The 243,793-nt window shown below is 41.2% G+C and overlaps 2 protein-coding genes across 5 annotated transcripts; one reads left to right on the top strand and one right to left on the bottom strand.

Moving 5' to 3' along the window:
• Window positions 1–254: 254 nt before the first annotated feature.
• On the bottom strand, window positions 255–145,061 carry ift122 (intraflagellar transport 122 homolog (Chlamydomonas)). Of its 3 annotated transcripts, none has more exons than XM_069936891.1 (29): window positions 144,976–145,060; window positions 142,427–142,493; window positions 134,088–134,172; window positions 132,273–132,351; window positions 127,831–127,907; window positions 110,555–110,621; window positions 110,099–110,239; window positions 107,568–107,643; window positions 98,675–98,866; window positions 96,422–96,560; window positions 83,133–83,335; window positions 80,169–80,306; window positions 76,672–76,836; window positions 69,860–70,057; window positions 68,391–68,531; window positions 64,983–65,036; window positions 61,583–61,744; window positions 56,942–57,108; window positions 50,264–50,435; window positions 49,208–49,310; window positions 47,960–48,100; window positions 47,024–47,118; window positions 34,416–34,516; window positions 23,719–23,884; window positions 19,384–19,495; window positions 10,967–11,095; window positions 10,241–10,317; window positions 3,072–3,236; window positions 255–733 (listed from the first exon to the last, which is right to left on the bottom strand). In XM_069936891.1, exons 1-29 carry the CDS (start codon window positions 145,041–145,043, stop codon window positions 644–646), a joined length of 3,570 nt encoding a protein of 1,189 aa, XP_069792992.1. In that variant the 5' UTR covers window positions 145,044–145,060; the 3' UTR covers window positions 255–643. The 3 variants fall into 3 exon arrangements, with proteins under 3 accessions (XP_069792992.1, XP_069792993.1, XP_069792994.1); XM_069936892.1 differs by lacking the exon at window positions 144,976–145,060 and adding an exon at window positions 144,777–144,930; XM_069936893.1 differs by lacking the exons at window positions 23,719–23,884; window positions 34,416–34,516 and having other exon boundaries at window positions 144,976–145,061.
• Window positions 144,938–214,972, top strand: mbd4 (methyl-CpG binding domain protein 4). Of its 2 annotated transcripts, XM_069936894.1 has the most exons (10): window positions 144,938–145,033; window positions 158,532–158,699; window positions 169,542–169,820; window positions 175,407–176,191; window positions 179,293–179,370; window positions 179,468–179,602; window positions 186,388–186,537; window positions 193,754–193,857; window positions 203,660–203,775; window positions 213,299–214,972. In XM_069936894.1, exons 3-9 carry the CDS (start codon window positions 169,570–169,572, stop codon window positions 203,735–203,737), a joined length of 1,581 nt encoding a protein of 526 aa, XP_069792995.1. In that variant the 5' UTR covers window positions 144,938–145,033; window positions 158,532–158,699; window positions 169,542–169,569; the 3' UTR covers window positions 203,738–203,775; window positions 213,299–214,972. The 2 variants fall into 2 exon arrangements, with proteins under 2 accessions (XP_069792995.1, XP_069792996.1); XM_069936895.1 differs by lacking the exons at window positions 193,754–193,857; window positions 203,660–203,775; window positions 213,299–214,972 and adding an exon at window positions 183,642–183,792 and having other exon boundaries at window positions 186,388–186,471.
• The last annotated feature ends 28,821 nt before the right edge of the window (window positions 214,973–243,793 follow it).

Raw genomic sequence — 243,793 nt, 5'->3', positions numbered from 1 at the left:
CCCCAGGACTTGTTTGCAGTAGTACTTTTACAATCATATCCCAAAGAGATTTTTATATGCCTTATTTATTTATTGTCAATTACTATAGTTAAAAAATATTCGGATTCTGGAGAAAGATAGATGGTTGAAAATTGCGGCCCCTAGACAAATTAAATTGAACTATAACCAAAAGGTCATTTTTGACCTCTCTCCAAGTGCTGAGTAAAATGGCATAGGAGAAAGTACTTTTACTGGAAATGATCAAACAATACAAATATCTTTTATGAATGTTTTAAGTAATAAGTAATTTACAATATTTTTTGTTTTTATTTTATAAATACTCAATGCCACAACAGTCAGGTTATTTGAGAATCTTTCAGAACCTTCCAAGTTCTGGATTCCTTTTTCTTGAATCAGGTTTCTTTTTCTTGAATTATAGAAGCTACTTTACATGCCACACACATAGGTGCTGGTCTTCCTGCAGTTTCACTCTGCAGATCTTAAAAGGTACAAAAGCTGTCTTAAATGCTGTTAACATCGCCTACTAAGTTCTTATGGTTTGGATTGCCATAATATTGGAATGTAAAGTATCCTTCTTCATTTCCAACTGTGTCTTGATCTATTGGCTGGTGACTGTATCGACATTAGTCATCAACTTGATTCATTATGAACCAGGCTCATCTATAGGCCGGCGACAGTATGGGCAGCAGTTGTGCTGAAGAACAAGCAATTCATAGTCTTCACTGTGAAACATCTGCCGATGAAGGATAGAGGTGGGAAAGCAAACTCTCAGTCAACAATGATCTAAGCATGCATGTAAAAACATGAAGATACTCTTGCCAAAAAGGATTGTGAATGAAAAGAAAGGTAAGAGCTCAAGGACAAATTCTTGAAGTACAAGTTCAGCAAAATAAACAAAGAAATAAGCATTTTATAAATATGGTGGTAAAGTAGAGCATAAGTATTAAATATAATACATTTTAACAACAAAGCTCTGTAGAGTTTGGGTTGTCTCACCATAGGAACTGCATAAAAACTACATAGCGAGCAATGGCAGAACCACTGAGCACAGGGGATGGGAAATTGCAATCAATACCTTGGGAAAAGCAAGATATGCTTCAACTGGAAACAGGAAAGGTCAAAAGGCAAAGGAGGAGGTTAATGGCAAGTGTCAGGACAGGAAAGGCTTGGCAAAAAATGAGAAGCCATGGAGCAACAAAAGCAGCTGAAGAAATCATGTCAATTTGATGGACAACATCCAGGACTCCTTGCCCTTGATAGAAATGAAGATGGAGAGAATAAGAAGGCTGATAACAAAAATCGTCACGGTTTTAGAGACCATAAAATATAGGAGAAGTAGGGCATTTGGCCCATCAAGTCCACTCCACCATTCCATCATAAGATGATCCATTCTCCCACTCAGCTCTACTCCCCTGCCTTCTCCCCATAACCTTTAATATCCTAACTGTTCAGATGGCTATCAATCTCTGTCTTAAATACCCAATGACTTGGTCTCCACAGCTGCTTATGGCAGCAAATTCCATAGATTCACCACTCTCTGGCTAAAGAAATTCCTTCCCATCTCTATTTTAAATGGGTGCACTTCAATTCTGTCATCCCCTCTGGTTCTCGACTCCCCTACTATGGGAAACAACTTTGCCACTTCTACCCTATCCAGGCCTTTCAACAATCAAAATGCTTCCATGAGGTACCCCCTCATCCAAGGAGAACAGTCCAAGCGTTGTCAAATATCCATCATATGTTAATCCCTTCATTTCAGGAATCATAAATCTTCTCTGCATCCTCTCCAATGCCAGCACATTCTTTCTTAAATAATGAGCCCAAAACTATACCCCATACTCTAAGTGAAGCCTCACCGATGCCTTATAAAGTCTTAACATCACATCACGTCCTGCTCTTATATTCTATTCCTCCAGATATGAATGCCAACGTTGCATTTGCCTTTTTCATCACCACATCAATCTGGAGGTTACTTTGAGGGTATCTTGCACAAGGACCCAAGTCCCTTTGCACCTTCGAATTTTGATTTTTTTTCTCTCAAACTTCATGACCGTACGCTTTGCAACATTATATTTCATTTGACATTTCTCTGCCCATTCTTCTAGCCAGGTCTCTCTGCAGCTTCTCCATTTCCTCCTCACTACCTGTCCCTCCATCTATCTCTAGTATCATATGCAATCTTAGTCACAAAGCCATTTTTATTCCACAATCCAAATCATTACCATGGAGCGTAAAAAGGTGGCCCCCCAACACTGACCCCTGCGGTACATCACTGGTATTTGGTGCCCAACAAGAATAGGTTTTGTTGCCATGATTCTGAGCCAGAGGGTGTTTTTGGCAATAGAGAATAAGTGGTGATATGAATTGATAATATCCATCAACATTTTAAGGTGAGAGGAGGAAAATTTAAGGGAGATTTCAGGAGTTTTTTCTTTAAAAGAGAATGGTGGGTGCCTGAAATGCATTGCCAGGGGTGGTTGTGGAGGCTGGTACAATAGGGACATATTAAGAGAGATAGGCACATGGATGTAAGAAAAATAGAGGGTTACAGGCATGAGGTAAAGAAGGGTTGGATAGGTGAAAAGCTGTGTTCTAAGTTTTACTTGGCATTGAATGACAAAACCAACTGTGCATCTGATATAGTCAATTCTGCTGAGGTGGAGCCATTCCAGCAAGGCAAAAACCTGGCAGGACATTAAATTAATACTGGATCTTACCAAATAGGCAAAGCTCAAAGATCAGATAGGAGGTTGAAAGTGATGAGCTTTTTGTTTTCTTTGATAAAGGATTTTGCAACAAGAGATAGATTTAGAAGGTGGTATAGTTAGAAGAACAAGATAATCTAGTTGATTAGGAGAAACGAGAAAGTGACTGGATGCAGAACCAATACAGGCAATTGAGACAAGCACCATGGAAAGGAGAGGCTACTGGAAAAGATGTTTAAGGCAGAAGCACTGGTAGGACATTAATTCATTGGAAAGGTGTCAAGGGCATTTGACAAAGGGTAAAAATGAGCAAGCATGAAGAATCACACTTTAGAAAACAACAGAGAAGTACCTGGACAGTCCTACCTGGAAACACGTGGGGCACATTGTAATGGAGACATCGGGCAACAATGATCGATAGTAGTGCCACCTTAATGGCTTTGGCCAGCGTTTTATCAAAACATCCCTTTTGCTCATCGTCTGTAGTACTTCCCTATTCACAACCACAGGGACAAATTCAGAGCTTCCTTGCTGCAAAACAAAAAATGATGCAGGAAAAGAAACCAATGAGATCCATTGCCATTGTTTTGGAAGGCTGAATATTGCTTTATGATCTAGTTGAAACTCGCCTTACATAATGAACAGGCTGGTGAGAAACCAGGAGTACGACTAAGATGTCATGCACAGTAGTGTTTTGCTTACACGGAAATTAAGTGTTGGGGGAAATAACCGCAGAGGAGAGGAGGTGGATCAAAAAAAGAAATCTAGATAATCAAGTGGAGTATCCAACAGGTAGGAAATAGATGACTAAAGAACCTGGTTAAACAAATGATTGGGAAAAAAAGGGTGCAAAACTATTCAGGGCAGGGTGCATTGTTGTATAAATGACCATGGAAGTTGAAAACAACACCAGCAAGGGAGGTAGTGGAAACCAGCATTAATAATACAGACAAAGTATTCCACCTGGCAAAATTAATTTGGGCCTTCGAAATCAAACGTTTCACAACTAGAGCTAAACGGATCACGTAAACCTTGACAATGATGCCTTCCTTCCAGACAGACTGAACACCTTCGATGCACGGTTTCATGAGAAGAACAGGATGACGGCAAAGAAAGCTCCGTGTCCCCTTGATGAATGGGCCCCCTGTATAGCCACGGCCAAGGAGAGGAGAACCCTATCTAAGATGAACCCACACAAGGAAGCAAGACCAGACAACATAACTGGTTGGGTACTGAAGGACTACACAGACCAGTTGACGGAGGTCTTCACAGACATCTTCAACACCTCACTGTAGCAGTCCATCATTTCCACAGGGTTCAAGACAGCCACTATCATCCCGCCTCACTAGAGGGCGAGCACAGTCATGCTGAGCACTGGTGCACCTCAAGACTCTGTGCTCAGCCTGCTTCTGTTCACGTTACTGAGGACTGCACTGCCAGATCCAGCTCCAACAGCGTCAAGTTTGTAGATGATAACAATAGTTGACCTCATCAGCAACAACAATGAGTCGCTCGACAGAGAAGAGGTGGAAAATCTCATGAAATGGTGTGAGAATAACAACCTGATTTGCATTGTGGACAAGACAAAGGATTGTGGACAAGACAAAGGATTGTGGACTTCAGGAGGAACAGGGACGACCATTCTCCACCACACATCAACAACTCTGTAGTGGAGAGCACCAAATTCCTTAATGCTCACTTATCTAGTGACTTAATGTGGACACTCAATATCTTCTCACTTGTCAGAAAGATGCAACACGCCCACACTTCCTGAGAAGAATGAAATAGGCAAGGCTACTGGCCACCACCATGTCAACCTTCTATAGGAGCTCAACTGAGAGCGTCCTGGATGGCTACAACACTGTGTGGTACAGTTGCTGCAGAGAAATGGCTCAGAGGTCCATAAGAGTGACAGAGAGTCTCTCCCCACCCCCCGCCACCCATTGACGTGATCTACCAGGATCATTGTATGAAGAGTGCACATTAAAATCATTGAAGACCCCTTCCACCCTGCATACAGCACATTTCAGCTGCTGCTGTCAGGAAAGAGATTCTGTACAGGAGTATCAGAGCCAGCTCTACCAGGCTGAGGAATAGCTTCTTTCCACGGGGAGTGAGAATGCTGAACGACCAAAGGAACTGCTTATATTCTTGAAACAATATTTGTTTATTTATTTGTATAGATGAAATACTTGTCCCATACAAGTATTGTTTGTCTGTATGCATGTTATGTCTGGTTGCGTGCCTGCATTTTTTTGCACCAAATATCAGAGAACCCTGTTTCGTCAGGTTGTACCTTCACAATCAAATGACAATAAACATGACTAGACTTGAAACACTGAAGCATAGCTCAACCTTTTGGTCTATTACATGTTCTTCTGTTAGCTCTGTTAAGAATCTCTCATTGTGAGTGCAACATGCAAAATCAAAATTTTCATCTCCATTCGGCATCCACACATGCTCAGTGAAATGGGTGCCCTTGTACATTTCATACATGGAAATGGCAGTAACAATTTCACCTTCTGGTTCAATCTGATAATGGCCCTCAGGCACATCATTTTGAGCATCGACATGTGCTTTTTCCCCTTTCTTTCAGGGTCTCTATTCAGCATACCTTGCTGAATTTAGACACTTTTCCTTTGGAGGTGGATCACCAGGACTGAACACCACACAAACACAGCATATCCAAGCTCAAACAACAAGAGCACAACTTCCATTTTACATTCCAGCCACCTTGTGATAAAGATAATAATGGAAAACTTTTAATTACTCCCTTATTCAAGTTATTGATAAATAATGAGGTCCCTGTGTGGACTTCCCCATATTCCATCTCACCAAATTATTCATATTCTGGTTCACATCTCCCAAGCAACTCCCAACCCACTTTACATGGTTTTGTCCAATTACTTTCAATTTCAATGCTTACATTTCATTCAGATCCTTATTAAATGTCTTCAGAAAGTTCATTATAAACAACATATTTTTCACTCCGGCGTGCCATAATTGATTGCCATAAAATTTATTTTGATTCCTCACGTGCAAGCCAATACTGGATCCTTTTAATCAACTAGTTCAGAATTAAAATTCTTCTGGTTATCAAATTTGACATTCAACAAATTGGTTTCTTATTAAATATCAAATTGAATTTGTGTTAATTGCTTAGTAGTTTCTAGGAAATGTATTGCAATATCATGGAAGTCAGAAATAGATTTAGGTATGGAAAGGTGGCATGCAGAACTTCACAGTTGTATACTATTAGAGATTATTTATAATCTGCGAGATAAATATCATGTTTTTTGGAACACATGGCACCCATTTTCAAAATTCTGGTTTGCATGGTTAATAGGCTCCCTGAAGAGCTCACTTCTTTATATTAGATTTTATAGTATAAATGTTTTATTTTCTTAGCATTCTCTGGTTTATCTTTTTCTTTTTTCTAGGGGTGGGGGGAGGGTGGGTTGGTGAGGTGGGATTATACATACCATATGTATAATTTTTTGAAATAATTTCTGGAATTGAATGTCATGCAACTACTACTGTGGTTTAAAATTTATAAATATTTTTAAAAACGGATTGGTTTCTTCCTCTTTTCATTTGCATGAATATTTGCAATTTCCTAATCTGAAAATAGAATCACAAAGAAGTGTCCCGGAAGGAAATGACAAATGTATCTTAAATTCACATATTTCCTTACAATGAAGACTATTTGGTCCAGTAATCCCTTTCACTAATTTTCCGAGTGTTACAATCAAATCTCCCAGAATTCTACCACTCACTGACCCATTGGGGTAATTTACAGTGGCCAATCAACCACCACCCCGCACATCTTTGGGGCATGGGAATAAACTGAGCATTATAAGAAAACCTAGGGAGTCAGAGAGAGAGAGAGCAGTGCAAACTCCACACGAATGGGGCAGAGATTTGACCATTCGTTACCACCTTGGCTTTGGGTTCATTATACAAAGCTCTTATCCAGTTTATAAAAGTTTGTCCCACTCAACCCCATTTTGATTAACAAGATCTAGTAGACAAGGATGCCCATTATCACCAGCATTAGCTATAGAGCCTTTAGCAGAAGGAACTTGTAGGTATCCAGATATTAAGGGTTTTAGAATTAATCAAGAGGAACATAAAATTAGCTTATTTGCAGATGATGTGGTGATAGATCTGACAGAACCAGCAAATTCATTACAAAAGATTAATTCAATGATAGAAGAATGTGGTACATTTTCAGGTTATAAAATAAATTGGGATAAGAGTGAAGTTGTGCCTCTTTCAAGAGGTGATTATACTATTTGCCAAAGAAACACTCAGTTTAAATGGCCGACAAATGAGATAAGATATTTAGGAGTTCGTACAGGAAATGAATTACAAAATTTATATAAATTGAATTATTTGCCACTACTTTAAAAAAGTTGAAGAGGATTTAAATAGATGGACAATATTGCCTATAACATTAGTAGGAAGAGTTAATTGCTTAAAAAATGAATATATTTTCTAGAATGCAGTACCTTTTTCAATCATTGTCTATATTAATACCTCAAAAATTCTTTCAAGTATTAAATTGATATAAAAAAAATTATGGAAAGGTAAAACTTCCAGTCTTATAAATGTCCAGAAATATAAATTGGGAGGTTTACAGCTCCCTAATTTAAAAAATTACTATACAGCAGCCGAAATGAAATTTCTTGCCTCTTTTTTTGAAGAGGGGGAAAAATATGCATGGGTAAAAATAGAATGAGATAAAAAAGGAGAGAGAAAAGCAGAACATTTTATATATAAATGGGATGCAAAAATAATAACTGCTGAAAGAGATACTCTACTGAAACATTTGATTAAAATTTGGCATAATACAAAAATACAGAAATTGGAATAAGGAGTAATTTATCTCTATTGACTCATACCTTGTACATTAGATACTCTAATTTTTGAAATTTGGTCTCATAAAGGGATCAGATATATTGAAGACTGTTATGACCAAGGGCAATTGATGTCATTTGAACAACTTAAAAATAAATATGGTATTTTTAATTATACAACATATTGCTATTTTCAAATTAGACCACATTTTATGTGATAAGATGGGTCCAACAATGTATTTATCGAAGTGTAGCGATATAGAGACTCTAATAAGAAAGGGAAATACAAAGAAATTTATTTCGGAAATTTATCATTTACTTCAAGTGGGGACCCCTAAACCGGGGATTCATAACTCTAAACAAAGATTGAAGACAAACTTAAATGTGATAATAAATGAGAAGAAGTGGGCTGATTTATGTCAAGACTGTATGACTAATACAATAAATGCAAAATTATATATGGTACAATATAATTTATTTTTGCATCAGATATACCTCATGGCACAGAAATTAAATAAATTGAAATCAGATTATTAGATCAGTGTTTCAGATATGGTGAAGTGGTAGGAACTTTTTAAACATTCAAAATGGTTTTGTGATAAAGTAAGACCTTTTTGGCTGGAGTTAGGAATTTTTTTTGGGGAAAAATTACAGGAGCCTCATTTCCACAAAATTCAGAATTATTTTTATTAGGTAACATTATAAGACCTAAATTGAAATTAACTAGGTATCAGATAGAACTTGCTAAAATTGCATTAGCAGTGGCCAGAAAGTGTATTGTAGTTGCTTGGAAATCTCATTCACACCCAAGTTTGGAACGATGGAATGGGGAATTGTACAGCTGTGTACCTCTCGAGAAAATTACATATAGTTCAAGGAAAAAAACATGATATATTTTTACAAATTTGGCGCCCATATCTACAAAATTTTTTTTTAAAATTTCTAAATGTTCTTCTTAGCCACTAAGACCTGTCTGGAACCCCATTAACTATGAAATAGTCCACGCTGCTGAAGATCCAGCTGCGCTGGGTGGGTCACGTCTCCAGAATGGAGGACCATCGCCTTCCCAAGATCGTGTTCTATGGCGAGTTCGCCACTGGCCACTGTGACAGAGGTGCACCAAAGAAGAGGTACAAGGACTGCCTAAAGAAATCTCTGGGTGCCTGCCACATTGACCACTGCCAGTGGGCTGATATCGCCTCAAACCGTGCATCTTGGCGCCTCACAGTTCGGCGGGCAGCAACCTCCTTTGAAGAAGACCACAGAGCCCACCTCACTGACAAAAGACAAAGGAGGGAAAACCCAACACCCAACCCCAACCAACCAATTTTCCCCTACAACCGCTGCAACCGTGTCTGCCTGTCCCGCATCGGACTTGTCAGCCACAAACGAGCCTGCAGCTGACGTGGACATTACCCCTCCATAAATCTTCGTCCGCGAAGCCAAGCCAAAGAAAGAGATATGAATTTTAGACTAGATGGATTTTACTACTTTCACCAGTCCATTCTCATTCCTTTTTTCCATTCTCTCTTCATCTTTTTTCTTGGGACTGTAAAGGGGAGGGGGGGGGTATTGGAGTATTATCATCATTTGATACTTATTATTATATCTGTATTTTGAAATAGATTTGAACACGTGTATGGTTAAAAATTTTAAATAATATTAAACATGAATGATCCCATAGGTTTGAATGGAGCCTGTCTCCAGTGCTGAGACAGTGGCCTGCTAATTGTACCTCTACCTCTTAAAATACTTTGATTCTCACAACTTTCACCATTTCTAATAAAAAAAATTATTCCCCATGGTTTTAGTTTCTTTTGTATGACTGGTTTTAGAACAGATTGCAGCACTGTACAGGCCCTTCAGCCTGCAGTGTCATGCTGACCTATGTAAACCTACTCCACAACAATCCAACCCAGTGGTTCTCAACCCTTTTCTTCCCACTCACATCCCACTTTAAGTAATCTCTATGCCATCGGTGCTCTGTGATTAGTAAGGGATGGCTTAAGGTGGTTTGCGGGTGGAAAGGGAAGGTTGAGAATCACTGCTCTAGACCCAATGGTTACTGGAATATTTTGCTTGAGAAAAATGGTCATTCGCCCATTTTCTTTGGAGTTATGAAATTGTGCACATAACGAGTCAATTAGGGACAATTAAAAGTGGTTTTCAAACTTTTTCTTTCCACCCACATCCCACCTTAGGCAAACCCTTACTAATCACAGAGCACCTATAGCATAGGAAATACTTAAAAGTGGGATGTGAGTGGAAAGAAAATGGTTGAGAACCAATGATCTAACCCTTCCCTCCCTCACACCCATAACTCTTTACTTTTCTTACATCCATGTGCCTATCTAAGAGTCTTTGGAATATCCCTATTGTACAAGCCTGTACTACCACAGTCGGCAATGCATTCTAGGCACCTTCCACTCTCTGTGTAAAAAAGACGTACCTCTGACATCTCCCCTAATCTTTCCACCACTTCCCTCAAACAGACATCATCTGGTATTTGCTACTGCTGCTCCAGGAAAAAAAGGTGCTGGTTGTTCACCCTTCCTAAACCCCTCAAAATATTATACACCTCTATTAAGTTGCACCAAAGAGAAAAGCCCTGTTCCCACTTCCTCTACTGTGAAGTTGATGGAAATATTATTTGTGATGTATCTAGTACGTAGTTACCTCAAAACTTAGTTTTGCAGTGAATGGGTCTGCGTCGATCTTGGCCATAGTGCAATCGAATTGTAGAGTTTCTGAATCTAGAAAGTATGCAAGAAGTTATTTCCAAGCAAATTGGAAAATACAATATTTTTTAAATGAGCAATTTAATTCAGCAGCATATCTTAGCACAAGTCACAGCATCCATCTCATGAGATTATAAACTTTCACCGAGAAGATAACACCTTTGAGAGAGCAACATTCCCTCAGTACCGGTCTGAAGTTAGCCCAGTTTGACTCAAACCTTTTGCAGAAAATCTAGCAAATTCAGGCAGAACTGGTGCAACTGTGCTGAGGGTCAGATCTCATGTGAAAGTGCAGAAGTCTTAAACTTCCAGACAGATTATCACGAGAATTTCTGAATTGCATTCTGATGTTGGACCTTGATAGATTCCAATTGTGGAGCAAGAATTTCCACAGATCCCCCAGCACTTGCACTGCAAAATCTACTGCTCAACATGTCCAAAATGCAGAAATTTACCTAAAAGCTGATTTTAAAAAATGCCCAATTATTATTTTCTGTGTTATTTCTATTCTCTCTGGATACATATGTTCACAGTTCTAGCTTTGACCAATCTCTGGCTTTTCCTGTCATTTCTTTGATAAACGCCTTACATGAGATGGGTACCAATCTTGCCTCTTTAACCATCAGTGTAAAAAAAGCCCAGAAGGTAATAAAAAAATGGATACCCCCAATACGCTTTTCTTGCCAGCTGTCCTTTTTCAGTTCCGTTCTGGGCACTTCACGATCAATCAGGGCAACTGCTTCCTCATCTGTAATCCCTTCTTCCAAATAGAACTGAACAAGTGGCAGTACTTCTGTAAACACAAGTGATAAGATGAATAACTAATGCAGGAGTTCCCAAACATTTTAGCTTACAAAACCCTTTTTGGGGAGCATTTCAAAATCATGGAAACCCAATCATCAATTACTGTTTGAAAGACCCTGTATATACACAAGCATAGTAAGAAAGTAAATAAACTCACCAGTAGCAGATTAACTACCACCCAGGCCACAGGTTGATCTTTAATAAGGCCCCTCCTGACCTTGCCCCACCACAGGCCTGGGTTACCCCCAGCGCAGCCTGGGCTGCCTCCAGTGCCCCTCGCTCCCTGCCACGGCCCAGATTGCTACTGCCGACATTCACTCCCCAGCAAGGGCCTGGCCACCTGGGAGTCACTCACTACTGACCTTTCATTTAGCTGTACTGACCACCTGTCAGACACTATTGGCCGCGCACCCCTCCCGTTGTTCACTTACCGCAGGTTTCAGAACCCCTTCTTCACACACACCACAAATACTCTTGCTGATGCTGCCAGCTCCCAGAAACCACAGCACGCACCACCCTGGCAACTGCACAGCACGCACCACCCTGGCAACTGCACAGCACCAACTCTGGCCCACAGTCATCTGCTTCACCCACACAGAGTCGGGGTGTTAGAGAACACCGGGCATGTTCCTTAAGACACCTCCGAGATGCAACTGCACCCTCGGCTCCTTCAGCGGAGATAAGATGCATTCTTGCCTTGGAGTTTCTGAGCATTTCTGGCAGCAGTGCTCTTTTGTGTTCTTTTCAAAAGACAAAGCACCCCAGATTTCATGAGTCTGGCTTGGATCCCCCTTCCCCTTCCTCCTCTCCAAGAGGCCGGCATCTTGTCTCCCTCCCCCAACTCCCCACCAGGAAAGAAATTGAATTAAAGGCAGAGATAAAAAAAAAATATAAAGAAAAACAGATAGATCATTATTATTCCATGTCATTTCTTCCATGGAACCCAGTTTGGGAAACACTGAACTAATGGAAACCAGCATTCCAGTACTTCTATGCAAAACCTCAAGATTCCTGAACTTAGAGCTTCAAAAGAGAAACTCAGTGACCAGTGTTGCAGAGAAATATTATGTAAAATTTGAAAATAATATTTTGCAGTGTCCTGTAATATCTGAATATTTTGTTAATTGTAGATTTTTTTGCATAATCCATTCCAAAATGTCTTCTTCCTTTATCAGAGTGTGATGTCCCTTTTTATTAATAAATTTGTAAAGTCTGGTCAAGCTTGGTTCTATATCAGACAACGTCATTTTCAGCACAGGTCAATAAAAACAATATCAAATGCAAGAATCCAAGTGTCCTTTTTCTAGAGACACAGAGATTTATTTGACACTCCGTTGCTGCCTGATCCACAAACAAAATGAGTCCAAACTGGAACCTGTCTAATACTGCATGTCCTAACACAGATCCCCCTTCCCCTTCCTCCTCTCCAAGAGGAGATGTTTTTAAATGAAATAAAACCAGTAAATAATGGAAAAAATTCAGCAATCCTACAGCAACTGTGAACCATAACTATAAACTATGAAGAGAAAGAAAAATGGTTTTTGGTTGCAGAGAAGCCGACTAATGGGGAGAAGAAAGACCACCTTCCCTCAAGGCCAGATCATCTTTCCTCAAAATTGAAGGGAGGTTATAAAATGTTAATGTTTCTCCCTTCACTGTTGCTGGCCAACCTGTTGAGTATTTTCAGAAGTTTCTACTTATTCAGCCACGTCTCCGAAACAGCCACAACATCATAATTCCAAGTACTGATCTGAGTTCTACATTTATCTGGCTTACCCACAACAATCCCTGTACTAAAATAAACTTACTTCAGCCCCTCAGTTTTGCTGTGTTCATTCACATGTTCCTTCCTGCACCTCTTTTCACTCACTTACCATCAGACATTTCCTAATGATCTATAGATCTGAAGCCTTCTATCCTCCACCACTTCCTTAGCCACAATATTGTACTATACTATCTTGCTTCACTGGGACATGGCACAGCAAATAACCCTCAGATTACAAACCTACAAGTCCTGTGTTTTAATATACCATCCATCTTCTAAAAATCATTTTGCAGGACCACATCTTGTGTTGTTGATCCCAAATTGACCATGAAACAATATGAACACTGAATTTCGTGACTTGTTCATGACAATAAATTCTGATTCTCACCTCTGGTTGCAAATGGAACTTTACCACATATCCATGTCAATGGCATAGCAACTGCAGTTCAATTACTATTTTGGCTCCATTCCTCCTGACACATACCTTTTGGATGGCTCATCAACATCTAATTATAAAGCAGTCAACATTTTTGAAGTGTAAAACAAAAAGAAAAATTGCTAGCAGGAGGGGGAAACATTTAAGATTCAATATGAGGCTGTCCATGTACTGAGGGTGGGAGGGTGTATGAAACATTTCATCCAAAATGGAGGTTACTCCAAAGTAACTGAGACAAAACATGGCAATTTGTATACAGAGTATTGCCAAGCATTTCAATGTACGCATGCAACCTTTACAGATCGCATATTTATTTCCAATTTGCGATTTAAAATATACAGTACGTTGCAATGAGCTGCTTTAATGTCAGGCATCTGTAACACCATGCTTTTCAAATGGTCAATCTACTGAAAACAATACTCAATCTGCTTATCTTGTGAGGAGATAATGGTATCCTGGCAACTAACAGGATTTAGCCACTTCAATACTCCCATCTCACCCACAGTATGTGCAAAAAAAGCAGATGAATTGCGAATGGCTCTGAATTTGCACACTTTTTGCTGACAGCAGGATTTTAAAAATACCTTTACAAAAATACTTTTTATACAGTTCAAATTTTCCTCAGTAATTGAAGTAAATACACAGAAGAGCTGGAGTACCTTGTCAAAATGTTTGTTACATATCTTTGCCTCCTATGGACACCTGCAGGACCTGCTGAGTTTCTCCAGCACTTTTGTGTTTTTACCAAATACCAAGAAATGAGGGAACTAAGTTAGGAAAACTGATTTGTTATTTCTCCATTTGAAATGTTTGTCACTTGAAAACAGAACCACTTTATAACTCTGGATCAAGCACACAAGTATCCATTTGAATAGCTACCTTAGATCGAAGCTAATGGTGTGAACCTAAAACTGGAATAATATCAGATTCACATTTAAACTGGAGTGGAACCTCACTCCAATCTTTGCTTGTTGGTGTGCAACTCAAGTGTTTGTGGACATCTAATGGCCAGGCAACATTATGAGATAACATTTTCCAAATATTTGGGCTAGAAAAAAAATAGTCTGCAGAAAAGGGAAAACCCAATGTCAATGCAACCTGGATTAGAGACTATAATCTGCAATGATCCTGTTAATTACTTAGCTCTGACTGATGGATTAAATATGTGAGAGATAAGATTATATTTTCACTACACTTCTCTGTTCTAAGAAAGGAAATAGCTTTGGAAATATTCTGGGGGTGGGGCACAAACTGACCTCCAGGTTATCAGTGTCCAGGTTGAAGGAAGAATATAATTGCAATTAAGGGGTTAATAGAGTCATAGAACATTACAGGAAACAGGCTCTTCAGCCCTTCAAGACTGTGCCGAACTATTATTCTGCCCGCACCCAGCCCATAACCCTCCATACCCCTTTCACCCATGCACCTGTCCAAATTTTTCTTAAATGTTAAAATTGAACCCACATTCACCATTTCAGCTGGCAGTTTGTTCCATACTCTCACCATTCTCTGTGAAGAATTCCTCCTGATGTTCCCCGTAAACTTCTCTCCTTTCACCCTTAATCAATGTCCTCCTATTTGTATCTCACTTTCTTTCTTTCTTCTTTGGCTTGGCTTCGCGGACGAAGATTTATGGAGGGGTATGTCCTCGTCTGCTGCAGGCTCGTTGGTGACAGACAAGTCCAATGTGGGACAGGCAGGCACGGTTGCAGCGGTTGCAAGGGAAAATTGGTTGGTTGGGGTTGAGTGTTGGGTTTTTCCTCCTTTGTCTTTTGTCAGTGAGGTGGGCTCTGTGGTCTTCTTCAAAGGAGGTTGCTGCCCACCGAACTATGAGGCGCCAAGATGCACGGTTGGAGGCAAGATCAGCCCACTGGCGGTGGTCAATGTGGCAGGCACCAAGAGATTTCTTTAAGCAGTCCTTGTACCTCTTCTTTGGTGCACCTCTGTCTCGGTGGCCAGTGGAGAGCTCGCCATATAACATGATCTTGGGAAGGCGATGGCCCTCCATTCTGGAGACTTGACCCACCCAGCGCAGTTGGGTCTTCAGCAGCGTGGATTCGATGCTTGCAGACTCTGCCAGCTCGAGTACTTCGATGTTGGTGATGAAGTCATTCCAATGAATGTTGAGGATGGAGCGGAGACAGTGCTGATGGAAGCGTTCTAGGAGCCGTAGGTGATGCCGGTAGAGGACCCATGATTCGGAGCCGAACAGGAGCGTGGGTATGGCAATTGCTCTGTACATGCTGATCTTTGTGTGTTTCTTCAGGTGGTTGTTTTTCCAGACTCTTTTGTGTAGTCTTCCAAAGGCGCTATTTGCCTTGGCGAGTCTGTTGTCTATCTCTTTGTCGATCCTTGCATCAGATGAAATGGTGCAGCCGAGGTAGGTAAACTGGTTGACCGTTTTGAGTTCTGTGTGCCTGATGGAGATGTGGGGGGGCTGGTAGTCATGGTGGGGAGTTGGCCGATGGAGGACCTCAGTTTTCTTCAGGCTGACTTCCAGGCCAAACATTTTGGCAGTTTCTGCAAAACAGGACATCATGCACTGGAGAGCTGGCTCTGAATGGGCAACTAAAGTGGCATCATCTGCAAAGAGTAGTTCACGGACAAGTTGCTCTTGTGTCTTGGTGTGAGCTTGCAGGCACCTCAGATTGAAGAGACTGCCATTCGTGCGGTACCGGATGTAAACAGCGTCTTCATTGTTGAGGTCTTTCATGGTTTGTTTCAGCATCATGCTGAAGAAGATAGTAAAGAGGGTTGGTGCGAGGACGCAGCCTTGCTTCACGCCGTTGTCAATGGAGAAGGGTTCGGAGAGCTCATTGCTGTATCTGACCCGACCTTGTTGGTTCTCACCTAACCTAAATGGAAAAAGTCTACTTGCATTTACAAGTATGGATATAGTTTGTATTTATATTGTAGACTAGGCCAGCACCATCATGGGCATTATTCTTCACTCCATTAAGGACATCTTCAAGAAACTGTGCCTCAAGAAAGCAGCTGCTCTCATCAAGAACAACGCTATTGAGGTCATGCCGTTTTCTCACTGCTACCATCAGGAAGGAGGCACAGGACACTCTTCGACCTGCTGAGTTTCTCCAGCATTGTGTTTTCACTTAAAACACAAAGGCCTACAGACACTGTGGTTGACTGCTTTCAAGGTGGGTACAGGGGCCTGAAGACATGCACTCAACATTAAAATAACAACTTCTTCTCCTCCACCATATTTCCAAACAGACAATGAACTTATGGACACCACTTTTTCTCACTAAATTTTTTTTAATCTTGTGTTTACAGAATTGTAATTTATAGTAATTTTGCACCTTTTTCAGCACAATTACTGCTACTGCAAAATAACATTTAGTGACGTGTTCATGACAAATAAACCTAATTCTGATTGAACAGGTGGCATACATGTACATTAAGGTTTAGTTCAATGAGAAGTGATCTTATCAAGGGAAATGAGAGTGCAGACATTACAGGATGATTCTCCTTGTAGGGGATGTTGTTTCAAAATGAGAGCTCTCCCAGTTCATTGAGGAGAGGAGGAAGTCACTGAATACATTCAAGGCAGAGGTTAAAGTTTAAATGACAAGGGAATCAAAAGATAATGGCGATATAGTGGAAAAATGGTGTTAAGACCAGAGGAGGTTCAAAGGGCTGATTGGATGATTCCTGCTGTTTCTTTGGTTCCAATAATTGCATATGAAGTGCGTAGCATTTTCTGTCTTTCTTTTAAAAATGTCCAGTGTTAAACAGGTATAAACAGGAGAAGTTCATATTGTTTCTTTCCTCATATCATTTTCTCCCTCTTTCATGCATTTTGCTATTCAATTTCTCCTGCAATTGACCATGCCTTTTGTCACCCTTTCCTCCTTTAGAAAACACACTTCCTTCTGACTTTACACAGATGTGATGAAAGATCATTGACCAGGAAATTAACACAGTTTTTCTTCCAATAAATGCTGCCCAATTCTTAGAGCAATTCCTCTACTTTCTATGAGTTTTGTTTGATGCATTCAAGTTTTTCGACCATTCTATATTGTCACTGGACAAAAGTGCTGGAGAAATTCAGCAGGTTATGCAGCATCCATGGAAAGTAAAAGGTAGATGATGTTTCAGGCCTGTGCCCTTATTCAGAAGCCTGAAGAAAAAGGTGAGGGGAAGAGAGAGGAGGAAAGAAGGGGAGAGGAGGAAAGAAGGAGAGAGGGGAGGAGCACAGATTAACAGATAAGAGGTAGTAGGTGGATACAAGTGGAAGAGTAAAAGAAAGATGAGAAGTGGTGAGGGAGAGGGCTATGAAGGGTATCTCTGTTAGAAGGAAGGGAAAGGGGTAGGGAGTTGCATTACATCCTACAAGGTGAGGCCGAACACTATAAATGGTGGTGATATTTCACTACCTGAACAACTTTTATGCTTTCTTTGAGAAGAAGAATTCAACAATATGTATATATACACTATATCCCTATAGAAGCGGACAATCCTGTGCTATCTGTCTCTGAGGTTAATATCAGAACATCCCCTGACGGTGTACCTGGCAAGAGTACTGAAAATCTGTACCAATCAACTAACTGGGGTGTTCACAGACATTTTAAATCTCTCATTGCTGCAGTTGGAGGTTCCCACCTGCTTCAAAAAGGCATCAATTATCCCGGTGCCCAAGAGCAGAGTGAGCTGCCTCAATGACTATCAGCCAGTAACACTCACTTATACTACGATGAAATGCTTTGAGAGGTTGGTCATGACCAGAATTAACACATACCAAAGTACAGATCTGGACCCATTGCAACTAGTTTACCGTCACATGCTTCAGAGCAGATGCAATGTCAATGGCTCTTCATTCAGCTTTGGATTACCTGGACTACAGAAACATATACATCAGGCTACAGCTCAGCTTTTAACACCACCATACTCTCAGTGCTAGTTAACAAGCTCGAAAACCTGGACCTCTGCACCTGGATCCTTGACTTCCTCATCGGAAGACCGCAGTCAGTAGGAAACAGAACAACGTCTCCTCCTCACTGACAATCAACACAGGTACATTTCAATGATGTGCAGTTGGCCCACTGCTCTACTCACTATACACCTATGATGGTGTGGCTAGGGAAAATTCAAATGCCTTCTAAAAATTTCCTGATGTACTATGATCATCGGCAGAATCACAGACGGTAATGAGAAAGCGAACAGGAGGGAGATTCATCAGCTAGTTGAGTGATACAATGTCAACAACCTTGCAATCAACTTTAGCAAAACCAAGAGCTGATTGTTAATTTCAGGAAGGGGAAATCAGGAGAACACGAACCAGGTCACATTGAGGAGTTAGCAGTGGAAAGAGTTAAGAACTTCAAGTTCCTGGGTGTTAATATCTCTGGGAATCTGTCCTGGGGCCTCCATGTTGATGCAATCATGAAGAAGGCTCAGCAGTAGCTATACTTCGTTAGGAGTTTGAGGAGATTTGGTGTGTCATCAAACTCTTACAAACTTCCAACAGGTGAATTGTGGAGACCATTCTGGGCCATGACCTCTTCTTCAAATACGCAGCTGCTCAAGGACAGCTTTATCCCCTATGTCATCATATTTCTGAATGGACAATGAACCTCACTTTTTCTTATTTTTGCACTTATTGATTTACTTTTAAATGTAATTTTATCTCAATATTTGCATCAGCTGCCGCAAAACATCAAATTTTGTCATATGTGCACGACGATAAATTCAGATTCTTCTTGCTCACGCTCTATTTTGCTAATGTGCAGAGTCACCTTCTGCTCTGATTCAGTTCAAAAAGGACACAATTAAATGAAAAAAGCTACAGGTGCTGGAAATTTGAAAGAAAACTACAAAATTCTGGGAAATCTCAGATCAGGGAACATCTGTGGAAAGGGAAACAGTCAATGTTTTGGGTTTGTGATGTTGACCCATGTTCGTAAAACTGTTGACTGCTTCTCTTTCAAAGATGACATCGACCTGTTAAGTTTTGACAGCATTTTCTATTGCAACTTTTATGTGTCGAATTTTTAAACCTCTACAGCAAGGAAAAGTACACGCTAACCAAGTCACAGTCATTGCTCAAAGATAAACTCACCATAGGAGGAAGCGGAGAATACAAAAGGCTGTCGACAGTTGATGCAAACATTCCCCTGGTTGTTGAGGAGTGGGTTGTTAGTTGAACACCTATAGCACATTGGCACAATTTCCTGTGCACAAATAGAGCAAAAGTTACACAAAACACCCAAGTGACACAAATGATGCGAAAGAAAGGCCGCAAATATAATTAAATAAAAAGCAGCATTAATTTTGGTCACACACATCAAAGACAACTTGACCATTTTCACTCATCATTAGTTACCATTAACTTCAGGCAATATATAAAAGTGCTGGAAAAACTTTTGTCATCCAGCATCCATAGGAAGAAAAGGGTAACCAATGTTTCGGGTCTGAACCTTCGTCAGGTATAAACAAAAACAGGCAGGCAAGGGGCAGGAGGAGATAGGTGGATGAGCACAGGCCAACAGTTAAGAGGACATAGGTGGATACCCATTCTCTTCCCTCTCCTATCAGAGAGTTACCCTCTCCCTATCACCTCAATTTTTTTCTCTTCTACCCTCCCACCTGTTTCCTATTATCCCTTACCTGTTAGCCTGTGGCCCACGTGCCCCTTCCTCCATCCTCTGCTCCGCCATTCCTTTTCAATGCCATTCTCCTACCTTCTCCCCATAACCCTTGATTCTTTTCCTCATCAAGAATTTACCCACCTCCATGTTAAATCTACCCAATGACTTGGTCTCCATAGCTGTCCACAGCAATGAATTCCAGATACATCACCCTCTGGGTAAAGAACTTCCTCCATCTCTTTACTAAGGGGACGTTTTAGTATTTTGAGCCTGTGCGCTCTGGTCCCAGATTCCCCCAACACAGGAAACATCCTCTTCACATGCACTCTATCCAGGCATTTCAGCATTTGATAGGTTTCATCAAGATCCCTTCCTATTCTTCTAAATTCCAGTGAGTAAAGTCCCAGAGTCATCAAAAGTTCCTCATATGATAACTCTTTCATTCCTTGTTAACCTCCTCTGTAACTGCTCTTATACCAAAGCATTCTTCCTTAGATGAGGAGCCCAAACTGAAATATATGTCCTTGGCCTCATCCTAGGCTGAGGCCAAATGTAGACAACAACATCACATCCCTACTGGTCACCTTAAACTTAATAGGCTGCCGCTAAAGTATTAAAGAGGTGAATACCATCACTGAACACCAAGGCCTGTTTATACTAATCCCACTTATTCTTCCCTTAATCCCATTAACTTCCCCTAGATTCTATCATTTGCACTTGCCATAGTTTACAGTAACCAACTAAACAAACAAAAAAATGAAGCAAATCTCTAAGTGTATAACCCATTTTCCAGATTGAGCCTCATTCATCTCTCTGAATTGACCACTTTTACATTTTAAGGCTTGGGCATTTTTCCTAAAGGATAGGGCCCATAATTGGGCACAACTGAGTCCCAAATAATATTTAACCACAATACATATGGATTTGTATCACAGCCTTTTCAACTGCTATCTCTAAAGCCTGTGAATCTCTTTTAAAATAACATAATTGAGTTTATTGCATCATTTATAGTCATAATGTTTAGGACAGACATTATTTTCCTTTATTTACCCCTGTGCTCCAGTTTTAAATTTGTAATCAAAAATTCACATGTGATTAAAGTGCACATTCCAGATTTTATTAAATTTATTTGTGTACATTTTGGTTTGACCTTGTGGAAATGACAGCACTTTTTATGAACAGTTTCCTCATTTCAGGGCACCACAATATTTGGGCCATGTTTAGTACTTTGCTGAATGCCCCTTGTACGTAATGACTGTTTGAAGTCTGTGATTCATAGACATCACCAGGTGTTGAGTATCTTCTCTGGGGGATTTCAGGGGCTTGTCCCCTTATGTCTTCTCTTCAGCGTATGGAAGGCTTGCTTAATTCAATTTAGATTGGGTGATTGAGTTAGCCATTCAAGATTTTTCCAGTTTTTAAACTTTGAAAAAATCCTTTGTTGCTTTATGTTTGCTATCATTGTCTTGTAGGATGAAGCACCATCCTAGTTTGGAAGCATTTGCTCATACCTGAGCAGATCAGATGTTTCGATACATCTCAGGATTAATTTTGCTACTGCCATCAGCAATTACATCATCAATGAAAATAAGTGCGCCTTCCATGCCCAAGCCATAACAACTCCACCACCATGTTTCACAGATGAGGTAGTATGCTTTGGATCTTGGGTAGTTCCTTTATGCCTCCACATGTTGTTCCTGCCATCACTCTGATACAGGTTAATCTTGATCTCATCTATCCACAACATCTTTTTCCAGAATTCTGCAGACTTTTTAAAAATACTTCTTGGCAAACTCTAATCTGGCTATCCTGTTTTTGTGGCTAACCAGTGATTTGCATCTTGCAGTGTAGCCTCTGTATTTCTGTTCATGAAGTCTTCTGCGGACATTGATACATCCGCACCTGTCTCCTGTAGTGTGTTTTTCTTCATTATGATGAGAATTCTTCTGTAATCGGCAGTAGCCTGGATGGAATTTCTGGGCGAGTACTAAAGATCTGTGCTGATCAACTTAGAGGTATTCACGGACATCTTCAAATTCTCACTTCAGCAGGACATGGTACCCATCTGTTTCAAACAGGCGTCAATCATACAGGTGCCCATGAAGTGTGCAGTAACCTGCCTTAATGACCAATAGCACTTACAACACAGTGATGAAGTGTTTTGAAACACTGGAGAAGAAGCAGATCAGCTCCCATCTGAGCAGTGACACAAATCCATTCCAGTTCGCCTATCACTGCAGCAGGTGCCATCTCACTGACCCTGCAAAAAGCCCTGAAACATTTGGACAATAAAGATGCATACATCAAGATGCTGTATCGACTATAGTTCGGCATTTAACACCATCATCCCCTCAAAACTGATCAGCAAGTTCCAAGACTTGGGAGTTAATGTCCCACTGTGTAATTGGATCATGGATTCCTCACCTCCAGACCACGATCAGTGAAGATTGGTAAGAAATAGAGCCTGGTTCGAAAGGGAAGCACAAAAAAAATTATTTCAAAAATGTATTCCTTATTTCAGGTGGGAACCCTAAACAAGGGCTTGATAAAGCAAAATAAAGGTGGGAATCAGATTTGGGTAGAGAAATTGTCCCATTTTGCTGGTCCAACTTATGTTGGGACAGCATGATCAACACAATTAAAGCAAGCTATCGGCTGATGCAATATAACTTCTTGCATTAGCTATACCTTACTCCACAAAAATTAAAATTGGAAATATCACACTAATGTTTTCGACATGGTCAAGAAATAGGTACTTTCTTGCATTCAATCTGGTCATGTGAGGCCTTTCTGAGAAGATTTGGATAATTTGAAAAAAAATTCTGGAAATAACCTGAATTATTTTTAATGGGGAATTTAGAAGATGCAAGACCTAAAATGAGACTGTTTAAACATCAATTAAAATTCATTAAGCTCGCTTTAGCAGTGGCCGAGCTCTCTTATCCCTGCATTATGAAGCAATTAAACATATCTAAGTAATCACAAATACCTGTGAAGCCAAATTTAGTGTCTGAAAATGGGGAAACTATGTTTAAAAAGTGTTGTAATTTCTACAGGGTCAAACCAAAATGTAGACAAATAACTGTGAATAAAATCTGGAATGTGCACTTTAATTAAATGTGAATTATTTGATTATAAATTTAAAACTGCGGAGCGCAGGGGAAAATGAAGGGAAAAAGTGTCTTTGTCCCAAACATTATGGAGGGCACTGTAATTCTGCTTGCCAATATGCATTCAACACAAGTTTCCAGATTTAAATTTCTTCAACCTTGTGTTTTTCATTTCACCAGATGTCACACAGGTTTCGATATGTCCTGCTCTTCAACTTACTGTTTTTTAAATTGATAGCCTTTGAGCCACTTCAAACTGACCTGTACAATCAAATCTCAATTATTGAAACTATTACAAATTAGCAGTTTAAAAACTACATACACAAATAAATGTTACATACATGTATTTCTTAATACTTAAATCATATTTTTGTAACAAAATGTGCTTGTCATTTTTTTCATGTTTTGTGGCTCTCAAATATCTGGTTTATCATACGAGGCTATTTTTTGTTAAGCAAGTTTGGTCACCCCTGTTTTATTCCAATACTTGCTTTGGGACATTTTACCATGGCACATCATAAAAGTGAAATATCTTGGGTGTGTTTGAAACACCTTGTTTCATTCATGCACAACTGTAATGCTCAACACCTCGCTCCATGTTTTAGAGCTTTTCTTTGTGAATAAAGAAAATGACAAAACAAAACATTTTTAAAAAATCGTGCTGCTCTTCAGCCAACAGCTGATAAGGCTCCTCACCTCACTGTCATGGAATGGCTTGGATCGAATTCTTAGGCTGCCCAGCTCAATAGACTCTTGGAATCTGGTAGGAATACGTAGACCCTGCAGTTTGTCATAAGCATGCCGAGCCAGCTTGTATGCACCCATGGCTTTACTTTGCTTGGCAAGAGCAAATAAAGTATTGCTTTGAACAATTAAGGAATAAAAGATAGTTATTTCTGTTTTGAAACTCCTTCCACATGAAAGAAATCTGTCCAAGATCACATTTTGCCTCTCTCCAGCTTATCATGGTGTTCAAGACTGCATTACTATTACAGTAAAACCCCTGGTATCTGGTACCTATTGGAATTGGTAGATGCCAGATAAGTGTATTTTCCAGTTGCTTGAGAATTATAATGCTTAACTAATAAACCTGCAAAAAGAATAAAACAGTTAAAAGAAAAAAGACAAAAATACTATACTGTTCTTACACTAAACAAACTTCACTTGCATAGATATATAAACCTTAAATCATTTTACTTTATTTTCAGTCACATTCTATGAAAATATTTAACCATCCTGCAGCTGCCTCCCCCTCCACAGAGCCGCCCGTAAGACGAACAAACCTAAGGAGATGGCAGTTGCTGGGTCACAGAAGTCTGAAAGGAAGGGCAGGAAGGAACAGGTGAATGGTCACAGTGAGACAGAGGAGCTGAAGTGCATTTATTTTAATGCAAGGATATTGTGGGTAAGGCAGATTAACCTAGAGCCAGGATCTGTACTTGGAATTATGATGTTGCAGTTGTTACGAGACAGGCCTGCAAGATGGACTGGATTGGCAGCTCAGTGTTCCAGGGTTTCAATAGAGAAGGAAGTAAAAGAGGTGGAGATGTTGCATTACTAATTAGGAAGACTGTCACAGCAGCACTCAGAGAGGACATTATGGTGGACTCAACTACTTAGGCATTGTGGATAGAGATCAGAAATAAGAAAGGTGCAATCACTTTGAACTATAAGCCTCCCAAGAGCCACCAGGAGGGGGACAAACTGATAAATGGACAGATTAAGGAAAGTTGCAAGAGTAACGGGGGTGTCATAGTGCAGGGGTGGCCAAACCGTGCTCGTGAGCCACATGGTGCTCTTTTACATATAATGTACTGCTCACAGAAATATGTTAGCGGAGACAGGAATTGTATGAGGTGGTGCTCACACTGGTAGTTTTAGTGGATGTGACTTGCGATCGCATGATTGTTATGGCTCTCAAACATCTGAAGTTTTTTATATAATCTATATGTATTATCTTGTGTTAAGCAAGTTAGCCCACCCCTTTCATAGTGGGAGACTTTAATTTTCCCAATATTAACTGGGGTGTTCTTCGTGCCAGAGACTCAGATGGAGCAGAATTTGTTAAATGTGTCCGAGAAAGTTTCTTGAAGCAGCGTGTAGATAGCCTTACGATAAAAAGGATCATACTAGACTCAATATTGGCAAATGAGCCCAGTCAAGGTGATTGGAGTTTCAGTGGGAGAACTTGTTGGGAATAGAGGTCATTCTTCCTTAACTTTCAAGATAGGCTTGGTCCTTGTACAAAATTGAGAGAGGGCAATTTCTAACATGAAGATACAGGTGCGGAGGAGTCGCATGATGGAGTAGTGGCCGGTAGGAGAATACCAGCCCTCTCCAGAAAAGAAGGAAAAAAGTGAAGAAAAAGCAAAGCCCCAGACACACAAATCACAACAAATAAAAAATAAAGGTGTGGAGAAAATGGCACTTAAGAAAGAAAAGCCAAAAACAACAGGAAGAAAAGAAGAAAGAAAGACGCTGGAAGAGAATGGTGAAGGCCTTACCTGCATGAAAAAGCAGGGACTTGTCGTGGAAAGAGGAGCACACTCCCCAAGGTTAGTGGAGACCCCGCAGGGTCGCGACCCACTAACCACAGGACTGCAAACAGGGGTGCGCAACTGCGCATGACAAGGACAACACCGACGGGAGGGGGGGCCAGCTGGAAGATAAAGAAAGCAACGGGAACGGGATGGGGGAGAAAGAAAAAAGGAAACTAGAGACACAACAGATAACTAACCCAGAAGAAGAGGACCAACATCAAGACACCATGGAAAATACCCAACAAACTGAGACAAGCAGCTCAACAAGAAAGTCAGAAGAGACACAGATACAAGGAAGAGAAATAGAAGACACAAACCCAAGAGCAGTCACAGAACAAGAAAGAGAACACCAAGCTCTGCACAGAGGAATGCGAGGTAAAATGAATGGACAGTACATAGATTAAAAAAAATTTCAAGAACAAATGAAAGCATTAAAAGAATGGCTGACACTAGAATTTAGTGAAATGAAAAGAAAAATGAAAAGTACAGAAGAAAAAGTAATTAGAATAGAGCTGGTCATAACAGATGTAGGGAAAAGATTAGAAAATGTGGAAGAACGTGTAATGGCAGTAGAAATGGAAGTGAATGACTTAAAAAGAAAATTGAAAGAAAGTGACAAAAAAGTTAAAGAAACACAGGAGTTGTTAGCTCAGAAGATGGATATAATGGAAAACTATAGTAGGCGAAACAATATAAAGATAGTGGGCCTTAATGAAGATGAAGAAGGAACAAATATGAAAAAATTTATAAAAGAATGGATCCCAAAGGTCCTGGGAATGCCAGAAATGCAGGAAGGAATGGAAATAGAAAGGGCACACAGAACATTAGCCCCGAAACCACAGTCACAACAAAAACCAAGATATGTTTTAGTAAAATTCCTGAGATACACGACAAGAGAAAATATATTGGAGAAGGCAATAAATAAAATGAGAGAAGACAAAAAAAAACCACTGGAATGCGAAGGTCAAAAAAAATTTTTCTACCCAGACACAAGTTTTGAGCTCCTGAAGAGGAAGGAGTTTAATGTAGCAAAATCGATCCTATAGAAGAAAGGCTAAAATTTATGTTAAGATATCCAGCGGTGCTTAAAATAGTTATCCCGGGGCAGCAAAACAGACTGTTCTCGGATCCAGAGAAAGCACGAGAATTTGCAGAATGCCTGCAAGACAGAAAGAGAGATGAAGAGATGTAACAAGAACAAAGAACGACGACAAACTACATGTAAAGAAGTAAAAATAATGTATAAGTAAGAACTAAAGGAGGGAAGAAAAGGGAAGTAAGGGAGAAGGGGGGAAAAAAGGGGAGGGGTTAAAAAAAATTAAAAATAAATAAATAAAAGAAAAAGAAAAAGAAGAAACGAGGGGGAGCTTTGTTGTAATGTGAAGATAAAAGTCTTCTGGAGGGGGTTGGGTGGGAGTGAATAACAGTCACTGCGAAATCAGTTGACACTTGCAAACGGGTTCGCAGTTCAAATGGAGAGGGGAGTTGTGGTTGCCCGGCAAGGTACAAGGGGCGACTCAGAGAGCGGGGGGACACTTGGGGTTAAGGGAATTTTAGATGTGGGAATGGTTGAAATATTTTATGTTTTATAAGTGTTGTCATTCAAAAAAAAGAAAACTGAGAAATGGAAATGGGGAAAGGGGAAAGGTGGTCGTGAGGAAGCGGAAATGAGATGTAAACAAAGTATGAAATGGCCATGTTGAACTATATGACTATAAATATTAACGGAATACATAACCAAATCAAAAGGAAGAGGCTATTAAATTTACTGAAAAAATAAAAAATAGATATAGCATTCGTGCAGGAAACGCATCTAACTGAAGTGGAACACGAGAAATTAAGGAGAGACTGGGTAGGGCACGTAATGGCAGCATCATATAACTCAAAAGCAAGAGGTGTAGCTATATTAATCAATAAAAATCTATCAATCAAAATAGAGGAGGAAATAATAGATCCAGCAGGGCGGTATGTAATGATAAAGTGTCAGATATATTCAGAATTTTGGAATTTGCTCAATATATATGCACCTAATGAAGAGGATCAAAAGTTTATGCAAGATATTTTTTTGAAGATCGTAGATACGCAGGGGAATATATTGATAGGAGGAAACTTTAACCTTAATTTGGATTCAAAGATGGATAAAACTGGACAAAAGACTAGCAGAAAGAACAAAGTAGCCAAATTTATGGTTAAATCAATGCAGAAAATGCAACTTTTGGATATATGGTGGAGACAACACCCAAAGGAGAAGGAAAACTTATATTATTCGAGTAGACATAAAATATACTCAAGAATTGATCTGTTCCTGATGTCAGCCCATATCCAAGGGAGAGTTAGGAAAACGGAATATAAAGCTAGATTGTTATCGGATCACTCACCCCTGTTATTAGCATAGAGCTGGAGGACATCTCACCAAGAACGTATAGATGGAGAATAAACTCCATGCTACTTAAAACACAGGATTTTAGAGAATTCATTGAGCGACAAATTAAAATGTACTTTGAAATAAATATGGAATCAGTCAAAGATAAATTTATATTATGGGAAGCAATGAAAGCATTCATCAGAGGGCAGACAATAAGTTATGTAACTAAGATGAAGAAGGAACACAATTGGGAAATAGAACAGCTGGAAAGGGAAATAGTAAGTACAGAAAAAGAACTAGCAACAAGGGAAGATACAACAAAAAGAAGAGAATTGGCGGACAAAAAAAAATACGAAACACTACAAACGTATAAGGTGGAAAAGAACATAATGAGCTAGGAGAAAAAAAAACGCACAAAATACTAGCTTGGCAGTTTAAAACAGAACAAGCTAAAAGAACGGTATTGGCATCAAGGAAAAAGGACAAACAAATTACATATAACCCAAAAGAGATCAATGAAAACTTCAAGGAATTCTACGAGCAATTATACCAAACTGAGAACGAAGGGAAAGAAGACAAAATAGATGAGTTTCTAGCTAAAATTGAACTACTGAAATTGCAAGGAGGAGCAAAACAAATTGATAAAACCATTTGAAATAGAGGAAATACAGGATATATTCAAAAAGCTACCGAATAATAAAACACCTGGAGAGGACGGACTCACAATAGAATTCTATAAAACATTTAAAGACTTATTAATTCCTCCTCTCCTGGAAGTAATGAACCAGATTGAAAAAACAAAACATGCCAGATTCATGTAAAACAGCAATTACAGTAATACCAAAGACGGGGAAAGATCCACTAACACCAGCATCGTATAGACCAATATCTCTCCTTAACTCAGATTATAAGATAATAGCAAAACTATTAGCAAACAGATTGGCCAATTGTGTACCAAAAATAATAAAACTGGATTTATTAAGAAAAGACGAACAGCAGATAATGTCTGTAAATTTATTAATCTAATTCATGCAGTAGAAGGAAATAAGATGCCAACAGTGGCTGTTGCTTTAGATGCAGAGAAAGCCTTTGACAGGGTAGAATGGAATTATTTATTCAAAATACTACAGAGGTTCAACCTACCAGAGAAATATATTAATTGGATTAAAGCATTACATAAGGGACCATTGGCAAAGGTGACAGTAAATGGATATATATCAAACCAATTTAAATTAAGCAGGTCAACTTGGCAGGGATGTCCACTATCTCCCTTTCTGTTCGCTTTAGCTATAGAACCCTTGGCAGAACTGATAAGAACAGAAAATAAAATAAAATGATAAAAATAAAAGAGAAGGAATATAAATCAGTCTATTTGCAGATGACATCATAGTAGACTTAACAGAATCAGAATTATCAATAAAAGAATTACATAAGAAATTGAAGGAATATGGAGAAATATCGGAGTACAAGATCAACGCAAATAAAAGTGAAGCAATGCCAATGAATAAGGCGGATTTCACAAAGTTTAAGAAAGAATCACCATTTAAATGGCAAACACAAGCAATCCGATACCTAGGTATTAGACTAGATAATAATCTAGGCCATCTATACAAATTAAATTATCAGCCATTAATGAAGAAATTACAGGATGACTTAGAACATTGGAAAGATTTACCACTAACACTGATAGGAAGGGCAAATTGCATTAAAATGAATATCTTCCCAAGGATACAATACCTATTTCAATCGTTACCAATTCCCTTAACAGATAAATTCTTCAATGAGCTAAAGAAAATAGTAAGTAAATTCTTATGGAAAGGGGGGGGGGGGGGAAACCGAGGATAGCGCTAGATAAATTAACAGAATGGTACAAACAAGGGGGCTTACAGCTACCAATCTTTAAGAATTATTATAGAGCAGCATAATTAAGATATCTATTAGATTTTTATAAACAAGGGAAAAACCAGATTGGACCAGGTTAGAGCTAGATAAAATAGGGGAGAAGGTACCAGAACATATACTTTATAAGTGGGATGAAAAACTGGTGCAACATAGAAGTTCACCAGTACTGCAACATCTGCTCAACATTTGGAAGAAGATTCACATAGAAAGGAAAAAAACAAATTACCAACTACCAAAATTATTATTGACGCAAAATCAACTAATCCCTTTCACAATAGATAATCTTTCCTTTAGAGAATGGGGGAGAAAAGGGATCAAAAGAATAGAAAATTGTTTTTTTGTGAAATAATTTATTATCTTTTGAACAAATGAAGTACAAATATGGTATAACTCACGGTACAATGTTTGCATACCACCAACTGAAAACCTACTTAAAGGATAAATTGGGAAGCAGGCTGAGGTTACCAGAAGAAGCAGCTTTGAATATGTGATTACAGACACAATGATAATTAAAAGATTTATAACAAACATGTACACCAAGCTGCAAGAGAAAGAGAACGATAAAATAAGCTGTAAACCCAAACAAAAGTGGGATCAAGATCTAAACATAAAGATAAAAAATGAAAAATGGGAAAAGCTATACTCCAGAACTATGAGAAATACAATAAACACGAGGTTACGCATGATACAATATAATTGGTTACACAGGCTATATATCACACCCCAAAAGTTAAATAAATGGGACCCAACAGTATCAGATAGATGTTTTTGCTGCAAGAAGGAAACAGGAACAACAGTACATGCAATTTGGGCATGTGAGAAAGTGGAAAAGTTTTGGGAAAATCTAAATTAGGTATTAAAGAAAATCACAAAAAGCAACATACCAAAAAATCCAGAGATCTTTCTTCTAAGTAATATAAGTAGTAAAGAATTAGGCCTCAAATTGGATGAAGCACAAAAAAGATTTATTATGATAGCCTTAGCTGTAGCAAAAAAATGTATAAAGTCAACCTGGAAATCAGAAGAGAGCCTGAGAGTACAGCAATGGTACATAGAAATGAATAAATGTATTCCATTGGAAAAAATAACATATAATTTAAAAAATAAAGTCACAGTATTCGAACAAATTTGCAAACCGTACATGGAATACAACAGAGAGGGCCTACCGCGGACCTCCACCCCCTAAAATGATAGAATGAGAAGATTACGAAATGAACTGACCCAATGTGTAAAAGTAGATGACACAATTTTCTTGTTTATTTTAATTGTGTGATGACATTGTTTAATGGGTTTATTGTATTGTATATGTTGAATGTTTAGTGGGTAGAGAGGGGGGTGGGAAGGAGGGAGGGAAGGGAGGGGGAAAAAGGGGAGAAAATGACACTGTATATATTCAAGAGGGAAATGTTTGTGTGTATTTTGGTGAATATGGTTCATAGTGTGAAAAATAAAAAAAATTTAAAAGAAGATACAGATGCTAGGGTAGTAAACTGAGAGCAAATGTTAACAGGCAAGTCCACAACTATCACATGGCAGTTATTTAAGGACTAATGTTTAGTGCAACACCTTTATAGTGCCAGCGATTGGGATCAGGGTTCGAATCCCGTGCTGTCTGTACATTCTCTCCGTGTCTGTGTGGGTTTTCCCTGGGAGCTCCAGTTCTTCCCACCTTTTGAAACATACTGGGTTTTGTAGGTTAATTGGGTGTAAATTGGGTGGCATGGACTCATAGGTCGAAATGGCCTGTTATGTGTTGTATGTCTAAATTTTAAATTTAAAAAGTCCAGGACCGGCATTTGCAAAGGAAGGACTGAGATTGCAAAGTAAGAGGACCTTGGATAATGAGAGAGATCATGAACAAAAAGAAGGCATATGCAAGGTTCAGGAAGCTACATCCAGACAGGACCTTGAAAGAATACAAAGTTTGCAGGAAAGCTCAAGAAAGCCAAGAGGTCATGAGATGTCCTTGCTGAGCAGGATAAAAGAGAATCCCAAGGCATTTTCTATTACTTTAAAAAACAAAAGGGTGACAAGGGAGAGAACAGAATCACTCAAGGTCTGCTTGGAGTCAAATGAAAAATGAAGTACTAAATGAATATTTTGCATTGGTATTTACAAAGGAGGACATAGACAATGATAGGGAGCAGCATGTGGAGAACATTCCTGTGCTAGGGCAGTTTTGTGATCATGAGAGGTGGTGCTGAATGCTTAGAGCAGTATCTACCTCAGTATGCTGAAAGATGCAAGGTAAGAAACAAAGGATCTTTGCAACCTCATTAGCAACAGGAGCGGTCACAGAGGACTGAAGAGTAGCTAAATGCTATAATCTTGCTCAAGAAAAAAAAAATGATAATCCAGGAAATTATAGACCTCACATCAGTGGTAGGAAAACTGCTAGAAAAAATACGGATAGGAATTATGCAGATTTGAAAAGTCATAGTCAATCAACATGTCTTTCTGAAGGACAGGTCATGTTTCAGCAATTTGATTGAGTTTTTCTTTTGAGGAAGTGACAAAGGTGATCGGTGAAGGCAAAGCAATGTATATTGTCCACGTGGATTTTAGTAAAGCATTTGGGAAGGCTGGTCCCAGCAGATACAGAAGGCATGGGATTGACAGTGAATTGATCATTTGGATATGCAATTGTCTAGCCCAGAGATGACAAAGGGTATTATTCTGCCTGGAAGCCTTGTGTTCTGCAGGGATTGGTGTTGGGAACCCTGATGTTTATGATGATCCAATAAATGACTTGGATGAAAATACTGGAGGATTGGTTAGTACATTGGCAGGTTACACAAAGATTGGTGGAGTTGTGGATAGAATAGAGAATATCACAAGATGACACTAAGCTAGGAGGGGTTGTGTGCACGGAAGAGGGGGTCAGGAAGCTCCAGTGTGATTTGGATAAACTGAGGGACTGGGCAGATACATGGCAAATGCACTACAATGTGGATAAATGTGAGGTTATCCACTTTGGTAATACAAACCGGAGGGCAGATTACTATTTGAATGGCAATAGATTAAGAGATGGGGAAGTGCAGAGAGACCTAGGGGTACTTGTACACCAGTCTCTGAAGGCGAGCATCCAGGTACAGCAGGCGGTTAAAAAGGCAAATGCTATGTTGGCCTTCATATCAAGAGGGTTTGAGTATAGGAACAAGGATACCTTACTGCAGCTGTACAGGGCCTTGGTGAGACCCCACCTGGAGTATTGTGTGCAGTTTTGGTCACCTTATCTAAGGAAGGATGTTCTTGCAATGGAGGGAATGCAGAGGCGATTCACCAGGCTGATACCTGGAATGGCAGGAATGACTTATGAGGAAAGATTGCGCAAATTGGGATTGTACTCGCTGGAGTTTAGAAGATTGAGAGGGGATCTCATAGAGACCTATAAAATTCTGGCAGGACTGGACAGAATGGATGCAGATGGGATGTTTCCAATGATGGGAAAATCCAGAACCCGGGGCCATGGTTTGAGGATAATAGGCAAACCATTTAGGACCAAGATGAGGAGGAATTTCTTTACCCAGAGGGTGGTGAATCTGTGGAATTCATTGCCACAGAGGGCAGTAGAGTCAGGTTCATTAAATCTATTTATGAGGGAATTAGATCTATTTCTTCAGTATAAGGGTATTAAAGGTTACGGAGAGAAGGCGGGGATGGGGTACTGAACTTTAAGATCAGCCATGATCTCGTTGAATGGCGGAGCAGGCAGAAGGGTCGAATGACCTACTCCTGCTCCTATCTTCTGTTTCTGTTTCTATGAGATATAAATCCGTCACAGGTACAGCAGAGATGGAGTTTAATCTAAGTGTGTCAAGTCAAATATAAAGGTAATATACACAGTTAATGGCAAGACAGTTAATGGATTGAACAAAGGAAAAGAAGATCAAGATAAACCAGAGAGTCTTCGGATACTGCATAATGCCGTTGGCACACAAACGCCAGGGGAACTCAGTGGGTCAAGCAGCATCCATGGAAGGCAAAAAAATAGTCAGTATTTTGGGCCAAGATCTTTCATTAGGAATCAAAAAAGAAAAGTACTCCGCTGAAAGTAATTCCTCAATACTAGAAAGTTGCAGAGCAATTGCTTTCATCAAAATCCCGAGAAGGGCATAGGACAGCCAAAACTTTCTGAAAAGTAGAAAAATAACAGCACGAGCCCAAAGAATTTACAACGACCCTAACAAAATTCAGATATTAACAGATTAAAGGACAGAAGAGGTAAGTTCTGGACATGCATTTCAAATCAGATTAAGTCCAATAAGAGAGAGTGAACCCTTCAGGTATTAAAAGAGAAAATAGTGAGGGTTCAAAATAAATATCGCCCCAATGCGAGAAGCCCGTGGATATAAAAGGAACATAAAACAAAACAAATGCAAGCTTTTGATAAATAGATCGCTGCAAAAAGTCCAGAGCACTGATCATACAGCAAACGACATGGCAAATAAATCATAGTGTTGGTCTTGCCTTTTATCATCAATTTTGTAATGATCACAGCATATCAAAATAATTGTAATGACACAACCAATGTAATCTGTCATAAGCTATCATAACAGGAAGTAGCTCAGATAGCAAAAGGATACACTTTGGAGATCCCCAAAGGAGTTTCTTTGGTCAGGTTGTGTAGTAAAAACCGTGAGATGTTGAAGAGTGCTTCAGGTAAGTGGGAACTGAAGGGTTCATCCTGCAGCAAAAATTAAAACAATGATAACTGTTGTATCTTATTTTTTCCTATCTTACAGTGGCCATTTAGAGGAAAAAATAAAACTAGAATTATTGTAAATTGTGAGATTAAAAATAAAGGGAATGCATTTAATGTGCTCTCAAATTTAGTTTGGCTAATTGTTTGAGAACTAATTTGAGAGTGCTGCACACATCTCATTCCTCCCAGAAAGGGAAAGAATAGGGCTAAATACACAGAAATTTTTGAAGTTTAAGTCACTGATTTAATCTTTCAAAGCACCAGTATTTAAACTAGAATCACTCAGAGCTCCTTATGCAACAATGTAGCCCACTAGGGCAGAGTCAAGCTCTATTTGTGTTATTTGTTCTAATTAGTTATTTGTTGGTTTGGACATATCTGAGCTGTTTGTTCATACTGAATAAATCCTGAATTAGAGCGTGAAGATCTGTTATTATTTCACCTTTGTGGCTAGTAGTAAGCTTTCTCTCTGGGCCTGAGAATTTATGTGCCCTATATGCTCCACTGTGTGGATCTTCTGCGAAGCTCTTACTTTAAAGTTCCAGAAGCAAGATGACAGCCAGGGAAACCGTGGGTACACCTATGGACCAAAGGATTAATTTGTGTGTGTAGGCAGGCAATGTGGGAATGGTTCACCAAGGAGAGGCATATGGAAGATAGTGAGTTTAAAGAGGATGGTGGTATTCAGGAGGAAGTGATGAGACACAAAGGTGGATAAGTCCCCAGGGCTGGATGATCTCTAACACAGAATGTTCCAGGAAACAATGGAGAAGATTGTTGGGGTTTTAACTGAGATTTTTGCATCTTCCTTAGCCCTAGGTAAAATAGTGTAAAACTTGAGATTAACTAATGCTGATCCTTTATTTAAGAAAGTTTGAAGAGATTAACCAAGTAACCAAGCCAGTGTGCCTTACGTCAATGGTAGGCAAATTATTGGAGAAAATACCAAGCTCTATGGCTTGGTAATATGTAACATTTGAAAAGGAAAAGACTAATCAGGGATAGTCAACATGTCTTTATTCAGGGGAAATCTTTCTTTATCAATTAGAAAGAATTCTTTGAAAAGGTAAAGAAGAATATTGATGAAGCCAGGGCAACAGACTTTAGTGAGGCGTTTGATATTGTAGACTGCTCCAGAAAATTAATACAGCAAAAGCTGGCTAATTTGAAACAAAATTTATTTTGTAATAGGAAGCAAAGATTAGTGGTGAAAGCAAACTTTTCAATTGTAAATCTGTAGGCCAGCTGTACACTGCAGGAATCATGTTGGACTCTTGTTGTTTGTGACGTACATCAGTATGATGATTCACAAGTCTAAAGGGAGCCATGAAAGTTGTTGGAGTCATGGATAGCGAGAAAGGCAATCCGAGGCTATCGAATGCCGGTAGAATTTAATTTCTAATGAGTACAATGTGATACATTATGGAAAATCAAATAGGGGTAAGACACATGCACTAAATGGTATGTTGATAAACAGATTCCAGTCCACGGTTCCATTAAGAGGCAATACAGGCCAATCATGATGCCATCTGCCTGCACATGGTCCTCATCCTATTGTCTCCTCACTATTCACGCTTCTGACTTAATGCCTCTTAAAAGTTTCTATCATATCTGGTTCTACTCCTCCCCAGGCAGCATATTCCAGGAACCTTCCTCCCTTATTGTTAAAAAAAATCCACAAATTTCCTTTAAATTCACTTGGGGCAGCATGGTGAAGTGGTTAGTGCAACACCTTTACAGTGCCAGTGATTGGGACTGGGGTTCAAATCCCGCGCTGTCTGTAAGGAGTTTACGTTCGCCCTGTATCCACGTGGGTTTCCAAGGGGGCTCTGGTTTCCTACCACCCTCCAAAACATACCAGGGTGCAGGTTAATTGGTTTAAATTGCACAGCACAATCTTGTGGGCTGATATGGCCTGCAACCTTGCTGTACGTCTAAATTAAAAAATTTTAAATTGACACTCTCACGTTCCCCTCCCTTAAAGCGAAATATGTGACATTTTTATCCTGGGAAAAAGGCTATCTAGCCTTACTATACCTTTCATAATTTTATACATTTCTGTCAGCATGGTTAGCCTAGAGGTTAGTCTACAGCTATTGCAGAGCCACTTCTGTCTGTAAGGAGTTGGTACGCTCTCTTCATGACCCGTTTGGATTTTTTACAGGTGCTCCAGTTTCCTTTCACCCTCCAAAATGTACGAGGTTGGTTGGTTAAACAGGGTGTAATTGGATGGCATAGTTTTCATAGGCTGGAAGAGTCTTCTACCATGATGTATCATTAAAAATTGAACAAAAAAAATTGGGCCTTTCCTCAGTATCCGACACTCCAAGAGAAAACAATCCAAGTACAGGGTATATCCAACCTCTGTTTATGATTAATACATACCAGGTGAACCCCTTCTGCATCCTCTTCAAAGCCTCCACAGTTTTCCAATATCCCAAAGCAGCCAAACCAAAATTTGCACACAACTTCCCAATGTTTAAACACAACGCTCTGACTGATGAAGACAAACATGCTATATGGATTCTTTAGCATCCTATCACTTTTGTTAGTAGGTAGATAGGTAGTCAACAAAGGTGATGTAGAGTCCTTTGTTTTGTTCTCTACACTTTTCTTGGAGCTGTCTGAGGGCAAAGACCATGTCAGTGGTTCCTCTGTTAGCGCGAAAGCCGCACTGTGATTCTGGGAGAATATTCTCAGCGACACTAGGTATTATTCTATTTAGTAGAATCCTAGCGAAGATTTTGCCTGCAATGGAGAGCAACGTGATTCCCCTGTAGTTTGAGCAGTCTGATTTCTCGCCTTTGTTTTTGTACAGGGTGATGATGGTGGCATCACGAAGATCCTGAGGCAGTTTACCTTGGTCCCAACAAAGCTTGAAAAACTCATGCAGTTTGGCATGCAGAGTTTTGCCGCCAGCCTTCCAGACTTCTGGGGGGATTCCATCCATACCTGCTGCTTTGCCACTTTTCAGTTGTTCGATTGCCTTATATGTCTCATCCAGGGTGGGAACCTCATCCAGCTCTAGCCTTAGGGGCTGTTGAGGGAGCTGGAGCAGGGAGGAATCTTGGACTGAGCGGTTGGTACTGAAAAGAGATTGGAAGTGTTCTGACCATCGGTTGAGGATGGAGATCTTGTCGCTGAGGAGGACTTTGCCGTCTGAGCTGCGCAGCGGGCTTTGGACTTGGGGTGAGGGGCCGTACACAGCCTTTAGAGCCTCGTAGAAACCCCTGAAGTCGCCAATGTCCGCGCTGAGCTGTGTTCGTTTGGCGAGGCTAGTCCACCACTCATTTTGGATCTCCCGGAGTTTGCGCTGAAGATGGCTGCATGCACGACGGAAGGCTCACCAAAGCCTTCGACACCGTGAGCAGGAAAGGGCTTTGGCAAATACTAGAGCGCATCGGATGTCCCCCAAAGTTCCTCAACATGATTATCCAACTGCACGAAAACCAACAAGGTCGGGTCAGATACAGCAATGAGCTCTCTGAACCCTTCTCCATTAACAATGGCGTGAAGCAAGGCTGTGTTCTCGCACCAACCCTCTTTTCAATCTTCTTCAGCATGATGCTGAACCAAGCCATGAAAGACCCCAACAATGAAGACGCTGTTTACATCCGGTACCGCACGGATGGCAGTCTCTTCAATCTGAGGCGCCTGCAAGCTCACACCAAGACACAAGAGAAACTTGTCCGTGAACTACTCTTTGCAGATGATGCCGCTTTAGTTGCCCATTCAGAGCCAGCTCTTCAGCGCTTGACGTCCTGCTTTGCGGAAACTGCCAAAATGTTTGGCCTGGAAGTCAGCCTGAAGAAAACTGAGGTCCTCCATCAGCCAGCTCCCCACCATGACTACCAGCCCCCCCACATCTCCATCGGGCACACAAAACTCAAAACGGTCAACCAGTTTACCTATCTCGGCTGCACCATTTCATCAGATGCAAGGATCGACAATGAGATAGACAACAGACTCGCCAAGGCAAATAGCGCCTTTGGAAGACTACACAAAAGAGTCTGGAAAAACAACCAACTGAAAAACCTCACAAAGATAAGCGTATACAGAGCCGTTGTCATACCCACACTCCTGTTCGGCTCCGAATCATGGGTCCTCTACCGGCACCACCTACGGCTCCTAGAACGCTTCCACCAGCGTTGTCTCCGCTCCATCCTCAACATCCATTGGAGCGCTCACACCCCTAACGTCGAGGTACTCGAGATGGCAGAGGTCGACAGCATCGAGTCCACGCTGCTGAAGATCCAGCTGCGCTGGATGGGTCACGTCTCCAGAATGGAGGACCATCGCCTTCCCAAGATTGTATTATATGGCGAGCTCTCCACTGGCCACCGTGACAGAGGTGCACCAAAGAAAAGGTACAAGGACTGCCTAAAGAAATCTCTTGGTGCCTGCCACATTGACCACCGCCAGTGGGCTGATAACGCCTCAAACCGTGCATCTTGGCGCCTCACAGTTTGGTGGGCAGCAGCCTCCTTTGAAGAAGACCGCAGAGCCCACCTCACTGACAAAAGGCAAAGGAGGAAAAACCCAACACCCAACCCCAACCAACCAATTTTCCCTTGCAACCGCTGCAATCGTGTCTGCCTGTCCCGCATCGGACTGGTCAGCCACAAACGAGCCTGCAGCTGACGTGGACTTTTTACCCCCTCCATAAATCTTCGTCCGCGAAGCCAAGCCAAAGAAAGAGATAGGTAGTGAAGACATTGCGTGCTTGCCTTCATGGGTTGGGGCACAGGTTTTAAAGTTTGAATGTTATTTTACAATTTTAGTAAAGGCAGGTTAGTCTGTACTTGGAGTAATGTATGCAGTTCTGGAATTTTGAGGGTGCAGAGGAAATTCACCAGGATGTTTCCTGAATTCAATGTCTTTACTTATGATAAGAGATTAGATGGGCTGGGCTGGTTTTCCCTGCAGAGGAGGAGGCTAGGGGAAGGGGTGGGAGGTGATATGATAGCATTTATAATGAGAGGCATAGAAAGGATATACAGGCATAGTCTTTCCCCAAAATACAGGTTTCGAAACAAAAGCACATAGATTTTACATGAGGGGAAGGATTTTGAAAGGATTTTTTTTTAAACAGTGGTCGATATCTGGAACTAACTGCTAGAGGAAGTGGTGGCATCAGAAACAACTATGAGAATAGTACAAAGAGAAATTCAGATAAGTACTTTAATAGGCAAAGCAGTCGATGGACCTAGTGCATGAAAATAGGATTAATATAGATGGAAAAATAAGATTGTCATTGATGTGATGGGTGAACCATATAACCATTACAGTACAGAAACAGGCCATCTTGGCCCCTCTAGTCCGTACCGATCTAAGTGATCTCCTCTAGTCCTATCTACCTGCACTTTGCCCATAACCCACCAATCCCCACCCATCCATATACCTATCCAACTTTTCCTTAAATGCTAAAATTGACTTTGCTGCGACCACCTCTTCCAGAAGATCATTCCATTCAGCCACCATCTCTGAGTGAAGTTCCCTCTCATGTTACTTCTAATCTTTTGCCCCCAACTCTAAACTCGTGACCTTTTGGTTTGAATCTCACCTAACCTCAAGGAAGACAACCTATTCACATCTACTCTATCTATCCCCCTCAATTTTAAATACAGGTACACAATCCTTTATCCGGAACCCTTGGGCAACAGTGTGTTCTGAATTTTGGATTTTGGAAAGCCAGATTTAAGCCCACCCGAGTTGTGCTGCCACCCCGTTCCAGTCACCCTGCCGTATCCCCCCCCCCCAACCCTCCCTCACCTGCCTGACTCGTGCTGTCGGTCCCCCCCCCCCCTCTCAACCGCCTGACTTGCGCTGCCGTCGCTCTCCCCACTTGCTATATTTTGGAGCTTTCTGGATTTTAGATGTCCGGATAAAAGATTGTGTATCTATACCTCTATCAAATCCCCCCTCACCTTCTATGCTCCAATGAATAAAGACCTAATCTACTCAATCTTTCTTTGCAATCTAGATTCTGAAATCCAGGCAACATTTTAGTAAATCATCTCTTCACTCTCTCTACCTTATTGATATCCTTCCTATAGTTTGGTACCAGAACTGTACACAGTATTCTAAATTTGGCCTCACCAATGCTTTGAATAGTCTCAACATCACTTCCCAACTCCTGTATTCTATGCTTTGATTTATAAAGGCCAGCATACCAAAAGCTTTCTCACCACTCTATCCACATGAGATTCCACCTTCAAAGAACGATGAACCATTATTCCTAGATCTTTCTGTTCTTCTGCATTCTTCAATGCCTATTTGCTGCACATGTCCTGTTTCGATTATTCTTTCCAAAATGAAGCACTTTCAGTATTAAACTCCATCTGCCATCTTTCAGCCCACTCTTTTAAGCAGTCCAAATCCATCGGCAATCTCTGAAAACTTTCTTCCACAACTTATCCACAAATCCGCCTATTTTTCTATCATCTGCATATTTACTAATCCGGTTTACCACTCCATCATCCAAATCATTAATGTAAATGACAAATAGCAAGGGACCCAATACTGATCCCTGAGGCACACTGCTTGTTACCGGCCGCCATCCTGACAGACAGTTATCCACCAGGACTCTCTGGCATGTACCTTCTAGCCACTGTTGAACCATTTGAGCCACATTCCTCCACCATGTCAAACAAGAAGTACAGGAGCATATTTTCACTAAAATGGGGTAGCATGGCTAGCTTTGTGCTGCGCTAACCATTATGACAGCACAAGCCACCAGAGTTCAAATCTGATGCAGTCTGTAAGGAACTTATGTTCTTCCCATGACTGCTTGTGTTTCCTTTGGGCTATTGTATTTCCACCCACCCTCCAAAATCGCATGGGTTATGTATGTTAAATTATGTATTTGGCAGCGCAAGCTAGTGAACCAGAAGAATCAGTTACAGTGTTGTATTTCTGAATGTAAAAAAAATTAAATTTAAATTTAAAAATAGCTGCCTTTGTGATTTCATCACACTTCGCTCCTACTCTCTAAATTCTTCTTTTTCATAAGAAGCAAAAACACAACAAGTCCATTTGCCCCCTCATTCAATAGGATCTTGGTTGTTTTTTTTTAATGTCAGTGCTATCTACCCTAACCTCATATTTCAATTCCCTTAATCTGAAATTCTATCGATTTCTGTCTTGAATATAATCAGTAACTGAGCTCTTACAATCTCCTTGGTGAAGAATATGGTGTTTTGCCAAAGATTCAATATCTTCTGGGTAAATAAATTTATATTCTTCTCAGTCATGGAGAAGATCCCTCATTTTGATCCCTCACCCCAGTTGTTTTTCTGTAACCTCATATTTCCACATAAAATTCCATCTGTTTTGCTCATTTTCTTAACCTCTCTGCCCTTTCTCAAAACAAATGCAACCTTCAGCTCTGTGGCATCAGCAAATTTGGACATGTTTCATTTGCATTCCAAATAATGATTATGAACAGCTGTGGCAGCCCACTGGAAACAGCTTGTAAAGTTGAAGACAACTGTTTGCTCTCCATTTTCTGGGTGCTCAATCCATGGGAGTACTCTGGCCCTGTGCTTTAATTTTGTTTGGTACCAAATGAAGGTCTTCTGAACGTCCAATAACACCACAAGCAATGGATTTCCCTGACCACTTCTGCTAATTATAACCTCCTGAAACTCCAAAAGATGCATTATGAGCCCAGAGGACCCCAAACCCCAGCAGCAATACAAATTTACCAAGGCAAATGGTTACTTAAATAAACGTTGCATTTAATTATCTTTAAACATGAAAACAGGATCAAACTTTAACAGTGCTATTAACTTAACCCCCTTCTAATTCTAAGTGCATGTGTATGTAATTTCAGAAAAGTTCTTTAATTCACAGTCCAAACTCACTTCTCACTCCTCCAAGTTCACTGGTTGCAGGCAATTCTTATACTGTGCACAGAATTTTACATTTATGAGTTTAACCAGGCTTTGGTGTTTGAAAGGTAAATGCTTATCACTCAGGAAGGTTCTTGTAGGTTTTCAGAGAGAGATTTGTTGCTCATTGGACACCCACAACTGATTCCTTCTGGACAGCTACTTTAGTGTCTTGCCGAAGAAACTTGCCCCATCAGGGTTTTCCAGACGATAACCTCTTTCTTTCAGGTCACCATAGGCATGTTTTCTGTTTCCCTTATTTCAAGTGAAACGTTATAGAGCCAGTCCTCTCCTCTTGTATGGACCACAAGGGCTTTGATCAGGCTGAACTAAGAACTCACAACCAGTCTTCAAAATGGGGTTTTCCCACAAGCCTGCCAGTTTGTCCTGTTCCAGTCCCAGCTGCTGCTGCTGAACTGTAGAATTGAATTCTCGCTCTCGCTCTCTCTCTCTCTCACTCAGAGAAAACCACATGACTCTCTAAGAACAGCAAACTGCATTCAGACTGCGGCATTGAACCCAATTTTCTGAGTTTGTTCATCTGTTGCTTTCCAAAACAATAATCCATTACTCCAAATCATGTCCAATTAACACCTACTTGTGAAGTCCTTCTAGGCATTCTTCAAAGTTTTTGCAAAGATACCTGGAGCCTGGACTGTCTGGCTTGAGCAGAGCTCTGCATTTTAAATGAGATCTGTTTTGAAGTGTTTGTATGTGACCTACACTAAAAAACCTGCCACAATTTATCTCCTTTAAAACATATCTATATACAATATAAAATATAACAATCTGTCACAGATGTCAGACAAGATTTCCTTCTATGGACCCATGTTGACAACACTCAACTTTCCATTATTTTCTAAGAGCTCACTTTTTTCATATTACCTTAAACCAATGCCCTTGTTTTTGCTATCTCTACTAAGGAAGAAAGATTTTGATGATCTATTTTTATTTTAGCCATACAGCACAGTAACAGGTCCTCTTGGTCCATGAGCCCGTGCCACTCAATTACACTTGATTAACATTCATGGCCCGAAATGTTTTGAATGGTGGAAGGAAACCCAAGCAGACACAGTGAGAACGTTCAAACTCCTTACAGACAGCGTGGGATTTGAACTCTTTCGGTGTAACAGTTAACATAGTGGTTAGCGTAATGCTGTGACACTGCCAGAGTTCAAATCCCGCACTGACTGTAAGGAGATTGTACATTCTCAGTTACACTAACCACTACGCTAACCGTGTTGCCTAAATGATATCTACTCTTTCAATTTTAGCTATACCTCAATCATCATAGAGACTACAGCACAGAAACAAGCCCACAGGTCCAGCTTGCCTGCACTGAACAAGGTGCCATTCTGCTTTAGTCCCACTTGCCCAAACTCCACCAATCCTCTCCTATCCAACTGTTTCTGAAAGGAGACTAACGCACCTGCCTCCACTGCTTTGTATGGCAGCTCATTCTGTGTGCCCGTCACCTTCTGAGTGAAGAACAATCCCTCAAGTTCCTTCTAAATCCCACTCTGGCCACTTTATAGTTCTGCCCTCTCATCTTAGATTCTCCTGCTCTAGGAACCAGACAGTCAATATTTACCTTATCTATGCCTCTTACGATTTTATAGATCTCAGTACGATTCCCTTTCAACCTCCTGCACCTTAAGGAAAACAGGTCTAGCTTTTCCAGTCTCTCATGAACTTTCCTATTCCTGACAACAACTTCGTAAACCTCTTCTGTACTTTTTCCAACTTTATAATACCTTTCCTTTAATTAAGTGACCAAAACAGCATACAATATTCCCAGTGTGGCCTCACCAATGTCTTGTATAACTTCAACATGATGTCCTGACACTTGTATTTAATGCTACAATTAATGATCACAAGTGTCCCAAATGCTCCCTTCACTACCTTGTCTACTTATGCTGCTATCTTCAAGGAGCTATAACCCTTAGTTCCAGAACACCCTAAAGGGCATTGCTGTCAACAGAATAAGTCCTGCCCTGGTTTGATTTACCCATATGCAGCAGCTCACACTTCAGAGTTGAACTGGATCTGCCATTCCTTAGCAAAGTTCCCCATCTGATCTAGATCAGGATATATAGGATCCTCAGTGAAGTGACAGTTTGCAAATGGAACTGGCTGGCCCATAGAGGATAGTGGTGGAAGGATGTTGTTATTCTGGCTTGAGTGTTCCATGGGGATCAGTGCTGGAACCCCTGTAAGTTGTGACTTGGATGAAAAAGTGGGCAGGTGGTTAGAAAGTTTGAAAATAATACCAAGATTGGTGGATTTGAAGACAGTGTAGAGGGGAATGAGTGAATGCAGCAGGGTATAGATCGGATAGATATGGTTTGAGTAACTCGGAGTTACCCTGACACTACTCAAACTAACCGTCAGAGACTCTCAGATTTACAAAGCAACATTTATTTATTTACTTGTATATATGAATACTTGCCCTGCATGTGCTATATTTGGTTGTATGCCTGTACAGTTTTCACATACACTGGAGAATTACACTTGTGCCATCAGATGACAATAAACTGGACTTGACTTTAATCTGGACAAGTGAGGTGCTACACTTTAGGAGGTCAAATGTTAGGGCAGAATTCTTAACAGCATTGTTGTACAGAGGGATCTGGGGTTCAGGTCCATAGCCCATGCCAGTAGATTGGGTGCTTGCCTTCACTGGGGAGCAGTATAAAAGTCAAGAAGTCACGTTGCAGCGACACAAAGTTTTGGTTTGGCTGCATGGAGTTTGGCATGCAATCTGACTCCCCTTTACAGGAAGGGTATGGAGGCAGAAGAGGTTTACCAGGATGTTGATTGGAATAGAAAATATGAGTTATGAGGAGAGATTGGACATAACTTGGGTTGCTTTGGGTTGCTTTCTGTGGAGCATTGGTGGCAGAGGAGTTGACGTGATAGTAGTTTATACAATTACAAGATGCATTGATTGTATTTCTAAAACAAAAACACACATCTGTCTACCCAGAGTAGTGGGTGTCTGGAATAGCTGCCAAGAGTAGTGATAGAAGCAGATACAGCAGTTGTGCTTAAGAGGCTTTTAGATGGACACAAGAATAGGCAGGGAAAAGAGGGACATGCATTGTGTGCAAGTGACAAGAGTTTTAGTTTAACTTGGGCATTGTGTTCAGCGCAGATATGCGGGCCAAATGATCTGTTCCTGTGCTCTGCTGTTTTATGTACATTATTTTTCAGGCATCCAGCATTCTCAGTGTTTCTTGACATCACATAGAATGAATCAAACTGGGTTCCATGATGGTGATAATCTCAGCAGGAAGATAAAAATGAATAATCAATTTGGCATTTCTGGGCTGTGATTATGATTTGAATGTTGATGAGCTGTCAATTCTGCTCTGAGTCCCCCACCAGAACACACGTTATCTTCAGTGCTTCTTGTAAGTGCTGTTGGACATGGAAGAACACTGATTTATCAACTGAGGTGATCAGGGAGGACGTTTCCTTACCCATGTGACCTAATATCACAGGGTCTGGAGTTGATGTTGATGAAACTAATGCTGTCTGCTTCTTGCCTGTATTGGACTGTGCTGGGTCTGTTCTGCTGACAGAAGAGGATACACCAGAATTCTGATGGAGTTATTTGTCTCATTGTCTGAAGTATAATTCTGTGGGTATGATGGTGTTGATTGAACTTTTGCCAGATTTGACACTAACCCTCAGGTATTTAAGCAAAGTTGATCATGTTGAAAAAAATGTTGTCAGGTCCAGATATAGTGCAAGGAGGTCCATCTTTCTTCTTGAACATAACAGTTCCATTGAGAGTCTTTCTAAGCTACTTCAGGTACACCAGTGAGATTATCTTGACTGGATGCATTACTTCATGGCACAGGAGTTGTCTTGGAAAAGCTGCCAACATACTAAATGACTCATCCCACCTGGCCATATCCACGTCTCCCCTGCTCCCATTAGAAAGCTTTAAGTGTGTGAGACACCTACCACTAGATTCAAGGAGAGTTTCTTTCCCTCTAGTATCAGACTACTGAACGAATCTCACATTGGTACAATAATGTTGCCATACTCCATTCAAACTGATTTCTCACTGTAACTTTACACTATACTGTCTTATTCAGCTGTACTCATGAATTGATGGACAACACACAAAATAAACCTTCAACACATAACAATAAAAGTAAACTTGAAAATTGGATTCAAATCTAACAAAATGTTGTGGGTCTGGAGACACATACAAACTAAACCACATAAGGATATCTGATTTCCTTGCCCGAAAGGCATTAGAGACTTTATGACAATTCAGCAGTTTTGCAATCATTCTAGCCAAGTTGCTGTTTATTCAAATTCCAGATAATTAATTGAATTTAAATTCCACAACTGAGGTGATGAAATATACATTCTGAACAATTATTCCCAGCATCTGATCTATTCGTTTAATATTTTAACTGCTGTATCAAAATCCTTCCCAGCATTTTAGAAGTGAATGTGAACATTCTTATTAGGCACGAATAATTGGATCAATTATAAGTAAGATTTTCTTCAGAATTGCAGATTACATTGGCTTTGCACTTAATTTGTCGAACCCCTTCTTACATCAATGACTTCTTACCGTATATCTCTGGATTGAATGATATGCATGGTAGAGCTCTGCTAGATTCTGGAAATGATGAAACTTTTTAAGCATCTCAAGTTGTTTCTCCTTTTCTGTTAAATAGATAATAATTATTTTTAAAGAAATAAATTACTCATAAAAAGAAATTCAACTGTCCAAACTGATCTAAATTATCAGGAAACAATCTTTAAGATCAATAAACTTAAGGTGTAGTACAGAAATGTGCTGGAGAGACTCAGCAAGTCCTGCAGCATCAACAGGAAGTAAAAGGTAACCAATGTTTTAGGCCTGGACCCTTCAACATGCAAGTATACAAGTTTCTTTGAAACCTGGTGAGTTTCTCCAGCACATTGCGTATTGCACTCGACCCCAGCGTTTGCAGACTTTCTTGTTTAACTCCAATAAGCTTGATTTACTTTTTTTCCAAAAAACTCATTTATCCACATCTATCAATCTTCTCTCTTCTGACAAATACATCTAATTTTCTCTCCAGACTTAGTTAATCGTGATAAATTTTCTGGCTTTATACCAAAACCGTTGGGCCTTCAGCAAGTTTTCACACAAGTTGTTAATAGATCAGTTAGGCTCAACGAGGACAAGCCCCTAGAGCACTGTAGCCAAAATATAATGGTAGTGGTCTCATGTGGGTACAGTAGGTGAGATAGCTTTTCCAAAATTTGATAAAGATAAATAAATGGTCAACTAATTACACAAGTGGAAAGGAGTGTCTGTGAGCAATTTGAGGGATAATAATAGAAGAGCTGCTAAACAAAGTAAACTTTAAATAATGTGACATTCCCACTAGAAGACAGCAGTCACGATCAATATTATGGACTTCTATAAAGCAACTATGGCTTATGGGTTGAGCCAAGAATTGAGTTTTTAAACGATCAGGGCATTGCACAGACAAGATCCATTGAGAACAATACTTACCTCGAGCTATATCTAGGCACTGCATTGATAACATCCAATAATAGTACGCTGCATCATTGAACCGGCTTTCCAAAACTGCATTGTGGGTCAACTGTTCCAAAACTTTAACTGCTTCATCTTGCTGACCAGCTTTGTGAAATGCTGGGAGAACAACAAAAAAATCCAAATACATATCATAGCAACATAAAGCTTCAGAAATCCCTCAGAATATAAATAGGAGCAGGATTTGGGCTTTTATCTCTTCGAACCTGCTCTGCCATTGTGGGAAAATCCAATCCACAATACATGATTATATTACTAAGATCATCTCTTACGATTCAAAAGTCTACTGATCTGAGTAAGCTCAATGCCTAAACATCCACAGTGATTGACCATGCCAATTGAAGGAAATTTTCAACATATCACCTCATATGATGAAATCATTCCAGTGAACCTCTGTAACTATTCTTCAAAGCACATCTTTTCTTGGCAAAATGGCACACAACACTCCAGAAATGATCTCAGTGAATCTGTACAATTTCAATACGAGTCCTTCCCTCATATGCTTGAAGCTCTTTCGATGAAGGCTATTAATTTATTTTCCGATTTGTTAGTTGCAATTTCCTGTTAGTGTTCCATGGATTGTAAATAAAGTGGTCTGGGGTCACTCTGAATATTGACATTCCCTGTACTGATATTTTACAAAAATATTCTGTTTTTCTCTTTTTGGAAGGAAAGCAGATACAGAATGATATAGATTGTTACCACTAGGGTCCCAACATAACTCCTGAAAATCCCTTTTTCATGCTGAAAATAGTCTTTTTACCCCTACTCCACTTTCTGCCTTTAATCCCGTTCCTCACATTTTTTTCAGGTTAATAATGAATAATTTAAATGGCTCTATTTCATACCAACCACATTTGCTTTCATCCATACAATGGCAAGAACCTTGTACCAGTTAGAAAGGGATTAATGCCAAGCTTCTTCAAGCACTGCTCTTGGGATCTCCTTCTGGAGCTTGACTCAGTCTCATCCTGACAATTAATCAAATATTCATTATTACCTGAACCTAAATGATGTGACTACTTTCTGGATCTGTGTCCAAGTAATGCACCTCCACCACTGACGCACCACAATGGTTGCAACTCAACAGCACTGAACTCAGCTGTGGACACAATGCAGCAAATGTGTATTTGTAATTTAATCAAATTTTTTTGTTATCTGATCATGGTGAAGCTTGAACCATGCACTGGCCAAACAGAATCTCACCTTTTTGGGCTTCTTCGAACTGATCATTTTCTGCCAGCCACTGTGCATAAGGTATATACACGAGGTCTTTGAATTCTGGATGTTTTGCCACCAAAGAGAAAGCCTGCATAGAACAAGTCACGGAAGAAGTATCCCTCATTAAAGTATTCTCAATGACTCAGCAGTAAATACTGGAAAGCCACAGTGTTTGTCCACTCAAAACACCCCAGCTGAGTAATGACTGCAGGATTTACTTTGCATGAATTCCTCAATTTGTTGGGGGTGTGGGGGGGGGGGAGGGAGAGAAGAAAGAGAGACAGAAAACTGACAGCTTATCTCAGCAGCTGAGTTCCTGGCTCATTGTTGAATGGCAATGTGAAGGAGTGGTCAACTTCGTTCATTAGGGAGCACATTCTGGAAAATGGTACGGACTAATTACTTTGTAATTTACTGGAAGCTCTGATATGAACCTTTGCTAGATACACCAAACAGAGTAAATCTTCCTGAACTCCATTCATAATGTGTATACTGTATATGCACAGTGCAATTTCCATCTGAAATTCCTGAATCTCAAAACACCACCCTGTGGCTTGCAATTGATATTTCAATTGCTTGACCAGTCAAAGTTGGCAGATTCAGATCCAATATCTTATGGACTCAAATAACAAAGAACTGACCCCGCTATGACATAATTTACAGGTTCTGCATCACAATGCAGATACTGCAGCTGCTGCCTCAGCTTGCATGACAGGGTTCAATCCTAACCTCCAGTGCCATCTGTGTGGAATTTGTACACTCACTGTGGCTTCCCCCAAGTGATCCAATTTCCTTCCACTCCCCAAAGATGTGCTGGTTAACAAGTTAATTGGCCACTGAAAATTGCAAAAGTTGTGTAGAACCTGAGCGACCAAATGGGAGTGTGGGAGGATCAAAATGGGTGTTCGACGGTTGGAAATGGTGAACCAAAGAGGCTGCTTCCATCCTGTATGAATATGAAATTTTTCACTACAACACAGACTGAGTAGGGAAATCTATTGCTAAGATTGTGAAATTCTTTTTGCTCGTAAACTTCCTCACCTCTTCCCAATTCCTGGTTTCCACATGCAGCATGACCTGAGCCTCCAAGTCCCCCATTTTCATATACGTTTCCACAGCATATCCAGGATGCTGTAGCTTCTTTAAAAAATAAGCACACCTCGATAGGGGTTCTCGCTCAGCCTTGTTCAGTTTTCGAGCTACATCAATTAACCTGCATATGTAGGCAAACAGATGTGTAAAACAATGCTTTGACACTAAACTCAGAGGAGTAACTTTCTGATAATTTGGGTGGCCCAGTGCTTCTGTGCTGTATTGTGAATCTTTATTTGCTCTGCGTGCCACCACATTATATTGTGGTTGGTTTTAGAGGTTATGAAACAGGAGACAATTGGCCTTTTCTTGGGTAGGATACAGCAGACTCTTCCCCCAATGAAAGGTGGACAAAGATTGCAATGATGGTAAAAATCTGCAATGTGAATTGGTTTGATGACTCAATATTTTTAAATAATGGTAAATAGAACTGGCTCAACAACAGAGTTCCATGAAACCAAGAGAAAATTAGGCAAGTTAGATTAAATGCGATTTATCCCTTTCTCTGACTTTAATAGCAAACTCAGAGAAAGCATTTCAAACCATGCACATGACAGTGCAAATGACAAATGGAGAATAAAACACAAGAACAGAATTTGGAAATATTCAAAAATGTGTTCAATAGAATTTAGAAATACATTCAACTCTAAGAAGTTAGCAAAAAATGAAACAGAATGGGGAAAAAAGATCATAGAACATGGAATACTATAGCACAGTACAGGCCCTTCGGCCCTTGATGTTGTGCAGACCCATATATACCTAAAAAAAGTACTAAACCCTACCTTGTAACCCTCAATTTTTCCTTCATCCATATGCCTATGAGTTTCTTAAATGCCCCTAATGTTTTAGCCTCCACCATCATCCCAGGCTAGGCATTCCAGGCACTCACAACTCTGTGTAATAAACTTACCCCTGATGTCTCCCCTCAACTTCTCTCCCTTAACTGTCCTCTGGTGTTTGCCACTGCTGCCCTGCGAAACAGGTGCTAGCTGTCCTCCCTATCTATGCCTCTCAATCTTGTAGACTTCTATAGTTTCCTCTCATCCATCTACGCTTCAAAGAGAAAAGTCCCAGCTCTGCTAATCTTGCCTCATAAAACTTGTTTTTCAATCCAGGCAACATCCTGGTAAATCTCCTCTGCACCCTCTCCATGGCAAATTGAAAAAAAGAATGTGGCAAGAACAAAATACAATAAAGGAAAGAATGGAGTACTGAATCAAGTTAGGGAAAAGGCCCAAAACAACTCAGAAGGTGAAGAGAAGTAACATATTATCAAAAAACACAACACTATTATATAGTGCCAGAGGCCTGGATTGAAACAAGCACTGTCTGCAAGGAGTTTGTATGTTCTCCTCACACCTGCATGGATTTCCTCCAAGTGCTCTGGTTTCCTCCCACATTTCAAAGACTTATGGGGTTAGTAGGTTAATTGGCACACGGGTCTACTTGGCGAACAAGCTTGTTAGTGTGCTGAATCTCTGAATTCAAATTCAAATTTTAAAAAATTGAATGGTAGCCTGTATAATGAAGCATCAAAAATGATCTGTTGTGGCGGCTCACCACGAGGCAGGCGAAGCGGCCCTGCTTGTAAACCACGCGGTGGGGCAGCCAGCCAAAATGGTGCCGCCGGGGGTTTTCCCTTCCTCCCCGCATGGGGCTCAGAAGCCCCCCAGCGCGGTTCTCAGCCAGATCTGGGCTGGGAGTATAAGTGCAGCCCAGCAGCCTGCAATGAACTAGTCTGCTCACTGAGCTCAACCCGTCGGGTTGTGTGTGTTATTGCAGGAGCAGTGTAGCTGCCGCTATACTGTAATGATATGGGTCACTGAGGGGTACAGATGGTAAGCTCAGATGATGACAGGGAAATGGCAGAAATATTGAAAAATTCCTTTGCGTCGGTATTTATCAGGCAGAGTGGGAATGACATCAGGAAAACAAATGAAAGTACATTTTATGAAAAATCTGGAATGTTGATGAACTAATGAAATCACAAAGTGCTTGATGAGAGGATGATGCAAGTGTACATTGGAGCAAAACAGAAAGTACTCAGCACAAGTTCCAACAGTATAACATCAGAAATGTGGTTGTTTGTTAATTTGAGACAAGATTTTTTTAAAAACCAGAAAATGTCCAGACAACACTCTGTGAAAGGATAGCGAACATCTTCTTCAAATTAGACTGCCTGCAGAAATTTGTCATATTACATGATGGCATGCAAATTTAAAACAACAGATCTACCACCCTCAGACCCAAACTCAAGGCAGTTTAGCCTCAAGAAAGGCTAGGTCATTGCTAACATTTTTCTATGCTGCTCACACAAGCTTCCATCTGGAGTGGAACTAACACACAGAATAAATGTCAGCTGACATCAGTTATGAAACTGGAGTACTCAGGTGGGCTTCATCTGTGCATTTTCAGAGGCCAAGCTTCAAGTCATCATTAATTCATTCATCGAATCATACAAGAAAAATTAACATATTTAACATACACAAATCAGAAGTCTCTACTAGTGTTATATAGAGAATTTAGGTTAAAAAGACTTAAGTTAAAATGTGATGATTAATCATAAACAGGGAAGCCAGAACGGACAGAGAGTTTACTAGCAGTCAAGGACAGAAGGATCTGCTGAATATGTTTTTTTAAACCTATCTTTTCATGGTCATAGTGAGAGACATGCAGGAGACAAAGGATTGATAAGAAGTGTGAGAAACAGAATTTAGTGAATGTAGAGTTCACAGCGTACGTAACGAACGTGATAATTAATAATGCAGTTATACTTAGAATGTTTTTGTAATACTAACCAATTAAAACAGTATTAATAAGAAGGGGAAGGGCAAATAATAAGGGTATAAAAATCAATGCACTGTATGTATCGGGGCTTAACTGGTGAGAAACCAGTTGAGTCCAACTCTGCAGACTTGTAAATCAAGCTTGTCGTGTCATCAGTTTTAAAGAGACTCATGTGTGAGAAGTTTTATTTCTGACAACTAGCATGACCCTATTCTAAAAAAAATGCTGATAGAAAAGGTCAGTATTGAGGTACAAATTGCACTCAATTGGTTTTCTTTATGGCCACACTTAATTTTTATGCCTGAAATGGCCATTCTATTCTGTTATCATGAAAGAAAATGCAATGCTGTCGTGAATGGACGGAGGAAAATAATCGAGGCTGTTTAGTCATAGTTACATAGTCGTGATGTAAGCCCTCAAGTCAATTCATTCGTGCCATCCAAGGTACCTATCTACACAAACCATATTTGTCTGCTTTTTGGCTCGTATCCCCTCTAATTATTTCAAAGGTTAACAAGAAAGTATTATAGATGACATATCAACACACTGATTTTTAGTATGTTAGCTTTCACAAATTGCTAATACACCATCAAAACAGTAATTAATGAACTAGCAGGAACCACTGTATACGACACCAACTAATAAAAATAATTTAAGAAAAAGATTACATGAGCTGTTCCTGACCAAAATCTCAATTCCTCTCGTCAGCATGGTTCCTTAGTCCTGCCAGTCTTTCCCTGCACAGAAATAGGTGGTCCCTGAACTCTCCCTTTCTCACTTCTAAAACCTCAAACCTTTCATTAATCCCTGTACTTGCTAACAGCTTCTCCCAATTAACTTTTCCAAGGATCTGTTTAATGTCATCGAAATTAATCTTACCCTACTTTAGGATTTTAATTTGAGGTCCAGATCTATCGTTATCAGCTCTGATGAAGGGTTCACCAAAATATTGACCACTCTTTTTCTCCCACTGATGTTGCTTGAACTGTGTGTTCCAGCAGATTGCATCTGCAGTCTCTTGTGTGTCCCTGACTTTTTCCATAAATATATTGAAACTAAGAGAATTGTGGTCACTTGTCCCAACGTGCTCCAAGTGACACACCAACCACTTTCTCTGGCAGCTTGCTCCATATACCCACCAACTTGTGTGTGAAAAAAGCGACCTTCAGATCCCTTTTACATTTTTTGCCTCTCACCTTAAAAATTTCTGCCCACTAGTTTTAGATTCTTCTACCTTGGGAAAAAGACTATTACTTTCAACCTTATCAAAGCTCTCAAGATTTTATAAGCCACTAATCAGCAGTGTAAGTCCCCTTCTACTCTTGCCTCCATCTCTACCATGCTGGAAGTATGTACACCGGAACACTAAGGCGCCAATCCTGTCCATCCCTCAACCACATTTCTGCAAAACTGTAAGGTCACAATCCACATGCTGTTCCCTGCTCTGATTTCATCTGCTCCATTCGTCAGTCTTCTTGCATTAAAATAAAAGCAATTTGGTCTATCAGAACTTCCTCACTTTCTGCCCTGCTTACTGGACTGGCTCACCTTTAGCTCTATATTTGAATTCATCTTTCTAATCTACTTTAGGTCCCATCCCTCTGCCATGCAAAGTAACACTTCAAGTACCCTAAGAAAATCTCCACATTGGGACATTGTTCCCCTTCCAAGATTAGAAGCAACATGTCCCTTTTGGGAAGGTCACCTCTGCCCGGGATGAGATCACATTGATGCAAGTAACTGAATACCTCCCACCTGAACCAACTCTTCATCTGCCCTGTCCTCCAACTTTTATGCTCACTATCTTGTAGCATTGGGAGTAATCCAGAGATTACAATCAGAGATATTGTTTTTTTTTTAAAAACTTTCCACCCAACTCCCTATATTCTCTCTGCAGGGCCTCAACCCTTTCTGTACGACATTGCCAAAGAAGTCCTCAAGACTCTCTGGCTATTCTCGGTCATCCTTGAGAATGTTTTGCACCTGCTTGGAGACATCCTTGACCCTGGAACCAACTCACCAACAAAGAGTTCTGTCAGTCCCTCTACATATCAGTTCTCCTTACACCTCTTCTGGACTCCACCCTCCCCTGCTGTGCATTGGAATCAATCATTGTGCTCTGCTAATGCCTTCCTCTGAAAGCCACCCACCCTCTCAGCAGTATTGAAGAGAGTCTTGCACTCCCTGATGGCCACTCAATTGTTGCCTGCACCCCACCTCTTTTAAGCACCACAGATAGTCTTCAGATGTTTTCAAAGCCTCCCTAAAAATGTGTAACATTTCCATTAATTTGTGGAAATGGTAGGGAATATTAAGGCTTAGTTATTTTAGTAGCAGTCATTGCACTAGAGTAAAAAGCTAACAATCAGCTAGACCCATCTTATAATTCAAGGTTGATGATAGGAATTGGCCTGCGAATTGGTAAGGCGAATCCCAGTACCTTTCCATCAAAATAAACCCGTTGACGATCCATTTTTAAATTTGAAAAATTATGAAAATTAAAAATCAGGGTAAGTACTCATTGCAGAGTTTGGCGGCACGGTTGGTGCAGAGGTTAGCGGAATGCCTTTACCGTGCTCGCAATGGGGTCTAGAGTTCGAATCCCGCTCTGTCTGTAGAATTTGTACGATCTCCCCATATCTGTGTGGCTTTTCCTCAGGGGCTCAGGTTTCATCCCACCATTCAAAAATGCATCAGGGGTGTAGGTTAATTGGGTGTAAATTTGGCGGCACGGACTTGTGGGCCGAAATGCCCTGTTACCGTACTGTATGTCAGATTTCAGATTTATTGTCAGAGTACAAACATGACAACACATGACAAGCCCTGAGATTCCTTTTTCCTGTGGGTGTGGCAGAATGATCACTAATTGGTAGTGCAAAAAATAAACTGTACACAGCGTAAAACATGCAAACAAAGAACTGTGAACAGATAATGAAGGTAAACAAACTGACTGTGCAATACAGAGAGAACAAAAAGAAAATCAATAAAGTGCACAAGGAAGCCTTTAAATGACTTTCTGATTGAGTTTGTCATTGAGGAGTCTGGTGGTGGAGGGGTAGCAGCTGTTCCTGAACTTGGTGGTGTGAGTCTTATGGTACCTATATCTCTTTCCTGATGGCAGCAATGAGAACAGAGCATAAGCTGGGTGGTGAAAGACTTTGATGATTGCTACTACTTTCTGATGGCAGTGTTCCCTGTCGTGGGGAGGATTTTATCTGTAATGTCCTGGGCTACGTCCACCAACTTTTGGAGGGCTTCACGCTCAGGGGTATTGGTGATCCCATACCAGACTGTGATGCAGCTGTCAGCACACTTTACACTACACATCTGTAGAAATTTGCCAAGGTTTCTAATGTTACACCAAACCTTTGCAAACTCCTGAGGAAGTAGACGCACTGACGTGCTTTCTTCATGATACCATTGGTATGTTGGGTTGAGGAAAGATTCTCTGAGATAGTGACTCCCAAGAACTTAAATTTGCTTACCCTCTCCACCTCTGATCCCCCAATGATCATTGGATAGTATACCTTTGGCTTTCCTTTCCTGAAATCAGCAATCAGCTCATTAGTTTTGGTGACATTGAGTGCAAGGTTGTTGTGGTGCACCATTTAGCCAAGTTTTCAATTTCCATCCTGTATGCTGACTCATTCCCTTCCTTTCTGTCTAAATTTATTAAAAAATGAAACATAATGCCTGTAAAATGGCAAGAACTATGAACATTTTGATGGAATTTTGTTGGTAAATGCACGACTAAATCATGAAAGAGTGTCAAGAAAAAAAGAGTTTGTATTCATTTTTTCAGGCACATAAATGGCAATTCTTTCCATATCACAGACTTACATATCAACCCAGCCATGGTCCCCAATGATTTCGATTGCTTTGAGATGTTCTCCAGCCGAGAGGTACATCTCCGCTGCTGCTTTTGGTTCATTGATATTTCTGGCCCAGTCTGCTTGTTTAGTAATCAGCATTTTGGTATCCTTGGGATCGCCTGAGCCAAGGAAATCCTGAGGATGTCAGAATAAAATGCCTAATTATTACATCCTCTAGTTTTCATCCACAATATTGCAAGATAAACTTTGATTTATATTCGGCATATTGTTAACTAGTGCAGTAAGTTTTGTTTTCATCATAACTTTAATTAGGCTTTCTTGAACAAATTTCTTACCACATACCTTTGTTTTCTTTTGAATATTTGTTGTAATGAGGTTATTTCCTAGCAAGACAAAAGTTATTATTTTTATGCATTTTTCAGGATGTGGGTGTCACTCACAAAGCCACCACTCACTTCCGTTCCCTACTCGCTTTGATAACATGTTGTCCTTGAACTGCCACAGTCCCTCTTAAGGCAATAATATTGGGCAGTAAGTTCAAGGACTTCGATGCTGGAGAATGAAGGGAAGTCAATATTGTTTCCATTCAGATTATGTGCCATTTGGAAAAGACTCCAAAAATGGTGTTCTTGCGCAGATATCCTTTTGCTTGTATTCAGGCTTGAGTGGCATGCTAGTTACTGTTGTTGCTGCACTGATCCATTGAAGTGGGCTTGATCCTGACCTTGGGTTTAATGACTTTGGGTTTAATGACCTTGGATTGCACATGCTTCCTAAGACAGCATGGTTTCCCTCTGCTATTCCAGTTGCCTTCCATATCTCAAAGACATACTGGCTTCGTGAGTAGTTGTAGGGGGGTGGCAGGAGAGTGGAAGGAATTGATGGGAATGCAGGAGAGAGAAAAGGTTACAAATTAGTGAGGCAATGGGACATATTGGAATGATACGAGAGGAGCAAACTCACTGGACTGAATGGTCTGCCTCAACGTTGTGAGACAAATGAGGGGGCGTGTTTTTCCACTCAGTAGGTGATGTTTATCTGGTATGAGCAGTCAGAGGAGGTGGTGGATGCAGCTACAATTATAAAATGTAAGAAGCACTTGGACTGGTACATAGAACGTGCCTGGTACAGGCAAATGGATTAGTGCAGATAGGCATTACAATTGGCATACAATGAGGCTGCAAAGGACAATTTCAATGATTCTAATATCACAGGTTTGGGAAGTGTTGTCAGAGTGCATTTTGTTGATGGTACACACTTCATGTTGTTGGTGGTAGGAATGAACATTTAGAATGGTCATTGGAACTTTACTGCCCATCTCGCTACTTTGTCCTGGGAGATGCCATGCTTCTGAGTATTGCTGGAGGTGCAATCATCCAAGCAGGCACAGGCAGAACACCACTTGCAAGTTGTGGTGATGGGTCAAGTTGAGATTCTTGTCAATGTTGGGATTTGGTAATATTATTGACTGTTGAGGATTGGCAATATACCTGAACATTTTCATGTTCTTACTGCATGAAATGTTTCATAAGATGAATAGATACAAGGAATTGATCAAATAATATCCCCTCTATTGACTATACAATAATGGAAGGCCATTATTGAAGCAGGTGAGGCTGGTGAGCCCTGATGAACTCCAGTAATTATGCCCTGGGCTGAAATAATTAACCACCAACTACCACAATCATCTTTGTTTTTGTGAATTACTTCCACTCTACCCTCAATTTTACTGGACACTATCAAATGCTGCCTTGTTGTCAAGGACAATATCTGCTACCTCACCATGGAATTCAACTCTTTGGTCCACATCTAACCAAGACTAGGAGGAGATCTGGAACCAAATGATCCTGCAGTATATCAAAACAGCTGAGGGGTTTTTGTTTTTTAAATTTTTTTTTAGATTAACTTGTTAAATATGGATTTAATATGGTTGTCATTGATCAGATCATTAGACAGAACATACCTTTTGTTTAGATAAGAGATAGTCTAACATAGTTTTACTTATTTTATATCCATATGCATGTGATATGACCTGTTATTTGTTTTATTAAAAGACATTTTATGTAAGATTTATATGTTAAACTCTAAAAATATTTGAAAAAGGAAAAGAGCTGATGGTTTGCTTCTGTAATGATAGGCATTTGAGGAGAAAGCCAGGGTGAGGTGTGATGGCAGTTAGTGCTACACCTTTATAGTGCCATCAATTGGGATTGGGGTATGAATCCCACACTGTCTGTAAGGAGTTTGTATGTTCACCCCCCATGTCTGCATGGGTTTTCCCCAGGGGCTCCGGTTTCCTCCCACCATTTGAAACGTACCGGGGTGTAGCTTAATTGGGTGTATTTGGGCAGCACAGACTCATGGGACAAATGGCCTGTTACTGCGCTGTAGGTCTACATTTAAATAATGTCCATGCTCTGGATGAATGCTGCCTCAATAACAAGGAGGATGCTCAATACTACCCTAGAGCACCTTTCAACACTTTAGGCTTCTCTTTAGCACCACACTTCAGGCCTTGACATCAATGAAGATGGCAATGCAGCCTTCATCTTACATTATTTTAATGACCACTGGCACTCATGGCCGGATGCGGAAGCACTGCAGACCTTGGATTGTCAACCTCTGTCTCTTACATAGTTCTGTGCTACAGTTTATATGCACCTGAGATTACTCCCACTTTATGCTTCTGGACTCCTCAGTGAACCAGGGTTGATTTGTGACTATTCCCCTCAGGATGTTGCTTTACTAGTCTATAGGTTAACTCTCCCAACTCACACATTTTTCCCCTTAGGCTGACAAGGATAGCTTTGGAAGTGGATGAATGCAGCTTTGTTGTGTTTAAATTCAGTGTCTTGAACAATCTTGTGCTGCTCATTGATTTTATCCTCCTCCTGGTGTGAGCAACAGTTAAGGGCTATCAAGTTTCCTTCACTGTAGATAGGAGTAAGTTATTTTTTTTTACAACAGTCCACAAGAATTCATCAACAATTTTTAAACTACCTATAAGAAGAATCCCAAGCTATTCTTTAAGTTTATAGGGAAAAGAAGGTGGCAAAGGAAAGAGTGACTCCCATGCACGAAGTCAGGATGAATATTTCTCTATTTACAAAGTAAAATGATAATGGATAGTCTTGAACATGTTGGTATTAAACATACATGTGATGTCTTGAAATTCATTAGTGTGAATAAATCCCTTGGAAGAGAACTAGTCCAGAAATCTATGGGAAACAGGGGAGAAGATTGCTGGGGTTGTGATAGAGATTTTTGCCTCTCCCTTACCACAGATATATCATTGATTTTTCGAGGAGATGACTAAGAAGATTGAGGAAAGCAAGGAATTAGTGTTGTTTATATGAACTTTGGAAAGGCATTTGAAAAAGTCCTGCATTGTAGTTTGGTCCAGAAGGTTAAGGTGTATGGGATCCAAAGCAAACAGGTGAGTTGGATCCAAAATTGGATTGGTGATAGGAGACAGGATCGTGGAAAGGGATTTTGTTTTTATTGGAAGTCTGTGACAGGAACATGTGCTGGGATCTTTGTTGCTTGTCATATGTTTTGATAACTTGAATGTAAATGTAGGAGGTATTTATTATTAGTAAGTTTGAAGATGTCACAAAAATTAGTGGAATTGTAAATAGCAAAAAGCTGATATAGATCAGATGGAAAGACAGGGAGAGCATTTGAAACTGGAAGTTAGCCCTGTCAAGTATGTGATGATGCACTTTGGGTTATATACAGTCAATGGTAGGGCACCAAGAATGTTGATGAACAGAGAAACCAAGGGGTTCAGGTCCACATTTCTTTGAAAACAGAAATGCAGGTCAATAAGGTGGTTAAGGTGGCCAATTGCATGCTTGCCCTCATAGGTTGGAGCATAGAATAAAAGACTTGGAGTGTTATGTTGTAATTTTACAAATCACTGGTTAGGCTACACTCAGAAAATATTGTGTGTAGATATGGTTGCAACACTAAAGAATGCAATAGTGTTGGAAAGTGTATAAATTTATTAAAATTTCCTGGATTGGAGAACTTTAGTTATAGGAAGAGATTGGATAGGCTGGATTTGTCTTCCCTGGAGTGAAGAGGAATAATCTGATAGAAGCATAAATCGGGTGGGTGATTCAGTGATAACACCCTCTCATATAATAAGAGGTCCTGTTTTCCTGCTCCTCCTCTCCGATGAGATTAGGTCTCTGCACAGCAACACAACGGCCATTAAAAAAAACTCACAGGAACAGACATTCCAGCCTCACCCTGCATCATTGCTTTGTACTCTACTATCTATAACTTGAAACTTTCATTACAATAGTCCTTGGCTGAGCACTTTCAACCTCCCCAACTTCCAGTCAGTCACGCTAGCAAACACACAAAATACATCTCCCCACTAGTTTTTCACTGGACAATAGGCTGGTTATTGCTGCAGTCACCTACAAAGGAGCAGCAGTGTTGGTGACATAAAGAGCACTTAAGATCTATGAAAGATTCAACTAAGAAAACAAAAAGCATCAAAGGTGATAGGGCTAATTGCAAAGTGTAAGTTTTGGGGGGGGAAAAAGCTGCTGAGTTCATTTATATATGCTCGTTCATATTAAAAATGACTAAATAAACAGGAAAATAAACTTTGGATATATCATTCACAACACAATACCTTAGCATAGTCAAACATCCGAAGATCTGTGTACATGTTTAGGGCTCGACCATTATTTCCTGTCTTCTTGTATAACTTGGCAGCCTCATGAAATTTGGCCTGGTAGGCATGCACATCTGCTAAAAACAGCTCTTTATCATTCTCACCATGTTTTTTACGTTCCTGAAAAACAATTGCATGTCATAAATTCAAACACTAATGCAGATTACACCGTATGTTTGACTGCCAGTTAATGACATTGTAAGAGAACAGGACAAAACATGTTTTCTGTCTGAATTCAGCCTTAATGCCAGTTCAGCTTGTGAACTACTCCCACACACTTCACATTCTGAAAAGTGCTGCTCAGTCATTAATATCTTCAACATAGGGTAGCATGGCTTCAACATAAAACTGGAAGTAATGGCACCTTATGCCTTCACCCAAATTCAATTAACATAAACTAGGAAAAGACTTGACAAAGTTAAGCTGGTCTGCAGCTTTATTTCATAGTTGATGAATGTAACACAGTGACACTTCAAATAAGACCCAGACCAATCAGGATTCTTGTGGACAATCATAAAAAATATTAAATCACTCAATGCCTGTATGTTATGGATTTTGACTTTTCTCAAGAATTCTACTTTCTCAGTGGTTCTCACTGACTTAATGGTCTATTTAAAAGAAAACAACCTGACTGACTTTCCAAAATAAGGTGTTTTCTTTGAAAAAATTCTATCCCCAAGAAGTAGAACCTGGAGAAGTCAATGTTAATGCTCTCTCATTGAAGAGTGCCCAGAAGGAATACAAGGTGTTTTCCTTCAAATTAACAAAATATATCGATAAGAATAGTGATGCCATTAATCTCACTATTCTTATCAAAATATTTTGTTAACATGTTAATTACATAGGATTGTGCACCAACAATTTCAAAAGCAACCCTCCACCATCACTCTCTGCCTCCTATTACCAATGAGATTTATGACCAACAATCCATCTTTGATAAATCTTTGCCTTTCCAAATGTAGCATAATCCTGCCCATAACAACCACAAATTCGAAGGAAAACACCTTCTGGACATTCTTCAATGAGAGAGCATCAACATCGACTTCTCCAGGTTCAGTTAAACCCCTCCACCAAAACTCTCTCTTTCCCAATCTTCTGTCTCATTCAGCTCAACACCCCTTCTCTTACCCATCTTATTAGAGAGCTTCCCTCTCCCCGTTACTTCAGAATTTTTCTCTTCTACCCTCCCCATAATCTCCACCTATGACCTTTTACCTGTTAGCCTGCGGTCCTCCCATTTCCCTTCCTCCTTCCTTTTTCCCTTCTTCCCTCCTTTACCCCTTCCTGAACCTTTTATTCAGACGCCTGTCTATTTTATTGTTCATACCTTGACGAAAGGCGAAGACTTGGAAAGTTGGTTACCCTTTACTTTCTCTGAATGCTGCATGACCTCCATCACCTTTGTGTACTGCACTACAACCCCAATGTCAGCAGACTTTCCTGTTTAACATTTAATCCTGTCCTGCATAATTTTTTCCAATCAACTCCCTACCACTGATATTGTATGCACAATGACCTGGCCTATTGCTGTCAGCCTTCTCAGCAGACTTTCCTGCTTAACGTTTAATCCTGTCCTGCATAGTTTTTTCCAATAAACTCCCTACCACTGATATTGTACGCACAATGACCTGGCCTATTGCTGTCGGCCTTCTTCAATAAAGGCACTATCTTTGCTATCTTCCAGTCATTTTCACTTCTTCTGTGGCTAGTGATGATTTCAGTATCTCCGTCAGGACCCAGCTATGTCCCCCTTGCCTCCTCTTGTAGTCTAGGCTGCATCCCATCAAGCCGTGGGAATTTATCCACCTTTAAGCCTGATCTGACATCTAATATCACCTCTCTAATGATAAGATGTTCTTTAATTTCAGCATTCCCACCTGCCCCCTCCTGAACTCTCCAACTAGTGTCCCTCTAAGTGAATACAGATGAGAAATATTAATTTAACATATCACCTATGACTTCTGGCTCCATGCTCACATTACCATTTTCGATTCTTTCTCTAGTTTCTCTTTTGTCCTTAATATATTTTATGCCCCCTTTTTGCTCTTGTACTAAAGAACATTAAGCATGGCAGAACAGACACTCTTAAAGAGTACAGCACAATAAAAACATATGCCTCATCAATATCCATTAATATCTGGTGTCAGCATCAAAATCTCTTTGCTGGGCATCAAACATGTTAGCCAAGAAAATTCTCCGGTAAAAAATTCATGAACTTCTCTTCGGTTTTCATACACCTTTTAAAACAGGTTTAGCGAAACGCTTTCAAAATTGGTGGCAGAAAATAACATCAACAAAAACTTTGTTTACTTTCAATAAAAAATATTCTCATTTTGATTTTTCCAGGATTTGTGCATCTGCACTATAACATTTCAGTCAACTAAAACTGCAATCCCTCTTTTTACTTTTCTGTCCCGTTCTTCAGAAGAACTTACCAAGGAATATTCACCATTCTTTTTTTTTTAAAGTTTCCTCCTGTATGGCTCAATGTACCTGAACTCACCAAATATTATCAACAAATATGCATTCTATCTTAACAGATGAACTTCCACTTTTCATGATCTGCCCACGCCTGTATTGTTTCGAATTCTCACCTCATCCCACCTGTCGAGGGTGCCCTGCATCTAGTTTTATGTTTTAGTCCCCATCTACCAGCTTTACACTATTTTCCACAGGATATTTTAAAGAGCTCTGCTATCTTGAACAGTAATCTCTTGCCAAGAACTGAAGACAAGAAGTTCTGTGAGACCTGCTTTCTTCTAGTATTTCTGAGTTTTTGCTATAATCACAGCACCTGCAGACTTTTGTCTTTCACCCCAAGAACTGATACCTACTCACCAGGAGCCTGACATCTTCCCTCCTGCATAATTCTAGCTATGCACTAAATTCTTGCATCACCCAAGATCCACGAGCATGACAGAATATTTAGAAATTGCAAAACATAACAAAGACTAAAAACATACCTTATTGGTCTACAGGTGTAGGGTTCACCATGAAATATTCAAAGTGAATTGTAGTCATCTGACTAAAGTAGCTTAAACTTAACAGAACCCCTTGGGCACTTTTGACAAAGGTGACTTTGTACTGCATTTCTATTCTATCTAAAACTTAATGGAAAAGGTCGGGGAAGGGGGAGGGGGAGATGACAACAATCTCCTTGGATTGCTCCACTCTATTCCTGATTGGAATAGACCATTACTTTGGTTATGGCTCAGTCTTAAAATTGGTGCTACAATTACAGCCTCAGTTTCAATCTGGGATAACAGTGTGGCAACCACATTTTGATTATCAATAGGCAAACTACAATATATCTCAACAAAAGTGAGACAATAAATCATTTAAAAGATGATATCCTTACTTCAATGTTGTTAATTAGTTCTAGATAGCGGAGATCTCGTACTCGAACAAATGCCTGAAATTAAATTAAAACACTGAATTATTTGGTGCACACATTTTCACTTCACTTATTTACAAAATCCTTACTACTGCATCATTGCAATATTGAGCAATGGTTGCAGTGTCAAAAGTACTCAGTCAAAGTGCTCTTCTCTGATCTTGAGCTTCCAATTGCCTGCTACTGTAATTCTCCATTTAACTCCCATTCTTAGTGGATGTGGCCTGATCTGCTGAGTATATCCAGCCTTTTCTTATTTTATCTTAGATTTCTTTAATTGGCCATGACAAGAAAGAGAAGAATCCCATCATTCAGTCCCTTGTTCTTGCTGGAATTAATTAAAGTCATCTTATACTTTAGTGCCTCTTTCCTCCACTGATTTCCTATCTCCTGTTCCATTAATATCCTTAAACATATTTATCTTAGTCTTGCTGGATGTGTCCCAACTGCTAGTGTTACAAATAGACACATGATTTCCCTGCTTCTCACTCTCCCCCCCCCCCCCAAATTCTTTCCTCTTGTTAACAATTCTGGTTTCATAGTAGCACGGTTAGTGCAGTGGTTAGCACAAGCCATTAGAGTGCCAGCAACCCGGGTACATATTCAGCACTGCCTGCAAGGGTATGTTCTCCCTGTGTTTGTGTGAGTTTCCTTCAGGTGCTCAGCTTCCCTCCCACCCTGCAAAAAGGTACTGTGTTGTAGATTAGTTGGTGCACTTGGGGGCACGGACTCGGGTCAGAAGAGCCTGTTACCATGTTACAAATCTAAATTTAAAAGAAAATACCCCCATCTGCACTGTCGTAAAGCTTAAAACTTCTTCCTCTTCATTTCCATGTTATTTTCTCATACATCTTCCCTGTGCTGAGTTCTCATTGAATGATTACCCAAGAACGGCGTTGCAAATTAAATAACTGTGGGCCTGTTGTACATCCACAGCAATATGATGATCTCTGGATAATCTGATTCAAAAAATTTTTTTAACATAAAACCACTTAATAAACATCTCACAATATTTCAAACTTTATCCAAATACGTGTGGCATTCTATATATTAAAAGGAAAGCAAAAAATAAAGAAATCCCCCACCACCTGCAAACTAAAATGAGAAAAAGAAAAGGGACAAGAAAACCACAACAGGAGCACTTCACTTTCTGAAACTTTACAGACATGCACACACACACACACACACACACACACACACACACACACACACACACACACACACACACTTATATATAAAGACTGATAAAAGGGAATGCTCGAGATCCATTTAAATTTTGATACCAACAGTTTGTAAATATGGGCTCCATATTTCACAAATATGATATTTATCTCTTAAGTAAGTAATTTTTTCAAGTGGAATACAACTCCAAACTTCTGCATACTATCTATCCATTCCCAAATCAATACCTGACTTTCAAGTTATAGCAATACATTTTCTAGATATTGCCAAAACAATTTGAATGAATTTTACTTGATACATATTCAATTTTAATTTAGATTTAATTCCTCTAACATCTCCAAATAAAATTAACTTTGGATCCTATGGGAATTTATCTCCAGTTATTGATTCTAATAAATTTCCCAAATCAAGCCAAAAAAGTTTAATTGTGGAACACTGCCAAGTCAAATGCAAAAAAGTACCAACTTCTTGTCCACTAGATAATCTGATTAAGTAAAGCACAACATCACCTGCATTCCCTTTGTTCTCTTCAGGTGTTAGTCAGATTCCTTATTTTCCTATTTCTGTTGAAGGGACATCAACCTGAAATGTTAATTCTTTCTATCTCTGCCAATGCTGCCTGATTTGTTTGGCATCTCCAAAATGTTCTATTTATTATTTAGAACAGTGGTTTTCAAAGTTTTTCTTACCACTCACATACCCCATTAAGTAATCCCTATGCCATAGGTTATTTGTGATTAGTCAGGGATTACTTAACGTGGTACATGAGTGGAAATTAAAAACTTTGAAAACCACTGTTTTAATCATACCTAACTGTCTCATCATGTGCATGGTTTCATAACTCCAAATGAAATGGGCCAATAACAATTTTTCTCCAGAAAAATATTTCATTAACAATTGGGTCTGGAGCAGTGGTTCTCAAACTTTTTTTCCCCCCATTCACATACCACTTTAAGTAATCCCTGACTAATCACAGAGCACCTATGGCATAGGGATTACGTATGTGAGAGGAAAGACAAAGTTTGAAAACCACTGAGTTATAGGTTAGAATTAAAAATCAAAAATACTGCAAATGATGAAAATCTAATGTAAAAAAAAATGCTGGAAATAACTGATCAGGCCATATCCACTTGAACTGGGAGAGAAATGGAGAATTAAAATAGCAGGCAACTAGAAATTAGGGTCTAAGGAATTTGGATAAGTTTTTTTAAATAAAAAGAGGACATCAAGTAGATTGGTGATGGCAGGGCAGAAGACTGTCTACAAGTTTACCTTTAACAAGTTTCCACATGGTAGGTTGGTCCTGAACATTAGATCGTTCGAAATCCTAGTTGTAGGAATCAGAGGGTGGTAGCTGAGGGCTCTTATTCTAATTCTAGGTCTATGACCAATGGTGTGTTACAGGGATCTGAGTTGAGTACACGGGTTTTGTCATCATATTAACAATTTGGATGAGAATATCAGTGGTAATCTTGCAGATGGCACTAAAATTGGTGCTATAGTGAAGGCTATTCAAGATTTTAACAAGATCATTATCAACTGAGTAAGTGGACTGAGCAATGGAAGATGGAGCTTAATTTAATTTATTTTTAAATTTTGACATGCAACATGGTAACAGGCCCTTCCAGCCATGAGTTCGTGCTGCCCATATTGGAAGCCAACGGGTCCATATTTTACTGGTTATTTTGCTGGTGATGGTTGTCATTATATATAAAATAACTCTAAGAACAGAGACAATTGACAGTGTGCCTCATTCTAAAGTTATATTTTTAGACATACAGTAAGTAACAAGCCATTTTGGCCCACGTCCATGGTGTCCAATTTACACCCAATTAACCTACACCTTGGTACATTTCAAATGGTGGGAGGAAACTGAAGCCCCCGGAGAAAACTCACACAGACACCGGGAGAATGTACAAACTTCTCATAGGCAGTGCAGAATTTGAACCCCAGTCCTGATCGCTGGCACTGTAAAGGTGTTGCGCTAATCGCTACACCAACCATGGCGCCCATTCAAATAGCTCCACTATTTTTATGCATAGATCCCTAAAGATCAGAAACAGGCCCCTCTAGTCTGTGCCGAACTATTATTGTTCCACTGATCTGCACCTGGTTTATATCCCCCCCATCTCTTCCCCCATCCATGTACTGGTACAATTATTTTTTAAAAAGCTCAATTGTCGCAAGTACCTTTTTAGCAGTTTCAAAGTCCATTCCTTCCAAGGCCTCCATTGCTAGGTCTCTCCAGTCATTCTCTGTTACTCCCAAGCAAGCAATCTGATAGGCTTCCTTGTACATCTTCTTTTCCAAGTACTGATACATAGGGGCAGACTTGTTTAAAAATAAAGAGCTCGTTATTAATTACTGTGCAACTCTGATTATCCGAAATGGTTGGGACTGGGCCTATTTTGGATAAACATTTTAATTTTTTCGAAGAACTGGTAATTTTTTTTAAAAAACAGCCCAGGAGCAACAGCAAATCACTTGTAACAGTGTTTTAAAAACGACAAATAACAAGGTAAGGCTTTTTAAGCATTAAAATAATGTTTAATTCTCACCAAAAAAAACCACCTCCACCGATCACCGACACCCCCACTGAGGCCCCACTTGAGTCGGACCCCAAGGGTCCCTTTCCTGCCCGGGAGCCCGAAGTCTGCTGCTGCTGGCGTCGGGAGCCCGAGATCCCCCTTCAGTTTGGATCCAAGAAAATTTTGGATAAATAACGATTTCTGATTTGTCCCGATATCCTCATTTATCCAAAATTTAAAGAAAATATTTATAACTGAGGATTTCAGAGAATCTGATTTCAGATAATTGGAGTTGTATTATATCCACTGAACAGTGCAATTTGTATTTTTTTTTAATATCAATTTAGCAAGAGGGTGTATGGTAGAACTTAGAAATAAGAAAGGCGATGACTTTGTTAAAATAATACCAAAGGCCTCCTAGTAAATTACCCAGCTGGCGGCCTTTTAAGGAAATCCTAGATAGCAATTCAAGGTCAACAAGAAAGAATGGAGCAAATTTATATGTTTGAAGGCTCTTTGCCCAGAGGACAACTCATCCAGACCAATTTCCATTACACCCACCCCCTCTCCCCCACTAAATCTCTCCTTCACTATTCCCAGTTCTTGACCCTTTCCCTCTCCTATCAGAGCCCCACCTCTTCTCATCAAATTTCTTTTCTACCCTCCTTTGTATCCACCTCTGATCTGTTACCTGTAAGCCTGTGCTCCTTCCCCTACCCCTTCTTACCTCCTTTACACTCCCCTCCCCCATCTTTTTGATCATAAACCTGCCTATTTTTACTTATAACTGATTAAGGGCCCAGGCCCAAAACATTGGTTACCCTTTACCGCCTATGGAGGCTTTGTATCCTGCTAAGTTTCTCCACCAAGTTTATATATTGAACTTATCTAAATCCTCGGAGTTGTACCATCTCCACCTTCACGTGCTTTCTGTGATGATCACTCAATATTCATTTGGAAATAAGGCCCCTGGTGATTATATTTTTCCCTTAATATAGACAATTAAACCAAATTGCTTTCTGATATCAGCAAACAGAGTTTATTTTGGTCATTATCATACTCAAGGTGCTTTACAACTTTACATCATGCCTTGTGCTTGACAATAAATCAGCCAAAAATAAGCAGGCATACCTGTGGGACCTCAACAGCAGACATGGCATATACATGGAGGCAGAAAATCTTGGAGCCATTATAGCCAACCACAAAACCCTGGAGCTTCTGCTGGTGCACTGGAAAATTACTGGCTTTAATGTTGAGAAAACCACCACCAGCAAAACAAAGCATGTTCTCACATTGGGTATTCCAGGCCACACTGTTAGCATTCGGCTCCTAAACAGCATATTGGAAAGAGTAACATTTAAGTGATTATGCTTGGTTTAATATCAATGTACAACATTTAATACCCTGGGCACAGAAGAACTGAATCTGGAGTACTTCACAAGCTGATCAATAATTATAAACGGGAAAGTGTCCAACAATGATAAACTCAGTGAATAAACTTCAATAACAAGCATGATGGAGAGCCAGTGGATGTTATTTACTTGGATTTTCAAAAGGCCTTTGACACGGTGTCGCACAGAAAGCTGGTAAAGAAGATAGGAGTTTATGCTAATACTGGAAAGGCACCAACATGAATTGAAGATTGGCTGACTGGCAGGAGTGGGAACAAAGGGAGCCTTTTCTGGCTGTCAGCTGGAGTTTAGTGGTGTTCTTCAAGGATGGGTTCTTGGACCCACTACTTTTCATATTGTAGGTAATTGACCAGAATTTATTATCATGAATGTGTTGTTTTATAGCACAAACATTTATATAAACCACCCTACAAAATAAATAAAAGTAGTGAAAGGAAGTGTCTGGTTCATTGTTCATTCAGGAATCTGATGGCAGAGGGGAAGAAGCTGTCCTTGTGCCTCTGAGGATTTGTCTTCAGGCTCTGAACCTTTTTCCTGATGGAAGCAGGGTGAAGAGAGCATGGTCTAGGTGGTGGGGTCCTTAAGGATAGAAGCTGCTTTCTTAAGACACTTAAGACACTGCCTCTCGTAGATGACCTCAATGGAGCAAAAACTGGTGCCTGTGATGTCGCAGGCTGAGTTAACCACTCTCTGGAGTTTTTTTTTGGCCATAGTATTGGCACCTCCAGGCCAGACAGTGATGCAACCAGCCAGAATGCTTTCTATTGTACACCTGTAGAAGTTCTCAAGAGTCTTCGATGATGCATTGAATCTCCTCAAACTCATCACAAAGTATAGCTGCTGGCGAGCCTTCTTCATGATTGCATCGACATGAAATCCCCAAGACAGATCATCAAAGATGTTGACACCCAAGAATTTGAAGTTCTTGACGCTCTCCGCTGCTGACCCCTCGATGAGGACTGGTTCGTGCTCTCCTGACTTCCTCCTGAAGCCCACAATCATCTCCTTGGTTTTGCTAATGTTGAGTGCAAGGTTGTTGGTATGACACCACTCAACTAACTGATCTATTTCCCTCCTCTTCGCTTCCTGATTGCTGTCTGTGATTCTGCCGATAACCATTGGAAAATTTGTAGATAGCATTGGAGTTTTGCCTAGCCACACAGTCATAGGTGTAGAGTGAGTAGAGCAGTGGGCTAAGCACACAATCTTGAGGTTCACCTGTGTTGACTGTCAGTGAGAGAGATGTTGTTTCCAATTTGTACTGACTTTGGTCTTCTGATGAGAAAGTCAAGGAACAAATTGCAGAGGGGGATTCATAGGCCCAGGTTTTGGAGCTTGTTGACAAGTACTGAGGGAATAATGGTGTTGAAGGCCGAACTATAGTTGATGAAGAGCAGCCAGATGTATAAGTTGCTGTTGTCTAGGTGATCAAGAGGCAAGTGGAGAGCCTTTGATTTTGCGCCTGCTGTGAAGCGATTGTGACGGGAGGTGAATTGCACTGGGTCCAGTCGTTTCCTTCAGTGCGTGTTAATTCAAGTGATTTAATGATGGAATTGACAGCTTGTAGCCAGATCTACAGATAATATAACGATAGGAAGAGGGTTAGGTAGTGTTGAGGAAGCAGGGAGTCCCTAAACAGACTTGGATAGGTTGGGAGAATAGGCAAAGAAGTGGCAGATGGAATACAGTGAAAGGAACTGTATGGTCATGTACTTTGGTGAAAATAAGAAATCTATTTTCTAAAAGAGGAGAGACTTCAAAAAGAGGTCCAAAGGGAGTTAGGATTGTGACTGCAGTATTCTCAAAAGGTTAATTTCCAGATTAAGTCTGTAGTGGGAAGGCAAATGTAATGTTGGAATTTTTAAAAATCTGAAGATGCTGGGGTGAAGTGCAATAATCTCAGAAGGTCACACATGGTTGGTATTCATTCAGAGAGGACTAGAATATAAAAGCAAGGATGCAATGTTGAGGCATTCTAGGGCACTGGTCAGACCACATTTGGAGTATAGTGAAAAGTTTTGGGCCTCATATTTAAGAAAGGATGTCCAAAGGAGGTTTACGAGATTTAAGGTGGAAGTTGATAGGTTGTTAAAGGTTATGGAAAGGTGGCAGGAGAATGGGGTTCAGAGGGGAAATACATCAGCCATGATTCAAAAGGCAGAGCAGATGATTGGCAGAATAGCCTACATCTTCTGGTCTTAAAGATTGCTCTGTCCATGACTGCAGGAAATTCCAGAGGGTTGGGCAGACAAAATATCCCCCTCCCCTCCATCAATTGCAACTATACTTCCTGCTGCCTGAGAAAAGCAGTGAAAATATTAAACAACTGATTACACCCTGGCCATACTCTTTTTACACCCTTCCTCCTGTCAGGAAGAAAATTCGCGTGTGTGGGATCACTAGATTCAAGGAGTTTCTTTCCTGTTATTGTCAGATTCCTGAATGAACCTCACAACCTCAAGGAGTTTTTTAGCACTCCTCCACAGGGTCCAACTGCCTGGCCATCCCACCCGACAATCCCACACAGCTTTAAAGTGTCTGTAGTACAGGGTCTTTTTGATATTGAATATCCACAGAGTTTGGCACTCAAGATGGTGATACCCACGTTTGGTACCCACATTCTGTTAGGGAAGCAGTGGATCAGTGCACAGCACTGTGGTGGGAGAACACTCTTCTACTGAGAAGAACAAGCCTGGGAGAGGAGCCCACAGGGTAAGAAATTACAGCAGTAGACCAGGCTTCAGCTGGCTGCTGGCAGCCTGTTTTTGGGAACCTCGAATCAGGATTAGGATGAGTGAGGGTGCTAATGACAAACAGGGCTCCCAAATCATTACCTTGACAAAGGACTCAGGACCAAAATGTTACATCTTTGCCTCCTCTGGACACTGCAAGACCTGCTGAGTTTCTCCAGCATTTTTGTGTATTTACTACAATTACCACATCTACAGACTTGCGTGTTTCACTCAAAGATTTTTTGTGTCATTTGCTAACCTAACAATAAATAGAACCATGAATTCTGATGGTGCAAGAGAGGACCTGGCAAAAGTAGATTGGGAGCAATCTCTTGTATGCATAATGACAACTGACAAGTGGGAATTTATTACTAGAGTTAGCTTGAATTCAGAGCCAGCATGTTCTGATAATGGTGAAAAGCAAAGATGATAATATTGGATTACAAAGGATATTGAAAGTTTAATGGGGGGGGGGGGGGAAAGAAAGGAAACATATGACAGACAACTTCCATAAAACATGTCCCTTGAGAAATGTAGAGGGTGTAGGAGATTACTTGAGAACAAGAGGAGTAAAAAAAAAAAAGGCATGAAATTTTATTGGCTGGTAATATTAAGAATTCAAAGTTATTCTCAGTTTATTGAGCTAGTGGGTAGCCAGGAAGAGAGTACCAAAGTGGTAATGAATGTGAAGCCAAGGGATGTGGATGAAGTCCTAAATTAATACTTCTCATCTGTATTCATCAAAGGTCATGGAAGATAGCAAGTTCAGGGAGAAGTGCGTTGATAGTTGGTCAGGTTAAGATGCTTTAGAGTATGCAAGGGTTTTTAAAAAATAAAAAAAAAAATCACCAAGGCCACTTAAAATCTATCCCAGGATACTATGAGAAACAAGAAAGGAGATTGCTGGCGCACTCAGGAGACTGCAGATGCTGGAATCTGAAGCTGAAACTAAATATGGAAAGAACTCAGCAGGTTTGGAGTCCTGTTGGACATGTTTCACATCTTCAATAGTCAGTCGATGTACCAGAAGACTGGAGATAGCTAACATTGTTCCTTTATTTAATAAGGGCAGCAAGGATAAGTCAGATGACTACAGGCCAATAAGCTTTATGTCAGTGATATGACAGCATGGATGTCAGGTAACTGCAGGCTAGTAAGCTGCACATCAGTAATAGAATTTGCTTCATTAACTTACCTAAGGGACAAAATTTACATATATTTGGAAAGATAGGATTTGAGAAATCCTGTCTCTCTAATTTGAATGAGTTTTTGGAAGATATAACAAAGAAGGTTGATGAAGCAGAATGGTAGATGTTGACTATATATGGACCTTAGCGAACCCCATGTCAAGATTCCACATGAAAGGCTCGTCCAAAAGGCAAAGGCAAATGGGATACAAGGAAATCTGGCTAACTGGGTCAGTGGATAGGAGGCAGAGTAAGGAGGGTTTCCTGATTGGACATGTGATTCGGTGTATTGCAAGGATCAGTGCTGGGATCTTTGTGTTTTTTATATATATTAATTACTTGGAAATAAATGTAGGAAGAATGTTGAATAAGTTTGAAGATGATACAAATTTGGGGTGTTGTAGATGGTGAGGAAGGCTGTCTAGTCTATCAAATAGAACTTTACTTTGACAGCATGAAGTTATGCCTTTTGGGAAGTCAAACAAAGGTAGAACGAAGGGCAGAATGAAAGTCTGGCAAACAGACACCCAAAGATCCAAGTCCATAGTTCCTCTAAAGCGTAAATAGATCAAAAGGATAGTGAAGAACCCACATGGCATGCTTGTTTTCATAGGTCAGAGCAGAGAATATAAAAGTTAGAACATGATTGGAATCTATCTATTCATGTATTATAGGCTGAAGATCCTGTACAATGTTTTATGTTTTATTATGTCACAACTGTACAAAACACTAGTTGGTCTGCATTTAGAATTATATACGCAGTTCTGACCACCACTTTATAGGAAAGACACGATTTGCTGGAGTGAGTACACAAGAGATACAATTAGTGGGACTTGACTGATGGAATTTACTTGAGGAGAGATTACACCCCTGGAGCAAAGAAAGCTGAGGGGTTATCTGCTGTCAGTATTAAGATTCTGACAGTCATAGGTAGGATGCAAAGCCAAAATCCGTTTTTTCCCTTGTTTGGGCTACCAAAAACAAGACAGAGTAGGTTTAACGTGAGAGGAAGAAGATTTACAATGGAATTGAGGGGTAGTTTTAAAAAAAAATATACAGTGTATGGGTAATATCTGGAATGCTCTAGTAGAGGAGGTGGTGAAACCGATGTTTAAGAGGCATTATGACATTGAGACAAATGGGAATGGTTTTGATAGACATAATAGGACTAAGAGCCAATTTCTCTGTTGTACCAGTGGAAACCATCGAGCAGAGAGAAGTTTTCAGCAAATAGTACTTTCCGTCAGAATAGAGTGGAGGGTAGTGACACACATTATCTTAGTCTACCTCGTGAATCAGCAGTGGCTGCTGCTTACAACAACACTGTGAACTACTCTTTGCAGACGATGCCGCTTTAGTTGCCCATTCAGAGCCAGCTCTCCAGCGCTTGACGTCCTGTTTTGCGGAAACTGCCAAAATGTTTGGCCTGGAAGTCAGCCTGAAGAAAACTGAGGTCCTCCATCAGCCAGCTCCCCACCATGACTACCAGCCCCCCCACATCTCCATCGGGCACACAAAACTCAAAACGGTCAACCAGTTTACCTACCTCGGCTGCACCATTTCATCTGATGCAAGGATCGACAAAGAGATAGACAACAGACTCGCCAAGGCAAATAGCGCCTTTGGAAGACTACACAAAAGAGTCTGGAAAAACAACCACCTGAAGAAACACACAAAGATCAGCGTGTACAGAGCGGTTATCATACCCACCTCCTGTTTGGCTGCGAATCATGGGTCCTCTACTGGCATCACCTATGGCTCCTAGAACGCTTCCATCAGCGCTGTCTCCACTCCATCCTCAACATTCATTGGAGTCACTTCATCACCAACATTGAAGTGCTCGAGCTGGCAGAGCACATCTCCAGAATGGAGGACCATCGCCTTCCCAAGATCGTGTTCTATGGCGAGCTCTCCACTGGCCACTGTGACAGAGGTGCACCAAAGGTACAAGGACTGCCTAAAGAATTCTCTTGGTGACCACCCCCAGTGGGCTGATATCGCCTCCAACCGTGCATCTTGGCGCCTCACAGTTCGGCGGGCAGCAACCTCCTTTGAAGAAGACCGTAGAGCCCACCTCACTGACAAAAGACAAAGGAGGAAAAACCCAACACCCAACCCCAACCAACCAATTTTCCTTTGCAACCGCTGCAACTGTGCCTGCCTGTCCCGCATCGGACTTGTCAGCCACCAACAAGCCTGCAGCAGACGTGGACATACCCCTCCATAAATCTTCGTCCGCGAAGCCAAGCCAAAAAAGAAGAAAAAAAGAAGAATCTTAGTCTACAAACTAACCTCGGTCACAAATAATGATTGCTACCCAATCAACTGCACACTGGCTGGGCAAAAAATGCTGTTACTAGATACACCAAGAAAAATTTGGTCTGATGGGCAGAAGGAAGAGAAGCAAGAAAACCAACTGATTTTATGGTTCCAACCTTCATGGCAAACAGATCTTTGAGTGCATCACACTTGCAAGAGGCAAGTGTGAAGGTGGCAGAAGAAAGAGGTTCAGAAGACAGTTTGAGACAGAGAAATTGGGTTTTCACCTTTGCTTTCCAGGACAAGATGGAAGTAATTTTACAAGTCTTAAAATATCACAGCGCACATTTTACCTGGAAAAGGAGTTCCTTTGTATTTAAGTCATATACAAGACAAGTGTTGTGTTCATCCACCACAGCCAGTTTGTTGCGAGACATACTCATGTCCAAACATCGCACAGATGTAGCTTGCTTCAGAAGGACAATGGCAAAGGGATTGTCAACAAATATTTTCAGAATCTACAATGAACAGATGACAAGATATACATTTATAAAACATATTTCACATAACAGAATAAGATCAGCTCGTGGAAATCAGAAGTTTACTCTTAATTGCAGGATTATTTTTCCCTGTTCTCATTGAACCATAGAACATTACAGCTTAGAAACAGGTCCTTCAGCCCATCTAGTCTGTGCCAAACTATAATTGTGTCTAGTTCCACTAACCTGCACTCCTCACAGCCCACCATTAATGTCAAAATAAAGCCCACATTTACCACTCCAACTGGGAGCTCGTTCCACACTCTCCCCTAATGTTCCCATTAAACATTTCACCTTTCACTCTTAACCCATGCCCTCTAGTTCTTGTCTCATCCAACCTCAGAAGAAAAGCCCTGCTTGCATTTACTCTATTTATACTCTTAACAATCTTGTATACATCTATTAAATCTCCCCTCATTCTCCCAACACTCCAGGGAATAAAATCATAACCTGTTTAATCTTTCCCTATAACTCAGTTCCTCAAGTCCTGCCAACATCCTTGTAAATTTTATCAGCACGCTCTCATTTTTTCCCTCCATTTACATCTCTTCCAGACAGATCAGATGTGAAGGGTAAGGGACGATGGAGGCAGCCAAGGCATTAGGATTGCATTGCAGATTTGGGAAGATACCACAGTGCTGGGGAAAGTGTATCCTTCAGAATCTCTACCTCAAGAAGGGCAGAAAGAAGATTTCATGCTGGAGTTCATATTATAAATTATCTCTGACTCGTTTGCTTAAGGAGAAAAATGTCTGCAGGTCAGTTATGGGAGTAATTGTAAAAGTTGTGGAATTACAGGACTTCCATTAAACTAATACCAACTTGGATAATGTTAAAGGACAAAATAAACTGAGGAGTTTGCAAAATATTCAATCAACTTTCTTGAACAGTGTTTACAGCCGAACCTGGCAGAAGCCATTTTTGGATACGTCTGTGGAGAATGAGTTCCAATCAAATGCTATCAAATCATCTTCAGAAATTCTTAATTGATGGACATGAAGTTCAATGGGATTTGCACAAATTGAGCAAGATTTAAGGTGAAACTAAATAATGCCAGATAAATTGAATCAAAATAGTGAGAAACCTTGAAACAAATGTTTAAAGTACAGATGAGATAGTAACTCACAAGAGGATAAATAATGGTGTAATTGAAAGGAAGTTTCATAGATTAAAAAAGAAATAAATAACATCCTGAACCAAGAAGAAAGAGGTGAGTAACTCAAATGAAAATCAGACTGAATATAATGAATCAATAGTAGAAATAAAAAGGAATGTTGGCAGGCATGAGAGAAGATCTATGGAGAAACAAAAAACCTACAGAAACTGGAATCTTGAGCAAACAAAAGTACTGGTCGAAGTCAGCACATTGGATAGCATCTGCGGGTAGAAATGGTCAGTCAATGCTTCAAGTCTGAATCCTCTATCAAGGCTAAGACAGAATAGGTGAAATTACATTTATAAAAGGGGAAAGAAGATGGGAGGGGCCCAGAGTTGATAGGTTATAGGACAGAAGGTATGAAAAATGGAGAAACTAAATTAGTCAGATAGGATATCCCACCAGCTAATTCATACTGACTGCCCCTGATCAATTTCTATCTTTCCAAGTGAAAAATAACCCTGTACTTCAGAATTTCTTCCAATAATTTCCTGACCAACTGCTGACAATTAGCTAACATCTTTGCTGGACTTCTGGTTAATTTGCTGTCTTCCAGTTATCTGGCTCCTCTCCTTTGGCCATCTTTGTCTGTACCCATAATTTTCTGCCTTGCCTCACTCTGTAGTCTGGGATGCATCTTGTTCATCGAACTTAATGTGCACCAAGTTGAATCTCTCCTTGCTTTAGAACCATTCTAGAATTTTAACTGAAATCTCCAACTACAAACTCTTTTACAAAGTATTAATTTAAAACCTTGCTCAAATCCTCTCTGCTCACAGTCTGATTACTGTTTTGGTTCCTCACTCTTCCCCAGTTACTGTATTCGAATAGTCCTTTAAAATGCTTTGGGATTTTCCTTAATCATCTCTGCCAGTGATATTTCTTGGTCTCAATTCAGTCCCTTTGTTATCCTAAATTCTTTCTAAAGCACCACAATTCCTCCCAAAAGACTCACACAATACTTCTGAAGGGCCACCTTGCTTTCCCTGCACCATGTCTACCACTGAGCTTTTTCCCCCCCAAAACCCTTGTCATTCAGGGTCGCCCAGACTTGCTGCCTTCCCGTTTTTCCAAAAGGTGGTTTTACCTGGAACAACTGCTTCTAATCTGTTTGCAAATTCCCACCGGATGATATTGAAATTGAATTCTGACACTTTCATCTCGTTCCATCTTTAATTTGAATTTTCCCCAAAGTGCTTGCCAGTTCATCCATTTACCCAGTTTAATTTTCTCAGGTTAAGTCAGGCATGTCCCCTTTCCTGGTCAGACATCTATAGACCAGAAAGTGCTCCTGTATGAACTTTAATCCTTTCAATACTAAGGCAATCGCAGTAAATATTGGGGAAATTGAAATCCCCTACTCTTACAATCTTATTCCTCTTGCACCTCTCTGTAAGTTGTTTGGTAAAGGATAAAGGGTAATGCAAGAACATTTTATTTATGCAGACATAGCAGAACTAATTGTAAGGGTGGGTGTAAAAAGTTCAGGACTTTCAAAAGGAAACTGGTTGGGCACTTTAGAGAAAATAATTTGCTGGGCTATACGAAAATATCAACAAGTATGAGGAATTGTTTTTCCCCCTACACAAATCAGATGCAGATGCACCCATTGGTGAAAATCTCTCCTGGTGTCCTAATAATTCTGGGTTTACATTTGTTCTCCTGCTATCTTATGCCTCCTCTACCTCACGACTTTTTAAAAAAAAATATGGAAGACAGCTTTTCAAGATCAAGCTCCAGAGATCTCACTGAAAAGCCAGAAAAGGAACCAGAGAGGCTGAGGATGGGTGCGGTAGTGGCAAAGGAATAAAAACGTACATAAAGATGATGAATGAGAAGAGATGGCAGTTTAGAAATGCCATTAAATTTCTTCTTCCTGATTACAAATATCCAGCCTATATTTTTGCTTTAACATGCAGCAATTTCTTCCAAATTTTATCTCCCCTGAGACCATATCACAACATGTTATTAGTTCCATTGAAGTTTTGAAAATAATTTGGCTGTGAGTTCTCTCCCTGTCTTTCTCAAGTGGCTTCACTTCAAGAAATTTGTCAAAACTTATTCAACATATCTGTCTTAACCTCCTTTGGAATACCAAAATGCAAATTCAGGATACTACCATTTAATCCTGAAAGATTTCCTACATTAATATTACCTGGCCATTTTTTAGACCAACCAACAAGCCTTCTCTTCCTGTTGGTCCTCCAATAACCTTAATATAGCGAATGAGCGACTCCATGAGCCATTCTCTCTCTTTCACACCACTAAATGACAAGCACTGCAATCTTTTCTCCTGCATGGGGCATAAAGACAGTGTTAGCAAAGTAGTAGATTGCTGACTGAAAATGTCAATGACAGGTCAAACATTTGCTGTGAAGAGAAATATGGTTAATGTTTGCATCAAAACTTCAGAGTCTCCAAACTAAATAAGTGTTACCAAGTTGCCGGCATCAACAAATGTGCTCGGTGTCTACTCTGATTCTTCAATTGATCTAACTTGCAGATTATCCCTCAACATAGAAGTGGGGTGACATGACAGGTTTTACAAGATCCATCTAAAAATGAGGAGGACACAAAATATAAAACAGATTTTATTTTAAAATACACTGAAACCTTGTTAAAATGCGATTTGTTAATCCGTGGAATCACTGATAGCACGGGTGTCTGTGGACTCCAAACATTGATTTTAGGATGCCAGGCTAACAGCCACAAACTCAGAGATGGACTATTATGATTCATTTACAAGATGTGTATGTTAATATGTGGAGTTTAAAGGTCTTAAAGATCTTATTATAGGGTTTGAATCAGTTTTCAGTTTTCCTGCTTCCTGAATTTTTACATCTATGCATCTGATGGGAAAATCCAGAACCCGGGGCCATGGTTTGAGGATAATAGGCAAACCATTTAGGACCGAGATGAGGAGGAATTTCTTTACCCAGAGGGTGGTGAATCTGTGGAATTCATTGCCACAAAGGGCAGTAGAGGCAGTTTCATTAAATATATTTAAGAGGGAATTAGATCTATTTCTTCAGTATAAGGGTATTAAAGGTTACGGAGAGAAGGCGGGGACGGGGTACTGAACTTTGAGATCAGCCATGATCTCGCTGAATGGCGGAGCAGGCTCGAAGGGTCGAATGACCTACTCCTGCTCCTATCTTCTATGTTTCTATGACTCGACTGTAACATGGTATGAAATCTTGGACCCCAACCACTGCATTCTAACAAGGTTTTACTGTATTACTCAAATTAGAAAATGTATTTTTAATTTCCACTTTTAATTCAAAGTAGGAGTGTGTTATGGTTAGAGCAACACCAGCAACCTGGGTTCGAATCCGCAGTTGTACGAGTTTGATTTTCTCCCTGTGATCATGTGGGTATCCTCCAGGTGCTTCAGTTTCCTCCAATGTTCCAAAGACATACAGGGTAAGTAGGTTAACTGGCCACAGGAGTGTAACTGGGCAGCTTGGGTTCATGGGCCAACATGGCTTGTTACCGTGCTATATCTCTTAAAATAAAAGCTTTTTCTTTTAACCATTCCTCTCTTGTGAAGACACAATGTTGCTGTTTGCTAGTTTACTCTTCATATGAGTTTTCTATTTCATTAAATCTCATCAGCTCATTTTCATCTGTTATTAAATTAAATTCTAGCATGGAATTCCAAATATCACTACATTTTCAGGTGCGAAACAGACTTTCAAAGTCTTCAGACATGATAATCTGATGCAGCGTTTACTGGATAACCTGGTTTACTAATGAGCAATATGGGCATAGTGTGAAAATAATTACATACCTATTCTACAGCAATCCATTGATATTTCAATGAAGTAAAATTTGCCACAATCTTCAAAGAATCCTGTGCTTCCTTTTTAATTTTTCCTCAAGGTTAATATTTAACTGTTTCGTGTTTAAAATATTATTGATAAAATATTTTGGAGGTCAAGCTTTTTAAAAATTGAAGACAAAGTGCAATGAGAGATAGCAACCAAATTTCATCCAAACCTTTGTTGAGTTAACTGATTCAAAGTCCAGGAGCATTTTGGACATATAATTAAACTCTGAAATTATAGTTTGGGACAAAGGTTTAGTTGGTGTTAATTCCTGGCTGTTTTCAGAAACCATGACAGGAAGTTGATTAATGTGGCAATTGGTAAGGCTGACCTTTATCTTCCTTAAGATAAAGAACCTATTAGCATTTATTGCTTCGACTCACACATGAAGTGCAAGGAATCAGCCAAGTGATAAAGCTGTATCAAGAGAGCATGAAAACAGATGCAATGCATAGAAAATGTTTAATTTCCACATCCTACACCATGAGTGGAATAGCAAATTCTTAATATTGCATTTTCTTTATGAACTACCAGACTGACTAAAGAATCCTATTGAAACACAATCCCAACAATAAATGTGACAAATATTTGCAAAAGAGCCAAACTTTACAAATGAAATTATGAAGTATAAATTGCACAGCAGGTGTGCCGTAACTGGCTAGATAAACACATTGTGCCACAGACAGGCATGCCAGGAGCTTCCGCCTCAGTTCCCTGCACATTGCTTTCTTCATTCAGTTGTTTTGACTGATACATTGAAGTGTGAAGCAGGAGGGCATCTTACACAGACCTTATGTGTGAACAGCATGCAGTTAAGAGGTGTGGGAGCAGCTGGCCTGTCTATTTCTGAATGGAAGTGAATTAGGTTTTTAAAATTAATTTTGACAATAACAATATAATTAATTTCACTATAGATAAAATATTTCAGAAAATGAGGTATCTAAAACCAGATCAATCCCTTGGATGTGATAGCAAGCCCACCAGGATTTTTAAGAGAAGGTTGAAGAGCTGTTGGACGCACAAATACTAATCTCCCAAAATTCCTGAGATTCTGGAATAGCCCAAGTGGATTAAAGTTTGCAAATGCAACTTGGCTCTACTACAAAGGTGAGAAATTAAAAATAGGGAACAATAAACTAGTTAAATCCATTTCTTTAGTTTTCAGAAAAGTACTGGCATCCTAATGGATATGATAAGACAACACTAAGAAAATCATAAAATGATTAGGCAGAGTCATGAAGGGAAATGTAACAGTAGTGTCTATAAACTGAAGTATCTAAAAACCAACATACCAGGCACAAAATAAGGTGCTGGGAGCACACAACTAACAGGTTGCATTCAAACTTCTTAGCAATCTTCTCCTTGACACGGTAATGCATGTCAGTATTATCTTCTGAAAAGAGCTCATAAATCAGGATTTTTTCTGGCAGCTGGATTGCTAGTCGGTTTTTATAAATAGCAATCTTCTTCACTAGTTCCCTGCACCTGATACGTACTAGAAGATAGAGAAACATACAACACGAGTGCAGTAACTAGACATCATCAAATAACACATGCTTGAAATGGGCCATTTAATTACCCATATTGCTGACTTGAATGAAGACAGTGCACAACAGCCATCTTTAATGATGTACAAATAGCTTAGCAAGCTAAGCGGATGATAAAGAGCTTGCAAAGGGATATTGATAGGTTATTTGAGTGAGGAAGAAGTTAATCGATGGAGTATAATATGGAAAAATGTGGTTACTCACTTTAGAAAAATAAAAAAAGCAAATTGTTATTTAAATGGAGCAAGACTACAAAATGTTACGGTGCAAAGACTTAAGAACAAAATACAAAAGGGTTCCTTCGAAGGCTAATGGAACATTCCACTTTAACACAAGGAATATTGTGTTTAAAAGTTAGGACATTATGATGCAACAGTGAGGTTCCATCTGGACTACTGCATGAAATTTTAAGAAGGGATAAGATTGCATTGGAAGCCATACAGAAAAGACCAAATAAATTGATTACTAGTACTGAAGGAGTTGATGTTTGAAATGTTGAACAATCAACTTGGACTCATTGGAGAGCAGAAAAATGAGAAGCTATCTTAGACCATAAGACTTTGGAGCAGAATTAAACCATTCAGCCCATCGAGTATGCTCCACCATTCAAATCATGGCTGATATATTTTTCCTTTCGATCCCATTCTCCTTCCTGTCTTCTCCCTGTAACCTCTAATGCCTCACAAATCAAGAACCTATCAACCTCTGCTTTATAACATCTTCCACAGCTGTTTGTGGCAAAGGATTCTGAAGAAATTTCTCATCATCTCTGTTCTAAAGTGACGTCCTTTTATTCTGAGAACGTGCCCTCTGGTCCAAGACTCTTCTAATACTGGAAACATCTTCGCAATGTCCAGTCTATCCAGCCTTTTCAATATTCAGTAGGTTTCAATGAGATCACCCTCTCATTCTTCTAAAATTCTCGGATTATTCTCATAAACTACCTCTGGACCCTCTCCAATGCCAGGAGATGGGGCCATAACTGCTCCTATTACTTCAAGTGTGGTCTGACCAATGCTTTGTAAAGCCTCCACATTACATCCTTGCTTTTATATTCTAGTCCTCTCAAAATTAATACTATGGCTGCATTTGCATTCCTTACAATCCATTCAACCTGCAAGTTGACCTTTTGGGATTCCTACACTAGTCCCTTTGAGCCTCCACTTTCTGAATTCTTTTCCCATTTAGAATATACGTCTTTCTTTTCCGATCTTTTTATTAATTTTAAACTAAAGCATACAAAAGAGAATATAGAATTAGAGGTTACAGATTATAAATCAAACAGTTAAACATCATAAGCAAACAGTAATTAACTCCCCACAACTCTAATGTTCAAATAATACAGTAGAAAAGATATGATCAAGACTAACAAACTATATCCTAAACTAAATAAGTAGCCTGACTCCCTAACTTAATGGTAGAAATTAGAATGTCTTAAAACAATAAGATTTAATAACAGCCAAGAAAAATGTCCGTAACATGAATAAAAATGGAGAACATGAAAGGAAAAACAATAACATATTAAAATGGATTTTAAAATCATTTAAAAATTCATAAACAGGTGCCAATTTACTTCTTTATTCCTTCTACCAAGGTGCATGTCCATACTCTTCCCTTTAGGCTCTTTCAGGTGGCCAGAATACCCCAATGTAAAGCCACGTATTTTACCCCTATGCAGCTCTCAGGGTACCCACCTGAAATAGCAGGAGATGCCTCTGAGGTGCACTTTCTAACCTTCCTCCAGGAGGGATAATCGCAGGAGCAATGAAGTCCCCCTAGGTACCTGAATGCAGCTGCTAAGAGGCGGGCTGATGACAATCAGCCAGCAACCCCCACCGCCCCCCCCCCCCACCTCCCAGTGTCTGACAGCCCTCCCGGTGCAACACTTTGGGGCAGGGGCAGCCGGCGCAGGACACCCCTGCCCTGATGTCCTGCTTCGGCTGCCCCTACCCTGATATCCCAAAGGGACAGGAGCCAGAGTGTGCTCTGAGGTGCCTCTCCTGCAGCTGTCCCTTTCAGGAGGACAGCACAGCTCTTTCAGGGCTGCCATCTGAACGACCATTCCACAGGTCTGCATCCGCTTCTGCAGGCGCATTCTTGGTGGAGAATGCACCTGAAAGCCGCCTTTGTGTATTCCATTCACTACTTCTTTGCCCATTTTCCCAAAATGTCCAAATCCCTCTGCAGAGTCTCTGATTTCACAACACTACCCACCACTCCACCTATCTTCATATCATTCACAACTTGGTCACAAAACTATCAACCCTGTTATTGAAATCATTCACATACAATGTTAAAAATAGCACACCCAACATTGACCCCTATGGAAAACCATTAGTCACTGGCAGGCAGACAGTAAAGGCCTCCTGCCAGCCACTCTTCTATCCATGCTAGTACCTTTCCCGTAATACCATGGGCTTGTCTTGTTTAGCAATTTCACGTGCAGGACCTTTTCAAGTGCCTTCTGAAAATCCATGCAAACAATATCCACTAACTCTCTTTCTGCTTGTTACTTGTCTGTCCTGCTTGTTACTTCCTCAAAGAATTCCAACAGATTTGTCAGGAAAGATGTCCCCTGAAGGAAACCATGCTGACTTTGGCCTATTTTATTTTGTACCTTCAAGTACTCCAAAACCTCATCCTTAGTCATGGACTCTAGAATCTAATTGCAATGCATGAGATTTTGAAAGGAATTGATAAAGTGGATATTAAAAGGACATTTCTTCTAGTTGGGATAGCAAGAAATAGGGACAGAGTTTCAGAATGAGGGGTTCAGCCATTTAAAAGGGAAATGAGGAAGCTTCAGAGACCCAGGTTCAAACTTGACGCTGGGTATTGTTGCTGTAGAATTTGCACTTTTTTTTGTGATAGCATGAGGTTCTTCCAGTGCTCCAGTTTCCTTCCAGATACCAAAGGAATGCTTGCAAATTATTTAGCTATAGTAATTAATTTTTAAGTATTGATTAATGGCAAAAAGAATGCAAGAGACTTTAATGAAAATGTTTAAGAGAGATTAAGTTATAGATAAAGAAGGAAAGGGGTACAGGATGTGCCTCTGGGAGCCAGCATGGCCTTTTTGGGACAAATGACCTCCTTAGTCATTTTGAGTGCAAGAATACAAACAGGAAGACAGAACAGAGGACCTCATGGCTAAAGAGCTATTGCAGGTGGGAGGCTTTTTGTGTTTGGATCATTGAGATGGATTCTGGGGTAGGCAGGGCCAGTTCAAGGACAGGTTACACTTAAATGATGCAATTTACTTGCTCGAAGATAAGTTGATCCTACTCAGGAAGACTTAAACTAACTTGGCATGGAGCTGGGAAGAAAACAGGGAAGCAGTGCAGCAGGTGGGGTGCAAAATGTGGAAGAATAATCAAGCAAGTAAAGGGAGCAGACAGAGGAGGGGTCGGAAGCATGACAGACTCAACTGCATTCACTTCAATGCATGAAGCCTCACAGGCAAAATCAGATAAGCTTACAGCATGGATCATCACTTGGAACTATGATGTTAATGTAATCACAAATATATGGTTGAGGAAAGAGCAGGACTGGCAGGTTAATGATTCTTGATGTAGAAGTTTTATAAGAGAATGCAGAAGAGGGAGAGTTGCGCTACTATTAAGAGAGAACATAACAGAAGTACTATGAAGGAATAACCTAGAGAGATCATCCAATGAGTTTGCATGAGTAGACATTTAGGAATAAGGGCAGAGGATCTCTTTGGTAGTGAAATTATTTTTAAAAAATCTTCAGGAATAGGAAATGCAGGGGCTAATCAGAGACAGCCAGCATAGTTTCTGCAGGAGATATCCTGTCTTACTAATTTGATTGAACTGTCTTAAAGGCGCTTCTAAGATGATTAATGAAGGCAGCACAGTAGACATTTTCTACGTGGACTTCAATTGGGCCCTTGACAAGGTCCAACATGTTAGCTGGTCTAAAAGATTAAGAACTGTAAGTTACAAGGCTAACTAGATAACTGGATCCAAAATTGACTTGGAGATAGGAGGCTGAGGGTAGTGGTGGAGCACTGGAAGAAACTCATGCTATCACACAAAAAAAGTGCAAATTCTGATTGAAGTCTGTGATCAGTGATGTATAATATGGGTCAGTGCTGGGACCCTTGTTGTTTGTGATACATATCAACAACTTGGAAGTGAAACTAAGGTATAATTTTAAGTTATAGATGACACAAAGTTGGTGTTGTGGATGGGATGAAAGCTTGACTATGGCTACAACAGAATATAGATCAAGTGGTAAATGAGGTAGCGTGTTGGCAGGTGGATGCATTTTTTGAAGCAATAATAGGAATTTTCTAGTAAATGGCATGGAGCTACAGAATATTGATGAACAGAGGGACATTGGGTTTCAAACTCATTGTTTCCTGAAAACAGCAACACAGGTTGGCAAGGTGGCAAAGAAGGCATATGGTATGCTTTTCTTCATAGATTGGGGTGCAGAATATAAAAATTCAGGCATTATGTTGCAATTTAACAAAGCACTCGTTTGGCTGCTCTTTGAGTTTAGTGTGCATTTCTGGTCACCACACTACAGAAATTATTTAATTGACTTGTAGAAGAGATTCACCAGGATTTTGTTAGCATAGGTGGAATTTAGTTATGGGGCGATAAGCCATGTTTGTTTTCCCAGGAGCAAAGATGGCTGAGGGACAGGAGAAGATGTATAAGACTGTTGCTGAGACTTAAAAAGATAAGTTACAGGTAAAGGTTAAGATTTATTCCCTGGAGTGTTGGAGAATGAGAGGAAATTTGAGAGAGGTATACAAAATTACGAGGGGTATGGATAGAATAAATACAAGCAGGGTTTTTCCACTGAGATTGAGGGAGACAAGAACGAGAGGTCATGGATGAAGAGTGAAGCTGAAATGTTTAAAGGGAACATAAGGGGAAACTTCATGCAGAGAATGGCGACCATATGGAATGAGCTGCCAGCTGAAGTGGTGAATGCGGGTTTGATATTAACATTGAAGAAAAATTTGAATTCATATGTGGATGGGAGAAGAATGCAGGGCTATGGTCGGGGTGCAGGTCAATGGGTCAAAGCAGAATAATAGTTTGGCTCAGACTAGATGGGTCAAAGGGCTTGCTTCTGTGCTTTAGTGTTCTTTGGTTGTGAAACATGAATGTTCTGCAGATGCAGTGATTATAGTAAAAACACAGAAATATTGGAGGAACTCAGAAAGTCTCACAGCATCCATAGGAGGAAAAGATATACAATCGGCAAAGTAGGGCTGAGGCCCAAAATGTCAGTTATATATCTTTACTTCCTATAGATGCTCTGAGACCTGCCTAGTTCCTCCAGCAGTTCTGTATTTTTACTAGTGTTTTATGGTTATTTGACAGAACATAAAATTTAAGCAGTATCTAGAAATCAGAGAAAGATGGAGTAGACTGGGTCTTTATTCATTGGAGTGTAGAAGGTTGAGGGGGGGGGAATCAGATAGAGGTATATAAAATTACGAGGGGAATAAATAGAGTATATATGAATAGGCTCTTCCTCTTGAGGGTAGGAGAAATTGGAACGAGGGGTCATAAGTTAAGGGTTAGGGGGCAAAACTTTAGATGTAAGAGGAAGCTTCTTCACTCAGAGAGTGGTGGCTGAGCGGAATGACCTTCCGGAAGAGGTGGTTGCAGCAGGGTCAATTTTATCATTTAAGAGGAGGTTGTATGAGTACATGGATGTGAGGGAGTTGGAGGGTAATGGGCAGGGAGCAGGTAGGTGGTACTAGTGGAGTTCACTTAAATCGGTGCGGACTAGAGGGGCCGATATGGCCTGTTTCCATACTGTAATTGTTATATGGTTATAAAATAAGGTATATATTCAGAATCTTTCTCCTGTGGTAGCAGAATCAAAACAAGAGACTATGGATGTAAGGAGGAGTTTTAAAAAAGAAATTTGAGGGAAAGTTTTTTTTTTACAGAGTGGTTGGAGAGGAAACAAATGCAATCCCGATGCTTGAAATATTTAGACAGCACTAAATTGGGAAAGGATAGGATGACTTGCATCTAAGGCAAGCTAATAGGATTACTGTAGAATGGGCAAGAAGGTTGGAGTGTATATAATGGGCTGAAGAGCCCATTTCTGAGCTGCACTCTGTGACAGCACATATTATTTCTCTCATGATGGAAACATTTAACAAACCAGGCAGTATTTATGGAATGAGAAGCAAAGCTAATGTTTCAGGATGAATTCCATTCATCATTTTTCCTTCTGAAATATTGACCTGATTTTTATTTTCACAGATAGCATGTTCTCGGCATCTTTTGTTTTCTGTGACCTCTGTCATTAATAATCCTGGTTACCCCTAAACCAAAGGTCAACTTTTACATCCAAGAATCAAATCCTTTGAAATTTCACACGCTCGAACATATATGTTTCAGAGTTGCATACATTCACAGCCTCCTAGTGTTGATAAAGTGTAATGCTAAGTGTTATTAAACCAAAGCTGAGATGGGCAGAAATAGAGAAACAAAGGTGCAGATACTGGAACCTTGAGAAAACAAAGAACTACAGGAGACACTCAGGTCAGTCAGCAACCACGTAGAGAAATGGTTAGTCAGATGCGGGGTGGAGGCTACCTTTAATTACCTTTAATAATGGCTGTCCATGAGGAACCCAATTTGTTCCTCAAGTTTATGTTTAACCTAGCCCTGACAATGCGAGGCAAAGGACTGAAATGTTACTGTAGGGATGGCTGAGTGAGCTAAAACAGTTTGCTATAGGATGCTCATTATGAGACTGAACTACACTTTTGGACAGCTTTAAACCTAACTGCATGAACACGGATTTTGCTAATTTTAGGTAATACCCCCCACCCATTTGGTTCCACTCTTTCCATCTCTTCTTTTGCTACTCTTGTGCATTTGTTTTCTCTTGAACCACTCTTTCCCTAACCCCCCTTCCTAATAATTTATCCTTTGTCTGGTTTCTGTACTCTCTCTCCTGCTGACCTGCAGAGAGCCTCCAGCAATTATTTGATTTGCAGAAATATACCTGCTTCAAAGGAATATAGGTAGGTGAAATGAAAGGGTAACATAACATCTAAAAATAAATTTTGCCAATAAAAATAGGAAAGCAGTTTTTTTTTAAAAATGGTCAGAAAGCTGGAGAGATGGAAATGTGTTGGTATCGTCAGGGACTTTAGTGCTCTTTGCACATGCAGCACATCAAGTTAACATGGAGGTACACCTAGAAGTTAGGAAGGTAAATGATGTGTTGACCTTTACTGCAAGTTCCTGAGTAAAGAGACATGGTACTGCAACTATGCAGGGCACTGCTGAGACCACATCTGGCACATTGTGCACTGGTCTAGTCTCCTTACCTATGAAGGGCATAACTGTGATATAGGGAGTACAGCAAAAGTTCAACAGATTGATTACCAAAATGGCAGGATAATCCTCTGAGATGCAATGAAGGAGACTGGGTCAATATTTATTTGAGTTTAGTAGAATGAGAAGTGAAATATTCAAGATTTTGGCAAAGTAGATGGGAGAATAGTAATTTCCCTGTTGGGGTGTTCAGAACCAATGGTTAGTATCCCAAAATAATGGGCTGACCATTTAGAAAGGGCCTGAGAAGACCACCCAGATGTAGAAAACATTTAGAATTCTTTACCCAATGCAGCTTGCAGGAAAAGTATATTCAAGACATAAACAGGAGTTAATGAAAGGCAGAGCAGGTGTGACGACTAGAATCACCTCTATGGCCTGATGTGCCTACAGGGTATTCTAAAGATTCATAAGTGTACAGCAGAATTACTTCCCCCTGTTCCAAATGGCTGATTGCTAAAACTTTTGCATATCCAATGACAAAGTGAACGTTTGCTTTTGAGAAAGTCACTTTTTTGACCTGTTGCAATTTTTCTGGTGGAAGTAGTGAAGGAGAGGGCATTCGGGGATTTCAACCTAAAAATGAAGCTGGAACAGTGTTTGTATGTGTGCGCACCATGGTCCAGAGAAATGCAATTTCGTCTGGCTGTATATGCACAGTCAGATGAGAATAAACTTGAACTTCCAAGCCATGCCAGTGTACAATATGTCAGATGAATTAAATCAATACTTTACATCACCCATCTTAACCAAAAATACTGGCATTTTATGTGACCTTTGTATCCAACAGAAGTCTTATTTTCATTTAGAACTTCATGCAATAAACTACACATTTGTTAAACAACATAAACAATTAATGATAGATTCAGGACGAAGGGCTCAGGCCTGAAATGTTGGTTACTCTTTACTTTGTATGGATACTGTGCGACTTGCTGAGTTTCTCCAGCACTTTTATGTACTGCACTCAATACCAGCATCTGCAGACACGGACTGGACTGCAAAATGGCCAATGAACATGGCGACCACACAGACCTGGGGGTGACTCCGGTCGTTGTCCCAGGTGACCTTCGCACAGCAGGAAGATGGGGTACTCTTCTCCATGCTCGCATAGCACATATGCTACATTGGTGACCCTAACAGGTCCAACCGGCTGTTAGACCCAAAGATGACAGATCAAACAGACCCAGTGGCCATCCACGCAGTCTCACTCAGGCTCCCAATATTTTGGGTGTTGTAGCCACATGTGGGGTTTGAGCAGGGCAAGGCTCAGTTTCAGCTTCGCCGAAGATACCCACTACTTTTACTTCATGAACACCCTCGATCAGGACACAGCGGCAAAGATCATAGATTTCCTACGGAAGACTCCAGAGCAAGGCAAATACACGCCCTCAAAAAGCTACTAACCTGCATTTTCAGGTTTTCCTGGCTTGAGTGCATCATCCAATGCTGTGTATGGACGGATTGGAGGTCAGGGCCTCCATCAGCCATAATGAGCGAGATGCTCACTCTAACCGAGGGCCACAAGCCTTGCCTGCTCTTTGAGCAGATCTTTCTGAAGCAGCTACCCAAGGATAACTGCCTCTTGTTCACAGAGAAGGACTTCAGCAACCCTTGGAGGGTCGTGGCCCAGGCGGACATACTCTGGAGACCAAAGAAGGACACCAATGCTGTCGTAAATCACATCAGCAAGCCCCTCGAATAACCCTCGGCGAGATCAAGGCCAGCGAGAGTTATGTTACTACCATCAGTGATGGGTGTGGAGGCCTGTCGATGCTGCCTACCCTGCTGGTTTTTGGAAAACGCTCTGGACAACCATCGTTGATAGCTGCGGCTGTTGGTCCACGTGATAGCCTCCTCTATGTCTGGGACTGTCGAGCAGGCGCTTCCTGGTTGACATGGGCACTGAGATAAGCATCCTACCCCCCCCCCCCCACCACCCCACAGGCCTCAACACCTGCAACAGCAAGCAGGGCCAGCATTGAGGGCAGCCAACAGCTCCTTCATTCAGACTTTTGGGACCGCACCATATCGCTTAATTTCGCAACAGCCGCTTTACATGGAGCTTCACCCTCACAGCAGTGGAGCAACCGCTTCTAGGGGCTGATTTCCTTCAGGTACAGTGCTTGCTTGTCAACCTCAAAGGATGGTACTTGATTCACGCCAAAACCTTTCAGACTCTTTCTCTGGGGGAAGCCAAGCTTTTCCCTTCCTTCTTCAGTGAGGTGTCCTCTCCTAACCCAAATTTTACCACAGTTTCATTAGCTGGAGCAAAACTACTTTGGAACTGAGCATCATGGCCAAATGGATTTTTACAAGGGCCTACATTTTTGTTTAATTCATGGGATGTACACATTGCTGACTGGGCCATCAGTTACCTATCCTTGAAATGATGGGCTGTACTCCTGAACTCTATAACAGTCTCGGACAATGAATTCGCCCCCATCCGGGCGGAGTTCCCATCGATAGTGGCACCACAGTTCTCAGTGGCTGTGCCAAAGCACTGGGTAAGGCACCACATATTGACCGAAGACCCCCTGCTCCATGCCAGGAGCACGCCAACTCCCTCCCAAAATGCTGAGCCTGGAGTTTAAGAAAATGAAGGAGCTGGGGATTGTGCAGTGCTTCGACAGTCCCTGGGCCTCTCCTCTATGCACGGTACCCGAATCAGCAGGGGGTTGGAGACCATGCAGTGACTACCACTGCCTCGATGAGGCCACCATGCATGACAAAAATCCTGTGCCCCACATCCAAGACTTTGCCGTCAACCTGCATAGGGCACGGGTTTTCTCCAAGGTGGACCTCATCCAGGAGTAGCACCAGATCCCAGTTCTCCACCAGGACATCTAAAAGACTGCAATCATAACCCCCCTTTGGCTTGTTTGAATTTCTCTGCATGGCCTTCAGTCTAAAGAACGCGACACAAACTTTTCAGCACCTGATGGATGCAGTGTGCCGGGACCTCCCACTTAAGTTCATCTATTTGGACGATATCCTCATCGCCAGCCACAGCCGCAAAGAACATGCCGCACGCCTGAAACAACCATACTCTTAATTGAGTTCAGGCTATCAACTCTGCAAAATGCCAGTTCGGCCTGGACGCTACTAGTTTCCTAGGGCACAGGATTAACAGACACGGGGCTACACCGCTCCCCGAGTAGGATGAGGTGGTCCATAATTTTGCTCAGCTACGCATGGTAAAAGGGCTACAGGAATTCGCCGGAATAATAAACTTTTACCACAGGTTCATACCAGCAGTGGCCTGCATCATGAGCTGAAGACAGGCAAGTCAAATTACTTGGGATGCTGAGTCTTCTAGGACATTCCAGAACGCCAAAGACGCGCTAGCAAATGCCACTCTCCTGGTCCACCCAAGACCGGAGGCACTTACGGCCTGGACTGTCAACACCTCCAGCACAGTGGTAGGGAGTGTGCTGGAGCAACTCATTGAGGGACAGTGGCAACCATGGGCTTTTTCAGCAGGCACCCACCAGAGCTCAAATACAGTGTTTTCTGAGAGCTGTTAGCACTGTACCTGGCAGTTAGATATTTCTGCCTCTTTTTGGAAGGTCGGCAATTCAGGGTGTTCACTGATCACAAGCTGCTGACTTACGCCTTCCATGAGGTATTGGACCCGTGGTCGGCCCAACAACAGAGACACTTGTCCGAAGTGTCTGAGTTTACCATAGACAAACAGCACATTGTGGGGGAAAAGCAACGTGGTAGCCAACACTCTGTCACATCTTATGATTAAATCAGTACATGCCCTGTCCCAAGGAGTCAATTCCATGGCCCTCGCCAATGCGCAGCAGGAGAATCCTTATAGGACCCCTGCTTATAGGACAGAAGTCTACTGTCTCAGGGTGGAGGACATCCCCGTCGGCTCAGGTAACCTGACACTGCTGTGCAACGTTTCTACTGGCAGCCCCCACCCCATCATTTCAGCTGCATGGAAGCGCCAGGTTTTCGAGGCCACACACAACCTGGTTGTACGGCAAACCCCACCACATGGCCAGCCCAAACAAAGCATTCCAAAGGGCCTAAAGACTTGTCAGTATATGTTTGTAAGAAGGGGCACACACATGCCACTCTTACAACGGCCCTATGAGGGGTCCGACAAGGTCGTTAGGGACAAGGGTTCCACCTTCGTCCTCTACATCGGCAGTAAGGAGACTTTTACCATCGTATGCCTGAAACTGGCATATCTGGACTGTAATAAGCCAGTCTCCACTACTTCCCCGTGAAGCAGGGACAGGCCACCTAAAGCTATGGTCAATAACCTGGTCGCTGGTTCTTTGGGGGGTGGGGGGGGGCGGTGGTGTCATGCAGCAGCCAACATGCTGAGACATGGACCAGCCTGCAAAATGGCCGATGGATGCAGCAACTGTGCGAACCTGGGGGGGGCGGGGGGGGGGGGTTATATTGGCCGTCATCCCAGGCGACCTTTGTACGGCGGGAAGATGTGGAACTCTGGCGGGAACACTGGCCAATCCTAGGCTGGTGCTCCAATGGCGTGGGGCCCTAACGTCAGCATCAGGGGCAAGTGCAACAGCCAGAGCAATAAACCTGCCTCGTTTTCCAAGGCTTTGGTGTATCTGTTGTTTTTCTCCACGCTCGCATAGAGCATACATTACAAATGCATACAATTACTTCTGTTAATTATGCCAATAATGTCAGTACACTCTTTTGAAATTCCTGAAGTTAATAAGTCAGTCAATTCTGTAAACATATGTAATTAAATGGAAATTCTTCAGATTGTTTTCCTTAGTCACTGAATCACAATCAGCCATCTTCTAAGAAAAACAACATAACTGCAGATGTAAAAATCTAAAACCAAAATAGTAAGTGCTGGAGATTCCCTGCCGGATTCCCATGAGCACTGCCTGACTGAGATCACCTGCAAATGGAAGTAACAAGACCTCCTATTTCTTCTGGGCAACCTCCAATCAGATAGCTTTGACATTGACTTCTTTGGTTTCCGTTAACGACCCGCACCACCCCCCCCCCCCCCCCACGTCTCCCTATTTCCTTTCCCTATTTCTCCTTTCCTCCAGGTGCATCTCTCTCTCTCTCCTTCCCTTTCCTGCTGTCTCCTTTCCTCCAGCTCTGCATTCACAGAGCCACCCCTGTCCCCAATCAATACTTAACTTTCCTCTCCTGTCCTCCTATTCAGGTCCAATGATCATATTTTATCTGTTGGCCTGGGCTTCACCCCTGCCCTTTCTTCCATTCTCTCTCAGCCTTTTAATTCAGGTACTTTCCTGCTTTTTGCTCATACCTTGAAGAAGGGCTCAGGCCCAAAACATTATCTCCAATGCATGCTGCAAGACCTTCTGAGTTCCTCCAGCATTGTTGTACTTTTAGATACTCCTCAAGTTAGGCCACACGTTAGAGAAGGAAAACAGAGCTAATGTTTCAGATCAAATCTGTTTCTCTTCCCAGAGATGCAGCCTGACCTGCTGACTATTATCAGCTATTTGCAAATGTCAGATTTTAGCTTTCATTGGAACATCCGATGTTTTGCTCACTCACTAACTTAATTCCATAGCTGTAAACAACTCATTGCAGATATTCCTGTATTAACAATTAAACCTTAGTAATAGCTATGTTGAGTAAGTCAAACTGTAAAAAGTGTGGGAAGACCTGATACAAAATAGAACTGCTAAAAATCTTTGTCCAAGTACTCACCTTTCTGCTCAGTGATGAGATGTTGGACAATGACATCAGTCATGCTATCTCTGTAGGCATAACGGTCCTTATACAAGCCATGTACAGTGCTAAAAATGATTTGGTAAAAGGCTATTGTCCCATCTTGACAGCCTACAACCTTGAAAAAAGAATAAAGAACCATTCTCAAGTGCTCTTCATCAAAACAACACAAGCAATAGCAACCAAGTCTTGATCTGACTAAGCAACAGAAATGTCTCAAGATAGTGTAATATTAGGACTCAGGCCTTAATTCAATCATTCCAATAAGCAACAGGGATTGAGGAAAATTCACCAAAGATGCAAGTTTGAGGATCAAGTTGTGTAATGACATCAGTAAACTTCTGAAGGATGGACAATCAGATCAAAAGAGGCTCCAGGTTATACTGGCTATGGGAGAGCAATGGTCATCATGGAACAGTGCAGCACAGTATAGACCCTTTGACTCACAATGTTGTATTAACTCAAAAACTCACTGCACTTAAGTCTAACCCTTCCCTCCCTCACAGTCCATAATTCTCCATTTTTCTTATATCCATGTGGCCATCTAAGAGTCCTTTAAATGGCCTTATTGTATCAGCCTCAATCACCACCTAAGACAGCATTTTCCAAGCACCCACCACCAGCTATGTAAAAAAACAACTTATGACATATCCCCTAAAATTTCCTCCACTCATCCAAAATAGATGTCCTCTGAATTGGCCATTTCCAACCTGGGAAAAAGGTGATGGCTGTGCACTTTGTCTATGTCCCTCACAATTGTATACACCTCTATTAAATTGCCTCTCATCCTCAGACATTCTAAAGAGAAAAGCCCTAGCTTACTCAACCTTTCCTCATAAAGCACATTGTCTAATCCAGGCAATGTAATCTACTCTACACCCTTTTCACATCCTTCCTATAATGAAGTGACCAGAAATTAACAAAAGTGTGGTCTTGTAACATTACCTTAAGGCTTTTGCACTTAATCTTCCAACTATCAAAGGCCAACAGACCATATGCTATCTTGATAATGCATAACAATTTGCATGGCAACCTTGAGGGATTACAAACTGGGACTCCAGGATCCTTTTGTTCCTCCATACTGCTAAGAATTCTCCCATTAAGATCATTCTCTATCTTCAGGTTCAACCTTTCAAAGTGTATTACCACACTTTTCCATATTGAACTTCATCTGACACTTCTCTGCCTCTCTATAAGCCTTTTGTAGCCCATGAGAATTCTCTACACTATCATGTTATCTGTAAACTTACCAATCCACCCTCCACTTCCTTATCCATTTATAAAGATCACAGGTCCCAGAATAGACTCCTGCAAAACTAGTCACCAACCTCCAGGAAGGATACACTCCATCTGCTAGCACCCTCTGACTTCTATGAGCCAGCAATTCCAAATCCATACAGCCAAGGAATCCATGAATCCTATGCCTCATGGCTTTCTGGATGAGCCTACCATAGGTATCAGAATCATAATATTTTCTTTTAGGTTGGATTAAGAGAAGCATGCCTGGTTCCATGTTCAAGTATTTATTCCTTTAAAAACTACATGCAAAGTCAAGTACAGGCCAGAGTTGCCAGAATACAACATAATTTATTTTGGCCTTTGAGCAGGTTTTGCATTTCTGAGTATATTTTCTTTGTTTGCTGTGCTGATATTAAGGAGGCCATTGAGGCACCACAAAATGGGCAATGGATGCAGAATTGAATTGCTTGGTTGCTCGTTCTCTCAGAGACTACAAAAACTTGAATAGGAAATGTCTTATTGAGGTTTCTCAATGCATACTTGCAGAAGAAAGAAACCAATCTCAAGTTTTGAGCTTCATGAAATTTGCCAAATAATGTGACATCCAGAATATGCTATATTGCAGGACAATAGATGATTTCAAGGGTGCAGTGGACAGAAGTGCTGCAGAAATTCAGCTGGCCACCCAGCTATTTTTTTTCTTATATCAGACGAAGGGTCCAGGTGTAAAATGTTGGTTACTCTTTACTTCCTATGGATATTGTGTGATCTGCTGAGTTTCTCCAGGTTATTTGTGTATTGCGCTTGACTCCAGCATCTGTAGACTTTCTTGTTTTATAACTAAAGTCTCATGAGTACTGTACTTCTGGAAGAATGAAGCTTTGCATTATTATTAAAAAGATATATTGCCTGGATTGGGAGTGCATAAAATATAGAAAAAATAGCCAAGAAATTCTGATGTACATTGAAGAAGTGAAATGAAGAAGGTCTTACAACATAGTTGGAATCTGGCTTCACTCTGCAGGTCCAAACCCAGGACTGCTGTTCTCCAATGATACCAAGGTGAACTCCATCTTTGGTGTACAAAGAAACTTGCTTATCTGAGCCTCCCATCACAATGTACTCTCCTTTTGTGAAGTAGCTGACACAGCAAGGATCAAAATTCAATGCCCGGTCTTTTCCAATCTGAAATTAAAACACATCTTAATGTTATGAAGGCATTTGGAGCAATTTCAAATAATCCAGTTCTAAGAATTTAAATTTATAAAAGGAAATAATACTGTATTTACAATTATTCAATTTAACTTGAGAGAATTCCAAATAATAAAGGCTTTGTTAATTTAATGGAGGTGACACCTGTGTTATAGCCAGAGTATCCCTTACTGAATTCACATACACAATAAAATTCGCACTCATGGAACTTGTGCAAAGAAATTTACTGAATAAACAATTTTTTCAACTCCTGTTATGTAACAGTAGATGCACATATGACACAGCTTCACTTCATGGAAAATACGAATAAGGTCCATTATCTAGAAATGCAATAGCCTGTATTTCCCATGTGAAATCATAATGTTAACATGATAAAGCAGTGTGCAACACATTAGCAACATGATCTGAAGTGGACACATAGAACAGTTCAGCACAGTATAGTCCCTTCAGCAGACAATGTTGTGCTGACTTATATAAACCTACTCCATCATTCATCTAACCCTTCCCAACCTCAAGGCCATGACCTTCCATTTTTCTTACATCCATGTGTCTATTTAAGTTTTTTTAATGTCCCTATTGTGTGTGCCTCAACCATCAACCCCAGCAATGCATTCAAGGCACCCATCACTTTGTGAAAAATACTCAACTCTCGTGTCTCCCTGAAATTTTCCTCCAGTCATGTTAAACTGATGTCCTTTGGCATTGGCCATTACCACCCTGGGAACAGTTTCCAACCTATCTATGCCTCTCATAATCTTACGCACTTCTGTTAAGTCACCTCTCATTCTCCATTGCTCCAAAGAGAAAGCTGAAGGTTGCTCAACCTTTCATATAAGACATGTTCAATCCAGGAAACATCCTGGTATATCTCTTCTCAAACTCGGGGAGTTCCACAAGGATCTGTTCAGAGACCCTTGCATTTTGTGATTTTTTAAAAATAAATAGAGATGAAGAGTTGGAAGGATGGGTCAGTTAATTTTGTAGATGATATGAAGGTTGGAAGAGTTGAGGATGATGCTGAAGGTTGTCGAAGGTAACAAAAGGATATCGACAGGATGCAGAATAAGGTGGAAAAGTTCAATCTGGATAAGTGTGAGGTGATGCATTTTGGAAAGAAACCAGAAGGCTGAGGGTAGGGTTAATGGTCAGTTATTTAAGAGTGTGAATAAATAGAGGGACCTTGGGGTCCAAATCCATACATCCTTCAAGGTCACGGCCCAGGTTGATAGGATAGTTAAGGCGGCCTATGGGATATTGGGCTTCATTAGTTGGGGGATTGAGTTCAAGCGTCAAAAGGTCATGTTGCAACTCTACAAATATCTGGTGAGACCACAGTTAGAGTATTGTGTTCAGTTCTGGTCACCTCATTATAGGAAGTATGGAGAGGGTGCAGATGAGATTTAACCAATGTTGCCTGGATTGGAAAACAAGTCTTATAAAGCAAGGTTAGCACAGCTGGGACTTTTCTCTTTGGAGTGTAGAAGGATAAAAGGAGATGTAGAGGTTTACAAGATTATGAGAGGCAATACATCGGGTGGACAGCCAGTGTCATTTTCCCAGGGCAGGAATAGCAAACACCAGAGGACACATGTACAAAGTGAAGGGAGAGAAATTTAGGGAAGACATGAGGAGTAAGGTTTTATTTTTAAAAACACAGTTGTGGGTGCCTGAAATGCCTTGCCAGGGATGGTGGGGGAGGTGGAAACATTAGGGCCATTTTTAGAGACTCTTGGACAGGCACATCGATGAAAGAAGAATAGATGATTATGGGGTAGGGAGGGGTTAGTACTTTTTTTTAAAAAAGTAATTTATGGGAGAGCACAACATTGAGGGCTGCAGAGCCTGTACTGTACTGTAGTGTTCTATGTTCTAAAGCTTCCACCATCTTCCCTTAGTGAGTCAAACAGAACTGAATACAACACTCTAATTAGTGGTCTAACCAGTTTTATAGAATTGTAACATTAAACAGATATTTAAACCACTTCAAAATTAAAAAGTGTTATTTTTAAATATATTAAATGAAAACAGAAAATTACAGTGGAAAGTGATTCCTATTCTCATTATTAATATTGCAGAGCACAATCTGAACTGACACTAAATAAACAACTTGAATGCACTTCAATAACGTATCAAAAAAATGTTGATGCTCATAGTAATAAAGGCTTTTGTAGTCAAAAAAATATTTCAACCTATTAAAAGAAAAACAGAAATACTCAATGAGTTCAATAGCATTTATAGAGAAACATATACATTGTCAAGCTAATGTTCTCTCATAGGACATTCAAAATGTGTGGCTGCCCAAGCCTGAGGTTGAATGCTTTGGTTATTAATGAGGCCAGATAAGTGGCAAAGCAGCAGAAGGAAAGTCAGGCTAACAAACCATCCCAGTCCATTCATGCTTAAGGGGACCTTTTCACATTTTTAAAATGTCTGATTAATTGTTGCTTTTATATTTTGTATTTATAAATACCGCAGTTTTGAAAGCTTTTGTAAAAACACAATGCAGGAGAAACTCAGGAGGTCAAACAATATCCTTTATTTAGCAAAGGTTAAAATACATAACCAATATTTTGGGCTTGAGCCCTTTATCAAGGTATGGTAAAATGTCAGCAGGTGTCCAAACAAAAGAGTGGTGGGGGGGGAAAGCATGGTCACAAATGCAGGAGGTGATAGGTGGAGGAAGGAGGGAGGGGTCAGCAGTGATAAAGAGGAGGAAGGATGGCTGGGTGAATAGAGAGGGAAGGGAGGAGGGAGAGCTGGAAAGTGGAAAGAGGAAGAGGAGAGCAGGTTAGTAGAAACTAGAAAAGTCAATGTTAATGCCATCTGGCTGGAGAATGCTGAGCTACAAAATCAGGTGTTGTTCCTCCAATTTGCGGGTGGTCTCGGTGGTATAGTACATAAGGTTATGGACAGATGTGAGTATGGGAGTATGACACAGAAATGAAATGGATGGCTACTGGAGATCTCAGTCATTGATGCTGACAGAACGAAGGTGCTCAACAAAGCAATCTCCCAATCTTCACCCAGTCTTTCCAATGTAGAGAGGTTCACAAAGGGAGTACCGGATGCAATAAATCAGTCCTGCAGATACACAAGTGAAGTGTTGCTTCACTTGAAAGGACTGTTTGGGGCCACGAACTATCGTGCGAGAGAAGGTGTGGGCGCAATTGTGGCACCTCCTGTGGCCCACTGGGGAAGAAAGGTGCCGGTGTGGGGGGTGTGATTGGTGGGGAGGGATGAGTGCACGAGGGAGTTATGGATGGCAGAGAGGAGATGTGTCTGGTTGTGGGATCCTGTTCTAACTGCCAGAAATTCTGGAGGATAGTGCGTTGGATGCGGAGGCTGTTGGGGTGGTAGATAAGGGGGAATTCTATGTTTGTTGTGTCTGGAGGCAGAGGAGGCCAGGGCAGTTAAGTGGGAAATAGAGGAGATGCAGGTGAGGGCTGAGTTGATGGTGGTGGAGGGGAAGCCACGTTTGTGGAAGAAGGCAGACATTTTGGAAGATCTGGACTAGAAGACCTCATCTTGGGAATAGATGGAGCAGAGATGGAGAAATTGAGAGAAGGGGATAGAATCCTTGCAGGGAAAAGGGTGTGAGGAAGTAGTTGTGGCAGTTGGTGAGTTTGTAATATATGTTGGTGCAAAGTTTGTTTCTGCCTCAACCACCTTTTTAAACAGTAATTTCCAGATATTTGCAACCCTCTAATAAAAATAATCTTTCATTATGGTGGCATGGTTAGCCCAGGGGTTAGTGCAACACTGTTACAGCATCAGGAATCAGGACAAGGGTTCAAATCCCGCACTGTACGTTCTCCGTGCATGGGGTTTCCCCGGAGGATCCAGTTTCCTCCCACTGTTCAAAAAACGTACCAGGGATTGTAATTCAATTGGGTGTAATAGGGTAGTATGGGGGTCATGGGCTGGAAGGGCCTGTTACTATGGTGTATGTCTAAATTTAATTTAAAAAAAGTGGTGAAAAACCCAAATGTTCCACAACAGGTACTTCCAACTGAGAAGGGTAAAGGAAATAGCATAGGAATGGGAAGCGAGTTGAAATGACATGAACTTGTATGTACTCCATTTGCTGCTCCAAATTTGACCTTCTCGACATCAGTGAAGCCTTGAGGACCATCTCACAGGGCATCTGCACTCTGTCTGCATTGACCATCCTGAGCTCCCAATTGCATTTGATTTCAGCTTCCCTTCCCATTCTTGCACCAACCAGTCTTTCCTGGGCCTTCTCCACTACCAGAGTGAGGCTTCACATAAACTTGAAGAAACTTGAAGAACAATACCTCATATTCTCCCTGGGCAGTCTACAGAGAATTTTCCAATTTTAGGTAATAATCCCATTCTTTATCCTTCCACACCACTTCTGCCTTTCCTCTTCCCTGCACACACCTTTTTGTTGCCATTTTCCTGGAACATCTGCAGTCCGCTGCCTGCTCTCTCTCCTGTGGCCTGCTGTCCTGGCGGTACACTGCTTGCACTCTGTTGATGTGGGCCACTAAGCCTAATCTGAACATTAACCCCAAACATAGCCCTAAACCTAACCCTGTCCAAATCCCACACCTAACCCTAACTCCAAGGACGTGCAGACAATAAACTTACCCCAGGATTTATCAAAAAGCACAATTGATCCCACAAAGAGCTAGAAACAGGTACAAGGTAATGAAAGTGGCAGGTTATGGTGAAACAGAACCTCAGAGAGGAGACCAGTGAATGCAAGAGGGATGATTATCTGCATTTTGACAAACTAACCTTAATCCTAACTCTAACCCGAGATTTGACACTTCCAGTATTTTGGACTGAGCAACCACAGGTCTGCCGGATTGTGAGGGTAATCACAGAGAACAAAGATTTGACATTAGATCTGCAGATTGTGAGCAAGCTGGTCTGTGGGCCGCCACCATCTCCCAACAATACGTAGTGGTGAATAGCAAGGAATTACTTAAGGTGGTATGTGACTAGAAAGAAAAAATGTGAAATTCACTTCTTTTGATCAACACTTGCAGTAGATTTTCCCACACTCTTTTATGAATTGTGTGCGTATGTTTTATTAAATTGTCTATTGTGGCAGATTGCACCACTTAGTCCTTGAAACGTCATTCAGAGGTTCAGCCTCGCGCGAGAGGGGAGCTGGATCACCAACGAGCTTATGGCATCATCAAAAGGAGAGAAAAAAAGAGAGGCCAGGGGGCAATGATTTTACAGATGACTTGAGTTGTGTTTTGTTTTCGGCAGCACTTGCTACATTGGTGACCCTGATGGTCCAAACAACATTTTTGACGCCGTTACACTAAAACAGGATTTTGGACCTCGCAGCCACAGGATTGGTTCAAGCAGTTCGAGGCCCAGTTCAATCTAAGCCAGATTACCACTGATGTAATGAAGTACTACTATATCATTGCATCGCTGGACCAAGACATCGTGGGGTGCATGGTCAAGGGGAGACCAACCCAGGAAGGAGAAGCGATGCGGTCTCCGACCGATCATCAGGAGGCAAGGGACCCGTGGAGAAGTCTGAGCATCGGGTGGGGGGTGCATCATGCCCCTCCCCCACCCCCGAGGACTGTGTGAGAAGAGCACCTGGGAACAGAACATGACAGGCGATAGGAGCGACTCACAGAAGGACATGGGAGACCATGGCCCCTTGTTGGTAGATGGCTCTAACAGGGATTCCAGTGAGGTGGGGAGCAATGAGGAGGTTGGAGGCAGCTTCAGGAGGAAAGAGTAGAGAAGACCCAAAATGAATGAGGGAAACAAGATGGCGTCAACAAGAGGGAGAGGGGGCATGGAGCCATACAAGACATTTTGTAGGCCATGGGAAGAATGGAGGAGAGACTGGCCAGAGACTTAAGGGAGAAAACAGGGGAACTGTACAACAAAATGGACAGATGGGAAAATGCCCTTATTGAATTGACAGGAAAGGTGTCTAAAGTGGAAGAAAGAACTGGAGATAATGAGGACAGAATAAGTAAATTGGAAGGGAAGTTACCGCTGGCAGAGAATTGACACTCTAGAGAACCATAGCTGGAGGAATACCATAAAAATTGAAGGGTTGCCGGAAGGTAAAGAAGGGAGGGATCCTGTGGTGTTTTTCCAATGCAGGTTGCCAGAGGTTTTGAGAAGGGAGAAACTGGGAGAATCAGTGGAGGGAGAGAGGGCTCATTGGTCCCCCTTCCTGTGCACGGGCCCCAGTCAAAGGCCACGCCCGGGGCTGGTAAAGCTCCTACGTCACCAGGACCGTCAGGCGGCTGTCAGGGTGAAAGCGAGTTTGCTGTGGGCTCGGTTGGCTGAAGGAAAAGGATTGGGTGGACTGGCTGAAGGAAAAGGATTGGGTGGACTGTCTGAAGGAAAAGGATTGGGTGGACTGGCTGATGGAAAAGGATTGGGTGGATGTTGGACATGGGACTGTTAGGATACAGGGGAAACATGGACTTGGGAGGAGTCTCTGGGGCAATGGCTAATAATATCAAATATACAAGTCTTAATATAAATGGTCTGAACATGTTTTATTCCCATGCTCTTCTATTAATTGTTGTTTAATAAAAGTAAAGTTTGATAGAAGACCCTCATGTTCATACTCATCTTTCATGAACCTGACACTTTCTCAACACAACAATGACCAGTGCAGGGACTGACAGCATTACTCACCATTATCACCCTAATTTCAACCTGGCACATAAAACTAGGGGAATATTTTTGAGCCATTTTTTGGGAAAAATAAGTGGGTCTAACATGGCATCAAATACAGTATGTTATACATGACATTAGACGCAGACACCAACACTGCTGAGTTACACTTCCTGCCCCTTTTGTTTGTGGAATGCTGGTTTGCGGTATAAAATGGCGGACTGAAATGGAGATTTGCAGTTTTGGTCATTCCAGTGTGAACGATCAATACTGGAATATCAGAGACTCTTCATAACAGTAAAATCCCACAAAAGATGTATGAAGATCGTTCTAATTTCCCATCCACCCTGTGTGACTCATCTCCCTCTATCTACCTCCTTTGCCTTTCTTGTGTCGCTCCCTCCCTTTGTCTGGCATCTGTCAATCTACTGCCTCTGTGCATCATACTTCCCCAAACCCATGAGGTCCCTGTTCACCCCTCACATCCTGTCTTCTTTATATTGGCTTCTCTTCTCCACATCTCTGACCTGATCAAATGTTTCTGTTCGAAGCGTCAATCATTCTTTTTCTCCCCACTCATGCTGCTTGACCCATCAAATTCCTCCAGCAGATTATGTTTAGCTTGTGATTCCAGCATCTGCAGGCTCTTGTGTGTCTTCAGGCTCATGGAACAATGGATTCATCCCAAAGACTGACTGAGTGAACTAATTAAACCCATACTGTTTCCAGGAAAAATAAAACTTCTCTTATCTATTCCAATTCATTTATCCCTTCTCCCTGGAATCATCCTTGTAAATCTCATCTACCCTCTCTCCTTCTGCCTTCTTATTTTCTTTAAGTATGGTGCCCAGAACTTAAAAGTTATGGCCACATCAATCTTTTATAAAAGTGCACTGTGACTTTTTGATTCCTCAATAACTCAATTTAGAAAACTTAAAATTTCATACTCTAATTCAACTATTTTCTTAAACAGTCCTGTCACTTCTAACAATATGTGAACATTTATGACCTCCGTGTTCTTGTCACCCTTTTAGAATTGTGCTCTCAAATTTATATCTCCTTTCCTTATTTAAAATAAACATTTAAATTCAATATTTATCTCTTGCATGTACCCAAGAACTACTTAAGTCTTATTCCTAACCTCTTCACAGTTCCCCACTCTTCCAAGTTTTGTATATCAAAATCTGGAAACTTTTCTCCACACTCAAGTTCAAGGCATTAACATACATTAATGTAGCGAGACCTGTTGAACCACACTGACAAAACGTTCTCACTATTACTGATTTCTGTCACTTGGTTAATTTTCTATCCCTGCTGCAGCAGCTCCATTTATTTCATGAGCTTCAATTTTGATGTCAAGCACTTTATCAAACACTTTTTGAAAATTGATATTCACCTCATCTTGCATTGTTACCTTATCAGAAAAATATTGTTTATCAAGCACAATTTGACTTCCTTAATCAATCTGCATTCAAAGCATCTACTAACTTTGTACCTAATTAACATTTTTAAGGATTTCCCAAAACATTTGCAACTTCAAAGCTCTCAGAAGCTGACTAATATCTAACAGATCATTTGAAAACGGTTCTGGTCTGACAATTGCCAGCAAACTGAGGTCAATGTTTTAACCAACACTAGAGGTATTGCTGAGTTTATTGAAGGAAGAAAAAAATGAGTAGTTCACTAATTTATCTCTTTTCTTTCATTGCTGAATTTCTTTGACTTATTTGTGACCAATTATTAGATCCTTACCAGACTTGTTGAGCTTAACTCCCCACAGACTTTCAGTTCATTTCTACATCTTGATTTGGTACTGGTTTATCTATAAAAATTCTGAGCCAACTGAAAAAATCCACAAATACTTTAAGACTGCAACAAGGAAACTTGTTGCAAAATACTTAGAAGATAGAGCTTTTACTCCTGGTAATTATATCCAGATCAAACTGAAGATTCGTGTATATAGAGTAAAAAAAATAACTAATTTGTTCCATATTCCTATGCCTTTCTACTATAGTATAGAAATGTTTCACAAACTTACTTGCTTGCCACTCAGTTGGTAGAAAGAAAGTCGCTGCCCCCAGTCTGCCACAGCAAGGATGTCAGTGTGCTCATCTCTGCAAGATCCAAAATAAATCCTCAGACAGTATTATTAGTTGACTGCACACTACAAAAATTTTCTTTTAAAATACATGACATAGATTTTATATATATATATATATATATATATATATATATTGTAAAGCATCATTAATACATTCCCTGGCAGTTGTTCTGACTTCTTGACTCATTTGATTGGTTCAGAAATTTGATTTTTAACTCTTATTGATTGACAATAACAGCTAACATCAAGAAAATTAAGAGAGATTCTTGTATACAGGTGCTCCCCAACTTACAACCTACTCTACTTGTGTCCAGCCGCACATACAACCAAATCTTTTGAAAAATGTAAGAAAAAATATAAAATTTATGTGGTTTATTTTGTAGTTGACAAACCATACATAACAAGAGCCCGCAAGAGACAAAACGTGCATACTTACCTTGTTATTCTGTGAACTGCGGTCCATAGGCTGGGCGTGATCATCTTGATTCTTGTGTGCATGTGTGAGTCTTCGGTTGGGCATGCATGGTGGATTCATGTATTGAAGTTTGGTTGGTGCATGTGCGAATTCAATATCACCAGGGCTCTTCCGCACATGCGCCAAACAAATTCCAATATGCGAATCTACTACACATGCGCCAACCAAACTCCAATAGGCAAACCCACCGCGCATGCACCAACCGAAGACTGACGCATGCACACAGGAATCAAGATGGCCACACCAAGCTTATGGACCCTGGAACTCCAAATAACAAGGTAAGTATGCACATTTTAGCTCTTACATACCCTGTATCCCTGTTATAGTTACAACAAAAAATCTACGATTAAAAAAAAAATAATTAAAAAGTTTGGTTTAAGACTTTGGTACTGCATGTGCGCGAGCAAAATTCCAAGATACAACGGATCCTTCAGTCCCAATTACTGTCGTAAATCGGGTACTACCTATATTTAAATCTTAAATATTCAAAAATGAAATAATGACTCCTGAAGGAGAGTGTCGATATCCTTATAGTCCCTAGATCCAAATATCTGTGCTGACCATTAAGCATCCACCTGCACTAATCTGATCTTTCCTTCTCATGTTCCCATCAATACTTTCCTCCACTCCCACTCACCTACAATATGGGTAAATCACAATGGAAAATTTACCCACTAACCAAAAAAAACCTTTGAGTTATGGGTGTAAACCAGAGTACCTGGAGGAACCCACAGAGTTACAAGGGGTACAAGCAAACTAAACTCAGCTATTTCCCAAGGTCAGGATAAAACTCAGGCCACTTTGCATTAACAATGTGCAATACAAGAAATGCATCACCAATGCAGAAAAAAAAACTTTATTGATACATTCTACATTAGACTCCAAATGAGTGCCAATGTGTATCAAATAGCAGAGGGTTTTTTTTCTGGAGAACTAAACAAATCGCAAACTGGAATGGAACTACTGCTATGGCAGATGCAGCTCCAACAGAGGTCATCAAATTTGCAGATGACAGAACAGTAGTTGGCCTCATCAACAAGAATGATGAGTCACATTACAGAAAATAAGTGAAAAACCTCATAATATGTATGGTGTGAGAATAACAACCCGAGTGTCAACATGGACAAGATGAACGAGATGATCGTGGACTTCAGGAGGATCAAGAACAACCACCCTCTACTACTCATGGAAGTAGAGAGATCCAGTTTCTCGGAGTCCACTAACAAGTGACCTATCCTGGACTCACAACATCTTGTCACTTGTCAGGAAGGTGCAACAGCGACTGTACTTCCTGAGAATACTGAAGTGGGCAAGGCTACTGGCCATCATCATGCTAACTTTCTACAGGAACTCAATCAGGATCATCCTGGCTGGATTACAGTGAGACACGGTTGCTGCAGAGAATTGGCTAGGAGGTCAATCCACAGGAACATTTGAATGGCAGAGATCACTGGGGTCTCTCTCTTTCCCCTTTCCCCCAAATCGACGTGAATTACCAGGATCATTGTCTGAAGAGGGCAAGCAAAATTGTTGAGGAACCCTACCCACCCCACATATAGCATCTTTCAGCTACTTCCATTGGGAAAGAGATACAAAAGTATCACAGCAAGTACCACCAGAATGAGAAACAGCTTCTTCCCATGGGCAGTGAGGCTGCTGAACAACTAAATGAACTGCTCACACTAACCCTTCGAGACTCCATTATTTATTAAACAACATTTATTTTTATATATGTATATTTGTTCTGCATATTTATCACTTGTCTGTATGTGTTTTTGCATGTTTTTCACCAAGGACCTGAGAATGCTATTTCATGGAGTTGTGCTTGTGCAATCAGATGGTAAATAAACTTCAACTTGAGCCCAGGCCTGAAACGTTGGTCACCCATTACATCCTATGGATGCTGTGTGACCTGCTGAGTTTCTCTAGTATGATAGTGTACTGAAAAAACACAGTATATTACATTTACATAATTCTGTGTCTCCTTACTTACTTGGATGGATTCCAGCAAATTGACCATACCGGGACACCACCAGGTCGCTCAATTCTCACTTTCTCTTCTCCATTCTTACTTCGGATGCTGACGATACCACTGAATAAGGCAATGGCCAAGTACTGACCATCATTTGTCCAACTAGCCAAGTGTCACCAAAAATAAAAACCAGAACATAGAAATAAACATTCCTTTTTAATGTGAAAAAAATGAAGCTCATCACTAATGCAATTAATTCTTCTTCGACCAGTACAAAGGAAAATTATCCAGGTGAAAAAAAACTGCATATCTATGTTAATAAATGTAGGAAATACACAAAACAATTTATTGCAACTCTACAATAGCAAGTGTAGAGCTAAAATAGTTTGCAACTGCTATAAACTCTGTGAATTAACATCAGGCTTGAAACATCTTTACAATCAAGCAACAATTGACAAAAATAATAGACTGATTTACCTGCAGCAAGAGATTTTGCTATTGACTTTGTGCTTGGAGACAGATTTTTGCTCTGGAGACCATAAACCTATATTCAAATGATTTTAAACACCAAAGAAAAATCAAGTTAAATACAGTAACATCCCTGTTACCCTGAAAAAAAAATTGTGGAAAATAGGTAAAAATATATAATTTAAATTCCCCCCCACCCCCCCCCCCCCCTCAGTGGTTAGCTCATCAATCATGCAATACACAAACCAGCAAATTCAGTTATCCGGCATCTACAATCCCCATTGGTGCCAGACACCAGGGGTTTTACTGCAATTGGAAATGTTGGAATTCTAATCTCACAATTTAAAAAAATTTATAGTATGTCAGTCAGAACATTTGAGTTGAAGGAAGAACCTAAACAAGGAACTGGGGAGCTAAAAGAGACCATTAAATGTCCTTGGTGAGTAGGATTAAAGAAACTGCTGAGGTGTTTTACAGGCATCTTAAAAAAAAAACAAGAGCACAACTCAGGAGAGGATATAACCACTCAAGGACAAGGGAGGCTATACAGTATATGCCTGGAGCCAAAGGAAGTGGCTACTTTGAATTGAAATTCATCAAGGAGGAGGATGAGAGATAATGAGGTCAGGGAGGAGTATTTTGATATTCTTTGGCATCTTGATATCATGATGGTGGTACTGGATCATTTGAAGAACATTAAGGTGGGCAAGTCCCCATGGGCCTGATGGGATCTATCCCAGGCTACTGAGAAAAACAGACAGGAGATAGCTGGAACCCTGACAGAGATCTTTTAATCTTCAGTCACAGAGGACTGAAGAGTAGCCAGAGTGGCTCCTTTGTTTAAGCAGGCAAAAGAGGAAATTATGGGCTGGTAAACCTTACATCAATGGTTGGGAAAATATTAAAGAAGATTCTTGGGGAGAGGATTTACACACATCTGTAAAAGCATAAACAGATTAAGAATAGTTTGAATGGCTGTGTCCATGGGAGGTGAGGCTTTACAAACTTGATTAAGTTTTTGAAGAGACAATGATGATGATTGGAGGGTAGGGCAGGAGGCGTAATCCTCATGAACTTTCATAAAGGATTGAATTAGGTCCCTCATGGACCAGTGGGATTCAACAGGACTTCTGTTATTTGTGAGCTACATGTATGAGTGTATCTATACACAGGCACAATGCATGCACATGATTTGGTGACAGTTAGCACGTTAATGAAGCAGTTAGTGCAACCCTATTAAAGTGCCAGAGATCTAGGTTTGAATCTGGCACTGCCTGCAAGGGGTTTGTAAGTTTTCCTCATGACTGCATGAGTTCTTCTGGGTGCTTCAGTTTCCTTCCATGTCCCAAAGATGCACGGTGTAAGCAAATTACATTTGGATAGGTTTATGTTCTGTATCTGGGTGACATGGGCTTCTGGGCCAGAACGGCCTGTTACCGTGCAATATTTCTAAATTTAAATGAAACCATAAGTGAGTTGATTCATAAGTTTGAGTCAATATGAAAATTGGCAGAATTGTGGACAGTGAGAAAGCTGTCAAAGGATATGGAAGAATATAAAGTTGGAAATATGGGTGAAGAAATGGCAGATGGCATTAAATCTAGAGAAGTTGACGGTGCTGTACTTTGAGAGTTAAATGCAAGAGGAAATTACAAGTTAAAGGGCAGGATATTTTGGACTATTGATGTTCAGGGATGCAGGTTACAGGTAGATTCCTGGAAAAACACTGCCAGAGGTGTGGTGGAAGCAGAAATGATAGCAACATTTTAGAGGCATTTAGACAGACTCACAAATAGGCAGGAAATGGAGTGTTATGGGCCACAGTTGGACATGTGCAAATAGTTTAAATTGGCATCATGGTTTGGACAGATATCATGGGCCAAAGGTCTTGACCCTGTGATATACTGTTTTATGTGCAATGAACTGGAATAAAAACAAAAGAACTCCTGGTATCTTCATCAACTCCTGGTATCTACATCAGAGATCATGACTGTTCTTTTACCTTTGCATCACTTTCTTGCACTAACTCATTTCCCTTGATTCGTTTGGGATTTTAAGATCTACCCTTCTTTCTTGAATGTATGGAACTCCATAGAGCTCTTGGACAGAAAAAAATATATTCTTTTCATCTCTACCCTGAATAATCAACTTCCAATTTTGAGATTGGGACTCATGAGCTTGACATCCCAGCCAAGATAAATAACATTTCTGTTTAAGTGAGATTCTTCTGAACTATAGGCTCAGTTTGCCTATCCTCTTCCTTTTCGATAATCCCACCATTCCAAGAACCCAATTAGTGAACCTTCACTGCAACTCCTCTGTGGCAATGACATGCACCAAGGGTAAAGGATACTCTAATTGTCTGTAACATGGCTCATGCTAGAGTAAGACATCTCAACATTTGTACTCAAATTTTCTTGAAACCAAGGCCAATATACAGTTTGTGTTCCAAATTGCTTGGTGTATCAAGCTATTAAATTTCAGTGACAAGTATAAAAACAACCAATCCATAGTAGTCTACAGCATGGAAATAGATCCTGCAGTCCATCTTGTCCATGCCAACCAAGCTAGTTCCATTTGCATGGATTTGGCCCATAGCCTTCTAAACCTTTCTTAACTGTGTACCTGTCAAAATGTCCACAATTATCTATCTCAAAAAAGGGCTCCAACCCAAAACACTGACTGACCACTTCTGCTCGGTAATACTGCATGATCCGCCAAGTACCTCAAGCATCTCACTGCTTACCCACAGACACGCTGTATGAAGAAGGTGCCCCCCAGTTCCCTTTTTAATCTTTCCCCTCTCACCTGAAATTTATACCCTCGTTGTAGATTCACCTGCTGTCTATGCCCTTCATGATTTTATAAATCTCCAAGGTCCCTAACCCTAGCCTCCCATTCTCCAAGGAGAAAAGTCTCAGCCAATCCAGCATCTCTTTATAATTCAAGCCACCCCAGTCCTAGCAACATTCTCACCAATTCTTTTGCAGCCTTTCCAACTTTATGATATATTTCCAATGGTTGAGTGACCAAATTTACTCTGAATACTCCAAGTATAGTCTTAGCAATATCCTATATAGTTGCATCATGTCCTCCCTGCTTCTGTACTCAATGCCCTGGCCAATGAAGGCGAATGTACCAAATGCCTTCTTCTACATCGCCATTTTCATGAAACTATTTGAAACCCATCCACCCCCCCCCCCCCAAGTCTCTCTGCTCTACAATACTTTCCAGGGGCTTATCTTTTACTGTACAAGTCGCACCCTAGTTTAACCTACCAAACAGGAATATCCCACACTTCCCCATGTTAAATTCCATCTCCCATTTCTTAGCCCAATTTCCCAGATGATCCAGATCCCATTATAATCTTAGATGACCTTCTTTACTCTCCACTATACCACCAAATTTGGTGTCATCCACAAACTTCCCAATATTGTCAAAGTAGTTGACAAGTCTAAGTTACTGGGCACCAAAACCTTTAAGTCCTTCACTATTACCTTGTCTTTTTATACTTTCTATGTGTGATAGTACAGATCTATCACCAATGTATATAGTGTATATAGTTACTGTATCTAGACTCTGCTTACAGCGATTGGCTGAGAGCTAAGCCACGCCTACTGTCTGGGCCTTAAAGGGTTGTGTCCCTAGACAGGTCGGATCATTCCGGATTGGTCGGCCACCTGTGAAGAGCTCCTGCCTTTTGCTAATAAAAGCCTTGGTTTGGATCAACAAGTCTTTGGTTCTTTCGACGAGCTCTACACTATAAAAGAGGATAACTGCATAGTTTTTTTCAAAACACTTTTCCACATCTGTTATTTCTCCAAAAAGGTGCGCTAAAATACTTGCATTAGTCATTTTGGAACGCTGTAGTCTATCATTAAGTAATTTCAGGTGAACAGGAGTTAGCTAATGAGTTCAGAAAATGCCACAAATGCCAATTTCAATTTAACTATATATATATATATATATATATATATTATTTTTATATATATATATCTTCTTTGGCTTGGCTTCGCGGACGAAGATTTATGGAGGGGGTAAAAAGTCCACGTCAGCTGCAGGCTCGTTTGTGGCTGGCAAGTCCGATGCGGGACAGGCAGACACGATTGCAGCGGTTGCAAGGGAAAATTGGTTGGTTGGGATTGGGTGTTGGGTTTTTCCTCCTTTGCCTTTTGTCAGTGAGGTGGGCTCTGCCGTCTTCTTCAAAGGAGGTTGCTGCCCGCCAAACTGTGAGGCGCCAAGATGCACGGTTTGAGGCGTTATCAGCCCACTGGCGGTGGTCAATGTGGCAGGCACCAAGAGATTTCTTTAGGCAGTCCTTGTACCTTTTCTTTGGTGCACCTCTGTCACGGTGGCCAGTGGAGAGCTCGCCATATAACACGATCTTGGGAAGGCGATGGTCCTCCATTCTGGAGACGTGACCCATCCAGCGCAGCTGGATCTTCAGCAGCGTGGACTCGATGCTGTCGACCTCTGCCATCTCGAGTACTTCGACGTTAGGGGTGTAAGCGCTCCAATGGATGTTGAGGATGGAGCGGAGACAACGCTGGTGGAAGCGTTCTAGGAGCCGTAGGTGGTGCCGGTAGAGGACCCATGATTCGGAGCCGAACAGGAGTGTGGGTATGACAACGGCTCTGTATACGCTTATCTTTGTGAGGTTTTTCAGTTGGTTGTTTTTCCAGACTCTTTTGTGTAGTCTTCCAAAGGCGCTATTTGCCTTGGCGAGTCTGTTGTCTATCTCATTGTCGATCCTTGCATCTGATGAAATGGTGCAGCCGAGATAGGTAAACTGGTTGACCGTTTTTTGTGTGCCCGATGGAGATGTGGGGGGGCTGGTAGTCATGGTGGGGAGCTGGCTGATGGAGGACCTCAGTTTTCTTCAGGCTGACTTCCAGGCCAAACATTTTGGCAGTTTCCGCAAAGCAGGACGTCAAGCGCTGAAGAGCCAGCATATATATAAATATTATTTATATATATATACACACATTTTTACCCCCTCCATAAATCTTCGTCCGCGAAGCCAAGCCAAAGAAAAATATATACACACATTATATATATATATATATATATAATTTATATATATATATATTATTTTTATATATATATATATATATATATATATAAATAAAATTTAAAACAATGAACTTGAGTGATATACCAAATTTAAAGCTATGTTCAATGGTGTAATGGTAAACCAATATTGTTTAAGGCAACAATGAAGGACAGCAGTCCAAGAAAGACCAGGAAATAAATCAGACGGCATAGGACTTGAAGAAAATAAGATGGCAATATTGACAATCATGAAAATAATTACATGGTATCCAGGTAAATACATTTCACAAAAAAATACAAGATTGCTAAAGAAATAGAAAGGAGTAGAAAAAGAATTAATATGAAGAAGGAGTGATTTGCCAAGTACACACCGCAAATGGAGTAGAAAACAATGAGGGAGGATACAAAGAATTAGGAGCAAGTAAATAATATTTAGGAAGTTGTGAAAAACACTGTATGGTTACTTTTTACCTCTACTTTCTGCTATCAATTGATTCTAATTATCTTGGCTTTACATGTACTAATTGTAATTATTAATTGTATCATCTTGTTGATGACTTTACAGTTTCATATAAATAAGTCACATGTTTTCCATATATTTGCTGTTTTCTCTTTCAACAGTTACTCATCAATTTTTTAAAATTACACTGCTAATGAGCAATAAGCTGACAGGTGTCTATACATATTTTACTGATCTCTTCTCCTCAATAACGTCACAGAGAAAACATGAATTGAATGAGGACACAACAGACTGCACATACTGAAATCTACAGCCGAAACAAAACTACTAGAGGAATTCAGCAGGTCAGGCAACATGCATCGAGGGAAAGGACATTCAGCATTTCTTAAAACATTTGCGCCTTGACGTGGAAAGGAGAGGGAAAACTGTTATTTTGGAAGGAAGTAGATCTGTGGAACCCTAGAATAGAGGAATGGTGGCTGTCAGAACAGTGGGGGTGGGGATAGATTGAGCGTTGAATAGGTGGTGAGAATGAGAACAGAGAAAGCAAACCCAGCAGCATTGCAGGGGTGGGGGGTGGTAAGGGAGTGTGTAATCTGAGATTGGAGTGTTCATACCATTGGGTTGCAGACAACCCAGACAAAACATGAGGTGCTGTTCTTCAAACATGCATTTGGCTTCACCATGGCAACGGATGGAGGAGGGTGAGGACACACTGGTCAGTAAGTGAATGGTGAAGGAAATCAAGATGGTTGGGAACTGGGAGCTCCAGAAGGTACATGGAATGAAGGCAGAACCCAAATGCTCAGCAAACCATTTTGTCTGCTCTGGTCTCACCAATGTAGAGGATGCCATACCAAGAGTACCCAAAGCAATCAATGATGTTGGAGGAGGTGTTTGTGAAATTCTGCCTCACGAAGGGAAGCTGTTCAGATCTCTTGATGGAGGCAAGATGGGAAGGTATTATACCTCTCTAATTGCAGTGGAATGTGCCAGGGGTGGTGTGATGGATGGATGGGTGAAAATGGATGAGCCAACAAGGGAACTAATGAGAGCAATAAGCAGAAATGGGGAGAGAGGGAAAAATGTGGCTGGTGATGAGATCAAGTTGCAGCTGGTAGAAAGGTCAAAGCACAATTTGCTGGATGCAGAAACTAGCAGGGTGAAAGGGAGAGACTGAGCGAACTTTTGTTCGTAATGCTGGATGAGAGCAAAGGTACAGGAAGTGGAAGAGATGTAGATGAGAGCTTTATCAACAAGAGGGAAGAGGCAGGGAGCCATGTCCTTAAGGTGGAGGACATGGAGTGGAAAGCCACATAATAAGAATAAACATAGCGGAGATGGATATGCTGAGATTCCTCAAGATTCAGGGTGGAAAGAGGTGTAGTCCAGGTAGCTGTGCGCTTATAGGTATATAATAAATGTTAATGGATAGTTTGTCTCCTGAAATGGAGAGAGAGATGCAGAAAGGGAGAAGAGGTGCCTGACATGGGCCCAAGTGAATTTGAGGGCTTGGGTGTTTTGTGGTAAAGTTGACGACAATAATGAATTTTGCATGGATGCAGGAGACAGCACCAATGCACTCATTTTTTAATTTTTTTAATTTTTCACACTATAACCATATTGACCAAGATACAGACATTTTTCTTCTTAAATATATACAGTGTTGTTTTTCCCCCTTTTTTCCCCCCTCCCTTTCCTCCCTCCCTCACCCCCTTCCTCATTTATTTGAAGTTCAATCTATAAGATACATTAAATCCGTTAAACAATGTTGTCACTTGTTAGGTCTGCTTTGTTCATGAATGAGTGAGACAAACACCAGACTGAGTCGAAATCAGGGTTCTTTGTTCTTTATTACCGGATTGTAACACTTGCGACTAACAAAGTTAGTCGGAGAATGCATTCTGCCGTTATCAGCAAAATGGTGTTTTTTTATACCTCAGGATACGTACTTAGTAAATTATCATACCATGACATTGTCCAATGAATAAACTGTTGCTACCCTTCTCTGTTAGTCTGCTGCTCATCATTCTTGTTAGTGCAAAGCTTATCTTGAGTGTACAAGGTCACATCTGCATTCTGTTACTCCTTAGTACTGGGTGACTCCTTCTCCGGTCCCATCTCATGATGTTTTTACCTTACACACTTCATAAAAATAAACAAGAAGTTTTACTGAGTCAGTTCTTTTCATTATCTTCTCCTTCTGTCATTTTAGGTGGTTGAAGTCCATGGTAGGATTTCTCTATTGTATTTCATGTATGGCTCCCATATTTGTTCGAATATTGTAATGTTATTTCTTAAATTATATGTTATTTTTCTAATGGAATACATTTATTCATTTCTATATACCATTGTTGTATTCTCAAGTTGTCTTCTAATTTCCAGGTTGACAGAATACATTTTTTGGCTACGGCTAGGGCTATCATAACAAATCTTTTTTGTGCTCCATCCAAATCGAGTCCAAATTCTTTGTTTCTTATATTACTTAGGAGGAAGATCTCTGGGTTTTTTGGTATATTGCTTTTTGTGATTTTATTTAATATCTGGTTTAGATCTTCCCAAAATTTTTCCACTTTCTCACATGTCCAAATTGCATGAATTGTTGTTCCCATTTCCTTTTTACAGCGAAAACATCTGTCTGATACTGTTGGGTCCCATTTATTTAACTTTTGAGGTGTGATGTATAGCCTGTGAATCCAGTTATATTGTATCATGCGGAACCTCGTGTTTATTGTATTTCTCATAATCCGGAGCATAGTTTCTCCCATGTTTCATTCTTTATCTTTATGTTTAGATCTTGTTCCCATTTTTGTTTAGGTTTACCGTTTGTTTCCTCGTTCTCCTTTTCTTGTAGTTTGATGTACATGTTTGTTATAATTTTTTTAATTATCATTGTGTCTGTAATCACATATTCAAAATTGGTTCCTTCTGGTAACCTCAGACTGTTTCTCAATTTGTCCTTCAAGTAGGTTTTCAGTTGGTAGTATGCAAACATTGTATCGTGAGTTATATTATATTTGTCCTTCATTTGTTCAAAGGATAATAATTTATTTCCCGAAAAACAATTTTCTATTCTTTTGATCCCTTTTCTCTCCCATTCTCTAAAGGAAAGGTTATCTATTGTGAAAGGGATTAGCTGATTTTGTGTCAATATTAGTTTTGGTAGTTGGTAATTTGTTTTGTTCCTTTCTACATGAATCTTCTTCCAAATGTTCAGCAGATGATGCAATACCGGTGAATTCCTACGTTGCACCAATTTTTCATCCCATTTATATAGTATATGTTCAGGCATCTTCTTCCCCTGTTTTATCTAGTTCTAATCTGGTCCAATCTGGTTTTTCCCTTGTTTGATAAAAATCTGATAGGTATCTTAATTGTGCGGCTCTATAATAATTCTTAAAGTTTGGTAGTTATAAGCCTCCTTGTTTGTACCATTCTGTTAATTTATCTAGTGCTATCCTCGGTTTTCCCCCTTTCCATAAGAATTTCCTTATTATTTTCTTTAACTCCTTGAAGAATTTCTCTGTTTGGTGTATTGGTAATGACTGAAATAGGTATTGTATCCTTGGGAAAATATTCATTTTAATACAGTTTATCCTTCCTATCAGTGTTAGTGGTAAGTCTTTACAATGCTCTAAGTCATCTTGTAATTTTTTCATTAATGGATAGTAATTGAGTTTATATAGATGGCCGAGGTTTTTATTTAGTTGTATACCTAGGTATCGCATTGCTTGTGTTTGCCATCTAAATGGCGATTCTTTCTTAAACTTTGAGAAATCCGCATTATTCATTGGCATTGCTTCACTTTTATTTGCGTTGATCTTGTACCCCGATACTTCTCCATATTCCTTCAATTTCCTATGTAATTCTTTTATTGATATTTCTGGCTCTGTTAAGTATATTATAACGTCATCTGCAAATAGACTGATTTTATATTCCTTCTCTTTTATTTTTATCCCTCTTATTTTATTTTCTGTTCTTATCAGTTCTGCTAGTGGTTCTATAGCTAACACGAACAGTGAGGGAGATAGTGGACATCCCTGCCTTGTTGATCTGCTTAAGTTAAATTGTTTTGATATATATCCATTTACTGTCACTTTCGCCAATGGCCCCTTATATAATGCTTTAATCTAATTAATATATTTATCTGGTAGGCTGAATTTTTGTACTTTGAATAAATAATTCCATTCTACTCTGTCAAAGGCCTTCTCTGTGTCTAAAGCAACCGCTACTGTTGGAGTTTTATTTTCTTCTACTGCATGAATTAATACATTTACAGATATTGTCTGTTGTTCGTCTTTTTTTAATAAATCCAGTTTGGTCTAGATTTACTATTTTTGGTACATAGTCGGCCAATCTGTTTGCTAATAGTTTAGCTATTATGTTATAATCTGTATTAAGTAGAGATATTGGTCTATATGACGCTGGTGCAAGTGGATCTTTCCCTGTCTTTGGTATTATTGTAATTATTGCTGTTTTGCATGAATCTGGTATGCTTTGTGTTTTATCAATCTGGTTGATTACTTCCAGGAGGGGAGGAATTAATAAGTCTTTAAATGTTTTATAGAATTCTATTGAGAATCCATCCTCTCCTGGTGTTTTATTGTTCGGTAGTTTTTTTAATATCTCCTGTAATTCTTCTATTTCAAATGGTTTCATTAATTTATTTTGCTCCTCTGTTTGTAATTTCGGTAGTTCAATTTTAGTTAGAAATTCATCTATTTTGTCTTCTTTCCCTTCGTTTTCAGTTTGATATAGTTGGCGTAGAATTCCCTGAAGTTTTCATTGATCTCCGTTGGATTATATGTAATTTGTTTGTCCTTTTTCCTTAATGCCAATATCATTCTTTTAGTTTGTTCTGTCTTAAGCTGCCACGCTAGAATTTTGTGCGTTTTTTCTCCTAGCTCATATTTGTTTTGTCTTCATTATGTTCTTCTCCACCTTATATGTTGTAGTGTTTTATATTTTATTTTTTTATCTGCCAATTCTCTTCTTTTAGTTGCATCTTCCTTTATTGCTAATTCTTTTTCTATATTTGTTATTTCCCTTTCCAACTGTTCTGTTTCCCGATTGTAGTCGTTCTTCATCTTAGTTACATAGCTTATTATTTGCCCTCTGATTAATGCTTTCATTGCATCCCATAGTATAAACTTATCTTTCACTGATTCCATATTTATTTCAAAATACATTTTAATTTGTCGTTCAATTAATTCTCTAAAATCCTGTCTTTTAAGTAGCATGGAGTTTAATCTCCATCTATACATTCTTGGTGGGATGTCCTCTAGCTCTATTGCCAATAACAGGGGTGAGTGGTCCAATAATAGTCTAGCTTTATATTCCATTTTCCTAACTCTCACTTGAATGTGGGCTGATAACAGGAATAGGTCTATCCTTGAGTATGTTTTATGTCTACCCGAATAATATGAATATTCCTTTTCCTTTGGGTGTTGTTTCTTCCATATATCCAAAAGTTGCATTTCTTGCATCGATTTAATTATAAATTTAGTTACTTTGTTCTTTCTGTTAGTTTTTTTTTCCAGTTTTATCCATGTTTGAGTCCAAATTAAGGTTAAAATCCCCTCCTATTAGTATGTTCCCTTGCGTATCTGCTATCTTCAAAAAGATATCTTGCATAAATTTTTGATCTTCTTCATTAGGTGAATATACATTGAGTAAATTCCAAAATTCTGAATATATCTGACATTTTATCATTACATATCTCCCTGCTGGATCTATTATTTCCTCTTCTATTTTGATTGGTACATTTTTATTGATTAATATAGCTACTCCTCTGGCTTTTGAATTATATGATGCTGCTGTTACATGTCCTATCCAATCTCTTTTTAATTTCTTGTGTTCCACTTCAGTTAGATGTGTTTCTTGTACGAATGCTATATCAATTTTTTTCTTTTTTCAGTAAATTTAACAGTTTCTTTCTTTTAATTTGGTTATGTATTCCATTAATATTTAAAGTCATATAGTTCAACATAGTCATTTCATACTTTGTTTATCTTTCCTTTCCGTTTCTTCATCACCACCTTCCCTTCTTATCCATTTCTGCTTTCTTTTTTTGAACACATTATAAGACAACATTTCTAAATCATAAAATATTTCCACTGTTCTCATTATCTAAAATTCCTTTAACCCCAATAGTCCCTCCCCTTCCTGAGTTGCCCTTTGTCTCTTGTCGGGCAACCACATCTCCTCTCTCCATTTTGATTTGCGAATCCGCTTGCAAGCGTCAACTGATTTCGCAGTGACTGTTATTCTTCCCCACCCAGCCCCCCCAGAAAAGATTTTAATCTTGATATATAACACTCTCTTAATTCCCTCCATACTTCCTTTCTTCCCTTTCTTTCCCTTCTTAGTTCTTACTTATACTCTATTTTCACATTTTTGTTCTTGTTACATCTCTTCATCTCTCTGTCTGTTTTGTAGTTGTTCTGCAAATTTTCATGCTTCTTCCGGATCCGAGAATAGTTTGCTTTGCTGCCCCGGAATAACTATTTTAAGTACCGCTGGGTATTTTAACATACATTTATAACCTTTTTTCCACAGGGTAGTTTTTGCTACATTGAACTCCTTCCTCTTCTTCAGGAGTTCAAAACTTATATCTGGATAGAAAAAAAATTTTTGACCCTTGTATTCCAGTGGTTTTTTGTCTTCTCTTATTTTTTTCATTGCCTTCTCCAATACATTTTCTCTTGTTGTATATCTTAGGAATTTTACTAGAATGGATCTTGGTTTTTGTTGTGGCAGTAGTTTAGGGGCTAATGTTCTGTGTGCCCTTTCTATTTCCATTTCTTCCTGTAATTCTGGTCTCCTTAGGACCCTGGGGATCCATTCTTTTATAAATTCTTTCATATTTTTGCCTTCTTCATCTTCCTTAAGGCCCACTATCTTTATATTGTTTCTTCTATTATAATTTTCCATTATATCTATCTTCTGAGCTAACAGCTCCTGTGTCTCTTTTAACTTTTTTATTAGATTCTTCTAGTTTCTTTTTTTAAGTCATCTACTTCCATTTCTATAGCTGTTTCTTGTTCTTCCACCTTGTCCACTCTTTTTCCTATTTCTGTCATGATCATCTCTAATCTATTCACTTGTTCTTCTGTACTTTTTATTCTTCTTTTTATTTCACTGAATTCTTGTGACTGCCATTCTTTTACTGTTTCCATATATTCTTTATGTACTTGCCCTTCCCTTCATCTTCCATTTCTCTGTATTCTTCCTTCTCTTCTTCTGAGTCCACTCCAGGAACTGTGTCCTTTACCTCTGTCTCTTTTGGTTTTCTTGTTGGGTTGTTTGTTTTATTTTGTTGGGTATTTTTGGTCTTCTTATTTTTATTAAAAGTGTCTTGGTGTTGGTCTTCTTCCTCTGGGTTGGTCATCTGTTGTTTCTTTGATTTCTTATTTTTATTCTCTTCCTTCTTTTTCTCGTTATTTTCTGTTTTCCTCTTGCTGTTATGTTGTAGTTGTCTGTTTCAGCTGGTCCCCTCTCCCGTCAGTGTTATTTTTGTCTTGCGTGGTTGCGCACTTTTATTTGGCTCCGTGAGCCATTTTTGTAGTCCCGAATTCGGGGCTTCCACTGACCTCAGGGAGCGGGCTTCTCTCTCCACGGCAGGCCTCCTCATACCGGTAAGGCCTTTACCTTCCTCTTCCGACGTCCTTCCTTCCTTTCTTCCTGTTGTTTTTGATTTTTCTTTCTTTGCTGCCATTTTCTCCACACTTTTACTTTCATTTGTTTATGGTTTTTATGTTTGTGCCTTTGTTTTTTCTCTATCTTTTTTTTAAACTTTTCTGGAGAGGGCTGGAGTTCCCCTACCAGCCACTAATCCATCACGTGACTCCTCTCACCAATGCAGTCATTGATGTAGCAGAGAAAGTTGGGGAATGTTTCTGGAGTAGGTTTGAAACAAAAACTGCTACACATAGCCAATGTAAAGGAAGACAGACAGGACCCATTTGGTGCCCATGACAACATTTTTTTGTTTTAAGTGAATTGAATTAAAAGTTGTTAATGATATAAACAAGAGTATTAGTAGAGGTGACGTAGTTGAATCCACGTCTTTCTTTTGATGAATGTCTGTGATAAAGATGAGGTGGTGAGGGCCAAGGAGTTGGAAGCAGTTGAAATGGTAGAGAGCACAAGTGTTCTGAATGGAGGTTGGAAGGGGTAGGACAAGGCACAACTTCAGTGGGTCGAGGAGGCAGCAACAATGAGGCAGTCCTGCTTGTGGATTTTGGGTCGAGATAGAAGTGGTTAGTCTGGGATTGGGGAACAACCAGGTTCGAGGCTGTGGAGATTTTCTGAAGTGATGAGATCTGTGATTGGTGGGGTCATGTTCCGGGGAAATGTTTGAAAGCAGTTATCTGGTCTCCACGAAGGAAAGGTCAGTCTGTCAGACAACAATGGCACCAACTTTCTCTGTAGATTTGAAGATGGAGTTGGGAGCAGAGACTCCACATTCAAAGGGGTGAAATTGGAGACAAGAGGAGTGGAGAAGTCAAGGCAGTTATGAGAGAATGAAAATGAAAAGGACCAGAGAGGGTAAAATGTTGGAATTGGATGTCTAAGATGAGCAGTGTTAGAGATGGGTGAAAGGATCATCAGTGCAGGGGTAATGTCCCCATGCAAAATAGGAAAGGAACAAAAGAAGAAAAACACAACATCATGGTGGGCCCAAAACTTGCTGAGATTGAGGTGAAAAGGTGAAGCCTCCATGGTGGATGGATTGCTCAGAATCAGAGAGGTGGAGACTAGAGAGAGTGATGAAGATGTGGCAGGAACTGGAACTGGGTCTAGATATAGAGCCAGAGGGGTAAAAAGTAAGGAGGGGAAGATGGTGGGAGGAAGGGGACTCAGAACTGAGTCATGAAGTTATAAAGCATAAAACAAGTGTTTCAGCCCAATTAATCCATACAACTAAGACGGCATTTGGGGCTAGTCCTATTTGCCTGCATTGGGTACATATCCCTCTAAGCTTCTCCTATCCATTAATCTGTCCACATAAATTTTGAATGTTATTATTGGACCCTTTCCTACAGATTCCTCTGGCAGCTCTCTCCAGCCATAGACCACCCTCAATGAAAAAAATTACCTCTTGGGCATCTCCTAAATCTTTCTCCTCACTCCTTATACCAATACCCTCAAGATCTTGAATCTACCTTGAGATTGTGAGCATTCACTTTACCCCTCCCTCTCATGCTTGTGTTGACCTCTGTAAGTTCACCCCTCAGCTTCCTATACTAGAGGGAATAAAAACCCAAGCTATCCAACCTCCCCCATATCTTAATTCCTCCAGTCCCAGCCACATCCTGGTGAATCTTCTCTACATCCCTTTCAATTTACTGATGTGTTTCCTATAGCTGGACAACCAGAATTGCACACAGTACTCTGTGTGATCTCACCAATTGAATCATGAGGTCCCAACCTTTTTAATCTATACCCTGCCCAATGAAGGCCTGTGTGCTAAATGCATTGTTTGCCACCTTATCCACAAGCATTGCCAGCTTCAAAGAACTATGCATCTGTACACCTTGATTTATCGGACCTAAAACATTCCTACCATGGTTTGACTTACGAATGTGGAACACCTCACAGTTAAATTACATTTGCCATTTCTTGCCTCACCTACCCAACTGTAGACATTCTTCCACACCATCATCCACAAATGTATTCATCAAGTCAATTCTATTGCCATCCAAATTGGTAACAGAAATGATAAACAGCAATAGACCTAGTAGTGACCCCTGAGACACACCACTGAACACAGGATCCAATCAGAACAACATCCTTTCACGATTCCCTTCTGCCTCTTTCCACTCAGCCATTTTTGAATCCAAAAGGCTAAATGATCTTGGATCCCAGGTAATTTAACCTAACCTGCCATGTGGGACCTTGTCAATGGTCTCTTACTAAATCTGTCTTGATAACATCCAATGTCCTGGGCTCAATTTTTTGTCATCTCTTCAAAAACCTCTATCAGATTCATGAGACATGATCTCCCATACACAAATCCATACAGACTGTTCCAATCAGTTTCTGACTATCCAAAAGCTAGTAGGTTCTGTCACTTAGAATCCCCTCCAGTAATCTTCTAAGAGGAAAGGGAAGAAAGAGAAAGGTTGAAATTGATGTAAGAGGTGGGGAAGGAATATGAGATCAGAGGATATTGAGCAGCGTGATAAGATCAGCAAGAAAAGAATAACGAGACTACCACACAGCATCAGTGGACCAGGCCAGGAGGGAGTGGGGATATGGCCAGAGCTCTCTGCAGCATCGGTGCTCTCAGGGCAGGGGAGAGAAGGAGCTCCATACAGTGTCAAAACCCTGGGCCTGGGGTAAAGCACAGGAGAGCCTGGAGCCCTAAACTATCTTAGGTCTGGGGAAAGCGGCCAGAGCCCAGTGTTGCAATGGGACCCTCAGCGAGCGAGAGAGTGGCCGAATTGAATGATGTCCTGAGGAGAAATAAGAATATGAAATAACAAGATTTTATGAATGGTGATAGAAAACAAAGAAACAAAATGAATGGTCCTAACATCAGAATGTAAGTGGTGAAAGATGTCAGAAGTAGTAGTCTCAGAGCAGAAAATCACCGAGGATCCTTCAGTCACCATGTACAGGATGGTAGCAGCAACCATGAGGAGGATACACAGAGTTTACAGAGAGGTAGTGGTGGATTGAGTGAGAAAGAAAAAAACTGGTAAATGGACTGCAGTGTTGGAAAATTATGTTTTACACAAGAACGATAAAAACAAATTTGTATTCAAAAAGAGAAAGATTACAGAAGACTGCAACAGAAAGGACTTGTGGTTCTTCTTTCATGAAACAAAGCTATCAGACACTGTAATGGCCAATGGAATGCTACCTTTTATTTCAAGGTGATCAGAGTTGATATAGCTTGAGAACAGATACCCTGAATCCTGGTATGGGTTATCAAAATAACCTTCTCGACTCTTGCTCTTTACCACAACATTATAAATCCCTCTTACTTTACTGTAACTTTCCAGAATCACATTGTTATTTGTAGCTCCGCTTGCAAAGCTTCCTCTGAATCATGCCCTGTTCATCCACTTTGTAGTTTTCACTTCCATCCCAACAGCTGAAAGAACCTATTGGACAATCGCTAAGGTTCGGGCTCCTGCATTTCAATCCTATTGGTCCCCTTAAGTGGTTCACTTGTAGTCATAATCACCTTCAACTGCCCAAATCAGCACCCTATTTTGTAAGGAGCGACTGCCTTCAGCACAAAGCATCCAGATAATCTTCCCTGTTCACATCATATTACAGTTTGTCGTGAACTGGGATTCACTAGAAGTGAGCTGTACTAACGACTGCGCTCCCCGGGGGCCCGAAGATAACCCTGGTTTCCCACCTAAACCCAGAACCCCTCTGAAGCCTGTTCATAAACCATACCTGTGTTCGAAGATAATAAAAGTGTTAGTTCTCCCTCCAGTCAAGCTTTTATTATCTATGCTATAGTGTCTGCAGCTCAATGACTCAACTAAAATTCCTCAAGCCACAATCAAATCTTTACATTTGTCCTGAGTTATATGAGTTCCATAAGCTCCACATGAACTTCCTATAAAAACAATGTCAAATACTTCACCAACAAATTAAAAAGGACTCTCTGATTCCTTCCACATACTAAATTACATTAGCTGCTCCTATCAAAGGTCGCCAACAAGAAAGTATTATAAAATTCAACAACAATAAGCACAAATATTAAACTTCTAACTTTAGGTTTTGTAAATATTAAAGATCAAATTACCAAAATCACCAGAAGAGCAGGATGCCAGTTGAGGAGTCACGGGGTTATATGCAATGCACTGAATGGAATCATTATGGCTGTGTTAGGATGAAAAAAAACCAAAAATGTTAATCGATACAAATTAGATCACAAAACAGATATCAAGTATTTAGCAGAAAGCAAGAACATCGCCATAACGTGTTCCATTTTCGCTGCCTCAGATCCATCCTAGGCTACTCATGGCACGACAGAGTCACAAATGTCCAAGTCCTGGAGAAGACTGGAAGTACGGACCTCTACTCAATCATCCGCGCTCACCGCCTGTGGCGGACTGGCCTAATTGTCCAAATGGAAGATGGCTGATTGCCCAAAGATGTCCTCTACAGAGGGCTACCAGATGCTCCCCGCCCCGTTGGCCACCCACGTCTTTGCTACAAAGACGTAATCAAGCGCAATATCCAGTCATTTCATGTCAACCATACTGAATGGGAGGACCTCGCAAAAAAAATTACATTGCATGGCATTTCGTGATTCACAGTGCCACATCACAATGTGCCAACAACTACAAAAAGTTCTGTGAGGGCAGAAGAGCAACAAGACAACATGTTCATCTTTACTTGCAAAGGCATGGGCCATGATGATGAGGTCTATAAGATCCAGTTTTCAAAGGGTCACGATCTTTTTTTAAAAATTTTTTTATTTTTCATACTATAAACCATATCGATCAAGATACATAGACATTTTTTCTCTTGAATATATAGTGTCATTTTCTCCCCCCTTTTCCCCCCCTCCCTCACCCCCTTTCCCATTTATTTGAAGTTCAATCTATAAGATACATTAAACCCGTTAAACAATGTTGTCACTTAATAAAAATGAACAAGAAATTTTACTGAGTCAGTTCTTTTCGTTGTCTTCTCCTTCTGTAATTTTAGGTGGTGGAAGTCCATGGTAGGATTTCTCTATTGTATTTCATGTATGGCTCCCATATTTGTTCGAATATTGTGATGTTATTTCTTAAATTATATGTTATTTTTTCTAATGGAATACATTTATTTATTTCTATGTACCATTGTTGTATTCTCAAGTTGTCTTCTAATTTCCAGGTTGACAGAATACATTTTTTTGCTACAGCTAGGGCTATCATAACAAATCTTTTTTGTGCTCCATCCAAATCGAGTCCAAATTCTTTATTTCTTATATTACTTAGGAGGAAGATCTCTGGATTTTTTGGTATATTGCTTTTTGTGATTTTATTTAATATCTGGTTTAGATCTTCCCAAAATTTTTCCACTTTCTCACATGTCCAAATTGCATGAATTGTTGTTCCCGTTTCCTTTTTACAGCGAAAACATCTGTCTGATACTGTTGGGTCCCATTTATTTAACTTTTGAGGTGTGATGTATAGCCTGTGTATCCAGTTATATTGTATCATGTGTAACCTCGTGTGGGTCACGACCTTTTTAAAGAATAACCGTAATAATTGCCTGAGAAAAAGAATCCAAAAAAGAATGAACCTCCATCGCCTGTTTCAGTACTTCCATCAATAATGGAATGAATAAATCTTGAAATTTTTAATAATATTCAGAAGTAAAACCATCTATCCCATTAGGCATTGATCAAAGAGCTTCTATAATCTCTCTAGAAGTAAAGGAAGCTTCCAATTCTTTAATATCCATACTACTCAAAGAAGGTAAATGAAGGTAAGATTTTAAAAAATTCAATTTTAACCTCCTCCACTACTTCGGATGTATATAATTTTACATAAAATTCCCCAAACACATCATTAATCTGAGGTTTATATGTAATCATTGAATCCAGTCTAATAGCATTTATTGTTCTTGAAACTTGTTCTGTCATTAATGCCATGCTAAAACTTTGAGCTCTTTCCCCTAATTCATAATATCTTTGTTTAGTTCTTTGTAACAACTTCTCAAATTTATGTTTGTAATGAATTATATCATAATTTCAATTCAAATGTACTTTTTAAAATCTCCATTGAATTCTGTTGTAAATCTTTTTCTAAAAATTCTATCTCCTTCTCCAATTTATTAACTTCAGATTAATATTGTTTCTTAATTTTAGATGTAAAACTAATAATTTGTCCTCTCAAATATGCCTTTAAAGCATCCCATAAAGCATATTTACTATTAACTGAATCCGTATTTATTTTCAAAAATTGCTGTATTTGATCCCTTATAAAATTTACAAAATTCTAAATTTTTTAACAACAGAATTAAATCTCCATCGATATGTAGTATCTATCTTTTCTAAACCTGTACATGTTATTAATAAATGAGAATGATCTGGCAATTCTCTACTCTTATACTTAGCTGATATAATATGACCTTGTAATTGTGCCGATATCAAAAATAAATTTATTCTAGAATAGGAGTCACGTCAAAGTGAATAAAATAAAAAATCTTTCTCTTTAGGATTTAATCTCCTCCATATATTGACTAATTCATATCTTTCATTAACATTATCAACTATTTTGCCATTTTAGTCCTAATTACAGTTTTTTAAGATTTGTCCAATAATGGATCAAAACAACAATTAAAATCACCCTCAATCATAACTTTTTCCATATGCCTGATTCAAATTAAGAAAGGAGTCTAATATAAATTTCTAATCTTCTACATTAGGAGCATAAATATTCAAAGTCCATGATTCAGAATAAATTTTACAATTTACAACTAAAAGTCTACCAACTAATTCAAATACCGATTCCAACTTAAATGTTAATTTCTTATTAATCAAAATAGCTCCACCTCTTGCTTTAGAATTAAATGAAGCTAGAACCTGACCAACCCAAGCTCTTTTTAATTTCCAATGTTCTTTCTCAGTTAAATGTTTCTTGCAAAAAAGCAATATCAACTTTCAACTTTTTAATATAAGGCAAAACTTTTTCTCTTAATTGGATTATTAAGCCTGTTAACATAGCAAATTTTAAATTAGTCATCATCTTAATTTTACCTCAAAAACCTCCATTTCACATGTAGTGGGGCTCCAATCCATGGCCAATATACAAAAAATACATCTCAAAATAATGAGCAGAAGAAAAAGAAACACCATAAAAAACCCCAACAACAAAAAAAAGTATGACCTCCCTCAATTATGCGGGAAGTGACTAATGCCACAAAGTGGCCAATGACTTCAGAAGAAGAGGCAAACAAAACCACCTCCCCCGAACAAAATAAAAATAGTAAATACATCTCAAGTATGATAAGCTTCCTCCAAATCTCTGTTAACTTGATCATCATCAATGTCAATTCCAACCAACTGTGAACATTCCCTCTCTTGCACACCATTCTTCTTCTCCTCTTGAGCTGGTTTGAATTGTTGAGAAAGACTTTCCTTCTGTTTATTAACAGGCAAAGAATTAGCAAATGTACGAGCTTCAGTACTTCACTAAAAAAAACTGGGATTGAAATTCTCCATAAAAAAACTTTAAGAATAGCAAATTTATATCCTTTCTTCCGCAAAATAGCTTTGGCAGAATTTTAAGCAAGGGGACAAATTTTCCATTCTTCAATTCTCTGGTACGTTGCCTGGGGTATATCTCATCGGATCCCAGGGATTTATCAATCTGGATGTTTTTAAAATCCAGCACCTCTTTCTAAATCTCAACGTATAAGCTTCTTTTATACTGACCTCACTTCGACCAAGGTCCCTCTTGCTAGTATTAATTTAATTTAGGATCTCCCCTGCTCCAGGCACATGTTCCTTTCTTTATCCATACCAACCATGGTTCTCTTATCCTATAATCTTTTCCCTCAGTGGGATAGACCTATCCAGAACCCCACAAAAGTGGTCCCTTAACATCCTCCACATTACTTCTGTGCTTTTCCCTCAAGAACATCTGATCCCAATTTACTCTCCCAAGTTCCTGCCTAACCCTATCGTAATTAGCCCTTCCGCAATTAAACACTTCACCATTTTGTCTATTCCTATCCTTGTTCATAGCTGTGCTAAAGATAAGGGAGTTTGATATTTTTGAAAGTTGTTTCCTATGGTAGGGGAGTTTAGTGCAAGAGGGCACAACTTCAGGATTAAAAGTTGCCCATTTAAAACAAAGATGCAGAGAAATTTCTTTAACTGTTGGAATTTGCTACCAAGGGTGACTGTGGAGGCCAAGTCATTGGGTATATTTAAGGCAGAGATGAATATGTTTCAGAATAGGCAGGGTATTGAAGGTTATGGGGAGAATGCCAGGGAGAAAGGATCAACTCATCATGGAATGGCGGAGCAGACTCATTCAGTCAAATGGTCTACTTCTGCTCCTTTACCGTATGATATTACTTCAGATTTATTGTCAGAATACATACATGGCATCACATACAAACCAGAGATTATTTTTTTGCAGGCAAGCCAAAATTACCACTAATTAGAAGTGCAACATTATTGATAGTGTACTTATTGAATGTTCAACTCATGAGCAACAAAAAACAATGAAGAAAACTCACGTGTACTTCAAGATGCCTTCTAGTTTAGAGGTCCAGATAATAATACTCTTGTCAGCAGAACCTGATGCAAATCTCTTACCTGGCATAATCATAATCAATTCATTAGTTTAGGCAGCAAAGAATGAGTTCATAAAATTATTTCAAGAGTTGCAGGATTAAATCAGACTGGCTGAACAATAAATTACTGTTAAAACATACAAAGGGTGTGTTGTATGTCCGATCTGTTGGCAATAACTGAACTATCATTGATCAAATTTCCCCCAATGACACAAAAAATATTATTTTCAATTGAGGAAACCTTGTAACCTCTGTGCACCTGAACACCACTGCCCCATAGCACAGCAATCCAAACTGTTGAAGGATAGTTGGGACAGCTATTGCAAATGTGGTGGGGTTGGGGATAGGGATAAAGAATAAAGGATTTGAAATGAGAGAAAAAAAAATGATGAGCCTGATTCAGGTTCAGAGGACCCACTGGATCAATTATTATTCTATTTAAAATTAAAGTTTTGCTTGGAGTAATCAATGGCACACTGAAAAAGTCTCAGGTCCAGCACCTGCTGTTGATCATTAATTATAACTCCTGCTAAAAAAAAAGGATTTTACACAAATATTTAGAAAGCTGTGAAATCCCAGTTTGTTAAATACCCTGCTGTCTCATTATTCAGTTCACCTGCAGTAACTACAAATTGACACGGAGGTTTAGTTCATAGGGTGGCAAACTCTTATATATTTCCTCTCCACTCGTGCCCTCCTTCATCTTCTGTATGGGCAGCACTGCTGAATGCCAGGCATCAATCAACTGTGTACTGAGGAGGAAGGATGGTGGGGCTGCTACAGCAATGGCAACATTGCCTCTGGCGATCTGGGGGAGCAGTGGACAGATGCAGAGAACCTGAGTAGGAGGATGCCACCCCAGCAAAGAAAGAGAAGCTTGGGAGAAGACTCTACGGCATAGGAGACCACAACAGGGAACCAGGGAGGAACTTGGCAGAAAAAGGACTCACACCAGGCTGTGGGTTACCTGCTGAGACTGGCTCATGGGAACCAATGATCAGAACCAGGATTCAAAAAGGTGCCGAAATGTGTGTAAGGCTCCTGAAGGGCGTCAGGCACTGACAGCCTCAGTTTGGAACCAGAGGCTGAAGACGGTGACTTGAAAGCTGGAGCTCAGGTTCACTGTTGCAAAAAACTTGTGGCTACAGAAGTTACGGGAGCACAGGAACATCAGAGGAGCAGGTGGGATCCACGAACAATTAATATTTACGAAGGGACTCTCTTTTGCTTCTCTTTCTCTTACCAGTAGGGGTGCTGGAGTAGTGGTGTCTCTTCATGTGACCTTACAGACCTATGTACATGACAATAAAGGAAATTGAACCTGAGTGGAGCTGATGTAGTTGTGGCAATCAGGAGAAAATGATGCAATCTTAAGTGAATGCCACTGTTGCAGGTGGGAGGCGCAAAAAATGGAGTGGAGAGGAACGAGAGAGAATATTGTTGAAAGCAAGTCTCCAATAAAATACAAGACTCTAATTGGGCTATTTATCCCCTCAAGTCTGTACAGTTCAAATCTGCAACCTAACTTGACATACTCTGTACATTTGGTTGACGCACATCTATCACAGTCCCCAAATTAACAAACGGTATTTTATGGAAAAGGGTCTCCAACTTGTTTCCTAACTACTCCCAAAAAACCTGGTGTTAGTTTTTAGACTATGCCCCAGTCCGAGAACCCTCAAAAGACAAGAAATAGTTTTTTTTCCCCCCATCTACCCCATTACTCTATTCTTAGCCATTTGAGCTTTGTCACTTTACCATCCTTAGCATAGGCTACGCAGTAGACTGTATCCCGGTGTCCTTTGAGTGGTTGAATGAGAGTCCCATCAGAAGTATCGTATACCTAAAAACAAAACGTGGAATACTTTATATTTCTTTCACGTGGCAAACATTGTTTTAACCTGTACTTTCAATGGCACAAATTCAATGTTGCCATATCAGAACATTGCATCAAGAGATACTTGATGCAAGATACAAGTTGAAACGGTGACAGATCAGATGATCTCATCAGAAACTGGTGATCTTTGAACACATGATGCTGATTCAATAACATTGGCAGGAACTTGGGAGAGTAAATTGGGATCAGATGTTCTTGGGATAAAAGCTCAGAAGTGATGTGGAGGATGTTCAGGGACCAGTTGTGTGGGGTTCTGGATGGGTTTGTCCCACTGAGGGAAAAATTGGTAAGAGAACCATGGTTGGCAAAAGAAGTTTGCTCTTTGGCTTCAATTCCCATCTTCCTGCCCAATCCTCAAAACTCTCAAATCATCTGCAGTCAAAAAATGCAATGAAATTTGAACTCAATTAATAACTGAGCAAGACAACTCTCTTAAACTGATAATACTGATGGTTCACAATTCCTGAGAAGAAACTCTTTTCTGTCTTGGTGCTAAAAGGCAACTTTGTTTTGGTCCCAATATTATATTGATCGAACTCCGGCATCTGTAAAAACCAGGGGAGGCGGCATTTGTGTCATCATCAATCCATCGTGGTGCACAGACGTGATGGTCATATCCCAGTCCTGCTCCCCCGACCTGGAACATCTGGCAATCAAGTGTCGTCCAATCTACCTACCAAGGGAGTTCACTGCCATCATCCTAGACACAGTGTACATTCTGCCCCAGGCTAACGTCAGGCTGGCACTGGAGGGACTGAGCACTATGATAAACAGCCATGAGTCAGCACATCCGGATGCCTTCCTGATCACTGTGGGAGACTTCAATCAGGCCAATCACCAACACATCACATGCAAGACCAGGAGAACCAACACACTCGACCACTGCCACACTAGCATGAAAAATGCATACTGAGCCCGATCACAATTTCACTTCAGCAAGTCTGATCACCTGGCTGTACTTCTACTGCCAGTGTACAAGCAGAGACTGAAGACCACAATGCCAGTGGTGAAGACGGGGAAGATATGGTCAAGGGAAGTGGAGGAGCATCTGCAGGACTGCTTTGAATCCATAGATTTGAATGAATATCCAACCAACTTCAAGACCTTCATGGATGAGTGTGTGCCCACGCGGAAATACCAGGTGTTCCCCAACCAGAAGCCCTGGATGTATCAGAAAATCCTCAACCTGCTGAGGGCGACAACAAGGGCATTTAAGACCAGGGATCGAGAAATTTACAAGAAGTCCAGTTACAACCATCAGAAGTCAATCTCCAAAGCAAAGTGGCAACTCCGGAGGAAACTAGAGACAGATACACGCCAGCTATGGCAGGGAGAGCAGGCCATTACAGCCTACAAAGAGAAGGCGAACACTCTAGATGGCTGTGATGCTTCACTACCCAAGGAGCTGAACACCTATGTCTGCTTTGAGCAGAACCAAACAATGTTTACTAGAATCCCTGAAGAGGCGGAGGATCCTGTGATGTCCGTCTCTGAGGGCGATGTCAGAACCTGGCAGAGTACTGAAAATCTGCGCCAACCAACTAGCTGAAGTGCTCATGGACATTTTCAACCTCTTATTGCTGCAGTCAGAGGTTCCCACCTTCTTCAAAAAGGCATCAATCATCCTGGTACCCAAGATGAGTAGTGCCTCAACAACTACTGTCCTAACTTCTACTGTGATGAAATGGTTCGAGAGGCCTCTGTATCCCCCTCTGCAACTGCATCCTTGACTTTCTCATAGAAAGACCACAGTCAATATGAATTGGAAACAACAGCTCCTCACTGATCAACACAGGTGCACCCCAAGTATGCATGCTTTGCCCACTGCTCTACTCATTATATATGCATAACTGTGTGGCCAGACACAATTCCAATGCCTAAAGTTCTAAGCCTCCCATACCTCACACCCATACCCCTTCATTTATCCAGGTACTTGTCTAAATGTCACTATTGTACCATCTTCCATCACCACAATGGCAAAAAAAACCGCAGCTTTCTCTCCAACTTAGCCCTTACCTGCATCTCCTCCATTTCCCACTCATCTGCCCTGGCCTCCTCTTCCCCAAAACAAAAATAGAATTACCCTTGTCCTCACCTACCACCCCACCAGCCTCCACAGATTCTGTAATCTTTAACATGATACCACCATCAGACTCATCTTCCACTCTCTGCCTTCTATAGGGACTACTCCTCACCGTGACTCCCTTGTCCACTTCCCATTAATTGTCCCCTTGGCACCTTCTCCTTAGGTTAAAGGAAGTGCCAAATTTGCACCCACACCACCACTCGGGGCCCCAAATTGTTCTTCCAAGTGGAGCAACTCTTCCCTTGGGAATCTGTGGGAGTTCCCTACTGCATTCGGTGCTTCTGGTGTGGCCTTTCCTACATCAGAGAGACTGAATGAAGAATGGGAGATTGCTTCAGTGAGCACCTTTAGTCTGTCCATATCAATAAGAGGGATTTCCCAATGGCCAACCATTTCAATATTGTGTCCCACTCCCACACTGACCTGTCTGTCTATGGCCTCATGCATTGCTAAATCAAGGCGACCCGTAAATTGGAGGAGCAATACCTAATATTCCATCTGGGCACTTTCCAATGGTTTGGCGTTAACCTTTACTTCTACAGTTTCTATGAGACCATTCCCTGTTTTCCCTCTCTTCCCTGTCCCGCTGACTCTTCTCCAGCTCTCAAACCCCTTTCCTCTCCAGTCACAGAGCCAACCTTCTCCCCCAGTTTGCAGTTGTGCCCTCCCTTAACCACTATTACCTCTTGCCCATGGGCCTCTGCTCCTCTCCCCCCCCATTTTATTCAGGTGCCTGCCAAAATTTTGCTCAATCTTTAAAGGGTTCAGATCCAAAATGTTGGTTATATATCTTTATCTACTGACCTGCTGAGTTTCTCCAGCATTGTACTTTAACTTACCCCTGACTTCTCCCCTAAACTTTCCTCCTCTCACTTTATACAAACGACCTCTGGTATTTGCTCCTGTTTTCCCATTTAAAAAGGTGCTGACTGTCCATCGTCAGATCTTGTCAAATGCCTGACAAAATCCACATACACAACATCTAGAACTCTACCTTCATCAATTTCGTTGTCACTTCCTCAAAAAACTCAAGTAGGCTCGTATGGTATGACCTGCCCCTCACAAAGTCACCCTGAATAGACCTTGTTTCTCTAAATGCTAATTTATCCTGTCCATAAGAATCCTCTCCAATAGTCTTCCCACCACTGGCACGAGACTCGCTGGTCTACAATTTCCCAGAATTCTTCCTGTTAGCTTTTTTTAAACAAGAGGACTACTTTTGCCATCTGTGTGAAATTTGAAAATTCTCTCTGTGATTGTCTGGATTTCCTCGTGATCATCTCAGAAACAAAATTAAGTATAGCCTTTAGACTTAATATTTCTGGTTTAGTCTCACCAAATGAAACTGGTCTTCCTTACTCATGTGCTCCATTTTCATTCCAATCAAGCCAATTCCCCAAGATATAGTCATGTAATGCAGGTATGATTCTGGAGGTTACTATCATTTCTCATTTTACCATCTTGTATCTATACAGTATCCTCATTGAAAAAAAGTTTGTTGATGACCAATTTTTGTTTTGTCACTTAAATTAGTTTATAATAAACCTAATGTTGTAAGCTTTATCAAAATATATCAACACCAAAAAAAATCTAAATATTTGTCTGATACTATCAGACATCATCATGCAACGGAAGCACAAATAATTACTTCCCTCTGGAAAACAAACATTGAATTGCAGAAGTTACTCATTATTCCGTCCATCACCTAAACCTATTAAATATCTTCATGTATGAACTGAATATAATGCCGAAGGAAGTAATCTCTATCCAGACTTCTCCGTGCAGATGGGTTTCGATAACAAACTCAAACATAAAGTCATCTCTATCCAGACTTCTCCGTGCAGATGGCTTTCGATAACAAACTCAAGCATAAAGTCATCGCTATCCAGAATTCTCCGTGCAGATGGGTTTCGATAATAAACTCAAACATAAAGTCATCTCTATCCAGACTTCTCCGTGCATATGGCTTTCGATAACAAACTCAAACATAAAGTCATCTCTATCCAGACTTCTCCGTGCAGATGGCTTTCGATAACAAACTCAAACATAAAGTCATCTCTATCCATCCTGCAGGTAACAAAAACTGAACAGTGACTGAGAGACATCACGATCAATGCTCCACCTGATCCTGAATTCGAGATTGAATACATGTTTTGCTTGTGGTCCACAAGTAAAAGTGCAAGTCCAGAAGGTGGAAATATATTTGTTCTAAAGATCTGAGGACAGCAGAAACTGTCATTAGATAATTGCCTTCAAACTCCATTTTAAATATACTTGATGAAAAAAATTGACCTTTTTAAGTCTACATTGCCTGACAATCACAGATGATCTGTTAATGATAAAAAGTTAAAGCATTTCTTCAATGCAACCAGACCTCCAATTATGCATCTTCTTCATTCACCAATTCAGTACCTTTGGATGTATCTCTCCCTTTTCGAAGTCAGAATCAAATACATTAAGAAGCAAAACACCACAATAAAGAATTTAATGAATCCACTGGTATAAAATATTATGTCAACCTTTATAAATCTATTCTACCACCAATTAAACCCTTCCCTCTCTCACAGCCCACAACTCTTACATCTGTATGTAAGTTTTTCAAATATATCAGGTATCAGCCTTTACCACCACCCTGGCAGTGTACCACTCTGTGTAAAAAAAATCTACCTGTCATCTCCCTGAAACTTTTCTACTAATCTTAAACAAATGTTCTCTGGTATTGGCCACTGACATCCTGGCAAAAAATAAAATGCTGACTTACCACCCTAACTATGCTCCTCATAATCTTAGATACCGCTATTAATTCACCTCTCATTCTCCATTACTCCATATCTTCTCCAATCCAGCCAGAATCATGGTAAATCTCCTATACACCCTCTCCAAAGTATCTACATCCTTCTTGTAATGAGGTGACCAGAAATGAATGCAATCCACCAAATGCATTCTAACCAGAGTTTTATAGAGGTGCAACATTATCTCATGGCTCTTGAGCTTCATCCACCATCACCCCACCATTCCCCACCCCCCTCAACATCCCCTCAAAACTAATCAGCAAATTTCAAGACCTGGAGCTCAATACCCCACTGCATAATTGGATCCTAGATTTCCTCATCTCTAGACCCCAATCAGTGTGAATTGGGAAGAACATCTCCTCCATAATCTCCATCAGCATTGGAGCACTGCAGGGTTGCATACTTATCCCCCTGCTCTAGTCTCTTTAGACCTATGACTGTGCTTGCTATGACACCATATACGAATTTGCTGCATAAAAACTGGTGGAATCAGCATACAGGAATTGAAAACTTGGCTGAATGGTGTACTAACAACAACCTCGCATTCAATATCATCAAGAGCAAGAAGCTGATTGTAGATTTTCAGAAAGGAATGCCAGAGATGTATGATTCAGTGATCCTTGGGGAATCAGAGGTGGAGAGAGTGAGCAAATTTAAATTCCTGGGAGCAACTATTCCGGGGGACCTTTCCTGGACTCATCATACTAATGCAGATTGGAAAGTGTGCTGACCACCTGCATCAAGGACTGGTATGGAGACACCAATACCACTGAGCAAGAAAATCCTGTAAAAGGTCGTGGACACAGCCCTGTATGTCATAGACAAATCTGTTGCCACCATCGAGAACATCGACATGGAGCGCTGATGTCGGAGAGCAGCAGCAATCATCAAGAATCCACACCACACAGTACATGCTCTGATCTCACTGGTACCGCCAGGAAAGAGGTAAAGGTGCCACAGGACTTATACTTCCAAGTTCAGAAATAGTTGCTACTCCTCAACCAACTCCTGAACAACATGCAATCAGACTAATTTAAGGATCTTTACTTTGCTCATCATTGCTGAATATTTATTTGCACAATTTGTTTATATTTCTTTCTTTTGTTTACATTTCTGTAGGAGTACAGTTACCGATAAATAGAAATTTTGCCTGGCCCACAGGAGGAAAAGAATCTCAGGGTTGTTTGTGATGCCATCCATGTTCTCTGGCAATAAATTTGAACTTTTAACAGACTAATGAAGGCCAGCACACCATACTCTTTCTTAACCACCTTATTAACTTGAAAGATCTACAGACCTGGACCCAAAAATCTATGTGCCTCCACTCTTAAGAATCTTAACAGTGTATTCTGCCTTCAAACTCGACCTTCTAAAGTGAATCACTTCACACTCATGCAGATTGAATTCCATCTGCCACTTCTCCACCCAGCTCTGCATTCTGTCTATATTCTATTATATCCAATAGTAACCAACATTATCCACAACATTTCCAACCTTTGTATCATCTGCAAATTTACCTATCCACCCCTTCTCCTCTTCAAGTTATTTAAAAAACTCACAGAGCAGGGACTCCAGACCAGATGCCTGCAGATCTCCTAATTATTGACCTCCAGACAGAATATGTTCCATCTTCTACTACCCTCTGCTTTCTGCAGGCAAGCCAATTCTGAATCCTGTTTACATCATTAGCTTTTCGCCACTTGGACAGCCCTAACCAGTTCACCTTCACCATGGATACATGATCACTCTGCACCTCCATTGCACGCCTGAGGGCGCTCTGCTTCTTCTATCAAACTTTGATATGATAAACTTGGTCACCTCTTCCATATTGTGAACAGTTGTAGGCCCTGCACTATCCCCTGCAGCACTCTGCTCACCATTAATTGCCAACCAGAGGAAAAAAAATCATTTATCCCAATTCTCTGCCTTCTAGTGGTCAACCAATCCTCTTTCCATGTTAACACATTACCCCAACTCCATTTATCTAATGGACAAAATCCAAATATACAACAGCCTCCTCTGTCCACTGCACTCATATCTCAAAAGACTCCAGTCTATTCTGAAGGACTCCATCCTAATCTCTTAACTCCCATCTCTGAAGCATTTGTTCTGATGACAAGACATTCCACAAAGGTGCCCTGAAATGTCCTTCTTCTTGCTTAACCATGGATTCCTTTCTACAATTGTGGACAGAGCCCTTGACCACATCTCATCTGTTTCCTGAGGCTTTGCTCTGACACCTTCCCTTCCCCTCCACCAACCTCTGCATCATATGTATCACAAGTTCTACCAATAATTGTCAACAATGGACACATCCTCTCCCGTTTCAGCAATTTGCAGGGACTACTCCCTTAGCAACCCCTCATCTATTGCTCATACCCATTTCACATTGCATGGCATTTTTCGAGCTATTCACAGGAGGTGCAACATTTATCCTTTCTCATGTTCCCTTCTCACCATTGTAGAACCCAAAATAATCTTTCCAGATTACACAGCACTTTTCCCCAATATTATAGGCTAAATTTGGTATTAAATGCATGGCTTCCTCTACAATGGAGAAACCAAATGCATGAGATGATTGTTTTGTGGAACAGCTGCCGAATACATCCCAGTCTACAAGAACCACATCATCAATTTACACATCCATAGTACCTTTTCTATCTGCAACATTTTCACTCCATTAGAAAAATTCTCCTGGCTTCACCCATATTTCACCACTACCCAGACTAACTTAATTCTGTCTTTTTCACGTCTGACAGGTCCCTCATCTGAGACACTGACTTTCTTCGCACAGATGCCGCCTGGCCTGCTAACCTTTTTCAAGATGTTCCATTTTGTTGATACCATGTTGGCTCAGTTTTTCTTAACCTACAAGCACAATTCTAGCCTGCTAGGCAAATCAGTTCACCTACCATTAACACAGCAAGAGGCCTAATATACAGATAAACATTCCCATAATGCCATTTCAGCTCATTCTATCACAGACGCACCCTTTGTTCTATATACCTCTCAAGGTTCTCCCCCAAAGAAAACCAACTTGCATCTCTCTCATCACCACTTCTGACAAAGGAGGAACATTAACCATTTTCTTTCCACAAATGCTGCCTGACATGCAGTTTTCTCAGCATTTCATTTCATAATCATTACAGCATCAGATTTATTTTTCCACAAACTCTGAAAGTTTATGATTGCCAGGATCTGTGTGCTACCACGCCAATGCAAATCTGACTTCTCAATAGAGTTCAATGAAGAAATTATTGTCATGCAAGGCAAAAAGGGATATAAAGCTTATGAAAGAGGAGATCCAAGTATCTAAACATACCAAAACTCTGTTTCCTGATGCTACTATCAACTGTGTTCCATCTGGTTTGAATGCAATATCGTAAATACTGTGGAATTAATGCAAAATAAAATTCAGAAATCATTTGCAGTTATTAAATATTGATTTGGCCAACCTCCAATAAATATCCTCACCCTTCAGATTACCCTCTCTTCCTCCACCGTAGGTCCTCCCTTCATCTCCCAAATCAGTGCATTCCTTTCCCATCGCTCTCCGCACCCTCCTCCCCATGTACTACCACTAATCCTCAGGCCCCCTCCCTCTCCCCACCACCCAGACTCCTTGCAACTCCCTCCCTCAATTTAAACCCCCAGACCTGCTCCTCTCTCAACAGCTCAGTCTCCTCCAGCTCACAAACCTCAGACCCCCCTTACTCCCACCATCCCCCCAAACCCTGCCCTCTCACCTTCCACCAGACCTCCTCCCTCCAACTAACCTTCATACCCCCCTCCCTCTCACCAGCCCCAGGCACCCTCCCTCACACAAACCTGCAAACCCCATTGCTTACAACCTTCCAGATCCCTCCTCTCGCTAACTGCCTGACCTCATCCCTCTCTCTACACCCCCCAATCTCTCAGTACCCACTCACCATGTATTTCCCCCCTCTCTTACAACCATGGACTCCCCCTTAATTCTCACCATTGACTACTTGCGGACTACTCATCCCCCTTCCCTACCGACCACCCCCCATCGCTCCCCACCGACCACCCCCTTGCTCCCCCCGACTCCACCCCCTCACCAGCTCCCCCTTCTCTCCCCATGCAATGCCCCAGACTCCATCCTCTCTCCCCCAACCCACTCCCCTTCCATTCTCCAACCCACTCCCCTTCCTTTCTCCCCCAAACCACTCCCCCTTCCATTCTCCCCCAACCCACTCCCCTTTTATTCTCTCCCCCCACCTAGTATCCCTCCATTCTCCCCCCACCCAGTGCCCCTCCATTCTCTCCCCATCACACCCCTTCTTCCCCCCCCACACTCACTCTCTCCTGTATCATCTGCCTGCCACACCACCCTCTCATTGGACCACTCCTCCCTATCCCCTCCCTTCACTATCCCCTCAACTCTCCCTTTCTCCTACCTCTCTCCCCAACCCCGCCCCCTCATCCCTCTTCCTCCCTGTGTCCTCCCCCTGCCACACCACCCTCTCCTAGGAACTCTCCCTTTCCCCTACACCTCTCCCCTCCTTCCCCCATTCTTCACCCATTGCGCCCCTCTCCCTCCTTGTGTCCTCCACCTACCACACCACCCTCTCCCCGGCCCTCTCCTCCCTATCCCCTCAACTCTCCCTTTCCCCTACCTCCTTCCTCTCCACCCAGTCCCGCCCTCTATCCCCTCCTTCCCCCACCGCACCCCTCTCCCGTGTCCTCCCACTCCCACAGCCTCCTCTCCCTTTCTCTTCCTCCCCATCACCCCTCCCCTCCTCCTTCCCTCCGACTTCCTGTCCTTTCCCCTCTGCCCTCTCAGCACTCCTCTTGTCCACCCCATCCTTCCTCCCCACATTATGCCCCTCATGATGTCCCCTTGCACCCCTCTCTCTCCACCCCTATCCCTCCATCATTTCTCTCTCTCCACTCCTATCCCCTCCCCCTCATCCAGCAGCAACCCTCAATCCCCTACCTCTGCCATTATCCCTCTTCCCTCCTCTCCCTTCACCCTTTATTTTCCCCGTCCCCCTACATCCTCCCTGTTTCTCTTCCAAACGTGTCCTCCTTCCTCCCTCTTTTTCTCTTCCCACCGTGTCCCCTTCCTCCTCTTTTCCTCTTTCCACCGTGTCCCCTTCCCCTTTTCCTCTTCCCAACGTGTCCTCCTCCCCATATCCCCACTCCACCCCCTTCCTCTTCCCCCCCACCGTCCTTTCCTCGCCCCCCCCACCGTGTCCTTTCCCCGCCCCCCCCCCACCGTGTCCTTTCCCCGCCCCCCCCACCGTGTCCTTTCCCTCCCCCCTTTCCTCCCCCCACCACTTACCCCCCCCTTTCCTCCCCCCACCACTTACCCCCCCTTTCCTCCCCCCACCACTTTACCCCCCCCTTTCCTCCCCCCACCACTTACCCCCCCCTTTCCTCCCCCCACCACTTTACCCCCCCCCTTTCCTCCCCCCACCACTTACCCCCACCTTTCCTCCCCCCACCACTTTACCCCCCCCTTTCCTCCCCCCACCACTTTACCCCCCCCTTTCCTCCCCCCACCACTTACCCCCCCCCTTCCTCTCCCCTTTCCTTTCCTTTCCCCCAGCGTCCCGCCTGAGTGCAACGTCTCTCTCTCCGGCCTGTTTACATTGGAAACCGCTTAGCAACGGCGAGTGGTGTCACCGCACGATGCCGGCTCTGCTCACCACTGTTCCACCTTCTCCCGGTCGTGCACCCTGTCTATCCAGGTGGGTACAGCGCGCATGATACCGGAGAATTAGTAGCAGCACCTCGTCCCGTTCCCCACTCTCGGTCTCCCCTCGCCAACCTATGGTGACGCGCGCATGCGCAGCCACCGGCCGCCACGTGTCGCGAGACTTCGGTAAAATGAGGAAGGCAATTTACCCGCGGGGAGGAGAGGGTCGCACATTGTGAATGGATGTGGTGGGAGGCTGCAGAAAGGGTATGTCCATCTTTTTTGGGGGTGCGGATGGGAAGCAGGACAGAGTGGGGTAGATAGAGAGAGATAAGGGTAGAAAGAGGGGTCGAGGGGAGAGAGTGGGTTCGGGAGGAGAGACAGTGGAATGGTAGAGGAGGAAGACGGAGGGGGGAAGGGGAGGAACGGTAGGAAGAGGAGATGGAGGGAGGGTGGGTGGGTGGGGGAGGGAGATGGAGGGAGGGTGGGTGGGTGGGGGAGGGTGGGTGGGTGGGGGGGGAGGGTGGGTGGGTGGGGGAGGGAGGGTGGGTGGGGGAGGGAGGGTGGGTGGGTGGGGGAGGGTGGGTGGGTGGGGGAGGGAGGGTGGGTGGGGGAGGGAGATGGAGGGAGGGTGGGTGGGTGGGGGAGGGTGGGTGGGTGGGGAGGGTGGGTGGGGTGGGGGAGGGAGGGTGGGTGGGGGAGGGAGGGTGGGTGGGGGAGGAGATGGAGGGAGGGTGGGTGGGTGGGGGAGGGAGGGTGGGTGGGTGGGTGGGGGAGGGAGATGGAGGGTGGGTGGGTGGGGGAGGGAGGGTGGGTGGGTGGGGGAGGAGATGGAGGGAGGGAGGGTGGGTGGGGGATGGAGGGAGGGTGGGTGGGGGAGGGAGATGGAGGGTGGGTGGGGGAGGGAGATGGAGGGAGGGAGGGTGGGTGGGGAGGGAGATGGAGGGAGGGAGGGTGGGTGGGGGAGGGAGATGGAGGGAGGGAGGGTGGGTGGGGGAGGGAGATGGAGGGAGGGAGGGTGGGTGGGGGAGGGAGATGGAGGGAGGGAGGGTGGGTGGGGGAGGGAGATGGAGGGAGGGAGGGAGGGTGGGTGGGGGAGGGAGATGGAGGGAGGGAGGGAGGGTGGGTGGGGGAGGGAGATGGAGGGAGGGAGGGAGGGTGGGTGGGGGAGGGAGATGGAGGGAGGGAGGGAGGGTGGGTGGGGGAGGGAGATGGAGGGAGGGAGGGAGGGTGGGTGGGGGAGGGAGATGGAGGGAGGGAGGGAGGGTGGGTGGGGAGGGAGATGGAGGGAGGGAGGGAGGGTGGGTGGGGGAGGGAGATGGAGGTGAGGGAGGGAGGGTGGGTGGGGGAGGGAGATGGAGGGAGGGAGGGAGGGTGGGTGGGGGAGGGAGATGGAGGGAGGGAGGGAGGGTGGGTGGGGGAGGGAGATGGAGGGAGGGAGGGAGGGTGGGTGGGGGAGGGAGATGGAGGGAGGGAGGGAGGGTGGGTGGGGGAGGAGATGGAGGGAGGGAGGGAGGGTGGGTGGGGGAGGGAGATGGAGGGAGGGAGGGAGGGTGGGTGGGGGAGGGAGGGAGATGGAGGGAGGGAGGGAGGGTGGGTTGGGGAGGGAGATGGAGGGAGGGAGGGTGGGTGGGTGGGGGAGGGAGATGGAGGGAGGGAGGGTGGGTGGGGGAGGGAGATGGAGGGAGGGAGGGAGGGAGGGAGGGTGGGTGGGGGAGGGAGATGGAGGGAGGGAGGGAGGGTGGGTGGGGGAGGGAGATGGAGGGAGGGAGGGAGGGTGGGTGGGGAGGGAGATGGAGGGAGGGAGGGAGGGTGGGTGGGGGAGGGAGATGGAGGGAGGGAGGGAGGGTGGGTGGGGGAGGGAGATGGAGGGAGGGAGGGTGGGTGGGGGAGGGAGATGGAGGGAGGGAGGGTGGGTGGGGGAGGGAGGGGGAGGGAGGGAGGGTGGGTGGGGGAGGGAGATGGAGGAGGGAGGGTGGGTGGGGGAGGGAGATGGAGGGAGGGAGGGTGGGTGGGGGAGGGAGATGGAGGGAGGGAGGGTGGGTGGGGGAGGGAGATGGAGGGAGGGAGGGTGGGTGGGGGAGGGAGATGGAGGGAGGGAGGGTGGGGGGGGAGGGAGATGGAGGGAGGGAGGGTGGGGGGGGAGGGAGATGGAGGGAGGGAGGGTGGGGGGGGAGGGAGATGGATGGAGGGAGGGAGGGTGGGGGGGGGAGGGAGATGGAGGGAGGGAGGGTGGGGGGGGAGGGAGATGGAGGGAGGGAGGGTGGGGGGGGAGGGAGATGGAGGGAGGGAGGGTGGGGGGGGAGGGAGATGGAGGGAGGGTGGGGGGGGAGGGAGATGGAGGGAGGGAGGGTGGGGGGGGAGGGAGATGGAGGGAGGGAGGGTGGGGGGGGAGGGAGATGGAGGGAGGGAGGGTGGGGGGGGAGGGAGATGGAGGGAGGGAGGGTGGGGGGGGAGGGAGATGGAGGGAGGGAGGGTGGGGGGGGAGGGAGATGGAGGGAGGGAGGGTGGGGGGGGGAGGGAGATGGAGGGAGGGTGGGTGGGTGGGGGAGGGAGATGGAGGGAGGGTGGGTGGGGGGAGGGGAAAGGAGGGAGGGGAGGGAGAGGGGTGGGAGGGGAGGGAGGGGAGGGAGAGAGATGGTAGTGGGAGGGGAGGGAGGGGAGGGAGAGAGATGGTAGTGGGATGGTGGGAAGAGGGAGGGGAGATGGAAGAGAGATAGGGAGGGGGAGAGGGGGAGCTTGGAAGTGGAAGGGAGGGGAGAGGGAAGAGAGGTATGGAGTGATGTGGAGGGGAAATAGGAGCAATGGAATGGAGGGGAAGAGAGGAGAGTGAGATGGAGGAGGCTGGAGGGAGAGGGGAGAGTGACGGAGTGGGAGGTAAAGCAAGAAAGCTGAAGGGAGATAGATGTAGGAGGATGGGGGAAGAAGTGGTTAGCGAGGGTGGAGGAAGGATGGGAGAGAATGGAGGGGAGAAGGATGGGAGAGAATGGAGGGGAGAGGGTCAAATAAGGAGAGGCTGAGAAGGAGCAGGGTATCAAGGCGGGATTGGACAAGGGGGGGAATAAAGGAAATAGGTGCAGAGGAATGGTGATCAATAATAATGTTGCTCTCTTCAGTAATTGTGAGTTACTTGTAAGTGTTTGAAATGTTTGGACGGTTTCTAATTAATATATCTTTGTGCCCGAAGTGCTTAATACTTAAAATTCATGGTGAAGAGAAAGCCTTAAATGGTCATGAACCACACCAGCTTTTTTGGTTAACATTGGGTAACCTGCTTATATAAAATGTTGGAAAAATTTGGTATAGGTAGAAAAATTATAAATTGGATAAAAAACACTTTGTCATAAGTCACAAGCTAAAATTATAACTAATAACCAAATGTCATCTATTTTTCTCTTGATTAGATCGAGTAGACAGGGGTGTCCCCTATCACCAGCATTATTCATACGAGCTATTGAACCTCTGGCAGAAATTATACAGAGAGTTCTGGATAGATAGCAAGGGCTTCAAATTGGGCAGGAAGAACATAAAATTAGTTTATTTGCTGATGATGTACTATTATATATGTCTGACCCAGCTGAATCACTGATAAGATTACAAACAAATATTAGAAAAATATGGTAGAATATCGGGATACAAAATAAATGTGGACAAAAGTGAGATAATGCCATTGCAAAACTTTGATTATGGAAGATACCAAAAAGATAGAATTAAATATTTAGGAATGATGACATAATTTACAGATTTTATATAAGCTTAATTATACCCCTCTGTTAAAAAAAGATTTACAGAAATGAAAAGATCTGCCAATTACATTAGTAGGAAGAGTAAATTATATAAAAATAAAGGTAATGCCAAGACTACAGAATCTCTTTTAATCGTTGCCTATTGCACTAACAAAAATTTTCTTTATAATATTACATAATTGTATAAGACAATTCCTATGAAATAAAAAAAAGTACCAAAAATCACACTCAAAGAGTTAAAAGGGGACCATAAATTCGGAAGACTTAAACTACTGGATTTTAAGAAGTATTGAAATCAATGAAAAAGGAGACAATTAAGGACTTATTTATAAGTGTAATGTTCAGTCAATAACAAAAAAAATCCTTTATTAATACACATGATTAGAATATGGCAAGAAATAAATAAATGTATTGTAGAGTGTGCTATATGAAGTGAGGAGTAAGAAGACACACACAAGTCAAGGTCGAAGACTGATTTATTGCTCTGCCAGTTATATTTACTCCCTGCCTTTAATGAAAGGAGTGATGTCATTGCAGTGCCGACCTTGACTGGCTGGTGTTCCTGCCATTGCCTGCTGTTTCCTGCCGCTCAGGGGGTCACGTGGGATGACGGCAGTTGGTCCCTGCAGGGCCCTCATGAACGCTCTGTTATCTGGTCATTTTGTGAATAGGACCGTGACTCCGTTTGCGGGCTGCTACACAACCCCCAGCCCCCCCCAAACCCAAGAACCGGTGATCAGACTTTCTGTTGCCGCTTTGGGCGGCCTACCTCTGCGTCACAGGAGCTGAGTCTCGACCGGCTGGCTAATGTCTACATGGGCCGGTTTCAGGTGGTCAAAGGTGAAGGACTCCTCTTTGCCAGCAATATCCAATACACATGTCGACCCATTCACAGGTGTGCAAGTCTTTGGGGTGGTCGTGTGGTGGGGGCTGTGTAGGGGCTAGGGTACACAGTTTTTCCCTCAGCAGTTTCAGTACGACCATGGGAGTTTCTGTATTCTTGGTGGTGCCCAAAAACTCCCCTGGGATTACCAAGTGTGTGCCATAGACCATTTCTGTTGCAGAGGCATTAAAGTCCTCTTTTGGCATGCTGCATATCCTCAGAAGGACACAAGGCAATTTATCCTCCCAGTTGGGCCCCTTGAGTCAGGCCGTCAAGGTATCTTTTAAGTGTCTGTGGAACTACTCCACCAACCCGTTGGCCTGCGGGTGATACCATGGTATGGTAGAGTTTGGTTCCCAAAGGTTTTGCCAGAGCCCTGAGGTAAACTGTTCCCCCGTCGGAGGTGATATGTTCCAGGACTCTGAACCTGGGCATCTATGTGTTGATGAGTGCTCTGGCGCAGATCTCCGTGGTCTTGTCGGCCATCGGGATCTCCTCCGGCCACCTTGTACAGCAGTTAGCCATGGTGAGGATGTGGCTGAACCTACACTGTGCTGGCTCAAAAGTCTGGGGAGGTGCTTTAGTCTGAGTTTGCATCTTGGACACCTGACAGAGCATGTAGGTCTTGGCCCACTGACCGGCCTGCTTGTGGAGCAAGTCCTGATGGCCAGATACGCCAAATTGTGCACCGTGTCGAATACCTGCCTTCGCTATGCATTCCTCACGATGGGACAGCTTTTGCTGGTGGAGACGTCACAGAGGAGTGTCTGGTTGCCGGCGAGATGATGATATCCTCCAGCCGCAGCCCGGAAAGCACCATCCTGTATGCCAGGATCTCAGGGACGTCATGTTGTGCCCTGGCTGGGGTTGAATAGTCTATGCCCTGGGATATGGCATGGACAGACTCGATGGTGGGATGGGAGAGTGCTCTTGCTGGCGATGTGCTCGATGTCCGTGGTGATTTCGGACACGTAGGAAAGGTGTCTTTGCTGCTGGGCTGACCACGGGTCAGACACTTTGTGGAAGCTGAAAGTCAGTGGCTAAGGTTGAATAGCCTATGCCCTGGGATATGTCGTGGACGGACTCGATGGTGCAATGGGAGAGTGCTCTTGCTGGCGATGTGCTCGATGTCCTTGGTGATTTTGGACCAGGGGTCAGATACTTTGTGCAAGGTGAAAGTCAGTGGTTTGTGGTCTGTGAAGACCTTGAATTGTCTGCCTTCCAGAAAGTATTGGAAGTGCCTGACTGCAAGGTACAGCGCCAATAGCTCCCGGTTGAAGGTGCTGTATTTAAGTTCAGGTGGCTGGAGATGCCTGCTAAATAAAGCCAAGGGCTGACATTGCCCGTTGATTCACTGTTTGAGGACCCCTTTGACCGCTGTGCTGGAAGCATCCACCGTGAGAGCAGTCAACGTCTCTGGCCTCGGGGTGAACAAGAAGGTGACATTGGCCAGTGAGTCCTTTGCCTTCTGTAACTCCTCCGAGGCCTCCCCATCCCAGGCCATCAGGCAATATCTTTTTTTTCTCCTACATGAGCGTGAAAAGCGGGTGCATAATCCAAGTTGCTGCCAGTATGAATCTATTGTAAAAGCTAATCATACCAGTGAACTCCAGCAGCCCCTTCAAGGTGCAAGATTTTGTGAACCACCGAACGTTCTCCACCTTCTCAGGCAGTGGTTTCGCCCCGTACCTGTCCCAGGAAGTCTATTGTGTCCTGTCTGAACTGACACTTGGTGGGGTTGATGGTCAGTCCGAACCCCTGTAGGCGGGTGAATAGTTGTGAGGTGGGTCGTGTGGTCTGAATAGTTGCGGCTGGCAATAAGCATATTGTCCACATAAATGAATGAGAATGGGAGGTCCCGACTCACCACCCATCAGTTGCTGAAAAGTTTAAGCATCATTCTTAAGGCCAAAAGGCATTCTCATGAATTCGAAGAGGCCAAGGGGGTGATTATGGCAATTTTGGGTATGTCCTTGGGGTGCACTGAGATTTGATGATAAACACCCGACGCAGTAAGTTTTGTATATGGGGTATCTGTCCAGTCTGGTGGCCTCATTGAGGCGTCATTAAGCACCACGTGGCCTCCACCCTCCTGCTGCCTTTGGGACCATGTGCAGGGGGAGGCCCAGGGGCTGTCCAACCACCACACAGTCCCCAACTCCTCCATTTCCTTAAATTCCTCTTTGGCAAGGGCAAGTTTTTCAGGGGGAGGCGGTGCACCCTGGCATGGATTGGGGGGCCCTCAGTGAGGATGTGGTGCCTTAACCCATGCTTTGGCTCCACGAAAGAAAATTGTGCCACGATTGCGGGATGTCGTCGGACAGTGTGACAGAGTCAAGGTGGGGGGCCGATAGTTTGGCTTACCCCAAGGGCATTGTTTGAAAAGTTCTGACGTGCACCAAATGCTGCCCTTTCAAGTCTACCTGCAGGCAGTGGGCACACAGAATATCGTCTCCCAGGAGCATTTGAACCTCTGCCGCAGCAATAAAGGTCCACTTAAATTGGTGGCCAGCAAATCATAGGGGAATGGTGCAGATGCTGAAAGGTTGTATATAGGTGCTGTTCACTGTTCTCAGTGTCAGGCCCAGTTTGGCATTCCAGGTGTCATAGGCTGTAGTGGGGAAGAACATTTATTTTGCTACTGGCGTCCACAAGGAACTGCCTTCCCAAAAGAGTTCCGCATGTGGAGGAGGCTGTCATATTGGCCAACCACCGCAGCCATTAATGATAGGTGACCATGGTGTTTCCCGGAAATGCACAGGGTGAGCAGCATCGACAGGCCCCCATACCCTATCACTGATGGTAATAACAAAGTGGCAGGGTGCGGTGGGGGGGGGTTCTACTTGCCTCTCCGTCTGCTGTGGCCTTCTTTCCACCTGGGGTCGGGGCTTGACGATCTGTTCCGCTGAGGTGCAGTTTTCTTTCTTCAGTCTCCAGAGCACATCCACTCAGCATGTGTTTTTCCTTGGGTTGCTGAAGTCTTCATCGGTGAGCAAGAGTCAGATATCCTCAGGAAGCTGCTCCAGGAAAATCTGCTCAAAGAGCAGGCAAGGCTTGTGCCCCTCAGCAAGTGCAAGCATCTCGCTCATGAGGGCAGATGAGGCCTTGTCCCCAAACCATCCAAGTGCAACAGACAGGCTTGCACCATGATAGCCTGAGAGTGTTGATTAGTAACTCTTTGAGGGATCCGCATTTGGCTTGCTTCGGAGGCTGCCGTAGAAAATCGACGATCCTCGCTGTCATGTCTTGATCGAGTGAGCTCGCAACGTGGTTGTAATGTGTGTCGTCAGCAGTGATCTGTCAAAGGTGGAACATAGAGAAGGAGCAACACACACACGCAGTTTTTTAAAATATTTTATTTAGAATCAACACATATATAACAATTAGTAAAATCATAAATCACATTATAAAACATAAATACATATTGATTTGTATAGAAAAAAAACTACAAAAGAATTTTTAAAAATCATCTTAACCCCAACTAATCCCTTCCTCCCACTCCAACACCTACAACCCCTACTAAAAAAAAAACTAATTGCTAAAATATATAATAAACATTATATATTAAATTGGATTGCTTCAGAAGACACTCAAAGATCCAAAAAAAATTCTTAAAAATAAAGCTATTTATTTTAACAGAAGACTCAAAGAAATTATTTATAATTTTAATCCCATTGTTCGAGCATACGGGCTCCACATCTGTAAAAATACAGAATATTTACTCCTCAAATTATATGTAATTTTTTTTTATAATGGAATGCAACTTTCATTCTCTGTTTGCCATCTTCCTAAATGTCAATGAATCATCTGATTTCCAAGTAACAGCAATACATTTCCTTGCTATCACCAAAGCTAATATAACAAATTCAAATTGAAAATCTGATAAAGATAATTTAGGAATTATTCTCAAAATTTCCTATCAACAATAATTCAGGATTTAACGGAAAACAACACTTGTAATTTGTTGTAAAAACTGACTAATGAAAATGCAAAAGGTTTAACTTTTAAACAAGCCCATGTGGAATGAATAAAAGTTCCACATCTAAAATATTTGATCCGATATATTCGATTTCCATCTATTCAATTTCTGAGGCGTAATATATAACTGATGTAAAAAACTTATAATTAAGTAATCTATATCTTACATTAATTGTATTAGACATAACTTCTTTATATAAATCTTGTATTTTTGATCCATTGAGATATTTAAATCTTGTTCCCATCTTTCTTTTGACTTAAACAAACCTAATTTAGGCATTTTTTCTTGTAACTTTATATATGATTTTGAAATAAATTTTTTAACCATTCCATCAACTCTTAACTGTTCTAAATCTGTAGGATCTTTTAAAACCATATCAGATCTTAATTTCTCTCTAAAATAAGCTCTTAATAGAAAATAACAAAAAAGTATTACATGTTGTAGCATGAAAAAATACGCTCATGATTGGAGGGAGAGCATATGCTTTCTTTAGCTTATAACTGAGGGTAGGGTCTTACAGTGGTCTTCAGAGGGGCTCAGAGACCAGGGTTATATATGAACAGATGGGGGAAGAGCCAGCCATCAGCATAACACACCACCAGTGAATAGTTCACTGCATTCACCCCTTCCTGCAGAATTTTGGGTTTGTGGATGAAGACAGAGAACATTGATTCAGAAAAAAATTCAAAAAAATATAGTTAGTTACAAATTTAAGCAGTCTGGAGGACTGGAGAGCCTGGTGAAGCGCTTAAGCACAAGAAGGCCTTGGGTCTCCTCATCCCCTTGGTTGAGGGTAGCGGCCAAGGCTATGCCCAAAGCATTGCTTTCCACTTGGTATGGTATATTCTCGTCCACTGCATGCGTGGCAGCTTTCGCAATGTGATTTCGGAGGTAGTTAAAAGCAGTTTAGGCTTCAGCCAAGAGGAGGAAATTGGTTGCTTTTAAGAGAGGGTGAATCTTATCAGCATCTTAAGGGATCCACTGGGCATAATGTGTGAAAAACCCCAGGCATCTCCTCAAAGCCTTTGTGGTCCTGGGAATGGGGAGCTCAAACGGGGTGAATCCTTTTGGGATTGGGGCTAGTGATGCCATTCTCTACCACAGAGCCAAGGATAGCCAGACACCCTTGAGTTATAAGTGAGGTTCAGGGTTTTCGCCCCATGGAGAAAGCTCTGGAGGTCGGCGTCATGGTCTTCCAAGGTACGGCCACAGATGATGATATGGTCGAGGTAGGGGAAGGTACCCTTCAACCCATATTCATCCACCATTCTGTCCATCTGCCTTTGGAACATAGAAATCCCATTTCAGAAAGCCCACCCAAATTGTGCTGCCTATCCACCCCCACCCCCTTCCAGACGCCCAGCAGTCTCCCCCAACGGCCGTCTCCCACGACTGCCAGTCCCTCAGCCGCCGGGCGCCTTCCCTCGACTGCCGGTCCCTCGGCCGCCTCCCCCAACCACGATATCTCGGCCACCCAGCTGTCTCCCCCGACCGCCAGTCCCTCAGCCGTCTCCCCCAACGGCCGTCTCCCCCGACCGCCAGTCCCTCGTCGTCTCCTCCGACCGCCTGATGCCTTCCCTCGACTGCCAGTCCCGCGGCCGCCTCCCCCAACCACAGTCCCTCGGCCACCCAGCCGTCTCCCCCGACCGCCAGTCCCTCAGCCTTCTCCCCCAAACGCCAGTCCCCACTTGCCGGATTTTGGAGCCTTCTAGATTTTAGGTGTCTGGATAAAGGATCGTGTACCTGTAGTAATACCGAAAAGGACCCTCCAGAATTGATATAGACGACCATTAGACTCAAATGCTGTATATGGATGGTCCTTGGAACAGATTGGCAGCTGGTGATGAGCATCTTTCAGGTCAATGGTTGAATAGACCCGATACTGCACAATATCATTCACCATGTCCAAAATTCGAGGGAGGGGGTATGCATCCAGGAGTGTATACCAATTAATAGTTTGGCTACAGTCAATTACTAGCCTGGATTTGTTTTCCCCTTTGACCACTAACATTTGCGCTCTCCACAGGCTGGTGCTAGGTTCATGATACCTTCGTCAAGCAGACATTGTGTCTCAGACTGTATGAAATGTCGATCTGCTGTTCTGTACCTCCGACTCTTGGTAGCAATAGGTTTACAGTCCGAGGACAGATTCCGGAAGACTGGTGGGGGGGGGTTGATATTCATTGTGGAGAGGCTGCACGTGGGTTCTGACTTTAGGGGCCCTCTGTTCCAAACTGTTCTGGGGGGAAGGGGACCAGAATACCCCAAGGTCACACTTTTAAGGTGACACAGAAAGTCCAGACCCAACAACACTGGAGCACACAATTCATTAAGTATATACAGACAAAATTTACAGAATTCCCCACCTTCAAACGGCAAATGTACTATACATTGTTGTTGAACACATGTAGAGTGCAAGGAATATGCGATAATTAAAAGGATACATCTTTAGGTTGTATTCTTGCACAGTCCGTGAGTCTATGAAGCTTTCAGTAGAGCCTGTGTCGATTAGGCATTTAGTGGAATGTCCATTTACCTTCACAGTCACTATGGAGTTACTGAGCTGGTGAGGTCTGTCTTGATTTAGAACCATTGAGGCTTGGACCCCGGACACTCCATACTCCTCACTCAAGTGGCCCCCATCGTCCAGGGTTGCCCATGGGTAAGATGGCATCGACCTCGTGGCGCGGAAAGATGGCCACCCTCCTTCCACCTTTGATGATGATGGCACCAAGTTTGAATTTGAGTCGTGGCAAGATGGCTGCCGAGCTTTTTTGAGCCGTTTCCTCACTGCCATCCTCCATCGGCATGTAGCACAGGAAGTGGGTTTGGGTGAATTTGGGGAAGATGGATTGGGGCTGGAATCGGATCAGGGACTGGTGCGGGCCGCGGGCTTCCTTTCGTGCAACAAACCCTCATCCAATGTCCTTCCTTGCCACAGCTGGAACACACTGGGCAACGTGATCGAGGATGCTGGCTCTTACTGCAGAAAAAGCATTCCCTCGTGTGGGAGCGCACTCTAGATGGGAAACGACATCTGTTAGGGCTGGGGTAGTGGGCGCAGCTATCCTTGGAAGGGGGTCACCTGGGTGAGCGGGTCGCTGGCTTCGAAGTCGTCGTTCTCAAGCTTCGCCTGTTCCAAAGATTTGGCCAGTTCAACGTGGCTAGCCAGTTCCTTCTTACTCGACTTGAGCAGTCGCTGCTTCATGTACCTTAAGTGGATCCTTGCGACTAGAGTGTCCTGGAACTGCTCTTCATGAACGTGGCCCATAGCTGCTTCGTACCTGCACTTCTTGGCAAGTGTCCACATATTCAGCAGGTAGTCATCGATGGCCGCTCTTGGCCTTTAGCGACGTAGAGCGAGTTGGTGCCTTGCTAGGACCTCGTTATGTGATTTCAAGTACCGAGCCTTCAAAGCCTTGATGGCAGCATCATAGCTAGTGCAATCCCTGAAAACTGCATACCCTTTCTTTCCTAGCCTCAAAACAAGTGTGAACTTCCTGAGTTAATCAGTCTGGAAGACATCTCTGGTCACGTTCAGGTTGGCTTGGAAGCAGTCTAGTCAGTACGTGAACTCCTCAGCTACGTTGGGGAACAGAGGGTCTACCAGCAGCATGTCAGGTTTGAGTAGCGCTTCCATCATAGAGGGAATAAGCTAATAAAGTTGTAGCGTGAATGAAAGCTCTCACAACTGGAGGGAGAACATACACTTTTATTAGCTTATAACTGAGGGTAGAGTCATAGTGGTTTTCAGAGGGGCTCAGGGTTTAGGCAGGAAACCAGGGTTATATATGGGTAGATGGGGGTGGAGCCAGCCATCAGTATAACACACTACCAGTGAATCTTAGTTCTCTGCACATTGAATATCATATTCAGTTTTTAATTGATCAAATGACATCAATCTACCATTTTTGTAACAATCCCCTATTTTAGAAATTCCTTTATTCAAATATTTAAAAAAGGATTATTTTTTGAAAAAATTAAGAGGATTAATCAATGGCCTTTTCAATGCCAAAAGATTTCCATCATTTTCTAACTTGTCGTTATTCCAAACATTAAATGTTTCAATAATGGAGCATCTCTGTCAATAGTCATTAACTTGGGTTCCCATTTATAAATAAATTCCTCAGGTTTAGCTTCTCCAGTCTTATTTAATTCAATTTCTATGCACTGTTGAATCGAGGTTGAAGATTGATTTATTGCTCAGCCAGCTCTGTTTATATTCAGTTCCTGCCTCTGATGACAGGAGTGAGGTCATCGCAGCTGTTTCCCACCATGCAGGAGGTCACGCGGGACGACAGCAGATGGTCTCTGCGGGGCCCTCGTGATTTTTGCGTTTGCTGGCCATTTTGTGATTCGGGTCATTACTCGGTTTGCAGGTCATGACTCAGTTTGCGGACCACTACAGTGTCGGGAAATAAGCAGGAATATCACTGAGGACACCATTTTGTAAAAATGTGCTATTGCCTATGAACCTGGGTAACAAAATATTGAATTCATGGTATGACAAAGGAATAAGATATGTTGATGATTGTTATATGGAAGGATCTATTATGTCTTTCGAAAATTAAGAAATAAGTATAGAGTAGCTTGTAGTGCACGTCGAAAGAATCAAAGGCTAGTTGATCCGAGCCAAGGCTTTTATTAACAAAAGACTGGAGCGTATCACATGTAGATCGACCAGTCCAGAATGATCAGGGTCTGCTAGGAGCGACCCTTTAAGACCTGCGCTCTTAGCCATTCACAGCCATCCTATACTACAATAAACACATATATACATCAGTGATAGAATCCGTACTATCACAGAGCTAATGGGACATTCTTCTGCTTTCTTCAGTTAAGATCATTCTTAAGTGAAAGATGGAGACCAAACTTGGCCCCACCTGAAGTTAGTGAGATGAAACGAATGATTTGGCTGGGGAATTATTTCTAAAATGTTCTTTGCTCTCCAAAATGAAAGTGCAAAACCAGGCTTACAGAGATCAAGAGAGAGATTGGAATCGGATTTAGGAATTACAATAATGGAAAGATGCTGGTCTGATTGGTGTTTGTATAGCATGACGTCAGTTATAAATGCAAGGGATGGATTCTGATTATGATTATTTGAAATCTGATTATTTGAAATCCTCACTTTTCCAAACTTTTTTAAAATTTCAGATAAACCAGGATATCCAAAGTTCTCAATTATCCAAATTTTTTCTGGAGCCGAACTGACCGATGACCTTGGACTCCCGGTGCCAGCAGCAGCAGACCTCAAGGCTCCCGGCACAAGTGGGGCCTCGGTGGTGAAGGGTCAGTGATCAGCGGTGGCCAGCATTTTTTTGGGTGAGAATTAAACATTATTTTAATACTTAACAAGCCTTCCCTTTTTGTTTGTTATTTAAACAGTGTTACAAGTGATTTGCTCTTGCTCCTGGACTGCTTTTAAAAAATAGCCAGTTCTCCGGAAAACAAAATGTTTATCCCAAATGAGCCTGGTCCTGACCATTTCAGATAATCGGAATTGTACTGTAATTTTCTACATCAATTATGCCTCACAGCACAGAAACTACATAGATCAAAATCGGAAATATTGGAGATGTACTTTAGATGTGGAATAGAAATAAGAGTGTTTGTACATGTTACGTGGTCATGTGTGTAGGTGAGACCTTTCTGGAAGGATATTACTGAAATATTAACAAGGATAATGGGTGGCCTTCACAAATGACCCAGAGTTTTATCTTTTGGGCAATTTTATTGAAATAAGTAACAAACTAAATTCCAAATTTCATTTGTTAAAATAGCTTTAGATGTGGCTAAGAAATGTACTGCGATTACTTGTAAATCCAACTCCCCTCCACAAATAGCATGATGGACTGGTGAGATGAACAGTTCCATACCTATGGGGGAAAAAAAATCACATATAATCTAAAGAACAAATATGATGTATTCATAAAAATATGGCAACCATATTTAGATTATATAGGGGCCCAAATATAAATAAATAAGAGGTGGTACTATTATAAAAGTGTTATCTTCCCAATGTAGACTCTGTTTTAAACCCAACTGTAAGCCTGACATGTGGATTTATACTGTGAAGGGGGTGGGGGAAAGGGGTTGTTGTGTTTTGTTTTGTTTGAGAAAGTTTATAAGCACAACAGAAGTTGTCTGAGCTGAACCAACAGAACTGTTTTATGGAACCTTCGTATCAGTTTAAATAATTACAGATGGCGTGCAATCACCCGACTTCTGAAGTCATGCGCCTCCCAGAGTTGTTTGTGCCCCCCTCCGAGAATTCCTGATCCGGCGGGGTCCGCAACTATGGACGCTGGTTTAATAATGGAGTGGCGCGGTTCGCCACATAACCCCTCCCCCCCCACCCAGAACCGGAGTTCAGAGGTAACACTGCAGTCTTGCCTGCCGTCAATGTCCATAACAAATGTGGAGCCAGTATTCCATACCACCTTGAAAGGACTTTCATTATGGCTGTTGCAATGGCATTCTGTGTGCATCCTTGCATAGGAATACATAAAGGCAGTCTTTGAATTCAGATGGAATGTATGAAGTCGTAGACCCATGCCGGGTGGCTGGGATAGGCACCAGTGTACCCATCTTCCCCCTTAAGTAGGTGAGTACCGAAGTGGGAGATTCCTGCTGCTGGAATGAAATCCACTGGGACTGTTAGGGGGGGGGGGGGGTGGGGAGGGGCTCCATACCCCAATTTTGCAGAGGACATAGCTAGATCTTCCTTCGGTGTGGTACGGATACCTAAAAGTACCCAAGGCAGTTTATCTATTAAATCTGGTCCCTTAAGATGTGCCATGAGAGCTATTTTCATATGACTGTGAAACTGTTCCACAAAGCCATTGAACTGAGGATGATAGGCTGTAAACCAATATAATTTCATGCCCAGCAAGTATGCAATTGTGGACCATGACCTGGGCATAAACTGAGCTCCTCTGTCAGAGGACATATGCATGGGTAGTCCAAAACGCGCTATCCAATTGTCGATGAGGGCTCTCGCACAAGCGGAGGTGTCAGAGAGCAGGATAACCTCTGGCCATCTCGTGAATCTGTATACTATTGTGAAGAGGTGAGTTGCGCTCTTGGATGGGGGGAACGGGCCGACGATATCCATGTGGATGTGATGAAACCTGTAGTGGGGCTTTGATGTGGCACTAAACTTTGGAGATCTGGCACTGGATGCACATCCTTGCCCAAGTGCTGCCTTGCTTGCGCAGCCCGTGCCACGTGAATTTGCCCACCACGAGCCTTGTCATTCTTATCAAAGGGTGAGCCAAACTGTGTATGGTGTCAAACACCTGACATTGCCACACAGCAGGTACAATGGGCCTCGGTTGGCCTGTGGATACATCACAAAGTAGGGAGGCATTTGCTGAACCAAAATGTACGTCCTCCAATTTCAGTCCTGATGTGGCAGTTGGATACGTGGCCAACTCTTCATCTTCCCGCTGAGCTGCTGTCAAAGCCATGTAGTCTATACCGAGAGCAGGCGAATGGAGGGAAGCAATGTTGGTGCAGGATAACGTGTCGGAGATTAGATTATTCTCGGCGATGTGTTTTATTGTAGTTGTAAATGCTGAAATGTAGGAAAGTTGTCATTGTTGTCGTGCTGACCATGGATCTGGCATTCTTGGTAAAGGTCATCAGCTTGTGATCTGAGTAGACCGTGAGCTCCCTGTCAAAAGCACTATTATTGCTCTGGTGGTCTCAAATAACGACTAAAGAAAGCTAGGGTGTTTCCAGATGTCGTTGATGATCTTGCCTACTGCAGAGTCTATTGCATCTACCATCAGAGCCGTTGGCTCTGAATATATGACACTTTATAATTACATACCTCCCTGATGGATCTGTTATTTCCATCAGTAGATGGAATGAGGCAATGAGAGGAGATCTTATAGAAACATAGAATTATGAAGGATATGGATAGGATAGATGTAGGAAGGTTTTTTGAGCTGGCTGGGGAAACTAAAACGAGAGGACACAGTCTCAAGATTCGGGGAGTAGATTTAGGACAGAGATGAGGAAAAATAGTTTTTCCCAGAGAGTAGTGAATGTTTGGAATTCTCTAACCAGGGAAGTGGTTGAAGCTGCTTCATTAAACATATTTAAAATTCGGTTAGATAAATATTTACATGATAGAGGAATTAGGGGATATGGGGAGAAGGCAGGTAGGTGGAGTTAGGTCATAAATTAGATCAGCCATGATCGTATTGAATGGCGCAGCAGGCCTATTCCTGTTCCTACTTCCTATGTTCTATAACCCTCCTGTGCACAAGCATAGTGGCTCTCGACAGCACTCCTTTGATGGTCTCAAATGAAGCTGCGGCCTCGTCATTCCATTTCTATTCCTTGGGTTGTCCAGATAAGAGTTTGAAAAGTGACTGCTTAACTTTGGCTGCAGCTGGCACAAAATGATGGTAAAAGTTAATCATGCCCACAAACTCCAGCAGGCCTTTAGTGGTAAATCACCTTGGAAAGTAGTGGAACTGGTTCATTTGGGGTTAAGGTGTTATTGGGTATGGGGATTGTTGGAGTATTTAATGTTTTAAATGTTTTGTCATACATTGAGTTTAAAAAGAGGTTGGAGGTGGTGAGGAGGCGGAAAAGAGGTGTAAACAAGATACAAGATGGCCACTATATGACTATAAACATTAATGGAATACATAACCAAATTAAAAGGAAGAGGCTACTAAATTTACTGAAAAAAGAAAAAATTAAATATAGCATTTGTGCAGGAAACACATCTAACCAAAGTGGAACATAGCAAATTGAAGAGAAACTGGGTAGGACACGTAGCGGCAGCATCATATAATTCAAAAGCTAGAGGTGTAGCCATATTAGTTAACAAAAATGTACAAATCAAGATAGAGGAGGAAATAACAGATCCATCAGGGAGGTATGTAATTATAAAGTGTCATATATTCAGAATTTTGGAATTTTCTCAATATATATATGCACCTAATGATGAGGATCAAAAGTTTATGCAAGATATTTTTTTGAAGATTGTAGATACACAAGGAAATATATTGATAGGAGGGGATTTTAACCTTAATTTGCATCCAATGTTGGATAAAACTGGACAAAAGACTAGCAAAGAGAATAAAGTAGCCAAATTTATGGTTAAATCAATGCAGGAAATGAAACTTAAAGATATATAGAGGAGACAGCACCCAAAAGAGAAGGAATATTCATATTACTCGAGTAGACATAAAACATACTCAGTTTATGCCCAGGTTTTTGTTGTCGGCTCATATTCAAGGGAGAGTTAGGAAAACTGAGTATAAAGCTAGACTACTTTCAGATCATTCACCGCTGCTATTAGCAATAAAACTGGAGGACATCCCACCAAGAACATATAGATGGAGGTTAAAAGGCAGGAATTTAGAGAGTTTATTGAATGCCAAATTAAAACATATTTTGAAATAAACACAGAATCGGTTAAGGATAAATTTATACTATGGGACGCAATGAAAGCCTTCATTAGAGGGCAGATAATAAGTTATGTAATTAAGGTGAATAAGAAACACAGTCGGGAAATAGAGCAGCTGGAAAGGGAGATGGCAAGTACAGAAAAGGAACTAGTGAAAAGGGATGATATAAAGAAAAGGAGAGAATTGGCGGACAAAAACAAAATGAAACATTACAAACGTACACGGTGGAGAAGAACATAATGAAAATAAAGCAAAAGTATTACGAATTGGGAGAAAAAACACACAAAATATTGGCCTGCCAACATAAAACAGAGCAAGCTAAAAGAATTGTATTGGCATCAAGGAAAAAGGACAAACAAATCACATATAACCCAACAGAGATTAATGAAAACTTTAAGGAATTTTATAAACAATTATATCAAACTGAGAATGAGGGGAAAGATGACAAAATAGAAGAGTTTTTAGCTAAAATTGAACTGCCAAAATTGCAAATAGAGGATCAAAACAAACTGATAAAACCATTTGAAATAGAGGAAGTACAGGATATATTAAAGATGCTGCCGAACAATAAAACAGCAGGAGAGGATTGATTTCCAGTGGAGTTTCATAATACATTTAGAGAGTTATTAATTCTTCCTCTCCTGGAAGTAATGAATCAGGTAGAAGAAACACAAAACTTACCAGACTCATGTAAGACAGCAATAATTACAGTAATACCAAAGATGGAGAAGGATCCATTAACATCAGCATCATATATACCAATATCCCTACTGAACTCAGATTATAAGATGATAGCAAACAGATTGGCTGGCTGTGTACCAAAAATAGTAAAACAAGATCAAACTGGATTTATCAAGAAAAGACGAACAATGTCTGTAAACTTATTAATTTAATTCATGCAGCTCAAGGAAGTAAAAAATCAATGGTGGCAGTTGCCTTAGACGCAGGAAAAGCCTTTGACAGGGTAGAGTGGAACTACTTATTTAAAGTATTACAGAAGTTCAATATGCCAGAAAAATATATTAACTGGATTAGAGCATTATATGATGGACCGTTGGCAAAGGTAGTAGTAAATGGATATGTATCAAACCATTTCAAATTAAGTAGATCAACTAGGCAGGGATATCCATTAACCCCCTCATTGTTCACCTGAGCAATAGAACCATTGGCAGAGCTGATAAGAAAAGAAAAGGGATAAAAATAAAGGAAAAGGAGTATAAAATCAGTTTATTTGCAGATGACATCATAGTATATCTAACAGAACCAGAGACATTAATAAAAGAACTACATAAGAAATTGAAGGAATATGGAGAAATATCAGGGTATAAGGTCAACGCAAATAAAAGTGAAATGATGCCAATGAGTAATGCGGATTATACAGAACTTAAAAAAGAATCACCATTTAAATGGCAAACACAAGCAATCTGATACTTAGATATCAGGTTAGACAATAATTTAAGACACTTGTACAAACTAAATTATCAGCCATTAATAAAAAAAATTACAGGAAGATTTAGAACATTGGAAGGAATTACCACTAACGTTGATAGGGAGGATGAACTGCATTAAAATGAATGTGTTCCAAGGATACAATACGTATTTCAATCATTACCAATTCCCTTAACAGAGAAATTCTTTGTTGAACTAAAGAGAATAATAAGGAAATTCTTGTGGAAAGGGGGGAAACCGAGGGTAGCACTAGATAAATTAACAGAGAGATATAACCAAGGTGGTTTGCAGTTACTAAACTTCAGAAATTATTACGGAGCCGCACAATTAAGGTATTTATCAATTCCCTTAACAGAGAAATTCTTTGTTGAACAAAAGAGAATAATAAGGAAATTCTTGTGGAAAGGGGGAAAACTGAGGGTAGCACTAGATAAATTAACAGAGAGGTATAACCAAGGTGGTTTGCAGTTACCAAACTTCAGAAATTATTACAGAGCCGCACAATTAAGGTATTTATCAGATTTTTACCAGACAAGAGAAAAAGCAGACTGGACTAAGATAGAACTAGATAAAATAGGAGAGAAGGTACCAGAACATATACTTTATAAATGGGATGAAAAGTTGGTGCATTATAACAGCTCACCAGTATTGTATCATTTATTTAATATAAGGAAGAAGATACACATAGAAAGGAAAAAAATGAATTACCAAATACCAAAAATGTTATTGATGCAAAATCCACTAATCCCTTTTACAATAGATAACCTTTCCTTTAGAGAATGAGAGAGAAAAAGAATCAAGAGAATAGAAAATTGTTTTTTGGGAAACCATTTGAACAGTTGAAAGACAAATATGGAATAACTCACGGTACAATGTTTGCGCACCATCAACTGAAAGCTTATTTAAAGGATAAATTGGGAAACAGATTGAGATTACCAGAAGGAAACAGCTTTGAATATGTGATTACAGATACAATGATAATTAAAAGATTTATAACAAACATGTACATTAAGCTGCAAGGTAAGGAAAATTATGAAATAAGCTATAAACCCAAGCAAAAGTGGGAAAAGGACTTAAATATAAAGATAAAGAATGAAACATGGGAAAAGTTATGTTCTAGAACTATGAAGAATACAATAAGCACAAGGTTACACATGATACAATGTAATTGATTACACAGATTATATATCACTTCTCAAAAATTAAAAGAATGGGATTCAACAGCATCGGATAGATGTTTTCGCTGTAAAAATGAAATGGGAACATCAATACATGCAATTTGGACATGTACAAAAGTGAATACGTTTTGGGAAGATCTAAATCAGATATTAAATAAAATCACAAAAAACAACATACCAAAAAATCCAGAAATCTTTCTTTAAAGTAACATAAGAGGTAAGGAATTAGGCCTCAAATTGGATAAAGCACAAAAAAGATTCATTATGATAGCCTTAGCAGTAGCAAAAAAAATGTATAATGCCAACTTGGAAAATAGAAGAGAGCCTGAGAATACAGCAATGGTACATGGAAATGAATAAATGTATTCCATTCAAAAAAATAACATATAATTTAAAAAATAAAGTTGCATTGTTTGAACAAATTTGGGAACCATACGTGGAACATAACAGAAAGGGCTTGCCTCGGACCGCCTTCTCCTAAAATGATAAGAAGACAAAAACAATTAGATTTAGTGTATGAAAGTAGATGACACATTTTTCTTGTTTGTTTTTCCCTTGTGTGAAGATGTTGTTTTATGGTTTTATTGTCTGTATATGTTTAATATTTATTGGTTTTGGAGGGTGGTGGGAAGGGGGGGAGGGAGGGAACGGGGGAGAAAAGGGGGAAAATGTCATTGTGTATATTTAATGAGAAACGTTTGTACGTATTTTGGTTGATATGGTTCACAGAGTGATGAATAAAAAATTTTTTAAAAAGTAATGGAACCACTCCATGCTGACTGATGCAGTGGACGAGGAAATCGATTGATGTGAGGCCAAACTGGCATTTGGCCAGGTTGATTGCTAACTCATGGTCATCTAGCCACTGACAAGTTGAAGGAGATGGGCCCAGTGCTGCTGTTGCAAGAGGCTGGTGATAAGGTCGTTATCCAAATAAACGAATATGAAATGCAAGCCCCAGGTAACTGTGTCCATTAGGCATTGAAATGTCTGGGGTGTGCTTTTTAAACTTAAGGCATATGGACAAATTCAAATAGCCCAAATTAAAACAGGTAATCAAGACAGTCTTAGGAATGTCATCCAGCTGAACTGGGATCTGATGGTATCCGCGCACCAGCTTGATTTTGGAGAAACTCTCAGAGCCATGAAGGATCGCAGAGAAATCCTGTATATGGGGAACCGGGTAGCGATCTGCCTCAGTGATGTTGTTCAGAAGGCGATATTCACCACAAGGTCTTCACTCTCCAGGCGCCTTAGATACCATATGCAGTGGTGATGCCCAAGGGCTGTCAGAGTGCCAAACAATCTCCATTTCCTCCATGTGTCAGAATTTGTCTTTAGCCAACTGCAATTTATCTGGAGGTAGCCTGCATGCTCATTCGTGCATGCTGGAGACATCCATGAGTCTTAATGTGGTGCTGTACTCCATGCTTCGGTTGGGCCATTGAGAACTGTGTAGTAATAATGCTGGGGATTTCCGTTAGGATTCTGGTGTATTCATTGTCCGAAAACATCACAAAATTGAGGTGAGGTAATGCCGTGGGGTGCAAGGCGAGGGACTTTTGTCTTCTAATTAACCAGGCACCGACCTTTGAGATCTACTTGAAGGGAGTGTGCTCACAGAAAATCAGTTCCCAGGTGTGGCTGTGATACATCAGCAATGGTGAAGGACTAGCTGAACCACAACAAGCTGAAATTGAGTGGAATTGTCTGTGACCCACATGTCCAGATGCTGCTGTTGTTTGTGACTGTGAGAGAAGGGCCCTTTCCTGAATATGTAACTGGGCTGGAGGAGGGAAACACTCTAACCTCCACTCCAGTATCGACCAAGAACCAACGGCCTGAATGGCAATCCCAGAGGAAATGGAGGTTGTTCTTGTAGCTGGCTTTCGTGGCCACTACTGTCATCGTATTTCCTGTATGCGCGCAGTGCAGCAGCGACAGTCTACAGCTCCCCATCTCTGATGGTAATAGCACCAATGCTCTCTATCTGTGCTGCGTCTGGTTGAGTCTGACACCACACTGCTATTCAGAGTGGGCACAGTTCATGCCCTTTGCTGAGGCAACGCTACGCGCCCAAGCAAAGGTCTACCATGCTGGTTAGCGTGCCACAACTCATCAGCATGGGCTATTAAATGATAGGAGTCATTAAAGTCTTGTCTGCAAGCAGCCAATGGATGTCTTATTGGCATTTGCTAGAGAAAAGGTTCCTCAAAAAGCAGATAGAGCTTGTGTCTGTCCATGAACACCAGCATCTTGTTCATTAGGAGCATCTCGTTCGTTCGGAAAGAGTGCAGTTGCCCAGGCTGTCCATGTGGAGAAGTCATGCTGCCTTGTTGTGTAGGGAAAGGCCAAAATTATGTATGAGCAAGATTTTGGTGGTTTCATACCTATTGTTGACTGGAGGCTGATGTAAGAAATCAACATTATGCCCCCGCGGTGTCTTGATCCAACGACATAGTAGTACTTTGTTGCATCAGCGGTAACCTGGCATAGATGGAACTGGGTTGCAACCTGCTTGAACCAGACCTGTGGCTGCGAGGTCCAAAATACTGGAGGTTTGAGCCGAATGGCATTCTGCAGATTAGTGAGCCCCAAAATGTCATTGGACCAATGTAACGAGTGGTGCAGTAAATAAAGCACAACAGAAGTTGTCTGTGAGCTGAAGCATCAGAACTGTTTAATGGAATCTTCGCAACAGTTTAAATAATTACAGTTGGTGCGCTATCACAATCACCCGACCCCTGAAGTCATGTGCCTCCCAGAGTTCTTTGTGCCCCCCCGGCCACCAGGAACTCCTGGTCCTGTGGTGGCCTAGGGACACTGGTTTGCTGATGGAGTGGTGCGGTTTGCCACAATAGATATATATAAATCTACATCTATCTTGAAAATGGAAAATTTTGATATGTATATTTATGGGGGAAAAAACAAAAATAAAATATTTAAAATAATTGAGTAACATGATGTGTTGTCCATGAAACCTGCAGAATGTTTGACCAGAGAGCATTTGGGGGCAATGTGAGGGTGCACTTTTTGCCTGACACAGAACTAACAAGTTGGTTGGTAGAAATAATGGATTTTTAATAAGAAAACAAGCAATAAAATGCCCTCCCACCCATATCCAGACAGCTCTTCTCCCTATCACTTCTCAGCTTTTTTTCTCTTCTGCCTTCCTATCCATATCTTCCAACCAAGCAACATTAACATAAACTTCTCCAGTTTCCCTTAGCCCCCTTCCCTATGTCTCTCTTTTCCTATTCCTCTGTCTCTTTTCCTCCAACTCTCCATCCCCTACCTCTCCATTCAGAACACCTCCCCATTACTTCTCAGGCTTTTCTCTTTTACCCTCCCACCTATCTCTTGACTTCTGGCCTGTGCTCCACCACTTGCCCCTTTTTCCTTCCTCCCTGCACCTTTTTATTCAGGCACCTGGATGCTTTTTGCTCATACTTTGATAAAGGTTTCAAGTGCAATGGTTCATCCCCAGCGGCAGCATGACAGAGGACTCTGATCTATGAGCTGTTCCAGGGGATGCACAGAGAGTGATGGAAAGCCTTCAACTGGGTGAAAAATGCACTTTGATCTGCCTGAAACCTTTTAGTGTTTCAGTGCATGGAGATGCCGGCCCGGAAATGCTGATGACTGGCACATTCCAGGCTATAGGAGTACGTGCTGAGGGACACACTGAGTCTTGATGTAGCCAACGTGAGGGTGCTGTGGGGAAGGACCACAGCCTAGAGTACTCCCAATACTGAGCATTGAGGGGCTGAGACTGAGGGGAAATCCCTCGATCATTGAGGGGGAGAAACCAGAAGGGGCTACACTGGTGGTAACGGTATATTTAGAGAACAAATGTAACAATGTATATTGATGGAAATATATAGATATGACTGATATTATGGATGTAAAAAGATTTTGAATGGTTTTCTTTTTTGTCAATAATGTATTGTAATTTATATTTTTGGTTTAAAATAATCATTACCATTTGCTTTCTATGGATGCTACATGGCCTGCTGAGATTCTTGAGCACTTTTGTTTTTTCCACGACAATCACGGTGTCTACAGATTTTCCTGTTTAACTGATTAAAATTGTGTTCTGTTTTCAGCAAGAAGAATTGAAAAGAAGTTAGCTTCATGGATGGGCCTCCTTTCAGACAGATCAGCAAAGGTCAATGTTGTGAGCTGAAGGAATTAACAAAGAAAAATGAATTGGTGAATGCTGGAAACACCAACTCTTCGCTGATTGAAGCTGGGTCTATTTTTCAGACTTTGGATCTTAAAATATCCCAAGGATATTATCCTGAACTTCCTGACGGATGGAAAAGATTAGTGAAAGAAAGACAGACTGGGAAGTCAGCAGGAAAATCTGATGTTTACCTCCTAAGGTGAAAAGAATTCTCATTTTTAATCAACTCGTAGACTTAGCCATTATTTTACATAAACATGGTAAGTAAAATGCAAGATGGAGTCGGATAGCACAGAAATAAGCTATTTGGCCAACCAACCTGCTCCTGCTTTAGACCCGTATACCTCTACACCTTTCCGATCCAAGTACCTTTTCAACATTGTATTTTTGTCTGCCTTTACCGCCACCAATTTGCAGCTACCTGAGAGTTCATTGGTGTTTCACAAAGATACAAGTATTTCCAGTGGATAGCCTGGGATTGGTTATGTCATCAGGAGGAAGATAGTTGGAAAATTGGAGTAAAGCCAGGAGCATCCCATTCAAAGGTGAAAGCAGAAATCTGTTTGCTGTCACTACCAAGAAAATCCACTTTATTGCTCTGGTGAATGTGTGGTTGATAATGTCATGAAATAAATGTGCTGTATAAGTGTAATAGAGTTGATATGTTGGATACTTTGAAACAATTATTATTATAACTATTAAATAAAGGTAGAGTAGACTTTTAAACAGTTGCTGTGACTGTACTAAGAAATAACCATTAGTCAAGAAAACCCCCAGACAGGTTAGCTGCAACTAACAACATTCCAGACAACAATCCATTATCACCTCATCCATAAAGCCATCTCTGTACACAATAGTGCTATTACCTGCCATTACACATAATGAACTATTTAAATACAGCCCATTCATAATCGGGTTTTCCTGCCCAAATACAGCTGATGGCACTACAAGCTCATCAAATAGAATGCAGAAATGTCAAAAGCCTGTAGAATGACCATTGGTGCTGATGGGTCTACAGAGACTTTGTTTCAAGTATTTCTTCTTTCTTCTTTGGCTTGGCTTCGCGGATGAAGATTTATGGAGGGGGTAAAATGTCCACGTCAGCTGCAGGCTCGTTGGTGGCTGACAAGTCCGATGCGGGACAGGCAGACACGGTTGCAGCGGTTGCAGGGGAAAATTGGTTGGTTGGGGTTGGGTGTTGGGTTTTTCCTCCTTTGCCTTTTGTCAGTGAGGTGGGCTCTGCGGTCTTCTTCAAAGGAGGTTGCTGCCCGCCAAACTGTGATGCGCCAAGATGCACGGTTTGAGGCGATATCAGCCCACTGGCGGTGGTCAATGTGGCAGGCACCAAGAGATTTCTTTAGGCAGTCCTTGTACCTTTTCTTTGGTGCACCTCTGTCACGGTGGCCAGTGGAGAGCTCGCCATATAACACGATCTTGGGAAGGCGATGGTCCTCCATTCTGGAAACGTGACCCACCCAGCGCAGCTGGATCTTCAGCAGCGTGGACTCGATGCTGTCGACCTCTGCCATCTCGAGTACTTCGACGTTAGGGATGAAAGCGCTCCAATGAATGTTGAGGATGGAGCGGAGACAACGCTGGTGGAAGCGTTCTAGGAGCCGTAGGTGATGCCGGTAGAGGACCCATGATTTGGAGCCAAACAGGAGTGTGGGTATGACAACGGCTCTGTATACCTCAAGTATTTAGAATTCAGCTAAATAACTTTGTTAAACTTTGTTTAGCTTTAACCTTGTTAAAGATAATGAATATGAAGATTGCTGGGGAAGCAACCATTTACATGTGTTAAGAGCCAGGCTAACAGTTCTGCACTGTCTTAAAGGACATATTAAACTACCTTCATAATATATACCACAAATTCATATCTTGTAATTATATCATGTACATATAGAAAGCCAATCGATGATAACCATTTTCCTGCCGTTAGAAATGAGCAAATAATGGCTGTAGCACCTCAGCCTGTAACAATACTCTGAAGGAAATAGTTACCTAATCATATGCAGTAAAAATGCTTTAAATATTGTACTCTGTAACCTTGTACTTTGAATGAGGTTCAACAGTTTTAAGGAGGTGACCTTGTCTACCCAACCCTATATTACTACTCATTCCCACTGGCATGATTGTGACTAATAAATTCTGTGTGTTGTACTTTGTGGTTTGGTTGTACTTCTTGTACCTTGACAGGGTTAAACTTTCACAAATGAAGAACTTTAAAGAACTGATGGATAGTAAGGAGAGTCCTGGGTCACAGAATGGTGTTGGTCATGTGATAAATTGGGCAGATCATTGGAAAATGGGATATAATCCTCGTCGTTGCAAGGTGATCTAGTTGGAGTGGTTGAGTAAGGGTAGAATTTACATCAAGATTGGTAGGTCCCAATGCTTTAGATGTGGTGAAGATGTAGGAACTTTTTTGCATTTAATTTGGTCTTGTCCTAAGGTAAGACCTTTTTGGGTGAATTTATGGATTTTTTTCAGAACAAGTTAATGGTGTTGTATTTCTGCAAAATCCAGATTTATTTTTATTAGGAAATATTGAAGGAACAATATTAAATTAAAACTGTCAATATATCAATTGGAATTTGTTAAAGTTGCAATTGCAATGGCAAGGAAATGTATTGCAATTACTTGGAAATTTGAGACACATTTGGGTATGGGAAGATGGAATGCAGAAATTCAAAGTTGTATTCCTTTGGAAAAAATGACATAATTTGAGAAATAAATGCGCTACATTTTTTACAAATTTGGTGCCCGTATACTCAAATATTAGGTTTAAATTTGTAACGCTGTGCTTACTGTACTTCTGGACCTGTGAGAATCTCCTCTGAATAGTATTAAAGTATTCTGTTTAAATATGTGTGTTGGACAGCAATCTTCTGTGCAATCCTGAAAGTTTCTCTTTCTTTTATTTTATGTAACTATATTGTATCTTTTATAGATTAATATTTTGAGGTGGGGAGGTTTGGTGGGATAGGACTTGGGATATATAGTCAGGTATGTTGTTTCTAGTGTGTTTTCTTTTGCAATTTGTATTAATCTTTGACTACTACATGTATGAAGAAAGTTTTAAATAAAATAGTTTAAAAAAAAAAATGGGTAGGTCCCTAAAACGTATTGAAGAACAGAGATATCTTGGTGTGCACATCCATAGATTGCAAAAGGTGAACAGCACACAGGAGGATGAGGTGATGAAGAAGAGGATGCTGGCATTTATTAGCCAGAACTTGGAGGATGTGGTCCCACTTTGCTACACAGCTGCAGTATTGTGTCCAGTCTGGTGACTACATTATGGAAAGGATGTGAATGCACCAGAGGGTGCAGAGCATGTTCCAATGTTCAGCTGCAAAGAAAGACTGAATGTGCTGGGTTTATTTTCCCTGGAGTAGGGGAGGCTGAAGGAGAGCTTGATAGAGATTTACAAAATGATTAGGGTCATGGATTGGGCAGATAGTGCAAAACTTCACTCCATAATGGAAAACATTTAAAACCAGGGGGACATAGATTTAAGGTGGGGAGTTAGAGGGGATACGAGGAAATGTTTTTATTTCCCCACTGAGAGGGTTGTTACCACCTGAAACATACTGCTTGGGGATGGTCGAGGCAAGTAGTCTCAGATCATTTAAGAAATTTCCAAGTGAGCATTTAAAATATATATTTGTGTAATAGTCAACTTTTGTGGACCAATTCTTAGGGTAAAATTTAGGTGGGTCATCTATTACACACATACTACTTTTGACCGTGGTAAGTACCTGAGACATTGGGAGCTCAGGTGGGTGGGCAGGCAGCCAGTTGTGAATGATAAGTCCGCATCTGGGACATCAGGAAGTTAGATGGCCGGACAGTCTGGTCCCAGGTGAGAGTCCATGGTCAGGGTGTTGGGAGCTCCAGTTAGTGGGCAGCCATGGCCAAATTTTACATGCAATATATGGAAAATACTTGATTTTTTGGGGCCAAAAATAGGGGGGTTGCCTTTTACATGCTATCGACTATTACACAAATATATACGGTAATTGCCAAAACATGGCAGACAACAAGTGAATGGCAAGGGCTGAAGGATCTGTTCCTGTACTGTTTTATCTTCTCCAGGATCGATGCATTAAAAAATAGTAAGATGCCATTCAGCCCTTCAAGCCTGCTCTGCCATTCAGTGTGATTGTGGCTGCTCCATCATTTCTACATTATATATCTAATCTTTTAATACAGCATGGTAGAAGCCCCTTCCGGTCCTTGAAACCGTGCTACGATGTAAATCTACCAACTCTGTTTTGGAGAGTAGAAGGAAACCAAAGTGCCCTGGGAAAACCCATGCAATTCATGGGGAGAATGTTGTAAACTTCTTACAGACATCTGCAGATTCAAACTAGGGTTTGATAGGTGCTGTAATATTGTCGCGCTAAGCTAACCTTACTTACTACAATTAGTCTAACATGGGAATCACAACGGTACTCTGTTGTTCAGCTGTAATCCATAGATTGCATTGTTCCACAGCCATCACCTTCCTATTGAAGAATGGATGCACATTGGAGTACCTGTATATGCAACCTAGTCTCGGAGTCAGGTATCCTAAAGATATTACAATAGAGGCACAGTGGTTGGGAAAGTGTTTCTGTGCTTTCTCTTCTCTCATCTCTATATCATGTTTCACCGTTTTGGTTACTGTGCTATACTAAAGATGTTGTCAAGCTGGAGCGGATGCAGGGGAAACTGACGAGGATGTTGCCGGGTGAGGTTGAGCAGGCAAGGGCTCCATTCCTTGGACTGCAGGAGGACGAGGGGCAATCTCATGGATGTGTACAAAATCATGAGAGGAATAGATTGGGAGATCGCACTGAGTCTTTTGGCCAGACTCTACTTGCATTTAAGGTGAGGGGGAGAAGAGATTTAACAAGAACCTGACGGGTAACTTTTACACAGAGTGGTGGGTGCATTGACGTAGGTATAAGTGTGATATTTAAGACAAAATGAATAGATATGTGAATAGGATGGGTTTAAAGGGATATGGATAGAATCTGGACAAATGAGAATAGTATAGATGAGATATTTTTAGTTGGGGCATGGTCAAGTTGGGCTGAAGGGCTTGTTTCCATGCTATGTAAATCTGACTATTGCATGAAGTGTGTTTCATAGAATACGAAGCCAGGATAACTGGATACAAACTCTGGCCCTAAAATTGCACCATTATTATTTCTTTATTTCAACATTTTACCAAATTTAGGTTGCTTAAATTGAATTATAGTTTAGCTTCTACCTGAATCTTTTGTGAAAATACTGCATTAATTTTTTTTTAATTAAGAAATGATATTTTTCTTTCCTGATCTGTGGTCTGTTCAATCTTTATCTGATGCTTGAAAGCAAGAAAATGTAAGGAAAGATGACTTCCAACAAAGGTTGCTCTGTTCTTGGGGGTGTTCATCAATGTCATAAGCTAGTTGCAAAGTCTTGACCAATGGTAGTATTTAAATCTGATTATTTTAAAATTCAAACCATGCTTAGGATCTTCAATATTGCATGGTAAAATAACTGCAGATGCTGGAAACTGGAAATGCCAATGGTGGAAATGAGAAAATGTTGAAAATATTTGGCAGGTCAGGCAGCATCTGTGGAATGACATCAACACTATATTTTTCTGCCAAGGTCTGTGCATGTTGCCGTAAGAGATAATTTTTTTTGTTTCGTTGGAGATGAATTAGATGAAATAAATGTTTAGTCTTTATTTCCTGTAGGAAGATGTTGCTTATTTATTCTCTTGCTTTCAAATTCTTTAATTTAGTCCTCAAGGGAAGCGATTTCGATCTTCAAGGGAGCTTGAAAATTACTTTCGAAGAAACATTGGAGAAGAAAGTTTGAAGGCCAAAGATTTTGACTTCAGCTTTTATTGGAAAGACTGTGTTCAGCAAAAGAATGGGCCCTCTAAGCAGGCAACAACCCTTCAGAAAAGTATTTCAGATGATTTCAGAAAATTGGCCAATAAAGTTCCACAGGCCTTACCACGTGTGTCACAGGACACTGAGGAAGGGGAGCATCCTAAAGCTCTGGCTAATCACTCTTTGATTCAAAGACATCAGGCGGAAGTTCAAAATAGTTCAAGTCAGGGATGTAGAACAGGTAAAAAACTGCAGGATGTGAGCAGACTGAGGAGGAATTCCAGGATGGAACCGTCTGGAGGAGAGGGACAGAAAGGGTGGCCATCAACTGAAGAAAAGGGGGCTGAAGGAAGAAAAATCAGTCTAAAAGGTGAGAGGAAATCATGCATCAGTAAGTCCCATCAGCAAGCAGTAGACAGAAAAATGCAGCTTGCAAACCATCAGGCATTCAAAAACAAGGACATCCTGGAATTGCAAGTGGATGAAACTGGTGAATGTGCCTCTGAAGGTTCTGAGCTTCACTTTCAGACACAGACAAATAAAGAGACTGGTGCAGATAAAGGCGTGTTACCTGAGGCATCGGATATAAAAATTGGCACGAACCTTTCACAAATATGTCATTCCAATTCAAACTGTGACAGAGGCAGAAAGGATTCTAATGACAATGGGTTCACATTGCTGAAAACGCAAAGTACGTTGAGATGAAAAATTATTAGCAATTACTACATTGAAATGTTCAGTTCTTTTCAATTTGTATTTTCTTTCTGAAATAGACAACATATGTTTTCCTGCTTTCCCTTGAGCAGATGAAACCGAGATGGTGACATGACAGAAGTTTATAGAATTCCGAGTAGCACAGATAAGGTGAATGAGTACAGTTTTTTTTTCCAGCATAGAGTTGTCAAAAACTACGCAGCCTAGGTTTAAGGTGAGAGAAGCTGAGGAGCCAGGTTATCACACAAAGGGTGTTGGGAATATTGAGTGAGCTGCAAGAGGAAGTGATAGAAGCAGGTCCAATTACAGCATGTAAAAGCCATTTGGATAGGTTCATGGATAGGAAAACTTCAGATGGATATGGAACTAGCTGAGGTAGATACCTTTGTTGGTACAGATGAGTTGGGCTGAAGGACCTGTTTCTGCACTTGATAACTTCAATTCAGATTTTAGACACAAAGGAAATGGTATCTGTTCTGGAAAACATTTAGCCAACATTGCACTGAACAGTGGAGTAAGTGTAAGGGATAAAATAGCCTTCTGTATTCCTTCCTTATGTTCTAAATGTTCCTTGCTAAATTGAGAGGCAAATATGATAATGGAACATAGAAAGATGCAACAAAGTACAGGCTTTTTGGCCCATAGATTTGTGGCAACTGCTTACAATTTCCCAACAGTAAAACCCTCCATTTTTCTCAGTTCCTTGTACCAGTCTGACATTCTCTTAAAAGATCCAATTACATCTGCCTTCACCAGAGTTGCAGACAGTGTATTCATCCACTTATCATTCTCTAGGCACTTTCAGGTGGTCAAAATCCCCTGATGTAAAGCTGCATAATATGCCCATATGCGGCTGTCAGGAGGTCACTTGAAAGCGCAGGAGGCGCATGCGAGGCAAACTTTGTAACCCTCCTCCGGGAGGGATAATCGCTGGAGCACTGAGGTCCCCTCTGGCACCTGAATGCAGCTGCCTGAAAGCAGCTGCTGAGGGGATGACAATCAGCTGGTGAGCACCTGACAGCCTCACTCCCCGCTGCCCCTGCCCCCCTGGCGCGTGTTGTCCCCATACTGATCCCACAGCCCGAGTTGGTCCCCACACTGATCCCACTGCCCCATGCTCTCCTCATAGCTCTGTATCAGTCCCCACACTGTGGGGCGGCCGGCGTAGGCTGTCCCCATACTGATCCCACTGCCCCATGCTCTCCCCACAACCCTGTATCAGTTCCCACATTGTGGGGCGGCTGGAGCGGGCTGTCCCCATACTGATCCCACTTCCCTGCTCTCTCCCCATAGCCATCTCCTTCTTTCAGCCCCACAATCTTGATGTTACTTCTTCTACTATAATTTTCCTAATTTGTTCATCTTCTGACTAAGCTGGTCCTTCATTATTTTTAATTCTGCTTGCTTTTCACCTGGTCTTTTAATTGCTGTATTTCAAATTCATTTCCTTTTATTCTTCTGCAACTTTTAATTTCTTATCCATTTGTTTTACAGTATTCTGCACTTGATCTGTCACAGCTCTGGTTTCTGTCACTTTATCAGCTGTGACTTTAAGAGTCTGTTGCAGTGATTCTTCCAGAGATCGCTGTAAATTGCCCATGTACATTTTAACCTCTGAAGCCAATAATAAAGTCTCTCTACCAATATCTCTGAATTCTTATTCTGTGTCCGATTCTTCTACCTCTATTAGCTCTTTGCTAGGTTCTCCGCTAGAACTGTCAAGTTCAGGATATTTTTTTAAAGTGCCTCCTTTTTTTTCTCTGCACAGGCGCGTGGAGTCGTGCCTGTGCAGAAGATGTTCCTCTTCAATTGCCAGCGGCCATTGTCAGGGCAGACCCTGAGTGAAAGAGATCAAGGTCTCTCAGACTCCCTGGCGTTCACTACGGAGGGCCAACCTACAAACAGCTCCAGGCTCCTTCTTTGAGGTAGGCCTTGTTTCTTTTTCTTTCTGCAGTTCCAATTCTGTGACAGCAAGTTTTTCTTTCTTAGGTGACATCCTGCTCTTTCTCCAACTCTTCCGATGGATTCTTTCACTGTTTATTTAAACTTTTCTATATTTTCTTTTACTCTTTTAAACTTTTTCGGGGAGAGTAGGGATCACGATACAAACTCCACGTCATCACGTGACACGCCCCAGTGTTTGAAAATTTGAATTCAGATCAGAAATTGAGCATCTAATCTCTAAGTTTAAACATGACATGACGTTACATAGCCATTGAGCATCATTAGGCGGGATAACATCCCTCCATCTGAGCAACACTGCCCGCCTAGCCATAAGAGAAATAAAAGGTAATGGCTCAGCTGCCATTAAAGTTATGTCACACTCTCCAACAATACCAAATAAAGCAGTTATAGGATTAGGTTTAAATTTAACGTTTAAAAAGTGAAGAGAAAGTTTGAAATACTTTGTTCCAATATTTCTCAAGACTCCGGCATGTCCAGAACATGAACTAATGAAGCATCTCCATTGTTCCATTCATCACAACGAGGAGATACATCCTCAGAAAAGCAAGATGATTTAACTTTGGACATGTGAGGCCTTTAGAACTATCTAAAATTGTAGGAGAGAGAGGGGCAGTACATAAAGAAAAACTATTAATCAATTTGAAAATTACATCTAAGTTTCTTCAGAAATTAAAAACTTGAGGTCCTATCCCCAGGACTTTTCCATTTTTTCTGAGGGAGCAGCGTTGAGACAAGATCTAATGGAGCAGTCCTGATGGGGACTTGTGTACCAGAGGACTAGTTGTCTTCATAAGCATTTATTCAACTGTTGTGTGCACAGATATCTTCCTGCAGTAGTTAGACCAAACATTAATCCAAGCCATCTCTGCATTTGCCGAGGTATCTGTGCTTCAGGGGTCACATGTTCATTGATGAGTAGTTAACTGTGTGAAATGAGGAAAAAGTGACTCAAAGACAATCATATTGTCGTTTTAGTTTTAGATCACTCTTAAATTCAAATTCTTTAAACAGTGAGTTTTGCTTGTCATTTGGAAGTACAGAAATTCACTGCAGATATCTTCAAATACCAGAAATGTCATTGTTCCTTACAACTCAACTATGTTTTGTGAACAGTGAATTGCTGTTCTCCGAAAAGGAAAGTCGAGCGAAGGAAGACCAGTCCATACTTTTCCAGGAAATATACCAAAGAAGGTACGTAGAGCACCTTTAAACCACAGATAGCTTGCCCCGTGATGTGAAATGAGACTGACTATACATGTGAATTACATGTGGGTTTTTCTTTCTGTAGCATCCAGCCCTCCCCGGCGCAAAGCTTTTCTCAAGTGGACTCCTCCTCGATCGCCTTTTAAACTTATCCAGGAGACACTCTTTCATGATCCTTGGAAGCTTCTTGTTGCAACAATTTTTCTTAACAGAACCTCTGGTGAGTTGGTCTGTGTTGATTGAGTCACATAAGAGAATGAACAGTTGGCAGATAGGGATTCAAACTTAAATCGTTCAGCTACTATTGAACTTGTCTCCAGAGACAAATTCATTACTACTGTTGTTGAAAACTCTACTGTTCCTAGTTTTTCCTCTAATGCATGCAATCTGATAGCTTTGATCTGCTGAGAAAGGCTGTGTCCTCCTCTAACCACAGTGCATCTGCCATGAGGATTTGGTCATTTCCTCACCAAGAACTGAGGAAACTGGGTTGCAGTGAGGTTCCAGCACTGATCTTCATGGCATCTGACTTTCTACAAATTGCCAACTTGAATGTGAGTCATTTATCTCAACTACTTTCTACTAATAAATTCTCTTCTGTCCATGCTAATAAATTTCCCAGCAGCAGGATGAACTCTCATTGTAACGCTATAAAGAATGCCTTTGGAAATTCAAATGTGTTACATCTACAGGTTTCCTTTATCCATCCTTCTCATTACATCACAAAATCACAAATAAAAATAGTGATGAAAGGTCTCCAAGCTGAAATGCTAACTATTTTAATGGAAACATACAGGAGACAGTTCTGATGAAGAATTTTGGCTCCAAACGGTGACCACTTTTCTCCCACAGATGCTGCTTGACTTAAGTTTCTCCAGCAGATTGTGCTTGGCTTTGGGCACCTGCTTCTCGTTCCACGGGGGCAACCTGACCTGAGTGTTTCCTGAATATCCTGTTTTTAGAGTCATACAGTGTAAAAGAGGCCCTTTGGCCCAACTAGTCCATGCTGACCAAGTTGCCATTCTGCGCTGATCCCATTTGCCTGTATTTTGTTCATATCCCCATAAGCCTCTTATCCATAAATATATCCAAATGAATTTTGAATGTTATTGTGCCTGCTTCTAAAGTTACCTCTGGCAGCTCATTGCATATACAGACCACTCTCTGAGTGAAAAATAGCCTCTCAAGTCCTTTGTACATCTTTTCCCCTCATCTTAAATCTAGTTCTAGAATCATCCACATTGAGAAAAAGACTGAGCCTTCACTTTATCCATGCCCCTATGATTTTGTAAAGCTCTGTAAGGTTACCCCTTCATTTTAGGAAATAAAGACCCAGCTTATCCAACCTTTCCCTATAACTCAAACACTCCAGACTCCAGTAATATCCTGGTGAATCTCCTCTGCACCCCTTTGAAATTATTGATCTGCTGGGCAGCAGAAACTGGATACTCTAGGTGGGGGTCTTGCCACCACCTGAACAGCTGAATCACGAGGTCTTATTCATACATTGATAAGTGATATCAAAGATGAGTAAACAGGAACATTCTGGAAAAAATCAACAAACTGTAGATGCTGAAAATCTGAAATGAAAACAAACAGTTGGAAACACTCAGCAGGTCAGGTGAGAGAGAAACAATATTTCAGATCCCTACAAGGAAAGGAACAAAGAAATGAGTTTTCAGTTGGATGAAAGGAGGGGAAGGAATGGAGAGTCTCCACCCTATAGAAAGGAGAAGATTGTGTTGCAGAGGAGATTCGCCAGGATTGGATTTCCTGGATTGGAGCCTTCAGCGATGAGGAGAGATCAGAAAGGTTGGGATTGTTTTCTCTAGGGTGAGAAAGGCTGTCGGGTGACTTGATGGATGTATATATGATAGACTATCAAAATCTTTTTGCCACGGTAGGGATCTCAAAACAAAGAGGGCACAGATTAAAGGCGAGAGGAAGGGGTTTTATAGGGGATCTCAGGGATAAGGTTTTTGTTCACTGTCAGAGGAGACAAAGAAACTGGGTACATTCTCTGTGTTCAAGAGGCATTTCAGCAGACCCTTAAATAGGTGAGACATAAAAGGACACCGTCCTAATGCAGGCAAATTGGTTCAGTGAAGATGGGCAAAAACATCACATGGACACTTTGAGTTGTAGGGTTTGTTTCTGGGCTGTACAACAATGAACATTCATGATTGGTTAATGGAGACAGTTAAAAGCATATTGGATTTCTGTTCAATGCACTGTTTGATGCAAAAGCTTCAGAATGAAAGAGTGAATTGCCTAAAGTTGGATGATGGCAGGAAGCTCAGGGTCACCCCTGCAGTCACTGAGCACAGGTACTCCACAAAACAATCACCCATTCTGTGTCTTTGAGTTCACTCATGTACAATTGACCAAATGCAGTGCACTAGACTGGAAGACAAAATTTCCTCCCCACATCAACATTTTGAGACAACTTCTAACAGCAAATAACAGCATCCATAAGATAAAAAATTAGTGTGCTACAAAATAATATTTAGCTGTTTGTCGCGTAATATAAAATTATTACTAATCCTATTGATATCAGTTGCATCCATTTCACATTGTGAGAGAGGATGATGTCTTTTTACCTCTAGTCTCTTGACAGAAGATAGCATAGATTTTTGAATGTCTGTTACTTGCCATAATCAGCCACAAAAAAATATTTTGGACAATGGTAAGTAAGTCATTTCTGAGGAAGAATGGGAGATTCAACTTGTATACTAGCTGTCCTAGAACTATAGAACACTACAGCACAGGAAAAACAGGCTGTTTGGCCCCTCTAGTTCATGCTGACTATCATCTCCATATATGGTCTCACTGACCTGCTCCTATATACTATAACCCTCCAGTCCTCTCATATCTATGTACCTATCCAATTTACTCTTAAAACGCATGATCGAACCCACATTCATCACATCAGGTGGCTGCTCATTCCACACTCACGCCACTCTCTGAGTGAAAAACTACCCCCTAATGTTCCCCCAAACCTCTCCCCTTCAGCTTCAAACTATGACCTTTTGTATTTATCTCCCCCAATCTAAGTGGAAAAAGACTACTCACATCCACTCTATACCTCTCATAATTTTGTAAACCTCTATCAAATCTCCCCTATTCTTCTTTGCTCCAAGGAATAAAGTCCTAACCTGTCCAATCTTTCCCTGAACTCAACCCCTGAAGTCCAGGCAACATTCTGGTAAATCTCTGCACTCTTTCAATCTTACTGATATCTTTCCTGTAGTTAGACCTCCAGAACTGCAATCAATGGTCCCAACATGGATCCCAGAGACACACCACTGGTCATAGGCCTCCAATCCAAGAAACAACCATCAACTACCAGCTTTTGCCTTCTCCCACACAGCCAATTTCAAATACAGTTTATGACGACCTCCCCTTAAATACCTAGTGTCATAACCTTCTGAACTAACCTACCATGTGGGACCTTGTCAAAGCCCTTACTAAAGTCCATGTAGACAACATTCACAGACTTTCCTTCATCCACCTTCCTGGTGGATGAAAAACTCGACTAAATTTGCTAAACATGACTGACCACACATAAAGCCATGCTGATTATCTTTAATCAGTCAGTGACTGCCCAAATACCTATATATTCTGTCTCTTTTTTCTTGCAATATTTTACCTACTACTGGTGTCAGGTTCACTGGCCTATAATTAATTACCTGATTTATTTTTGGAGCCTTTTTTAAACAACAGGATAACATGAGCTACCCTTCAATCCTCTGGCACCTCACCCGTGGCTAAGGACATTAGAATATATCAGCAGGGCCCCTGAAATTTCCACACTCATCTCCATCAAGGTCCAAGAGAATATCATATCTAGATTGTCTTGGGTAAACTTATACCTCTCAGTGTTTGAGCTACCGAAAGAAAATAGACACACACACACCGAGAGTAGTTCAGTTTATACAAGGCTTTATTACTAAATCTAAAGATGAATTCACAGTACAATATGCAAGCCCTTCCCAATTATACTTATCAACGCCTGGACTAGTCCCAACTGCCAAAACAAGGCAATGACTACACACTTTAGTAGGTTGTCGGGGTGTTGCAGCTTCTCTACCTCCCTCGACTGGGACGTTAGTTGGACTCTTGAAGTTGTTCTTCTTGCTGAGAGATGTTGCCACCTCTTGGAGAGTCTCAAACTTCAGCAGTGGGACCATGGCTTATATTACCCAAAAGTTGTTTATCAGATCTTATCTCTTTGAACAAATTATTTAATTATCTTCAAGGTCTCCGACAGTCTGCGACCAACAAAAGAAAACTGCATCTCTGGGCCTCATGGTGGAAGTCGGATAATATCTACTGCATCCCTGGGCCCCATAGTGTAAATTAGATAATGTCTTCTGATTCAACTGCATCCTGGGCCCCGGTGAAATTTAGGTGCGTCTACTAAATATGCATCCTGGGCCTCATGGTGTAAATTAGATTATGTTGATTCTAAAAAACAAACAGGTTCTCAGCCTTGCAGCTGCACAAATAAAAAAAAGTTTAAATCTTCCATTACACTAGCCCAGGTGATTTATCTACCTTTATTCACTGTAAGGCACCAAGGACCTTTTTCTCCTTGATCTACATCTGTTCCATGACATTTCTATTTGTTTCCCTTCCATCCGTATTGCACTATGCCAGTTTCCTGAGTAAATACTGATGCAAAAAAGCTGTTTAAGACCTCCCCCATTTCTTGAGATTCCACACATAGTTGGCCACTTTGATCCTCTAGGGCAGGGGTGTCAAACTCAAATTCACAGAGGGCCAAAATTAAAAACTTGGACTAAGTGGTGGGCCAAACTAAATATTTATTGAAATTTTTCAACAACATCTGCATGTTTTATCTTCTTTCAACATATGTAATGTTAAACTTTTTCTTATTAAAATAAATGTTTAATAATAGTTTTGGTTAAACTCTTTCCAGAAGAAGCATTAACAAATGAGAAATAAAATCTTCAATAAATATTATTTCTCTATAGCCTTTAAGCTCCTTTTAAATGTATTTTTTTTCACAAGCCAACAAGTCAAAAAAATAAGAACTTGCTTCAATGACAAACAGGTTTGTCTTTTAAAATGATGAACATATAGTCTGCCTCCCACCTGTCTTGAAAGATCCTGTTTTCTGTCTTTCGTTTGGCCATTTTTCGTAAGGGGTTTATTACATGTGAGTTGGGCGACAGGTGGCAGATGCTAATGAAAGTAAAGAGAGGAGGTGGGGGCGATTAGCGGGCTGACGGGCCGGCGCCAACGCATTTGCAAAGCATTCTGGGATTTGTAGTATTAACTGTGCATGCGCTATACTGGCGCAGCAGCCAGTGGGCCAGCTCTAATACATTTTTGATATGATCTTGCGGGCCAAATATAATTATATCACGGACCAAATTTGGCCCGCGGGCCTGAATTTGACATGTGTGCTCTAGGGGACCAATCTCGTCCCTTAATATTCTTTTACTCTTAATATACTTATAGAACCCCTTTGGGTTTACGTTCATATTATCTGCCAGAGGAATTTAATGTCTTCTTTTTGCCTTCTTAATTTCTTTCTTGAGTATTATCTTGTTTATTTTTTGTATTCTTTAAGTACCTCATAAGCTCCTTGTTGCCTATACTTACTAAACATCTCCCTCTTTTTCAACCAGATCATCAATATTCCTTGAAAACCAGGGTTCCCTATGCCTAGTAATTTTGCCTTTAATTCTAACAGGAATATGTAAACTCTGCCCTCTCAAAATTTTGCCCTTGAAAGCCATCCACTTTCCTAACACACCCTTGCCATAAAACAACATATCCTAAATCTTTTCTCATTTCCACAATATGTGCCTTCCTCCAATTTTAAATTTCATCATGAGGACCAGACTTATCCTTTTCCATAAATAACCTGAAGCTAATGCTATTATGGTCACTGGACCCAAAATGTTCACCTACATGTACATCTGTCACCTGACCTACCTTGTTCCCTAATACTGTATCCTTTCTTGTTGGTACTGTCGGACTCTGGCTTTACCCTACCCTCAATTTAGTCTATGTGTCGTCTGAGTCCAGCGTGCTCGTTGAATGAAGTGATAGGAGAAGATATTCAGTTCAACAATCAGTTTATTACACAGCACAAGAATAAAGCTTAACAGAGCTCAGGTTCAGTCGTTAGTTCATAGGTAACCTGGTCAGTGAGCTATTCCCCAAGACTGACTCCTACTGTCCAGTCTCTTCTGTTTATATAGATCAACATTATTACACTTAACAAAAATTGGCTTTCTTAGCTAGATTCCTTGCATAAAATTTATCTCAAGCAATTTCCTGCTCTGCAGTTATCTAGGTCTTCGTCCGCGAAGCCAAGCCAAAGAAGAAGAGACCTCCCATCTTAATCCTCAAGGCCAGAACATCTTGTTGTCTTGATCAGAAATCAATTCATACCCCATATATTTCTAATTATTTCTTTGTACTCATCTGGCCATAGCCTTCTGTTCTACTCAACACCTCCTTATGCCTTAACCTTCTTACTGAGAGTTAAGTTTCCATTCTCTTTGTTTCTGACAGTCTCTGTCAGGATTCTCTTTGTTCTTATCTGGCCATCGTCTTCTGTGCTAATCAACACCTCCTTTTGCCTTAACATTCCTACTAAATTGTTTCATACATATTCTCTCTTTTGTATTTTGGAAGCAGACAATTCTAAACCTACTGTAATCAGCCAACTTTGCTACATACTGTGGCTGCCCCTTACTTACATTACTCTTTCCCTTCACCATGAGGTAAATTATTAAATTGTTACATACTACTGGATTCAGGTATACAAAATGAATAGTACATAAGCATATATTCTACATATTTTCTATGATTAATTAACCCCTATATTCCAACAGTACCTCTACGTCCTGCTAAAGCTTGCATGCCAGATACCAAGGAAAGCACTGGACAGTTTGCTGTGACCTATATCATAATTAAGAAGGTGTTAGTTTGACATGAGTCTAAGTTCATCTTTCCCTGTACTAGGTAAAAAGGCTGTCCCTGCACTGTGGGATTTCCTGGAGAGATACCCTTCTGCTGAAGTGGTCCAAGCAGCTGATTGGAAGGAACTGGCAGCTCTGCTGAAGCCACTTGGCCTAAATGAGCTGAGAGCAAAGGCCATCATTAAGTTTTCTGGTACTATTTTTCAGCTGTTATTCAACTGATGTCCTTGTTCACTGTATTTGTATAATAGTTTTTGTGCATTCTTTGGAGCTATGGGTATGTCATGGCTAGCTACAACGTCAAGCTAGCCCTTTCAAACTTTTGTGTCTTTTGCTGGCTCTTTGAAAGATAAAGCTTTCTTCCTTCTGTGCTGTACAGTGTGGAAACAGCCCCTTTAGCCTAACTTACCCGCAACTTATCCAAAACTAATCCCACCTGCCCTCATTTGGCCCATGTTCCTTTAAACCCATCTTATCCATTGCATCCACCCATTTTTTTCTTAAATATTGCAATATTACCTGCCTCAGTCACCTCCACCAGCCTGTTCCATACACCTCTTTATTTTTTAAAAAGTTATCTCTCTTCCCTGTCCTTTGATCTATGTGCTCTGCTTATTTCCCCCTACTCTGGGGAAAAGATCTCTCTGTTCACTTCAAGATTTTGTACACCTCTGAGATCACCTTGTCCTCCTGCGCTCCAAGGAATAAATCCCTAGCTTTATGAACTTCCTCCTATAACTCAGGACCCCGAGTCTTGGTAACAGCCCTGTGAATCCACTCTGTATCCTCTTCAATTTGACAACATCTTTAATGCAGCATGGTGACCAAAACTGAACGCAATACTCCATGTGGGGCTTCTTGTACAACTGCAACAAGAACCCCCAGCTTCTAAATTCTCCGACTGATGAAGGCCAATGTGTCAAAAGCCTTTATGAACACCCTACTTGTGACTCTAAAGGTACAATGTTCCAGTACTTCTCTACAACATTCCCCAGATCCTAGTATTCACTGCGTAGGTCTTACCCACATTAGACTCCTAAAATGCAATACCTCGCATTTCTCTGTGTTAAATTCCGTCAACCATTCCTCTACACAACTGATCATGATCCTATTGCAATCTTTGGCAACTGTTTTCACTACAATATCAGACACTTCAGTGTTATCTGAAAATTTGCTAATGATGTAGGTTTTTTATTGATCTAGATGACAAACAGCAATGAACCCAGCACCAAACCTGAGACATAACCACCATAACTCTCTGCTTTCTACCACGAGGCCAAATTTTATCCATTCTGCTGTATCTCCTTTGATCCCATATAATGTTACCCTCCAAAGCAGCCTACTGAATGCTTTGTTGAAATCCAAATATAGTAAAGCCATTATCTGGAATTCAAGCAATTGGCAGCCTCAAGCATCTGGCCAAAAAAAGTTTTGCGAGAAATAAATAAATAGATAAAAAATGCTTTTTAATATTTTGTATATGGATGGTTATGTTAAACTCAATAGAAATCGTTTAAAGAGAAAAGAAAAACATGGAAGTTTAAATGTGGCGTCCTTCACCATTAGTTCACCAATCCATGCAACATGCAGTTTCAAGCAACCAGAAAATTCACTGATCTGGCATCTACCAATCCCCATAGGTGCCGAATACCAAGGATTTTACTGTATACACCGTCTACAGCTCTGCCCTCATGAATCTTCTTGGCCACATCTTCAAAAATAAAACTCAATTAGATTTGTGAAACATGATCTCAATGCTGAATACCCTTTATCAGTCTTGTTTATCAAAGTGCGTGTATCTTCTCCCTCTGAATACTCCCTAGCGATGTACTGACCTCAAATGCGAGGTTCAATAACCTGTATTTACCAAGCTTTTCCATGCAGCCCTTCTTGAATGGGGCACAACATTTGCCACCCTGGTCTTCTGGCACCTCACCTGTACTTAATGATGACTCATACATTTTAGCCAGAAATCTTGCCATTTCCTCACTAGGTTCCCACAGTGTTCTTGGATAAATCCAAACAGACCCAAATTTGTCTCCCTACATACTTGAGTAGGAAAGGTTTGGATGGACATAGGCCAATTGTGGATGAATGGGATAAACTTGGATGGATAACCTGGTCACCATGTTTGAGAAGGGCCTGTTTCCATGCTGTGCATCTCTGACCTTTCCCATCCCAATATGTTCCCACCATATTTTCTGGATGTCCATTCCAAGTTCTGCTGAGTTGAAAAATTCTCTTCCTCTGCCCTTCAAATATTTTTCCAGTAATTTTAAATCTTTATTGTTAATCGACTTTCCAGGATATTTTTATTTATCCCATTTAATCAAAAACTAAATTCAAAACCTCTTGGATTTCCCCTTTAGCAGGAAGAACTGTCCTGACCTCTCAACCTATCAATTGAAATTGCTGGTACTCCATAAGACATCAGAGTGAAATTAGGTCATTTGGCCCATCATGGCTGATTTTCTATCCTTTAAACCCCCATTCTCCTCCCTTCTCCCTGTAACCCTTGATTCCTTTGCTAATCAAGAACTTATCTTCCTCTGTCTTTAGTCAACCCAATGGCTTGGCCTCCACAGCTGACCAGGGTAATGAATTCCACAAATTCTCCACCAACTGGCTAAAGAAATTTCTCCTCATCTCTGTTCAAAATGGACATTTTTGTATTCTGAGGTTGTGCCGTCTAGTCCGAGACTCCCCCACTGCCCTCTTTCTGAGGACCATCAGGATGGGGAAGATGGCCAGTACGAGTCTCCTGTGATTTTTTTTTCCCCTCTCAGAGGAAAATGACAGCAGTCACTGGATCAGTGGTCCTGTTGTAAAGGTCCTGTTGTAAATCATGGAAGCTCAGAGGGTAAGCGAGTAGTGGTGATAGTGGATTACACAGACAGGGGTTTGAGTAGATATGAGCAAGACCCCAGGATGGTGTGTTCTCTTCCTGATGCCTGTCTTCTTGGATGTCTTTGAATGGGCATGGAAAGTGTAAGCAGCCAGAGGTTATGATCCTTATTGATACCAACAATTGGGCTGGAAAAGAGATGAGGTCCTGCAAAGGCAATTTAGGCATTAATAGTTATACAGTTCCTTCAGCTTAATTTGTCCATCCTGATCAAAGTACCTTCCTGAGCTAGTTCCATTTGTCTGCAATTGGCCCATATCCTTTTAAGCCTCCTTCCCTTCCTTTGTCCTTTCAAAGAACATCTTCTTCTGCTCCCTTCCCCAATCACCTCTCAGCACATTCCACTTCTCAACTCTACCTACCTATGACCTACAAGCCTGTGCTCCTTTCCCCATCCACACTTTCTTATTTGGGGAGTTTGGCAAACATCGACTGCCTATTACTTTCCATTGATACTGTGTGACCTGAGTTCCTCCAACATGTTTGGGCATGGCATCTGCAGTCTCCTTGTTTCCCTCCCTTTAAACTTTTCTGCTCCATGAACCTGTGCAATTCCAATTGTGCCTGTCTTGACCACTTCCTTTCGCACTGAGTTGCGCATTTCCACTCTCCCCTTCTCCATTAAATATTTACCCTCTCACCTTAAACCTCTGCCGTTGGGAGGGTTTAAACCAATGTTTGAAGGGAGAGGGATGGGAACCAGAGTCGTAGGTCAGCATGTAGAGATTGTGGAGAAGGTAGAGGTTAGATCAAGTAAATCTAATCAGAGAAACATGCAGGGCCACGATAATGAACATGGTAGGACTGACTGTCTGAAGTATATTTATTCTGGCGCTAAGAATGTAACAGGTAAGAGCCTGGATTTGCATACAGCAATTTGCTTGACAGAAAGGCAGGATTGGCAGCTCAGTGTTCCAGGGGGTTAGAGATTTAATATGTTACAGGGCAGTAAGAGAGGTGATAGGATTTGCTTTTCTGATGAGGGAGAATGTCATGGCTGCATTAAGAGCAGACATCTCGGAGGGGTTCATCTAATGGCGCCTTATTGATATAATTTGAGATAAGAAAGGCTCAGTCACCAAGATGAGGTAAAACTACAGATTTTCCAATAGTCAGCAGGAGCAGATGTGCAGGCAGATCGCAGAAGAATGAAAAACAACAGGATAGTTGTTAGAGCTGATTTGAACTTTCCCATTATTGACTTGGACTCTCCAGCCAAGTGATTGAAGTTTCAGTGAGGAAGCATTGATTTATTTTATTTATTTACTGCACAGTAGAAGCTGATTTTGGCCATTTTTATCTGTTCATTCACCCAATGAACCTATAACCTGTACATTTTTTTTGGAAGGTGGGAGGAAACTGAACAGTGACCATAATTCTGTTTCTTTTAAAACCATAATTGATAAGGAGAAGTGTGGGTTTTGGGTGAAAGTGTTCACTGGGGAAAGCCTAATTACAGCAATATTAGGTATGAACTAGGGAGAATAAATTGGAAGTGGCTGTTTGGGAGTAAATTCACATCAGACGCGTGGGAGTCCTTTAAAAGCCAAAATTCAGAACCAGCATGTTCCCGTGAGAACAAAAGACATGGATTGCAAGGTTCAGGAACCTTGGATAACGAGATATTGTTTAGTCAAAAGTAAAAGGAAGCATATGTAAGGTTTAATAGGCTGAAATGGGACTGACCTTTGAGGACTATAAAGAAAGTCAGAAAGAATTTAAACAGGGAATGAGGAGGGCTAAAAGGGGCCATGAAGCAACCTTGACAAATAAGATTAAAGAGAATCCCAAGATTAAAGAAAGTAGCCAGTTAAAGGGTAGATAAACTCAGACAAAGGAGTAAACCTGTGCCTGGATCCACAGGAAGTGCCTGAGGTCCTTCATGAGCATTTTGCATGGGTAGTCATTAAAGAGAAGGACATGGTTGAGGGGGTGATCGAGAAGATGTATGTTGATATTCCAGGGCACCTCAATATTAAGGAAGCAGAGGTGTTTTTCTTGAAAAAACATTCCGGTAGATAGGTTCCTAGGGCATAATGAGATTTATTCCAGGATATATGGGGGGGCATATAAGAGGAGATTGCTGGGGCCTTGACTGAGATATTTGTATTCTTTATAGTCATAGGTGAGATCCCAGAAGATTGGAGAATAGCCATTGTTCGGTTATTTAAAAAGGACACCAGTCCACTTAAAGAGTGACAAACAAGGACGCTATAGGCCAGTCAGCCTTGCATTGGTGCTAGGGAAATTATTGGAGAAGATTCTGGGAGATAGAATCTCCTTACATCTGGAAAAGCATAGTCTTATCAGGGATAGTCAGCATGGCTTTGTGTGGGAGAAGTCTGGTCTCACAAGTTTGACCTCTATTTTAAACGTGATTTTAGGAAAGACAATGGATGTTGTCCACATGGACTTCAGTAAAGCATTTGATGAGGTCCCTCATGGTAGACTGGTCCAGAAGGTTATATCACATGGGATTCATGGTGAATTGGTAAGTGTGATGAATTGACTTTGTCACAGAAGACCAGAAGACAGAGGGTAGTGGTGGAGGTTCATGATCAGTGGTGCTCTGCAAGGATCAGTGCTGGGACCTCTTCATAATTCATTAAAGATCTGCATGAAAATATTGAGGACTGGTTGCAAGTTTGCAGATAATGCTAAAATCGACAGAGTCATGGATAGTGGGGAAGATTGTCAAAGGATAGAGCAAGATATATGAAAATTTAAGCAGAAAAAAAATGGCAGAGTTTAACCTGTTCAAATGAGAGGAGTTGCATTTTGGAAGGTCAAATGCAAGAGGAAAGTATACAGAATAGAGCGACGCAATTAGCATAGCAGTTAATGCAATGCTGTTATAGCGCCAGCAACTCTGGTTCGAATCCGGCGTTGTCTGTAGGGAATTTGTACATTCTTCCCATGTCTGCATGCTGCATGTCTGGGTGCTCTGGTTTCCTCCCACCCTTCAAAATCGTAAGGTATTTAGGGGGATGGGCTCATAGGCCGGAAGGGCCTGTTATTGTTCTGTATGTCCACATTTAACATTGAGAAAAAAAATGACAGGAACCTTTCTGAACATGGATGTCTAGAAGAATCTCAGTTCAAATCCGAAGCTCTCTGAAAGTGGTAATACGTGGATGGCAATGAAAACACACAACATTCCTGTCTTCATTAGCTGGGGCATTGAGTGTAAAAGTTGGGAAGTCACATTGCAGTTGTACAAATCTTTGGTTTGGTCACATTTGGAGTATTGTGTGCAGTTCTGGTCCCTGCATTACAGGAAGGATTGGAGAAGGTGCAGAAGAGGATCATTAGGATGTTCGCTACAAAGAGAGATTGGATTGTTTTCTATGGAGCATCGGAGACTGAGAGGGCAACTTGATGCAAGATGGATAGATTGGGTGGACAGTCTTTCTCCCATGACGGAAATGTCAAATAGTATAAAGCGCAGATTTAAGGTGAGAAGGGGTAAGTTTTCTATGCAGAGTGCTTGGTACCTGGAACTTGGTGCCAGGGTAGATGGTGGAACCAGATAAAAATAGTTATGTTTAAGAGACATTTAGACAGGCACAGGAATGGGTAGTGAATAAATTGAAATGGGCCACATGCAGGTAAATGAAATTAATTAGATTGGCATCATGGCCAGCACAAACAGTGGGCTGAAGGGTCTGTTCCTATGTCATGTTCTGTGTTCCAGTGCTCATCCCCTGTGTCTCACCACACCATGTTTGCTGGATTGCTTTAATTTTGCCTCTGTTTGACAACACCTCCTACCCTGCCCAATGGTACATTGACTCTGTGTAGCATCTCCCTGCCATGTTGGTATACCATGTTGGTATACCATGTTGGTATACCATGTTGGTATACCATGTTGGTATACCATGTTGGTATACCATGTTGGTATACCATGTTGGTATAGATCCTCCCCTGCAGGGGTGTTGGACCTGCTCCATTCATTTGCTTGTACAAGTCCCAGGAACAGTCCCAGCGATCCAAAATCAAAAGCCTCCCTTTCCCTGCCACATGTGCGCATGCAGGATTCATCTATTCAGCCACATATTCCTTTACTCACAAAAGGATTTTGGATTGTGGGATGACAATACCAGTCTTATTGAAAATACTGTTAAGAATTGGTGGTCCATACAGCTGTTTTAGTTTCATTCTTGGTAGATAGTACAAGCCATTTGGGTCAAATGGACTGGGTGGTTAAATGGAAGGATTACTTGATCTTTGTGCTCCAGCATTTGACCTAGATAGAGCTCAACAAATAGTCCTGCAGACCTTTGAGTGCCTCTGAACTTTGGCTTGAACTCCCAATCCCCCAACATTGTGACCTTGTTGGCTGCAGCCAGGTAGGGGAAAGGAAAAGAACAATCTGTGGGTAGCCACTCCTCAAAAGCTTTGAGTTGGTGTAATTTGGACATGGTCAAATCACAGATGAATGTTAGTATTTACTCCATTAACATCTCGTGAGATATTTACAATGTTTTTATGATTCCTGCAACAGATCAATTCCTTACCAAACAGTGGAGGTACCCAATTGAACTGCATGGAATTGGAAAATACGGAAATGATTCCTACAGGATATTTTGTGTCAAAGAATGGAAGGAGGTAAGAATTAGAAAAAGCATTTTATTTGTAGGACTGTTTTGAAATGAACATGTATGCAAATGGAATTTTCACCCAAGAAGCAGGCCATTGGCAAAAGAGTTTGTTTGACCTGGTTCATTCTGTTACCTTGCATTGTATCTCAGCTTCATTTTTCTATTACACTATTGGTGATTTGTTTTCTAGTGGAAGAGCCAGAGTTATAATCCAAATTAGCCAAATCCAGAGAATTTAGTTCGTCGAGGGATTGAGTTCAAGAGTAGAGATGTCATGTTGCAGCTCTACAAATGTCTGGTGAGATGACACTTAGAATATTGTGTTCAGTTCTGGTCACCTCATTATATGAAGGATGTGGAAGCTATGGAGAGGGTGCAGAGGAGACTTTCCAGGATGTTAACTGGATTGAAAAATAAATCTTGGATGACAAAATGCAGCAGAGCTAGGGCGTTTCTCTTTGGAGCGTAGATAGAAGAAAGGTTTTTGTGTAGCTTTATTGAATATGTATACATGGATGAGGTTTTGAAATTCTTAAACAAAATATTTTTTTTAAAAAAAGAAAGATGACTTCATAGAGGTCCAGAGGATTGTGAGAGGCATAGATAGGTAAACAGTCAGCACCTTTTTACCAGGGCGGGAATAGCAAACACCAGAAGACATCTGTTCAAAGTCAAGGGAAGAAAATTTAGGGGAAATATCAGGGATAAATTTTTTACCTAGTGAATTGTGGATGCCTGGAATGCATTGCGAGGGGTGGTGGTGGAGGCTGAAACATTAGGGGCATTTAAGAGACACCAGACAGCCACATGAATGAAAGAAAAATAGAGAGTTATGAGATAGAGAGAGTTTTGTTTTTTTTGGGGGGGAGGAAATATAGGTTGCCACAATATTGAGGGTCTGTACTGTGTAGTGGTGTTCTAGGTTCTAAGGGAGAGAGGACACATCAGAGGTACGTTTTTTTTTACACAGAGAGTGGTAGGTGCTTGGAATGCATTGCTTGGGGTGATGGTAGAGGCTGATACAATAAAGATATTCAAAAGGTTTAGATAGATATGTGGATGTAAGAAAAATAGACAGTTATGGGCTTGAGATAGGGAAGGTTCAGATTGTTATTGGAGTGGGTTTATGTAGGTTGGCACAACATCATAGGTTGAAGGGCTTACACTGTGCTGTAATATGTTATGTTCTGTTGAATTAAGAGACCTGTTAATTGCATAATACAGAAAAGTGCTGGAGGAAGTCAGCAAGTCTTAGCAGCATCAATGGGAAGCAATAGACAGTCAGTAGCCCCTTTGACACAACCATTAAAAGGCAGGCATTAACTGTGTAAACACAACGAAGGTGGGATGGGGAGTCATTTTGATGCCATGTCTGATACTACCAAAGTAGAGGTAGTATCAGAGCTGATGCATTTCGCAACGGCTTTTGTCTAAGAGGGTTCACGTAGGATGCCGGCACTGTAATGCAACATCACACAGGATGCCGACACTGATGCTACAGGTCCTGCCTCATTTTGCTCCAGGATGCCTGCTTGCTTATGTAAAAGGTCGCGCTGACCTGGCATTTCTTGGTTCAGTGTGAACTATCCGAGTTGCCTTTAAAGATGGGTTGTTCACACTCCAATTAAGAGGGTTTTATGTGTAAAAGGGCCTAATTTTGTGAGCCTGAGCCTTTGATTAGGAATACCAACATTCATGAATAAGAAAGGGGGGGGGAGAGTGGCACAAGCTTGCAGATGATCCATGGATACGGGTCAGAGTGGATAGAAGAGAAAGGAGCTGGGAGGTGAGGGGGGGCAAAGAGGATAGAAGAGAGGTGAGGGGGAAGAGGGCTGAGAAAGATGCTCTCTGATAGGTGGAAGGGAAGAGGGGTGGGAGCTAGAGGGTGAAGTTTGTGGGTGACAAGTAGGAGAAAGAGAAGGAAAGGAAGAAAGTCAGAGGGATGAGGGAAAGTAAGGGAATAGAAAACACAGGATAATGGGGGAGGGTAATAACAAAAATTAGAGGTCAACATTGATGCTGTCTGGTTGGAGACTGCTGAGACAGAATGCAAGGAGTTGTTCCTCCAGTTTATAAGTCGCTTTGACCTGGCAGTACACGAACCCAGGGACAGACATGTCAGTGTGACACTGGTATGTGGAATTGAAGTGGTTGGCCAGTGGGAGGTCCCTGTTATTGCAGCAGACAGAGCGAAGGTGCTCAACGGAACCATCTTCCTGATATAAAGGAGGCTACATTGGGACCACCTGATGCAGTAAATAACCCTTGCAAATTCAGAAGTGAAGATTCAATTAGGAAGACTAGTTGGGGTGCCGAATGGTGGTGAGGGAGGATGTGTCAGTGCAGGTCTAGCATTTCTGGTGGTCACAGGGGTAGGTATCAAGGGGGTGATTGTTGGGAAGGGATGAGTGAATGAAGGAGTTGCAAAGAGAGCAGTTACTATGGATGTTGATAAGGGAGGGGAGGGGAAGATTTGTCTGGTGGTGGAATCCTGTTGTAGGTGACAAAAATTGTGGAGAATGATATATTGGATGCAAACAGTTGTCATTGAGGACAAGGGGAATCCTGTTTTTGTGTCTCTGGGTGGTGGCAGCTAGGGCAGATGTGCGGAAAATAGAGGAGATGTGGGTAAGGGATAAGTAGAGGAGAAGCCACGTTTTTCTGAAGGACATTTCAGATGTCCTGAAACGAAAGACCTCATTCTGGGACCAGATGCAATAGAACCGGAAGGACTGAAAGAAAGGAATAGAATCCTTATTGGAGATAGGATGGGAAGAGGTGTAGTCAAGGTACATGGTGGTTTATAAAAGATGTTGCGGATTGTTTGTCTCCCGAAATAGAGACAGAGAGATAGAGCTGCTGTTATGGCAGCACTGCCGTTGATGTGGACTTGCGGGAAGCTGAGACACAGCACTCATCCACGAGGTTCTACTACCCAGTCCAACTGCTGACGACTCGCTGCAGGCTTTAAATGACCTGTTAAAGAAGTAAATAGTATTTTATTTAAAATCCTGACACCGCAGGGTCTGGGTCCAAGATAGTGACACCTATATTTGGCAGTGGCCTCAAGGGATTCCAAACTCTGGGGACCAGAAAATGGGGACCCCCATTTAAGGAGAAGTAGAGGAAACAATCCTGCAGGATGCTGACCACAGCGGTGGACCAGTGAGGGGATCTGAGGCTGAGGAACACACAACGGCAGGCGGGGAACCCATGCAGGCTGTGGGCTGCTGGCAACCACGGTCAAGGTTCTCATACCAGGCTGTGTACTGCTGGAGTCTGGCTGAAGGACTGGCGGAACTGAGATGCGAGAGGTTCCAGGTCACATCTGAGATTTGGATCTGGAATTTGGGTTGATGATGGTTTGGACTGAAGGCTGTGTGGGTGCAGAGGCTATCGGAGGTGAATCTATGGACACTCAATGACTCTGGGGGGGACTCTCTTTTCCTTCTCTTTCTCTGAATGTGTGGGATGCCAGGCAATTTCTGCTTTTGGCCAATTATTGTCTGCCTAATGGTAGACCTAATGAAATTTTGTGTAATATCACATTTTCTGTTTAATTACATAACAATAGAAGAATCTTGAAAGGGGAGAATGTTCCCAGAGATGGATAAAGTGAATTTCAGGTTGGGGTGGAAGTTGGCAGCAAAGTGGATAAAGTTGACGAGCTCATTGTGGGTGCAGGAGGCACCACCAATGTAATCGTCAGCATAGCGGAGGAAGAGTTGAGGAGCGTTATCCATGTGGGTTTGTAACATGGTCTGCTCCACCTAGCAAATAAAACAACAGGCACAGCAGGGACTAGTGCATGTACCCAGAGTTGTGGCTTTGAAATGGAGAAAGTATGATAAGCCAAAGGAAAAGTAATTGAGGGTGAGAACAACTTCTTCCAGGCGGAGTAGGGCAGTGGTGAAGGGTTGGGTCTGTTTTCCAGGAAAAAGTGCAGATCCTTGAGGTCTTCCTTATTGGGGATGGAAGTCTATAAGGACTGGACGTCCATGGTGAAAATCAGGTGTTCGAGGCTAGGGAGCTGAAAGCTGTTAAAGTGATGGAAAGAATGCATCGTAGTTGTCCTTTTGCTGCAAGAAATTATACACTTGCACCCACACCTTCTCCCTCAGTCACATTCAGGGCCACAAACAATCCTTCCACATGAAGCAACATTTTCCCCTTGCTAATCTGTGGGGTTCATTTACTGCATCCTGTGCTCCCAATGCAGTTTCTGTAGATCGGTGAGACTGGACGCAGCCTGGGATATCATTTCATTGAGCACTTTCACTCTGACTGCAGTAACAGCAAGGATCTCCAACCATTTTAATTTCACACCCTATTCCCACACTTGCATGTCTGTTCGTGGGCTCATGAACTGTGAAGCCAAGGTCACCTGCCAAGTGGAGGAGCAACACATTGTATTCTGTCTCTGCACTCCAACCAGGCAGCATCAATGTCGGCTTCTCCAATTTCTTGTAACTCCCCTTGTTCCGTGCTGTCTCCTTCTTTCATCCCATGGACTCCCTTCAGTCCTTTCTCTTACTTCTATCAGAGCGTCTTTCTCACCTCCCCATCCTCACTCTACAGGATGATTTTGCTTTTTTTTTAGCTTTTCGCACTCCACAAATATTGATAGCCATCTATCGAGAACATACCTCCGATATTGACTGCTCCGCTAATTAAATTAAACATCAGTTTATCAGAATTCTGTTCCGTTCCCATGCCTCTCCTGGTTTATCACCAATCCCATGCTCAATGCCCATTTATTTTGTATATTTTGGCCACTCAACTCCCAGACTATCGAAAGCCCAATCTTTAAATGTTCCCAATTGGAGGTCCCTAAAGGTCTGAACTTCCAGAATGCCTGGTTGCTTGATATGCTGTAGAAAATATCTCTAGCTGCAAGCTGTTATCTTCACAGAAAGTTTTGTGTGTCCTGCCAACAGAAGTGTTTGAGATGGCTATCTGCTGCTGGAACTGAGAAAGCCCAAATTAATTGCAATCAAATTATGCTGTCAAACTCAAAAACCCACAAGGGGCAATCCTGGCATTTAAAATAAAATAAGCATTATTGGCCATTGCAGCTCAGCAGATAAGTTGTGCATGTCTTCATGTGTGAAAGTGAAAAGGTTTCCTGAACAATGTGGTGACCTGGTCATAAGGTTGGTGGATGAAGCATACCTCTCCCAAAAGAGAATCCTTTTGAACTAAAATTCAACAACTTGCTCTAGGAGGCACTATAAAACTTGATGACAGATGTTACATTATTTTGGAAAATGATACAGCTCCTTATCGGAAATCATCAAGGATTTCCATGCACTCCTTCCTGGATCCCTTGTGTTTTTTCATTCATTGCTGCCTGTCACAACTCCTTCTGGCCCCATGTAAGTTCTCAGCAGCCCCCCCAGTGCAGCAGTGCCACAGACAGGACCCCTCTGAGCTCGCCAGAGAAAATGTAATTGTTTAAGTAAATAAATACAGGAAGAAGGACCAAGAGGTCAAAGCTCTGCAGTCACACAGCCTAAAACAGGCCTTTTGGTCATCTTTAGTACCTCTCCATACTCATCCCACTTCCCAGCACCTGGCTGGTACCCGACTGTTGGATCAAGTGTTTGTCTCCACACTTCAATGTTGTGGGAGACCCAAAAATCTCGTAGCCTTCAACTTGGGTCTTTCCCCTCCGGTAATAGATACCTGCGAAAAGGGGAATTTTTCTTAGCATCAACCAGTATCTATGCATCATGTAATTTTGTATACAGCAGTACACAGAAGGGCTGGAAAAAGCAGATTAAAGCATCTGTAGAAAGTAAAAGGCTCTTGGCATTTAGGGCCCGAGCCCTTCCTCAGGAATGTGGAAAAGCTGGTAGACGCCTGAATAAAAAGGTAAGGGGAGGTGCTCAGTTTCCTTGCTTATTGTTCTGCCTTGTCTAAGGAAGACAAATATCCCATTCACCATATCAGGACCATCCTAGCTAATTGTGCTGCTACTTTCAGAGATCTGTGGGCTTGTACACTAAAGGCTTATTCCTTAGTACTCCCTAGCACTCTACTGTTCGTTCTATATGTCGTAAACGTTTTTGTCCTCTCAAAATGCATACTCTCACATATTTCCAGGTTAAATTCTCTGTGCCTAGAGATTTCTTCTCATTTGACTGACTGATTGCTATCCTTCTGTGGCCAACACTATCCTCCTCACTGTCAACAACACCACCAATCATTTGCAAACTCATGAAGCATAATGGCTACCAATACACCAAGATTGATAATTTATATCACATGAAGGATCCTAGCATTGATCCTTGAAGCTTGCAGCAGTCGCAGGCTTCCAATCGCAAAAAACTTTACACCCTCCTGTCACCAAACCAATTGGATCGCTTTCTCATGTCAAAGGCTTTGCATTGGTTGTGATTTTCCAAAATTCTGCAGATACTGGGGAGGGCCCAGTACATTAGAATCCACAAATGTGATAGAGAGCAGGAAACTATTTGACAGTTAATCCTTTATCTATCACATTATGCAGAACATTCTGATTACAGGTTATGTGGAAAATCATGGTAGAATCAAGCAAAGTTCACCAGGACGTTGCCTGGATTGGAGAACATGTCTTATGACACAAGTTTGACAGATCTAGGGCTTTTCAAAGGATGAAGGTGACTTAATAGAGGTGTACAAGATTATGAGGGGCTTCGCTAAGGGGAACAATCAGCATCTTTTTCCTGGGGTGACAATAGCAAATACCAGAGGATGTCTTTTTTAAGGTGAGTGGAGGAAAGTTTAGGGGACACGTCAATGGTAAGTTTTTCCTTTACACAGAGTGCTGAGTACCTGGAATGCATTGACAAGGGTGGTGGTGGAGGATGGTATAATAGGGACATTCAAAAGACTCTTAGATAGGCACATGGATTTTAAAAAAGAGCATTATGGGTGTGAGGTTGGGAATGATTAGACTGTTGCAGAGTAGGTTTACATAGGTTGGCACAAGGGCCTGTACTGTAATGTTCCACGTGTAAGGATGGCCAACCTTTTAATTTTTAATTTAGACATACAGCATGGTAACAGGCCATTTCGGCCCACGAGTACGTGCTGCCCAATTAACCTACACTCCGGTACGTATTTGTGGGCTGAAATGGCCTGTTACTATGCTTATGTCTAAATTAAAAATTTAAAGGTTGGCCTGCGTAGAGTAACTTGCTCCCTGTATGGAGTGAATTGCCAAAAAAGCACAGTATTTCTTGTCAAAGTTAAATACTGTCTTGCTTCCCCAGATAAGCAAGTGTTATTAAACTGTGCTGTCATGTTCTGTAGATTAAAGTTAAAATGTTTTTGTGAGAAGGAAATGATGTTTCACAAATTGGTTCGAGTTCATTGACCATGTAATAAACAGGTGGATAGAGTGGAACCAGTGCATGTAGTGTATTTGGGTTTCCAGAAGGCATTCAAAAACCTTCTGCATAAGTTTGCTGCAGAGGAAAGGAGTGCATTGGTTTGGAGAATGGATTAACCTGCTGAGACAAGGAACATCAAGGAGGGTGGTGTTTGTTGCACGTACTGTGATGAGGATTGTGGCACTTGGTAGGCAGAGTGGTGAATGAAATGCAGAGTTGGCCCATTGCCAGGAAGTAGAGAGTGATGGCTGACTGGTGTTCGTGTGACTGGAAGGTGGTAACCATGTAGCGCAGAACTCAGTCCTATGCCTTTGAAATCCATGTAAATAATTTAGAGTGTGATTTTTTTTTTAAAAGTTACCCCCAAGAAACAAAAATTGGAAGTGAGGAGGAAAGCTTCAGACTGCAGGTAGAAGATGGACAAGTAGGATTTAATGCCTAGAACAGTGAGGGAGTATCAAGGCCAGGAGATCCACAAGAAATGGGAATAAAGGGGTATTAGAGTTGATGACCAGTAAGGTCTCTGGTCAGGTCACAAGGTGGCTACGGAGATATCTTTGATGCTTTCCTTTAGTATTAGAAGCAAAGAACACATCAGAAGAAGATTACTGAGAACTGTAGGCGATACAAGTTTGGCCATAGCTTGGTCATCACATTACAGAGAAGGTGCATATGGGCTAAAGAGGGGCAGAGAAGATTCACAAGGATGTTGTCATGACTGGAAAATTTGTAGCAGTAAGAAAGCTGGATGGACTGGAGTTTTTTCACTGGTCACCTAACTACAGTAAGTATATCAATAAGATTGAAAGAGTGTAGAGAACCAGAAGAACTCACTACAGGGAAAGTTAGGTTTTTATTCCTTGGAGCACTGGAAAATGATGTGAGATTTGATAGAGGAATACACAGGCAAAACACTCCCCACCATCAAGAAAATCTACATGGAAAGCTGCCATCAAAAAGCAGTAGAAATCATCAAGGATCCATACCACCCAGAATGTGCTCTGTTCTCATTGCTGCCATCAGGAAAAAGGTAGAGGTGCAACAAGACTCATACCATCAGGTTCAAGAACAGTTGCTACACCTCCACCATCAGACTCAATCAGACTTGTTTAATTTTTGATTTTAATTTAGACATTCAGTACGATAACAGGCCCTTTCAGCCCAGAGCCTGTGCCAGCCAATTAACCTACAACCCCTGGTACGTCTTGAAGGGTGGGAGATAACTGGAGCCCCTGGGGAAAACCTACGCAGACACGGGGAGAACATACAAACTCTTTACAGAAAGTGCAAGATTCAAGCCCTGGACCCGATCGCAGGCACTGTAAAGGCGTTGCGCTAACTGCTACGCCAACAGTGCTGCCCAAATTTAAAGACTTTGCATGTTTTTTTTGTATTTGCAGTTATTTTGTTATATTTGTTTCTTTGTTTACATTTTTCTCTTATATATGTACCTTTTCTTTTTGAGTACAGTTTAGTTACCAATAAGTAGAAATTTTGCCCAGCCTGCAGGAAAAAGAATCTCAGGGTTGTATGTGATTTCATGCATGTACTCTGACAATAAATTTGAACATAGAATTTGATGAATATGGATATATACAAGCAGATTTTTCCAGTGAAATTAGGTGAGATTAAAAACAGGTTTAAGGGTGAATGAGGAAAAATTTAAAGGGAACTTCTTCATGCAGAGTGTGATGAGAGTGTGGAACGAGCGAGCAGCTGAAGTGGTGTATGTGGGTTCCATTTCAAAATTTAAGAAAAATTTGGACAGTAACATGGATGGGAGAGGTATGGAGGGCGATGGTCTGGGTGCAGTTCAACTGGATTAGGCAGAAAAATAGTTCAGCATAGACTAGAGGCGCTGAGGGCTCATTTCTGTGGTGTCATCTCCTATGGTTCTATGGAAGAGGTATTTTATAAAGTTATGAGGGGGCCTTGATGGGGTAAAATGTGGAAGGTCCTATTTCCCACAGCAAGGATATGTCATTAACCAGGGGAATAGGTGTAAAATGATTACTGGATGAGAAGGAAATGGGAAAGTCTTTTGACCCAGAGGGCAATGGGAGCCTGAAATCTGCTATCTGAAAGGGCAACAGAAGCAAGGACCACTCCATGTTCAACAGTACTTGATGGTGGTGTCCACGAGAAACCACGGTTGAGGGATTCTAACCACTGGTTGGATAGAAAGTAAGATTGCATTGGTAGCCCTTGCATAGATGGGCCAAATGGCCTCCAGTTGGGTCATTTTTTTTCTATAATTTGAGACACCTTGCAGAACACACAGATGCTCTGTTTGGATTCAGAGGTGACTGAAAGCAGCAGTTCTTCCTCTGCCTTTGTGTCTAAAATATATCAGAGGAACTTGGGACGGGGAGCTGTGGTGATCTTCAATAGCATGTTCCATTCCCACTGATATTTTCTATTTTTATTTGCCAGGTCCAACCTCGAGATCACAAACTCAACCAATACTGGGAGTGGCTGTGGGAGAACCAAGAGATGCTGGGCCTATCCTAGGGAGGTGTTAACCTGGCGACATGGCAAACTCTTAAATGGTGTGTGGCTTTGAAACAAATGTTCTTCTGATAACTCCAGTGTGAAACAAGCCCACACTCCCCTTGCAACAACACATGAGCAGAGCAGAGACGGTACTTCACTCCCCCAAATGGTGGATAAAGATACTGCAGTCATTGGACAACGTCATATGATATGCCGCTCCAACTGCAGTTTTAACTGCCAAGTAGGATAAATTTTTTAATGTACAACGCAAGGATAGAAATGGCTTGTCTTTGGATCTGATAAGAATATCTGTTATTAATAATAATATTTTAGCAGAGGGCTTCCTCCATCGATTCTGCTTGAGCCCCATTTAGACAGTGCTCCCAGGAAATGCTGTCTACAGAGGAAAAGGAGTCCCCAGTGATCTTCTCAACTATTTTAATTAATTTATAGATTTCCAGTATGATGTGTTGCAGCTACCATAGTGCACAATGATGCAGCCAGACAGGACACTCAATTGTGCTCCTGTGAAATGTCAAAATGTGGGCTGAAAGCCTTGCTCTTTTCAACCTCCTTGGGAATTGTAGGCATTGTTGCTCCTTCATGACTAATGAGCTGGTGTTGTGGGTCCTGAATAGATCGTCACATGTGTGCACACCAAGGAACTTGGTGCTCTCCACTCTCTGTCAGAAGCATTAATGTGTAGTGGAGAATGGTTGACTTTCATCCTCCTGAAGTCCACAGGCATCTCCTTTATCTTGTCCACATTGGGACTCAGGTTGTTGTTCTCACATCATTTTATGAGCCTTTCAACCTCCTCTCTGTAATGACTCATCGTTGTTGCTCTTTTTTTGAATTTTTAAAATTTTTCACACTAAATCATATCAATCAAAACACATTCAAACATTTCCCTCTTAAATATACACAGTGGCATTTTCTCCCCTCCCCCCCCCACCTTCCCTCCCCCCCCTTCCCACCCCCCTCCAAACCCATTAAACATTCAACATGTAAAATACAGTAAACCCATTAAACAATGTCATCACACAATGAAAATAAACAAGAAAATTGTGTCATCTACTTTTACACACTGGATCAAGTCATTTTGTCTTCTTATAATTTTATCATTTTAGGGGGTCCGAGGCAAGCCCTCTCTGTTATGTTCCATGTTCGGTTCCCAAATTTGTTCAAATAATGTGACTTTATTTTTTAAATTATATGTTATTTTTTCCAATAGAATACTTTTATTCATTTCTATGTACCATTGCTCTACTCTCAGGCTCTCTTCTGATTTCCAAGTTGACAATGTACATTTTTTTGCTACAGCTAAGGCGAACATAATAAATCATTTTTTGTGCTTCATCCAGTTTGAGACCTAATTCTTTATTTCTTATATTACTTAGAAGAAAGATCTCTGGATTTTTTGGTATGTTGCTTTTTGTGATTTTATTTAATACCTGATTTAGATCTTCCCAAAACTTTTTCACTTTCTCACATGCCCAAATTGCATGTACTGTTGTTCTCTTCTTTCTTTGGCTTGGCTTCGCGGACGAAGATTTATGGAGGGGGTAAAAAGTCCACGTCAGCTGCAGGCTCGTTTGTGGCTGACAAGTCCGATGCGGGACAGGCAGACACGGTTGCAGGGGAAAATTGGTTGGTTGGGGTTGGGTGTTGGGTTTTTCCTCCTTTGCCTTAATAAATCATAAATCTTTTTATTATCATTGTTTCTGTAATCATATATTCAAAGCTGTTTCCTTCTGGTAATCTAGGTCTCTTTCCCAATTTATCCTTTAAGTAGGCTTTCAGTTGATGGTATGCAAATATTTGTATTTCATTTGTTCAAATGTTAATAAATTATTTCCCAATAAACAATTTCCTTTCTAAGTGAATCTTCTTCCATATATTGAGTAAATGATGCAGTACTGGTGAGCTTTTATATTGCACCAGCTTTTCATCGCACTTATAAAGTATATGTTCTGGTACCTTCTCCCCTATTTTATCTACCTCTATCTTAGTCCAATCTGGTTTTTCCCTTGTCTGATAAAAATCTGATAAATACCTTAATTGTGCTGCTCTATAATAATTTTTAAAGTTTGGTAACTGCAAACCACCTTGGTTTTACCACTCTGTTAATTTATTTTACACTATCCTCTGTTTCCCCCCTTTCCATAAGAATTTCCTTATTATTCTCTTTAGTTCATTGAAGAATTTCTATGTTAAGGGAATTGGTAACGATTGAAATAATTATTGCATCCTTGGGAAGACATTCATTTTAATGCAATTTGCCTCCCTATCAATGTTAGTGGTAATTCTTTCCAATGTTCTAAGTCTTCCTGTAATTTCTTCATTAATGGCTGATAGTTTAATTTGTACAGGTGGCTTAAATTCTTCTTCTTTGGCTTGGCTTCGCGGATGAAGAATTATGGAGGGGGAAAATGTCCACGTCAGCTGCAGGCTCGTTTGTGGCTGACAAGTCCGATGCGAGACAGGTAGACACGGTTGCAGCGGTTGCAGGGGAAAATTGGTTGGTTGGGGTTGGGTGTTGGGTTTTTCCTCCTTTGCCTTTTGTCAGTGAGGTGGGCTCTGCCGTCTTCTTCAAAGGAGGTTGCTGCCCGCCAAACTGTGAGGCGCTAAGATGCACGGTTTGAGGCGATATCAGCCCACTGGCGGTGGTCAATGTGGCAGGCACCAAGAGATTTCTTTAGGCAGTCCTTGTACCTTTGGTGCACCTCTGTCACGGTGGCCAGTGGAGAGCTTGCCATATAACACGATCTTGGGAAGGCGATGGTCCTCCATTCTGGAGACGTGACCCACCCAGCGCAGCTGGATCTTCAGCAGCGTGGATTCGATGCTGTCGACCTCTGCCATCTCGAGTACTTCAACGTTAGGGATGAAAGCGCTCCAATGAATGTTGATGATGGAGAGGAGACAACGCTGGTGGAAGCGTTCTAGGAGCCGTAGGTGATGCCGGTAGAGGACCCATGATTCTGAGCCGAACAGGAGTGTGGGTATGACAACGGCTCTCTATACGCTTATCTTTGTGAGGTTTTTCAGTTGGTTGTTTTTCCAGACTCTTTTGTGTAGTTTTCCAAAGGTGCTATTTGCCTTGGCGAGTCTGTTGTCTATCTCGTTGTCGATCCTTGCATCCGATGAACTGGTGCAGCCGAGATAGGTAAACTGGTTGACCGTTTTGAGTTTTGTGTGCCCGATGGAGATGTGGAGGGGCTGGTAGTCATGGTGGGGAGCTGGCTGATGGAGGACCTCAGTTTTCTTCAGGCTGACTTCCAGGCCAAACATTTTGGCAGTTTCCGCAAAACAGGACGTCAAGCGCTGATGAGCTGGCTCTGAATGGGCAACTAAAGCGGCATCGTCTGCAAAGAGTAGTTCACGGACAAGTTTCTCTTGTGTCTTGGTGTGAGCTTGCAGGCGCCTCAGATTGAAGAGACTGCCATCCGTGCGGTACCGGATGTAAACAGCGTCTTCATTGTTGAGGTCTTTCATGGCTTGGTTCAGCATCATGCTGAAGAAGATTGAAAAGAGGGTTGGTGCGAGAACACAGCCTTGCTTCACGCCATTGTTAATGGAGAAGGGTTCAGAGAGCTCATTTCTGTATCTGACCCGACCTTGTTGGTTTTCGTGCAGTTGGATAACCATGTTGAGGAACTTTGGGGGGCATCCGATGCGCTCTAGTATTTGCCAAAGCCCTTTCCTGCTCACGGTGTCGAAGGCTTTGGTGAGGTCAACAAAGGTGATGTAGAGTCCTTTGTTTTGTTCTCTGCACTTTTCTTGGAGCTGTCTGAGGGCAAAGACCATGTCAGTAGTTCCTCTGTTTGCGCAAAAGCCGCACTGTGATTCTGGGAGAATATACTCGGCGACACTAGGTATTATTCTATTTAGGAGAATCCTAGCGAAGATTTTGCCTGCAATGGAGAGCAGCGTGATTCCCCTGTAGTTTAAGCAGTCTGATTTCTCGCCTTTGTTTTTGTACAGGGTGATGATGGTGGCATCACAAAGGTCCTGAGGCAGTTTTCCTTGGTCCCAACAAAGCTTGAAAAACTCATGCAGTTTGACATTTAATACCGAGGGATCAGATTGCTTGTGTTTGCCATTTAAATGGTGATTCTTTTTTTAAATTCTGTATAATCTGCATTACTCATTGGCATCGCTTCACTTTTATTTGCGTTGATCTTGTACCCCGATATTTCTCCATATTCCTTCAATTTCTTTTGTAGTTCTTTTATTGATATTTCTAGTTCTGTTAAGTATACTATGATGTCATCTGCAAATAAAATAATTTTATACTCCTTCTCCTTTATTTTTATCCCTTTTATTTTCTGTTCTTATCAGTTCTGCCAATGGTTCTATTGCTAAAGCGAACAGTGAGGGAGATAGTGGACATCCCTGCCTAGTTGACCTACTTAATTTAAATTGGTTCGATACATATCCATTTACTGTCACCTTCGCTAATAGTCCATTATATGATGCTTTAATCCAATTAATATAGTTTCCTGGTAGATTGAACCTTTGGAATACTTTGAATAAATAATTCCATTCTACCCTGTCAAAGGCTTTTTCTGTGTCTAAAACAACAGCCACTGTTGGCATCTTATTTCCTTGAACTGCATAAATTAAATTAATAAATTTACAGACATTATCTGCTGTTCGTCTTTTCTTAATAAATCCAGTTTGATCTTGTTTTACTATTTTTGGTACACAGTCGGCCAATCTGCTAATAATTTTGCTATTATCTTATAATCTGAATTAAGTAGAGATATTGGTCTATATGATGCTGGTGTTAGTGGATCATTCCCTGTCTTTGGTATTACTGTAATTATTGCTGTCTTACATGAATCTGGCAAGTTTTGTGTTTCTTCTATCTGGTTCATTACTTCCAGGAGAGGAGGAATTAATAACTCTTTAAATGTTTTATAGAACTCTATTGGGAATCCATCCTCTCCAGGCGTTTTATTGTTTGGCAGCTTTTTTTAATATATCCTGTACTTCCTCTATTTCAAATGGATTTATCAGCTTGTTTTACTCCTCTTCTTACAATTTCGGCAGTTCAATTTTAGCTAAAAACTCTTCTAATTTGTCATATTTCCCCTCGTTCTCAGTTTGGTATAATTGTTCATAAAATTCCTTAAAGTTCTCATTAATTTCCATTGGATTATATGTAATTTGTTTGTCCTTTTTCCTTGATGCCAATACAGTTCTTTTAGCTTGTTCTGTTTTAAGTTGCCAGGCTAATATTTTGTATGTTTTTTCTCCTAGCTCATAATCCTTTTGCTTTATTTTCATTATGTTCTTCTCCACCTTATATGTTTGTAATGCTTCGTATTTTAGTTTTTGTCCAATTCTCTTTTTGTTATGTCGTCCCTTGTTGCTAGTTCTTTCTCTGTACTTACTATTTCCCTTTCCAACTGCTCTATTTCCCGATTGTTGTCCTTTTTCATCTTAGTTACATAACTTATTATCTGCCCTCTAATGAAGGCTTTCATTGCATCCCATAATATAAATTTGTCTTTCACTGATTCCATATTTATTTCAAAGTACATTTTAATTTGGCATTCAATAAATTCTCTAAGTTCTTCTCTTTTAAGTAGCATGGAGTTTAATCTCCCTCTATATGTTCTTGGTGGGATGTCCTCCACTTCTATTGCTAATAACAGGGGTGAGTGATCAGATAGCAATCTAGCTTTATATTCAGTTTTCCTAACTCTCCCTTGAATATGGGCCGACAACAAAAACACATCAATCCTTGAGTATGTTTTATGCCTACTCGAATAATATGAGTATTCCTTCTTCCTTGGGTGCTGCCTCCTCCATATATCCATAAGTTTCATCTCCTGCATTGATTTAACCATAAATTTGGCCACTTTATTCTTTTTGCTCGTCTTTTGTTCAGTTTTATCCAACATTGGATCCAGATTAAGGTTAAAATCCCCTCCTATCAATATATTCCCCTGGGTATCTACATATCTTTAAAAAAATATCTTGCATAAAGTTTTGATCTTCTTCATTAGGTGCATATATATTGATCAAATTCCAAAGTTCTGAATATATCTGACATTTTATCATTACATACCACCCTGCTGGATCTATTATTTCCTCCTCTATTTTGATTGGTACATTTTTATTTATTAATATAGCTATATCTCTGGCTTTTGAATTATATGATGCTGTCGCTACGTGCCCAACCCAGTCTCTCCTTAATTTATAATGTTCCACTTCAGTTAGATCCGTTTCCTGCACAAATGCTATGTCTATTTTTTCTTTTTTCAGGAAATTTAATAGCCTTTTTTGTTTAATTTGGTTATGTATTCCATTAATATTTATAGTCATATAGTTCAACATAGTCATCTTGTATTCTGTTTACACCTCATTTCCGCTTCCTCACCACCACCATCCCCCTTTTCCCCATTTTCATCTCTCAGTTTTCCCTTTTTGAACTGAATGTATGACAACACTTAAAACATAAAATACTTCAACAACTCCCACATCTAAAATTCCCTTAACTGCAAATGTCCCCTCCCCTCTCTGAGTTGCCCCTTGTCGGGCAACCACAACTCACCTCTCCATTTGGATTGCGAACCCGCTCTCAAGCGTCAACTGATTTTGCAGTGACTGTTATTCTCTCCCACCCAACCCCCTCCAGAAAAGACTTTTATCTTCACATATAACAAAGCTCACCCTCTTTTTTTCCCCCTTACTTCCTTTCTTCCCTTTTCTTTCTCTTCTTTAGTTCTTACTTGTACATTATTTTTTACAGCTTTATATGTATTTTGTCGTTGTTCTTCATTCTTGCTACATCTCTTCATCTCTCCTTCTGTCCTGCAGGCGTTCTGCAAATTCTTATGCTTCCTCCAGATCCGAGAACAGTCTGTTTTGCTCCCCTGGGATAAATATTTTAAGAACAGCTGGATATCTTAACATAAATTTATAGCCTTTTTTCCATAGGATCGATTTTCCTGTATTAAACTCCTTCCTCTTCTTTAAGAGTTCAAAACTTATGCCTGGGTAAAATAAATATTTTTTGACCCCTTGTATTCTAATGGTTTTTTTGTCTTCACTAATTTTATTCCTTGCCCTCTCCAGTATATTTTCTCTTGTCATGTATCTCAGAAATTTTACTAAAACGGATCTTGGATTTTGTTGTGTCTGTGGTTTCGGGGCTAGTGTTCTGTGTGCCCTTTCTATTTCCATTCCTTCCTGCATTTCTGGCATTCCCAGGACCTTTGGAATCCATTCTTTTATAAATTCTTTCATATTTGTGCCTTCTTCATCTTCCTTTAAGCCCATTATCTTTATGTTGTTTCGCCTACTATAGTTTTCCATTATATCAATCTTCTGAGCTAACATCTCTTGTGGCTCTTTAACTTTTTTGTCACTGTCTTCCAATTTTCTTCTTAAGTCATTCACTTCCATTTCTACAGCCATTTCTTGTTCTTCCACATTTTCTAATCTTTTTCCTATTTATGTCATGACCAGCTCTATTCTACTCACTTTTTCTTCTGTACTTTTCATTTTTCTTTTCATTTCACTAAATTCTAATGTCAACCATTCTTTTAATGCTCTCATTTGTTCTTGAAAATTTTTAAAATATATATACTGTCCATCTATTTTACGTTCTATTCCTCTGTGCAGAGCTTGGTCTTTTCTTCTGTGTCTGCACCTGTGTTTGTATCTTCTACTTCACTTCCTTGTATCTGTGTCTCTTCTGACTTTCTTGTTGAGTTGCTTGCCTCACTTTGCTGGGCTTCTTCTTGCTTGGCTTCTTGCTGTTGGGCCTCCTGTTGCTGTTCTTCTTTCCTATCACTCCCTTTCCTGTCGCTTTCCTCTTCTTCCAGCTGGGAGCCCTGATGTCGGGCATCCCTCATCTGGTCGCGCTGTGTTTGCTCACTCCACAGCTGGGCTCCCCTCCCGTCGGTGTTCTCTTTTTCCTTAGTGTGCGCATTGCGCACTTCTGTTTGGCTCAGAAAGCCATTTTTGCAGACCAGCAGTCGGGAGGTCGCGACTGCGGGATCGTCACCAACCTTGGGGAACGGGCTCTTTTCTCCACGACGTCTCCCTTTTTCTTAATGCAGGGAAGACCTTCTCCTTTCTCTTGTGGCGTCTTCTTTTTTTTCCCCGTTTTTACTTTTTCCTTTTTGGGTGCCATTTTCTTTCTATTCTCCACAACTTTATCTTTTATTTGTTATGTTTTGTGTTTCTTGAACTTTGTATTTTCTTCACTCTCTTTCTTCTTTTATGGAGAGGGCTGGTATTCTCCTACCGGCCACTACTCCATCACATGACTCCTCATCATTGTTGCTCTTGAGGCCATCTTCTCCTATATCATCTCCAAACTTGATGATTCTGTTGGAACTGAATCTGGCCGTGCAGTCATGAGTCAGCTGTGTGACCAGTAGCAGGCTGAGCACACTACCTTGAGGTGGAATGGTGCTTAGTGTGATGGTACTTGAGGTTCTGCTGCCAACCTGGACAGACTGATTTTTACGTCAAGAAGTTCAAAATCCAGTTTCAGAGACAGGTGTTGAGTCCCACCAAGGACAGTTTATCTGAGGTATGATTGTGTTGGACATCGAGCTGAAGTCGATGAACAAAAGCCAGGTGTTTGAGGCATCATCCTCTAAGTGCGTCAGGATGAAATGGAGGGTCAAAGTTGTAGACCAGTTTGAAAGGTAGGCCAATTGGAACAGGTCCAATGTCTCTGGAATGTGTGCTTTGATCTGTTAAATCACCAGGTACTCAAAGCACTTCATGATCGTCAATGTCATTGAGCAGTAGTCATTTAGTCCAGTTACCATCACTTTGTTGGGCATCTCATGGTGCCTGCGTTGAAATCTATGGAGACATTGGATTGCTGTATTTTGTATTTGTCTATATGACCTAGGTCAGCTGGGACATGCAGACCTTCAGCACCTCACAAAGTATGTTATCTGGTCCTGAATGCAGGGTTCACCCTGGGTAGAATCTTGCTCAACTTAGACACAGCGATGTAGGGTCCCTGCTCTTTTTAGGAGAAATGAGGCTTTCTTGATGTCACCTTGTTTTTTCCTCAACAAACCGTGCGTAGAAGGGAGGCATCGTCACTGACCCATATGGCTACTTATAGTTATGATTTGAATACCCTACCACAAGCGTCTCGTGTGGCTGAAGCTGCGCATCGATGTGCACCCATGCTTTGCTTTCCTGATTGCACAGTAGAGTTCAGCTCTTGCTGATCTTAACGCCATCTTGTCTCCAGATCTGAAAGCAGCGCCACGAGGTCTGAGTAATGCACGAACCTCAACATCCAGCTATGAGTTTTGATTTGCCCTGGCTATGCAGCATTTGATCACTGATATCTTCAATACACTTGCCCATGTAGCTCGTTATCGTATTTGTGTACTCATTAATTTTGATGTGGTTGTTGTGGGTGGTCACTCTCTTCAATGTTGGTCAAGCTTGCTCCTTCCTCTTGAGGTTGTCAGATAGGAAATGTCAGGGTCCTTGTGCACTCCTGTACTTCATGGTGCAGTTTTGGGGTAAGTTATCGGCAAACTCTTCCAGCTGAATACTTTTGTTCTTCCTCTGTTGCAGAATTTCACCCCACACCATGACAAGTCCTGTAACATGGAATGTTTTTGACATGTAGAATCTGCGGACAAGTGCTGGAATGCCACTCGATGCCATCTGCAGTCTGAAGCCAGAGGTTTTTACAGGCATGTATAGTTTCCAAACGATGGTAGTGAGTTGGGGTTTGAAACCTTGCAATTGTGCCTCTTTAGAATTTGTCATTATGTGGACTAGAAACGCGCTTTTTAAATTTTATATTTGTTCAAGTGTTGAATAAAGATAAAGAACTGATAGTTAATTTGTTCCTTGTTGGCATGCTAAGTACCTGAGGGTCTACAGTGGTAGATGTGGTGAATATATTTTCTCTTGGTGAATCCTGAACTAGGGGATCTGGTTAAAAACAAGGGGCACTGCCTTTGAATATTTTTAAGTGGATCATTGGTTTCTTTATGAGCTGGGGTGGGGTTTGAAAAGTGACCTGGTTAGATGGGAGTAATATTCAGATAGGCTTTGATCTTATTAAATGATAAAGTCTACTCGAGGAGTGAATGGGCTGCAGCCCCAAGTTTGTAAGCTTGTGTAATAATTTCAATCTAATATAAAGCACCAGATTTCAATCTAATCATACTTTTATGTCCCTCATTCTTGAGCACCCCAAACTCTGGATTGCCACCATTTTGATTCCATTTGGAGATGTTGGCTAGTTTTTATTTACCCTTCTCTTTCCATGCCCCTCCTTCCCTCCACTTAAATGTGCTGTGATTGCTAGAGGTCTGTATAGCCCCTGTTGAGAATGGCTGGTGTAGACAACATTACTTTTACTCTGCCCTGATGCAATGCCTCAGCCTGAAACATCAATGTGATCAGCATCTGCCTGATTTTCAACATTATTGACCAAGGGCTCAGGACCAAAGGCTCAGGCCCAAGACGTCAGCATCAACTGATTTGTTTAACCAACACAAAATGTGATCGTATCACTACAAAAACCATTAACGCTGATAGTGTGACTTCTTTGAAAGATTTTTTCAACCCACTTCGATGCAATAGCCAGTACTAATTCCATAGAAACCTGAGGAAATTTGACATGTCATCTGCATCTCTTAACAACTTCTCAGGTGCAACATTGAAATCATCCTGTCAGAGTTTATCACTGCATAGGATGGGAACTGCTCCTCCTAAGACCACAAGAAAATTCAGAGGATTGTGAAAGTGACTCAAGACCATGACACATCCCTTCCCCACTATGAACTCCATCACAGCCATCCACTTCCCTCCATCTGTAACTCTTGCTGCCTTGGAAGATGTACGTCAACTGGTCTGTTCGCAAAACAACCACAAAATAAATAGGAAAACTAAATTTGAACCCTGGTATTGAATTTGAATGCAAGCTTCAAGTTTGGTTCCTTGAGCTGCATCTTATTATCTGGGATGTTGACAAATTAGACCAGTTTTCTCTTGAAATATGGTAATGCTAATGGTTATCACTGCCACATTTGCGGAAAAAGTACTATATTTTCAGGCATGGAACCAATAGGTTAAAAGTCCTTAACTGAGCTCCAATTGTATTTTGTTCCCTGCCTGACCATTGAAGCGCATTCAACATAGTCACGAAAACAAATTCCAGATTGTCACAATATGAAGCATTCTTTTTAATTATATAAAGTGTTCATTACTGCCACTCAATTTTTAAAAATTCTAGTTTTTTAAAATTTTTCCAGTTTCTGTATTACTTTGCTTGTGAATTCAGATAAAGTAAAATCTTCTTCCTCACCTCTCTTTCTGCAGCTGATTTGACATTGATTCACTCTGTTTTGCACTTCCTTGCCCTGAGAATTTCATGATCCTTCAGTGTCTTGCTTAAGGAAATACAGGGTTGCTTTCTCCCTGAATAGTTCACTTTCAGTCTTCCTCATGTTGCGATCAACTCAACCCTTGAGCAAGCATCTTAAAAAAATTCATGTGTGAAAGAAAGCTGAACTGACCTCAACAGTAGCTCATAATTTGCTTTTAACAGAATACATATTTTTAAGGCACCTCACACCATTATTATGAAAAAGGGAGAGAGATAAAACATGGTAAAGCAGTGGATGTGGTGTATATAGATTTTGGTTAGATGTTTGACAAGGTCCCCCATGGTAGGCTCATTTGCATGCCTGCAAAAAGCATGGGGTAGCAGTATATGGAAAGTTCTCTGACCGGAGGTTGGTGACTAGTGGTGTCCTCCAGGGATCTGTTCTGGAACCCCAGTTCTTTGTGATTTTTACTAAATGACTTGGATGAAGAAGTAGAGGGCTAGGTAAGTTTGGCGCAAAGGTAGGAGATTGTGTCAGCTGTCGTAGTTTACAGCAGATTTAGAAAGGAAGCATAGTTGGGTGAAGAAGTGGTTGATAATGTTTGATTTAGAAAAATGTGAAGTAATGCATTTTGGAACGTTGAAAGTGAAGGCAGAGAACATGGTTAATAGCATAATTCTTAGCAGCATGGAGGAACAAACAGATCTTGGAGTCTAATTCCATAGATCCCTCAAAGATGCCACACAGTTGATAGGGTGGTTAAGAAGGCGTATGATATTTTGGCCTTCATCGATTGGGGGATTGAGTTCAAGAGCCATAAGGTAATGTTGCAGCTCCATAAAACTCTGATTAGACTACACCGGGAGTATCATGTTCAGCTCTGGTTCCCTCATTATATAGGAAGGATGTGGAATCTAGAGTGGGTCCAGAGATTTACCAGAATATTGCCTGGATTGGAGAACATGACATATAAATCAAGGTTGACCAATCTAGAGCTTTTCTCTTTGGAGAGATCAAGGATGCGAGGTGACTTTACAGAGGTATATAAGATTATGAGAGGCATAAACAGGGTGAACAGACAGCAAACTTCAGGAATCCACTTCTGAAAGAACTGAACTGGGTCTGGACCTTCAAAATCTTCCAGAAGACAAACATTATTTCTCCGACTTTGATTCTCCAAGGTACACATGTCAAACTCTGGCCCGTGGGCCAAATTTGGCCCGCGATATAATTATATTTGGCCCGCAAGATCATTTCATTGCACATCCTTCCCCATTGTAACACGAGAAATTGTAACACGAGAAGTCTGTCGATGTCATCAGCCGGCAAGCCAGTTGGAAGGCTCCCCGCACAACCAGTCACTTCTCCCATCTGTCGAGCGGTGTAGCGGATTGGCGAGCGCCTGTGATTTCCTGTCGGCGCGATGGGCATGGCAGGCTGCGCACGGCCCCCGGGCAGCGCGAGCCCCACGTGACTGGCACCGGATGGCCCTTCCACAGCGCGAGCGCACTTCTCCCGGTCGCCACGGCCTTCAGCACTTGCACCCGCGCGGACCCCAGGGACGGCTGGTTCTGCCCTGCATGTGAAGAGAGATGGTGGCTGTCCGCAAAGGCTGATCAGCAGCATGCTGGGCCTGAGTGGGTGGGTAAGCAGGGGTGGGCAGAGAGTGTAGGTGAGGAGTAATGGGCTGGGGAAGTTATGGTGGTGTGAGGGGCAGTTAGAGGGAGGGATGAGTAGAAGGAGGGGTGGATAGGGAAGAGGTAAAAGGGGAGGGGCAGGGCGAGTAAGGGAGGGGTGATTAGAGGGTGAGAGATGGGTAGAGGGAGGAACAGGTTGAGGGGAGAGGCAGTAGAGGGGCGTGTATAGGATGGGGTGCATAGAGGTGGAGTGAGGGGTGAGTAGAGGTTGGGTAAAGGGCTGGTCAGGTAGAGGGATGGTGGATCGAGGGTGAATAGAGGCCTAGAGCCTGAGGAGTGAGCAGGAAATGCTGAGTCCTGATGCAGGCCAAAATGGACACAGCCTGTGAATGCTGACTACATCTCCACAGGGACCAAATATGTTTCCCTCAGGTCAAGCAAAGGGTGAACTTGAGCTACCTACTCCTGACCTGTAACATTATCCTCCTAAAGTTATATCCTAAAGTTTAACATTACATATGTTGAAAGAAGAGAAAACATGCAGATGTTGAAAATTTTCAATAAATATTTAGTTCGGCCCTCGACTTAGTCCAAGTTTTTAATTTTGGCCCTCCGTGAATTTGAGTTTGACACCCCTGCTCCAAGGCATCAATCTTCTTCAATGTCACTTTTCTGAATTTCCCAGCCAGTAAATAAATCCTCCATCTGCCCCATGCTTTATTTACATTGATCCACATCATCTTTACAATCAATAAATTCTTCTTAAATTTATCCTGAACTTTGTCCACCACTTTCAGATATTTTGCCACATCCAATTTACTAGAAGGTATTTCCCCCTTCTTATCAGCAAACTGTTCCTTCATAACTGAAAACCTTTGACTCATTTGAATAGCCAAGTTCTCCATCTGCTTGGAAAAATCAATAGATAAAGTTGACTCTGAATGGTGAGGATCAAACTTAAACTTTAAAGTCTGTTTCACCATGGGCCTACCCTTATATATGACTGTATAGTTATCCTCTGTAGCTTGTTCTTCCTCTTCTTACAGTCCAATGATGTCCACCTCTTCCTACTCCATCGATACCGATGTCGCTTCTACCCGACTATGGGTACGAACTTCCCCCCCACCACCCCCCCCCCCAATCAGTCCAAGATCACTTGTCAGAGGAAGGTCACGTCCCCCCGCAGCCTGGGCCAAACCGGGTGTAACACACATGCTCATCTTGATCGGGAGGAGGTCGACGTCGGGCAATGCGTGAAGTTGTCGCCGGTGTAGTATGAATCCTACCAGAGGACTGGTGGTGTGGACGGAAATGAGAAGAAATTGAGTCCGGAGGCTCCAATTGCAAGGTTTTCTTCATGGCTGCTTATAAGGTACTTCAACAGTATAATCAAAAGTTTCTAAAAATATTTTTAAAACGTGTTTTGAGTAGTTTGGCCAAGGGGAGATGTCTTCCCACGTCTTCTCCCTACGCCATACCCTCCTATATATGGTCCTTCATAAGGTGTTTGTAGGGGTGATCCATGACCACCCCTTCAGACAAAAACATACCCACAATCTCTGAGTTCCTTGGGAATGAAGCAAGATTGGGTGCCATATCTAGAAGCTGGTACGGGAGCTAGTTTTCCTACCCGCCCCCACAGCGTCACTGATGATTGGTCTTCCCGTCCATGAGGAGACGGCACGAACTCTCTCGAAATGACCAGAGGTGCTCCATAGACCAACTCTCCTGATGATGAGTTTAGGTGGTCTTTAGGCACTGTTCTGATGCCTAGTAGCATCCACTTAAGTTCAACTTTTCATGCGGCAGTCAACGGGCATATACAGGCGGTCCTTGGGTGAAAATATGGTGGTTTACACCATGTTTCGCAGAAGGAGTGGAGAACTGGGGAGTGACGAAGCCAGCAAAGTCATTTTCCATACATTCGAGGGCGTTCAAGTGTGGGATGTATTACCCTGAATCTCTGAGGCAGAAGGGTTTGGAAAGTTGTACTTTCATATCCACCATTTGGGACTGAGGACAGAGGAAGTCTGCTCCCAGCAACAGCTGGGACATGGCACCAAGAGTGGACCTCCATGTAAACTTGCTGCGTCATATTTCACAGCCTCAATTCTTTTCCTGTATGTACAGATAGTGCTGTTATTTACAGCCATGAGGTCTGAACCTGCTCCTCTGGTACAAGTGCCAAACCCTGAAGTAGGAAGGACGCTAACCTCTGAACCAGTGTCCACGAGGAAGTTTTAGCCCGAGACATAAAGCATGCTCTTTTGGTGGCCAGCCGTCATAGCCATTAATGACGGCTGGCCTGGGCATTTCCCAAGAAACAACAAGGAGCTCAGCATTTGTGGACACCAGCACCCCAATGTTGGTGATAGAAGCATCAGCTGCTAGTCTCTGAGTCATGTCTCTGGCAGAGACCGTATTCTCGTCGTTGGGACTCAAGGGTTCGATGCCTTTGGGGGGGGGGGGGGGGGGGGGGTGGTGATGCAGCTTTTATTTTGATGGGCTTTACACACTACAGGATGTCCACCTGTGGGCCACTGAAATTCTTGTTGAATAATCTGAGGGGGATGTCTACTGGCAAATGTTCTAAAAATATCTCCTCAAAGAGCAAACACAGACAGGTTGCATTTGAATCCCAGAGGGACCAGGATCCTGGTGGGGGCATTTGCTAGGGCTACTAATGAGGGTTTAAACTAGTGTGGTTGGGGGAAGGGGGGTCCATATAAAGGAGGTCCATATAAAGGAGAACAGCAAAGAGCAGGTTTGTCCACTACTCAAGGAGGCTTGCAGACAAAGTTTGGGAGTGGAAAGACAGGTGATCGAGAAGGAAAAGGATTGGTACAGTCATGGGGGAGGGGGGATGATGGTAATAAATAATAGTTGTCTGTGAGGATGGGGACGAACAGAGGGAAATATGTGGGAAATCTCTGAAATGCATTTACTTTAATGCTAGGAGTATTGTAAGGAAGGTGGACGAGCTAAAGATGTGGATAGACACTTGGGAGTATGATATGGTGGTAATTAGTGAGACATGGTTGCAGGAGGGTTGTGACTGGCACCTAAATATTCTGGGATTTTGCTGCTTTAGGTGTGATAGAATTGAAGGGGCAGGGGGATGTGGTATTGCTTGTCGGAAAATATTACAGTGGGTGAGAGATTGGAGGGCTCATTAAGGGAGGCGGTATGGGTGGAATTAAAAAAGGGAAAAGGAGAAGTTATAATTATTGGGGTGTATTATAGACATGAAAAATAGAGGAGAAAATATGTAAGGAAATAGCTGAGATTTGTATTAAACACAGGGTTGTGTTAGTGGGGGATTTGAATTTTCCTAATATAGATTGCAAAATGCATTCTGTGAAGGGGCTGGATGGATTAGAATTTGTAAAATGAGTTCAATTCGGCAAAAGCATTATTATGGAACAAAGGGTACAACTTTCAATCCAGCAGTATTGAAAGTATTCATTCCTGGGGAGCAAAACAAACTGTTTTCAAACCTGAACAAAGCCCAACGTTTTGCAGAATGAGTGACGGACAGAAAACAAGATGAGGAGTATTAAGAAGGACTGCCAAAACAGTGTATAGAAATAAGTTATGGAGCATTGTTTTATGTATAGAAAGTGTAGTTTTTTTTCAGTGGGGGGGGGAGAGATCTGACAGTACAACATCGGTTGACCCTTGTGATTTGTATTGCAGCCCAAATAGAAAGGGGGGGCTTGTGGTTATCCTGCACGGAGCCAAGGACAACTCAATACAGGGAGGGGAAATGGTATTTTGGGTAAGAGTTTATTTTGTGTTAGTTTTTTTGTTGGGGTTTCTGGGGTATTTTGTTTTTTTTAGTCATGTCGCCATGCACCGAGATGAGCAAGAATAATTTAAAAAGCAAATTTAAGGAATAGGGGGGATGGAGAAGTTGAGGAGGCAAGAGAGAATTTAAAACAGAGGTATGAGATAGGTACACTGAATTATATGACTTTAAACATTAATGGAATACACAACCTAATTAAAAGAAAGAGGTTACTGACACTGCTCAAAAAGGAGAGAATAGATATAGCATTTATACAAAAAACACACATAACCAAGATGAAGAGAGACTGGGTAGGTCTTGTAGTGGCATCATTATATAGCTCAAAACCCAGGGGAGTAACTATACTAGTTAACAAGGAAGTACCAACCCAGTGGGCAGGTACGTAATGATGAAGTGCCAGATATACTCAGAATTTTGGAATTTGCTAAATATTTATGCACCTAACGAAGAAGATCATAAATTTATGCAGGCCATCTTAAAGATGGCAGATACACAGGGAAATATCTTGATAGGTGGGGATCTTAACTTCAACCTGGACCCAGTGATAGATACAGCTGGGAAGACGATGAATAAAAAGAATAAAGTAACCAAATTTACCTTAAAATCAATGCAGGACATGAAATTAATTGATATATGGATGAAACTGCATCCAAAAGAAAGAGAGTACTCATATTACTTGAATAAACATAGGACCTATTCAAGGATAGATATGTATTTGTTGTCAGCGCAAGGGAGAGTTATAAAGACGGAATACAAAGCAAGTCTATTATCTGACCACTCACCCTTGTTATTAACAATAGAGTTGGGGGAGTCACGTGATGGAGTAGTGGCCGGTCAAGTAGATCCAGCCTTCTCCAGAGAAAAGGAAAAAAATTCCAAAAAAAAACAGGCCCAATAAACACAGGAAAAAGAAGACAAAGTTACAAGGAAGAGCCAGGAGATGGCACGGAAAAGAGAAAAAGCAAAAATAACAGAAAAGAGAAGAAAGAAAATCCTCGGGGAAAAAAAGGAGATGGCTTTACCTGCACATGGGTGAACCTGCAGCAGGAGGCCCAGCAACAAACAAAAAGAATAAAGTAGCCAAATTTATGGTTAAATCAATGCAAGAAATGAATCTAATGGATATATGGAGGAGGCAACATCCAAAAGAGAAGGAATGTTCATATTACTCGAGTAGGCACAAGACATAATCAAGGATTGATATGTTTTTGATTCAGCTCAAATTCAAGGGAGAGTCAGGAAAACTGAGTATAAAGCTAGATTACTTTCAGATCATTCACCCCTGCTATTAGCAATAGAACTGGAGGACATCCCACCAAGAACATATAGATGGAGGTTAAACTCCATGCTAGTCAAAAGACATGAATTTAGAGAGTTTATTGAACACCGAATTAAAACATACTTTGAGATAAACACAGATTCTTTAAAAGATAAATTTATACTATGGGATGCCATGAAAGCCTTCATCAGAGGACAGATAATAAGCTATGTAACTAAGATGAAAAAGGAATACAATCGGGGAGTAGAACAGTTGGAAAGGGAGATAGCAATTACAGAAAAGGAATTAGTGAAAAGGGAGGATATAAAAAAAGAGAGTTGGCAGACAAAAAATAAAATATGAAATATTACAAACTTACAAGATGGAGAAGAACATAATGAAAACAAAGCAAAAGTATTATGAATTGGGAGAAAAAAACACATTAAATATTGGCCTGGCAACTTAGAGTAAGCTAAAAGAACTGTATTGGCAACAAGGAAAAAGGATAAACAAATCACATACAACTCAATAGAGATCAATGAAAACTTTAAAGAATTTTATAAGCAACTATACCAAACCGAGAATGAAAGAAAAAAAACGATAAAATAGGTGAGTTTTTAGCTAAAATCGAATTGCTGAATTTGCAAGTAGAGGATCAAAGCAAACTGATAAAACCGTTTGAAATAGAGGAAGTACAGGACATATTAAGAAAGCTACCGAACAATAAAACACCAGGGGAAGATTAATTTCCAATAGAATGTTATAAAACATTTAGAGTTATTAATCCCACCCCTCCAGGAAGTAATGAATCAGGTAGAAGAAACACAAAACTTACCAGAATCATGCAAGACCAATAATCACAGCAATACCAAGACGGGGAAGGACGCATTAACATAAAATAGATCAATATTATTACTAAATGCAGATTATAAGATAATAGCAAAATTATTAGCAAACAGATTGGCCAACTGTACCAAAAATAGTAAACAAGACCAAACTGGATTTGTCAAGAAAAGAACAGCAGACAATGTTTGTAAATTTATTCATTCAGCTCAAGGGAATAAAAGACCAATGGTGGCGGTTGCATTAGACGCAGAAAAAGCCTTTGACAGGGTAGAGTGGAACTACTTATTTAAAGTGTTACAGAAATTTAATCTGCAAAAAAAGTATATTAATTGGATTAGGGGATTATATAATGGACCATTGGCAAAAGTAGTGGTAAATGGATATGTATCCGCCAGTTCAAACCAAGGAGATCAACTAGGCAGGGGTGCCCATTGTCTCCCTCATTGTCCGCCTTGGCAATAGAACCATTGGCAGAGCTGATAAGAAAGGAAAATAAAATAAAAAAGGGATAAAAATAAAGGAGAATGAGTATAAAATTAGTCTATTCGCAGACAACATCATAGTATACCTAACAGAACCAGAGAAATCAATAAAAGAGTTATACAAGAAATTGAAGGAGAAATATCTGGGTATAAGGTTAACACAAATAAGAGCGAAGTGTTGTCAATGAGTAATGCGGACTATACAGAACTCAAAAAGAATCTCCAATCACAAGCGATACGCTACCTTGGTATCAGGATAGACAACAACCTAAACCACTTGTACCAACTAAATTATCAACCATTAATAAGGAAAATACAGGAAGACTTGGAAAATTGGAATTACCGTTAACGTTGATAGGGTGAATTGCATTAAAATGAACGAATTCCCACGGGTACAATACTTCAGAACTAAGGAGAATAACAAGGAAGTTCTTATGGATGGGGGGGGGGTGAATCAAGGATAGCACTAGACAAATTAACAGAGAGGTATAATCAAGGTGGATTGCAGTTAACAAACTTCAAAAATTATTACAGAGCTGCTCAATTAAGGTACATCAGATTTTTACCAGAAGGGAGAAAAACTAGATTGGATTAAGATGGAACTAGATAAAATAGGAGAAAAGATACCAGAGCATATACTTTATAAATGGGATGAAAAGCTAGTGCAATATAACAACTCACCAGTACTGCATCACTTACTTAAAATATGGAAAAAGATACATGTAGAAAGAAAAAAGATAAATTACCAAATATCAAAAATGCTATTGATGCAAAATCCACTAAACCTTTTCACAATAGAAAACTTGTTTTTTTAGAGAATGGAAGAGAAAAGTAACCAAGAGAATAAAAAATACAGAATAACTCACAGTACAATGTTTGCATACCATCAATTCTTTCTTTCTTCTTTGGCTTGGCTTCGCGAATGAAGATTTATGGAGGGGTAAATGTCCACGTCAGCTGCAGGCTCGTTTAAAGGACAAATTGGGAAGCAGCTTTGAATATGTAATTACAGTCACAATGATAATTAAAAGATTTATAACAAACATGTACATTAAGCTGCAAGGCAAGGAAAATGATTAAATAAGGTACAAATCTAAACATAGATGGGTAAAGGATTTATACATGAACATAAAGAATGAAACATGGGAAAAGTTATGTTTTGGAACTATGAAGAATGCAATAAACACAAGGCTACGTATGATACAATATAATTGGTTACACAGGATATATATCACCCCTTAGAAATTAAGAGTGGGACCCAACAATATCAGATAGATGCTTTTGCTGTAAGCAAGAAATTGAAACAACAATACATGCAATTTGGGCATGTACAAAAGTAAATATTTTTTGGGAAGAGAAAAGATAAATCAGATATTAAGTAAAATCACAAAAAAACTACATACCAAAAAATCCAGAAATTTTTCTTTTAACTAATACAAGAAGAAAAGAACTAGGTCTCAAATTGGATAGAGCACAAAAAAGATTCATTATGATAGCCCTAGCAGTTGCAAAAAAAATGTATAATGTCAACTTGGAAAATGGAAGAGAACCTGAAAATACAACAATGATACATGGAACTGAATGACTGTATTCCATTGGAAAAAAATTACATATAATAAAAAACAAAATTACATTGTTTGAACAAATTTGGGAACCATACAAAAATATAACAAAAAATGCCAGCCTCAGATCTCCACCTCCTAAAGTGATAAGATGATAAATACGACCAAATTTAATGTGTAAAGGTAGATGATGCATCTTTCTTTTGTGTGAAGATGTTGTTTTATTGTATTTTATATGTTTAATATTTATTGGTTTTGAAGGAGGGTGGGAAGGGAGGAGAAAAGAGGGAAAATGTCACTATGTATATTCAATGACAAACATTTGTACTTAATTTGGTTGATATGGTTCATAGTGCGATAAATAAAAAGTTACAAAAAAAAACAATAGAGTTGGAGGATGTGCCACCAAAGACATAGATGGAGGTTAAACTCGATGCTGTTAAAAAGGCAGGATTTTAGGGAATATATTGAATGCCAAATTAAAACATATTTCGAGATAAATACAGAATCAATAAAAGATCAATTCATACTATGGGACGCAATGAAGGCCTTTGTTAGGGGTCAAATAATTAGCTATGTGATCAAAATTAAAAAAGAATATAACTGGGAAGTAGAGGAGCTGGAAAAGGAGATAACAATTATAAAAAAGGAATTAGTGAAAAGACAGGGAGAAGAAGAGAATAGGCAGAGAAAAAAACTAAAATATGAAACGCTACAAACGTATAAAGTTGAAAAGAACATAATGAAAAGAAAGCAAAAATATTATGAATTGGGAGAGAAAACTCATAAAATATTGGCCTGGCAACTTAAAGCAGAGCAAACTATAAAAGAACCATACTTGTGACAAGGAAAGATGATAAGCAGATCACAAACAACCCATTAGAGATCAATGAAAATTATAACAAATTCTATACACAATTGTATCAAACTAAAAACACAGGAAAGAACGATAAAATCGACAGTTTTTTTTATCTAGAATCAAACTACCTCAATTACAAGTAGAAGACCAAAATAAACAGATAAAACCTTTTAAAATGGAAGTAGTACAAGATTAATGGAATTGCCAAACAATAAAACACCAGGTGAAGATGGACTTCATATAGAGTTTTATAAAGTATTTAAGAACCTATTAATCTCGCCCTTCCTGGAAGTAATGAACCAGGCGAAAGAGACCCAAAACTTACCAGAATCATTAAATCATGTTATCACAGTAATTCCAAAAATAGGAAAGGACCTGTTGTTGCCAGCATCATACAGACCAATATCCTTAGAAATGCAGATTAAAAATTAATAGCAACACTATGGGCAAACAGATTGTCTGAATGTGTACCAAAATTGGTAAAACTGGATTTGTCAAAAAAAGACGAGCAGCAGACAATGTTTGTAAACTTATTAATTTAATTCATGCAGCACAAAAGAATAAAATGCCAATGGTGTCTGTTACACTAGATGCAGAGAAAGCCTTCAACAAGGTAGAATGGAATTATTTGTTTAAAGTGCTAAAAAAATGTAAACTACTGTAAAAGTTTATTGGTTGGATTTAGAGCACTATATAATGGACCGTTAACAAAGGTAGTAGTAAATGGATATATGACAAATCACTTCAGATTGAGTAGATCAACTAGACAGGGATGTCCATTGCCCCCTCACTGTTCGCCTTGGCTATCGAACCACTGGCGGAGCTGATAAGGAAGGAAACTAAGATAAAAGGAATAAAAATAAAAGAGAAAGAATATAAAATCAGCCTATTTGCAGATAACATCATAGTGTATTTAATAGAACCTGGGAAATCAATAAAAAGGCTATATATGAAACTAAAAGAATATGGAAAAATATAGAGATACAAGGTTAACACTAACAAAAATGAAGTGATGCCAATTAATAAAATTGATTATACAGAATTTAAAAAAGAATCCCCTTTTAGATGGCAAGTACAGGCAATACGTTTCCTTGGTATTAGGATAGACAATAACTTAATTCATTTGTATAAATTAAACTATCAACCATTAATTAAAAAAATACAGGAAGACTTAGAGAATTGGAAAGAGCTGCCGCTAACTCTAATAGGGAGGGTAAACTGCATTAAGATGAATGTATTTCGTCAATATTAGTTTTGGTAATTGATAATTTGTTTTATTTCTTATTGACGCAAAACAAGTTACTCCCTTTTACAATAGATAACCTTTCCTTTAGAGAATGGGAGAAAAAAGGGATTAAAAGAATAGAAAATTGTTTTTCAGGAAATAGATTCTTATCCTTTGAACAAATGAAAGATAAATACAATATAACTCAAGATACAGCGCTGGCATATTACCAATTGAGATCCAACTTGAAGGATAAATTAGGAAGCAGTTTGAGTTTGCCAGAGGGAAGTAACTTTGAATATGTGATTACAGATACAATGATAATCAAAAGATTTATAACAAATATGTATATTAAACTGAAAGAAAAGGAGAATGAGGAAACAAATGGTAAAACTAAACAAAAATGGGAACAAGATTTAAATATAAAGATAAAAAAGGAAACATGGGAGAAGTTATGCTCTGGAACGATGAGAAATACAATAAATACGAGGTTACGTATGATACAATATAACTGGATACACAGGCTATACATTACACCTCAAAAGTTAAATAAATGGGACCCAACAGTATCTGATAGATGTTTTCGATGTAAAAAAGAAATGGGAACAACAATTCATGCAATCTGGACATGTGAGAAAGTAGAAAAATTTTGGGAAGATCTAAATCAGATATTAAATAAAATAACAGAAAACAATATACCAAAGAATCCAGAGATCTTCCTCCTAAGTAACATAAAAAACAAAGAATTTGGAATTGATTTGGAGGATGCACAAAAAAGATTTGTTAAGATAGCTCTAGCCGTAGCAAAAAAATGTATTATGTCAACCTGGAAATTGGAAGATAATTTGAAAATACAACAATGGTATATAGAAATGAATAAATGTATTCCATTAGAAAAAATAACATAGTTTAAGAAATAATATTGAAATATTCGAACAAATATGGGAGCCTTACATTAAACACAATAGCGAAAACCTACCGGGGACAATCACTACCTAAGTTAACGGAAGGAAAAGGAAATGAAAAGAATGGACTCAGTGGAATTTCTGGTGTATTTTTATTGAATGACAACATTGTCTGACTGGTTTAATGTATCCTAGATTTTATACCTTAAATGGACGGGAGGGGGGAGGTAGGGAGGGTGGGATGGGAGGAGGGGGGGGGAGAAAATGGCACTGTATATGTGTGAAAAGGAAAAAGTGTGTACCATGGTTAATGTGATTTATGGTGTGAAAAATAAAAAATTTAAAAAAAAAGATGAATGTATTTCCACGGGTACTATAATTGTTTCAAACGTTACCAATTCCCTTGACAGAGAAATTTTATACAGGATTGAAGAAAGTAATAAGGAATTTTTTATGGGGGGAGGGGGAAAGAAGATAAAAAAGAATAACGTTAGAAAAATTAACATGGAGGTACAAACAAGGACGGCTGCAGTTACCAAACTTCAAAAATTACTACAGAGTGGTGCAGTTAAGATACTATCAGATTTCTATCAGACGGGAGAAAAACCGGATTGGGCCAGGATAGAATTAGATAAGCTAGGAGAAAACGTCCTTGAACATTTACTTTATAAATGGGATGAAAAATTGGTGCAACACGATAATTCACCAGTACATGCTGAAAATATGGAAGAGAATACACATGGAACGAAAAAAGATAAATGATCAAATACCAAAAATGTTATTGACACAAAACCCATTAATCCCTTTCACAATAAACAATGTATTTTTTAAGGAATGGGCTATAAAAGGAATTAAGAAAATTGAAGACTGATTTTTTGGAAATAATTTATTAACATTTGAACAATTAAAAGACAAATATGGAATAATACATAGTACAAAGTTTGCATACTATCAATTGAAAACTTACTTAAAAGATAATTGGGAAGCAGCTTGAGATTACCAGAGGGTAGCAGCTATGAACACTTAATCACAGACACAGTGATAGTAAAAAAAAATTATAACAAATATGTACATCAAACTGCAATACAAAGAAGTGGATGAAATAAGGAATAAACCTAAACAAAGTTGGGGAAAAGATTTAAACATAAAAGATAAAAAATGAAACATGAGTGGAGTTGTGTACAGGAACTATGAGAAACACAATAAATACTAGACTATGTATGATACAATATAGCAGGTTACAGAGGTTATATATTCACTCCTCAGAAATTAAAAGAGTGGAACCCAACAATATCGGACGATGCTTTCACTGTAAACAAGAAACTGGAACCACATTACACGCAATTTTGACATGTACAAAAGTGAAAACATTCTGGGAAGACTTAAACTTAATATTAAATAAAATAACTAGAAATAACATACCAAAAGATCCAGAAATGTTTCTGTTAAATAATATAAGAGACAAAACATTAGGTCTCAAATTAGATAGAGACCCAAAAAAAATTATGATAGCACTTGCAGTAGCAAAAAAGTGTATAATGACAACTTTGAAAATGGGAGAGAACCTAAAAATACAACAATGGCATATAGAAATGAACAAATTTATTTCATTAGAAAAAAAAAATCACATACAACCTAAAAGACAAATGTACATTATTTGAAAAAATTTGGGAACCATATATAAAATGATAGAAAATGCCGACCTCCGACCTCCATCTCCTATAATGACAAGAGGATAAGCGTGATAAGATTTAAACATGTAAAGGTAGACGATATGTCTTTTTTTTTCTTTGTGATATTTTGTTTTGTGTGTATTATTTATTGGTTTATGAGGGGGATGGGAAGGGAGGGGAGGGATAGAGGGGGGAAGGGGAGAGGAAAAAAATGTCACTGAGTATACACAATGAAGAACATTTGTATATATTGTTATATACAAATGGTTCATAGTGCAACAAACAAAAAAAATACAAAAAAAAATGCTACCAGTAAGGATAAAGGCCTTACTGCAATACAAGAACTGGAGCAAGAAAAAGAAGAGAGGCCAACCTTGAGAAAGGATCCTGGAGCTGTCTGCAAAGGAGAGAGCCTAAAAGCCGGGAAGCCTGCTGCACAAGGTCCCCTCCAACAATGGCCGCCAACATTGAGTGAAGAAGTGACTCTGTGCATGAGCAAGGAGTTGCGCATGCGCAGAGCACACAAAAAAAGGAGAATTTTTTTTAAAAAGCTACAAGATACTCACAGCTCCAGTGATCAACAAGAGGACCTGGAAAAGCAAAGGAAGGATCAAGAATGATGTATAATCAAGAAAAAAAGCAGAGAAAGGTACAGACACTTCTTTATCTTCTGGAGAAATTAAGCAATTTTTAGATTTTTTTCAAAAATCTATTCAAAATTGAAAGATTAATGCAACAAGCTGACACAAGATTCGAAATAGTGGATGAGAAAATTAAAGGAAATGAATTTGAGATTGAAAATAATAAACATCAAATGAAGAAAGTACAAGCTGAGGCTGCTGCCAAGAACGATCAGTTAATGCAAAAAAAAAGACATTTTGGAAAATTTTAGTTGAAAATTATAATATCAAGATTGTTGGACAAAGGAGATGAAGGCCAAGATTTGAAAAAAAAATTGCAACAATGCATTTTTGGGTCAGGCAGAATTTCAAGGAGATTTGGAGTTTGAGCGAGCCCATAGGGCCCTGAGACCTAAACCTCAGCCTGACCAAAGGCCCCGTCCAATACTTGTCGGATTCCTTTGATGCGAAGTAAGAGAGAAGATATTGGAGTTGGCAGTAAAGCAAGCTAAATAAAGACAATCACCTTTGATTTATAATGGAAATAAGATTTGCAGACATAAGTTTTGACATCTTTAATCCAGTTAAAGATGTGTTATGGAAAAATGACTATGCATTTTTTTAGATATCTTCCTGTATTGAAAGTGTTCATCCCAGATTTTTTTAGAGCCTAATGAAGCAAAGGTATATGCTGATTCATTGACGGCTAAAGTACAACAGGTGGTTGTTGATACTCAAATTAATTACATAACTGAAAGAATTTTGCAGTAACTGAAATTACATTGCGTTTTGAGAGAGTTTAAAGAGGGAGGAACGTTTAACCTATCTATTATATTTTGATAAGATCAATGGATTATTAGATTTACTGAAAAAAATTATAGTATAAACTTTTTAAAACTAAACTCTTTTTAAAATTACTAAAGAGTTAACAATACACAATATTGTGGAATCATGGGCACAAATATGATAGTTTTGCATCCTGCATAGATCAGGGGATTAGCGATGTTTTACCATCACACACCTCTGGGGTGAATCTTTACTTTCTTCTTACTTCTTTTCATTATCTTTTCTTCTGTTCAAAGCCTGGATTGTTTATGAACATAGTATGTTATACAAGGAATATTGGGGTGAGCGGGGAAGGGGACGCTGGATGGACATATGGTTTAATACTGGTGTTTAATGGCAGGGAAATTTACTTTTATTAGTATTAATATTAATTGAATTCAGAATCTGATAACAAGAAAAAGGTTATCAAGTTATATGAAAAAAACTAAAGTGTATATAGCTTTTTTTTACAAGAAACTCGTTTCATGGAAATAAGAACATGCAAAATTAAAGGTATTGACTTCTTCATTTAATTCTAAAGTCAGAAGGGTATCGATATTAATAAATAAAAGTTTACCAATTAAAATATTGGACATATTTATTGATAAAGTGGGAAGATAATTGATGGTAAATTGTAACATTTATTCAGAATATTAGAAATTAATGAATGTATATACACAGCATATAGATGATGGAAAATTTATACAAGATATTTTTATGCAATTAGCTAATGCAAAGGAGAAAATAGTCATGGGAGGAGATTTTAATTTTACTTTTGAATCAAAGCTGGATAGATCAGGTGGAATTATGGCTGAAATCAAGTTAGTTAAAACAATGAAGAATTTTATGAATGAAATAAAACTTGTTGATAGTAGGAGAAAGATACATCCTTTTCTTTGAGACACAAGACATATGTTTTTAATCTTTTCTCAACTACAAGCAAGAGTTCAAAAGATTGAATATCAAGCAAGAATATTATCTGATCATTCACTTTTGGTTATGTCAATCGTATTGGAAGAAGAACAAAATATAGGTTATAGATGGAGGTTTAATACTGCATCATTTAAAAGGCAAGAATTTTTGTCAATTTATGAGACAGCAGGATAAGCTATTAATGTCCTTATGAAATTTTGTAAGAAATATCAATCAGATCCTTGAAGGATGCAGATAAAAATGGATGGATATTTATCACAAATTTAGATTGCCTGATTGCCTCAAAGCAAAGCTCGAGGATGCAATCCACCTCATGGACTCGTCCCCTGAAATCCTCTGGGATCAGCTGAAGACTGCCATACTGCAATCCACTGAAGAGGTACTGGGCTTCTCCTCCAGGAAAAACAAGGACTGGTTCGACGATAACAGCCAGGAAATCCAGGAGCTGCTGGCAAAGAAGCGAGCTGCCCACCAGGCTCACCTTGCAAAGCCGCTTAGGCCAGAGAAGAAATTAGCCTTCCGTCACGCATGCAGCCATCTTCAGCGCAAACTCCGGGAGATCCAAAATGAGGGGTGGACTAGCCTCGCCAAACGAACCCAGCTCAGCGCGGACATTGGTGACTTCAAGGGTTTTTACGAGACTCTAAAGGCTGTGTACGGCCCCTCACCCCAAGTCCAAAGCCCGCTGCGCAGCTCAGACGGCAAAGTCCTCCTCAGCGACAAGATCTCCATCCTCAACCTATGGTCAGAACACTTCCAGTCTCTTTTCAGTGCCAACCACTCAGTCCAAGAATCCGCCTTGCTCCAGCTCCCTCAACAACCCTTAAGGCTAGAGCTGGATGAGGTCCTCACCTGGGAAGAGACATTTAAGCCAATTGAACAACTGAAAAGTGGCAAAGCAGCAGGTATGGATGGAATCCCCCAGAGGTCTGGAAGGCTCGTGGCAAAACTTTGCATGCCAAACTGCATGAGTTTTTCAAGCTCTGCTGGGACCAAGGAAAGCTGCCTCAGGGCCTTCGTGATGCCATCATCATCACCCTGTACAAAAACAAAGGCGAGAAATCAGACTGCTCAAACTACAGGGGAATCACGCTGCTCTCCACTGCAAGCAAAATCTTCGCTAGGATTCTCCTAAATAGAATAATACCTAGTGTCGCCGAAAATGTTCTCCCAGAATCACAGTGCGGCTTTCGCGCAAACAGAGGAACTACTGACATGGTCTTTGCCCTCAGACAGCTCCAAGAAAAGTGCAGAGAACAAAACAAAGGACTCTACATCACCTTTGTTGACCTCACCAAAGCCTTCGACACCATGAGTAGGAAAGGGCTTTGGCAAATACTAGAGTGCCTCAGATGCCCCCCAAAGTTCCTCAACATGGTTATCCAACTGCACGAAAACCAACAAGGTCGGGTCAGATACAGCAATGAGCTCTCTGAACCCTTCTCCATTAACAATGGCGTGAAGCAAGGCTGCGTTCTCGCACCAACCCTCTTTTCAATCTTCTTCAGCATGATGCTGAAACAAGCCATGAAAGACCTCAACAATGAAGACACTGTTTACATCCAGTACCGCACGGATGGCAGTCTCTTCAATCTGAGGCGCCTGCAAGCTCACACCAAGACACAAGAGCAACTTGTCCGTCAACTACTCTTTGCAGACGATGCCACTTTAGTTGCCCATTCAGAGCCAGCTCTTCAGCACTTGACGTCCTGTTTTGCGGAAACTGCCAAAATGTTTGGCCTGGAAGTCAGCCTGAAGAAAACTGAGGTCCTCCATCAGCCAGCTCCCCACCATGACTACCAGCCCCCCCCCACATCTCCATCGGGCACACAAAACTTAAAATGGTCAACCAGTTTACCTATCTCGGCTGCACCAGTTCATCGGATGCAAGGATCGACAACGAGATAGACAACAGACTCGCCTAGGCAAATAGCACCTTTGGAAAACTACACAAAAGAGTCTGGAAAAACAACCAACTGAAAAACCTCACAAAGATTAGTGTATACAGAGCCATTGTCATACCTACACTACTGTTCGGCTCTGAATCATGGGTCCTTTACCGGCATCACCTATGGCTTCTAGAACGCTTCCACCAGCGTTGTCTCTGCTCCATCCTCAACATTCATTGGAGCGACTTCATCTCCAACATCGAAGTACTCGAGATGGCAGAGGTCGACAGCATCGAATCCACGCTGCTGAAGATCAAACTGCGCTGGGTAGGTCACGTCCCCAGAATGGAGGACCATCGCCTTCCCAAGATCGTGTTATATGGCGAGCTCTCCACTGGCCACCGAGACAGAGGTGCACCAAAGAAGAGGTACAAGGACTGCCTAAAGAAATCTCTTGGTTCCTGCCACATTGACCACCGCCAGTGGGCTGATATCGCCTCAAACCGTGCATCTTGGCGCCTCACAGTTCAGCGGGCAGCAACCTCCTTTGAAGAAGACCACAGAGCCCACCTCACTGTCAAAAGACAAATGAGGAAAAACCCAACACCCAACCCCAACCAACCAATTTTCCATTGCAACCGCTGCAATCGTGTCTGCCTGTCCCGCATTGGACTTGTCAGCCACAAACGAGCCTGCAGCTGACGTGGATTTTACCCCTCCATAAATCTTCGTCCGCGAAGCCAAGCCAATGAATGATATTGCCTGATTTAAATATTGAGGAAAAGATTGATTTAACAAATTATTTTACTGTTAAAAAATTTTATGACATAGTGATGTCTTTACCAAATAATAAGGCTCCAGGCAAAGATGATTTCTTTCTGGAGTTTTGCAAAGAATTTAAAGATTTATTGATCCCTATATTTATGGGATTGTTAGATCAAATGAACAACTTCTGTGCTTTACCAGGGTAGTTTAAAACAGTATTATTCCAAAAAAAGGAAGGATCCTTTGCTTCCATCTTCATATAGACCAATATCATTATTGAATACGTATTATAAAGTTTTGTTTAAATTAATAGCTAATAGATTAGCTAAATGTTTACCTAAATTGATTAATATGGACCAAATAGGTTTTTCAGGAATGGAAGATCAGCTGAATATTGGTGAGTTTTTAAGTTTATTAAATGTGGCTCAAAAAAAAGAAAAATGCCATTAGTTGCTTGGGCTTTAGATGCAGAATAAGCATTTGATAGATTAGAATGGGACTATTTATTTAAAGTATTTAAAGTATTCCAATAAATTTTATAAATTGGATAATCACCCAAAGGCTAAAATAGTTACAAATAGACAAATATCAAAACCTTTCTTATGGGAAAGATCATCTAGACAAGGCTGTCCATATCACCTTTTTTATTTGCACTGGCTATAGAACCTTTAGCAGAGGTGATATGAAGAGATAGAGATTAAGGGCATTAAGTTAAAAGATAAAGAACATAAAATTAATTAATCGTTTTGAAGATGATGTAATATATCTTACAAACCATGAAATTTCATTAAAAAAGTAAACAAACAGTAAAACAAGTAAAACAAACAACAGGTGGAGTATGGGGCAATATCAGGTTATATGGTAATTTTGATAAAAGTGAAATAATGCCAATGACGGAGCCAGATTACACTCAAGTTAAGAAGATTACAAAACTGAAATGGCAGAAGGATGTGGTTAAGTAGTTAGGAATCAATATTGATAAGAATTTGAATAATTTATTTAAATTAAATTATCTACCTTTACTGAAGAAAATTAAAGATTTAATAAGATGGAAGGATTTACCAATTTCTTTAATAGGAAGGATAAATTATGTGAAGATGAATATTTTTCCTAGAATACAACACATATCAATCATTACCAATTTTTGACCTAACAACTTTTTTTTTCCAAGATTTAAATAAAAATGTAAGAAAATGTATTTGGTGAGACAAAATGCCTAGCCTGGCATTGGAAAAATTAAAATGGAAATATGACCAGGGGAGACTATGGATGCACAATTTAAAAAATTACTATAAAGCAGCTCAACTTAGATTTTTGTCCCTGACTGATGAAAAGACAGAACGGGTACAAAATGAAATTAGTAAAATAGGAGAAAATAAATCCAAACATATTTTGTATAAATGGCAAGAACTGTTGAAAGATAGATACACCAATTTTGAAACATATACTTAAAGTATGGAATGGAATCCATGTAGGAAAGAAGAATGAAGAATTATCAATTAGCTGGAATGTTATTAAAGCAAAATCCTTTCATTCCTTTTACAGTTAATAATTCATTTTTTGATGTTTGGTATAACTGTGGAATAAAAAGGATAAAGGATTGTTTTTTGGGTTCTGTTTTTCTTAACTGTAACTAAATCTAAATTGAAATGGGAAAGTGATTTAAATATACAAATTCAAGAGGTGTGGTCAAAACTATGTTATGAAAGTGTAAACAACGCAATTAATGTCAGATATGAAATGGTGCAATTTAATTTTTTTACATCAGTTATATTATACTCCACATGAATTACATGGACTTAATTCAAATTGCTCTGATCAATGGAACCTTTTTATATGCAGTATGGCAATGTGAAAAGTAGAAATTTTTTGGGAAGATACAAGTATTTTACTGGGACAAATTATGAAAATAAAAATTCCGAGAGACCCAGATGGAGTCCGATGCCTTGAATGTTGCCCTCGCTGCCTCCCTCAATCAAGAACTATGGACTTTTTCCTCCAGGAATCTCCACGGTTCATAGCTCAGACACTCTGCCATTGAAAAGGAGGCCCAAGCGATCGTGGAAGCAGTCTGCCACTGTCGCCACTACCTGGCTGGCAGAAGATTCACCCTTCTCACAGACCAGCATACAGTGGCATTCTTGTTCAGCACCACCCACAGAGGTAAGATCAAAAACTACAAGATCTTGCACTGGAGAGTCAAGCTGGCCACTTTCAGCTATGACATCCAGTATAGGCCGGGGAAGCTCAGCGACTCTCTGATGCCCTGATCTGGACTTGTGCCAGTGCGCAATCCGAACAGCTTCAGGTACTGCAGGACACCCTTTGCCACACAGGCATCACACACTTGTACCATTTCATTAAGTCCCGGAACCTCCCCTTCACCGTCCAAGGAGTCTGGACCATGACTGAGTCCTGCAAGGTCTGTGCAAAGTGCAAACCATGCTTCTTCCACCCGCTACAGGCCTATGTAGTGATGGCCACTTAGCCTTTTAAGTGACTCAACGTCGACTTCAAGGGACCACTGCCTTCCATGAATGAAAGCATCTATTTCCTCTCAGTCATCGTTTTTCCTTCATCCCTTGCCCTGACACCACCACCTCCATTATCAAGGCACTGACGCAGATCTTCACCATGTTTGGATACCCAACATTCATCCACAGCAACCAGGGGTCCAGCTTCATGAGTGAGGAGCTGCACCAGTAGCTGACAGTGCGAGGCATTGCGCCTAGTCGCACGACTAGCTTCAATCCCAGGGGCAACAGGCAGGTGGAACATGAAAATGGGGTAATCTGGAAAGCGGTCCTCCTGGCCATAAGGTCAAAAGGCTGGTCCATCAACTATTGGCAAGAGGCCCTCCTCGAGGCACTCCATGTCATAAGGTCACTCTTGTGCATGTCTACCAATCAGACCCCTCACGAACGCAAGAATAGCACCTCTTTCCCCCCCCCCCCCCCCAAGAAGGGGTGAATGTGAACTACACTGACCACACTTCTACCAGCCTACTGCAGGGGGAATCCACTGTACCTGCAGGTTGGGAGACTGGGCCTGCCTGCTGGCTGTTAATAACCAGCCCGTATAAAGACTCGATCCCGGCCCCTTTGGGGGACAGTCAGTCACATGAGACCAGCAAAGATGCTAAGACTGGTGTGTACAAGTTTAAGCTAATTAATTAAGCCTGTTGTACAGTCTGTGGACTTTGCATCAGAATCATTCCCACAGCAGCACTCACACTCGGGCAAATAATTCTGGTTGTGGTTTCACCTGCTTACCTGCAGCCAAAACATCTCACTATAATTCAAACACGCTTTTCAATAAAAAAAAACAATGCACTTTAATTATTGACAATATTTGTCTATTAATATTCTGTATTTTACCAATCCCAGATCATGAGGTAAAAGGAATGGGTACCAAACAACCAATGCAACATTCCAACAGAGGAAAATTTCTAGCAGTAACACTGGAGACAAGTAACCTTAGTTAAAGACAAAAGGCGTCTGCTGTGATAGAAATCTTCTGCACAAGTATCCTTCATTGATTAGATTTCCCTTATCCATCACACATGACATTAATACAGAATACTAAAACACTCTTAAAACCAACAGCTAGGGCTACCCACAATCACTTAAAAGGATTCATTGGCACGGTTTACTCTTAAGATCTGCACTGTGTGCTAACTAGATGATAATCTGTCCTGACTGCAGCTGAAGGTTTGAAGTAAGAACCTCTGCTTAACCTGCCATCCCGGGCCTGGGAATCACGGACCATTCCATTATAGGCAGGACTCTGTGATTTCAAAACACTCTTAACTCACAGTAGCAGCCATGGAGACTGTAAAATTCTTTAATTATATCCAAGATTGATGTTCCTCTCTGCAAACTTGTGGATTCAGATAAAGTAGATCTTGTTACAAGTGCTGGAGAAACTCATGTCACACTGCATTTATAGGAGGTAAAAGGTGACCATCGTATCAGGCCTGAGGCTTTCGGCAAGGTCAAATCAAGTTTATTGTCATCTGACTGTACAACTACAACCCAATGAAACAGTGTTCTCCGGTCCTTGGTGCAAAGCAGGCAGACACACAACCAGACATAACACACAGACAAATAATTCATATGCAGGACACATATTTTATCTGTACAAATCAATAAATATTGATTAATATTGGATGGTTAGTGTGAGCAGTTCCTTAGGTCATTCTCGATGCCTGCGGGGAGAAGCTGTTCCTCAGCCTGGTGGTGCTGGCTCCGATCCTCCTGTATCTCTTTCCCGACGGGAGCAGCTGAAAGATGCTGTGTGCAGGGTGGAAGGGGTCCTCCATGATTTTGCATGTCCTCTTCAGACAACAATCCCAGTAGATCATGTTTGCCACTCTTATGGTCCTTTGCTTTGACTTCAGATCCATTTCTCTGCTGCAACTGTACTACACTGTGATGCAGCTGGCCAGAATGTTCTCGATAGAGCTCCTAGAGAAGGATGACATAAAGGTGGCAGGTAGTCTTGTCCACTTCAGTCTTCTCAGGAAACGCAGTCGCTGTTGCACCTTCCTGACAAGTGAGATGTTGAGGGTCCACAATAGGTCACTAGTAAAGTGAAGAGAATGAAACATGGAACTTTGCAGACATTGTGACTGTGGTAAAAACACACTAAAATGCGGGAGGAACTCGGACAGCTTTCAAAGTTCATAGGAGACAAATATACTTTGCCGATGTTTTGAGCCTGAGCCTTTCTTCAGGAATAAGCAGAAAATCTCAAAATACAGAAAATGCTGGGTGGAGGAGGCATCAGACCAAGAAAAGGAGTGAGTTGGATACGATAAGGGGAGAGGCGAGAATTGATTGTCTGTGCAGCAGGAGACAGGAAAAAGGGGGAGGAAGAGGGAGAAAGGGGAGGGGGAGATGACAGGGGAAAAAGTGAGGCAGAGGGAATAACAAAAGCTTGTGAAGTCAATACTAATGCCATTCAGTTGGAGGGTGCCCAGTCGGAAGGTGAAGTGTTCCTCCAATTTGCGGTTTGTCTCTGTGGTGGTACACCACCGACCTACTGCAGGGGGAAACCTCTGTACCTGCAGGAGTGTAAGGGGACAGGACAACACCTGGCCGGCTGTCAAATCAGTCGGCCTGAAGGGATCAAGCCCCACCCAGTCGGGTGTCAATCGCCCTCCAGGATACAAGCCTGCGCTGGCCTCCTGAAGCTCATTCAGAGTTACTGCAGCTACAGCCAGCCTGGCTCTGTGGAAGTCTTTGTGGATTAAAGCCTGTTGTACAGTCTTTACCTTGTGTGTGTCTGATTCTGTCTAACAGTGCACCACAGTGTCAGTCTGGCAGTGCGCAAGACCATGGACATATATATCAGCGAGGGAATAGGATGGGAAATCCCCCACTGGGAGATCCACGCTACAGCGGCGGACAGAACCAAGGTGCTCAATTCACGCTATTGTTCACCTTGGCCCTGCCCACCAAAAAAAAGTCTGTCACCTGAATAAAAAGATGGGGGGGGGGGGGGTAGGGGGGGAGTACAGGCTAATATGCAAGAGGTGAATATGGGTGGGAGAGTAGAAGAGAAAAAAAACAGGTGAGAAGGGAGGAGGTAGCTCTCTGAAAGAAGAGGGAAGGAGGTAGGGAGCTGGAGGAAAGGAAGCAGAGGGATAGGGTACAAGAGACACTTGGGGGAGGGGATAAATGGAAACTAGAGAAATTGGTGTTAATACAGTCTGTTTTGACAGTGCCCAGATGGAATATTAGGTGTTATTCCTCCAATCTGCAGGTAGCCTCAGTTTGGCACTGCTCAAGGCCATGGATAGACATGTCTATGTGGGAATGGTGTGTGGAACTTAAATGGTTGGCCACTGGGAGATCTCTCTTATTGCAGCAGGCAGAGCGAAAGTGCTCAATGAAACGATCACCCAATCTCCTTCAACTTTCCCCCATGTAGAGGCCACAGCGAGGCCCTGAATGGTGGTGAAAGAGATAGTTTTGTTGAACACCTTTGCTCTGTCCACTGCAGGCAGGTGCATTTTAAGGGCCAACCATTTTAAAATGATTGAAGCTGCTTGATCTGCTGTGTTTCTTCAGCACTTTCGTGCATGGCTCTTCCATACCAGTGTCTGAGACTTTCCCATTTAACATGTTAAAATTGATCCTTTTTTGAGGGACAGCAAGGACAAAATGTGCCCAGCTTCCCGCTTTAATCATGTTTTTTTAAAAGTACTTTATTTGAGAAACCACATTTTTTTATGAATGGGTTACAATATTACATTTAGAATTTAGTGTCAGATTTAAGCAAAGGGCCAACTGGCAGAGCATCATTTTTTTTCTCTTTTACCTATTTGATAACCGCCAATCTCCACTTGCAATACAGACTCTCATTGTTCGAGTAAACTCTTGGCAAAACTTATTTGCACTGCAGAACAAGCATTTATGATGAAAAATCATGGAAGTGGTATCTAGGCATAGGTTTCAGTTAAATTCCCACCACCCATGATGGGAAAAGAACTAAGAGAACAAGACAGCTGATTAAGCAGATGCCTGAGGTTAAAGATAATTTGGCTTTGTGATCATGAACAAATAAATTATTAAATTGATATACAAGAGAACAATGGAGTAAATGTGCCCTGTTTATCTGACCCTAGGACAAATGATCCGAGTCAGGATGGGACTGCTTCAGTCAGGTGGATAGGTGAATCCTCTGTGACTATCTACCTATCTAACAAGTATACCAGCTTGGATATTGTGGCAGTTAGTGCAACGCCTTTATAGTGTCAGCGATTGGGACCGGGGGTTCGAATCCCATATAATGAGTTTGTACGTTCTCCACGTGTCTGCATGGGTTTTCCCCGAGAACTCCAGTTCCTCCCATTGTTCAAAACATACTGGGGTGTAGGTAAATTCAGTAGAAATTGGGCAGCACGGACTCATGGGCCGAAATGGCCTGTAGCCATATTGCATGTCTACATTTATAATTTATTAATTTTTTTACTTGTATGCCTAAATCTTCAGGGGACTCATTAGTCAGGGGACTCATTAGTCAAGGGCTGCGAGCAAGATTCAAGAATGATGGGTTGCCTTTTTGCCAAATTCAAGGATACCTTGGCTTTATGACATTCTGAAAGAGGAGTGAGCAGCCAGAGATTGTGGTCCATCTAAGTGCCAATGAAATAGGCAGCCAGAGAGACAAGGTCCTGAAAGAGAACTTGCAGCTTGAAATTTACCATACTGGACTTCTAGGGTCCTTACTGTTGCAGCAGGTCAATTGAAGGTGCCCAATAAAATGATCTCCCAATCTGCATCCCGTCATCCCGATATAGATGAGGTCGGGTTCACCAAATGGACTAAATGATCCCTCCTGAAAGGACTGTTTTGGGTCCTGAACAGTGGTGGGAGAGGGGGTTTATGTGCAAGTGTAGCCCTTCTTGCATTCACAGGTGGAGGTACTTAGAGTCAATTGATTGAAAGGGATGAGAGGGAGAGGGAGTCATAGGAGGAGCGATCACTGCGGAGAGGGAGGGGAAGATGTGTCTGATGGTAGGATTTGGTTGGAGGCGGCCTCGCAGCAGCCCACAATTTTAATTCAACACAATGTCGCCACATGGGCATGGCTATCAATGGCCTCATGTATTGCCAAATTGAGGCCACCTGCAATTTGGAGGAACACCTTATATTCCGTCTCAGCAGTTTCAAACAAGACGGCATCAATATCAACATCTCCAATTTTCATTAACCACCCCCTCCACTGACCGTCTCTCTTTCCCTACTCCAGTCTCCTTTCTGCCATCTCCCTGCCCTCTTACCTTGCTTCTCCTATCAGAGAGCTACCCTTCCCTCTTCCACAATCACTGTTCATCTTTGTCTTCTACACGCCCACCAGTATCCACCTATTACCCCTTACTTGTTATGTTGTGCTCCTCTTCCCCCCACATTGCACCATCCCCTTTTTCCCAGATTCCTGAGGATATCCAATATGACCATGGACTCAGTGCCAGAGCCTTCAATTCTCTTCATAAAAATCTTACTGTGTCTGAAATATATTGAATTAGGGAACCTAAACTAATTCTTCAGGCAGACAATTCCACAGATTCACTACTCTCTGGGAGATACAGTTGCTCCAATTTAAATGTAAATTTAGACTGACAGCACAGTAACAGGCCATTTCGGCTCAAGAGTCCGTGCCACTCAATTTACACCTAATTAACCTACAACCATGGTTCATTTCAAATGGTGGAAGGAAATTGCAGCCCCGGGGAAAACCCACACAGATACGGGAAGAACGTGCAAACTCCTTACAGACAGTGCAGAATTCAAATCCAGCTCCCAATTGCTGGCGCTGTAAAGGCATTGCACTAACTGCTATGCTAACCTTGCTGCCGTGGGGTTTATCAATTGAATTTTATGTAACCAGTAAGGGAGTAATCAAATGTGGTCAAATGACATGAATTGGAGAAGGACTGATATTTCAGAGGGTTCTACATCGGAGGAAAGTTAGGAAAGAACAAGGTAACACTGGGATTCAAGTATAACAAGCTGTTGCTCAACCAAGGGCCATTGTAGCCTTTATTGCATTGCTTAAATCTTCCTTTCTATTTTCAACCTCTGTTACAGGAAGGATGCAGAGGCTTTGGAAAGAGTTCCAAAGAGGGTTGCCAGGTAGTTGCCTAGTTTTCCGGATGAGTTTTAAGATGAGACAAACTTGGGATGATTTCTCTGGGGTGAGCAAGGCTGAGCCATGAGCCATTGATAGCATGGAGAGTCAGACTCTTTCCTGAGGGTAAAAGATCACACATTAGGGGAGACACGTTTAAGGGGAGGGAGTAAGGGAGATGAAGTTTAACAGAGTAGTGCAGGGCAATTTTTTTAACCTCATAGTGCTGGGTGCCTGGAATGGCTGCCAGGAGTGGTGAAGGAACCAGATGCAATTGTAGCATTTAAGTGGCTTCTAGATATGTACATGAAGGGGATAGAGGGATATCTAGGAAGGAATCAACAGAGTTTTTGTTTGATTTGGACATTGTGTTTGGCACAGATATGTGGACTGAAAGGCCCGTTCCTGTGTTGTACTGTTCTATGTACCCACCACTTGTCTTTATCTCCTTTCTTCCATCAAGCAGCTTCCACATTGCTGAATGGTCCCATACGTTGAAACATGGCCTCCTGCTCTTTCAGCTTTGAGAATCAATGTTTCCATAACACCTCCTCTTCTTCAGTTCTGTGTATGGTCTACTTTAAGAGAATTCTGGTCACCATTGCCCTGAAATGTAACAGTTTTCCAAATTGCAGCTGAGAGAAAAGTCATTTGGCTGATGTATTGCTGTCAGTTACAAAAATGCCACCAATCCAATTCTATCTTCCCACACAAAGTTAGTAGTCCTTTAACTTTGCTGACAATACATTTTACATGGAGGATTCTGTTTCTCTCATCTTTTAGGGCGGTAAATTCCAAAGCC

The sequence above is a fragment of the Narcine bancroftii genome, chromosome 5, assembly GCF_036971445.1.
Source record: "Narcine bancroftii isolate sNarBan1 chromosome 5, sNarBan1.hap1, whole genome shotgun sequence".
NCBI lineage: Eukaryota > Metazoa > Chordata > Chondrichthyes > Torpediniformes > Narcinidae > Narcine > Narcine bancroftii.
This window is presented reverse-complemented; position numbering and strand designations above follow the sequence as displayed.

What these genes read in the sequence shown, in the direction of transcription:
- ift122 (XM_069936891.1), bottom strand. Translation starts at nt 145,043, where the DNA reads ATGGACATACCCTTTCTGCAGCCTCCCACCACATCCATTCACAATGTG. An exon ending in AAACCAGGAATTGGGAAGAG is followed by an intron (nt 49,311 to 50,263) that starts GTGAGGAAGTTT and finishes TGTTCTATGCAG; the next exon opens with GCTTTCTCTTTGGTGGCAAA. An exon ending in GCAAGAAAAGCGTATTGGGG is followed by an intron (nt 10,318 to 10,966) that starts GTATCCATTTTT and finishes CATACTTTCTAG; the next exon opens with ATTCAGAAACTCTACAATTC.
- mbd4 (XM_069936894.1), top strand. Translation starts at nt 169,570, where the DNA reads ATGGATGGGCCTCCTTTCAGACAGATCAGCAAAGGTCAATGTTGTGAG. An exon ending in CACATTGCTGAAAACGCAAA is followed by an intron (nt 176,192 to 179,292) that starts GTACGTTGAGAT and finishes TTTTGTGAACAG; the next exon opens with TGAATTGCTGTTCTCCGAAA. An exon ending in CAGGAAATATACCAAAGAAG is followed by an intron (nt 179,371 to 179,467) that starts GTACGTAGAGCA and finishes TTCTTTCTGTAG; the next exon opens with CATCCAGCCCTCCCCGGCGC.